This window comes from Dipodomys merriami, unplaced genomic scaffold (assembly GCF_024711535.1).
Source record: "Dipodomys merriami isolate MVZ:Mamm:240054 unplaced genomic scaffold, mDipMer1.0.p SCAF_45, whole genome shotgun sequence".
NCBI lineage: Eukaryota > Metazoa > Chordata > Mammalia > Rodentia > Heteromyidae > Dipodomys > Dipodomys merriami.
The window spans coordinates 6,542,611-6,772,971 of record NW_027206013.1 but is presented as its reverse complement, the minus strand read 5'-3'; the positions used below and the strand labels follow the sequence as shown (position 1 = coordinate 6,772,971).

Here is a 230,361-nt window from a genome sequence, read left to right as displayed (position 1 = left end):
TACCTTCAGTGTTGGGTTTACAGGCATGTACCACCACACCTGACCATCTAATTTTTATAAACTAAATATTTACTTTGGGTGCCAGTAGCTCACACCTGTAATCCTAGGTACTCAGGAAGCTGAGATCTGAGAATCATAGTTTGAGGTTACCCTGGGCAGATGGAGACTCCTATTTCCAGTTAACCACCAGAAAGCCAGAAGTAGTAGTAGAGCAACAGCCTTGAGTGAAAAAACTAAGGGACAGCTCCCAGATCCTGAGTTCAAGTTATCTTGGTTCAAAGTATTCCAGTACTGGCACATAAACACAAACATGTAAAAATTTTATATAACTTTATTTTTAGTGGTACTAGCGTTTGAACTCAGGGCCTTAGGGCTTACTAGGTAAGCTCTCTACCACTGGAGCAGGCCTCCAGCCCATATTTACCATTAAATATGTACCCTATTATACTTCCCTTCCCAACTTTTTCAATAAGAATACTAACTGAAACATGACTGCTTTAGTTAGTTATGTATTTCCATTCAAGTGTATGTCCCTACAACCTAATATAACCATTATATGTATCGCTAATATATTGCTTTTTTTTTTTTTTTTTCCTTTTTGGTGCAGGTTCTGGAGCTTGAACTCAGAGACTGGGATTTTGTACTCAAGTCTAGCACTCTACCACTTGAGCCACAACTCCACTTCTGGGTTTTTTTTCTTCTTTTTTGATGACTAAGTCTCATGGACTTTCCTGCCTGGGCTACCTTTGAACCATGATCCTCAGATCTCAGCCTCCTGAGAAGCAAGGAATACAGGTAGGAGCCGCCAGTGTGTTCAATCAAGTCTTTAAAATAGTTTGTGATTGGTCAGTCATTAGGCCTGAATTCAGGGCCTGGGTGCTGTTTTACTCAAGGCTAATGCTCTACCACTCTGAGCCACAGCTCTACTTCCCATTTTCTGGTGATTAATTGGAGGTATGAGACTTTCCTGCCCAGGCTGGTTTTGAACCGTGATCCTCAGATCTTAGCCTCCTGAGTATCTAGGATTATAGATGTGAGCCACCAGTGCCTAGCAAATGACACCATCTTTGAGTGAAGTTCTGCCCTGTCTTCTCAGTGGCTCTCAGCAGGTACATTTCTTCTTTCAGAGACTCATCCACAACAGTGTGTACACAGTGGTCACCAAGAATGGATAAGCAGCACTGGCTTTCAAAGCCCTCATAACCTCCATGTCTGTGAGTACAACTTTTTTTTTTTTTTTTTTTTTTGTCGGTCGTGGGGCTTGAACTCTGGGCTTGGGTGCTGTCCTGTGCTCTTCAGCTCAAGGTGAGCACTATACCGCTTGAGCCACAGCACCACTTCCAGTTTTCTAGTGAGTTTATTGGAGATAAGTCTCACGAACTTTCCTGCCCGGGCTGGCTTTGAACCGGATCCTCAGATCTCAGCCTCCTGAGTAGCTAGGATGACAGGCGTGAGCCACCGGCGCATGGCTTGCAACTTCTTTAAATAAAAAACAAAGACAGGTGGATAATCTTCAATAGACTGCATTAAAAAAGCTGTGTAAGCAAGTAGGTGCTACCTCTAGGCTGCAGGCCCTATTTCATCAGGAAGAGCAGTGCCAGGCAGCCGAGTCTATGGGCACATCTGAACAAGGCTTCATGGTCAATGAGCCTCCTAAGGCTGAGCCAGCTGAGACAGACGGTCATTCAGCGGCTCCGGGAAACTGTCCATTCCTGAGGGTGGCTCAAAGGGCCCATTCACTTGCATTCCAGCCAGCAGCATTCCTGGCTTCCCTTCACAGCCTCAACCACGGAGATACTGTGGGGTCTGCCATCTGCAGAGGCGTGTGCCCTGACCCCATTCTCAGAAAGGAGAGTGTGGGTGTGGGACTCCCCAAGGCCTCCTGACCTTCCCTCCTGGAATGAGATGAGGTAGGGGCTTTCTGGTACTGTCTGACGCTCTCAGTAGTAGGCTCACTTTAGGCACCCAAGCCATGAAGCTCTCTTCAGAAAGCCAACTTCCAGCAATCAGGCTGGAGGCAGAACTCCTAACAGGCTAGAAGTTTCCGGCTAGGCTGAGGAAGGTGTGACTGAAATAATGGCTCAGTGACCTTGGCAATGTTCTCACCTCCTCACCCCTTCTCCTCTTGAAGATCTAATGGCAGTTAAATAGGACTACAAATAAAAGGCACTGGGAACTCTGGAGCTTTAAACATGTACAACTTTCAAAATGAAGTCTGCTTCAGGGTTTTTGTGATGCCATTCCTGAGACGAATTCAGGGCCTGGGTGTTGTCCCTGAGCTTTTGTGCTCAAGGCTAGAGCTCTACCACTAGAGCTCAGCACCTCTTGTAAACCTGAGGTGATTAACTGAAGAAAAGTCTCACTTACCTGCCTGGGCTGGCTTCAAACTGTGATCCTCGGATCTTAGCTTCCAGAGTAGCTAGGATTACAGGTATGAGCCACTGGCACTCTGCTCTGCTTTAGGTGTTGGATTTTTTTGTCGGTTGTGGGGTCTGAACTCTGGGCCTAGGCGCTATCCCTTAGCTCTTCAGCTCAAGGCTAGCACTCTACCACTTGAGCCACAGTGCCACTTCCAGCTTTTTCTGCTTATGTGGTATTGAGGAATCGAACCCTGGGCCTCATGCATGCAAGGCAAATGCTCCCCCACTGAGCCACCTTCCCAGCTGTTTTCTGTTTTTATTTTTAAATCAAGCTCTTCCCTTCCTCTCTCCAGGTACTCACAGCAGCACCTTACTTCCTGTGATCCTGTGATACACTAATTCCAGAAACAGCCTGCATCAGACCCCATTCAGTGGCAAGGACTATGGTGTTTTGCACAGAACCTTTTCATCTTTGCACTGCAAGCATGTGACTTGCCCTCCTTGTGCCTCAGTTTATACATTTTTTTGGTTGGTTTTGGGGCTTCAACTTGGCCTGCTTATTGTCCCTGAGCTCTTTTTTTTTTTCTCAAGGCTACCTCTTTGAGCCATAGCACCACTTTGTTTTCTGGTGGTTAACTGAAGAGTCTCAAAAAGGAGCTGGGAAGGTGGTTCAGTGGTAGAGTGCTTGCCTTGCATGCATGAGGCCCTGGGTTCAATTCCTCAGCACCACATACGCAGAAAAAGCCAGGAAGTGGCACTGTGGCTAGCCTTGAGCTGAAGAGCTGAGGGACAGCGCCCCAGGCTCACAGTTCAAGCCCCACCACCGACAGAAAAAAATAAAAAGTCTCAAAGATTTTCCTGTCCAGGTTGGCTGTGAACCACAATCCTCAGAACTCAGCCTCCGGAGTAGCTAGGATTACAGGCGCAAGCCACCGGCACGAAGCTCTACAAACTACATTTTAAAGAACCCTCATCTAAACTGGGTGCTGGGAGCTTACATTTATAATCCTAACTACTCAGGAGGCTGAACCTGACGGTTCAAAGCCATCCAGGGTAGATAAGTCTGAGTCTCATCCCCAAAATAACTAGCTAAAAGCTGGCCTGGAGATGTGTCTCAAGTGGCAGAAGGTTAGCCAAGTGAGCAAGCAAGCCAAGTAAACATGGGGCCCTGAATTCAAACTGATAGTGTCCTCCCCACCAAAAGCTCATTGTATCTTACTTATCCAGTGCCATTGAGCCCAACAGGTGATGGTGGTATCAGGCCTGCATGTGTCTGCTACCCCTGCCCCAGGGAGCATATCTTCACCCTTGTTGTGTGGGATATGGCCTGTGGAAGGTGCCCTGTACTAGTCATTTACATATACAGCTAGATTCTGGAGCATCACATTTTAAGAGAGCAATACAAATATAATGCTTTTAAAAAAAAAAAACCAAAAGGGGCTGGGAAGGTGGCTCAGTGGTAGAGCACTTGCCTTGCATGCTCAAGGCCCTGGGTTCGATTTCTCAGTACCACATAAGCAAAAAGAAAAAAGCCAGAAGTGGCACTGTGGCTCAAGTGGTAGAGCGCTAGCCTTGAGCTGAAGAGCTGAGGGACAGCGCCCAGGCCCAGAGTTCAAACCCCATGACTGACAAAAAAAAAAAAAAACTAAAAACAAAAACTTTGCAATAAGGTATGATGGTAACATGACTACAGATGCAAACCCCAGGACTGAGCACGTGCTCATGGCAGTGTTCAGCGTCTAAGAGCACAGGTGGCCTAAAAACAGGTTGTTTCATGTGGCTTTCACAAGGATACAAGAGGTTTATTCAATCCATGACAACACAAATGATGAATGACCTTAGCAGTCACATTTTATCAGCTACATGCCACTAAGCGCTACAAACTCTCCCTCAGGACACTCTTGGGCTCATTTCCTAGTGAGGTGCTCAAAGGAATGAAGAACAAGAGGGAAAAAAAAAATGTGTAGGCAGAGCCTGAGGTCCAGGGTAGCTCCTGGGTCTGGGGCAGGAGGCAGGAACAGGAAAAGACAGAGCAGGGTCCCAACAGTGGTTCTCTCTACTTCTTCCTGCCACCTCTTTCCTTGAGGGCCAGGTGGATGATGGCTCCGTTGGCCATGTTGTAATAAGCCAGTGAGTTGGAATCCTTGATGAAGATGCCCTGGAATACAGATAGGGTGTTTTAGTGTGGCACCTGGCCTTGAGCACAGGGCTGTAGCCTTACAACCCTTGGTCATTCCTATTTTGGACTTAGAAAAACAGCAGCTGGAGGAAAGGCCAGGGGTGGGGGGTGAGAGCTCAAGCTGTTCCTAGAATGCTTGCTCTTCTCTACCTCCAACTAAAGCTCTGCCTCTGTCAACATTTAGCTCAAAGCTCAACTCTTCCAAGATGTTGGCCTGGACTAACCCCATGGGGCTGGCACGCAAATCATGAGACTTCATCATCTCAGCCAACTGTCTCTTTCACAGATGAGACAAAACCGAGTGCAGACATGTCTGAGTCCAAAGGAGAAGGCAGCACTCTTGCACCACCTGGCACAACTCAGACTGGACTCCCTCCATATCTACACTGAGCCAGGCTGCCAGAGGTCACAAGGGCTAGGCCAGTGCCATAATGTCTCAGGAACCTCCAGGGACTCCCGAGCTTTGCCCTAGGTCTCCAACCCAGATCACAGGCAGAGGCAAAAGTTGTGGGTTTTTTTTTTTTTGTCAGTTGTGGGGGTCGAACTCTGGCCTGGACGCTGTCCCTGAGCTCAAGGACAGCACTCTACCACTTCAGCCACAGCACCACTTCTGGTTTTCTGGTGGTTAATTGGAGATAAAGAGTCTCACAGACTTTCCTGCCCAGGTTGGCAGGATCCTCAGATCTCAGCCTCCTGAGTAGCTAGGATTACAGATGTGAGCCACTGGCGCCCAACTAAGACAAAAGTTTTCTGCACTGTATACAAGACTACTCGAAGATCCCCTAACTCTGTTAGGTCATTGGCCCCAGCACCCCAGGCAGTGTCCCAATTTCTAGGATGGACTCAGGTGGCCACACCCAGGACCCTCTACCCCACTGAGCATTCCCACAGAGGACATAGCTTCTGGGACTGCAGAGGTATTAAGAGTAGGACTGGGCTGGGGGTTTAACTTAGCGGAAGGGCACCCGCCTGGCACGCGCAAGGCCCTGGGTTCAGTCCTCAGCCCTGGGGGAAAAAAAAAAAAAAAAGAGTAGGACTGAGGAAACTCTAACTCACTTCATACTGTAGCTTCTGTTTCCCTGCAGGCATGCCTGTGGCTTCGTGAATCTTCACCTTGATGACAGAGACCTGGAAGACCAAGGAGAAGTCATTTACTCCCTTGCTAAGGTTGCTGGAGGAAGTCATCCGCCCCTATGGCTCCATGCCATAGCATCACCAGTTGGTGAAAACAGCTCATACCTGGTCTGTAAGCGGGAGGGTGAAGACCAGCACTTGCCCATTCAGCTTCCATTCCGTCTTATCCTGCATGTTGGGCACTTGCACTTTGATAGACACAGGACCCTGCAAAATGAGAGGTGGTAGATATGGCTGGGGGGGCCCTGAACCAACCAGGAACCGTTCTGCTCTCCCAGGACCCATCCAGACAAGGCCCAGCCTGCCTGGGCTCCTACACTTGGTCTGCCTCTCTACTGACATCACTTGTGATAGTAAACGAAATTTCATTTCTCTTTTGTCACCCCATGCCATGACTCCTAGTGTGTAGGGAGCTAAGAGGAAGCAGGTGGGTGACCAAGAAGCACCATGAGGGAAACAACATGGGCTGTGAAGTCAGAGACCTGGGTTCCCAACCCAGCTTCCACACTGGCTGAACCTCTAAGCTTCACTATCTCCACCTGTGTGTTAACCAGGTTGAGCACAGGATGGCACAGTGCTACTGTGAGCACTGTACGGAGAGCATGGCAAATGCTCATCCACCTGACACCCAAGTAAATGTCTAAGAAATAAGCACTAGTTTCGGAAAGAAAACGATTTTGTCAAGTGTACCAGGAAGGGAGAGCAGGAGCTGATTCTGCCTCCTCTCAGGAGCCTAATGGCTTCCCTACAAGTGGTGCCATGGCTCCTACCCCCTTATTCCTACCCAGCAGCAATCCCTCCCAGGGCTGGAACTGTGGTTGGAGAGGTGGAAGGGCAGGCCCAGGATTTTCTCCAGGTGTCTAGGGCTCCTGTCATCTCCAGATCATGCTGCCTATGCAGCCAGTACACACCAGGAGACCCCCCAGCTGCTGATCTCACACCTGACTCATGTTCACAAGCCCCCAGAAGTTCAAACCATGGGAGCAGATCAGGGTCAGGAACACCTTGTCCACACACTCCAGGGTGCAGGCAGCACTCTGATCACAGACCTTGTTCCTGCGCAGGAACTCCTCTTCCGGCATGAGGCTATCCTCTGTCTTCAGTTTTTTGGAGGCAGGCTCATCCTCCATGGGAGGTGGGGGGTGGACTGGGGGCATGGGGGCTGGAGCTGGGACAGGAGCCACAGGTGGGGCAGGAACAAAGGCTACAAAGACAAGCAGCAGAGGGTGAATGCGTGAGGGGACCAGGACTCAGGAGGGCTGGTAAGACTGAGAGAGAGGGTGATGGCAAAGGCTTTGCTCCTTGGAGGTGTGATATGTCACTCCCCATTGAGTCTGGCAGCCAGGAGATTCTTTGGCAGGGAGCCCTGGGAGGCTGCCCATATTGGGCAGCAGGGAACTACAGAAGAGCAGTACTGATGAGTCGACTGAGTAGGTGCCGGCTGACAAACATCTGTCAGGCCTTCAAGATTTGAGTTTGTCTCAGGCCTGACATGAGTGTAGGCAGCAGCTATGACATATACCACTTCAACTTCCTACGTCCCCTAGAGTTATGGCTCCCAGCTCCAGTTTGGGGCTCTTTCATGTGCTACACCAGGGCCTCCCTCCAAGCTGGAAACTCAGCTGGAGTAGCTGCCACTAATATCAGCTACTACCCTGCACCAGTGTGGCTCTTGACCCCAATGGCTTGGAAGCTTCACCATAGATACTGACCTGTTGGTACAATCATGGGAGGTGGACGGGGTGCCATGATAGGAGGTGCTGAGGGAGGCATGGGCACCACGTTGATTCTGGGCGCATGGATGATGGGTGGCATGGGGGCGATCACTGAGCCAGGGGGCAGTCGGACCACAGATGCCATCGGTGGCCGGGGCATGACAGGAACTGCAGATACAACTGTAGTACGGACAGGAGGCGGCATCTGTTGGGTGAAGGGGAGACCCACAGGTCACAGGAAGCCAAGGCTTGATTCTAAGGGCACACACAAATGGCAACTGGTGCCTAAGGATGGGGGCTAGACCCTTGGGTTCATTCCCTTGGTGCAGAGAGATTGCAGCCTCAATCAGGCATAATAGCAACTTGTGGCTGAGGACCAGGGTGACATTCTCTCTACTTAGGACTTGGTGGGTCAAACTCAACCAGCTGCTCATGGCAGTTGGAACTTCTACAGAGACCAATCTCAACTTAGCCTCCTGGAAAAAGGCCAACAGTCCTCAAAGACCTGTAAAGCTCTTCCTGGCCTCAGACCATCCACATTTACCACTTTGCTTCCCTCCATGCTCAATCCCACTCTAGGTAAAAGACCAGGCTAGAGGTTTCCACTTCCGTTTAAAGGTCCTTTCTCTCCCAACTTAATTTGGCCCCATTCTAAAACAGTTGCCATCCTTAGACAAACGTATCCAACCCCAAGAACCAAGTCCTAGAAAGAATGAGTCACAGGGTGGCTGCTGGCTCACCGCAGGCGGCCGGGGCACCGAGGTGATGGGTGGTGCTGAGCTGGGGATGTTGGTGGCTGAAGATGGAGGTGGTGGCTGCTGTGGGATTTCATTTGGCTTGCTGGGGCCAATCTTCTCTTTGGTGTCATCTTCTGGCACCAAGCCCTTAGCTTTGTGGATGGCCTCAATCTGCTCCTGCAGGGTGATGTTGGCCTGGGCAGCCTGTTGGGTCCGAGCCATGCTGCCTGAGTGACCATCCCAGGTCACCTGTAAGGAAAAGCAAAGCCATAACCTGTCAGGACTACTGGAGCTGAGTCTAAGTGTGGGAGACAGATATCAGGGAAGGAACAAAAATTCATGCAAACTGTACCTTTTCCTCTGGCTTCTGGATCTCCTCCTCACCTATCTTCTTACCAATGGCCGTTTCCTCCACACCAAAGATGTCAGTACGTCGCTCAGCCAACTGCTTTAAGCTGCTCTCAATATCCAGACCTATATGCAGTTACAGAAAAGGAGAAAAGGGCAAGATAAACCTGGTGTCCTGCCACAAGAAAGCAGTGTTTGGACAGTGCACAGTGGAAGGCAGATTCGTGGCATGAAGCCAACACTATACTCTTGTACGCTGAGTGAGGATTGCAGGAGGCCTTTCGGTTCAGTGCTGAGCCTCCAGGCCCAGTGCTTGTCCAGCCCTCTAACCGCTAAAAGCAGAGTGGGCCAGAGAGGCAACTGAGAGGATAGGGATAACTGATTGGGGTAAGTAGAATCAGGACAGAAAGCTTAGTCCTCTGCCCTGGCAGCGTCTGTTCCATCCTGCTGCTTTCCTCATGGCAATATGAGGACAATTACATCTCATTCAGTAAGAGTGCTCCAGCCATTTGTCCAAAAGGCACAGAGCAAACATCATCACATTGGTGCCCCCTTCTCTTTACAGTAAGGGTGAGAACACCTGGCTCATGGGCCATAAAAGGCCCCCAAAATCATTTGGTACGTAACAGGACAAACATGTTTCTCATTGGCTATCCAATTATATAGTACAGTCACAAATGATGCTATAGATATCCAAATGGCGCTTGATAGAAAAAGGTTCCTCATCCTGCTAGAGGATTCCCCTAGAGAGTTCTGAAAAATGAGAAGTCTTTTTTTTTTTTTGGTCAGCTGTGGGGCTTGAACTCTGGGCCTGGGAGCTGTCCTCAGCTCTTTAGCTCAAGGCTAGTGCTCTACCACTTGAGTCACAGCACCACTTCCAGCCTTTTCTGTTTATGTGGTGCTGAGGAATTGAACCCAGGGCTTCCTCATGTGTACAAGGCAAGCACTCTACTACTGAGCCACCTTCCCAGCCCAAATGAGAAGTCTTTGCAACATCACAGGCTACACTTATCCTCCAATGCTTTAACTGAGGGCTAATGGTGTGGGTCAAGTGATAAAGAGTGCTTGCCTAACAAATGCGAAGCCCTAAGTTCAAACCCTAGTACTCCTCCCTCCAGCCCCAAATATAGCTTTCATTGTTGTCTTCTGGATTTACACAGAACAAGCTGACTGCATTTCAACACTGCTATGGGCTATTTCTAGACTCTTCACTCACCTGGTGCATAAACCTCGTCATCACTCTGCTTCTCGCGGATGGAGCGATCCCGCTGCTCCAGCCAGCGGGGATCAAGAAGCCCAATGCGCATGTGTTCCTGCATTTTGCTGGCAGGGATCTTCTCCCCAGTAATGGGGGACACAAGATACTCATCTGGTGCAGGGGCTGGAGGAAGAGGCTTGGAAGCTAAAAGAAAACAGAGGTATCCAAGTGAGAACACGGGGTGGCAGCTGAGGCTGAGGCAATGAACCATTCATGGAAGACACATTTATTCAGTGCCATCCTTATACCTGGCACCAGGACAAGACTATGTCCTGCTGCCCCCATGAGCCTGAAATGGGTAAGGCTCTTACAAATGCCTCAAGCTCTTCCAGAAATGACCTGGTCTGAGGAATGCAGAAAGCATGCCCTACCTTTCGGATCGTAGTCCTTCCGTACAATGACTTGGTCTGGAGTTGGGGGCAGAGGCGGAGGCATTGGCGTCTCTGGGGGTGGAGGTACCTTTTGCCCTTCTTCTTCATCATCTGAACCCTGAGAAGTAGAGTGGTGGTAGGACTCAGAAAGGAGACGAGCCCTGGCAGCTCTCAGGGTGGCAAAGAGGCTTGGCCTCTGCCAGCCAGTATCCACATGCTAAGCCTCCCAGGGCAGCCGAGGCCAGCCGGCGGTAGGCCAAGCTGCTTCCTCACAGCATGAATGGGAGCACTGGGAGCCATGGTGTTAACACGGCTCACAGGCATTTCCAGCAGCTGGCACCAGGCAGTCCCAAGGGGCCAAGGGCATTGCACATGGCGGGAGGGGCACGAGGGCAAGCCAACACTCAATGGTAGCTGCTCCCAGAGCAACGCTGGGAGGGAGAGAAAAAGTCAATTCCCACAGACACAGGGGCCCTTTCTTCTCAGGCTGCACACAAATTCTTTCCAAGGCAGAGAGCAGCCTGGCTCTGGAGACTGTGCCTACGTGGAGGATCAGGCTGGAAAGGCGTAGGGATATTGCAAAGGAAGTATGGGCTACATTTAGAAAAGCTCTGGGAACTGCTGATCCACTGGGCCCCTCACACAACATTGGGTGATGCAGAGTTCCCTGAGGGCTGGTAGGGGGTGGTGGGGGCAGAGCCTCTGTGCTAAAGAGAAGGCAGACCACAACAGGGCCAGTGGTTTTCAGATTCTTGCCTCTGAATGAATCTTTGTTGCTGCAGCTACAAAGAGGTCTGGTTGCCTGGGAAGCTGAATAGCCACTCTGGAGTAGTCAAGGGCCCATACTACTTTTAAGGGAACTAGGCTTCAGTCTCAGTGGAGACTATCACCTGACCTGCCAGATTCGAGGGGAAAGGCCAGCACCCCCAAGGCCACCTGGGAGCTTACCTCATCCATGTCCTGTACTTGAGTGTCCTGATCCAGCTGTGAAGGAGGTTCCTCAGTCTTCTCCTGTTTCTCATCTTCCTCATCAGACTCAACCTCCATCTCCACCTCCTCACTCTCCCCAAACTTCTCATAGCGCTCCTGAATGAGGATGCGGGCCCCCAACTCCTCTGGGGTGGTTGGGGGTGGGAAGTTCCCTGGCAGGAGTGAGTCAGAGTTAAAGGCATTCCTAGCAAAAGCTCATCTAATTTGCCTGTTCATGAGCTCCCTAAGGGCTGGAGTGCTGTCTAATTTCACTAACTGCAGAGCCCACCTGGAGTGTGGCGTAATAAATGGTTGTTGAATTATACTAATTTTCACAAAATGGTACAAGTGAAGGAAATACTCTGGCAATGAGATTTTGATGCTCACTGGGACCGTGAACATCTACTTGAGGCCCCCTGGGATGGCTCAGGCAGCACTGCCCTCCCAGTCCCACCTTGTTCGTTGGGCTGGAAGTCCACTGTCTCCACTACCACAAAATCATGCCAGTCAATCTGAGCATAGGCCACCCGCTCCTTCTCCTTCTCCTCCTCTTCCTTCTTCCTCTCACGCTCCTGGAACTTGGCCCACTCAACTCGGTAACACACCTGCGGGGATGGGCAACAGCATGGCACAGTTTAATCAGTCTGCTCCCAATTGGCTATCGCCTCCATAGCTACCACAGCGGCCAACTTCTCCTTCAGACCAGAGCACTGCTCTGCCCACAAGGGAAACTTACACTGTCTGCAGGAGTTAGTAAGGTGTGTGTTCACAGAAGCAAAACCTTACTCTAGGAAGTCTACAAGACAACCTAGCCTAAGAACCAGCAATCTCAGAACCAAGAAACAGAAGCCTTCATCTGGCCACCAAAACAGCCAGCACTAATATGACTGCTGCATTCTGAAAACCTGGAGACTTCAAAAGGCACCCATCACCAGGGGACCTGCTTGGGAGGTAGCTTCCTGGCTAGAGTAGAAAAAGACTCCCCAAGTTAAGAGGAAAGCAGAGAGTAGTATTCTATAGCACCTAGATTTCTTTGGCTTTCATAGCCACAAAGCTTTTCCTCTCACCATTCTGGATTAGAACATAGCAAGGTAGAAGTAGACATTTCTTACTGGATTTGCTTCTGGACCAAAAGTGTTTGAGATTTTGGAATATTTGCATACATATGATATTTTGGGGATTGGATCCATGTCCTATTCTAATTTATGTATGTTATAAATGTAATTTTACACAACAAATTTAGTGCATCTGCATTTTGACTATGACTTAGTACATGAAGTCAGGTGTAGAATTTTGCTGGCCTCACTCAAAATGTTCAGAACAATCTGGATTTCAGATTAGGGAGGATCAACCTGTACTGCTTCTGAAACTGTTTCCAAACAAACCAAACCCAGTGGCCGGTACATCCCAGGTTTTACTGATAACTTGCATCATCAGAAGCCGGTTGCAAAGATTCCTACTCAGTTACCTGATCCAAGACTTCTCGGGGATTTTCAGCCTCTTTCTTGAGCTTTCCGAACAAGCCTTTGGGTGGAATCAAAATCTGAAAGAGAAGAGTTAGAGCAACCATCAGTGTATCTATCATATCATGTGACAAAGAGGCAGCTTTGCTCTGGGCCTGTCACAGGACAGAGTTGAGAGTATGTGGGATTCTGAGCCTGATCTCAGCTCTCTTGGCTGTAATTGGGATTTAGGGCAAGTTACTTAACAACTAGTTCTTGGTTTTCTTCTACAAGTGGTGACACTAGCATTTACACGTGACACCATCAACTTAAGGTTGCTTCCAGGATTATCAAGAAAAATATAAAGCACTGGCAAGTTGTCCAAAATACCATCAGAATGTGACAGCTGCTTTTGTGACACTGGCCTCCTAAGTTTTTGAAAATGCTACTCAAGCGTCCCCTTCATTGTCCTATTCCAGACTGCAGCCTATATAATCCACCTCCCTGAATTCCTAACTTGCTTTTTCTCCATAGTACTTATCACCATCTGACATACACTGACATTGACTTTGTTTCCTCCTCACTAGAGTAGACACTCTATGAAGATAGGGCTTTCTCTGGGTTCTTTCCAATATCACATCTCCAGCAACCCTGAATAACATTTAACAATGTATGCTAACCAAGAAGGAACAGTGTCTTTGTTCTAACCAGCTAGCCATCACAACTGACCCAACAGTTATCTACCGCCTGTGGCAGAGCACTTCAACGCCACCCCTTTCTCCCTGTGCCTCCCAGGCATAGAATCTATCTGTTCAGTCCTCTGTTTTTGAACATAATTGTTGCCAATACCACCCAAGTTCAAAAGAAGAAACAGCAAAATAACAGAACAGAAAGACTGGCCATCTTCAGCCATGGAGGTACTCCCCAGGGGCAATTAACCCAATGTTCACTTAAAACTGCTACTGTGAGGCTGAGAAGGTGGCTCAGTGGTAGAGCGCTTGCCTTGCATGCATGAGGCCCTGGGTTTGATTCCTCAGCACCACAGAAGCAGAAAAAAAAAAAAGCCGGAAGTGGCACTGTGGCTCAAGTGGTAGAGTGCTAGCCTTGAGCTGAAGAGCTGAGGGACAGCGCCCAGGCCCAGAGTTCAGGCCCACGACTGGGACCCCCCCCCCCAACCCCCCGGCAAAAAAAAAAAAAAAAGTGCTACTGTGACCCTCTGGCCTTGGGCCCTCAATGATTGCTATTCTAGCTGCATTACAGCTTCTGGATTTCATCTTTTTCTAAACACATTCATTTTTACAATTCTTTCTAATTATATGTTAGAGTAAAATAAGTCAGAGGAAATCTTTATGGATCCTTTTAGACATTTCACATTTGTTTCTAGATATCAAAAACAGATGTGCACAACTGGGCAAGTGGCTCACAGCAGTGAGTGCTTAGCCTCCTAAGTGCTAAGATCTGAGGATTGTGGTTCAAAGCCAGCCAGGGCAGGAAAATCCTTTGAGACTCTTCTCACCAATTAAGCACTAGAAAACTGGAAGTGGCACTGTAGCTCAAAGTGGTGGATGCTAGCCTTGAGTGGAAAAAAACTCAAGGACAGCACCCAGGTCCTGAGTTCAAACCCCAAGACCAAAAAAAAACCCCCCAAAACAACAACAACAACAACAACAAAAATAAAGACAACAGATGTAAAGAACATCCCAATTAAAAAAGAAAACCACCTCCACTATATGTGCAAGAAAAATATGCGCCAAGAAAATATATGTCAGTATTCACTACAATAAATGAATGATACAATCATTTTACATATCAGTATTATCATGTCCAAGATTCTTGATTGTGGCAGTGACAGCATGGTAGGCTACTAGAGTCTACATTGTTATGCCAGATCTCCAGTGCTAGCTCTGTGACCCCCTAGCTATGTGGCTCTGGTCAGATTAACTTCTATGTACCCATTTTCTCTTCAAAAGTGAGTATAGTATGCCTGCCTTATGCATGACTAGAGATTAAATGGGAAAATGCTGCATGTTTATTTTCTCAATGGTAGCTGTACTGTTTCTCAACACCTACCTAAATAATATTTGACTTAGTAACTTTACAGCATGAAGAAAAGGGTTCTAAGCCGGGCGTCGGTGGCTCACATCTGTAATCCTGCCTACTCAGGAGGCTGAGATCTGAGGATTGAGGTTCAAAGCCAGCCCGGGCAAGAAAGTCCATGAAACTCATCTCCAATAAACCACTAGAAAACCAGAAGTGGCGCTGTGGCTCAAGTGGTAGAGCCCTAGCCTTGAGCTGAAGAGCACAGGGACAGCGCCCAAGCCCAGAGTTCAAGCCCCACGACAGATCAAAAATAAAAATAAAAATAAAAATAAAAGGATTTAGAGTCAAATGTGGATTTCAATCTCAGCACAGCTATTAACTATCTGAGAGATTTTGCCTGCCTGTCTTCCTTCCTCTGAGCTCTCCCTTAACACTTTCACTCAAGGCTGGCAGTCTATCACTTGAGCTATACTTCCACTTTCAGCTTTTTGATAGTTAACTAGAGATAAGGGTGGTTTCTTAGGCTGGGAGCTACCAGCTCACACCTGTAATCCTAGCTACTCAGGGGGCTAAGATCTGAGGATCCCAGTTCAAAGCCAGCCCTGGCAGAAAAGCCCAAGAGACTCATCTCCAATTAACCACCAGAAAACCAGAAGTGGAGCTGTGGCTCAAATTAGTAGAGTGCTAACTGTAAGCAAAAGAGTTCAGGGACAATACCCAAGCCCTGAGTTCAAGCCCCATGACCGCCAAAAAAAAAAAAAGGTTCAGCCGGGCGCTGGTGGCTCACGCCTGTAATCCTAGCTACTCAGGAGGCTGAGATCTGAGGATCGCGGTTCAAAGCCAGCCCGGGCAGGAGAGACTGTGAGACTCCTATCTCCAATAAAAAAAACCACCAGAAAACCGGAAGTGGCGCTGTAGCTCAAGTGGTAGAGCGCTCGCCTTGAGCTGAAGAGCTAAGGGACAACGCCCAGGCCCAGAGTTCAAGCCCCACGACTGACAAAAAAAAAAAAAAAAAGTTTCTTGGGTTTATCTGTCCAGGGTGGTGAATGCCCAAGGTTCTTCGAATTGTAATTTTCAGATCTCTACTTCCTGAGTAGCTAGGATTACAACAGATACAAGTCACTGGCACCCAGACAATTTCCCTTTCATTTTCCTTCATTCTCCTTTTGTTTTTTCAAAGTTGAGGTTATGACCCAAGACTCTTATGCATACTAAGCAAGCACTCTATCACTAAGCTAAATTCCAGCCCCATTGACTTCATCTAGTTGAGCCTCTTTCTGCTAAAATACCAATTACCGCCCAGGTTCTTGAGTATTAATGGGGCCAAATGTGAAGAGCTTGCTGCTTCTCATATCCTGTAGTAGACAAGCGAAAATGTACATGTACTTAAAAGCAGCTAGTACCACTAGGCCTTGTCACACAGCAGCACTTCTTTTCTTCTCTATTTTTTTTTAAAGTATTTTGGCTGCCACGAGCCAGTTATCTCCGTGGTAACTTTTCTGACACCTCCTGCTTAAAAGCTAAAAAGTCAGAAAAATTGTGACATTGTGAGGCCTTGTTTACAATCTGTACTTGTACTAAAAACCAAGATCAAGTGAGCTTTTGCTCTTCTGCTCCATGGGAAACAGCATGTATTTTTCACTTCTCTTTAGAATCAAGAGGTCTGTGTTGCATTTAAAGAAACACTGAGCCGGGCGCTGGTGGCTCACGCCTGTAATCCTAGCTACTCAGGAGGCTGAGATCTGAGGATTGCGGTTCAAAGCCAGCCCGGGCAGGAGAGACCGTGAGACTCCTATCTCCAATAAACCACCAGAAAACCGGAAGTGGCGCTGTAGCTCAAGTGGTAGAGCGCTCGCCTTGAGCTGAAGAGCTGAGGGACAGCGCCCAGGCCCAGAGTTCAAGCCCCACGACCGACAAAAAAAAAAAAAAAAAAAAAAAAACACTGACTAGAAATCAAGATTTTGCAGTAAATTGGGATTCCTAACATTTGTCCAGGGAAATGGGCAAGAAAGAAGCCTTAAGTCCTCACGGATAGTGAGGGGAGACATGCTGCCTTCCCTAAGCCTGGTCCCCCAGCCTCCTACTCAGCCCACACACCTTGGTATACTGTTCCACCAGCTTCGTGAAGTAGTTGAAGAGACTGTGCTGTGGGCGGAGAAAGTCAAACTGGTAGTTGCGTTGCTCTTTCTGCATCAGTTGGGTCAGAAACTGGCGCCCATTCCTGGCCACAAACTGAGCCGTCAACTTCACGACATCAAGATCGAAGGCTGAGATGGAAGGAGGGTCAGCGATGAACTCAAACTCAGGAGGGGGCTCTTTGGGCACAATTGTCTCTTGGATCACCTGGGCTTGGACCTAGGACACAGAGAGAATGTGAGGCAAGGATACTCTTTCCCCAGCAGGATGGCTGTGGACTTCTATGTTCCACTTATTATGAACACAGCATTGGCACTTGCTATGAGAATCCTAATTCATAAGCACTTACTATGGCTTCAACTCCCTGAGCAGCTCTGAGTGAGACCCACACCAAATATGTTCTCTGCTGCTCCAAAATCAAGATTCTAAACTAGGTGGCAAGATACCTCATGGGAATTCAGCTTATAAAATTTTGGAAATGCAGGAAGGATGCCAAGCATGCAGTTCTACTGTACAAAGTGCTTCTATGACCTCTAAACCATGAAGCAGACAATGAGGGAAACTGAGGCAGTCTCAGGACTCGTGAGCAGTAAACTGCAAGGTCTAACCTAACTCTCCTACTGCAAAACAAGGGGATACCCTCCCCAAAAAAATCTGGGACAGAAACAAAGTGAAGGAAGCAGGCCTGGCTACACAGTCCAGTCTTCATTCATATCAGTTACAGTACCTACTGCTGGCCTCAGCATTCCCAAACTCAGCACACAAATGGTATTAGGGAAGCCAGGACAAGCCACACCACCTCCTTCAGCTGAGCCAGGCAGGAGGTCCTTCATATAGCACAACATTGTCCCTATACTAACTATGGGCAAGGCCTTGGGCTTGGTAAACTACACCTGGACAGGCCTCAGACTCATCATCTGGAAAATAGTCATTCTGTTAGCTTCCTCATGCAGACCTGAGACCAGAGTCCTCAAGCACCAAGCACAGAGCTTAATGAGCAGTGCTTGGCAAGTGCCAACCATCACCAGAACCTTGCCACCTAAGCCTTATTATCTGCCCCTGTAGGCTGGGGATAAGGACTTCACTTCTCTCACTGGGTGCTTGTGGATGGCAAAATTAATTATGTGCCCCTCCCTCTCCTTGCTCCCTCCTTGGCCCAGAAAGAGAGACAAGGCTCCAAACCTTCTGGGGCAGCTGCTGCTGGGTAGTTTGCTGCTGCTGCTGCATGACCTTGGGGATGGCAGCTGAAGGTTCCTGAGCTTTCCCCTCCTTGAATTCGCTGACCTTATGGCGATAGTAGGCATGGTAAGGGTCGTTGGGGTTCAGGAAGTTGAACTTGGGGTTGTTGATCTCATTCTGTCGTATTCTAGCTTCAAATTCAGGCCCATTTCTGGAGGGAAAAACAGAAGAATTGATATAACTTTCAAATTGCAGGCATGGCTCAGGCCAAGTTCAAGTCCCAGTCTCAGACAAAAACAAAAACACACAACTTTCCATCTTCCCTATTCTGCCTGTTTAAGACTGTCATTGTTCTAGTACTTTTCTGTCAGTCCTGAGCTCTTTTAGTTTTTTGTGCCAGTCCTGGGGCTTGTGAACTCATGACCAAAGCGTTGTCCCTGAGCTTCTTTTAGCTCAAGGGCAGTATTATACACTTGGGCCACACCATCACTTCTAGCCTTTTCTGATTATGTGGTACTGAGGAATCGAACCCAGGGCTTCATGCATGCTAGGCAAGCACTCTTCCACTAATCCATATTCCCAGCCCAGTCCCAGGTTCTTTGACCACTTCTGCCATCTCTACAACCGGCTGGGCTACTAGTGTCTTTTCTCTTTTTTTGTTTTTGTTTTTGCCATCGGTCTTGGGGCTTGAATTCATGGCCTGGGTGCTGTCCCTGAGCAGTTTTGCTCAAGGCTAGTGGTCTACCACTCTGAGCCACAGTGCCACTTCAAGTTTTCTGGTGGTTAATTGGAGATAAAGAGTCTCATGGACTTTCCTGCCCAGGCTGGCTTTGAACCCTGGTCTTCAGATAGCAGCCTCCTGAATAGCTAGGATTATAAGCATGAGCCACTGGCACTCAGCCGGCAACTTTATTTTAGTAAAACTTATATTAGGCTGGGTGCTGATGGCTCATGCTTGCAATCCTAGCTACTCAGGAGGCTGAGATGGTTCAAAGCCAGCAGGAAAGGCTGGGAGACTATCTCCAATTAACCACCAGAAAACTGAAAGTGGTGCTGTGGCTCAAGTGATAGAGTGCTCACCTTGAGCTGAAGAGCTCAGGGACAGTGCCCAGGCCCAGAGTTCAAGCCCCACAACTCACAAAACAAAACAAAAAGATTTACATTAGGGCCCAATATATCTTTTTTTTTTTTTTTTTTCCAGTCCTGGGGTTTGAACTCAGGGCCTGAGCCACTTTTGCTCAAGCCTAGCACTCTACCATGAGCTACAGTACCACTTCTGACTTTTTCTGTGTTTATGTGGTACTGAGAAATCGAACCCATGGCTTCATGAATGCAAGGCAAACACTCTACACACTAAGCCTCCTTCCCAGACCCCCAACATATCTTTTTAAAAATAATGATTTTTAGGGCCTGGGAACTCAGTGGTAGAGTGCTTGCCTTGCATGCATGAAGCTCTGGGTTTGATTCCTCAGCACCACATAAACAGGCCCAGGTCTAGAGTTCAAGCTCCACAACTGACAAATAAATAAATAAATGATTTTTTTTTAAAGTAATAGCTGGGAGTTTTGGCTTTGTGTGTAGTATTGTGGATCTAACTGAGGGCCTAATTATGCTAAGTCAGTGTTTCACCTTTTTGTTGCATCCTCTGGCCCTAGTTAAGCAGCAAGCAAGCTGAGCAAGCACAAGGTCCTGAGTTCAAGCCCTAGCACCAGAGTCAAAAAAGGTACGCATTACTACTCCAAATACAAACTAGTAAGCCCTCACTAACTAAAGGCAGTCCAAAGTAAAGATAGCAAAGTGAAAATAGCTCAGTAAAAATTTTTAGCTCAAGACAAGTGCTGGTAGCTCACGCCTGTAATCCTAGCTACTCAGGAGGGAGAGATCTGAACGTTACAGTTCGAAGCCAGAAAAGTCCCTGTACCACAAAACAGAAAAGCCAGAAGTGGTGCTGTGGCTCAAGTGATAGAGTGCTAGCCCTGAAAGAGACAGTTGTCAGGGACAGTGCCCAGGCCGAGTTCAAGCCCCAGAACTGACAAAACAACAACAAATTCAACAACTTTGTCCAAGTATTGCCTAAAATCAACCATCCCATTTTCTATTGAGAGGCCCATGGAAGAAATGCTGCAAGGACTCAGATCCTTAGATGTGCAGGGCTGTGTACTACACATTTAGATGATAGGGCTATGGTAAGACTGCCAGGGTATGGGGAGGGATCTCCCTTGTTCTCCCTACCTGGGACAGGTCTCCTGATAAGTCCAGTTCTCTAATTTGCATGTCTTCAAAATGTCAGTATAATGTGGACATGTCCTGGTCAGGATGTCTATGGAACCTTGCATGGTTTCCCAATGGAACTAATTCAAAGCGCCATACATACATGTGACACCTGTGCTGTGTCAGGCAGAAAAGCATATGAACTTTTAAGACTCTAGATATGGATATGTTTCGTGTTGACTTCTGGCCTGCTCTAATACAAAGCACTCCCTCCCTCCCTGCCTCACTCTCCCCATGTGTAAAGTATGGCTAATCTGGTCTTTCCTCTGTGCCTTCAAGCATCATCAAGCCCAATTACTTAAGATGTCCAAGTCTGTTGGAATCAAACAGTGGCCTATGAAGGTGAGGAAGGGTAGTTGCACAAATGTTCAAGATGCATGAGATATTAGCAGATGCTTGGAGAGCTTTCATTGTTCTTCTGGCCACAGCCCTACATTCAAAGAGGTGCCTCAAACATACCACAACATGGTTATAAGAGCTTGTGCCAGCCAGGTCACTCTCCTCACCTAATACCAAGCCCTGCCAGTTAAAAAAAAAAAAAAAAGACTGGAGGCAAGAGGCTAGCAACTCTGTCCCAGATTAGCTACCACAAAAATCTGAGTAATGCTGGGGTGGGTCAACACCCAGGCTAGTCCCTCAGAAAGCTCTGGCTACTCCTTATAGCGTGACTAACACCATGAGGTCTCGATTTGACTGTGCAGCAGTCCAGCTGGAATCTCAGGCTTTAAAGAAGCATTTCTACCTTACTACATAACAAACCATGCACAAGCAGGAAGAGGGCGAATGCACACTTCAATCGTCTAAACTAGATCACCATGCCCACCAAATGCCCAAGGCAGACCAAGAACTCTGCTTGTCTCCTGCATGGCTGTTTCTTATGCCACAAGCCCCACACATCTGGAAACAATTTGAAACATATAATGATGAAAATGCAGGCATGTTCATTCCAGACTATTCTATTTCTTTAAGTTGGCTTAGTGTTAATTTTAGCAGTAGATCCTCTAACACAAGGAATAAATTTTAGCAGAAAAAGACGTGATACTGACTCAGCCCAGCTGGTGGGACTTTTTAAGGGTAGTTTCCAACTTAGTGGTTCTATTTTTGTTTTTGTTTTTTGTTTGTTAGTACTAGGGAAACTCAAGGCACTCTACCACTTGAGTTATCACCCATAGACCAGTTTAGCTTCTTGACAGAATACTGTAAAGAAGGAAGACCCAATTTAGAAACCAAAAGCTCCTTTTGACAGCCATACTTGATTGCAGATGACTATTAACCTGTTCTGTAACATATGTGACCCAGAGAAGCTTTCTCCCAGAGCAATGTAGACAAATGTAAGTGCATAAATATTACAAAATCAATGACTGTGGCTAAAAAGACCCAACTATACAGGTGGGCACTGGTGGCACATGTCTATTATCCTAGCTACTCAGAAGTTTGAAATCTGAGGGTCATGGTTTGAAGCCAGCCTAAGCAAAAAAAGTCCGTGAGACTCTAATCTCTAATTAACCTCCAAGAAGCTGAAAGTGGAACTGTGACTTAAGTGGTAAAGTGCTCAGGGACAGTATCCAGGCCCAGAGTTCAAATCTCAGGACTGGCACACTCACACAAAATATCCAGTCATAGAGACTGAAGCCAAGGCCTCACACGTGCTGAGCAAGTGCTATACCACTGAAACTACAAAAGCCCAGCCCATGTTTACTTTTTTTTTTTTTTTAAGAGAATGTCATTATGTAGACAAATTTTCCAGCTTTCTACCTCACCCTCTACCCTCCCAAGCACTGGGATTATAGGAGTGTGCTACCATGCCTGAATGTGTGTGTGGTTTTTGTTGCTTTGTTTTTTGGTGCCAGTACTGGGGGGCCTAGCCACTGTCCCACAGCTTTTTCACTCAAGGCTGGTACTCTTACCACCTGAGCAATAGGTCCACTTCTAACAGCTTTTTGGTGGTTAATTAAAGATAACTGGACTGGCTTTTTGAGCCATGATCCTCAAATCTCAATCTCCTGAGTAGCTAGGCCATTAAAGCATGAGCCACTGGCACTCAGTTGACCATGTATAGTCCTCAAAAGAAAACTTGCATAAACTTTTATATCTGTGGCAGCAGAACTGCACAAAATTATTGGAAAGCTGCTTGGTAAAACATTTTTTTAAAAAATATTTTAAAAAAATACTATCTCTACTGGGTGCTGGTAGCTCCGGCCTGTAATCCTAGCTACTCAGGAGGCTGAGATCTGAGGATCATGGTTCAAAGCCAGCCTGGGCAGGAAAGTCCGTGAGACCCTTATCTCCAATAAACCACTCAGAAAACCAGAAGTGGTGCTGTGGCTCAAGTGGTAGAGTGCTAGCCTTGAGCTGAAGAGCTAAGGGACAGCGCCCAGGCCCAGAGTTCAAGCCCCACAACTGACAAAAAAAAAAAATCTCAAGGCTGGGAATGTGGCTTAGTGGTAGAGTACTTGGCTGAGCATGCATGAAGCCCTGGGTTTGATTCCCCAGTACCACATAAACAGAAAAACTGGAAGTGGAAATGTGGTTCAAGAGGTATAGTGCTAGCCTTGAGCAAAAGAAGCTCAGGGACAGTGCCCAGGCCCTGAATTCAAGCCCCAGGACTGGTAAAAAAAAAAACCAAAACAAAAAAAAACTCTCTCAGCAATTAAGGTATCACACAAAGTTTTCTTCTAATGAAACAATCTAAACGGGAAAGAAAATGCTAAGACTTCCTTACAGTTTCTGGCCCTATTGATCAAGTGGAAACACTAGGAACAATTTCAAAGGAATATTCAGAAGAAATGGCTAAATCAAGGAAGGCCTATCTTCTAGATAGGGCACACACTCATCTATAGAAGACATATGGTACAAGGAAGATCACAGAGCTATTTGGGAAAACGCTTATAACTCAGTGTAGAAAGGAAAAACAAGATATGACAGTATCTCTGCTACATTCCAAAGACCTAAAAAAAAAAGGGGAGGGGGGTGCCTGCCATAACCCAAGAGGAAACTAGAAAAAGTGAAACTGTTGGTAGTTTAGTTCTGGCTGTGAGATCATACTAATGTTTTTTGAAGGGGAGGGAGGGAGCCATGGCAGGGCTTGAATTCAGGGGCAAGCACTGCTTGGGAGTGTACTACATTTGAGCCATACCTCCAACCCATGTACTAATTCTTTAGCCACATCCTTTTCCTTTTTATTTATTTTTTAATCTATCAGGGGAAAGCATGAGGGTTGCTATGACACATGATCTAAATACGTACAATGCAATACAAAACAAAATGCTCTAATAATGTTCAAGCAGAATAGCTTTTAACTGAACCCAGGTTATCAAAGTCCTTAAAATATGATATGGATCTGCACAGAGTAGACAAACTGAAAACATCAGCCAGAGTAATCTCTCTCTCTGTCTTCTGAATACCGATGGGGCATGAACTCAGGGCCTATATGCCCTAAGCTTTTTGCTCAAGGCTAGTGCTCTACCACTTGAGCCACAGATCCACTTCTAGCTTTTTGGTGGTTAGTTAGAGTTCAAGCCCCAGGGCCAGAAAAGGAGTGGGAAGGGGAAGGGGAGGGGAAGGGAGAAGGGGAGAGAGGGAGAGGGAAGGGCTGTAAACCTAGGTTTATTATGATATACTCTTGTTTTTTAAATAGTGGCAACTAATCTGAGTTTTAACAAAATATTGTTAAGCAAAATAAAACTGTATGTTGGACACAGCTGGCTAACTGCTAAAAGACTACTCTTAATGGCCTAAGCAGGTGAAATACTGACCTTTGGAGTCAAGTGGCTCTCAAGAAGATTCCATCTAAGGACATGAGAGAGTAAGTACAATGGGGAGGGCTGGAAGGAATGCTGAACGACTTCTACCACATCCCGGAAGACAACTGGCAAGTGCATGATCCAACTGAACCCTATGCAGTCCCCTTCTACCCCATCAACACCTGCTGACAAGGTGGAACTTCACTCAATTTTGCAAATGGTCCTTCCATAATAAGACTGACCAAATTTCTTTCTTCTTTTCTTTCTTTTTTAAAAAAAAATCTTCTTAGGCAAGTAGCTCATAGACACACATACTGTGACAAAGCAGCTTTCTAGAAATTTCCTTGGGCTCATTTTGGAAGCAAGTCTCTTGGTGACTGTGTCTCTCCCTTATACCAAAGTTGTGCTAGGGTAGATACCAGTCTGTTGCCTACCTCATTGCCATGTTGTGGTTTTAAATGAGCTTACAAGCCTAAGCCAACAACACTTCTGTAACAATCCCACGCCACTTTTTGGGTCTGTATCCTTGTACAATGTGTATGATCCACTTGTTTCCACCATGCAGGCAGCATTAACTACGTTACCTGGCCACAAAGCTGGCAGTCTTGTCAACGATATTTCTGACTTCTGGAGGAGGGTAAATAATCCCCACCACTGGCTTGGAAGGGGTAGAATCCTCCTTTGAAGATGCTTCTTCTTCAGTTGGCTGTGAAAATAGAAAAAGGTCTTGAAATCCCTAGTTTGGGGGAGATATCACCCATTCCCCTCAGGATACTACTAAGAACCAAGGGTTTGCCCTGGATCTCTGCTTGAGAAAAGCAGCTCTCTTAAATGAATGGCACATGCAGAGCCCATTCCTGAACTTGAGAAACAACAGTTTTCTGTATCCCCTCTTCCCCAGTTAGACTGCGAGACTGTCTCATAGGAAACAGGTATCTGCACTCATCTAGCTACTTATTTATTGAAGTACTAGGTATCACAGCTAGTGCCTCAGGAAGATACCCAGGCATCCAGTTACTCAACACTTAGGCCAGAAATCTGCATGTGTACAAGTATGGTAAGATTTGGGAGTACTAAATGCATTCTAAGAAACTACAATGCAGAATCCAAATGGCCATGTTTTTAATACTGCACCAGCACTGGGCCTGGCACGTAAGTTTTTTTCTGGTGTCAGTACTAGGGCTTAAACTTAGGGCCTTGCACTCTCAGTTTTCAGATCACAGCTGGCACACTATCACTTGAGCCATGCCTCTAACAAGCATTTTGCTGGTTAACTGGTGAAAAGAGTCTCATCGATGTGTCTGCCCTAGCTGACTTCAAACAAGCTCCAGAGTAGCTAAGATTATAGGCATCAGTCAGCAGTGCCTGGTTGGCATGGAATTCTTAATGATTGTTTATTAAGTAAAGAAATAGGAAGACTATAGTATAGTCAGTATTAGTGTGTTTAGCACGCATAAGGCCCTGGTTTTGATCCCTTACATTAAAAAAATGAAGGAAGGGAGGGAGGGAAACAAGAGAGAGAGAGAGAGAAAGAGAAAGAAAAAGAGAAAGAGAAAAAGAGAGAAAGAAATAAAGAAGGAAAGAAAGGAAGGAGGGAGGGAAAGAGAGAAAGAGAAAGAAAGGAAGAGAAAGAAAAGGAGAGAGAGAGGGGTGGAGGGAGGGAGGGGAAGGGGGGAGGGGAGGAGAGGAGAGCAGAGGAGACAAAACAAGCTAGGTGCTGGTGGCTCATGCCTGTAACCCTAGCTATTCAGGACGCTATAATCTGAGAATTACAGTTTGGAACCAGCTCGGATGGTGATCATCATATTTATACTTCCATTGTAGCTGGAATGATAGATGCACACCATAGGGATCTTGAGAACTTTTGCCCAGGCTGGTTTCAAACCACAATCCTCTTGATCTCTGACTTCTGATTACCTAGGGTTACAGATATGAGACACAGCATCTTGACTGTTTTTCTACTTATTAACCTGGTATCAATTTTTTTTTATTTTCCCCCAGGGCCTAGAAAGTACTAGGAACACATAGGCATTGAAATGTTTGTAGAAAGGGCATGGATCTCACTTGTTATGTTACCTGCTGCAGTCTGAATTCAAAAGCAGTGATCAGTATATATAGCACACACAGGACAGACGTATGAGCATGCACACATGCATGTGCATACAACACAAAAAGTGACCATATAACTAATGTAAGCTAATAAAAGACATATACTAAATAGAGTAAAAAAGGAATGTAGCGCTGGGAATGTGGCTTAGTGGTAGAGTGCTTGCCTAATATGCCTGAAGCCCTGGGTTTGACTCCTCAGTACCACATAAAACAGAAAAGGCCAGAAGTGGCAGCAGTGGCTCAAGTGGTAGAGTGCTAGCCTTGAGTAAAAGAAGCTCAGGGGTAGTATCCGGGCCTGAGTTCAAGCCTCAGGAGTGGCCAAAAAAAAAAAAGGTAATTTCCCTTCCCCAACTATACTTCTGGTATATTCCCACTCACCCTTCTAAAAAGCCAATTTAAATCTCATTTCTGTGGGTCTCCTCTATTTATCCCTCTCTTCCAACAGTGATTAAATTACAAACTCATATGTACCTAACACTTCTACTAGTTTGTAGCACACTATACTGTATAATAGTGTGGTTGAAAATTGATCTCAGGGTCCTCAAGTGCTCTTTCAGGCTTAAGGCTGGCACTTTTACCACGAGTTCAGCATTTGCTGGAATTTCAGACATTTCTGCCTGGTTGGGCCTGGAACTATGATCCTCCAGGTCTCAGCCTTCTAAATAGCTAGGAATGGTCTGGGAAGGTAGCTCAGCGGTAGAGTGCTTGCCTTGCATGCATGAGGCCCTGGGTTCGATTCCTCAGCACCACATAAGCAGAAAAAGCCAGAAGTGGAGCTGTGACTCAAGTGGTAGAAGGCTAGCCTTGAGCTGAAGAGCTGAGTTCAAGACCCTCAGCCGGCAAAAAAATAAATAAACAAATAGCTAGGATTACAGATGTGAGTCACCCACGTCTAATTTTTTTTTTTTAAGGCTCTGGGAATTGAACCCAGAATGTCCTAATAGCAGACAAGGCTCTACCACTTGATCCATGCTACCAACTCTTTTGTTTGTGTAGTCTCCCCTCTTGATCCTTCAGCCAGAGTACCTAATAACTGCGATTACAGGCAAGCACCAAGTCCCACCAACTAGGAGCCTTTTAAGCATTGCTGGCCCTGTATCATTTACCCTGATCTGAACAGTAAAGATTGCTGAACACCCCGTGTAGTCTGGGTGCTTTCCTAAGACAATAGTTATGCATCATTCATCATTGAATCTGGTATAGTGTCTGGCTTAGGGTAAACACTAGACAGATATGGTGAAATCAGCATCCCCAAACATATTCTTCAGGTTAAGAAATTAAAGATTAGTGGGTAGCTAAGTGGGCCCAACTGAGAGATTGAATGGCTGAATCAATGCTTTCACACTTTAATTAATTACCATGTAATTTTTGTTAAAAATCTATATTCCTAACTTAGAAGGCCTGCAGTGTAGATTCTTCTTTTTTTTTTTGGCCAGCCCTCGGGCTTGAACTCAGGGCCTGGGCACTGTCCCTGAGCTTCTTTTGCTCAAGGTTAGTGCTAACCTTGTAGCGACACTTCCGGCTTTTTCTGCTTATGTGGTACCGAGGAATCCAACCCAAGGCTTCATGCAGGCTAGGCAAGCGCTCTACCACTAAACCACATTACCAGCTCAAGAGATTGTATTATTTCTAATAAACTGCTGGCTAGGTGATGCCTATGCTGTTGACCACCATCCTAGAACCCTTGTTCTGGTCCAGAAGTCTGAGCAGAGCGGGAAGCGCAATGCCTCCTGGGACTTGTAGTCCCAGCCTCCAGAGTGCTTCCGGCAAGAGCCCGGAGCGCCCGCGCTGGCGCAGAGGAACTAGGCCTAGGCTCGGGGGCCGCCGGCCGGTCGAGGAGAGGGGGTAACGCAGTACCTGTTTAGGCTCCGTGGCCACCGGCGGCGGCGGAGGCACCGCCTGCACGGGTCCAGCAGGCATGATTGCGACGCTCAGGGCTGCCAGTCCGCCTCGTTATCGAAGACCAGTACAGCGTGAAGGCACACTCCCCCGCACGGACCGTAAGACCCGTTCGCAAGATGGCGGCGGCCGAGTGAGTCGCCGCAGAAGGCAGCTGACGCACTTCCGGCCACGCCTCCTTCCGGGCGCGCTTCCGGCCCCTCCCAGCCAGCTCGGCGGCGTGCAACGCCGTTGCCAAGGCAGCGCGGTGTGGGCGCCCGACTAGGGCGATCCCAGTTGCTGCTGGCGCGTTGGGGGCAGTTCCATTAGCTGGTGGGACCTAGCGGCTGACTCTGCGACGAAGTCGGAAACAGGTGAGATGTTCGGCTTCGCTGGGCGGCCGCGGGCCGCACTCACATGCCCTGCCTGGCGGCTGCTCGCTCACTCCCTGCGATCCCGCCTCGCAGGGTCTCCCTGCAGCTTCTCTGTGAGAAGCCGCACCTGCTCTGAGGCTTGCGGCTTGAAAGCCTCGCTGGATCCACCTCCCTCACTTACCCGCTTCCAAAACCCACGCCCGCGGTGCTCACGCAGTCCTAGCTACTCAGGAGGCTGAGATTTGAGGATCGAGATTCAAAGCCAGTCAGGGCAAGAAAGCCCTGAGACTCTTATCTCCCATTAACCATGGAAAAGCTGGAAGTGGAGCTGTGATTCAAATGGTATAGTGCTAGCCTTGAGAAAAAAAAAAAAAAAAAAAAAAGCTCAGGGACTGCACTTAGGCCCTGAGTTCAAGCCTGGGTACTGGAACACGAAAAGAAGATACTTGCTTGTTTAATATTTGTGCTGAATACCACTAGGGCTGCCCTGCATACCCCACCCCTCTCCTAACAGAGGCACACCTCCAATCACCAGCTTCTTTCCTGAGAGCCTGTTGCCTTCTGATCTCATCTCCATCCCAAATCCGGAATGTGGAGTGTGGACTTCAAGCCCTTGATCCCTCCCCCCCCCCTTTCCCCTTCTTCCTCCATTCTGTAACTGGTTTATGCCATTGTTATTATTCACATAAAATAGTGATAGGAGCTGGGCGCTGGTGGCTCACCCCTGTAATCCTAGCTACTCAAGAGGTTGAGATCTGAGGATCATGGTTTAAAGCAAACCTGGGCAGGAAGGGCTGTGAAATTCTTTAGCTCCAGTAAACCACCAGAAAACCAGAAGTGGCACTGTGTCTCAAGCGGTAGAGCACTAGCCTTGAGCTGAAGAGCTGAGGGCCAGAAGGCCCAGAGTTCAAGCCCCATGACTGGCAAAAAAAAAAAAAAAAAATAGTGATAGGACTTACTGAGTATTTGCTATGAGCCAGATCCTGAGCCAAACACTTGATGTGACACATCATTTATTCTTTATAGCAGCCAAGTTACAGATAAGGACTGTGATGTTTATAGAGTTGGGGGAGCCAGAATCCAAATTCCAGTCCGTCTTCTGTACTAGATGGCTATTCTGTTGTCTAAAGTCACTTCAGTGTCTCTGGGGGCCAAGTCATGACAACTGCCATATAAATGGTTTTAGAGTTTCCAAAGTATTTTCATGGTGGTGACTTGGAGTCTTAGTGCATCAGCTGGAAGGTAGGCATGATCACCCAATGGGGCAAGGTGCTAGTTGTAGGCGGGAAGGGACTTACATGTTTGAATGGGAGTGAAATAAAGGCTTCTGCCTTCCTCCGGGAGTCAAAAGTCTACCTGAGGTCCCAGGGAATGAAAAGAGAGGTAGAGTAAGCTGTTGCCCCTACCTAAGAGCAGTTGGCTCAGTTTATGCCCTTACCTGCATGGTCATCGATACAATGCATAACTAGCAGTTTCAGGCTAAGGGTTCCACAGAAGACTGGGGAATTACAGAGAAAGACCATGTAGAATGCTCTTCCCTCCATTCATACCTAAATTTTTCTCAGACCATGCATCTGCATAATCTGATTACTTTTTTTTTTCCTTTGGTCAGTCATGGGGCTTGAACTCTGGGCCTAGGCACTGTCCCTGAGCCTCTTTGTTCTCAAGGCTAGTGCTCTACCACTTGAACCACAGAGCCACTTCTGTTGTTTTTTTTTCTGTGTAGTTTATTGGAAATGAGTCTCACGAACTTTTTTGCTTGGACTGTCTTTGAACCACAATCCTCAGATTTCAGCCTTTGAGTAGCTAGGATTATAGGTATGAGCCACTGGCACCTGGCTTGATTTCATTTTTTAATTTTTTTCCAACTTGTTTCACTTTTTAAAATTATCTTTAAGGGCTGGGAATGTGGCTTAGTGGTAGAGTGTTTGCCTAGCATGTATGAAGCCATGGGTTCAATTCTTCAGTTGGAATGGCACTGTGGCTCAAGTGGTACAGTGCCATCCTTGAACAAAAGAAGCTCAGAGACAGTGCCCAGGCCCTGAATTCAAACTACAGGACTGGAAAATAAATTACCTTTAAAGCTGGTCGCCAGTGGCTCACGCCTGTAATCCTAGCTACTCAGGAGGCTGAGATCTGAGGATCACAGTTCAAAGCCAGCCCAGGCAGGAAACTCCATGAGACTCTTATCTCCAATAAACCACTAGAAAACCGGAAGTGATGCTGTGGCTCAAGCAGTAGAGCACTCACCTTGAGCTGAAGAGTGCAGGGGCAGGGCCCAGGCCCAGAGTTCAAGCCCCATGACCGGAAAAAAAAAAATTAAGTAGTTTTACAAAAGGGTTTCAGTTCAAATAATCAATTTATAATTATAGTGTATCTTGATCAATATCATCCTTCTATCCATCATTCTCCCACATTTCCCCCAATTCCACCCTTACCCTCAAGTTACCTGGTTCTGTTTTCACATATGTTCATTGAATGTAACTGTATTAGGCCACCTCTCTTTAATCTCCGTCTTAAAGCACAACAGAAGGTAACTGAATATTTTTAGGGGTCACTACTGGAGATTGAACTAGGACCTCACACATGTTAGGCAAGTGCTGTACCACTGGATCCAATCCTGGATTGTGTGTGTGTGTGTGTATACAGTCACACTCATGTATATCAGTGTGTGTAGGTGCTTGGCCTTGAACCCAGGACCTCCTGCTCTTGTTTGGCTTGGTTGCTCCCAGCTGGCACTCTACCACTTGAGCCATACATTCAGTCCAGCTTTTTAGGTGTTTCATTGGGTATGGGATTTCACATACTTTTCTGCCTAGGCTGGCTTCAAACTTCAGTCCCCCAGGTCTCAGCCTCCTGAACAGCTAGGATTACAGATATGAGTAACTGGCACCAGCTCCAATTTTGGATATTCTTGATGTTTTGGCATTTATTGCTAACAGAATGTAATGGGGCTTCAATGGTGTGGAAGTTGGTCCCAGAAACAGATCAGTGTTTTCAGTTGTTTTCACAAACAAGGTGATGAGTTCCAGATGCTTTGCCACTTCATTTTGCCCTCGCCCAGCCTGGGGCTTAAGTTTTGCTTACTTTATTTTGCTTGCTTTATTTCATGCTTGTTCTAGGAAATAAACACTGAATGTTTTACTGTATTTTTCTCCTTTGCTTCTGTCTCATTCCTTGGGGCATAAAAATCTCTTGGGCAGCAACAGCTCACAAGAGGTGGTTGCCAAGGTAACGCGTGGGAAATATGAGCACATGTGTTTGTGTGTGCATAAGTGTCTTGGGACCAAGACACATCTTTTCCTATTCTCCAGGGAAGCTGACATGTTGGTGGTTCTTGGAGCCCAGCCCTGACCCTTATTCTTTCTTTGTGTGTATGTGTGTCGGTCCTGGGGCTTGAACTCAGGGCCTGGGCGCTGTCCCTGAGCTTTTTGCTCAAGGCTAGTGTTCCACCACTTGAGCCACAGCTCTGCTTCTGGCTTCTTTTGGTGTTTCCTTGGAGATAAGAGTCTCCTGGAAGCCGGGTGCCGGTGGCTCACGCCTGTAATCCTAGCTGCTCAGGAGGCTGAGATCTGAGGATTGTGGTTCAAAGCCAGCCTGGGCAGGAAAGTCTGTGAGACTCTTATCTCCAATAAAGCATTAGAAAACCAGAAGCGGTAGAATGCTCACCTTGAGCTAAAGAGCACAGGGACAGCGCCCAAGCCGAGTTCAAGCCCCACGGCCAAAAAAAAAAAAAAAAAAAGCCTCCTGGACTTTTCTGCCTGGGCTAGCTTTGAACCATGATTCTCAGATCTCAACCTCCCGAGTAGCTAGGATTACAGGTGTGAGCCATTAGTGCCTGGCTCTAGTCTTTTCAGTATATGTGTTTGCTGGGGGCTGGGACTTGAACTCAGAGCCTCAAGCTCTTGTTTGGCTTTTTTCACGTGACTTTTTCCATTTAAGGCTAGTACTCTACCACTTGAGCCACACTTCCATTTCCAGCTCTTTTTGCTGATTAATTAGAGATAAGAGTCTCACAAAGACTTTTCTGCTGGTCTGGCTTTGAACTTTGATCCTCAGATCTCAGCCTCCAGAGTAGCTAGGATTAAAAGTGTGAGCCACTAGTGCCTGCCTGTCCCTACTCTTGACACTGGGCTCAGCAGTTAGTGGATACTCAGTCTCCGTGCTGAGTTGAGCACACAGCAGCTATCCCTTTCCACCAGCACCATGCCATCCAACAGCTCCTAATCCAGGTGCCTTTCGAGCATTTGAAATACTATTCCATCAAATACATTGGACTTTGTGACTTTAAAAATGTCAAGCATCTCTCAGGACATGTCTGTAATGCTAGCTAATCAGGAGGCTGAGATAGAGGATATGAGAACTGCAGTTCAAAGCCAGCCTAGGCAGAAAAGTTGACGAGACTCTTACCTCCAATTAATCACCATAAAACTAGAAATGAAGCTGTGGCTCAAAGTGGTAGAGCACTAGTCTTGAGTGAAAGATCAGAGAGAGAGAGAGAGGGAGGGAGAAGGAGAGAAAATGTGTGTGTGTGTGTGTGTGTGTGTGTGTGTGTGTGTGTGTGTGTGTGTGTGTGTGTGTGTGTGTGTGTGTGTAGGAGGGGGGCTAGGAATGTGGTTTAGTGGAAGAGTGCTTAAAGAGCTCAGGGTGTGTGTGTGTGGGGGGGGCTAGGAATGTGGTTTAGTGGAAGAGTGCTTGAAGAGCTCAGGGACAGTGCCCAGCCCCATAACTAACAAAAGAAAAAGAAAACAAGTCAAGCATCTCCTTCATTTTAACTGATTTCATATGGAAATAATGTTTTGAGTAAGCTAAAGAAAACAGCTGAAGGGCTGGGAAGGTGGCTCAGTGGTAGAGCGCATGCCTTGCATGCCAGAGGCCCTGGGTTCGATTCCTCAGCACCACATAAGCAAAAAGAAAAAAAAAAGCCGGAAATGGTGCTATGGCTCAAGTGGTAGAGCGCTAGCCTTGAGCTGAAGAGCTGAGGGACAGTGCCCAGGCCCAGAGTTCAGGCCCCATAACCGGACCCAAAAAAAAAAAGAAAACAGCTGAACACAGGTGGCTCACACCTGTAATCCTCATTATACTACTCAGGAGGCTAAGCTCTAAGGATTGAGGTTCACAGCCAGCCTGATCAAGAAAGTCCATGAGACTCTCCAGTTAACCACCAAAAAACTGTGGCTCAACTGGTAGAGCACTAGCCTTGAGCAAAATGCTCAGGGTCGGAGTTCAAGCACCAGGACCTGTGCAAACACAAGCACGCACATGTGCACATGCGCACACATACACACCTTCCTAAGATTAATTTATATATTTCTTTATACTCCTTTTTTTTTTTTTTGACAGTCCTGGGGCTTGTGAACTCATGGCCTGGGCACTGTCCCTCAGCTTCTTTTGCCCAAGGCTAGCACTCTACAACTTGAGCCACAGTGCCACTTCTGGCTTCTTCTGTTTATGTGATACTGAGGAATCAAACCCAGGGGGCTTCATGCATGCTAGGCAAGCACTCTACCTACCACAAAGCCACATTTCCAGCTCTTTATACTCTTATTTAATGTGGTATAGAGGAGAAAAAGTAGCTAACCTGGGCTACAGAGTGGGACTGTTCCAAAAATGTTTGGATGCCAGTGGCTCATGCCTGTAATCCTAGCCAGTCAGGAGGCTGAGACCTAAGATTGTCAGAGCCAGGCTGGGCAGGAAAGTCTATCGGATGCTTATCTCCAGTTAACTATGGAAAAGCCAGAAATAGAGCTGTGGCTGAAATGGTAGAATACTTGCCCTGAGTTCAAGCCCTAGTATGGAAATAGATATTTGAAGGTTTTTTTTTCTGCTAGTCTTAGAGCTCTTATAGGCGGCCCACCCTTACTCCAAGTATAAAATTTCCAGGAGGAATGCAATTCTCATGTCTCTGTGCCGCCACAGCTGGGACTGTGAAAGCATTCTGACATGCTAAGGCTCAAACTATGCATCCTACTGCTGTTCCCTCACCCCATTTCTCCAGCCTCCCCCTGTTCCCAGACAACCTCCCCCAGGTCCTCAGGAAGCCCTGCTGAGCCCTTCCCTACCTCACCTACCACCACATCCATCCATTCCTAGGGACCAAGGGACTGCTGGGGGCCGGCCCTATACTGGAGACAGAAAAGCAGGCACCTAGATGAGCCCTGGAATCCACAAGCGAATTGGAAAACGAGATATGAGCGATTGTTCCAGATCTACGGGCAGGCTCCTGTAGGAGGTGAGGGCAGAACACACTCTTCCAGGAGACCCAGAGTCCACTTCGGCCCTTGACATCACCCCTGGGTGCCTCTGGTCTTCCCAGCATCTCTGGGCACAGACTGGCCACTAAGTCTCTCTGACCAGATGGCCAGTTCATATAGCAGCTCAAAGGACAGAGTCCTGGTGCTCACAGAGATAGATTGTCAACCCAAGATGATCAAGGATCCATTGGGATGGTAGTGTAAGTATCCTGGGAAGAAAAAGACATCATCCCCTAAGAATGGGTAACGGAGTACCTCACTCTGTACCTGGAGGAGGACGTGTGGGTGGAGATCTGAGGGATGTCTCATCTGGAGCAAGAGGAGGCACAAGAAGTGTAGTCCTCAGAGCTGGAACGGTTATCACCCACCCCTGCCCTGCAGACTGGGTGCAGTGGGGATGGCCACCTGGGAAGCCAAGGGGCTGACTGATGTACAGCAAGGCTGGGTTCCTAGGGTGGCCTGGCTGGAAGGTTGGCAGCATTTGGTACTCAGAAGTGAGGGCAGAGGAAAGAGGGATGCTGGGAAGTGCCCAGGCTCGCAGGCACAACAGGTATTGTTTTTTGGAGATGATGGAGATCAGGGAGACTAGGTTTAGAAGAGATTTGCTGAGCTGGAGGGGCTTTAGCTAGGCACTGCTCCAGGCAGCTCCTGTATCTCATGGCAGGCCAGGTGGTACACGGAGGTGCTTTCTGCTTCTGAGAAGTTCTAGACGTTCCTGAGGCCCCAGCTGACAAAGTAGGAGGGACTAGGGCCCAGCATCTCACAGTTGCTCAACATCCAACCACAAGAGGGGCCAGGACAGGCTCTGTATTCCCTACCTTCTGAGCCCAGGGACATGACTAGCTCATAAGACTGGGATTGTCCAAAGATAAACAAGGGCATTCTGGTGTAGGCCCCATGCAGGGAGCTAGATGTGGGCTCAGAACAGTCTTGGGCCGATAGTGGTGTCTTCTCTGGCCATCCACTGGGCTTCACAGCTCCTTTAAGGCTTTGCCACATCCCAGCCTGGTTGAGTCATCATCCCATGTTACAGTTTAGGACTGGCTAGAAGCTATGAAACTGGGAAGGGCAGGGCTGGACTCTGGTCATGATGTGTAGGATTTGGCACAGATCTCTTAAGTACAACTTGATCTTATTGGAGTAAGCATACCTGTAGGCCACCTAGAAGCTGCAGCAGGGATCTAGGTGGGAGATGACAATAGCCAGGAGTGTCCCAGTAGTCCCTGTAGTTAGAATTCTGGGAGGAAAGGGTGGTAGGCACATTCCTATTTTAGGTGGCATTGTCCAGTATTGGGGGGGAGAGGGGAGGGGAACAGCACATACTGGGTCTTAGGGGTACTTGTGGAATGATGGACTAGGCCAGTGGGTCCAGGATTAGGTGGGCAGGAGGAAAGTGGATTCGACTGCTCAGAAATAGTCCCTGGATAGGCTTGGGGACCGGACTTCTCCCAGCCTCGTCAGTGGCAGACTTTAGGCTGAGAGCAACAAGGCAAATTAGAATTTCCAGAACTTCCTCCAGGAGCAGCCGCATCTCTGGCTGATAGGCCTCTTCTTTGCCCACCCCAGGAGCTGTGGGGATGGCACACCTGCTGGGCAGTCAGGCCTGCATTGACAGCCTACGCAAGGACCTCACCGACCTGCAGGGTGCCATTGTGGATGTATTCTCCCGAGCTGGGCCCGTGCGCTTCCCTTCCTGGAAATTCCCTGACCGTGTGGCCTGTGATCTCGATATGGTAGCCTTGCTGGAGCACTATGACCACGTGCCGAGTGACCCCGAGTTCACACAGCTGTCCCACGCAGTGCTGCTGGAGCTGGTCATTGACAGGTGAGGGCCTTGACTGAACCCTGACACCCTGGACACTGCCACCTGTCCCTCATAGCAGTAGAAGCTGTAGAAGTCTTTCTACAAATGTTGGCAACATTACTAATAGGACTACAAACTGTGTAGCAGTCAGGAGCCCTCAGAGTGACCCCACTTTTTTTTTTCTCCATCCTGGGGCTGAACTCGGGAGCAGGCGCAGTCTCTGAGCTTTTTTTGCTCACAGTTAGTGCTCTACCACTTGAGCCACAGTTGTGCTTCCGGCTTCCTGGTATCTTATTGGAGATAACAGAAGGGATTAGGTGCTGGTGGCTCACACCTGTAATCCTAGCTACTCAGGAGACTGAGATCTTAGGATCATGGTGCAAAGCCAGCCCAGATAGGAAAAGTCTGTGAGACTTAATCTGCAATTAATTACCAGAAAACTAGAAGTGGAGCTGGGGCTCAAAGTGGTAAAGCTCTAGCCTTGAGCAAAAGAGCTCAGGGACAGCTTTCAGTCCCTGAGTTCAAGGTCTTCCCCCAACCCCCCCCACTCCCCCGTCTAGACTGGCTTTGAATCCTGATCCTCAAATCTCAGCCTCCTAAGTGGTTAAGATTATAGGCATGAGCCACTAGCACCTAGCATGACCCCACTTGTATTGTCCTATGTGCCCCGGTCCCCATTGATTTTTTCCGGGAGTAGCTGCCTGCCCCTGGGTAGTCCCCACTGTGCTGTGTCAGAGCCACCATAACCACTACTCAGAATTTCCATCCCAGTCTCTTTTTCCTGAGGTCCTGTGGGCTGGCTTGTTCCCTTGGCATCACAAGGCCAGGCACGCGATGTGTTTTTCCAGCTCTTGGTCCTGCTGGAAAAAGGCTGTAGCCCAACCACTGGCATGAAAGTTAACGTGACTGTCAGACCTTCCTCTCCCACCTCCCTTCTGCCAGAGGCCACTGGATCTGAACCTCAGACCCTCCTGGGAACCCTGGAGGTCAGGACCATGGCTTCTGGCCCTAGTGTGGCATTTTGAGGAGCTGAGCTCATGTCAGGATGGGATTGAAGCAGAGGGTGCAGACAGCACAGCATATCCTACCATGAAGGCCTGTTTGTCTGTCTAAGCAGGAGACAGATTGCTCTACCAAGCTTTCCATTCCCCAGGATTGTTTTCCACCGGGCCCTAAGAGGATGGCACTTTCTCCCTAGAGCACCAGGGAAGGTTGGAATTACCCTCACCTGCATGGACAACAAGGTCATTTGAAAAAAAAAAAAAAAAAAGATAGTCGGGTGCTGGTGGTTCATACCTGTAATCCTAGCTACTCAGGAGGCTGAGATCTGAGGATTGCGGTTCAAAGCCAGCACAGGAAGGAAAGCCTGGGCTTTCCTGCAGATAAGAGGCTCTTACCTCCAATAAACTACTCCAAAAACTGGAAGTGGGGCTGTGGCCCAAAGCACTAGCCTTGAGCAAAAGAGCTCAGAGACAGTGCCCAGGCCCCATGACCAATCACAACAACAAAAAAAAGATGGTGAACCCTGGCTGCCCTCCCCCTAGCTCCCTGGCCAAGTGGGAGGTGCCAGGCTAAAGTACTGCTACCCAGGAGGTCCGCTAGAGGGCATCCTGGAGGAAGTGGACTCTGGAATGTATCTGAAGCTGACTTGGATTCTCTAAGCCCCTTATGCTTGGGCTAGGCTTCTCCCATTTCCTCTTCCCTTCTCACCCTACTTCCTTCATCTTTCCCCTCTCACCTCCCACCCTCTTCTCCAATAGTACTTGAGTTTTGAACTCAGGACCCTTCTTGTGCTGCAGACACTCCTGTGCCATTCCCCCAACACTCCTGGGCCTGAAGCCACAAGGTACGTAATGTGAGGGCTCATTACTTCCATGGTGTCTCTGCCCACAGGCTCCTCCTGTTGCTTCAGAGCTGTGCCAGCTACCTGGAAAGCCTCGGCTTGGAGCAGACGATTCCCCCTGCGCGGGCTGTAGGACCGTGTATGTCAGTGGGGCTCACAGTGCGGCGCTTCTGGAATAGCCTGCTGAGACTGGGCATGCTCTACCAACAGGTGGCCCCCCAGGTGGATCATCCTTAGCCCCCAACCCTGATCACTCTCACTCCCCACCCCAGCTCCAGCTTTTTTACACACCCATGTATGCATTACATCCTTCACTGGCTCCCTCCTGCCAACAGGGAACAGTGGACACACCAGAGCCTTCCAATAAGGTCCCGTGGGCTTGGGAGTTAAGAACACAGGCCTGGGAAGTTGGCTCAGTAGTAGAGTGCTTGCCTCCCATGCATGAGGCCCTGGGTTTGATTCCTCTGCACCATATAAGCAGAAAAAAGCCAGAAGTGGTTCTGTGGTTCAAGTGGTAGAGTGCTAGCCTTGAGATGAAGAGCTGAGGGACAGCGCCCAGGCCCAGAGTTCAGCCCCCACGACTAACAAAAAAAAAAAAAAAAAAAAAGAACACAGGAATGTGGCTTAGTGATAGAGTGTTTGCCTAGCATGCATGAAGCCTTGGGTTCAATTCCTCAATACCACATAAACAAAAAGCCAGAAGTAGCACTGTGGCTCAAGTGGTAGAATGCTAGCCTTGAGCAAAAGAAGTTCAGGGACAGTGCCCAGGCCCTGAGTTCAACCCCCAGGACTGGGGGGGGGGGGTGGACAAAAAACACAGGTCTTCTAGGCACTGGTGGCTCACACCTGTAATCCTAGCTACTCAGGAGACTGAGATCTGAGCATCATGGTTCAAAGCCAATCCAGGCAGGAAAGTCTGTGAGACTCTTACCTTCAATTACGCACCAGAAAACCAGAAGCTTAAACCAATGGCTCAAAGTGATGGAGTACTATCCTTGAGCAAAGAGCTCAGGGACAGTGCCCAGGCCCTGAGTTCAGGCCCTCTCCCACCTCCCCCCAAAAAAGCCCAGTAATGGTAGTGATTGCACATGTACACACAGAGTCACATGAGCCTGGGGTGAGGTTGGAGGCAGAAAATCTGGGCTTGGTAGACTGAGTCATGAGAAAAGAAGGGTTCTCTGAAATTTGGGTCAGGATCAGCTTACACCTATGAGAGGCTGAGCACTCAGCAAGGTGGTCACCAACATTCCCAACCATCTCTCACTTATTTTCCTTTTTTTTTTCTTCTCCTGACTCCAGAAAAAAACAAACCAAAAAGACCCCCCTGTGACCACGCCCACAGCCAAGCCCACAGCCAAGGGCGAGCCAGCCAGGAGTCCTGAGTCTTTGACTGCCAAGTTCATCAAGCCTCCCTCCCAAGTGCCAGGCTTGCCCCAGAACCTCCCTGGCAAAGTCTCCCTGAAATGTCCTTCCAGGACCCAGAGCACCAAGAGTGTCCACTCCCAGACCATTGAGACAGCCCTCGTGCCCTGTGATGCGTGTACCAGAGTTCAGGGCAGCCTTCAGGAGGTAGGCAAGGTGCTCATCAGCCTGTGTCAGAGCCAGAACTTGCCCTCATCCTTGGGCCATTTTCAGCAGCTGGTGCAGGACAGTATGGGGCTCAGGCCACTGCCAGCTGCCACCATGGGCCACTGGGCTGCAGAACAGAGCAAAGACCTGACACGCCTCAATAAGCATGTGGGGACCCTGACACAGCTTATTGGGCCCCTCAGAGCCCAGCTGGAAGAGGCCGAGGGGCAGAAGGATGCACTAAGGAAACAGATGAGCAAGCTGGAGCAGGCCTTGGAACAGGAGCAGAGCAAGCAGCAGCAGCAGGCAGAGGAGGCAGAGCAGTGCCTGGCCCAGTGGGAGTGCAGCCGGCAGCAGCTTCTTTCAGGTCTGTGCTCAGAGCCAGGCCCTCGGTGCCTGAGGGCTCTGCTACAGCATTGGTGTGAGTGTGCCCCCAAGCAGACCCCAAGACAGGGGTTTTGTATATGTGTATGCCAGTACTGGGACTTGAACTCAGGGCCTGAGCACTCAGCCTTTTCATGCAAGGTTAGCACTTCCAGCTACATCCAGCATTTTTATAGTTAATTGGAAATAAAGGTCTCAGACTTTCTTACCCAGGCTGGCTTTGAAACATGATCTCAGCCTCCTGAGTAGCTAGGATTACAGGAGTAAGACACCCAAGATCAGGCCGAGACAGGGCTTTGAATACTAGTAGTTTGCATAGAAGAATTCTGGTTTGGAGCCGGGCAGTGGCTCATTCCTGTAATCCTAGCTACTCAGGAGGCTGAGATCTGAGGATTATTGTTCAAAGCCAGCCCAGGCAGGAATGTCCATGAGACTCTTATCTCCAATAAACCACTCAGAAAGCTGGAAGTGGCGCTGTGGTTCAAGTGGTAGAGCACTTGCTTTGAGCTGAAGAGCTGAGGGACAGCACCTAGGCCTGACTAGCACCTAGCCCCATGACTGACCCCCCAAAAAAAGAATTCTGGTTTGGGAAACTAGTAAGTAGGGAGGAAAAGCAGCCAAGAAGGGTACATCCACTCATCTGAAGACACTGAGTAGCTGAAACTCAGTCCTGGAGAATACCAGGAGACAGCTGTAGCACTCTGCCTTAGACTTGTCCCATGAGAAGGAGACCCAGGCGCCAGTGGCTTATGCCTATAATTCTAGCCACTCAGGAAGCTAAGATCTGGAGGATCACAGTTCAGAATCAGCCTAGGCAGAAAAGTCCTTGAGACTCTTACCTCTAAAACAATCAGCAACTAGGCTGGCAGAATGGTTCAAGTAGTAGAGTAGGAGCTGAGCAAGCGAGCTGAGTGAGCACAAGACCCTGAGTTCAAGCTCTGGTATTGGCAGAGAGACAGACAGACAGAGACAGAGAGAGAAGAGGGAAGGAGGGAGGAGGGAGGGAGGAAGGGAAGAAAAGGGGAACAAAGGAGGGAGCTGGGGTATTAATTCACTCCTGGCTGTCATTGAGGGTCACCTCCAGAGAGCTCATTCCCCTGCCGATTCACCCCAACACAGCTTACCATCACTGGAAGTCACAGTAATGGGCCTACCATTACTGTGGGCAAGCCACTGTCCTTTCTGAGCATCACTGTTGCATCCATGGAAGGCACCAAGTCCATGTGTAGACGTGTAGACACCAGCCAGTGAGAAGCCAGCCCAGGGCCCAGGCCTTCTGACTCCCTCTTGAGGGCAACCTCCCCCTCCTCACCACATAGCACACAGCATCACTGCCTTCCTGCTGTGGGATGCACTGGGCAGGAGGGAGGCCAGCCAGGATTAAGGGACCCTGTGAAGGACTATCTCTCTTTCCTGCCATAGAAACAAATGACCTAAAGATGAAGGTGGTGGCCCTGGAGGTAGAGCTGAAGCAGAAGCAGGAGTCGATGAAGGCTGTAGGTAAGAAGGCATGTCATGCACCCCGTGCACGTCTCCATCCGGTGCTGCAGCTAGACAAGCATCCTCCATTTCCATCCCTGAGCTTCCAGGGCAAAGAGAAAGGGAGCTTTAGGAGATCAGGCCTGACCTTCTGCATGGCTGGGCAATGAATGACCTTGTGGATGGAGAGCACCTGTTTTCTAGATCCACTCCCAAGGTCTGGAGTCCCACACTGTAGCTGAGAACATGAGCGTGACCTCTCTCCCCACTCAATCCATCCAGAGTCAGAGGGAGTACAGGGACTTACACCCTGGTGCCCCCTGCCCGACCCTCTGTTGCCTGTTCCCTCCATCCTGCAGAGGTAAAGGCCCAGCAGCTGCAGGAGGAAGGTGAGCGCAGGGTGGCCGCCGAGAGGCAGGTGCAGCAGCTGGAGGAGCAGGTGCAGCTGCTGGCTGGGCGGCTGGATGGGGCCAGCCAGCAGATCTGCTGGGCCAGCACAGAGCTGGACAAGGAGAAAGCCCGTGTCGACAGCATGGTCCGCCACCAGGAGGTGAGGCCCGTGATCCAGGCTCTGGACTTCAGGCTGGAGGCCCTCTCGGCCCTCTCATTCTTACTCCCTGCCACAACATTGCGAGGTTGTTAGTATGTCTTGTCATCCCCATTTTCTACATAAGGAGGAGAGGGACTAGATTCTCCCCAAGTCCTGGGGCTGGGCCTGGGTGCACTGTCCCTGAGCATCTTTTGCTCAAGGCTAACGTTCTACCACTTGAGCCACAACATCACTTCTGGCTTTTTCTAAATAGTTTATTGGAGATAAGTCTCATGGGCTTTTCTGCCTGGGCTGGCTTCAAACCACAATCCTCAGATCTCAGCCTCTAAAGTAGCTAAAATTACAGGTGTGAGCCAATGATACCAGGCATCAGCATTGGTTCTTCCTACTTTACCCTCAGTGGGAAGTGTTGGTGGGACACTAGAAACCTATAAGAAGGAGAAAAGCCTGTTTTCCAGAATCCTCTTCTAGTGGGAACTGTGGATATATGACTGGAAAGAAGTGGGTGTGGGTTCTTCAAGTTTGGGGGGGGGGAGAGGGAGGGGCTGGCCTTGACCAGGTTGGATGTCCATCTGCCTGCTGTCTTCCCTCTGTCCCCTGCCCTCCTTGTCTGTCCACAGCCATGTGTCTGTGCACAGACATGTCATGAGGGCGGAGCTTGGAAAGTCACAGATACAGTGGATTTGATGGTCCTCTGGCTAGCCTTATGCCTTCCCATCCATCCATTCCCATAGTCCTTGCAGGCCAAACAGCATGTCCTGCTGCAGCAGCTGGACAGCCTGGACCAGGAGCGGGAGGAGCTGCGGGGCAGTCTGGATGATGCTGAGATCCAGCAGGCCCAGATGGAAGAGCAGCTGCAGAACCTGCAGAGCGAGCGGGAACAGGACCAGTGCCAGCTCCGAGCCCAGCAGGTGCAAGTGGGCAGAGAGAGGGCAGGACCTCTCCTTTTCACTAGAGGTCCCATGTCCCAGGGGAGCCCAGAGCCATCCTGGGAGCCAGGTCTGAGCCTCTCCCTGTCCCCCAGGAGCTGCTGCAGAGCCTGCAGTGGGAAAAGCAGGAACTGGAGCAGGTGACCACAGACCTGCAACTGAATCTCTCCGAGTTGCAGCGGGAGCTGGAGGCCCTGAAGGAGCGGGAGCGGCTGCTGGTGACCTTTCCTGATTTGCACAAGCCCGTGGAGGACCAGATCCAAAGTAAGGGCCCAGGATGCTGCCAAGGGAATGCTGGGGCCCAGGGTGGGCACACTAGGGCCTTCAACTCCCTATCCCACAGTGATGGGTGTCTAGTAGTAGTGAGGGAAGAGGGGAGGACAGCAGGCGGCCCCTACCGACCTTCCATGATACTGGTGCTCATGCATTGTCAGTCCTTTTGTGTGGAGGCAGGGGACCGGAAGTCCAAAGGTGACATAACTGCCCATACCACATGTCCTTTCTGGATTTCCTCTGTGTCTTCTTTCCTGGTGTGACTTCATAGTACACCATGAGGCCAGGTCCAAGGGTACTGCACCTCTCCATCTAGCATCTTAGACCCCAGGGTCAGGAGTACTAGGCACCACACTAGCATAAGATTAGATGGCAGGCAACTTGGGTTCTCCTACCATTTAATCTTGGCTCTCCTGACCATGGGTTCTGATGAGCTGGGACAGGTCCCTTTCCAGAGCTGTTGGGAAGGGACAGTTGGCCATATTGTCACCATTCCTGATAACTAAATGTCAGGCTTTCTGTTGCCCCACAAATGCACCATAAGGTGAGTAACAGCCCCCTTTTTACAAACCAAGAAATAGAACCAGAACAGGCAGCAACTTGCCCTGCTTATAGAGCCAAAAGTTTGTACCCATTACCACGGCCAGGAGATGGTTCGTGCTGATTTCCTATGGCTCAAACCTGGGGCTGAGACTCCCTCTTTCATTTACCAAATCTTCTGTGAGTCCCAGGGCCCACCCAGCTCTCACATTCTATAATCCCGAGTCACCCTTACAGTGGGTGGGAGACAAGGGAAGGGAAGGGAAGCGAGGCCTCAGAAGGAAAACGTGCTGGGAGGCCCTCCGTATGTCCAGCCCCCTCCTCTGAGCTCCTGTCCCAGGGGCACATGAGGCAGACCCAGCGCCATGGGGTCCCTGATGCTGTGTCCCTGCAGGTTCTGGCAATGTCACAGAAGATATGGAGAGGCAAGTGCAAGCCAATAGCATCCGCATCCAGGTCCTGCAGGAGGAGAACGAGCGGCTCCAGTCAATGCTGTCCAAAATCCATGAAGTGGCCCAGCAGGGGGCGCTCAAGGTGAGCCTGAGAGCATGAACCTTGGGGACTTGGAGGAGAAGTCTTCAGCTTCTACCCTGGGAAGCTGTCAGGAGCCGGTTCAATGACGTGCGTGTGCAGGCCATGCTCCAAGGAGATGGTTACAGATCCAGTGCCTTTTAGTCTCAAACATCCCTGAGCCCTGCCTGCCTTTACTTCAAGTGAGCCAAGATTCTTGGCAGAAGACCCTTCCTTTTCCACCCACCTGTGATGTCTTCCTGATCAGCCTGGAGCTTCCTAATCCCTGCCCCTTAGGAGGAGGGACACAGATAGGTTCCATCCCCCCACCCCCTATCACCCTGCTAGCACACCCTCTGGCAATGGGACTCCTAGGCCCTAACGAGCTTCCTTCTGGCAGCTGGTCCCACAGGACAAACTCTGGTCGCCTCCTAGCAAGGACGCTCAGGGAGCAGCTCCTCCAACCCAGTCCCAGAACATATCCCCGAGGTAAGTGAGGCTGTGCTAGAGGCGGGCCAGACAGGGCTGGCGTGGTTTCCCTCACCTCACAGGGCGTCTTGGGGTCCTGTCGTCATGCAGGTCGTTGGGCAGGAGGCAGTCTCCTGGCACCAGGGCAGGCAGCACAGGCAGGACCCCGCCAGGCCAACCCCAAGCATTCTCACCTCGGCAGCCCTGCGGCTGGTCCAGCAAGTCCTCCCTGGAGGGCGTCACCCACTCGGGCGTCTGTGCCCAGAACCCCATTCGGGCCTTGGCCAGGCTCAGGAGGAGACTCTCACCGAGCAGGGACCAGGCCAACTCTGCACACCAGCCCCAGGAGCGGCCCCAGTAAGCCTGCAGCAGGGGTGGGGCTGGAGGGCAACTCTGAATGGAATAAAGCTGTAGCCAGCTGCCCACAGCCATCTTGGCCTCAGTGTGGTGAGCTGGGGAGGAGTCCTTCTGTCCCCGTGGGGCCTTGCCCACAGAGACCTGGCAATGTAGGCCCTCGGGGTGGGAGCTACCTGCCACCCTCCTGACCAGATCGTGTGGGAAGAGAGCACATTGGGGGAGGAGGGATGGGAGCACGGGACAGAAAGAAGCTTCCAGCACCTTGGCCAAGTGCAGGACAATCTTTCATCCATTTAGCATCCAATTATTAACTCTCAGTTCTGCAGATCAGAAATCCAGGCAGGCTCTGTGTAGCCAAGGTTACTCTTGAAGGTATTGCCCACAGTGAGTTCCTTCTGAAGGGCTCTGGGGAAGAAGCCCCTCCTAAGATCATTCTGATTATTGGTCACCTATCCTGCCTCTCCTTCTGCTCACACCATCACCCATCTTCAGGTCAGTAGCGGAGAGCATCTGCATTGAAGCTCCTACAGACTCTGATTTCCTCCTCTTCTACTAGGCCAGGCCCTTTTGGATGATTTCCCCAGCTTTTCTTTCTTTTCTTTTCCTTCCCTCCACCTGAATCTGCCTTTCTGTTTCTCTTTTTCTACTTTTCTCTTTCTTTCTTTCTTTCTTTTTTTTTTTTTTGTCAGTCAAGGGGCTTGAACTCCAGGCCTGGGCGATGTCCCTGAGCTCTTCAGCTCAAGGCAAGCGCTCTACCACTTGAGCCCAGCGCCACTTCAGTTTTCTAGTGGTTAATTGGAGATAAGAGTCTCACAGACTTTCCTGTCCAGGCTGGCTTTGAACCATAATCCTCAGATCTCAGTCTTCTGAGTAACTAGGATTACAGGTCTGAACTACCAGAAACCTGCTATTTTCTTTTCTTTTGTACCGAAGTTTGAATGCAAGGCCTTGTGCTTGCTCAGCAGGAACTCTACTTCTTATTCTTCTTTTTTTTTTTTTTTTTGGTCACTCATGGGGCTTGAAGTCTGGGCCTGGGCACTGTCCCTCAGCTTTTCAGTGCTCTACCACTTGAACCACAGCACCACTTCCATCTTTTTCTATTTATGTGGTGCTGAGGAATCAAACCTAGGGCCTCATGTATGCAAGGCAAGCGCTCTATGACTGAGCCACCTTCCCAGCCCCATGAACTCTACTTCTTGCACCACATCTCTAACCCTTTTGCCTTAGTTATTTTTTTGATCGAGTCCAGTATTTTTGCCTGAGGTGGACCTCAGACCTATGATTTCTGTATTAGCTGGGGCCACGGGTACATACCGCCATGCTTACTTTGTTCATTGAGATGGGGGTCTCACATTTGGCCCCAACTGGCATTGAATCATCATCGAATCTCCACTTCCTGAATATCTGGAATTATAGGCATGAGCCATGCCACCTGGTCTTGCTTTTCCCATCTTAAGGCCAACTGTGCATATTTCATAACCTATTCATGGAATTAAACACTTGAGTCACAATTGCAGAGATTATACAGCCATGAGCATATCAGAGGAGGATCTTAGGGGCCATCAGAACCCCATCTACCACCGGCAGCAGAGCCCAAAGTGACAAATTTCAGACAATCATATAAATTTTATATATTATGTTAAAATATATTCACGTTTATTTTTGCTATTAAAAGTTCCCTACCTAATTTTAAAAACAATCAAACAGTGGATGCCCTTAGAAGATACACCACATTCTTCCTGTGGCTTCAAGTATCCTTGATCAGCAACACAGAGCCCACCAAAGTCAGGACTGGGCAGATTCTAAGGCCTCTGGTCCCAGCCAGGCCTAGGAAGGGAGCCAGCTGGACAGGCAGCCGGACCCATGGCTCCCAGTACCCAAAGCCTGAGGGCAAGGGGCAGCAGCGTCTCAGTGTGACCTTACAGCCTTGGCCAAGCTGTATCGTGAAGGTGAGGCCCAGGGGCCTCAGGTGAGACTGATTTTTCCTCACACCTCCCCCCTTTCCCACTCAATAAATAAGCATAAAACCTGGCCAGGATGCCCTGAGAGTGGCCAGCTCTCTGGGGACAGCTGATGACCCCACATTCTCCATCCCCATGGTCCTGGTCACTGCCTGGATGGAGGGCAGGCACAGAGACAGGATGACAAGAAAGGCCCAGGAGTGACCTCCCTTCCTTGCCTGGTACGTCCAGCCGGGTGTTCTCCAGTGAATCCCTCCTTCCCCTCTAGGGCACAATGGAATGGCATCCTTCCTCCATCCACAGGGCCGGCTGTCTTGTCCATCCCACCATCGCTTCCCAGGAGCCCAGGCTGAGGGCCAGGGCGCAGCTGGGCGGGATCCATCCACACATGCCAGCTAGTCCTCAGAGTAGCGGTTCCCTGCAGAGGAGGAGGGAGGGGGTCAAGTGGGAGCGGGGATGGGGGGTGGCGAGGGACAGGATGACACACACACACACACACACCCCAGTGTACCACACCCCGTGCTCACCCAGCACATTGAACTTGCACAATGGGCAGGTCTGCTGCAGCATGAGCCAGGGGTCCACGCAGTCTCGGTGGAATTCATGCTTACAGGGCAGTACCCGGAGCCACTATGGGGCAGAGAGGAGGGGCTCAGATCATAGAGTGATCTAGAACCAGCCCATCCCACCCCCATCCTCCTTTCTATTGTCCTGATGGAGGCTGGGAGGAGAAAGGCCTCGTTAGAATATTTCAAGTCCCCTGGCCTAGGGGTGGCACAGGTCAGCCCAGGGCTGACTGGCCTCACCTAGACACTCACCTGCTTATTGCAAAAATAGTCCAGGCACACAGCGCAGGTCTCAGTGCCAGGCTCCGAGAGGCCCTGCGCTGCCCTGCTCAGACGGCAGCGCCGCGTCTTGAGGGACGCCAGTCTCTGCACCACGCGGCGCTTGAACAGGTCCACCTATGGGGAGAGGGTAGCCACTAGCTCGCAGGCCCAAGGGCTGAGGGCACTGGATTCCCTCAGGTCTGGCTCTCACCTACCTGGCTTCCCGGCTCTTGCTGGTTCTGCCTTGATGCCTGCCGCTGAGCCTGGACCACGAGGCCTGTGCACAGGAGCATGGCCACCAGCAGGATGGCATTCCACAGCTGCTGCAAGGGCTTCTGGGAAGAAAGGTAGGTGTCACCTCTCTCAGAGCATCTGCTGCTGTCTCCTATCCAGGCCAACTCACTTCCTTCTGCTCTGCTTTCTCGGGCCTCCACCCAGTCTGAGTTCACACAAGAAACCTGAGGGGTCAGCCTTGCACTCTGCTCCTCTTGGAGCCTCATCCCAAGTCCGCTCCTCTGTGCATTTCCCACATAGCCAGGGAGATCTCACAACCCCATCGCTGCCTTTGTGTGTGTGTGTGTGTGTGTGTGCACATGTGTGTGTGCATGTACATGCATGTGTATGCACACGCGCATGCTTGAACCCACAGCCTTGAACATGCTAGGCAAGCACGCTACTACTTCAGCCATGTCCCTAGTCTTATTGGGGGGGGGAGTTGAGGGGGGAGTGGCACCTGGGACGTATGTCCTCACAGCTGGTTTACTGCTTCTCTTTCTCATTGATTGTTCTTCCATCTGTGTCCTACACATTATTCCCTGACTTGGGAAGTCTCTTCTTTCTCCCTCTGCTTAGCTAATGTCTTTGGACCCCCTCGGACCCCTCCTACTCTGGGATCCCCCTAGCCATAACTCCTATTGTGCCTTTTTCCACCCAGGCCTCATGCGTACTCTTCACCATGTTAGTTAAGTTCCCATTGCTTCGAGTGGTCACCAGGCTCCCCACTGGCGGGAAAGAACCACACCTGAGGATCACACCTGAGGTCGCATCAGTGCCTCTGTCACTGTGGAATGAATGAGCGTATGAACATTATTTTTTTTTTTTGTCGGCCGTGGGGCTTGAACTCTGGGCCTGGGCACTGTCCCTCAGCTCTTCAGCTTAAGGCGAGCGCTCTACCACTTGAGCTACAGCGCCACTTCCGGTTTTCTGGTGGTTTATTGGAGATAGGAGTCTCACAGTCTCTCCTGCCCGGGCTGGCTTTGAACCTCGATCCTCAGATCTCAGCCTCCTGAGTAGCTAGGATTACAGGCGTGAGCCACCAGCGCCTGGCCTGTGTATGAACATTATTGAGGGGCTACTACAAAATCAGCGAGGGCTGGCAGCATGGTTCGGTGGGAAGAACACCCTGAATTCAAGCCTCAGCAACTACCACAAGGAAAAAAAAAAAACCTGTGGGCCATGAGGGAGGGGTAGGATGACCTTGCTGGGAGAAACTGTGACCTTGACCTAGCCTGACAGCTCACTGGGCAGTCAGCTTGGGAGTAGATGGCACACAGAGCCCCCATGCAGGGGAACTAGTTCCCACGTTCCCTTCCAAGCTTTGTGGGCGGCTATCTTATTATTATTATTATTTTTTTTTTTGGATCTGGTCATGGGGCCTGAACTCTGGGCCTGGGCGCTGTCCCTCAGCTCTTCAGCTCAAGGCTAGCGCTCTACCACTTGAGCCACAGCGCCACTTCCGACTTTTTCCTTTTTGCTTATGTGGTGCTGAGGAATTGAACCCAGGGCCTCAGGCATGCAAGGCAAGCGCTCTACCACTGAGCCACCTTCCCAGCCCCGTGGGCGGCTCTCTAGTCTCATGTTCTTCCCTGCCCAAGGCTGCAGCTTGCCCCCACACACAACAGGGAAGAGGCAGGAATGATGTAATGGTCATTCAGAGCACGAGGGCTGCCGCTCTGGATTCCCAGAAGCACTGAACAGCTGGCTCAGGAGGGTGACAGGACCATGGGCTCAGGGCTGAGGGCCCAATGACCATCAGGTCAGCCATTTGAGATGCCTGCCCAGCCATCTTCTGGACACCCCAGCCATCACAGCTATTCAACACTTGCAGGGTTCACACACACCCCTCCCCTAGTACCTCATCTAGCATAGGGTCATGGCTGTTGTGATTTTTCCTCAGTACTCGCCAGATCCACCTGGAGATTGCACAGTTCCACCTCCAGACTTCCCAAGCTCCTCCGCCAGACTGTCCATCCCTCCCCAGCTCTAACCTTCCAGCCCCTCACTAATGCCTTCCTTGCCTAGAGATCTGTGTGGACCACCCATGGCGTGGGGGGCAGGGTTTATACCACGTTCCCAAATGAAGAACATGAGACCCAAGAAGTTGGACACTTGGCCTAGGGTTGCTCCGCTAAGGGTACATAGTCAGGGTTTGAACTTGTTGATTTGAAGCTACACCACAGCCTGGGTCAGCTGATATCTACTGGAGCCCACACATCAGAAGACCTGGGCATGCTTGTCCCTGCACACATCTGAGCTCAAGAAATGCTGTGGATTTGGGGCTGGGAAGGTGGCTCAGTGGTAGAGTGCTTGCCTTGCATGCATGAGGCCCTGGGTTCAATTCCTCAGCACCACATAAACAGGAAAAGGCAGAAGTGGCACTGTGGCTTAAGTGGTAGAGCTCTAGCCTTGAGCTGAAGAGCTGAGGGACAGCGTTCAGGCCCAGAGTTCAAGTCCCATGACCGACCAAAAAAAAAAAAAGAAATGCTGTGGATGGAGTTCACGTCAAACCAATAGGAAATCCAAGCACAGATGAGCGACAGTCCTGGGCACTGAAGAAAAAAAAAAAATCACACTTCCTAACACACCTGGGGTGTACTGTCCTCACAGCCCTGTGAAAGGCCTGGCCAAGCAATGTGACCCAGAGGGGGAGCCCTGAGCAAGAGAGCCAAGGGTATGCACCAAGGCAGGAGGCACTGAGTACTCTGCAAGGCTGGGATATGTGGAGTGGAGACAGAAAGGTTGGGTAGATGGCTAGAGCCGAGCATGGGCACGCCCAGAAGCAGGAGACCAGGGTATGTACAGGGACCAGGAATGATGCAGGGGACCAGAACACGGAAGAGGACTAGAAACGGGGGATAGCAGGGTGTAGCTCAGTGGTGGGCTGTGTATGCCATCCTAGCACCACAATAAAAAAGAGCCGGGGGAGGGGGTGTGGCCGGGCCAAGGGACCTGGAGTGGGGCCTCTAATTTCAGCACTAGAGAGGCAATGGCCAAAGAATCACACGGACAGCCTGAGCTGCATGGCAAGTTTGAAGACGACTGAGCTACACAATAAGACCCTGTCTCTAAAAACAAAACCAGCAGGCATAGTAGCTTTTTTTTTGTTTTGTCAGTCATGGGTCCTGAACTCTGGGCTGGGCACTGTCCCTTAGCTCTTCAGCTCAAGGGTAGCACTCTACCACTTGAGCCACAGCACCACTTCCAGCTTTTCCTGCTTATGTGGTGCTGAGGAATCAAACCCAGGGCCTTGTGCATGCAAGGCAAGCACTTTACCACTGAGCCACCTTCCCAGCCCCAGCATAGTAGCTTAAGCCTGTAATCCTAGCTACTTGTGAGGTGAAGACTGGGGATCAACGTTCAAGGCCAGACCAGGTAAAAGAAAATCCTGAGACTCCATTTCAACCAATGTCCAGGTGCAATTGCATGCACCTGCCATCCCCAATGAGGTAAGGAAGATGATTATAGCCCAGGCCAGCTCCAGTATAAAGAGAGATCCCACTTCAAAAATAACCAATGCACTGGGTGTTGGTGGCTCACACCTATAATCCTTGCTACTCAGAAGGCTGAGATCTCAGATTGTGGCTTGAAGCCACCTGAGGCATGCAAATCCAAGAAACTCATCTCCAGTTAACCATCAATATGCAGGAAGTGGAGGTGTGGCTCAAGTGGTAGAGCACCAGACTGAAGTGAAAAGGCTAGGCAAGAGTAGGAAGTTGGCACGTGCGCGCACGCACACACAACACACACACACACAGGATAAGTCAGTGCTGAGGAGGGCTGTGAGGGCCTTAAGGAGTCTGAATATTATTCTGCAGGCAAAAGGGAGCCAAGGAACAACTGAACGGAACAAGACAACAGCAGACAGTGACTTGCACGTAACCTTGAACCAGTGCCATACTAAGGGCCTATGTTTAGCACTAAAGGGCTATCCTCATTACAAGCTTAGCAAGACAAGCCACCTGTGTGGCCCCCACCCGAGCCTCCTTTCCTGGGACCCCACATGCTTCCCCTGGCACCCACCTGTTCCTGGGCACGACTGCCTCCCAGGCAAACCAAGTCCTGCCAGCCTCCGTAGCCATCTTTGGAGAGGCCACACGTGGTCCACAGAGTCAGCTTCCACTCGATATTTGCTGACAGGGACTCTCCACTAGTGATCTCGGCAGTGGCCTGGGTCCTCCTGAGAGAGAGAGAAAGAGGGGCCACTGAGAAGAGGAGGCCCAGATTCACCCACCCAGCCCTGCGATGGGTAACCCCAAAATGCCATCTCAGAAGGCCTTCCTCTTGGGATCCTAGGCCTTTTCCTGGCTGTTGGTTTTTGCAATGCTCTCCTAACCTTGTCAGTGAAGTGGTATTCAGCTCTGCCCTCCATGTCTGGCACCTTAGTCTCAACCCCTCCCCCTCCCCCAACTCTTTTCAGCCTGGCAGAGGATAGTCTTAAGGTGAATATCCCTGCTCCTGAGCCCCCTGAGTTTATGGGAGAGCCAGAACCCCTCAGTCCCTCCCAGGTTCCCAGGTCCCTCCCGCCTGTAGGAGCCCTCACACCAAACTCACTTCAACAGTGCCTCCAACAGCCTGGTGACATTGGAAGAATAATGGAGCACAATCACGGGCCTGAGCAGAAGCTGGGATATGTCCAGCTGCAGGGGACAGGGGGGTCAGCAGGCCTCGGTCTTCGCTTCCCTGGCCTGCTCCCCCTCACAGCCTGTTTTCTGGTTTACCTCTCGCACCACGTTGTGGTTGAGGATGAGGAGAAGCAGGGCAGAGGCTCCCAGGAGCAGAGCACGACGCATCTGCGGAAGGACAGAAGGCAGAAGGCTGGCATAGACCCTGCCCTCACCTGTCACTCCCCGCTCCCCCGGGACCCCCAGATGTCCAGAACTCCTGGCTCTAGGACGGGCATTTCAAGTATCCACAAACTCCCTTTAGTTAAGGGCAGAAATTCCTCCTTGCTGCTGCCCTGTAGCATCCAAACTCGCCAGTGTGCCTTCTGCTCCCAGCAAGACGGTCCCCCCCCCCAGTACCCTCATACTCTAAAAGCAATCTCTGGCCTCCCCAGCGTTGGCGGCATTTGGCTTTGGGTTTCCCTGAGAGCTCCATGGGGATCACCGGGTGGCCGGGCTCTTAGCAGATGCCCTGAGGGCCTTCCTACCAGCTCCCCTCTCCCACAGACTTCCCCTCGCACCTGCTGGACCAGGGCCTTGGGATAGGCTTGCGGGCCACTGCCCTGGCTCTCCTGGTGGAACGGAGCGGCCTGCTCCTGGCCCACATAAGCCACTGCGATCCAGTCTTCCCCCGGCACCTCGGGCTCGGCGTCCACAACGTCCATCTGTTAAGGGCGGGGCCGTGAGCGGAGGGAGGCGGGAGGAGGCGCCGGGAGGGGGAGAGTCGGGGTTTGTTACCGTGAATGCAAGATCGGGGTCTGGGATCGACTTCGCACGAGGGCTCGAGGTCCCCGGATTGGGGGAGCCCGGGCAGGGCCGGGCGTGCGGGGCAGGGTCGGGGCTGAAGCGGGTCCGGGGTGCGGGGGTCCGGGGCGGGTTTGGGCTAGGCGGCGCTCACCAGCAGCAGGCGGCCGCCCAGCGGGGCCGCCGGGTCAGCCTCGGACCCGATCCTGATGCCCTCCAGGACCAGGTCCTGTCGCGGCAGCCTCACGTCCACCCGCACCGCGCGGGCTCCGCCCCGCCCCGGCCGGGCCGCCGGCTCGCTGCCGTCCGCCGCGGCCCCGGGCCCCGCCAGGCCCAGCCACAGCGGCAGCAGCGGCAGCAGCAGCAACAGCGGTGATGGGGACGGGGGAGGAGGCGGCGGAGGCGACCTCAGCCCGTGGCGAACGGCGGGGCCCATCGCCGGAGCCCGCGGAGAGGTGAGACCTGGGACCCGGGATCCCGGGCGTCGGGACTGCAGAGCGAGCGAGGCCGCGGCCGGACGGGGCGGGGGATCGGGAGGGGGCGGGGCCGCTGGCCGGACGGGGCGGGGCGTCGGTTGTGGGCGTGGTTTCTGGAGGGGCGGGGCGACGGGCGGGGCGGGGCCTCAGCCTGGGCCGCGCCCGCCCCCTGGTGGCCGCTGAAACCCAGGCTCTGAACCCCGGGAGGTGGAAGAGGACCGAGCACCGGGCGGCGTGCAAAGACTTTAGATCAGAGAGAGGAGGCGCTCGCTAGCCAACGAGATCGTCAGATGGCAGAGTGGGGCACAGGATAGACATCATTAGATCCCGAGAAAGGCAGGACGTCTGGGAGCTTGGGCCTCTGAAACCCGGGTTCTGTGCTAGCCCCTCAACCCACCGTGTGGCAAGGTTCTGGCAGGTCACAGCCCCGCTGTTTCTCAACTCTCCAGAGACTGACAAGGGATGCAGACTGGAGAGCGTAAGACCTGGGACTGGAGTGGGCAGGGTGGGACTGGACAAAGCAGCCTGGTCCTTAGTGGCACAAGAGGTTGGATCACTTTCCTGATCTGTGGAATGGACTTGATAAGAAATGAGGAATCTAGCCGGGTGCCAGTGGCTCAGGCCTGTAATCCTAGCTACTCAGGAGAGTAAGATCTGAAGATGGTGGTTCGAAGCCAGCCCGGGCAGGAAAGTCCATGAGACTCTAAACTCCAATAAACTACTCAGAAAAAAAAAAAACTGGAAGTGGCACTGTGGCTCAAGTGGCAGAGCACTGGCCTTGAACACAAAGAGGTTCAGGGACAGTCCCCAGACCCTGAGTTCAAGCCCTAGGACCAGCAAGAAAAGAACAGTACCCAGGAAGCCAGTGTTAACTCCCAGCAAATTGCCTGCAGAAACATGCACAGTCCACCACAGTCCTAAGTAAGTCTGTTCTCTAAAGATTGGGGTACTGGGAGCTGGCTCTGCCTAAAATCGGAAACTTTCGAATGCTGATAAAAGGGCAAAGGCCAGATGAAGTGATTTTTTTAAAAACTTCAAACATACAGGGAAAAAAATAGAAAATTTTAATGTCTACCCAAAGTCTCCAAAGTACAAGAGACATGTTCCTAAAGCCAAGTGCTGGTGTCTCACACCTCTAATCCTAGCTACTCGGGAGGCCGAAACCTGAGGATTGAGGTTCAAGTCAACCTAGGCAGAAATATCCCAGAGAAAGATCACCAAAAAAGCCAGAAGTAGAGGCATTGCTTAAGTGGTAGAGCCCAAGCCTTGAGTGAAAAAACTAAAGGACAGCATGCAGGTTTTGGTTTTTTTTTTTTTTTGTCAGTATAGTGGGGCTTGAACTCTGGGCCTGGGCGCTGTCCCTCAGCTCTCCAGCTCAAGGCGAGCGCTCTACCACTTGAGCTACAGCGCCACTTCCGGTTTTCTGGTGGTTTATTGGAGATAGGAGTCTCACGGTCTCTCCTGCCCGGGCTGGCTTTGAACCGTGATCCTTAGATCTCAGCCTCCTGAGTAGCTAGGATTACAGGCGTGAGCCACCAGCGCCCGGCGTAAGCAGCATGCAGGTTTTGAGTTCAAGCCTCAGTACTGGCAATAAAAAAAAAAGTAGGGCTGGGAAGGTAGCTCAGTGGTAGAGCGCTTGCCTCACCACATGCATGAGGCCCTGGGTTCCATCCCTCAGCACAACATAAGCAGAAAAAGCCGGAAGCGGTGCTATGGCTCAAGTGGTAGAGCACTCACCTTGAGCTGAAGAGCTGGGGGACAGTGCTCAGGCCCAGAGTTCAGGCCCCATGACCAACAAAATAAATAAATAAACTTAAGCCATTGTGACCATCTGAACTATAAAAAAAATAAATAAATAAGGGCCAGGCACTGGTGACTCATGCCTGTAATCCTAACTACTCAGGAGGCTGAAATCTGAGGATTTCAGTCTGAAGCCAATCCAGGCAGAAAAGTCCATGAGACTTTTTTTTTTTTTTTTTTTGGTCAGTCAATGGGGCTTTGAACTCTAGTCCTGGGCGCTGTCCCTGAGCTCTTCAGCCCAAGGCAAGCATTTTACCACTTGAGCCACAGCATGGCTTACAGTTTTCTAGTGGTTAATTGGAGATAAGAGTCTCATGGATATTCCTGCCTAGGCTGGCTTTGAACTGTGATCCTCAGATCTCAGCCTTCTGAGTAACTAGGATTATAGGCATGAGCCATAGGCTCCTGGTGAGACTTTTTATCTTTTTTTTTTTTTTTTTTTGGCCAGTTGTGGGGCCTGAACTCTGGGCCTCAGTGCTGTCCCTCAGCTCTTCAGCTCAAAGCTAGTGCTCTATCACTTGAGCCACAGCACCACTTCTGGCTTTTTCTGCTTAGGTGGTACTGAGGAATCGAACCCAGGGCCTCATGCATGCAAGGCAAGCACTCTTCCACTGAGCCACCTTCCCAGCCCCAAGACTTTTTATCTTTAACCACCAAAAAGCCAGAAGTGGATCTGTGGCTCAAGAGTGCCATCCTTAAGCAAAAAACTCAGGGACAGTGTCCAGGCCCTGAGTTCAAACCCCAGTACCAGCACTAAAAAATAAAAAATTCAGGACTTGGGATCAAGTGGTACAGTGCCTGCCTAACAAGTTTAAAACCTTGAGTGAAAAGAAAAGAAAAAAGGCATGCTTGGAGTCCAGGGATGGTGGCACTGACAAGAAGAGCAGCCAGGCAATTCCACATTCTGATCATTATTCCAAGGAACACCAAGAGCCACCAGGTGGCAGGCTGGTCCCTGGGGAAAGGGAGGCGGCCCAGGACCTAGTGCTAGTCTTGATAGGGCCTTCAAGAAGGAAGTGCCCAGCTTACAAGTTCACACCACTGTCCAGGCCTAATGCCAATCAGAGAGGGCTTAGGTAGTGGGAAGAGGGCAGTAATTTAGAATCAGGAGATCCACACGCCCCAATATGTAAAACAAGCAGGGAAAAATCAGCTGAGCACAGGTGGCTTCCACCTGTAATCCTAGCTACTCAGGAGGCTGTGACCTGGAAGATCTCAACTTGAAGCCAACCCAGACTGAAAAGTCTGCAAGGATCCATCTCCAGTTAACCAACAAAAAGGCATGGACTGGAGGCATGGCTCAAGTAGGAGAGAACCAGCAGTGAGCAAGGAAGTCAAGTGAGAGTACAAGGCCCTGAGTTCGAGCCCAGGTACAAGCATGAGAGAGACAGAGACAGAGTCAGAGAGAGTAACACACAGAGAGAGAGAGAGAGAGAGAGAGACAGAGAGAGAGAGAGAGAGAGAGAGAGAGAGAGAGAGAGAGAGAGAGAGAGAGAGAGAGAGAGAGAGATCTTCGATTGTCCCTTGGGTTCCAAGTTCCATTACCATCTCTCTTTACTTCCCTGGATGCCCAGAAAGGGTTAGTGACTCAGCCAGGCTCACATAGGACAGATGTAGAAAGGAGTTCAGAAGGGAGAGAGGATACCTACTCCTTTCCTTCTGAGTTCCAGACACAGGGCTAAGGACAGAGGGTTTACTTCAGTCTCAGGACCAGGGACAAGAGCTCCCTCGCTCAGTGAAAGCAACGGGTAGGTGGACACTTGAACAGCAAGAATAGCTTTCTGGGGGAAGAAACAGGAAGTTCAGTACAAAAAAAAAAAAAAAACAAACAGCTGATGCACTTTTCTGAGTTCCGGCCCTTTTCATACGTTAGCTCATTTAATCTTTGGCTTTTTGAAGTACTAAGATTATCCTTGTCCTTGTCAACATGGGAAACTGAGACCCCAAGGTCAGGCAACTTGTAAGGTGACAAAAGCAAGACCTGAACCCAAGTCTATAGAATTGGTGGGATCACACCTCTCCCCCCAGCTGAACACATACCCTATTTTGCTTCTCAAAGCCTCCTGGTATGGAGTGAACAGGAATGGACCCCCATCTTTAGAAAGCAGAAAGCAGAAATGGCAGCCCGTACTCCTGCAGCCAGCCCCCAGGCCAGCTTGTGCCATGGTTGGAGCGGGACAGCTAACTGGGCCAACCTTATTCTAAAGGGATTTGACTTTGAGTCAACTGGAGACTGGTGAGAAAGAGCTTATGGATTAAACAGTGATCACCAGGAAGGCAGGGGCCTTAATCAGAGGGGTTCAGGTGTGGGAAGTTGGGGGGGGGAGGATTTGTTGGGGAGGAGGGTGGAGTTGTGGAAGTAGGGAGAGAATGGGGTTCTGGGGGTGAGGGAGGGAGGAACAGGAAGAACGGAGTTTCTCACCTTCTCTTGTACCTTCACACACACCCCCTGGTAACAACAACAACAATAATAGTAATCCCTCACCCTTGTGTATCTGCTATTTCCCCATCCATTCTGCCACTTGGAATTCTTCCAAAGGCCTTGGGGGCGGGGGTGGAGGGAGGATTAGTTTTTTTCTCCCAAGGCTCCAAGAATGCAGAGAAAGTAGGTGCCCCCCTCCCCAAATCAGCAGCTCTCATCCCATGCCTGGGGGAAAGAGAACAGCTTCTGTCCACTTAGTTGGGAGAGGCCTTTGTGCAAGAGCTTTCCAGAGAGTTCCATCAGCCCCGGCCCTGTGGAAGTAGAGTGTTCTACAAATATTTGTTGAAGCGTTTAAGTCTGTTCTGATTCTCGAGGACGTGTGCCAACCCCTGTCAGATGCCACTCACAGTGGCATCGGCAGATCTGAGGTCAGGGCACCAGCGGGAGGGACTCACGGTGGCCCAGAGAGGACATGCAAGCACCCCAGGGGGGTCCCCAGACATGCTGGTGTCTGAAGAGTCACACAGCACAATTAACTCAAGGACACAATGTAAAGGCACAGCAATCTTAGTTCAGTGCCTGGAGGTGCCTTCTAGAAGAATCTAAACCCCAGCGAGCTCACTTATAAAATTAAGGCACTCCTCCCCCCCCCCCCCATATTCCTCTCACACCTCTATACCCCAGATTTCATTTGTTTCCTTCCTCCCCCACCTCCTCCCCCCCCCCATCTCCACTTCCCCTTTTCCCTCTTCCTTCCCCTTCTCCCCAGCCCCACCATCCTGTCCCCTAAGGGTATTTGCTATAACAAGGAAGCTCCTCACCCCCAGGCCAAGACACCTGGTCCTTCCTGATGGGCCAGGCTCTTTCCTGAGATACACTACTCCGATACAAAGGTGTCTCTGTTCAGATCTGGAGAGAGGGGTTTCTGGTTGGCAGAGATCACATTGCCATGATAAGATTGAGAAGTTTCTGGAAACAGCCTTGAGATCAGGGCCTTGAGGACAGAGAATAACCTGACTGGAGGATTTTAGAAAAGGCAGAGATATGTTTGTGGGCAGGAGGTGGGGAGGGAGGGGACAGCAGGGTACACTTGGTCCTGAAATGAAGGTATAGAAAAGGGGGAGGGGGGAATGCAGCCATGGGGGCTGAAAAGGATGCTGGGAAGGGATGAGCTTTGAAGCCAGTGGATGAGATTGGATGGACTTCTGAGGGAGCTAGAGAGCCAGAGACTGTTCTTTCTTTTTTTCTTTCTCTCTTTCACTTTCTCTCATTCTCTTTCTCTCCTTCCTTCCTTCCTTCCTTCCTTCCTTCCTTCCTTCCTTCCTTCCTTCCTTCCTTCTGTCAGTTGTAGGGCTTCAACTTGGGGCCTGGGCGCTGTCCCTGAGCTCTTTTGCTCAAGGCTAGAGCTGTACCACTTTGAGCCACAGCATCAATTCTGGTTTTCTGGTGGTTTATTGGGGATGAGAGTCCTATAGACTTCCCTGCCTAGGCTGGCTTTGAACCATGACCCTCAGATCTCAGCCTTCTGAATAGCTAGGATTACAGGCATGAGCCAGCAGCACCTGGCTCAGTGATTGTTCTTGATTGGGAGAAGTGACCTACCCTTTAGGTGAGAATTATACAGTAGGGGTTCAAAAATAGAGAAAGGTGGGACTGGGAAGGTGGCTCAGTGGTAGAGCACTTGCCTTGCATGCATGAGGCCCTGGGTTCAATTCCTCAGCACCATATAAGCAGGAAAAAAAAGCCAGAAGTGGTGGTGTGGCTCAAGTGGTAGAGCGCTAGCCTTGAGCTGAAGAGCTGAGGGACAGTGCTCAGGCCCCATGACTGGACCAAAAAAAGAAAAAAAGAAAAGAAAAGAAAAGAAAATAGAGAAAGGCGAAGGAGAATGCTGTCATCACAGCCAGCTTGGAGGAGTGTATCCATTGATGTATGTAGGATTTCTATTATCAGCTTAAAGTAGCAGGTGTTTTGCTGTGGGCAGGCCTGGTAAAACCTCAGTGGAGGAAGTAGGTAATCAGAGAACCTGGTAGGGAGAGACAAAAGGGAGAGTTCTTTTTACTAAAGGGATTTTTATTTTGTTTTGTTTTTCATCTTCATTCACTCCTGATTAGGAAGGGAAGAGTTCAGTCAGGCTGGGGACTGTTTTCTGCAGGGTGAACATGCATCTGAGTCACCCCTTGCTGGTAGCTCCAAGGCCTATCTATACCCAAGATGCCCACTTAAGAGCAGTTGAACTGGAAGTCAGGAGAAGTTCAAATCTCCATCACAGGTTCTGGCTCAGAGCTATTTCTCTCCTTCAGATTGCTCTGTAAATCACCTGTCTTGCACAGAAAGAATCTTCCAGAATTTGTGTGACAGAGTACCTGGTAAAGTTATAAGGGTCTCTGCCCACATACATGGCTCCTCTGCTTTTCTTTGAATAGGTTTGATCCAGTAAAGGACAAAGGAAATGCTCTAGGTGTTTATTTGTTTGTGTATTTATTTATTGCTGTACTGGGGTTTGAACTTGGCTACACTCTAACTTAGGCAAGCACTCGATTACTTGAGTCACACTCCCGAGACTTTTCACTTGTAATTTAGTCTTTGTTGTTGTTTTGTGCAGTTGGTTTTGATGGAACCAGGATTTGAATTCAGACTTCACCCTTCCTGAGATAAGTGTTCTACCATTTGAGTCATGTCTCCAGCCATTTTTTTTGGGTCTGGTCGTGAGCCTGAACTCTGGGCCTGGGCGCTGTCCCTCAGCTCTTCAGCTCAAGGCTAGCGTTCTACCACTTGAGCCACAATGCCACTTCTGGCTTTTTTTTTTCTGCTTCTGTGGTGCTGAGGAATCGAACCCAGGGCCTCATGCATGCAAGGCAAGCACTGTACCACTGAGCCACCTTCCCAGCCCCTCCAGCCATTTTTGTGAGCTAGAGTCTACCACTTTTTCACTCAAGTGGCTTGGTCCATGATCCTCCTATTTACGCTTCCCACTGTAGCTGAAATAACAGGTATGTACTACCATATCCTACTTGTTTTTGATGAGATGGGGTTTCAAGAATGTTTTCTTTTGGTCTGGGTCTAGCCTCAAGTTGCCATCCTTTTTATTCAGCCTTCTGAATAGATAGGCTGATAGGTATGAGCCACTATGCTCAGCTTAGGTTTTTGTTTGTTTGTCTTGAGCTTTTTCCCAGGTTGGGATTGGCCAAAGATCATCCTACCTCCATCTCCCAAGAACTGGGGATTACAGGCCTGTGTCCCCATGCCTAGTCCCTGGAAGCATCTTGTAGCTTTTTTTTTTTTTTTTTCCAGGGCTGAGGACCAACCCAGGGCCTTTTGCATGCTGGGCAGGCGCCCTTCCGCTGGGCTAAACCCCCAGCCCCCTCTGGAAGCATCTTTGATTTTTTGTTTTTGGATCCGGTCATGGGGCCTGAACTCTGGGCCTGGGCGCTGTCCCTCAGCTCATCAGCTCAAGGCTAGTGTCTACCACTTGAGCCACAGCACCACTTCCATCTTTTTTCTTTTTGCTTATGTGGTGCTGAGGAATTGAACCCAGGGCTCAGGCATGCAAGGCAAGCGCTCTACCACTGAGCCACCTTCCCAGCCCCCTCTGGAAGCATCTTAAATAAAGATCTCAGTCATGCTTCTAGTAAGAAAGGCATCCCTACCCTACCTATCCCAAGCCAGGGCCAATGTGCGTTAATGTGGGTAGGGCTGCTGGGACTGCCTGGGAACTATCTATACCCTGCAGTAGCTCTGGAAGGCAGGAACTACAGCAGGGAAGAGCAAAGCCCTTCCAAGTGACACTTTTTTTAAAAAGACATGCAAAAATAAATAAGTAAATAAATAAATATTCATTACACTATAAGAGTCTCACAGGCTCTTTCCTGACCTATCTGGCTTTGAATTGAGATCCTCAGATCTCAGACTCCTGAGTAACTAGGATTACAGGGGTGAGCCACCAGTGTATGCCAGCCCTGAGACTTGAACTCAGGGCTTTATGCTCTCACCCTTTTTTTTTCTCTCAAGGCTGGAGCTCTATCACTTGAGCTACACTTCCACTTCTGGCTTTTTGCTGGTTAATTGGAGATAGTTAAGAGTCTCATGGACTTTTCTTCCCTGGGCCGGCTTCGAACTTCTATCCTCAGAACTCCTAAGTAGCTAGAATTTCTTAGCAGTTCTTTTGTTTGTTTGTTTTTTGACCTATCATGGCACTTGAACTCTGGGCCTGGGCGCTGTCCCTCAGCTCTGCAGCTCAAGGCAAGTGCTCTACCACTTGAGCCACAGTACCACTTCTGGATTTCTAGTGATTTATTGGAGATAGGAGTCTCACGGCCTTTCCTGCCAGGGCTGGCTTTGAGCCGTGATTCTCCGATCTCAGCCTCCTGAGTAGCTAGAATTACAGGCGTGAGCCACCGATGCCTGGCTAGGAGTTCTCTTTATGTTTTTTTGAGGGGGAATATGATCTTGCTCTGTAGTGCAAGTTAGCGTCAAATTTGCAATTCTCCTGCTTCAGCCTCATGAGTGCTGGGCTTACAGATGTGTCACCACACTCAGCCTGTATGGGAGCTTTCTTGCTCTCATATATTACAGGCATGAACAACTGACTCCCTTTTCAAACAGGGTTTAAAGGGCCTGCTGCTACCTTCATCTGCTGCTGGGTAAAAAGAGAGATGAGAGGATGCTACTTTCTTTTCCTTCCTTCCTTCCTTCCTTCCTTCCTTCCTTCCTTCCTTCCTTCCTTCCTTCTTTCTTTCTTTCTTTCTTTCCTTCTTTCTTTCTTGTGTGTGTGTGTGTACTGGGTTTGAAGTCAAGGCTTGTGACTTGTTTGGTGGGCATGCTACCACTTCAGGCACACCTCCAACTGTGCTTTTTTGGTTGGTTCTTTCGGAAATGGAATCTTGAAGACTTTTCTGCCTGGGCTGGCGACAAACACAGAGGTTCCCCCAGATCTCAGCCTCCCGAGTAGCTAGAATTTCAAAGGTGAGCCACTGTGGGCTGTCTGCTTTCTAACTTCCGGGAGGCTTGAGTTTTGAGGACACTGGAGCAGGTTCTAGAAGGTGGGCCTAAGTCTTCATTGGTGCCAGGCTCTGACAAGCCACACTGTCTTTGTGCCTCAGTTTCCCCATGTGATAACTGAGGTCTGCTGCTCTCCTAGGGTACCCTCAGCATCTGCTTTCCTCTCTCCTTCCCCATCTTTTCCTTCTTTTTGTTGGGGAGCATGATCTTGCTCTGTAGTTGGCCTTGAACTTGCAATTCTCTTGGTTCCCCCTCCTGAGCGCTAGGCTTATAGGTATGTGTCACCAAGCCCAGCCTGTATGGGAGCATTTCTTGCATTCATGTAGTTGGCCTGCATCTATGGGCCATCCCTATGTTCAGGATGCTGGGCTATGGGTGTAAGGCTTGTCGGGTGAAACTCTGCACCCAGGGACCCCACAAGTCTGACAGGGAAGATGCAAGGTAACTTCAGGGGCCAGTTCTCTCCAGCTCTCTGACTATAGCCACAGTCCCCACCAGTCACCAAAATAGCTTATGTCACTGAGCTGACACAAAATAACTAAGCTCCTCTTCCAAACCCTTCCTGTACAATTGTTATGTTGAGACAGGGTCTTGGTATATAGCCTAACCTAATCTCCAACTTGAGATTCTCTTACCTCAGCCTCCTGAGTGGCTGGGATTACAGGCATGCTCTACCATACCCGACCTACCCCACTTTTTATGGTCCAGGTCAAATACCATTCCCTCCATGAAACCTCCCAGGATTCTTCTCTTTGACTGCAAAATTCTACCTTTTCTAAGCTCCTGGACATGCTGTCTTTCCTCATGACTCTCTCTCTCTCTCTCTCTCTCTCTCTCTCTCTCTCTCTCTCTCTCTCTCTCTCTCTCTCTCTCATTTTTCATTCAGTGCCCATTTCTTATCTTTGGGAGAGCAAGATGGTGTCTAATTCATTTGCAGATCTCTGAGCAGTGTCTACGGCTGGGCACACAGTCATGGACAAAGTGATCTCTTGGAGGTAGGCGAAGGCTGCAGAGCTCTGAAAGGAAGAAGTGAATTCACTGTATAGGGCAGAGGCCATGCCTGGGGTGTGTCTGGATGGTCAGATGGGCACGGGCTTCATGAAAAGCTGCTGAGCTGCAGTTCTGAGAGACCGGCCCATCCTGCATGACAGACATGGCCATCATCCAGAAACCCACAGCTCCCAGCCCTAAGCCAGCACTGGGAAACAGATGGACTGATAGCAGGCCTGCTTTCATTGGGCCTTTGCGTTGACTGGCTTCCTCTACCCTGAGGCTGAGACCTGACTAGGCAAGCAGCAAAGGGCAAACAGCACAGGACAGGCTAGGGTAGGCATTCATCAAGTGGTATTATGTAAATTAGCTCCTCCCCTTTTTGTGCAGTTACTAGGGTTTGAACTCAGGACCTTGTGCTCTTACTTAGCTTTTTCTGCTCCAGGCTAGCATTCTACCACTTGAGCCACACAATTCCACTTCTGGTTTTTGTTTGTTTGTTTGTTTGTGTTTTTGTTTGGTTTTGGTTTTGGTCCTGAGTCTTAAACTCTGGGCTGTCTTGAACTGGGTGCAGTACTGAGCTTTTGTGCTTTGAGCCACAGCTCTACTTCTGCTTTACTGCCAGTTAATTGCTGGCTTTTTTTGGTTGTTGTTGGTGGTTAAGGGGCTTGAACTCTGGGCTTGGTCACTGTCCCTGCACTCTTCAGCTCCAGGCGAATGCTCTACCGCTTGAGCCACAGCACCACATCCGTTTTTTTTTTTTTTTTTTTGTCGGTCGTGGGGCTTGAACTCTGGGCCTGGGCGCTGTCCCTCAGCTCTTCAGCTCAAGGCGAGCGCTCTACCACTTGAGCTACAGTGCCACTTCCAGTTTTCTGGTGGTTTATTGGAGATAGGAGTCTCACGGTCTCTCCTGCCCGGGCTGGCTTTGAACCGCGATCCTCAGATCTCAGCCTCCTGAGTAGCTAGGATTACAGGCGTGAGCCACCAGCGCCCGGCTACCACATCCGGTTTTCTAGTGGTATATTGGAGATGAGTATCACAGACTTTCCTGCCTGGGCTGGCTTTGAACTGTGATCTTCAGATCTCAGCCTCTTGAGTAGGTAGGATTAGAGGCCTGACCACAGAAACTCCCTTTAACCTCCTGTTGACTTGAAGTCCCACACTCATGCTCAGGGAAGAAGCTAGAATTCAGAAAAGGGAATTGGCTGGCTAATGGGATGTCAAGAAAGTTCTGTACTGACATTCAAATCCAAGCCTTCTAATTTCCAGGGGAGGGTGGTATGGCTGCAGGGGGACTGAGCTGTGAGCACTATTGGAGTGGCTCCTAGAGACCAGGGGCAAGGCAAGGCTCTGCTGGGGAGGACAGCCCCTGGTGGGTGCTTCCTGACCCTCAGCCTGGCACCGTGTTCTTCACCCTACCTGTCCATCAGGTGTGGAAGGGGGGAGGGGTGGGGAAGCTGCCAGACTGCAAGATGGCTGCAAGCTGGGCATGGTAAAAGATGGCAGACTAGGAGGATGGCAGGCTCTGGAGAGGAAAGGCAAAGCTCTAGTTCCTAGAGGCGGCACAAGCCTAGACTTGGAGGGCCATCATGTTCACTGGGACCCAAGGAGCCCTCTCCATTGTCCTGGGGGAGGAAAAGAGGGGACAGGTGGGCAAATCTTGCACTATGAGGTCTGATCTTAGGGCAGGGGAGGGGGGAGGAGAGAGAGAGAGAGAGAGAGAGAGAGAGAGAGAGAGAGACCTGGTCATGAGATGGTCATGAGATGGAGCCTGTCCATCACCTTGGAGTTCAGAAAGCCAGCAGGGCACAGGAAGCTCGGGTAGTATAGGTGAAGGGTAGATTTGAACTGCAGACTTGTGTTCTTCTCTTGCTCACTAGCAGCAGTCAGGGTGGGCACCCCTAGTTCACTTCCCTCAGCAGTCTTCTGTTTTAGAACCAAAGAGACACTCCCTTCCCCGCCCCCAATCTCCTGGCCCTATACTTCTCCTCCTTTCTAGCCCAACCCCGCAGGCCCCTTTAAGAGGCGGGGCTTGGCCGCCAGCCCCGCCCCCTCCCCACCTCGAGGGCCCCTTTGAGAGGCGGGCTTGGCCGCCAGCCCCGCCCCCTCCCCACCTCGAGGGCCCCTTTGAGAGGCGGGGCTTGGCCGCCAGCCCCGCCCCCTCCCCACCTCGAGGGCCCCTTTGAGAGGCGGGGCTTGGCCGCCAGCCCCGCCCCCTCCCCACCTCGAGGGCCCCTTTGAGAGGCGGGGCTTGGCCGCCAGCCCCGCCCCCTCCCCACCTCGAGGGCCCCTTTGAGAGGCGGGCTTGGACGCCAGCCCCGCCCCCGCCCCGCCCCGCGGGACCCTTTAAGAGGCGGGGCTTGGCCGCGCGCCTCGCCGCTCCGCAGAAGCCCGGGACTTGGCGGTGCTGCACCAGGACGCGTCTGGGCTGCATCAGCCGCCGCCGCCGCCGCCGCGCGCCCCGAGCCTGAGCCACGATGAGCGGCCGAGTGGGCGACCTGAGTCCCAAACAGCAGGAGGCCCTGGCCAAGGTGAGCCGTCGCCGGGCCCCAGGGCGCGGCCCCGCCTCGGGGCACGGAGCTGGGGACGGGGTCCCCGGAGGGCGCGCGGCCGTCGCCCCGCTCGGGGCCGATGCCCAGCGTCCGCCCTCTCCCGGCACCCCGGGAAGTTTGTCCACCCCGGTCCGCGGCCCCCGGGAAGCTCTCGCGCGCAGCCCGGGGCACAAAGGCAACATTGATGCCCGGGGCTGGCGGGGACTGGCGGCAGGGCCGCAGGGCTTCCCCCCGCTTCCCGGAGGTTGTTCCCCCTCGAAAGGGCAGTGGCCGGGGCAGAGGGCGGTGGACAGCTCCTTAGCACACTGGGATAGCCCCTGGCTGGGCACCGTGGTCGCGCCTGTGTGACCTTGGGCTAAGCCCTGTCCTTCTCTGTTCCCTTCTTCGTGCAAGGAAATGAGGTCGCATCCGGCTAGTGTGGAAGGCAAACGACTCTTCTGTGTGCGCACTTAAGATCTTTCCTGGGACTCCCAGGGATGGGGTGAGGTTGGGCAAATCCCAAGCCTCACCTCCACCCCTGTCTTGAAACTCGGAGCCCAGCCTGGCTTGTACTTTCAGGAGGAAAGGGGTAGGGGGGATGGACTCGGCTTTACCTGGGCCGAGGAGGGGGATGACAGTTTAAGTGCTGGGGTCTCTTCCTCCATCCTCTCCTCACAGGTGATCTGGGGGCGGGGGAGTTCTCTGAGCCAGCATCACTGGGGTCCAGACAGCTCCACGGCCAGGGCCAGCTTTCCATTGGCTGGAAAGTGGGGGCTGATGTTTCTTCTATAGGATCAATGGGGAGAATTTGGTTCCATGGAATCTCCCCCCCACCCTTCCCCAACCACCCCCAAGCCTGGGCAGGGAGGCTTCAGAGATAACTCGCAAGGGAAGTCGGGCCGAGATGGGATTAGGTAGCGATTAAAGTGGACACAGGAGCTGGGTAGGGTCAGTCCTGGCTGACTTCATGCCTATGGCTTGGAGGAGCAGTGAGGAACAGCGATCTGGAAGCTCTGGGAGCTGCGGGGGGAGGGGAGAGTCAGAGAACCCTGCTGACCTAGGCAAGGGGCAGAGTTGGCTTCTCTGGGGCTGTCCTGTAGGTCAGTGACCAGAGACAGGTGAGTGGTGGGGACCCGAGGCTTAGGGAGGGCACACTGCAGCCTGTTGGCCTATGATGAGAGACTAGAGGTGGGTGTGGCCTGTCCCTGGGGGTCACTGTCCACCTTTCTTGTTTAGAGAAGCCACTTCTTTTTTCCTTTCATGGCTTCCTGCTGACCCCTGGACTTTTTTTTTTCTTGCCCGTCAGGGCTTGGGCACTGTCCCTGAGCCTCTTTGTGCTCAAGGCAAGTAGTGCTCTACCACTTGAGCCACAGGGCTACTTCTGGCTTTTTCTGTGTATGTGGTACTGAGGAATCGAACCCAGGGCATTATGCATGTTAGGCAGGCACTCTACCACTGAGCCACCTTCCCAGCCCCAGACTTCTTCTTCTTCTTTTTTTTAAACCTTCATCTCCTGTTGCTTTCAGGCCCAGCTCAAATGTCATTTTAGGGATGGGAGGGTGAGGGGGTAGGAGATGGGAAGGGAAGGGGAAACAAAGGAGGAGGCAACAATGCTTGATTAGAAATGTACTCATTACCTTGCCCATGTAATTGTAACCCCTCTGTACAGTATTTTCACAATTAAAAAAATGCCATTTTACACAAAGTCATACAGGAACCACCATTCCCTTCTACTATTTTTTTCCCCTTCTACTACCAAGGAGGGAGAGGCAGAAGGACTTGGTAGAAAACTGTGGTGGGGGGCTGGGAAGGTGGCTCAGTGGTAGAGCGCTTGCCTTGCATGCATGAGGCCTTGGGTTCGATTCCTCAGCACCACATAAACAAAAAGAAAAAGGCCGGAAGTGGCGCTGTGGCTCAAGTGGTAGAGCGCTAGCCTTGAGTTGAAGAGCTGAGGGACAGTGCCCAGGCCCAGAGTTCAGGCCCAGGACTGGTCACCCCCCCCCCAAAAAAAAAACTGTGATGGGGAGAGTATGTGCTCTAGTGTGAAAAACAGACCCAGATATTCATCTCTGTAATGCTGTTTGACTTTGGATATGTTACTGAGCCTCCCTGGGTTAATATTTTTTCATCTGAAGACTGGGGACGCTCCAAGGGAATCCGAGTGAGCAGTGTTGGAGACACAGTGCCAAAATCACGTGCGCTGGGCCCACACTGACATTTGCTGTGGCACAAACCAGAATGCCCATTTCTGCAGTTAGCCAGGCACATACCCATCTGCCCACTCCAGTGCCAATAGGCAAGCCCACAGCAAGGTAGGAAAGTGTCCCCATCTCTTCTTTCCCCTCCCGTGCTACCCAGCACCCCTCTGGTAAGACCTAGCACCCCACACATCACACCTGACATGTGTTCCGCTAGTGTGTGCAGCACCCATTCATGTAAAAGAAGTGTCCATAAAGGCCCCTATGGAAGGGCCCCAGAGAGAGGCTAGGCCGGGTGTGGGGACAGCCACTTACTCGGCTGCCTCTCCTTGCAGTTTCGGGAGAATGTTCAGGACGTCTTGCCCATCCTGCCCAACCCAGATGACTACTTTCTCCTGCGCTGGCTCCGAGGTGAGGAAAAAGGGAGGGAGCTGGGGCTGGGGTGGGGAGGGCGCAGGGAGAGGGGCTGGATTGGGCAAAGGCTCATTCTGGACAACAGAGAACAGACTGACAACTCCTGGAAACCCACCCCTGACCATCTGAGAATTTGGGGTGGGAGATTCAGCCTTGCAAGGGTGGGAACCTTGTGTCTGCTAAGGATCATTTGGATATTTTGTTGGCACACTACCACTTGAGCCTCAGCTCTACTTCCTGGTTGTTGTTGTTATTGTTTGTTGTTTGTTTGCTTTGCTTATTAATGGGAGATAAAAATCTCACAGACTTTTCTGCCCAAGCTGTCTTTGATCTTCAGATCTCAGACCATTGAACATCAGATCTCAGTCTCCTGAGTAGCTAGGATTACAGGCGTGAGCCTCCAGCTCCCAGCTCATTGGATATTTATAATGTCATTTATGGGGCTGGGAAGGTGGCTCAGTGGTAGTAATGCTTGCCTTGCATGCATGAGGCCCTGGGTTCGATTCCTCAGCACCACATAAGCAGAAAAAGCCGGAAGTGGCGTTGTGGCTCAAGTGGTAGAGCACTAGCCTTGAGCTGAAGAGCTGAGGGACAGTGCCCAGGCCCAGAGTTCAGGTTCCATGACCGACCAAAAAAAAAAAAAGGTTATTTATGGGTCCTACAAAATTATCAATACAAGCTGATAGGTCATGGGCAGCCAAAACATAGGAGAAGCCTAAGTGCATTTTCCTGGTGTGTACCAAATGATTTTGTGGGCCTGGGCTATAATTACCCCCACCCCCCACCCCATGCTTGAGTCTAGAAGGTACTTGGTAATTAGAAACCTGCAAACCCTATTGGATAGCTAGGGCACTGAGGTTCAGAGAGGTGAAGACTGTGGGCAAGCTGCAGGCACAGAGGAGACTAAAGGCCCTGGTTGCTCCCTGTCAGCCTTGGCCTCTTTCCATCTCCTACATAAATCAGCTCTGTTGGTCAACTGAGGGAAACTGAGGCCAAGCTAGGCCCCGCTTTGTGCAAAGCCAGAGACAGAGCTAAGGTTCGAACTAGGATCTGGCTGGGCACTGGTGGTTCACGCCTGTCATCTTAGCTACTCAGCTAAGATCTGAGGATCAATGTTCAAAGCCAGCCCAGGCAGATGAAGCTGTAAGCCTCTTATCTCCAATTAACCATCAAAAAACACTGGAAGTGAACACCAGCCTTGAGCAGAAAAAGCCAAGCAAAAGTGTAAGGCCCGGAGTTTAAATCCCAGGGTCAGCACAACAGACTCTGTTCCCTGAGAGAGGCTGGCTGTTTTATTTTAATAACAGTGGAATCTTGTGCATGGAAATGTGAGGGACTCAGGAGCTCCAGACTCTGAGTTCTAGTTCCAAGTGTGCCCTGACTTGGCAGTTGTACCTAAGGCTAACGTCAAATATCTAGTCTAGGCAAGACATGACATGATTGAGCTATGTGTTCCTTTTCTAGTATTAGGGTTAGACTCTTCTTTTCGCTGTCATTTAGGTCATACGCCACCCTCCCTTTCTTCTTCTGACACCTTTCTCTCTCTTTTTTAAAATTTATACAAACTATATTACTAGAAGTAACAAAGGAGGGCCCAGGCACTGGTGGCTCACGCCTGTAATCCTAGCTATCCAGGAGGCTGAGATCTGAGGATCAAGATACAAAGCCAGCCCAGGCAGGAAAGTCTGTGAGACTCCTATCTCCAGTGAACCACCTGAAAACCAGAAGTGAAGTTGTGGCTCAAAGTGGTAGAGTGCTAGCTTTGAGCAAAAGAGCTCAGAGACAGTGCCCAGGCCCTGAGTTCAAGCCCCATAATTGACAAAAAAAAGAAGAAGAAGCCAGGTGCCAGTGACTCATGCTTGTCATCCTAGCTACTCAGGAGGCTAAGAGTTGAGGATCACAGTTCAAAGCCAGCCTGGGCAGGAAAATCCATGAGACTCTTATAACAATGAATCACAAGAAAACCTTAAGTGACACTGTGGCTCAAGTGGTAGGTAGAGTGCTTGTTTTGAGCTGAAGAGCTGAGGGACAGCGCCCAGGCCCAGAGTTCAAGCCCAATGACTGATTTCCCCCCCACCCCCCCAAAAAAAAGAAAGAAAGAAAAAGGAAAAGCAATAACAAAGGAAATACCATTGAGAGTTAAATCAGCAATGTTCTAAGTTGGGATCTAGAATCAAATCCCAAGATCTTAAAGTATAAACCATGCAATTATTCCTCTGTGGACACCTAGGGCTCACATCTCAGGAGGACAACCATGTAGTTTCCTTTGCTTTCCAGAAATACAATAAAGCTGACCTGTTAAAGATGCACCTGAGCACCCAGGAGAGACACGTGGGGCTCAGGGAACCTGTCATTTTCCCATTCTCCTACCACCACCCCACCTCACCAAAAAAAAAAAAAAAAAAGCTGTGATCTCACCCAGAGAGGATGGAAGGGTAGCCTGGGGGAGGCTGGAGGAAATTTTGGCCCAGCATTTGCAGAAGTATGGGAGCTAGAAGCGGGTGGGTGGGTAGGTGGGAAGACCTTCTTAAAGGGCCAGCTACAAGATGATGCAGCTATGGAGCTCCTGCTAGGAAGAAGAAAAATATGGTTTCATAGCTCTCTTTTATCTAGGAGAGTCCTGCCAGCTGGTCTCCCAGACACCTAATGCCCTTTCCCCACCCACCCCGCCCCTTGGCATAAGGGGACCCCCTTGTTCACCAAGTACCTAGATCTGGCACCAGCTATAATCTCATGGGAAACATTGAGAAGTAAGAGGAATGTGGTCATCCTCATTTGCCAGATGAGAAAACTGAAGCTCAGAGAGGAGAGGGACCTTCTCCAAAGCAGAATCAGGGCAGAGCCTAGGGTTTGAGATTCCTGCCCAGCACTCTTTCCAGTCATTCCTGAGAATTCATATAAACTCTTTTCTTTCTTTTCTTTTCTTTTCTTTCCTTTTCCTTCCTTCCTTCCTTCCTTCCTTTCTTTCTTTTTTTTGGGATCCGGTCGTGGGGCCTGAACTCTGGGCCTGGGCACTGTCCCTCAGCTCTTCAGCGCAAGGCTAGCGCTCTACCACTTGAGCCACAGCGCCACTTCCGGCTTTTTTCTTTTTGCTTATGTGGTGCTGAGGAATCGAACCCAGGGCCTCAGGCATGCAAGGCAAGTGCTCTACAACTGAGCCACCTTCCCAGCCCTCTTCCTTCCTTCCTTCCTTCCTTCCTTCCTTCCTTCCTTCCTTCCTTCCTTCCTTCCTTTCTTTCTTTCTTTCTTTCTTTCTTTCTTTCTTTCTTTCTTTCTTTCTCTCTCTCTCTTTCCTTTCTTTCTTTCTTTTGCCAGTCCTGAGGCTTAAACTCAGAGTCTAGGCACTGTCCTTGAGACTCTTTGTGCTCAAAGTGAGCACTTCTGGCTTTTTCTGAGTAGTTTATTGGAGATAGGAGTCTCACAGACTTTCCTGCCTGGGCTGGCTTCAAACCACCATCCTCAGATTTCAGCATCCTGGTTAGCTAGAATTACAGGCATGAGCCACCAGTGCTGGGCAAACTTTTCTTAACCAGGTGCCAGTGGCTCAAGCCTGTGGTCTTAGCTACTCAGGAGGCTGAGATCTGAGGATCATGATTCAAAGCCAGCCTGTGCAGGAAAGTCTGTGAGACTTAGCTCCAGATAACCACCAAAAAGACAGATGTGGAACTATGGCTCAAATGGTAGAGCCCTAGCCACAAGCAAAAAAGCTCAGGGACAGCACCTAGGCCCTGAGTTCAAGCCCTAGGGCTGACACACACATATACACAAAAGCCAATAACCATGAAAAAACCCTTTTATTTTCTTCTTGAATGGTGCTCAGGATCAACCCCACATCTTATGCATGCAAGGCAAGCACTACCACCGATCCAAGCTCTGACCTCTTCAAACAGAATGTCTCCTTAGTATTTAATTTGTGCCTTACATTTCCTGGGCAGAAGCTCAGGCCTGGTCAGACCCTATTATGAATTTGAATTAGGGTTTTTGCTGCTTTCAAAAAGCAAACCCTTTTCTCTTTCTCCCTTTGATTCTAAAAAGAAATGTTTTGTTAGCCACCCACACACAGAATGTCTTTCTCTAAGTCAGGTGTGGGCTTGGAGTTCAGTTTTCTGCCAGTCCCCAGACATTGAGCAGAGACACAAATCCCCACTTGCTGACCCTGATCTGGGACTGAGCTCTGAGTCAAAGAAATGGCTAATACATGGAAGAGGGGGGCAGCCGTGAGGAGGAAGGGCAGATCTGAGCCTCCCACACATTTTTAGGACTAGGGTGTGGTCAAACAAGAGCACAGGGTGGCTACTGTTAGGGCTGGGTTCTCTGGCAATGCCCCATGCCAGGCTTCGGGCCACCCCTGAGTGGGGAGTAGGAGCTGGGAGAGGCCTGGCTCAGCAGGTCTGAGGAGTACCAGGTCCAGAGCCAGGAGCAATTCTGAGGGCCTTACAAACTATGGATGCTGAACCTTGGCAGATAAGGGCTTACTGGAGAGCTTCCCTTCAGATAAGCCCCGCCCCCCCTCACAGTTCATTACCACCACACCCCTGGTTCTCTAAGAAGATAAGAGTATCCTTTCCTACTTTTGGGGTCTAGCTCCTCTCATGAGAAGATGTTGCTTTATGTCCTTCTAATATTTCTAGTTTATTAAATGATTGATCAGAGACATGCACTATCCTGCCCAAGGTTGCATACAGAAGGTAGAAGACCTTGGATGCAAAGCCACATTATAGTTCTCTAAATATTGTACCATGCCGGGTATGGTGGTGCATGTCTATGCTCCCAGCTCCTTGAAAGGCAGAGTAGGAGGATCATAGTTGGAGGGCAGTCTAGGCACAGTTAGCTTGAAGACTTATCTGAAAAACTAACTAAAAGCCAGGTGCTGGTGGCTCATACCTGTAATCCTAGATACTCTGGAGGCTGAGATCTGAGGATTGAGGTTCAAAGCCAACTCGGACAAAAGCCCATGAGACTCTTATCTCCAAGAAACTGCTCAGAAAACTGGAAGTGGTGCTGTGGCTCAAGTGCTAGAATTCTGGCCTTGAATTGAGTTCAAGCCCCATGACCGACCACCCCCCCCAAAAAAAAATAAAAAGAGAGAAAAAGAAAAATGAACTAAAAGCAAAAAGACTGGGAGTATAGCTCATGTGGTAGAGTGTTCATTAATCAAGAGGCCCTGTGTTCAATCCCCAGCACCACTAAACAAGCAACAAACAAATAAAGTTGCTCCAGATTGTCACTATCGTATGAGAAGACTGATCGTTAAAAGTTCCAAGGCCACTTTTCAAAACTGCTGGCAGTGTGGCCCCGGTCAGGGTTTTGTTTGTTTGTTTTGTTTTTGCCAGTACTGAGGCTTGAATTCAGGGCCTTGAGTTCTTGCTTAGCTTTTTCCTTTCATGGCTGGTGCTCTACCTCTTGAGACATGCTTCTAGTTTCAAGGTTTTGGGTTTATTGTTTTTTGTGTTCTTTTGCTAGTTAAATGGAGATAGAATTTCATGGACTTCTTCTTTCTGCCTGAGCTGGTTTTGAACCTCAATCCTCACATCTCAGTGCCCTGAGGAGCTAGGATTAGAGGGTTAGAGCCAGAACTAGATCTGTGTACACTCAGCAAGTGGTGATGAAGGCACCCATCAGTGACAGTCCAGAGGTCATTCTGTCTGGTCAGGGTTCTAGGACTGTCAACATATCTAGATGCCAAATAAATCCATACACTCATCCAGCCAGGAACTACAGTTCATCAGTCAGATGGGCAAATGCATCAGAATCTAGAGCTCAGAAACCCTACAAAGGATGGGAGGAAGCTGATTGGGCAGAGATGAAATTTGATAAGAGTGGGTGGCAAGTCCCACCTTTCCAAGGAGGGGTGGAGGCTTAGCCACAGCCCAGGTGTAAAGGATTTGGGGGTTTCAGTTGACTGATCTGAGGGTGTGGACTGTTGCTATGAAAATTCTTGGGGTTTATTGAAGAAGGAAAATAGCACCTGGAGCTATAATCGACCCTGGATAGCTCACTTTAAGAGGGGGCCCCGGCAAGTTGGAGAGAATCCAAAGGGAAGTTATTTGAATGGTCTTAGAGCTGAATGTAAGGAATAGCTAAAAGGCCCAAGCTTGGCAGGAGGGGAGGAGGGAAGATCTAGGGTGATAGTACAGAATTTTCTGGTATCTGGAGAGTTGGGTTTCCTTCAGTGTCTCCATAGTAGATCTTACCTCAGTACAAGAATTAAGTGCATGAGATGGGCGCTGTGCCTGTAATCCTAGCTACTTAGGAAGGTGAGATCTGAAGATCATGTTTGAAGCCAGCAGGGCAGGAAAGTCTGTGATAAACTACTCAGAAAAAGCCAGAAGTGGCCCTGTGGCTTAAGCAGTAGAGTGCTAGCCTTGAACAAAAGAAGCTCAGGGACAGCACCCAGGTCCTGAGTTCAAGCCCCAGGACAAGCACAAAAGAGAAAAAAAAAAAGAAGTGTAGATCTGGAGGCGTGGCTTAAGTAGTAGAGCATCTGCTTAGCAAGTGGAGGGTCCTGAGTTCAAAGCCCAGCAAGGGGTGTATGTAGTAGCAGCTCAGATAATCTAGGAGCACAGGGCTTGGAAATGGGAGGCAAGAGGATCTTTTGTGTTCAGACCTGAGCAGAGGTTTAGGGACATGATAAAGCATTGGTCCAGAAAACTCTGTGTGTGTGTGTGTGTGTGTGTGTGTGTGTGTGTGTGTGTGTGTGTGTGTGTGTGTGTGTGTGTGTGTGTGTGTGTGTGTGTGTGTGTGTGTGTGTGTGTGTGTGTGTGTGTACACAAGGACTTGAACTCAGGGCCTGGGCTTTTTCACTCAAGGCTAAGGGATGTCGGGGTCTTTAGGGACATGACAGGATTGGCTGGAGGGATCTTCCAGCACTGTCCCTGCAACATTCATCTTTGAACTTGGGTCAGTGTCTCTGAACTGGATTTTAGACTTGCATAGTAGATAAAAGTTTGTGAGGGGAAGGCCAACTGATAAGGGGGTACAGGGTTCACTTTCCCTCAGAAGAGATAAAACTCTTTGCCTGATCATATCCACTAGCATGTAATTGTTTTTCTTCTTGTGTCAGCACTGGGGCTTGAACTCAGGCCCTCATGTTCTTAGCAGAGCCACAGCTCTGCTTCTGGCTGGTTAACTGGAGATAAGAGTCTCAAGGACTTTTCTGCCCAGTTGGCTTTGAAGTGTGATCCACCAATCTCAGCCTCCTGAGTAGCCAGGATTACAGGCGTGAGCCAACTATGCCCAGCCACTGGGATAAAATTCTTTGACCTTGAAGTTGCAATGCTCCCCTCCCCAATTCATTAAACTTGACCTGTTCTGCCCACAAACACATTGGCTGTGACATCCCACAAGCCCTCAGTGACCCTCCCATTAGCCTCTGCATGTGGGGTGATCTGAGTTACCTGGGGTGATACCCAGGCTGGAAGCAGGCTTACTTTTTTTTTTTTTTAATTATGATTAAGTGATTACATAATTTCTCAAATGTCACAGTATTGTGGGATAGTGATGCTCAGTTAAAGTCACAAACACATTCTAACTTTCCTGGAGCAAATTGTGTATAACATTTATGAGTTCTATGAGCTTTGAGGTACAGTTATTTCTTCCACATTGGGTGATATGTACATTTCTTTTGTTTGGCATAGCATCAGCTGTTCCCTCTTTCCTATTTGTTCCCTCCCTCCCATCGCTGCCATTAAGTTGCTTAGTTCATTTTGGTCAATGTCCAGTGCAGCTGATGGGTTCCGCTGTTGTATGGTTTTCCCTGATTCCCTCTAGTTCTGTGTCATCTTCCTGGCTCCCCTCTGGTGTACACATATATACCATACATGTGATCAGCAAGCAGGTTTACTCTTCGTACTCTTGAGACACTGGGTTTGCTAGCCTGATGTTGATAGTGTCTTCTTGTTACAGCACGAAGCTTTGACCTGCAGAAGTCAGAGGCCATGCTCCGGAAGGTGAGATCCACTTGGCTCTTAATGCTACTGTTACCTCTCATCCACCAATCAGAATCTCACTTTCCTGATCTTCAGTTACCCATCCCCTCCCGCCCCTATCCATCACAGCCACGAGCCTACTTCTGGCCTTTTGCTCTGCAAAGGCAAGATTTTCCTAGTTCTTAGCTAGCTGAGGTGGATCATCTGCTCCTGCTTGCTGAGACATTTAAAATGCACAAGGCCTCTTTTTTTTTCTTTCCCTTATTCCTGCCCAGCGCTTTGTAGTGACCATCTGTGGTCTGGTGGTCAATTCATGCTGTCACTTAACTGCTTCATGTCCTGATGTGCATTTCCTGTTGTGCACGTGTGTGTGTGCATGTGTGTGTGTGTGTGCACCTGTGTCTGTGTGTGGCCACTGTCTCTGAGCTTTTTCAGTAAGGGTTAGCACTCTACCACTTGAATAAGAGCTCTACCTCCTCTTTTTTGCTGGTTCAGTGGAGATAAGAATCTCATTAACTTTCCTGCCCTGGCTGGTTTAGAATCACAATCCTCAGATCTGTCTCCTGAGTAGCTAGGATTACCGGTTTGAGTCAATGTACCTGGCTTTTACCTCCTGCTTCCCCTCCACCCTCTCCCCCACCCCTCCCCAGTCTTGGGGCTTGAACTCAAGGCCTGGGGGCTGTCACTTGAGTGTCTTGCTCAAGGCTAGCACTTTACCACTTGAGCCACAGTGCCCCTTCTGGCTTTTTCTGTTTATGTGTTACAGAGGAGGGCTTCGTGCATGCTAGGCAAGCACTCTACCACGAAGCCACATTCCCAGCCCATCACCTCCTGCTTTTTTAAAGTTTCTGATTGTGTGTTTACAGCATGTGGAGTTCCGGAAGCAAAAGGATATAGATAACATCACGAGCTGGCAGCCTCCTGAGGTGAGGATGAATTTTCCTCCCCGACCCCCTCCATCTCTGTTCTCAGCCTATTGGACTGGGGAGGGGGGGCTGGAGTTCTGATTGGGTACCTGTTGGTATCCAGGGAAAGGCATGTGAAGGGGGAGACTCAAGTCCACACTAAAGCACTATGATGCTGGGAAGCCGTGGGCACCCCCGGGCCACCCAGCAGGGGCGTTGTTGGTGTCTTTGTGCAGGTGATCAAGCAGTATCTGGCTGGGGGCACATGTGGCTACGACCTGGATGGCTGCCCGATCTGTTATGATATCATTGGGCCTCTGGATGCCAAAGGGCTGCTGTTCTCAGCCACCAAGCAAGACCTTCTCAGGACCAAGATAAGGGAGTGTGAACTGCTTCTGCAGGAGTGTGCCCGCCAGACCACCAAGGTGGGTAACGAGGGGCCTGCCGCGGTCAAGAGCGAGCGCTGGGCTCACCCTACTAATCCTAACTACCAGGAAGCCCAAGATGCGTGAACTGTGTAAGATGCATGCCTGGGCAGTGAGACCCTATCTCAAAAGACACTTACAGGAAGGAGGGCTGGAGGCATGGCTCAATGGTTAGAGTGCCTGTCTAGCAAATGTGAGGAGATGAGTTCAAGTCCCAGTACTGCCAAAAAAAAAAAAAAAGGTGGGTTGTAATATAGCCAGTCTTGTAGGTTTCATAGCTTACTGAAATCTCAAAGATTTAGAGATGATCATACTGTTGCCATAATGTTTTTCTTTCATTTTGCAGTGCTGGGCATGGAACCATAGCTTTATGTATGTTAGGCAAGCATTCTATCACTTCATTTCCACCCTGGCCTGCCGGATTTTATTTTGCCAAGTAAAGAGTTAAAATGACCATCTGTTATTGTCATAATGAGTCCCCAGTCTATAGAAATGGCATGATCTGAGGCTGGGAAGATGGCTCAGTGGTAGAGCACTTGCCTTGCATGCATGAGGCCCTGGGTTCAATTCCTTCACACCATGGAAGCAGAAAAAGCCGGAAGTGGTGCTGTGGCTCAAGTGGTAGAGCGCTAGCCTTGAGCTGAAGAGCTGAGGGAGAGCGCCCAGGCTCGGAGTTCAGGCCCCACAACCGACAAAAAAAAAAAAAAAGAAAGAAAGAAATGGCATGATCTGATCTCAGAATAAAAACAAGTCCTTTAAGTTGAGTAAACTTAGTTTTATTACAAAACAGCACCAAAACAGCTGTAATCTAGCACTTGGAAGGTAGAGGCAGGAAGACTGCGAGTGTGTTAGGTCAGTCTGGGGCACTGAGCAAGACCTTGTCTCAAAAACAAAACAAATAAATTAGCCAGGCTCTGGTGGCTCACACTTGTAATCCTAGCTACTCAGGAGGCTGAGATCTGTAGTTAGAAGCCAGTTGAGGTAGAAAAGTCCGTTTGTTTTTAGGACTAGGAAGGTGGCTCAGTGGTAGAGCACTTGCTTTGCATGTATGAGGCCCTGGGTTTGATTCCTCAGCACCACATAGAAAAAGTTGAAAGTGGTGCTGTAGATCAAGTGGTAGAGCACTAGCCTTGAGCTGAAGAGCCGAAGGACAGTACTCTGGCCCAGAGTTCAAGACCCAGGACCAACAACAACAAAAAAAGAGTTTGTTTTTAAAATAATCAGCACAAAGTAGGACTGGCTCAAATGGTAGAGCACTAGCCTAACAAGCATGAAGCCTCAAGTCCAAACCCTAACACACACATACACATACACACACTCTCTCTCTCTCTCTCTCTCTCTCTCTCTCTCTCTCTCTCTCTCTCTCTCTCTCTCTCTCTCTCTCTCTCCACCATACCACATCACACCTCCTACCCACCAAAACTGACTATAGCTGGAATGTAGCCGAGTGGATAAAGTACATGCTTAGCATTCAGGAGGCCAAGAGTTTGAACCCTAACACTACAATTTTTTTTTTTGGTCAGTCTTGGGGCTTGAACTCTTTTTTTTTTTTTAAATTTTTTTTGTTTGGGGCTTGAACTCTTGCTTGGGCGCTGTCCCTCAGCTCTTCAGCTCAAGGTGAGCACTCTACCACTGAGCCACGCACTCCTGCTTATGTGGTGCTGAGGAATGGATCCCAGGGCCTCATGCATGCAAGGCAAGTACTCTACCACTGAGCCACCTTCCCAGCCCACAAACAATATTTTTTAAATATTGCTACATTTTTTTTTTTTTTTGCCAGTCATGGGGCTTGAAGTCTGGGCCTGGATGCTGTCCTTCAGCTCTTCAGCTCAAGGCTAGTGCTCTACCACTTTGAGCCACAGTGCCACTTTGGGTTTTCTGGTGTTTAATTGGAGATAGGAGTTTCACAGACTTCTTGCCTGGGCTACCGTGATCCTCAAATCTCAGTCTCCTGAATAGCTAGGATTACAGGCGTGAGCCACCAGTGCCTGGCTGCTCCTTTTTGTTGTTGTTGTTGTTCTTAGTTGTGGGGCTTGAACTCAGGGCCTGGTTGCTGTCCTTTAGCCTGTTTGTACTCAAGGCTAGTCCTCTGCCATTTGAACCATGGCGCCATTTCTGATTTTTCAGTAGAAGAGTTTCTTGGGGACTCTTTTGCCCAGGCTGGCTTCGAACTGTGATCCTCAGATCTCAGTCTCCTGAGTAGCTAGGATTATAGACATATGCCAGTGGGGCCTGGCTTGCAACCTTGTATTTTAATGGGAGGACAGGTGAAATTTCATCATGGACCGCCCATTCTTAGACAAGCATTTTGATACCACTCAGATTTTGTGCTTTTCTAAGTCTGTATTCAGCAGAGACCAGAACCACTGACTACTAAGAAAGAGACTGAGCAACATGTCATTCTGGTCTCTTTTCTTCCTTATTTCCAGCAGTTGGAAAGAGAGTGTGTGTGTGTGTGTGTGTGTGTGTGTGTGTGTGTGTGTGTGTGTGTGTGTGTGTGTGTGTGTGTGTGTGTGTGTGTGTGTGTGTACATGTACTATTGGTATTGGGGATTGAACTCAGGGCGTGTGTGTGTGTGTGTGTATGTGTGTGTGTGTGTGTGTGTGTACATGTACTATTGGTATTGGGGATTGAACTCAGGGCCTCACACTTCCTAGGCAAGACCCTCCATCATTTGAGTCACACCTCAGGTCCTTTTGATTTTTGTACTTTATGTTTTGGGTTAGGGTCTTATACTCTTGCTCATGTTGACCTTGAACTATGATCCCTCTACTTCTACCTCCTAAGTAGCTGTAATACATATTTGTACCACCATGCCCAGCTTATTATTATTATTATTACTATTATTACTATTACTTTGGTCAGTCATGGGGCTCGAACTCAGGGCCTTGTGCTGTCCCTGTAGTGCTCTACCCCTTTGAGCCACAGCACCACCTCTGAGTCTCACAGACTTTCCTGCCTGGACTGGCTTTGAACCTTGATCCTCAGATCTCAGCCTCCTGAGTAGCAAGGATTACAGGCGTGAGCCACTGGCACCTGGTCCCATCTTTTTTTTTTTTTTCTTTCGGTCCTGGGGCTTGAACCTGGCCTGGGCACTATCCCTGAGCTCTTTTTCTCAAGCCATAGCCCCACTTCCAGTTTCTTTGGTGGAATTTCAGAGTCTCAAGGACTTGTCTGCCCAGTCTGGCTTTGAACTGCCATTCTTAGGTCTCAGCTTCCTAAGAGTTAGGATTACAGATATGAACCCCCAGCGCCCAGCTCCCTGGCTTAATTTTGAAATGGAGTCTCTCTTTCTTTTTGCCTCGGTTGCCCTCAAACTCCAATCCTCCTATCTCCACCTCTGGGATTACAGGCCACCATGCTCAGCTAAATGTGGGGCTTTTCAAATCATTATTTGCATACATTCACAGAGAACCTACTGAGGACAGAGACCCCGGGGATAGGAGTGGAATGCTGGAGGGGTTTGATCTAGATGCACCTGTAGTGCTGCCTGAATGAGAAGTGGTATAGGCCTGGGTTTTGCATGAGTGCTGCTCACAGAGCCCCATGTCTCAGAGGAGAAGAGGAGGCCACCAGGCGAGCCTGCGGGACAGAAGGGACCTCAGATGTAATCTAGATTCACTCGGTCATTTAGCAGATGAGAACAGGGAAACCTAGACAGGAGACATGACCTGCCTAGGCCCCAGTTCCAGCCTGGGATTATTATCTCCATTGGAAAATCCTGGGCCCTACCCAGACCTGATTCTGTTGCTCTGTGGATGCCTGGCCCAATTAGCATTGACCTCTAACTAAGGGCTGGGCTTCTGGCAGCCTGACTTTGACCTATCTGTTTCCTGTAGCTGGGGAAGAAAATTGAGACCATCACCATGATTTACGACTGTGAGGGGCTTGGCCTCAAGCATCTCTGGAAACCTGCAGTAGAAGCCTACGGTGAGGTGAGCAGCAAAGGGGGGACCCTTTGGCTAGGCTACCCTACAAGATTGAGGGCGGGGCTGGGGGCAGATTGCAGCCGGGAGGAAGCAGGGCCTCTTTTTCCTGGCTCCCAGGCCTGAGCCGGCTGGAACCACAGTGATTTTGCTTCCACAGTTTCTCAGCATGTTTGAGGAAAATTATCCTGAAACACTGAAGCGTCTGTTTGTTGTTAAAGGTAAGTCGGGAATTTCCAGTAATGAAGCCAAATGGGAAAAAGAGGCAAAAAAAAAAAAAAAAAATCTTACGTAGAGCCAGGTGCTGGTGGCTCACGCCTGTAATCCCAGCTACTCAGGAGGCTGAGATCTAAGGATCACAGTTCAAAGCCAGCCCAAGCAGGAAAGTCTATGAAACCTGTATCTCCAGTGAACCACACACAAAAAAGGTGGAAGTGGAGGTGTGGCTCCAGTGGTAGAGTGTTAGCCTTGATGGAATAAGCTAAAGGAGAGTCTGAGGCCCTGAGTTCAAGCTTCAGTACTGGCACGTGCGTGCGTGTGCGTGCATGCACGCATACACACACACACACACACACACACACACACCCCACACACACCCCACACACACACTGACGAGGGCCCAAGGACTGAACATGTCTTTATGTTCAGTGTTTATGATGTCCCTTGAGCCTCCAGGCCCGATGATGTAGGAAGAGGGCCCCAGCCTATTGTGTGATGGGGGAAGGACCTCAAGCTGGTGCTGGCTGGAGCCTCACTTCTGGGCTGCCTGTGTGGTCTCTTCACAGAGCCAGGGGACCCATGGCCCAGTATAGGGTGGGGCCCTGTGGACAGATGGACTATGAATGACACTGTTAGTGACTGACTGACCCCAGCCTCCTATGGCTTGGTCTGTGTTCCAGCCCCCAAGCTGTTTCCTGTGGCCTATAACCTCATCAAACCTTTCCTTAGTGAGGACACCCGGAAGAAGATCATGGTCCTTGGAGGTGAGTGGCCCCAACTCAACTCTCTACCAATCACTCTGTAGCCCAGATTAGATCCAACTGTAGGATTGTGACCATGGCCTTACATTTTCATGCAGCTTTCTAGCTCAGGACTGGTGTTCTACCACTTGAACCGTACCTCCAGTCTGCCTTTTTTTGCTGATGAAGTGGAGACAGTCTTGTGGACTTTTCTGCCTGAGCTGGCTTCGAACCACAGTCCTCCAGTTCTTAGCCTCTTGAGTAGCTAGGATTACAGGCATGAGCCTCTGGTGCCCAGCTGCCTATCTGCTTTCCTAAGAACTGTTTTGTGTGTTTTTTCTCTCAGACATTCTAGATGCAAGAACGGGAGCTCACTGTCGTAGGTTGAAAGATGAAGGAAACTCAAGGCCTTGCCCTCAAGGAGCTGGGAGAGAGGGGGCCTGTGGAGGGAAAGCTAAGATACAAACCGATAGACACTCAAAAGGGATTGGAGGGGCTGGGAAGGTGGCTCAGTGGTAGAGCGCTTGCCTTGCATGCCTGAGGCCCTGGGTTCGATTCCTCAGCACCACATAAGCAAAAAGAAAAAACCCGGAAGTGGCGCTGTGGCTCAAGTGGTAGAGTGCTAGCCTTGAGCTGAAGAGCTGAAGGACAGCACCCAGGCCCAGAGTTCAGGCACCACGACCGGATAAAAAAAAAAAATAAAAAAAAAAAAAAGGGATTGGAGAAGGTGCCATGCAGGGCAAGGTTGCTTATAGATGAGGGCAACTAGGAGCATCTCCATCCCATATGCACTTTGTCCATGCCAGGTCCTGGGCCAGGTGACAGGCTGCCAAGATGATTAGGACATAGTTCTTTGAGCTCTCAGGGAAGGGAGATACAAACAGGTTTATCAGCTTGGTGTGATAAATGGAAGAGACAAACTGAGGAGTGCTTAGCATGGGCACTCACCTGACCTGGGTTGGGGAGAGGACAGTGGCCTCTTCAGCTGGGTGTTGTGGGATGAATAGGAGCTGGCCACAGGGAATGGAGTGGAAGCTGCTTGGCAGGGAGAGGGAACACGAGGAAACCCCTCCCTGGTGATAGTCCATGGGAATGAGAGGCAGGGGATTCAGAAAGAGATGAGGCTAAATGGGGACCCTGGAGCCAGGTGACAGAATCTGAGACCAGTGGGACAAGGACTGTCCAGGCCACTGGGATCCAGAGAATTCTGGGCAGGAGAAAACAAAACAAAACAACAAACCACGATGAGATTTTTTTTTTTAAAGCAAAACTGATCTGTTGTACTGGCAAGATTGTGGAGGGTAAGGCTGGAGGTGTGTCTTAAAGTGTTAGCACACTTGTCTAGCATGCTTGAGGCCCTAGATTTGATCCCTAGTCCTGAAAAAATAAATCAAGATGATGAGGAGTAGATACCAGCTTGTGGACTATTGCTAGAGTCCAAGCAGGGTGTGACAGTCATGATTTGTTACAATCATGCTCTGGTGCAGACTCTTGGACGTCGGACTTATTTGGGGAGCAGCAGAATGAAATGGACTGGGTGGGGAAACTGAGCGAGAAAGAGAAATCTAGAATGGCATGGGTGACCCAGGAGGCACAGGCATTGTAAACATTTACAGGTATTGGAATAATAGCCTGAAACTAAGGTTGGAGACTGGAGAATTCCCCAAGGCTAAAACCTGGTGAGTAGCTGGGTGTGAGTTTCCAAATTCAAGACTAGGAGAGCAGGAGGAGCCCACTGGGAAGACTGAGAGGTGATGAGCCAGGTTGGCAGAGAAGCGGGTGAACAGGGAGAATATCAGGTCACAGGTGCGCCCTAAAACCACAAAGACACAGGAATCAGCCAGGGGAAGGCTGTTCTGTTTTGCTGGAGCAGGACATGGTGCGGTGGGAGAAAGGGCTAGAAAAACCATTTGCAGAGGTGCTTCATGCTACCCATGCGGGTGGGCTGGGGAGAGGTGAAGGATCCTGAAGGTTTCACCTTTAGGATACATATTGCAAGTGTCCGTTTTCCAGATGTGCTGTTGGTGAGGCCATAGTTTGGTGGAGGGACACTGTGAGGAACATACAGGTGTCTGGGTTCCACTCCTAGCTCTGGCAGCGAGATTCTGCGTGCGTGCGTGCGTGCGTGCGTGCGTGTGTGTGTGTGTGTGTGTGTGTGTGTGTGTGTGTGTGTGTGTGTGTGTGTGTGTGTGTGTGTGTGTGTGTGTATGCTAGTGCTGGGGCTTGAGCTCAGGGCCTGGGTGCGGTCTCTCCCTTAGATTTTTTTGCTCAAGACTGGTGCTCAACCACTTGCCACTTCGGGCTTTTTGCTGGTTGATTGGGAGAGTCTATATTTTTTTTCCTGCCCAGGCTGGCTTCAAACCTCAATCCTCAGATCTCAGCTTCCTGAGTAGCTAGGATTACAGGTGTGAGCCACTGGCACCTGGCTAGATTCTGCCTCTAACTGCCTGTTCCTCTCTCTGTAAGATGATGGCAAGTCCTTAGCCCAGATCTCTAGCTGAGCTAGGTGAAGAAATTTTTTAAGAAAAAAATCAGAGGGGCTGGGAAGGTGGCTCAGTGGTAGAGTGCTTGCCTTGCATGCATGAGACCCTGGGTTTGATTCCTCAGCACCACATAAGCAGAAAAAGCTGGAAGTGGCACTGTGGCTCAAGTGGTAGAGTGCTAGCCTTGAGCTGAAGAGCTGAGGGATAGGGCCTAGGCTCAGAGTTCAAGCCTCATAACCGACAAAAAAAAAAATCAGAGCAGGTGGGCATGGTAATGGACACTTGTAATCCCACCACTTGGGAGGTAGAGGCAGGAGGATCTCAAGTTCAAGGCCATGTTGTGAAACTCCATCTCAAATAACCTAGATATAGCCCAGTGGTAGAGTGCTTGCCTGGCATATGTAAAGTCCCAGATGACATCTCCAGTGCATGCGCGAGCGCGCGCACACACACACACACACACAGAGCCTAACACTTTCGTGAGCTGCTCCCACCCACCATGTGTCTGAGGCAGTTTGGCTTCCTGGCAGCGTAGGTAGCTCAGTCTGTTCTCCCACCCACACCTCTGATTCTTTCAATCACAGCCACCTTGGGCTGGGATGGCTGACAGAGAAGCTGGTCACCGGAGCTTAGTGGTGACATCGTGTTCCAGGAGTTGCACTGTCTTGGGTCCAAACAGGTGAGCCCTGGCAGACCCTACACAGTGTCCGTGGCCTCCAGCCAGCAGTATGCAGAAAACACTGGGCTGTCCCCAGAAGCTGCTGCCTATGTGGCCTATAGACTTGGCATGAAAGGATATCAAAATACTGTCCTTAGGTTTGGCACTGTAACCCTCGCTCCTCAGGAGGCTGAGATCTAGGAATCCCAATCTGAAGCCAGCCCCGGCTGAAAAGTCCATGACACAATTATTTCCAATTACCTTGCAAAAAGCTAGAAGTAGAGGCGGGGCTCAAGTGGTAGAGAGCCAGCTTTGAATGAAAAAGCCACATGAGAACTCCAGGCCCTGAGTTCAAGCCCCTGTATATACAAAATAAATATAAATAAATAGTATTTGGCTGATATTTATGAATTTAGATGGCTGGATGTACTAGAGCCAATTGGGACAGGGCTTGGTTATAAAAAGCAGCCAAACAAGATTGGCACCAGTGGCTCATGCCTGTCATCCTACCTACTCAGGAAGCTGAGATCTGAGGATCGAGCTTAGAAGTCCAGCCTGGACAAGAAAGTCCAGGAGACTCTTTATCTCCAATGAACCAGAAGTGGAGCTGTGGTTCAAGTGGTAGAGCACCATCCTTGAGTAAAAAAGCTAAAGGACAGTGTCTAGGCTCTGAGTTCAAACCTCAGTACCAACACACATAGTCAAACAATAGGAGCTGAAGTGAAATTGGGGTTGGGGTAAAACTTAGGTACCTACTGATACAGTCACATGCAGGCGTGGGAAGTCTGTGAGCCTCAGAATCTTTTGGTATAGGACAGGACAGACACATGCTTCTCATTGCTGGCCATCTGCTTGTGTTGATAATTTTGCCTGGCCCACGAGCGGTGTTATAAATATCCACATGGCCCTTGGCAGGAAAAAAAAAACGGTTCCCCACCCTGCCAGGGATGTTTTCCCGATACCATGTACACAGCCACGTGGAGGGAAGATGTGGAGTTGTAACTGGACCAAGACCCTGTGGCCTGACCCTTCCTGCCTGTGGTCCTCTGCCTTTCCCTGCTTTCTTTCCCCAGCTCCCTGCTTATACTTTTTGTTTTTCTTTTGAGGCAACTTTTACTTTAGAGCCAAGGCTGTACTCAAACTCACAACCCTGCTTCTGCTGGGATTACAGGTGTGCTATATACACTTGGCTTCCTACTTGTAATGTTTGGATTGCCTTCCAACAGAGTGTGAAAGGCACTTTACAGTTTGCAAAGCGCTCTCAAATATACTTTACCCCCTTCAGAACCCTGCAGGGCAAGAAAAACTAGATTAGAATGATTTCCTAAGACTACTGAGCTGGCCAGAGGCAATCAGAACAAACCCAGGGCTTCTTGTTTCTGCTGTAGGGTAGGGCCATCTTTTGGGGGATGGCTTTTGCTCTTACGATGTATATTGCATGCTGATAACGTCCCTTTATTTAAAGACAAGGATTGGATATGCACCTTAGGCTGCCCTTGAACTCTAGATCTTCCTGCCTCTGCCTCCCAGGTACTGTGATTACAACCAGGCACCACCGTGCTCCCTGGTAGGGGAGGAAGCAGAGACAGGTTTTTCTTCCCCTTTGACACAGACTGTCAAAGATATGGTTAAAAAAAAAAAATTCCCCTACCTTTTGGGGTAATGAAATCTTACCTAGTGTTGATGTGTCCCCTTGTTCTCTCTTCGTGCCAGCAAACTGGAAGGAGGTTTTACTGAAACATATCAGCCCTGATCAGCTGCCTGTGGAGTATGGAGGCACCATGACAGACCCCGATGGGGACCCCAAGTGCAAATCCAAGGTGTGGGGCTGCGCGCAGGGCTGGGGCGGGAGGGGACAGGAAAGCCTGGCTCTCATCCACATGCCAGCTCACCCCCTGCTCTGCTTCTAGATCAACTATGGGGGCGACATCCCCAAGAAATACTATGTTCGAGACCAGGTCAAGCAGCAGTATGAGCACAGCGTGCAGGTAGCCCGGGGCTCCTCTCACCAGGTGGAATATGAAATCCTCTTCCCCGGCTGTGTGCTCAGGTAGGACAGGGTCCTGGCAGAGCCCCAAGCCTTTCATTCCTGGGTGCCCTGAGATGTGGGCTGGGGGTGGGGTGGGGAAAAATACCCCACTGCCATACACCTACCCAGAGGGAACTGTGGATCTAAATCTTTTTTTTGAGTGGGAGGTTGGTTGTAGGGCTTGAATTTAGGGCCTGGGCGCTGTCCCTGAGCTCTACCACTTTGAGCCATAGCACCACTTCTAGTTTTGGGGTGGTTAATGGGAGATAAGAGTCTCATGGGGGCTTTCCTGCCCAGGCTGGCTTTGAACCGAGATCTGCAGATCTCAGCCTCCTGAGTAGCTAGGATTACAGGTGTGCGCCACCTGTGCCCGGCGTGTATATTTTGTATCTAAATCTGAATGAGTGCATGGCCTCTGCAGGTGGCAGTTCATGTCAGAGGGGGCAGATATTGGTTTTGGAATTTTCCTGAAGACCAAGATGGGCGAGCGGCAGAAGGCTGCGGAGATGACAGAGGTGCTGGCCAGCCAGAGGTACAATGCCCACATGGTGCCTGAGGACGGGACCCTCACCTGCAGTGATCCTGGCACCTGTAAGTTTCTTCATCTCAACAATGCTTAAGCCCCTGTCTGCTTTCTGTCTTGGGAGCCTCCCCCCAGCCACTTCCTCTGTCATTTGGGGCACTGGAAGGGTTTGAATAGGAAGGGGAGCTCCATCAGCTCATCACTCACCCTACTGCAGAGAGCAGGGCACCTGGGATTAGAGAGGGGCCGTGACTTGTCCCGGGTGGCCCTGCTGGTTCGCAGTGGGGTGGGATGCAGAGATGATACCGGCAGCAGGTGAGTCAGTGCGGTCACCATGGGGTTTCAGAATGGCTGCTGGCAGGGCTCGGTCTAATCTAGCTGGGTCTGTGACTGTGGCTAGTTTTTTTTTAATTTCTTTTGGTGCCTGTGGACTTAAACTCAGGGCCTCTCATTCTCACTCTGCTTTTCCACTTGAGGCTCCAATTCTGGATTTTTAGCTGGTTAGCTGGAGCTAAGGAATCTCACAGATTTGTTTTGTTCAGGCTGGCTTTGAACTGCAAACCTCAGATCTCAGCCTCCTGAGTAGGTGGGATTAAAGGTATGAACCACTAGCAGCTGGCTAGATGTGTGTGTGTGTGTGTGTGTGTGTGTGCTTTTTCCTCATGGCCAGCACACTACCAATTGGGCCATAGCTCTAATTCTGGTGGGTTTTTTTTGCTTTTTGCTGGTTCTTTGGAGATAAGAGTTTTATGGACTTTTTCTGCCTGGGCTGGCTTTGAACCCCAACCCTCAGATCTCAGCTCCTGAATAGCTGGGTTTATAGGTGTGAGTCACTGAAGCCTGGCTGCTAGATCTTTCCTAGTGATTCTTTCTCTCCTGAGGGCCGGTGAGGCAGGAATGGCTGGGCAGCTATGGGGATTTGTGTGCTACCATAGCTTGGCCTTGAACCCACCAAATGACACTCACCTCAGAGTGACTTGAGATTGGCAACAGAACTGAAAACAGACATTGGAAGGGATGTTCAACCTTGCACCATTTTGCAATATTAATTAAAATCCCTTACCACCATTTTTCTTTTTGCTTATGTGGTGCTGAGGAAACAAACCCAGGGCCTCATGCATGCAAGGCAAGCGCTCTACCACTGAGCCACCTTCCCAGCCCTTCCCTTACCACCATTTTTATGCTGGTAATGGGACTTAAATTCAGGGCCTGGGCACTTCCCCTTAGCTTTTTGCTCAAGGCTGGCAGACTACCACTTGAGCCACAGCTCCACTTTCAGCTTTTTGCTGGTTAAATGAAGAGAATTTTAGCCAGGTGCTGGTGGCTCACGCCTGTAATCCTAGCTATTTAGGAGGCTGTGAGCTGAGGATCATGGTTCAAAGCCAGCCTGGGCAGGAAAGTCTCTAAGACTCTGATCTCCAGTTAACCACCAGAAAACATGAAGTGACGCTGTGGCTCAAGTGGTAGAGTGCTTGCCTTGAGCTGAAGAGCTCAGGGACAGTGGCCAGCCCAGAATTCAAGACCCATGACAGAGAAAGAGAAAACGAGAGAGAGACTTTCACAGACTTTTCTGCCCAAGCTGGCTTCAAACTGTGATCCTCAGATCTTAGCCATCTGAGTAGCTAGGATTACAGGTTTGAGCCGCTGGTACCTGGCTAATGTAGCAGACATCTTAGAGGAATTACAAATTATACCATATCAGGTCTATGATATATTTATTATTAGTGGTAAGCATAATGCTTTGTTATTCTTTTATTTGAATTTATGGGGGGGGGGCACATGTATGCCAGTCCTGGGGCTGAACTTGGAGCCTAGGTGCTGTCCCTGAGCTTCTTTTGCTCAAGACTAGCACTCTGCTACTTGAGCCACAGCTCCATTGCTCTGCTTCTAGATCAACTTGGCCGTGGCAGCAGCGAGGGGGTGGGGAGTGGGGAGGGGGGACACGGCAACTGTTTTTTGAGTAGTTAATTGGAGATGTCTCATTGATTTTCCTGCCCTGGCTGGCTTCGAACCATGATCCTCAGATCTCAGCTCCCTGAGTAGACAGGATTATAGGCGTGAGCCACTAGCTCTTGGCCTTGAATGGACTATAATGGACAAGAAAGCTACGTGCTAGAAAAGGGATATTTCCCCACCCCCACAAACTTGTCTAGACACCGAAAGACAGATGATACCAGAAACTACTAGAGTTTGGATCCAGAGTCTTGGCCATGGACTGTCTTAGAAACCATCAGAACATCTGTCCTGGGTATAACAAGGGTCACCTCCACCTGCCTGGGATCTGCTTGCTGCCCATTCCCTGGAGCAGAAGCAGGCCACTGCATCCCTCACACCTTCCCAGGTAGAAGGGCAGTGAGTGGTGGCTGGTGCTCAGGTTAGGCGTGAGCCTGGAAAGCCAACTACTAGCTTACAGGCACATTTGTGAGAGACAGCATTCTCAAAGAGCAGCAACCCCTGGCCACATGGAACATGAACACCCAGAAGAGAAATGAAAGCTCTGGGCAGGCCAGCTGCCATGAGAGGGGGCATGAGATCTTCCTCAGGCTTCTCTGGTTAGTCCTTGTCCAGGGGTGTACTGAATGACCAAGGAGGGGACCAAAGTCTGTGTTGATTGTACTTTTTTCTTGCCATCTAGTATTTCCTGAGGGCTTACTGAAGATGGACTACTCCATGAAGAATGGAAAGTGTAGGCTTTGTCATCAGACAAGCACAAGGCAGTCCTGAGGATCTGAACCACCCCCCTTCTTCCCTAACCCCCCCCCCCCCAGGGAAGTGACTCAGAACTCATGGTCAGTGCTGGGGTCCAAAGAGTTCAAGGCATGAGTCATGGGGTTGTCTGCTTTCTGAAAGTCTCTCTTTGCCACCCACTCTCCAAATGTCTGAAACAAGATTTGGCTTTCCTTCCCCCCAGATGAGAGTGGAATACAGATCTCTATCTGGGGACCAAGGATTCCCAGAGAAGTTCTCCATCTTTTTTTTTTTTTTTTTTAAGTCGGTCATGGTAGTTGAACTCGGCCTGGGCACTGTCCATCAGCTCTTCAGCTCAAGGCTAGTGCTCTACCACTTGAGCCACAGTGCCACTTCCAGTTTTCTTGGTAGCTAATTGGAGATAAGAGTCTCACAGACTTTTCTGCCCGGGCTGGCTTTGTACCGTGATCCTCAGATCTCAGTCTCCTGGGTATCTCTGATTACAGACGTGAGCCACCGGTGTCCCGCTGAGGACAGAATAACTTGCTGGCTCTTGATCCTGGTATTTGGTCTAAGGAGATGGAAGAACTACTGGCTTGGTCAGCTTGATAAACTCTGGCCAAGGTTCTGTCATCCAGAGCAGAGCAGGGGGAAGGAATATTGGTTAGTGTGGGATTTCTGAAACATAAACCAAAGAAATGGCTATTGTGAAGAAATACATGACGACTGCTCACTTCATGCCAAGAAGAAAGAGTAGATTAGATGGTATATCATTTTATCTGAGGTCAAAAAGGGTGAAAGATTAAGTGTTAGAATGAACACTCTGTGTGTGTGTGTGTTTGTGTGTGTGTTTCCTTATTGGGAAAAGTGAAAGAAAACCAACACAGGGAAGGAACAGAATTAACATTTTTGGTTTTCCTTCCTAGCTCTCTTAAAGGAGGGTTTGAATGGAAATGGAACAACTCCTCAAAGAAACAGGGTCAGATGAAAAACAAGTCTGTTCTGTTGCCAGGGCTCGGAAGCTTTCTCCGCCAACTGTAGGCCCATGTTCTCTTCCTAGAGGAAACCACTGCACACAGCTCTGGTCTATTATCCCACCAAATCTGTTCCATGCCCGTGGAAGCAACTGAGTGAGGTTCCTGTAGCAAACAGGTCCTGTGGCTTAGTGGAATTCCTGAAGCCCTGGGTTCGATTTCTCAGTACCACATAAATGAAGAAATAAGAAAAAAAGTCATGCATGCGCGCGCGCGCACGCGCACGCACACACACACACACGCACACACACACACACACACGCACACACACACACACACACAGAGACAGACATCTTTACAGGAATTGGCTGGTTTTTGTGTGAAAGGAATTTTGAAACTGTCAAACTCCCAGCAGGATTTGAGAAAAGGTTTCCTTTTAGTATATTGTACAATATATCATCAAAGAAAACCTGTAAGTGTGGGTAGACAAAAAGCAAAGTTAAAAAAACAAACTTTTTTTTTTTGTGCAGCAATGTTTTGTCTGAGCTTCAGCTGTGAGCTGGGGGCTCACACCTGTATTCCTAGCTACTTAGGAGGCTGAAAGCTGAAAGATTGAGGTTCAAAGCCTGGCACTGGTCGCTCACGCCTCTAAGCCTGGCTACTCAGGAGGCTGAGAGCTGGAGGTTCTTGGTTTGAAGTTGGCCTAGGCAGAAAAGTCTATAAGATTCCATCTCCAATTTTACCAGCAAAAAGCAGGCCTGGAGGCGTGGCTCAAATGATAGAGCACCAGCTGGGAGCAAGCAATCCCAGCAGGTGTGAAGCCCTGAGGTCAAGTCTTGGATAAGCTTTTTCTTTTTCTATCAGAACAGTAGTCTATTATGTGGACCACAGCACCAATTGTTTGAGCAATTTTCTTTCGCACATTTGAGTTTCCCCTATCTTTTATTATTATGCTCAGTTAAGCAATGACTCCTTGTTTACTTTGCTTTCTCCAGGAAGAATTCCTAGCTCATTAAGTTGGCACAGTTTACTTTTTGTCAAAAACTGAACAGGGCTAGGTTTCTGAGGGCCCAAGTTGGCCAGAACAAAAGCAGGAATGTGGATGAGGGAAATTCTAGCTCCGTTGCTGTGTGACATGTGACCCTTTTATCTATTAAACAGTACTAATGCTGAACTCAGGGTTGGGGGTAAGGAAAACTGCAATCACATATAATAATTACCAGCCCAATAATGTGACACAATGACAACAGCATTATTATTTCCTTTTTTTTTTTTTTGTCAGTCATGGGGCTTGAACTCTGGGCCTAGGCACTATCCCTGAGCTCTTCAGCTCAAGGCTAGTGCTCTACCACTTGAACCACAGCACCACTTCCGGTTATCTGGTGGTTTTATGGAGATAAGAGTCTCACGAATTTACTCACTGGGCTGGCTTTGAACCATAATCCTCAGATCTCAGCCTCCGGAGTAGCTAGGATTAAAGGCGTGAACCACCAGCTGGTGCATCTGTGCTCAAGGCTAGCATTCTACCACTTAAGCTACAATGCCACTTCCCATTTTGAGTAGTTTATTGGAGATTAGAGTCTCACAGGGCCTGGTGCTGGTGTCTCACACCTGTAATCCTGGCTACTCAGGAGGCTGAGATCTGAGGAGCACAGTTCAAAGTCAGCCCAAGCAGGAAAGTCTGAGACTCTTATCTCCAATAAACCACTCAGAAAACCCGAAGTGGCACTGTGGCTCAAGAGGTAGAAGGCTTGCCTTGAGCTGAAGAGCTGACAACGTTGAGGCCAAGTTCAAGCCTCGTTACCGATTAAAAAAAAAAACAGTCTCACATGGATTTTTCTGCCTGAGCTCGTTTCCAACGGCAATCCTCAGATCTCAGCTTTTTGAGTAACTAGAATTACAGGTGGGAGCCACTGGCGCCCAGCCAATATTACTTATTCCTATTCCTTTCTCTTTTCTTGTGCCATACTGAGGCTTGAACTTAGGGCCTCAAACTTTTTTTTTTTTTTTTGGATCCGGTCATGGGGCCTGAACTCTGTGCCTGGGCGCTGTCCCTCAGCTCTTCAGCTCAAGGCTAGTGCTCTACCACTTGAGCCACAGCACCACTTCCAGCTTTTTTCTTTTTGCTTATGTGGTGCTGAGGAATTGAACCCAGGGCCTCATGCATGCAAGGCAAGCTCTCTACCACTGAGCCACCTTCCCAGCCCCTTGTTTGGCATTTTTTTACCCAAGGCTAACAGTCTACCATTTATGGCACAGCTCTCCTCCCAGCATTTTGCTAGTTAATTGGATAGAGGAGGCTCACAGACTTAACTGCCCAGTCTGGCTATGAACTATGATCCTCAGGTATCAGTCTTCTGAGCAGCTATATAGGCATAAGCCTCAGTGCCCAGTTTCTAGTCTCCCTTTGGAGGTGTAGGTCATAAGCAGCCTGGTTTACAAAGCCATGATTCTCACCCTTTTCCAAGTGGTTGTAATCGTCTCTTGTCACTCATCTGGCGTTTGACATGTTCTGTCTCATGCATTTTGCTCTTGAATGGTCATCTCAGCTAGACTAATTTTCTAAGTGACCTAAAAGGTCAAGGACAATTGCCTAGGACACCTGAATCCCTATCACCTACCACACCCTTCGCTCATTAACCATAATGGCCATCCCAGAGCTCTTTGTTGGCATTGCCTGAATGTCTGGTTTTCTGCCTCCCCTCAGATGTCCTACGGTTTGACAACACCTACAGCTTCATCCACACCAAGAAGGTCAGTTTCACAGTGGAGGTCCTGCTTCCAGACAAAGCTTCAGAAGAGAAGATGAATCAGCTGGGAGCTGTCACCCCCAAATAACACCCTCCTTCTACAGCAGGCTTGGGCCCCCTCAGCATCTCCCTGTTGGTTTCTTATTAGTCACTTTCTTACAATCCTGCAGCTCCCACCAAAAAAAAGTGGGCTGAAGGGAAGACTTCAGGCTGGACTGGGAAGCTTTTGTTCCAGAATTAGGAAGAAGGCAAATAGCTGAAGTGGGTCTCTTTGCCTCTCAAATTTACTTAGGAGTTCTCAGAAACTGGCTATCATGATAGGATCTCTCTGTCCTGTAAGCATGGCCAACTTCACCTGTCCAGTGATATTGAAGACAGAGGAGAGGTGTTGCAGGGGGAAAGTTAGACAAAGTAGGGAAAAGATGGGGACCTGACTCTTCAGGGGAAGGAGCAGGGAATTTGCCAGCTTTCAAATGAACAGGGAAGTTGGTAATAGTGGTAGCAAGGTGATTGGCCAGGAGGGCAAAAGAAGCTTTTCCGAACTTTTGTTTTTTAAAGTTGTACATCTCTGAGCCTGAGTTTATTATCTCTTGGCTTTTCCCAAGTAGTTGGTTGGCGTGGCTCAAGTCAGTGCAGACCTTACCCACTGGAAGGCAGACAGGCCTGTCACCATAAGCATTTCAGCAACTTCTGGGCTCAGGGGCTGCCTCTAATTACTAATTAATCATCGTTAGTGACTCTGAGCTTCCAGTTCAATTAAAAGAAAACAACACCAACAAAAAGCACAATCATACTCACCTCCAGAGATCACAGAAGGGCAAGGAGGCTGGGGGTGAGTCCTAGAAGAGGGGTGGGAGGGGCCCCCCTCCTTGCCACCAGCCTCTTCCTAACCCTGCCTCTGAGCACCTCAGAACAGCCATGATAAGTAGGCCCCGGGGCATTGCCCACTCTGGGTGTCCGCTTGCCGACCGGCCTGCGGCGGCCTCGGCAGCACCTTCTCCGTGGGTGGCGACAGCGGGCGCGGCTGATGCCCTCGGGCCGGGCACCGAGCCGGCCGGGCCGGGAAGGTAGAGCCGCGGTCTGGGGCGGCCGCAGCCCGGAAACCACAGCCCAGGCCTGGGTGGGGGAGCCCCCACCTCCCTTTCCCTCGGAGCCCGGGCTGATCGCGCTCAGGGGCCGGGGAAGCGCCGCTCACCCGCGGCGGGGGCCGTTCCGGACACCCCGGCCTTGGTTTACAACAATCTGTTAGGAAAATTAACCAATGAATAAAGCGACGTTCGGTGCACTGGGAGTGGAGCTCAATGTCAGCCGCCGGGTTCTTCGCCACCCCTCGCTCGCAGCCAGACCGCCGATCGCGTTTCCCGCCCCGGTCTCGCCAAAACCAGGCAGGCGCAGAAACTCCGCCGGACGGAGTCTCGCCCCGTCCCCGGGGACCCTTCCACCAACTCGCGTTTTGATTGGTCCGCGCCCGAGGGCGTGTTCTCCGCCATCTTTGTGCAGGGCACCAAGAGAGCTCCTGAACGCTTTCATAGTGAGGGCGGAAGCCACGCCCCCTTCGGCTGGTCTCTACGTGCTGGTCTTGACAAGCACGTGGGGGACTTAAAGAGGGCGGGAGCCTGAGGAGCCGCGGGTCACGTGGTGTTAGGGACCGTCTCCTATTTCCGTGGCGGCACTGCCGGTGTTAGAGGGGTTGAGGACTCCAGGTCCGCCCACCTTCTCCCTCCCCCCCCCCCCCCAGTCTTGTCCCTGACCGGCGGCCGCGCCGGACCCTGAATAACCACCTTCGGGCTGGATGTGATGGAGAGGACGTCGATATTCGTGTTCCTTGCCTTTTATAGCGAGAAGAGCTCGTTTTTATTGAACATCTACTGGAGACTAAGACAAAGTCCCTGTTGTTCCCTCCTGGGTTTGTAGTGGGGACCTAAGGGACTGAGAAAGGCAGCCAGGAAGGGCGGTCCTCATTCATTTCCTCTTACAGACTGGGGGACTGGGACGAGGGGAGGGCGATGTCTCCCCTCCCCACTCTCTCGTTTATATGTACGTATATATGTATATATGTATATATATATCAAGTAGTTATACAGAAGGGTTTCAAGTCAACCTGTCAGTTGATGAGTATAATGCGTCTGACATGAACATCTTATCTGGTACAGCAGAGATTTGAACCCAAGACCTCCTTGCCTTCAGTGTCCACTGCCCCTCTCTCTCTCTGACGCCCCCCCCCATGGTCCACTAATTGCTTACTTGAGTTACTTGGGGTCCAGCAGAAGGGTCTCCCCTGTGTAATCACCGTAACCTCCCAAGGCCTCTCTTACCGTTTATTTTCCGGGAGTCTTGTCTGTCCTTGCCCCATCCATCCATCCGTCCATCCGTCCATCCATCCATCCATCCGTCCGTCCATCCATCCATCCATCCGTCCATCCATCCATCCATCCATCCGTCCATCCATCCATCCATCCATCCGTCCATCCGTCCATCCATCCGTCCGTCCATCCGTCCATCCGTCCGTCCGTCCGTCCATCCATCCGTCCGTCCATCCATCCATCCGTCCATCCATCCATCCGTCCATCCGTCCATCCGTCCATCCATCCGTCCGTCCGTCCATCCATCCATCTGTCCGTCCGTCCATCCATCCATCCGTCCGTCCATCCATCCATCCATCTATCCATCCATCCATCCCTCCGTCCATCCATCCATCCATCCGTCCGTCCATCTGTCTGTCCATCCGTCCATCCATCTGTCCATCCATCCGTACGTCCATCCATCCATCCCTCCGTCCATCCATCCATCCCTCCGTCCGTCCATCCATCCGTCCGTCCATCCGTCCATCCATCCATCCATCCATCCATCCGTCCATCCGTCCATCCATCCGTCCATCCATCCATCCATCCGTCCGTCCATGTCCAGCCAGAAAGAGGTGCTTACCGATCCAGTACCAGAAGGAGCGCTTGATAAACATGGCACCTGTTGGGATGAGCCTCGAGGCCCCCGGGCCCCCCCGGGCACCCACTTCTCCTGGGCCTCGCCGTTCACCCCGCCTCCTTTAGGGAGCTGCCTCCAGAGCTGTCGGGGTGGAATCCCAGCGTCCCCACTCTTCGGCTGGGTGACCCGGGAAAGCGGCTCCGCCTTCGTCCTTGGTAAACCAGGACCCCCGGCGGGTGGGAGCCCGGGTGGGACCCCGGGTGGGACCCCGGCGGGTGGGACCCCGGGTGGTGGGACCCCGGCGGGTGGGACCCCGGCGGGTGGGACCCCGGCGGGTGGGAGGTTTGAGGAAGGGGCCTTGTGTGTAGGCCCGGCCGCGAATGATCGCGGTGATCAGAACCGATCACCGTTTAAAGGAACCCGGGCTCTCCGAGCATCACCTTTATAATAACAACACATCCTTGCCGTTAAACTAGAACCCATTAAAACCCCCCAGAAAGAGGCGCCGGATCCTGGCGAGCAGCCCGCGCCGGGGCGCCCGCCGGGCCTCCGCCGCCGCGATGGCCCGGGCTCGGGGGCCCCGAGGCCGGCCGCGTGGGAACCGCCGCGTCGCCTTTTGGAGCCCCGGTGGGTCCCTGCGGCAAACACCCGCCGCCGGCGCCGGGGCGGACCGGGCGCCAATCAGAGGGCTCGCGGCGCGCGGGGGGCGGCGCGGGCGAGGCGCGCGCGGGAGTTTGCAGACGCTCCCTGCGGCGGCGGCGGCGCCGGCCCCGACCTTCAGCCCCCGACCTTCGGCGGGTCCCCGGCGCGAGTCCCCGGCGCGGGGCGACGGCGGGGGCCGGGTCGGCGGCGCTCGCCGGGGCCCGGCAGGGGCGGGAGCGACATGTCGGAGCCGCAGACTCCGGGCGCGGAGCGCGACCTCTACCGGGACACGTGGGTGCGATACCTGGGTGAGCGCGGGGGGGTCCCGGGCGCGGCGGCCCCCACACCGCGCGTGCACCCCGGGCTGGGGCCGCCGGGGCGGGGGGGGGGGCTCCGGCCTGGGCCCGGGCCCAGGACCAGCCCAAGGGGGTCGCGGCTTAGTTTTATTTATTTTTTTTTAATCCTCTCCTGGGCTCAGAGAGTGCTAGGGTCTTGCCCAAGGTCACACAGCATCGGGGGACGGGGGAATCAGCTCTGCTCTCGGGGGGGTCCCTGCAGGCCCGTCGTTAAGGTGGAATGAGGTAAGATCCAGAAAGGCCTGGCACCCTTAAATGTCTCCCTATATATATAGATTGGCCGTTGATAGGCTATATACAGACATATATATACATATATTTATATTATACCTACATTTTATATATTTTATATTACATATATGTTTATATTATATATACTATGCATGCACGTTTACATATGTTATATATAATAGAATACATTTATATTGGCTGCCTATTACCTCTTTCGTCTGAAGCCAAGGGTAGGAAATCCAAGCAGTTGGTTAGATTGGCTCTCACCAAGGAGCTATGGTAATGGTGACTCGGGCTTCCCACAGTGGCCCCAAGTCAAAGCGGGCCTCCCACCTGCGCCCTCTCCAGCCCCGGAGACTGAGAGGTAAAGTCATTTATTTACCTAAGGTCACCTGCTCTAGTTCTGGCTAGGGTTTGAACGCACCCCCTTCCAGCGCCCCCTTGTGGAAAGCCCTGTGATACGTTCCCCCTCCACCCGCCAGGCTATGCCAATGAGGTGGGAGAGGCCTTCCGATCCATGGTGCCCAGGGCTGTGGTGTGGCTGAGCTATGGCGTGTCCAGCTCCTATGTGTTGGCAGATGCCATCGACAAAGGCAAGAAGGCGGGAAAGGTGAGTGTGTGTTTACAACCCTTCCAACTCCTATCCCGTTCACTGCCTTGGTAAAAATCCCCCTTCCTGTCTCCTCCATCCACTTCCCCGTCCCTGGCCAGCCTCTCTGTCTACAGGATTGCCTGAACCGAGCATCTCTGTGCCCACCAGGTTCAGAACCCTGAGGCAGGCCGCAGCGCCAGGGTGACAGTGGCTGTGGTCGACACCTTTGTGTGGCAGGCCTTGGCGTCTGTGGTCATCCCAGGATTCACGATCAACCGCGTGTGTGCTGCTTCTCTCTACGTCCTGGGCACTGCCACCCGCTGGCCCCTGTCGGTTCGCAAATGGACTACCACCACACTCGGACTGTTGACTATCCCTGTCATCATCCATCCCATTGACAGGTGGGTGCCCTCCGGACCTCATAGGTTATTATCTGTTCTACAGGTAAGAGTTAGGCCCTGAGAGCTATAGCTGACAGAACAAATAGCCCCAGAGGCCGAGTTGGCACCCGGGGCAGGGCTCCTGAAGGAGAAAGGACGATCCATATTCTTCGGCATATGATCTGGCAGACACTTCGGTGGTAGAGAAAGAGAAGCGTCTTGAGGGTATGAGACGGAGAAGAGTTCCCAGAAGGAAGTCTCCTGTTACAAAATCACCAGGGTCAGGGAAGAGCAGGAGTGCCCTAGAGTAGTGGAGTTGAAGGAGATGTGGGTGATGGGACCCAAACTCAAAGGGAGTGTAACTGAGTGGTAGAGTGCGGACCTCGCACGCACCAGGCCCTGGAGTCAAACCCCACCATCACAACGCAAAAACAATAAACCCTAAGGATTTTTTTTTGGTCGGTCGTGGGGCTTGAACTCTGGGCCTGGGCGCTGTCCCTCAGCTCTTCAGCTCAAGGCGAGCGCTCTACCACTTGAGCTACAGTGCCACTTCCAGTTTTCTGGTGGTTTATTGGAGATAGGAGTCTCACGGTCTCTCCTGCCCAGGCTGGCTTTGAACCGTGATCCTCAGATCTCAGCCTCCTGAGTAGCTAGGATTACAGGCGTGAGCCACCAGTGCCCGGCTAACCCTAAGGATGTTAAGGAAAAGAAAGATCAAAGTCCAAGACTGTGTTGCCTTCAGACATGGCTGGATACAGGCCCCCAAATGCCATCTTTCAGCACCTAGCTCTCCCCATTCTTTGGCCCTTCTTTCTACCCTACCCCACTCTGTTGGCTATACTCACAGAAAACAGGGACGGCCCTCCTCAGCTCCCAGTGTCCAACTGGAATCTCAAGGAAGGTTCTCATTGGTCCATCCAGACTGAATACCTGCCTCTGAGCCAGGTTCCCTTTGCTGATTGGTTAGCCTTGGTCAGGCTTGCTTTTAGAACCAGAGGATGGGTGTCAACCCAAACAGATCATTTGTGGAGTGGGATAAACTTTCCCCAGGGGGGAATATAACTGACCTTGAATTGAGGATAGGAGGGAGTCCTTTATCTGCTTTGTGCCTCAGTTTCCCCAGATGGATAAAGAAAAGGAAGATGCTATTATTTTGGTTGGAGTGTGCCTTTCCCAAGATCGGCAGAGCCTGATAGGAGGATCTCTCCCCTGGAGACCATTTGGGCCATATATCCAGGAGTCAGTCCTGGCTTCCTGCCTCCTGTTTGTTACCTCATGGCCATCTACTTACCACCTGCACTTTCCCCACAGGTCAGTGGACTTCCTCCTGGACTCCAGCCTGCGCAAGTTCTACCCATCAGTGGGGAAGCCCAGCTCTTCCTGACTCTACCCTAGTGCCGGGCCTGTGGTTGGCTCCCTCCCACTAGGGGATGCAGACACCCGGCTCCCTGGGGTCCACAGCCCTGGCGCCTACCTGGGTGTGAGCTGGACAGAAGTCTGCAGGCAAAGGCCTCCAGGACAGCAGCTGCAGAAAACCGCAGAGGTGGGGCCTGGACCCTCTTGTGTCGGTAGAATCTGATGGCTTCATGGGGAGCAGACCCTGGCTTTGACTCTGGGTGGGGAGTCCTGGAGGATTAGGAGACCGAGGCCCAGATAGGGCAAGATACATGCCCCAGATCACTTAGCAAGCTGGTACCAGGAGGCCCTCTCTGCCCAGCTAAATTGCCCTATGGCATCATGACTGACCACAGCAGGTACTCAGGGAGAAATGAAGGAGTGGGGCATTTAGAAGTCCCAGACCAGCCACTTCTGCTGTGGGGACTATGAGGCCTGGCAGGAAGGCACATAGCCCTGAGCTAGGAGCTGGCCCAATAAATCTTTAAGAAGCTGTGTATTCTTTTTCTTTTTTTCCTGTTGGGGAAGAGCAGGGGTGAGGGGTGGGGAAGCCAGGGAGACAGTGCCCAGTATGGGAGAAAGCCGGGAGCCAGGCCTAGTGGCTCCTAGCTGCTCAGGAGGCTCAGATCTGAGGATCGAGGTTTGAAGCTAGCTGGAGCAGCAAAATCTATGAAAATCTTATCTCCATTAAACTACCAAAAAAGAAAGAAAGAAAGAAAAAACAGGAAGTGGCCAGGCCCCAGTGGTTCATGCTAGTAATTATAGGTATTCAGGAGCCTGAGATCTGAGCATGTGGTTTAAAGCTAGTCTGAGGCAGAAAAGTCTGTGAGACTTCATTTTCTCTTTTTATTTTTTCTGCTGATCCTGGAGCTTTGAACTCAGGGCCTAGGCACTGTCCCTGAGCCTCTTTGTGTTCAAGGCTAGTGCTCTAGCACTTGAACCACAGTATCACTTCCAGCTTTTCTGAGTCGTTTATTGGAGCTAAAAGTCTCATGGACTTTCTTGCCCAGGCTGGCTTTGAACAACAATGCTCAGATCTCAGTTTCCTGAGTAGCTAGGATTACAGGCGTGAGCTGCTGGTGCTCAGCATCTGAGAGACTCTTATCTCCAATTAAATCACAGAAAAACTCGGAAGCGGCACTGTGGCTCAGGTGGTAGACTGCTACCCTTGAGCAAAAGAAGCACAGAGACAGCACCCAGTTCAAGCCTTAGGACAAGCAAAAAAAAAAAAGCTGGAAGTGGAGTTGTAGCTTAGGTGGTAGAGTACCAGTGTTGAGCAAAAAAGATCAGGGACAATGCTGAGGCCCTGAGTTCAAGCACCAGAACTAGCAAGTGTGTGTGTGTACACACACACAAACACACATACACGAGAGAGAGAGAGAGAAAGAGAGAATGAGAGAGAGGGCAAGCCAGGCTGGGCACCTGTGGTGTATACTTGTAATCCTAGCTAGTCATAAGTCTGAGGATTGAGGTTTAAAGCTAACCTGGGCAGACAAGACTGAGAAACTACCTGTAGTTGGAGGTGTGGGTCAAGTGGTACAAGGCTAGCCCTGATCAAAAAGCCAAGTCAGAGTGCCAGGCCCTGAATTCAAGCCCCAGAGTCAGAGAGGGAAGGAGGGAGGGAGGGAGAGAAGAAAGGAGGGAGAGACAGGGGGAATATAAAGGTAGAAAGGGGGAGGGCTGCCAGGCACCAGTGGCTCACACCTGTAATCCTAGCTACTCAGGAGGCTGAGATCTGAGGATCATGGTTCAAAGCCAGCCCAGGCTGGAAAAGTCCGTGAGACTCTAATCTCCAATAAAGCACCAGAAAACCAGAAGTGGTGCTGTGGCTCAAGTTGTAGAGCACTAGCCTTGGGCTTGAAGAACTGAGGGACAGCACCAGCACCCAGGCCCAGAGTTCAAGCCAATGAGAAGAGTCAGGGTAACAGCAGAGAGAGACTAAATTCCAGAGAGGAAGAGAATGGAGAATCATTGAAGAGGTGAGAGCCAAAGAAACAGAAAAGAGTAGGAAGCCAGCTGGGTACCAGAAGCTCATGTCTGTCTTCCTAACTACTCAGGAGGCTGAGGTGTGAGGGTTGTGGTTCTAAGCCAGCCCGGGCAGGAAAGTCTATGAGACTCTTTAATTAATCATCTAAAAGCCAAAAGTGGAGCTATGGCTCAAGTAGTAGAGCATCAGCCTTGAGAAAAAAAAAATGAAGGAACAGTGCCCAGGCCCTGAGTTCATAAGCCAGTATCCCATAACCATTTCAAAACAAAACAACCAAGCAAACAGAAAAGATCTGAAAAATATTTTGCTTGGCAGTAAACGTGTGTGAAGTCTGGTAAGTCCTCTAGAGTTGAGGTAGAGGAGCATGGGAGGGTAGGTGTCATTCTGTGCAAATCTTGCACCATTGGACATCTCCAGATTTTGGTGTGAACAGAGAGGAGTGACTTCCTCTGTACCCAGGGCTGACTGCCCTAGCCTTGGTGTCCCTATCTGGAGAGTGAGACTGCTGCAAAGGATTCTGGGGGAAAGAACATTGACTGAGAAGATTAAACAGAAAAGAAAAATAGCTGGGTGCCAGAGGCTCACACTTGTAGTCCTAAACTACTAGAGAGACTGAAATAGTTGTGATTGAGGTTCAATGCCAGCCTGGATAGACAAAGCCTGGAAACTCTTATCTCCAATTAACCAGCAAAAAGCCAGAATTGGAGCTGGGACTCAAGTGCTAGCCTAGAGAAAAAAAAGGCAAGCCAGATCAAGAGGCCTTGAGTTCTAGCTCCAGCACACACACACGCACACACGTGCATCTGTGTACGTAATGTCATGAATCCCCTTGCTGCTAAGTGGGCAGGAGGGGGGGAATGAAGTTTTGGGGAGATACCAACCGTTTGCCCACCTTAGTGGTACTGGACGCTGTCCCTGAGCTCTTTTGCTCAAGGCTTTTACTCTACCACTTTGAGCCACGGTTCCACTTCTGGTTTTCTGGAGGTTAACTGGACATAGTCTCACCTGGACTTTCTTGCCCTGGCTGACTTTGAACCCAGATCCTCATATCTCAGCCTGCTCAGTAGCTAGGATTTACAGGCATGAGGCGCTAGTGCCAGGCTTCAGCTACTTTTATGTGTGTCTCTAATTTGGCATCACCAGCCTTTGGTTAGGCCTGGTAATGGGTGGCAAAGCAGGGTGGAGGTCGAGGTGGCAGATGCTGGAATGGGAACTTACCATTCCGTGTTGTGAAGGAATGGGGGCTGGGGCCGATGCCAGCTGGGATGGAGACAGGATGGAGAAGAAATGACTTTTTCCACCCCCAGGCCTTGGCGCCTTCTGTCCTTGAAGCATACATGCTAGAGTTGCGCCCCCTCAAGCACTAACTAGCTTGGTGTAATACCCAAAATGACCATGAGAGTGCAGCACCACACATGGTTGCTTCAGGACCTGTTATAAGTGTTTCATGTGCACGTGATGTGGCTCATTCTTATTATTATCATTACATAGTTTTATTGTTTTTCAGGCCACAAAATCAAGCCCCAGGTGCAACACATACAAAAAGGAAAGACCACACAGAGCTACTTCTAGTTGGGTCAGTGTGTGTCACCATACCTTTGCGTGGTGGCCCTGATGGACTGTCCCCCACCCATCCCAGGGCCTATCTACAGAGATCTTCTCCCTGCTGCCTGTGGAGCCATGCTTTACTCAGGCCTGGGTGATGGGCTCTGACCTATATTTGAGATTTTCCTGCTGAAAAATAAAAATCACAGTATGGGGCTGGAAATATGGCTGTGGTAGAGTGCTTGCCTAGCATGCATGAAGCCCTGGGTTTGATTCCTCAGTACCACATACACAGCAAAAGCCAGAAGTGGAGCTGTAGCTCAAGTGGTAGAGTGCTAGCCTTGAGCAAAAGCAGCTCAGGGCCTGGCACTATCCCTGTCCTGCTCTACCATTTGAGTCACAGCCCCACTTCTGGCTTTTTGGTGGTTAATTGGAGATGAGTCTCACAGACTTCCCTGCCCAGGCTACCTTCAAACCATGATCCTCAAATCTCAGCCTCCTGGGTAGGTAGGATGACAGGTGTGAGCCTTTGACGCTTGGCTTAAAATTTATTATTATTAATTATTATTGGTACTACTTGGAGTTTGAACTTGGGGCCTTGCACTTGTACTTCAGTGCCCAGGCCCAGAAGCTCCAGGATTGGCAAAAAAAAAAAAAAGTAATAATAAATCACGGGGGGGGGGAGGGGGGGAGCTGGGGAAGGTGGCTCAGTGGTAGAGTGCTTGCCTTGCATGCATGAGGCCCTGGGTTCAATTCCTCAGCACCACATAAGCAGAATAAGCTGGAAGTGGTGCTGTGGCTCAAGTGGTAGAGCGCTCGCCTTGAGCTGAAGAGCTGAGGGACAGCGCCCAGCCCCAGAGTTCAGGCACCATGACGGACAAAAAACAAATAAAAATAATCACAGGCTGTGTGACCTTGGCTAAGCTGCTCAACCTGTCTGAGCTTCAGACTTTTGTTGGCTTACCCTTCCATGTCATCTGGCTTGGAGGTTCCTGGAGGCTAAAGATCAAGACCTTCCCCACAGTCCCTCTCCCTCCACAGCCTCCTGGGAAGTTTAGGAGGCTGGTTCCTTATTGTCTCCTTTCTGAGGGAGAAAAGGAATTGCCCAAACTTGACCTTGAACCTGGCTCCCCCAGCCATGGAGGGACATCCCCTTCCCTGGGGCTGGTCAATCCTCAGATGCTGTGAGGGACCTCTGACCCCCATCTTATCCCTCCCTGTCCTCTGTCCCCCCTACTCCTGCCCTCTGCTCTCAGTTCCAGAAAAGCACTCAGGACCCCAGAGGCTGAGGACAGAGAGGGCTGGAATGTGGGTCAGGAACAAAGAAGGTGAGTGTACAAGATAGCAAAACATATGCTCATAAGCCAGGAGCAGTGTGTATGTTTGTAATCTCAGCTCTGTGGGAGGCTGAGATTAAGAGCCTTAGATCACCGTGGATCTAGTATAGATTGGGCCAGTCATTAGTGAGACCTTGTCTCAACCAAGAAAGCTGAGTGCTGTGGCAACTTTGTACAACCGTGTTACCTTCCCACCAGCCATGAACAAATGTTCTAGTTCCTCCACATCAGTATGAAGACTTATTTCCCATTTCTAAAACAATGATAGTCATTCTAGTGCGTGAGAGGTGGGACTTCCTGTGGCTTGTTTGCATTGTGACAGCATTATGTGCGCATTGGGTGTTTGTACGTATTCTTGGAGAAAGGTTGGTTCATATTCTTTGCCCATTTTAGATAAGGGTCATCCGTCTCATTTATGGGAGCCCTTCCATATTGTGGAGGTTAATCTGATACGAGAGAAACTTTCCTATGCTGCAGGTCCTTCTGGTTTTTTCCATAAGTGTGCTTTGGTGTCCACATGTTTTCAATGAATGCAGTTAAATCCATCTATATTTTTATTTTCCTTAATTTTTTTGACTTGTGCAATTAAAAAAATTTTTTTAATGATCAATTGTGGGGCCTGAACTCTGGGCCTGGGCACTGTCCCTCAGCTCTTCAGACTAGCGCTCTACCACTTGAGCCACAGTGCCACTTCTGGCTTTTTCTGCTTATGTGGTGCTGAGGAATGGAACCCAGGGCCTCATGCATGCAAGGCAAGCGCTCTACCACTGAGCCACCTTCCCAGCCCCTGTTGTGCAATTTTTGAAAGTATATTTGCAAGTGGAAAATAAAAATTGTTCACTGCATTCCAGACCCAAATTCATATTCCAAGTGCTTGGTAGGGCTGGGCGCCAGTGGCTCACATCTGTCATCCTACCTACTTCAGAGGCTGAAAGCTGAGGATCATGGTTCAAAGCCAGCCTGGATAGGAAAGTCCATGAGCCTAGGCAGACTTCAAACCACAATCCTGAGATCCCAGCCTCTGAAATAGCTAGGGTTGCAGGTGTACCTGGTTGGGCTCCTTTTAAAATTCTTTTGGGCAGTGCTATGTAACACAATGTCATCATTAAACGAAGACTCTCAGGACTGAGGAGTTTCTGAACCAAAAGCATTTATTGAATGGCTATAGATGCTGATCCGAAGCAGGAGCACGCTCTAACTACCAGAGCCAGGCTAGATGGCAGCTAGAGAAATGGCCGCTGGGCTCAAGCTGAGACTGAACAAAGGCATTGCCTCTCTCAGCTCCTTGGAGATTCCCTCCTACCCCGCCCCACCACCCTGCTGCTTTCCCCACTCTGGACATCCGCTGTCTCCAGGTCATTCTCCACACTGGGCTCAAGGTTCTCTCCCTGGCTGGGGAGGAATCATCCTGGTGTCTTCCGCTAAAGCTTCAATGACTTCCTGCTACTGGGAGGGAATGCTCCTTACTGAACTGAAATCAGACTTTGTGACACCGTGTGTGTGTGTGTGTGTGTGTGTGTGTGTGTGTGTGTGTGTGTGTGTGAACGTGCTGGTCCTGGGGCTTGAGCTCAGGGCCTGGGAACTGTCCCTGAGCTTTTATGCTTAAGGCTAGTGCTCTACCATTTGAATCACAGCTTTGTGGCTTTTTGGTGGTTAATTGGAGATAAGAGTCTCACGGACTTCCCTGCCCAGGCTGGCTTTGAACCATGATCCTCAGATCTCAGCCTCCGGAGTAGCTAGGAGGACAGGTGTGAGCCACTGACTCCCGGCTTAAACTTTTTATTATTATTATTTTGGGCACTACTTGGGAGTTTGGAGGCGGGGTCTCGCACTGGGAGGCTTGCACTATTCCGCTGAAGCCCCATCTCCGGCTCTGTTTTTCACCAGCTATTTTTTAGGACAGAGTGTTCCTTCCCACATAAGTGTCCACCTGAGCCACGATCCACCCAGTGGAGACTCTTCATGGACTCACCAGGATCACAGGCCCACTCTACTCTGCCTGCAACCTCTCTAGGTGGAGAAGGAGAGTTTGAATCTTACAGACTTTTATGCCCAGGCTGGTCTGGCACAGTGGCCCTTTCCAATCTCAGCCTGCCAGGTTGTGTGGGATGAGGATTGCATGCCACTGCCCCCAGCTATGGGATAAGAAGAGCTCCCATGAACTTTTCTGCTAGAGACAGCCTCAAATTACGATCCTCCCATCCTCAGCCTCCCAAGTTGCTGGGACTACAGGTGTGAGCCACAGGGAACCTTATTAGCTTTTGAACCTCCACACATGTGAGATGAGGACATGGTTTTAAGGCCCACAGGAGGTAAAGCCAAGGCCTTTGGGAGTCTGACAGAACTTCTGTGTCAGGTAGATACTTCCTTCCAGCCCTCTGCCTGAGGACACCTGACCCAAGACTTATATATTTGGAGGATTGCAACCACAGATCTAGTTGCATGTAACTGGCCAAGACATCTGCAGGGCTCATGTTTCCACGAGGTGGAGACGGGGCTCTGGGCTTCCTCCAAACACTCGGGTCATTTTCCACAGTAAAGATGTGTGCATCTTGTGCCATTTTGCCCCATTGGCAGGCCGCAGCCTTTACCTGGACCTGCCAGTTGGGCACCTAGGACCCAAGAGAGCTGCCAGGAATTGTATTCACACCTGGAAGGAGAGCGTAGGCTTTTATCATGACGTCAGACAGCTCCACTGCAGCCCGGGTTCTCAGTGGCAAGAAGAGAAAGGCATGATACAGAGAAAAGGGTTATGTGGCCACTCAGAGACACCCAGATGGTTAGAATAGAAGTCTTCCAAACCACCTGGGCACTGGTGGCTTATGCCTGTAATCCTAAGGACTTGGGAGGCTGAAGGTCTGAGAATTGCCATTTAAAGCCAGTTAACCAGCAAAAAGCCGGAAGTGGAGCTGTTGTTCAAGTGGTAACGCAGTAGCTTTGAATGAAAAGGCTCTGGGATGTTGGCCAGGCCCTGAATTCAAGCTCCAGTTCTGACATAAGTAAATAAATAAATGCCCCTCTAAAAAAATGTTATTCAAATAAAATATAATTTAAGGCACAAATGTGAACCACACATCTTGTTTTCTGGTAGCTACATTTACATATATAATATCTAATCTCTATCATCTATCTATCTATCTATCTATCTATCTATCTATCTATCTATCTATCTATCTATCTATCTATCTATCTATCTATCTATCTATCTATCTATCTATCTAACTATTGGCCAGTTCTGGGGCTTGAACTCAGGGCCTGGGCACTGCCCTGAGCTTCTTTTACTCAAGGTTAGCACTCCACCACCTGAGCCACAGCACCACTTCCGTTTTTTTCTGTTGATGTGATATTGAGGAATCGAACCCAGGGCTTCATGTACGCTTGGTAAGTGCTCTACCACTAAGCCACATTCTCATTCCCAGCTTCTGCTCCCCTGCTCCCCTGTTCCCCACCCCTCCCCTGTTCCCCTCCCCTCCCCTCTCCTCTCCTTTTCCCTTAACTTACTGAGGATTGAATTTGTACTTCCTAGGCAGATACTCAACGATCTGAGCCATGCCCCTGCCACTGGGCTACTCCCCACCGCTAGACCACACCCTGCTGCTGGGCCATGCCCCACTGAGAGAACCCGCCCCTGCCATTGGGCCCGCCCCTACAAGTAGACCACGCCCTTCCTTGGAGCCACGCCCCCTGGCAGCCACATTTTTGCAAAACAAGATCAGAGCACAGGGTTATTTGTAGGATAGGAGAGTCAAACTATGACACTGCCCTAGGGGACAGGTGGCCACACAGTTGTCACACCCTAGAAAGTCCAACAACAAGAGGGAGCCCTGACACAAAGCATGGATTTGGGTTGCAAATAGCATCATGCTGCATTTTACATTCACCATGTGATCCATTGTTCATCCCTCAAAAGCTCCTGTGGCTGGGGCCCCCCAAAGTGGCCCTAGTTATGTCTCTCACACCTTGAACTTGGTCTGACCCCACGGGAGGACTGAAGACAAAGGTCTCAGGACCCTCCTTTACCGCCTCCTTCCTGTCCCTCTTATTTATCCCTTCCTGGGGGGCTCCTGCCAGCACCTCCCACACGACCTTCCAGCAGTGGGTCCCATCCAGGAACCCCCCCCCCCAAGTTGGACCACACCAGGATCTCCACCCCTGTAGTTCCTGACCCTGGGGACAGCCTCAGTAATTACGAAACCATCTACATGGCAGCCTAAAGTGGCACCATCTTATCTAACATTGCCCAACACCTCCACAGGGCTGGAGCCAGATCCATTTGGCACTTTATAGCTGCCAGTGAGCCTGGGCAGAGCCCAGCCTGTGTTCAAGGTCAGGGGGGAAGGAGATGGGAGGGGGTGTCCATCCTTAAACAAAACTGGGGGATGTTGACAACCTCATGCTGATACATTTTCTCCCGTTGGATACAGTGCCTCATGCCTGTAATCCCAGCCACTCTAAGGGTAGAGACCATAAGCATCATCCTTGCAAACCTGCCCAGGCCAAAAACAAGAAAAAGTTAGTAAAGTCTCACTCATCTCCATAGTTAGCCTCACCCCAGTGATGAACAATACCTAGGATCCCAGCTAATTGAGAGATGAAAATAGGAGGATCAAGATCCAGGCCTACTGGGGGAAAATAGAGAGAGGGACTCTAGAGTCCTAAAAATAACAAAAGCAAAAAGGCCTAAATGTGACAGAACTTTCCTAGCCAGTGGACAGCTCTGTGTTCAGACTCACACTGGGGATGGGGGAGGGGAGAGAAGGAGGAGGAAGGAGAGAAAAAGAAAGCAAACATTTTCGGTCCTGTTCACCCATCCGCCTTGGCCTGCCACCTGGGACTGTGTCAGAGCCCTCAGGGCCCGGGGGGCGGAGGCCACCTGCTGCCCCAGATCCCGCTGCTCTGGGACGCTTTTGGGGCGCACTTGATCCCTGGGAGGCAAAACAAAACAGAAAACGACCAAGGGAAGCCAAGGCCAGGGCAGAGCCGGGCGGGACCCACTTCTGACCTCTCCAGGCAAAACCAGGCGTTGGCCCCCGGGTCGGTCCACAGAGGCGGCTGGCACCTCGCGAGGCACCATGAGCGGCCGCGTCGGGGACCTGAGCCCGCAGCAGCAGCAGGCGCTGGCCAGGGTGAGAGCCCTGGGGGACGGGGTGGCCGGGCGGGGAGGGGCGCGCGCCCCACGCTGCTGGCTCGGCTGGGACGGGGTCGGGCGCGCAGGTCCGCGGCTGCTGTGCGCAGTAGGTCCTGGGAGATCCCTCTCTGGGCCGCTCCCTGGGGGTGCGGGGACAGAGTCGGCTCGCCACCCCAGCTCTGGCCCTGGGTCCCCCCTAGTGGGGGGCTCTTGTGTGGCTCCTGGGACCTTGTTTGGCTCCTGGGACCTGGCCGCCCGCAGATTCCAGAGAGCCCTGCCAGATTGCGCCATTCTTTTGTTTGATTTCTTTTTTTTTTTTTTTCCTCTCTGTGTTCCAGGCCTCAAACCTATTCCCTTCGGCTTAACTCTTTGATTAGAAGGGAAACGGAGGGGTTTCGGGTTGGTTTGAGGGCTGTCCTGCAAACAGCCCCTGAGAGCGACAATGATCACAGGCAAGGAAAGGGGAGATTGCCCCCAGAATCTGGCTCAGACTTGGGTCTGTGAAAGAGTAGTGGAGAATCCTCAGGCCCAGAGACCCAGGTCTGTAATCTTAGTAATCAGAGAGGCTGGAATTGGGAGGATCGTGGTTTGAGGTCATCCCAGGGCGTGCCCCTCACCCCCCCTCCCCAAAAAAAGTTCTCAAGACTCCATCTCAATGAATCAACTGGGCAACATGGCACACTGTCAACTCCTCTATGCATGAAGCTGAGATCTGGAGGATGGGCGTTCTAGGCGCCCATCCAACCAGGAAGCAAGATCTTGTCTCCAAAGTACTCAGATCAAGCCGGGTGCCGGTGGCTCATGCCTGTAATCCTAGCTACTCAGGAAGCTGAGATCTGAGGATCATGGTTTAAAGCCAGCCCAAGCAGGAAAGTCTGTGAGACTCTTATCTCCAATAAACCACTAGAAAACCCGGAAGTGGCGCCGTGGCTCAAGCAGTGGAGCGCTCACCTTGAGCACAGGGGCAGTGCCCAGGCCCAGAGTTCAAGCCCCACAACTAACAAAAAACACCACCACAAGTACCCAGATCAGAAAAAGGCTGGAGGTGCTGCTCAATGATAGAGCGGTTGCCTAGCAAGCACAAAGCCCTGAGTTCAAACTGTGGTCATTAAAAGAAACCATCAGGTTTGTGGTGAATTTATTTTAGGTGTCTCCTTTAGGGAAGGCTTCTCCAGGGAGAAACGAGCCCCCTCACCCCCCCATAAAGGCAATAAAAGAGGGGCCCTGGCTGGGGGGCTGGTGGCTCACATCTGTTAGCTACTTAGGAGGCTGAGATCTGAGGATGATGCTTTGAAGCCAACCTGAGTAAGAAAGTCTGTGAGACCTTTTTTTTTTTTTCTTGCCAGTCCTGGGGCTTGAACTCAGGACCTAGGCACTATCCCTGAGATTCTTTTGCTCAAGACTAGCATTCTACCACTTGAGCCACAGCACCACTTCTGGCCTTTTCTGTGTATGTGGTGCTGAGGAATCAAACCCAGGGCTTCATGCATGCTAGACTCTACCACTAAGCCACATTCCCAGCACCCTCCATGGAATTCTTATCTCCAATGAACCACCAGAAAACTGGAAGTGGCACTGTGGCTCAAAGTGGTAGAGCACTCACCTTGAGCCCCGGCCCTGAGTTCAAGCCCCACAACCAACAACAGAATAAAAAATGGGGTCTTCCTTTGACAGAAAGGGGTTTACAGGAGGAGGCTAGGACCTCAGGTAAAGAAGAGTTCCCCAGTGAGTTCTATCCTCTGTACTGAGGGACACAGCAGGGTTCTAGGCATTGTGCTCGTGGGGCAGGGGTTGGGTGGCTGGACATCTGGTCTTTGGGGGTGAATTACGGTGAAGATACCTTATATGCTAGAGCTTCAAGCAATGTAAAAAAGTTTATTTTTACATTTTGTTACTATGATTTAAAAGTAATGAGGGCTTAGTTTTTTTTAAAAAATTATTTATTTAGTGCCAGTCCTGGTGCTTGAACTCAGGGCCTGAGCACTGTTCCTCAGCCTCTTCACTCATGGCTGGCACTCTACCACTTGAGCTACTGCTCCATTTCCAGCTTTTTGTACTTAACTGGAGATGAGTTTCATAGACTTTCCTGCCCCAGTCTAGCTTTGAGCCTGGATCCTCCGATCTCAGTCTCCTGAATGGCTTATTGTTTTTTCAACTGGGGCAAGGGGGAATGGAGAAAGAAGAGTGAGAGGTTACTCAAGGCCTTGGACACCCAGGGATTCTTCCTAAGCCTGGTGTGAACCATATCTAGTCACACTGCCAGATGCTGTCATCATCAAAGGACTTTGAACCTGTCCCACACCTGCTTGGTGGCTTTCCCGTGGTCCCAGGGACACCCCCCCCCACAAAAAAAAAACCAATTTTCTCAGACTCTGCCCCACCCCCAGCAGCCTCCCTTTCCCATGAAGCTTTTATTGCCCATTCAGAGTCATGCAGTGTGGTTGATACTGACGTTAAGTGCTCATTATTCCTTTTAAATGATGCAGTCAATTCATGATTGTTTTTCCTTCTTGGAAGTCCGGGGTTTGAACTCAGGACAAGCGCAGAGTTTGCTAGGCAGGTGTTCTACCACTTGAGTCATACCCCTAGTCTTTTTCACATTGGTTATGTATGAGATAGAGTTTCACATTTATGTCCAGAACAGCCTGGACTGGCATCCTCCTATGTGGCACTTCCTACAGAGCTGGATAAAGGTGTGAACTACCATACCTGGGTTTGTTGTTGTTGTTTGTTTGTTTGTGGCAGTCCTGGGGCTTGAACTCAGAGCCTGGTCTCTGTCCCTGAACCTCTTTTTTGCTCAAGGCTAGTGCTCTACCACTTGAACCACAGCTTCACTTCTGGCTTTTTCTGAGTAGTTTATTTGAGCTTGAGTTTTAAGAATTTTCCTGTCCAGGCTAGTTTTGAATCTTGATTCCCAGATCTCAGCCTCTTGAGTAGCTAGGATTACAGGTGTGAGCCATCAGCACCTGGCCTTTTTGTTGTTTTATTTTAACAGGTCTTGAGAACTGGTGTGTGTGTGTGTGTGTGTGTGTGTGTGTGTGTGTGTGTGTGTGTGTGTGTGTGTGTGTGTGTGTGTGTGTATGTGTGTGTGTGTGTGTGTGTGTGTGTGTGTGGACTAGAGCTTGAGCTCAGAGGCCATGTGTTAGTGAGGCTTGCTTACTCAGCTGGTACTCTGCCATTTGAGCCATAATTCCAGCCTGGCTTTTAAAAAATTAATTTATTGCAGTTATACAGGGATTACAATGACACCAGTCAGGCAATGAGTACATTTCCTTTCATACAGTGTCATCTGTTCCCTCATTCTCTCCCAGTCCCTCCTTCCTGCCTCTTCCCAGGAGTTGTACAGCTCACTTTCATCAATGTCCAGTGAGTTCCACTGCTGCACTTTTTCAATCTTTTTCCTCTGATTTTGTGCCCTCCTCCACCCTCCAAGATATACACATGAATATACCATACATAAGATAAAGAAGACAGAACCATCAAAACTAAAAACTTAAAAAAAAAAAAAAAAAGAAACCAGGCGCCAGTGGCTCACACCTGTAATCCTAGCTACGCAGGAGGCTGAGATCTGAGATCATGGTTCAAAGTCAGCCCTGGCAAAGAAGGTCTGTGAGATTTTTTTTTGGGTCCGGTCGTGGGGTCTGAACTCTGGGCCTGGGCGCTGTCCCTCAGCTCTTCAGCTCAAGGCTAGCACTCTACCACTTGAGCCACAGCGCCACTTCCGGCTTTTTTCTGTTTGCTTATGTGGTGCTGAGGAATCGAACCCAGGTCCTCATGCATGCAAGGCAAGCGCTCTACCACTGAGCCATCTTCCCAGCCCCGCCGTGAGATTCCTATATCTAATTAACCACCAGAAAACCAGAAGTGGTGCTGTGGCTCATGCGGTAGAGCACTCACCTTGAGCTGAAGAGCTCAGGGACAGCAACCAGGCCCACAGTTCAAACCCCATGACCAATTAAAAACAAAAAAAGCAGGGAGGGAGAGGGGGGGCTGAAGAATTCTCTTGTTTCCATTTGTTGGAATTCATTTCAGTGTGTATATTATTGTATATAAATGTGAAAAGGCACTTAGGCATTGCACCTTTCCTGTATCATTTGTCATATCCTAGTTCATTTTAGATCTAATTTCCATATATCAGAGCAAATATGCGCTGTTTGTCTCTCTGAACTTGGCTTATCTCACTTAACACGATCTGTTCTAGTTCCATTCATTTCCCTGCAAATGGCATTATTTTATTCTACTGGCTGCATATAATTCCACTGTGTTTTGGTGCCTCATATTTTTGGATCCCCTCATCTATAGTGGGGCACCTGGGCTGTTTCTATTTCTTAGCTATTGTGAATAATGCCAGCCTGGCTTTTTGCTGGTTATTTTGGAGATGGGGGTTGTGTGGTTTTTTCTGCCTGGGCTGGCTTTGAACTTTGACTTTCCAGATTGTAGACTCCTGAGTAGCTAGGATCACAGACATGAACTATCAGTACCTAGTTTGGTCTCAGGAACTTTTTGTCAAGGCTGACCTCCAGTTATGATTGTTCTAAACTCCATTCCGCCCCCCCCCCCCAAGTCACTGACTAGAGGTGTGAATCACTGCATGCATCTGGACATAAATACATTGTTATTCTAAATAGTCTCCATACAGCTAAAGACAGTTTGACAGATGGATCTCAAGGCTGCTGCTGCTGGCTTTAACTTAGATCTATTTTTTTTTTTGTTGTTGTTGTTGTTTTTTGGGTCCAGTCATGGGGCCTGAACTCTGGGCGTGGGCGCTGTCCCTCAGCTCTTCAGCTCAAGGCTAGCGCTCTACCACTTGAGCCACAGCACCACCTCCAGCTCTTTTCTTTTTGCTTATATGGTGCTGAGGAATCGAACCCAGGGCCTCAGGCATGCAAGACAAGCGCTCTACCACTGAGCCACCTTCCCAGCCCTAACTTAGATCTATTTAAAAGCCATGAATTCTATTTTCAGGTGCATCCTAATACAGCCCTGTGGCCATGAGGTTTTGAGCTTCCACCTCAGCCCTAAACTCCCAGGAGCTTCTCTAAAATCTGCTCCAAAGTCTCCCCCAGCGTGCTAGCTGCCTCCCACAGCCTCTGTCAGTCCCTTGCCTTTGACTTTGTCCCCAGAGTTTCCAGTCTGGTGGGCCCCATGAATCTAGTACCTGTTGGGCGCTGGACCAGTTGCTAAGGGCTTTACCCGCCCAGATTCCTTTGACTGGCACAAGTTTATCATTACCCCCCCCATTCCTCAGAAGAGGAAACTGAGTCTGGAGAGGGGTACTAGCTTGCTTCCACACCCAGCAATCACCCGGGGTTCTCCAGCTCAGGGTGGCAGATAAGTCTTGGGGCTGGAACCCTCTCTTCCTCCAGGGGTGGGCTGGGCATCCCGTTTCCAGAGGTGACAGTGGCTCAGGACGGGTGGCCTCAGTCAGTGGCCTGACTGCACTGGGGGTGGGGAGGGGTCGGGAGGGGGTGGCCCAGGGGGGGCAGGAGGGGGGGCAAGGGGGGGCTGTCTCATCTGCTCCTCTTGTGCCTTCCTCAGTTCCGGGAAGACCTCCAGGACATCCTGCCTGCCCTCCCCAAGGCCGATGACTACTTCCTCCTGTGTTGGCTCAGAGGTGAGACCGCAGGGCTTGGGGAGGCTGAGAGGGAAGTGAACAGTGCGGGGCTTGGGGACAGAGTTCCTGAGTGATAAGAAAGTCAGACTCTGGTTTCACCTGCTCTGGGTTCCAATCTAGCCACTAGCACAGCACAAAGTCCTGAAGTCTCAGTGTCTTGTTTATCTCTCACCATCAGAATCACTCTAGAGACAATGCGTGGGATATCCTTAAGAGGTGCCTAGACTGACTTTGAGCCTGACCTTGAACTTGACCTTCACTGGACAGTCTCTTCTGAGCTTGCCTTTGTTAGTCTCAGTTCCCCATGGACAGAGCTATTTCATACCCAGACACAAATCGAGCACACCCTCCCCAAGTGGGTTCTGAAGAGGCCTAGCAACCATTGCCATGACAACAAATCTCCATGACAACAATACAAAGAAGATGCCCAGCAAACGCTTGGGTGGATCTAAAGAAAAGTAGAGAAGGAATTTCATTAAAGAATTACAGTAGCAGTTTAACCAAAGTTTAATAATAACAGAAACAATACTAGGGCTTAGGGGTTAAAAACAAAACAAAATATTTAAACGTGTCCCATCTTATGGGATTTATTTTTTCAGTTAAGATGAGAAATGTCAGGGAGCAGTTCAGCAAATAGTCACACAGTATGAGGCTTAAAATGAGCCAAGCACCGGTGGCTTATGACTGTAAACCTAGGGTCTGAGATCTGAGAATCACAATTCAAAGCCAGCCCAGACAGGAAAGTCTGTGGGACTCTTATCTCACAGACTGGAAGTAGAACTGTGGCTCAAGTGATAGAGTACTATTTTCTTGAGCACACAAGCTCAGGGATAGTTCCCAGGCCCTAAGTTCAATCCCCATGACCAGTACACACACACACACACACACACACACACACACACACACACACACACACACACACACACACACACGGATGTTCAATAGGGAAAGCTTGGAACTTGATCCCAGCTCTGTGGCATGCAGCAATGTGCTGGTAAACAAGTTGTTAGTGTCCTTTTTGTGTGTGTCAGTTGTAGGGCTTGGTTGGACTCAGGGCCTGAGCATGCTTGCTCAAAGTTTGAGCACTGCCACTTTGAACTACAGTGCCATTCTGGTTTTCTGGTGGTTAATTGGAGATAAGAGTCTAGCAGGGGCTGGGAATATGGCTTCATGGAGAGTGCTTGTCTAGCATGCATGAAGCCCTGGGTTCGATTCCTCAGTACCACATTAATAGAATAAGCCAGAAGTGGTGCTGTGGCTCAAGTGGTAGAGTGCTAGCCTTGAGCAAAAGAATCTCAGGGATAGTGCCCAGGTCCTGAGTTCAAGCACCAGGACTGGCAAAAAAATGTCTTATGGACTTTTCTGCCTGGGCTAGCTTCAAACCAAGATCCTCAGACCTTAGGCTCCTAAGTAGCTAGGATTACAGGCATGAGCCACCAGTACTGGCTCCTACCTTTAGGTGCTATGACTCAATTTGAGGTCAGAGGTGTGTACCAGGCCTGCAGGAAGGAGGCCCAGGGGCTGGCCTTTCTCCCCCCCCCCCTTTTTTTAAATAGACATTTTGTTCCATCTGATACTTTGAAAAAGTTATCATCTTCATCAATTTTATTTTTAGAATAGTTTTAAATCTTCAGAAAATTACAACCACAGTATAGAAAGTTCCCAGATGTCTCTATTATTCACATCTTACTTTATTCTTTTAGGAACAAGGAAAAAAATGACATCAGCTGATATTGTTAGTTAAATCTGGAACTAGAGACTCTTGCCAATGGTATAAGAAAGGAAACGATAATCAGCAGCATAAGGATGAGAAGGAATTAAAACGTATTGCTGGCCAGGCGCCGGTGGCTCACGACTGTAATCCTAGCTACTCAGGAGGCTGAAATCTGAGGATCTCGATTCAAAGCCAGCCGGGCAGGGAAGTCTGTGAAACTCTTATGTCCAATAAACCACCAGAAAACAGGAAGTGGCGCTGTAGCTCAAGTGGTAGAGCGCTAGCCTTGAGCTGAAGAGCTGAGGGAGTGCTCAGGCTCAGAGTTCAAGGCCCATGACCGACAAAAAAACAAACAAACAAACAAAAAAAACTTGTTGCTGACAAATTTGTTATTGTACCTAAAAAATCAGCAGGATCAACAGGAAAAACATATAGGACTAATGAGAACATTCATCAATATGACCAGACACAAAAATCAGTACTATTAAACCAGGCACAGGTGGCTGACACCTGTAATCCTAGCTACTCAGGAGGCTGAGGTCTGAGGATTACAGTTCAAAGCCAGGCAGGAAAGTCCATGAGACTCTTTTTTTTTTTTTTTTTTTTGGTTGGTTGGGGCCTGAACTCTGGGCCTGGGCGCTGTCCCTCAGCTCTTCAGCTCAAGGCTAACACTCTACCACCTGAGCCACAGCGCCACTTCCAGCTTTTTCTGCTTATGTGGTGCTGAGGAATTGAACCCAGGGCCTCAAGCATGCAAGGCAAGCACTCTACCACTGAGCCACCTTCCCAGCTCCAACCTCCCACAAGACTCTTATCTCCAGTTAACTACCAAGAAAGCCAGAAGTGGAGCTATGGCTCAAGTGGTAGAGTGCTAGCCTTGAGCAACAAAGCTCAGGGACAGTTCCTAGTTCCTGAGTTCAAACCCCCAGGCCCCCCCCTCAAAAGAACGTCCAAACCCTCCCATGTATTGCTGGGGTGTGATGAAAAGGCAGGGGGTACCCCGACCCTGTCCCCACAAACCCTTAGAGAAGAATTGCCCTCCAGGCCTGGCCTCTTCTTTCCTCATTTGCTTGCAGCTCGGAACTTTGACCTGCAAAAGTCTGAGGACATGCTCCGCAAGGTGAGCCCCTGCAGCCACGCCCTGCCTCCCTGGGTCATACTCCAGATATCATACTTCTTCTTCCTTCCTCTTCCTCTCTGCATCACGCCAGGCTCCTTCTCCTTTGTTATTTATTTATTTATTTTTGTCCCCATCCTGGAGCTTGAACTCACGGCCTGGGTGCTGTCCCTGAGCTCCTTTTGGTCAAGGTTAGTGCTCTACCACTTGAGCCACAGTGCCACATCCGGCTTTTCCTGAGTAGTTGATTGGAGATAGGAACCAGCTTGGGCTGGCTTCAAATCGTGATCCTCCGATCTCAGCCTCCTGAGTAGCTAGCATTATAGGCATGAACCACCAGTGCCTGGCTTCCTTCTCCTTTAAACTCTCCTCCCCCCTTGCCCAGGGCTGAGGGGATGCTCGGAGGGGGTTTTGGTGGTCCTGGGACAGAGGGACTGACCTGCTGTCCCCAGATGTCCTTGGGGGCCTTTGGGGGCAGGCAGACTCTTCATCTCCTGTCACTTCTGCAGCATGTGAGATTCCGGAAGCAGCAGGACCTGGACCATATTCTCACGTGGCAGCCCTCAGAGGTGAGCCCCAAGCCATCTCCCCCATGCCATCAAACACCCCTTTCTGGGTTCCTCTGCTCTCCATGTCCAGACACTTGTTGGCGGGGGGGGAGGGGAGAGGGCGTCGAGGGGATGCAGTGTGGTGGGCCTGCTTGAATCCAACCCTGACCTGTGTGTCCAGGTGGTCCAGCTGTATGACTCAGGTGGACTGTGTGGCTATGACCACGAAGGCTGCCCTGTGTGGTTTGATATCATTGGGACCATGGACCCCAAGGGTCTCCTCCTGTCAGCCTCCAAGCAGGAGCTGATCCGGAAACGCATCAAGGTCTGTGAGCTGCTCCTGCACCAGTGCGACCTGCAGAGCCAGAGGGTGAGCCGCTGGGGGAGGGGGCACCCACCAGGTGCCGGGTCCATCCAGAGGAGACTGTCCCCAGGACCAGGGAGGAGTCGCATCCTGTTTCCCAGCCTCCTCCCAGCTCTGGGCACTCAGGACTCATGGTAGAACATGGGTTTCTCCCTCTATCTCTGTTTCTCTGAGCTGCAGGTGGATCCTTAGTGAGTCAACCTAACACCGGGGGTGCTGGCCTTGGTTTTATGATGCTAGACGCACACTCTCTGGTGGACATCTTGTGCCATGACAGCATGAAATGGCTATTGGCTGACTCCACGGGACTCCTGTCATAAATGCTGGCTATAAAATAGGCCCTTACCAGCTACTTAGGAGGCTGAGATCTGAGGATCGTGGTGGTTTGAAGCTAGCCTGAACAGAAAAATCCATAGAGACTTTTCTAAAATAACCAGCAAACAGCTGAACTAGGGGCTGGGTTCAAGTGGTAGCACACCAGCAGAACCAGCAAGCCAAGGAAGAGATCTTGAGTTTAAACTCCAGTATGAGGAAAGAATGTGTGTGTGTGTGTGTGTGTGTGTGTGTGTGTGTGTGTGTGTATTTGAGAAGAAAAATGGATTTCTACTAAATATGTACAGATTTTTTTCTTGTTATTATTTCGTGGGGAATATAGCATAACCATCACTTAGATAGCATGCACATTGTGTGAGCTATTATAAATCTTCTAGCAATTATCTAAGGTATACAGAAGGATCTTTGTAAGTTATATGCCAACACTGCAGTATCTTTATTTGAAGGTGTCTGTGAAGAGTCTTGGAACTGACTTTGTACTATTGTACGTAAAGTCTCTGGAGAGTCTTTTTTTTTGGGGGGGGTCCAGTCATGGGGCCTGAACTCTGGGCCTGGGTGCTGTCCCTCAGCTCTTCAGCTCAAGGCTAGCACTCTACCACTTGAGCCACAGCGCCACTTCCGGCTTTTTTCTGTTTGCTTATGTGGTGCTGAGGAATCGAACCCAGGGCCTCATGCATGCAAGGCAAGCGCTCTACCACTGAGCCACCTTCCCAGCCCCTCTCTGGAGAGTCTTGTATTAATTATGTTGTTAACTGATTCCAGAGAACAGTGTCAGCTAACCGTGATGGCATCCCAGGAACCTACAGACACATCTAGGGCTCAGGACCTTGGTGTGCAGTGTCCCCTTAAACCCTAAATGGTCTCCTTTGTGTTGGGCTGCCAGGATTGCTGGTGACAAAGGGGGTGGAGAGAGGAACTCCAGCCTCTCCAGCCACACTCTGACAAATGCTCCTGCTCTGTTCCATGTAGCTGGGCAGGAAGATCGAGACATTTGTGATGGTGTTTGACATGGAGGGACTGAGCCTAAGACACTTGTGGAAGCCAGCTGTGGAGGTCTACCAGCAGGTGAGGTGGGGAGTAGGCGGGGAGTAGGCGGGGAGTAGGCGGGGAGTAGGCGGGGAGTAGGCAGGGAGTAGGCTATAGGCAGAAATGTCAATGGGCCCTAGGCCAATAGGGAGCCATGGCCCATGCAGCTTCCCATACATGGAGAAACAAAGATGACCTCCAGGGGCCCCAGGGACCAGCCAGTGATGCTGGCCCAAGGAGAAAGAGGCTCAAAAATGATAAGATAAGAACTGGGAATGTGAATTAGTGGTAGAGTATGGCTCAAGTGGTAGAGTGCTAGCCTTAAGCAAAAGAAGCTCAGGGCTAGTGCCTACGCTCTGAGTTCAAGGCCCAGGACTGACTAAAAAAAAATAATATGACACTGAGGAGCAGGCAAATGCTCTTGGGAAAGGCCACAGAAATCTGGGGATCACAGGCATGACCAGACCCATTCTCCATTCACAGTTTTTTGCCATCCTAGAAGCAAATTATCCTGAGACAGTGAAGAAATTAATTGTGATTCGAGGTGAGCCCATGATTGACTTGATCTGAGGAGGGAAAGTGGGGGACAGGGTGAGGGGAGACAGTACCTTAAGAGCTGATAGTTTTACCAAGCACCAGTGACGGCTCGTGGCTATAATCCTTGAATCCTTGTTACTCGGAAGGCTGAGATCTGAGGATCATGGTTCAAAGCCAACCTGGGCAGCAGAGTCTGTGAGACTCTTATCTCCAATTAATCATCAAAAAGCTGGAGGTAGAGTTATGGCTCAAGTGGTAGAACACTAGTCATGAACAAAACAAGCTCAGAGACAGCACCCAGGCCCTGAGGTCAAGTCCTAGTACTGGCATAAATACACGCATGTGCGCGCGCGTGTGCGCGCGCGCACACACACACACACACACACACACACACACACAGAGGGTTTCATGGTTTCTCAAATCATCCTTTTGTGGAAAACTGGTGACTTGTTTGATTTTTGTGTTTTTTATTTTTGTCCTTTATAATATTCAAAATTCTAACCAGGTGCCAGTGGCTCATGCCTCCAATCTTAGCTACTCAGGAGGCTGAGATCTGAAGATCACTGTTGGAAGCTAGGCAAGGCAGGAAAGTCCTTGTCTTATCTCCAATTAATCACAGAAAAAGCTAGAAGGACACTGTGCCTCAAAGTGGTAGAGCACTAGCCTTGAGCAAAAAGGAGCTCAGGGATCGCACCCAAGCCCAGAGTTCAAGCCCCAGGACTGCCAATATTTGCTGTTATTTTCTTGGTAACAGAAGATCCATGTGCCAGGCTGGGAAGGTGGCTCAGTGGTAGAGCGCTTGCCTTGCATGCCTGAGGCTCTGGGTTCGATTCCTCAGCACCACATAAGCAAAAAGAAAAAAGCCAGAAGTGGCGCTGTAGCTCAAGTGGTAGAGCGCTAGCCTTGAGCTGAAGAGCTGAGGGACAGCGCCCAGGCCCAGAGTTCAGGCCCCACGACCGGACCAAAAAAAAAAAAAAAGAAGATTCATGTGCCATATTGACTAGCAAATACACCTGTCTCCTATGGCCCTGAATCATATGATCTGGGTTTAACTCTCACAAGCTCTGTGACTCTGAGCAAGCCTATTGCATCCACTGAGCCTGTTTCTTCACTGTGTGAAATGGGGACATGAGGACCTTTTGCCCTATGAGACACATGTTAAATCAGCCACTCTGTGGAGAGGGCCAAAATTCAGCATGGGACAGGGGTTCTAAAGTGAACTCCCCATTTGATTATACCCCAAGATATTTCAGGGCTACCTGGGAAAATCTTGAGTGTGGAAAGGAAGAGGTTTTATTTTGGAGTCGCCATCATTGACCTTAGAGCCACCTTGTATCCACACCTTACAAAGGGTTTCCTGAGGGCTGGGTGCTGTGCCACCAGCATGATTTCACCCCTCATTTGACATTTCACCCCTAACATTACGAAGACTCAGAGAGGGTGAGTCACTAGCTAAAAGTCACACAGCAGGGAATGACAGAATCCAGACCCTCATCCAGCATCCCTCAAGCACAGACCCTGGGCTGCAGCTTTATTGACCTGGGTGGTCTCTGGTCCAGCCTCCCAAGGGACTTTCATGGGTCTCAGCCCCCAGGCTTTTCCCAGTGGCTTTCAACTTGGTCAAGTCATTCATGGGCGAGGTGACCCAGAAGAAGATTGTGATTCTGGGAGGTGAGTGTTGTGCCCTCGTGGGCCAGGCTCATCTTGGCATCTGCGTGGGAGGAAGTAGGTTGCATGCCCCATTTTTGCCCCAGTCTCCCTCTTCACTCCCTGATCCTGCCTTGGCCCAGACTCTGGGCTGACAGCAAGGCAAGCAAGCTGTAGATCATTGGGGCCATCAAATTCCCCCCCTGGGACCTGTTCCCTCTTTGCCCAGTCTCCCCCAAACCCTAGAGATCCACCTCCTCTCTGTCAGTCTCCCTGAGCGCCCTGCCTCCCTGGCCCAGAGCCTCCTCCCCTCCCAGGAGCCTCCCCGAGTCCTTCAGAGACCCCCCTTTCTCCTCCCTGAGTCCCCCTTTTGCTCCCATTGCAGACAACTGGAAGCGGGAGTTGCACAACTTTATCAGCCCCGACCAGCTTCCGGTGGAGTTTGGGGGGACCATGACTGATCCTGACGGCAACCCCAAATGTCTGAGCAAGGTACAAGGTGTCAGGGGGGTGTCTGGGAAGGGAGGAACAGCGGTGGCCCTGTGCTTGCTCACTTGTCTCTCGTGCAGATCAATTATGGGGGTGATGTTCCCCAGAAGTACTACGTGTGCAAACAAGTGAAGATGCAGTATGAGCACGTGGCATCTGTGGGCCGAGCGTCCTCACAGCACGTGGAACACGAGATCCTGTTCCCAGGCTGTGTGCTCAGGTAGGGATGGCCGCTGCCTGTCATCCTAGCTACTCAGGAGGCTGAGATCTGAGGATCACGGTTCAAAGCCAGCCTGGGCAGGAAAGTCCATGAGACTCCTATCTCCAAGGAACCACCAGAAAACCAGAAGTGGCGCTGTGGCTCAAAGTGGTGGAACGCTAGCCTTGAGCACGCACACACACACACACACACACACACACACACACACACACACACACACACACACACACACACACACACACACGGGGGGGGGGGGGACAGCAGAACCCGAGCAGGTGGTCAGTGGAGCTCTGTCCACTGCAGGTGGCAGTTTTCATCAGATGGTGGCGACATTGGCTTTGGGGTTTTCCTGAAGACCAAGATGGGGGGCCGGCAGAAGGCTGCAGAGATGACGGAGGTGCTGGCCAGCCAGCGCTACAATGCCCACATGGTGCCCGAGGACGGGAGCCTCACCTGCCTCAAAGCCGGCGTCTGTAAGAGCTGTGATTTTTCTGGAGTGATGTTGGGTTTTCTCTTTGCTTTGGTGACCGGAGAGAAAAAGCTGATCATGTCTTGCAGCCCAGGCTCTCTGGGTGACCTTCAATCCTAGCTCTCGGGGAGGTTGTGGCGGTGTGGGGGACAGTCCCTGGTCTCCAAGGGTGTTGGCGTTAGGATCTTAGGGTTATGAATGACTCCTGCATGCGGATACAAAGACAGAGATATGTTGTGGAAGGAAAAGCAGGGTTCAGAGCCCAGGCTATGGGAATCAATCAGCTCCTGGGAAACCTCCACACCAGGTTCTTCATGCTAAATGACAGGTGAGTGAGCAGCTGTGGAGTTAGTATGAAGCCACCACCCCAAGACCAGGCTTCCAGCAGCTGTGTGGCCTTGGCCTCCCAGGGCCTCCCTAGCCAGAGACAGTCCAGGTAGTATTACCAGAAGCAGCTAGGCCCACTGTCCTGGTCAGCCTCCCAGTACTATAGCAAAATACCTGAGAGGATTAACTGAGAAAGCAGGAAGGTTCATTTGGGGGCTCACAAGTTCTGGAAGCTCCAATCTATGATGGATTGACCTGGTGGTTTGGGGGCCTCTAGCAAAGCGAGAGGAAAGAGAACGGGGGTCAGAGTTCCACAGTCCCCTTCATGGGCATGACTCCTCCCCACCCCGTGGCCTAAGGATGCTCTTCAAGGGCCCACCTGCTAAAGGTTCCAGCACCTTCTAATAGCACTACCCTGGGGACCAAGCCTTTCCTACTGGATCTTTGGAGCAGGGGAGATACCAAAGCCCAGTACCTTCCATTATGGGGAAGGGCTCTGAGGATCGGGGAGCTGTGACACGCTGAGGTATAGAGTCACTCCACACGCTGGCTTTAGGTTGTCCACAGCGCCTCCAAGAGGGCAGCAGAGCCGACAGTGGACTTGGGGTTCTCAGCTGCTGCTGGTGCTCAGGTCAGCCCTGGACAGGCGATTCTCAAGGGCCCCAGGTGTGAACTTGTGCAGGACTGGCTCCACCTGATCCCTGGTTCATCCCTAACAGATGTCCTGCGCTTCGACAACACCTACAGCCTGATGCACTCCAAGAAGGTCAGCTACACTGTGGAAGTGCTGCTCCCCGACAAGTCCTGTGAGGAGAAGCTGCAGGGTCTCCAGGCCGCGGGACCATCCCCAGTCCAGTGAATACCCTAACTGCTCCATGTCTGCCCCCTCCAGCCCCTTCCCTCCCCTCCCTTCCCCTCCCCTCTCCTCTCAGGCCGGGAGCATGCTTAAAGGTGACCACAGCCAGCCACCTACCCTGCATCTCCATCTCAGCCTGCTCCAGGGTATATCTGGCACAGTGGCCAAGCAGGAACGGGGGATGAATGATATCTAGGCCAACCTGAAGATTGGCACAAGCGCCTCACCCCTGGTTCCTACAGAAGGAGATTGAGGACAAGTTTGAGTCCACTGAGGAAGGGTCCTGCCTGCAGAAAGGCCTTGGTGTCTTCCTGACAATGTCCACCATCCCAAGGTTCATTCGTGCCTGGTGTCCCAGGGTTGATGAGGTGGCAGTGCACAAACCTCAGGCTCTCCAGGAGTCTGAGAAGAGCAGGGGACCCTGTTTACTCCAGGAAGTCACCAGGGATGGACGCTCCCCCCCCCCATAGGCAGCCAATCGTGTTCTCCCACCTTTGATAACCTTTGGATACCAGGAGGGAAGCCACGCCCACCCTCAAAGATGATTGGGTAAAGGCTGAGTCTTCCATCCAATGATCTTGCCGTTGGGGAAGGTGCTGTCCTGGGTGCTTCTTGGAGAATCACCCATATTTCCTTTCTCTTTGTGTCTCACTAATGGGACAGTGGAAAGCCAGCTGCCAACACCTTTTGCCCAGGTCACCCCAGAGCTGGTTGGCCAGGGCTTCTGCACGTGGCCTCTTGAAGGCTGGTTGTCCCACAGCTCTGGGTGCAGAACCATGACCAGCGGCAGGTTGGATTGCACTTAACTGAGCAGATGATGCCTGGGTGTGACGCTGATGTGGATGCAATGAAGCCATCACCTGGGGCCTTCATCTCCAGCTCAGAGGTCATGTGTCTCACCCGGCCCCTCCCAGAAGCCAGTTCAGCAGGGGCTTCTGGCCAGGGGCTTCATGAGCAGGAAATCTGACTCCTCCCCTTCATGCCCTGGTTCCCCCCAACCGCACATTAACAGGAACTTCCAAATATATATATATTTGGTTGGTGGTGGGGCCTGAACTCTGGGCCTGGGCGCTGTCCCTCAGCTCTTCAGCTCAAGGCTAGCGCTCTACCACTTGAGCCACAGCGCCACTTCCGGCTTTTTTCTTTTTGCTTATGTGGTGCTGAGGAATCGAACCCAGGGTCTCATGCATGCAAGGCAAGCACTTTACCACTGAGCCACCTTCCCAGTCCCCCGCATATATATTTTTTTAAGGGAAGAACATGATGACGCTTGGAAGCAGACATCGTTTGGAGAACTGTCTCCAAGTCCCTTCATGGTTAGTCTGCACAGGAATTCCACTGTCTTAACAAAACCAGACTCAGGTGACCCTCAGAGCTGGCTGTGGTAGGGGTGTAGAAGGAGATTGGCAAGAAAAAAACAAATCTGGCTGCGCTGGCTCTGATGGCTTGGGGCTGTCTGTCAGGCAGGAGTCGGGGGACATCCCCCAGTCCAGGGGCTGCCCCTGAATCTGAGATGGGGCAGGCATTTCCATCACTTGAGGAGCCCAGGTTTTCCAGGGCTGCTTTTGGACAATCCTCAGCAGCCTTGGGGGTGTGGCTAGTGGCACTTGGGAGGATCCTGTGCCAAATTTACTAAGCTCATCTCTTGTCATGACCCGGAATCAAAATATTTCAGTGGCCGGGCATCTGTAATCTAGCTACTCAGGAGGCTGAATTCTAAGGATTGCAGTTCAAAGCCAGCTCAGCCAGGAAAGCCTGTGAGACTCATATCCAATTAAGCATCAGAAAACCAGAAGTGGCTCTGTGGTTCAAAGTGGTAGAGCACTAGCCTTGAGCAAAAAGAGCTCAGGAACAGCACCCAGACCCCGAGTTCAAGCCCCACAACCAAAATAAAAAGTTTCAGTGTAGGCTTTACATGTTATTGCCTAAAAACTAGAGGTTACTGGACTTGAAATTGACCTTGACCTTCTGACCACCCACAGCCAATTTCCTCCATCAACACAGCCTGATAGCAAACCACTCTACCCCATGCACAAGGCTTTCCTGAGGCCCCATCACAGGACTTTCCTGTCACCAAGTAGCCATGTGCCAACCAGCTCTGAATTCTAGAGCTGCCATAGCATACTGCATATTTAAGCAATGATCACCGAGGTGGCTATTTTGTGGAAGTGACCACAGAATCTTCTCTCTGGCAAGGTGAGCAGGGACAGATTGAGAACCCAGCAGAGCATGCCATGGATCCTCAACCATCCTGTCCAAATGTACACTGTCAATGTCTTACAAAAATGACCCCCCCCCAAAAAAAGCTTAGGTGACAGGAGGCTGAGATCTAGAAGACAGTGATTCAAAGTTGGCCCAAGCAGAAAAGTTTGAGAGAGTCTAACTGCAAAATAACCAGCCAAAAGCTAGGTTGAAGGCATGGCTCAGATGGTAGAGTGCCAGCCAAGCAAGCAAGCAAGCCATCCAAGCAAGCATGAGACCCTGAGTTCAAACCCCAGTGCCAGCAAAACAAACAAAACAGAAGATACCCAGAAAGGGGGTCCTGCTGACTTACCCAAAGTTTGTTTCTTTATCTACCCATCTAAGTCTTCATTGTTCATTTGAGTTTCTAACTAGTACCAGCATTGCAGACCTGGAATACCAGAGCTATTGAGCTGACCCAAGACTGCTCCTGGGGAGAGAGGCAGAAATGATTCTGATGACCCATTAATTAGCCAGTGGTGATGTTACATGTGTTGCTTGTGTGGCCAGGAACTGAATTCTGGGGGAACATCCAGTGAGGAAACCTGATTTGGACAGGGAGAGTAAAGTGAGTTTTGCCTAAGAAAACTCCACTGAAGGATATGGGGGTCCAGGTTGGGGGGAAGCCATCCAGGCTGAGGAATAGGGACTGGGTAACTGCAGGGTATTTGGTCCTGAGGAAAGGCCAGGTTATCAATTGACTCCTTACTGTTTGCTATTCATGACTGTACGTATGCATGACTGTACATGTATTAAAAGATTATTAATGAAATTGTGCTGTGGTGTAATGATAAAATGGATTCTACTGATTTGTCAAGGGGGAAATCAACAAAACTTTGTCAGGAGCCCATCCAAACCATTCGTCAGAAAGGTTGGAAATCCTGGCTACCGAGAAGGTTGAGAGCTGAGGATCACGCTTTAAAGCCAGCCTGGTCAGGAAAGTCTGTGAAACATTTATCTCCAATTAACCATCAAAAATAAGTCAAAAGTAGCCGGGCATCAGTGGCTCACACCTGTAATCCTAGCTACTCAGGAGGCTGAGAGCTGAGAATCACAGTTCAAAGCCAGCCTGGTCAGGAAAGTCCATGAGACACCTACCTGCAATAAATTACTCAGAAAAAGCTGGAAGTGGTGCTGAGGCTCAAGTGGTAGAGCACTAGCCTTGAGCAAAAGAAGCTCAGAGACAGCGCCCAGGCCCGAGTTCAAGTACCAGAACTGGCAAAAAAAAAAGCCAAAAGTGGAGTTGTGATTCAAGTGGTAGAGCAACAAACCTTGAACAAAAAGAGCTAAAGTACAGCGCCCAGGCTCTGGTTCAAGCCTCAGTACCAGCATTGAAACAAAGAGAGAGAGAGATTGGAAATGGAAATCTGGGTGAACAGGAATGTGCCGGACGTTGGGGCCCTGGGGTGACCCTTTAGCATGGCTTCGTAATGTCCTAGAAGGAGGGTGGACCCAGCAAGCAGCTCTGTCTACTATGGTGGTTTGTTTTTGTGGCGATTGTCACCATGGTCCCCTGGGAGCTTGTCAAAAGAGTTGGTAAACACCACTTGAGGACCTTACTTGGAGAGGGTGTAGCTATGGGGCTTGTGCCAGGGCAGGCTCCTTCCCTAGGATCTTTGTTTCCAGGGAGGGAAAATTAATCTTGTGGGGCCCCAAGACACCCCATAGTTCATGGGTTGGGCACTGCAGGCCTGAAATATTAACCACTCAGAAGGCTGAGATCTGAGGATTGTGTTCCAACTCAGCCTGGGAAGGAAAGACTGTGAGACTCTTATCGCCAATGAACCACCAAAACACCAGAAGTGGAGCTGTAGTTCAAGTGGTAGAATGCCCAAGCCCTGAGTTCAAGCCTCAGGTTTCTGGTTACTGTCCACCCCCTTCATGGAAATGTAAGGTTAATGGAGGGCGTGGGATTATTTTGACGTATTCTAAAATATCTGAGAAGTGGTTAGTATTGCATGTCTAATATATATCTGTTTAGTAATAAAAAATAAAACAGACATAAAAAGCTGGGCTTGGTGACACACCACACACCTGAAAATCCCAGCACTTTGAAGACTGAAGTAGGAGGATCTCAAGTTCAAGGTCAGCCTGAGATATATAGGAAGACTGTCTCAGGGAAGGAAGGAAGGAAGGAAGGAAGGAAGGAAGGAAGGAAGGAAGGAAGGGAGGAAGGAAGGAAGGAAGGAAGGAAGGAAGGAAGGAAGGCAGGCAGAGAGGCAGACCAGATCACGTCAGTTCCTCTCTAATGCTAACCATATTTCATTCCTGACCATGTTCAGCAGGATGGGCCAGGTCGGGAACGTGGCCCTGATAACAGGAAGTCCGGTGCCTGGCCCTGTCCAGAGCCATGACACATGCCCACAGGGAGGTGCTCAGCCTATTTGTGGCCCTGCTCAGGAAAAGTGCTTAGGAAGAGTCCCTGACAGGGCCCTCCTCCCTCCTTCCTGCCCTCTGACACCCCCAGAGGCAGGTGGATACCTCACATTAGCAGGATTAGGAAGAGAAAGAGCCTGGTGGGAATCAGGCCGGATTAGGAGGTAATGATGGGGTAGAACCCAATCCCTGTGGGCTGGCAGCAGGGCAGGAAGTGGGTGTGGAGGCAGCCAGGGCCTGGCAGGACCCAGGAGCTGGAATGTGAAGTGGGGTGCGGCAAGGGGTGTGGAGCGTTACCTAACTGTTCCCTAGCGATAGCGATAGCGCAGGTGACCCAGGCAGAGGGGAATGGCCAGAGGTGGCTCCTCTTTCTCCTCCTAGAACCAATTCTCCCCTCCCAAATCAAGGAAAGTACCAGGGCAGCATTGGGTACCATCCTCTATCAGTTTGCCTAAAGAGGTCTTGAGATAGCCCAGCATAGAGTCTTGAGAGAGCTCTGAGATGGATTATGTAGGAGGCTTTCTTGGGGTAGTGACCCGGGAGAGTCTTGGATAGAATGGCTTGGGCTAACCTGTCAGGGCTGAGGCTAGCCCAGGAGTGATTTCAGCCATGAGGATTTAGGGCACCCATGGTGTCAAAGGGGAGGTAATAGTTAAGAGAATATTACCTTTGATGCGCTCAGCCTGCGACAGGTATGGAGGGCAGATCAGAAGCTGACAGAATCCTGGACAAATGAGTTTGACCTTGGGTAGTTTCATGAGGAAGTGGGGGGGGGGGGACAGGGCTGGCTCTCTCAATGTAGAAAGACAGAATTCAGGACAAAAGTCAAAGGACATAGGAACCTTCTAGATTTCCTTTACCACCTTTCTAGATGACTTACCAGCTTCTTCTTCCCTCCCATAGATGCCCCTCATCATCCTATAAGCATGCCAAATAGTCCTAAACTAGAGGCTAACAAGTGGATTCGGATGAGAACCTTCATTCCCTTGGCTTCTGTGATAAGAAGACTCTGAGTGCGCAGCTGTTTCCCATGATGAGGTCTACCAGGCCAGCTGCTTGGGATGAGATTTGAAAGGCATCAGCAAAAGTAGTGTCAGCCTCATGGGCTAGACAAGTATAGCTGTGTATAGTGACTTCCACCTGTAATTCCAGCTATTTGAAAAACAAAGAGGAGGATTTCAGCTTGAGAACCAAACTAGAGGAAAAAAGTTAGTGAGAGCCTATCTTAAAGAAAAGTATGGGGCTGGGAAGGTGGCTCAGTGGTAGAGCGCTTGCCTTGCATGCCTGAGGCCCTGGGTTCGATTCCACAGCACCACATAAGCAGAAAAAAAAGCTGGAAGTGGCTCTGTGGCTCAAGTGGTAGAGCGCTAGCCTTGAGCTGAAGAGTTGAGGGACAGCGCCCAGGCCCAGAGTTCAGGCCCCACAACTGGACCCCCCCCCCAAAAAAAGAAAAGTATGGTGGTACATGACAGTCATTCTAGTTACACCAGAGGCAGACATAGGAGGATCACGGTCCAAAGCTAACCCTGGGCAAAAGTTTGAGATCCTATCTGGAAAACAAACTAAAGCAACAGAGGCTGTGGGCATGGCTCAAGGAGCAGAGTGCTTGTCTAGCAAGTGCAGGGTTCTGAGTTCAAATTCCAGTAGCACTCCCCCCCATACCCCAAAAAAGACAAGCATTACTAAGGATGTTTTGAGTTCCATTTTATGCTGCCACCTCCTCCTCCTCTTCTCCTTTCTCTTCCTCCTCCTCCTCCTCCTCCTCCTCTTTCCTCCCCTTGCCTTCCCCTCTTCCTCCTCCTCCTCCTCCTCTACCTCCTCCTCCTCCTCCTCCTCCTCCTCATCTTCCTGCTTCTTCTTCAGATTAAACTCAGGCCTTGCACACAAGTGTTCTACCACTGAGCGCCCCAGCCCCTAGTCTGTCCTCTGAGAAAGTCTTGACTCTTCCCAGCTCCTGACACTGTGAAGGAATTGATCACTAGACTAGCTGAGCCTCTGATTTCTGCATTGTTGGAGCTAGTGGAAGAAGAATCTTTGGAGAGCCTTAGGTGTGTGGAGACTTTTCAGTAAGATGGGGAAACTGAGGCTGGGGGAGAAAGGCTCCCCACTAGGTGTGGGACTCGTCCCCTTAAAGCTCCCCCTTGCCTTGGGCCGTGGTCTTTGGAGGTCTGGAGCAGGTAGGGGGCTGGGCAGGCACCCACCGTGGGCTCCCAGAACAAAGAGGCAGCCTCTTTTCTCAGACACCTCGGCCTGGTGGGGACTGTGGACATACCCTCCTCTTCCCCTACTTTCTCGCCTGCCAGACTTGTCCCCAAGCCAAGCACGGGACCTCACTTAATTCCCATTATGTAATGTGCAATCCAAACAGTTGGGCCAGAAGGCGGTGCCTGGGGCCACTCCCAGGAGTTGGGGCAAAAGGCCCCAGCTGGGTCCAGGCTGAGAAACGAGGCTGGGCTTCCGTCCACAGCGGCCATCGCTCCTCCAGCTCAAACCAGAACCATGAGCGGCCGAGTTGGAGATCTGAGTCCCAAGCAGGCAGAGGCCCTGGCCAAGGTGAGAGTCCCCCAGAGAAAAAAGGCTCAGGGCGGAGTGGGACTGGGTGGCCAGAACCTTGCCTTACTCTGTTGCTCTGGACATCCTTAACATTATCTCTCTGCTGTCGGGTGCAGTGGTTCCCACCTCTAATCCTTGCTACTCAGAAGGCTGAGATTGCAGAATGGTGGTTAGAAGCTTGTCTGGGCAGGAAAGTCTGTGGGAAAAAATGCTACAAGTAGAATTGTGGCTCAAGTAGTAGAGTGCTGGGAAGAAGAAGAAGAAGAAGGAGGAGGAGGAGGAGGAGGAGGAGGAGGAGGGGGGGGAGGAGGAAGGGGGGGGAGGAGGAGGAGGAGGAGCTCAGAGATAGCACCAAGATCCCAAGTTCACCTCCCCAAATGTCAAGTCCTACAGTGAAATCAGCTCTGTCCAGGACAGGAGTAGCAAGGAGAAAAGTTCCACTTTCAGCAGTAGTGTGGGTAGTCCTGCCCACGACCAGGCCTGCCTTGTCACTGGGAGCGCCAGGCAGACAGCTCTACTGGCCACAGTGCTCCTCCCTTCTCCCTCCCAGCCCCGTCAGTGGAATCCCAAGGATGCTGCCAGCTTGCTCTCACTGCCCCTTGCTCCCTAGAACCCTGAAAAAGTTAGTGATCTGTGAGAGCCTGCCAGCGCTGTTTTTGTATAAGATGGAGGGAAGAAAGGCAGAGGTCTTGGTTGGTGAAGGCATGGAAGAAACTTAGAATATCTCCACATTGCAATCCACTTACCCACCAAACATTTATCCTTTCATCCATCCTCCATCCATCTTTCCAGCCACCCATCCACCCATCCATCCACCCATCCACTCATCCATCCATCCATCCATCCATCCATCCACCCATCCACCCGTCCATCCATCCATCCATCCACCCATCCATCCATCCCCATCCATCCTTCCATCCACCCACCCATCCATCCATCCATCCATCCATCTGCCATCATCCATCCATCTGTCCATTTATCCACCCATCTATCCATCCATCTATATATTCATCCATTTGTCATCCCTCCATCTGCCCATCCATCTGTCCTGTCCATCCATCCATTTGTCTCTCCATTCAGCCACCTTTTATTTGTCTGTCATCCATCCATCTATCTGCTGTCTATCCATTCATCCATCTTTCCATCCATCTATCTATGCATCCATCCATGGACTTCTTTTCTTTCTGGCCACTCATCTACTCATTCATCCTTCCATTCTGCTTTCTGTCCATGTACTCCATCCACCCTCCTTTTTCTCCCTCCATCCCTCTCTCCCTTCCTCCCTCCCTATCCAAAGACCCATCAACATGGAAGGGAAGGAGGAGAGAAGCAGCCCCTGTGTTTGGAAGCCAGGACTATGGGTGGTGAGAGGACCCTCTTAACCAACATCTTTCTTCTCAGTTCCGAGAAAATGTCCAGGATGTGTTGCCTGCCCTGCCCAACCCTGACGATTACTTCCTTCTCCGCTGGCTCCGAGGTGAGGGCCAGAGGTGGTGGCAGTCAGAATGAGTGGGGAGGGCAGTGGGCAGGAGTAGGCCCCTGCAGCTCCAGAAGGACCTGTGGCTCTCAGGATCTGTCCACACTCTTGCTTCCTCTGCTTGGGTCTAGGAGCTGGGGAAGGGGTGGGGGCCCCTGCCCAGGCCCCGGGTGTCTGCATAGTTTCCACTCTTTAGAAGTAGGTGAGCAAGATGGTCCTCCCCCATCTCATACACATCTCCTCCACTGTCCCATAGCTCGGAGTTTTGACCTGCAGAAGTCAGAAGCCATGCTCCGCAAGGTGAGACCACCCACCCCAATGCAGTAGGAGAGGATGGCTGGGTCTGGCCCCTGCTTTTCCCCTCTTACACTTCTGGGAGCCCAGTAGGACTTGTGACTTTTTTTTTTTTTTAACTTGAGGCCTGGGTGCTGTCCCTGAGCTTCTTTACTAAAGGTGAGCGCTCTACCACTTTGAGCCATAACTCCACTTCCGGTTTTCTGGTGGTTCATTGGAGATAAGAGTCTCACAGACTTTCCTGCTCAGGCTGGCTTTGAACCACCATCCTCAAATCTCAGGCTCCTGAGTAGTTAGGATTACAGGCGTGAGCCACCACTCTCTGGCTTCTTTTTCTTTTTAGTACATGGAGTTCCGTAAGGCCATGGACATTGACCACATCCTTGATTGGCAGCCCCCAGAGGTGAGCTCCCCCCAAAAAAACCCCACAAACTCTGGGATTGACATTGTGTTTTGTCTACATTATCTTAGGGACTTTCCCTCCCAAGTCCTGAGAAGGAGGGATTCTGTAAATCATTTCAGAAAAGAGGAGGTGGACTAACACGCGGCAGGGTGAGGAGTGGAGGAATGCAATGCTTGGTGCTCTGGGAAACAGAGCAATGTCTATATTGGAACCAGATCTGTTGACATTCAGACTCCACGTTCTCCAGCACTGCATTCAACTGCCCTCTATGGTGGAGGGCTTGGGCCTTCTCCAGATTAAGCCAGGTGCGGGGGTCTCGGGAGAAGGGTGACCTATGTATTTTTCCTGACCCAGGTGATCCAGAAGTACATGCCTGGGGGCCTGTGTGGCTACGACCGTGATGGCTGCCCTGTGTGGTACGACATCATTGGGCCACTAGACCCCAAGGGCTTGCTCTTCTCAGTCACCAAGCAGGACCTGCTCAAGACCAAGATGAGAGATTGTGAGCGCATCCTACATGAGTGCGACCTGCAGACAGAGCGGGTGAGGCTCCAAAGAGGTGGCCGGGAAGCTGGGCACAAAGTGGGCCCGAGGACACACCCGTGTGCCCTGTACCACAGCCACAGGGCTCTCGGACCAAATGCCAGCTCTTCTATTTAGTGGCCTTGGCAAGTTATTTCTCCCCATCTGAGCCCCTCACTTCAAAGCAAAAATACTTGGCAAAGAGTTGATGAGAGGTGCAGGTAGATGCCTCAACTTTTAAGTCGGGATTGCATTTAATTCTCCTGATTTATTGAAGGTCATAGCTTGGCCTGGCCTACCTTTAACATGCTCAGAACATGGTAGAAGAATATTGTATGCACCTAGCTGGTGGCTCACGCCTGTAATCCTAGCTACTCAGGAGGCTGAGATCTGAGGTTTGAGGTTCAAGGCCAGCCCTGAAAGGGAAGTCAGTAAGACTTATCTCCAATTAGCTACCAAAACGGTTGGAAATGGAGCTGTGGCTCAAGTGGTAAAGGGCTAGCTTAGGGACAGTGCCCAGGTCCTGAGTTCAAACCCCAGTGTTGTTGCGTGCCTGCATGCGCACGCACACGCACACACACACACACACAGAGTGTCATTTCTATTTATTGATAGGTATTGCTTCTGATCTATCACAATGTTAAAACATCATTAATTTGAATCATTTTAAGCGAGGGACCATCTGTATATGGCTTAGTGCAAAGATTGAATACACAACAATATTATGTGTTCCCCCAATGAATTCTCAGCATAGTAATTCCTGCCATTGCTTTGAGTCTTTGCTCTTGCTGTCCCTCCTGCCTGGATAACCTGAGCGGCACCCTCAGCCACTACACACGACACACCTCCCAGAGCTCCCCTCAGCCCTCCCCTCTCTATGGTGAATATCCCAAACCTAACCTCACCCACCTCCAAGGTGCCCATGGGATTGAAGGCTCCTCTGTGCCAGACAGCTTTGGTCGTCTCTCATCTCCTCAACCAGACTAGAAACTCTGAGGACCAGCACTATGGGTTATTCACTATGGGATATTAAGCATATTATTCATTATCCTCTCAGTGTCTGACATAAAATAAATGCTTACTGAACAGCCATTTGACAGATGGAGGGATGAATAAATGGCATTACGAACAGAATGGATTAATGATGGAATTGACAAATGGGTGGGTGAGTGAGGAGTGGGAAGATGGATGGGTGGATGGACAGATGAGTGATGGATAGGATTAATGTACAGGAAGGCTGGATAAGTGGGTGAATGAATGAATGAATGGTGTGTGGATGGTAGATGGGTAGGTGGATGATAGGTAGGTAGATGGATGGGTAGATGATGGATAGAGAGAAAATTAATATATGGTTGGGTGAATGGAAGGATGGATGAGTGGGTACTGGATGGATAGATGGATGGATAAGTAAATGATAGCTGGATTGAAAAAAGTAATGTACAAATAGGTGAATGGTAGGTAGATGGTGGATGAATGGGTGAATGATAGGTGGATGGATGGAGAAAAGAATTAGTGTATGTGTGGGTGAATGGAAGGATGGGTGGGTGGGTGGGTGATGGATGGATAAATAGATGATTTATGACAAAAATCAATGTGCAAGTAGGTGGACGGTGGATGGATGGATTGATAATAAGTAGGTAGGTAGGTAGGTAGGTAGGTAGGTAGGTAGATAGATAGATAGATAGATAGATAGACAGATAGAAAGAAAGAAAGAAAGAAAGACAGATAATTAGTGTAATGGTGGGTGAATGGAAGGATGGCAGGGTGGATGATAAATGGATGAACGAGTCAGGAAATGCACTCACTCTTTCCCTCTTGATGTTCTGAGGACAGAGTAGGGGGCTAGAAGAAGCCATGATGAGTTATATACTTGAGTCCTCATCTCCCAGGACCGTACCCTGAATCTGTAACTTGTTCCTTGCTCATTCTCATAGCTAGGGAGGAAGATCGAAACCATCGTGATGATATTTGACTGCGAGGGCTTGGGACTGAAGCACTTCTGGAAACCTCTGGTGGAAGTGTACCAGGAGGTGAGGAGAAGGCTCATGGGTACACACACACACACACACACACACACACACATACACATACGCTTGAACAACTACTGTGTCCTAGATGTTCACCTCAGACCCAGAATGAATGAAAGATAGATGCCTTGCTACACCCACCACAGGCCTCTAACATGTCCCCCAAAGATACCAAAGAACAACACTGCACAGAGATCCTAGGGACCAGTTTCCACCAGGCCTGTCCCAGCCCTGTCACTCCAAACCCTGAGACTCCATCAAGTCAGCTCCCCTCCCCATGGTTCAGTAATGAGAAGAGAACGGGAAAAGTAATACCCAGATGTTGCCATGAGTTTTTATGCCAAATATATACACAGTGCTTGGCAAACAGTGAACTTCTAAAAAATGATAGTGGGATGGGAAGGTGGCTCAGTGGTAGAGCACTTGCCTTGCATCCATGAGGTCCTGGGTTCGATTCCTTAACACCACATAAGCAAAAAGAAAAAAAAGCCAGAAGTGGCGCTGTGGCTCAAGTAGTAGAGTACTAGCCTTGAGCTGAAGAGCTGAGGGACAGTGCCCAGGCCCAGAGTTCAGGCCCCACGACCGGACCCCCCAAAAAATAAAAATAAAAATAAATGGTAGTCACTCCTGTAATCCTAAGATACTCAAGGAAGCTGAGATCGCAGAATCGTAGTTTGAAGCCAGCCCAGGCAGAAAAATCTGGGAGACTCTTATCTCTTACTAAACCATCAGAAAGCCAGAAGTGTAACTGTGGCTCAAGTGATAAAGCACCAGCCTTAAGTGAAAAAAAGCCAAGAGATAGCACCCAGGACCGAGTTCAAGCCCCAGTATAGACATGCACACATTTTTAAAAAATGGTAGCCATCACTATTATTATACTAATGTTCCTGTAACATTTACTCTAAAATGATGAGGTGATAGATCTTTTAGAGGCCAGCAGAGGTAATGGCAAAATGGAAAGACCTTCCACTTAGGAGATAAGGGGCTAGAGAAAAGGAGATAGAAACTCTGATGTCTCTTTCTTCCTTCCACAGTTCTTTGCCCTCCTTGAAGAGAATTACCCAGAGACCCTGAAGTTCATGCTCATCGTGAAAGGTGTGTGACAAGTAACTTCCCTTCCCCTTGGCCCCATTTCCTCATCTGCACTGTCGGAACAGTAATAGTGCCTCCATCCCTTGGCTGATTGCTTGCTTATCTGCCACTCACTTGGCATCTAGCATAGAGGAAGTGCTCAGAAAAATGACAATATCTAGAGTTGGTCTTGATGTAAGAAGAGACAACTCTAACCCTAGCTTTGCGTGATTCTTCAGGATGCCTCTCACACCAGAAGCCCAACCTTCATCATCATCTGTGTGTGTGTGTGTGTGTGTGTGTGTGTGTGTGTTCCTACTACTTTTCTTTTCTTTCCTTCCTTCCTTCCTTCCTTCCTTCCTTCCTTCCTTCCTTCCTTCCTTCCTTCCTTCCTTTCTTTCTTTCTCTTTCTTTCTTTCTTTCCTTCCTTCTTTCTTTCTTTCCTTCCTTCCTTCTTTCTTTCTTTCTTTCTTTCTTTCTTTCTTTCTTTCTTTCTTTCTTTCTTTCTTTCTTTCTTTCTTTCTTTCTTTCTTTCTTTCGGGGTGGTCAGTCTTAAGGCCTGGGCACTACCCCTGAACCTCCTTGTACTCAAGGGCAGCACTCTATCACTTGAGCCACAGCACCACTTCTGGCTTTTTCTGAGTAGTGTATTAGAGATAAGAGTCTCATGGACTTTCCTGTCTAGGTTGGCTTTGAACTTTGATCCTCAGATCCCAGCCTCCTGAGTAGTTAAGATTTCAGATGTGAGCTACTAGCACCCAGCTTTCTTACTTTTCTAACCAAAGGCAGACCCTATTTTACAGGCCTGGCCTAAGAGTTGACTATTCACTAGATAGCTGGGTGGTTGTTATTTGAGAAGGTGGGCCAATGGAAGGACCGCTGTACATTGGATGGTTGACTGGCTAGTGGTGATTGGTCAGAAAGCTGGATGTCCAGTTGGGTGTGTGACCAGTTTTTATCATGGTTGATTGATGTTGAAACTTCAGTTGATTGGTTGTTTGGGTGGTTCACTTGGTACATGGATTTTTTGGCTAGCTAGTTGTGAGAAGATTTGGTTAGTCAGAGACAGCAAATGGCTGGGTAGCGGGCTGTGTGGTTTGTATTTGATTGATTTGTTCAATGGTGGTTTAGCAGGATTGGAATAATAATGGAGGATTAGGTGTATTGGCACACTGTTGGTAGGTTGGGAAGTTTATTTGTTAACTAAATGACTTGCTTATTGGGAGGTGGGGTATTTTGGGCTCATTTGCTGTGGGAGTGGGTAGCTCATGGATTGGAAGATTGGGTTGGCAGTTTATTGGCCAGGTGGTTTCCCAGGAGCAGGACCCTGGAACTGGCTACGATTCAACATGACTCTTCTGTATCATTGATGGTGGCCATCATGGAAAGAGTGGCTCAATAGACTCCTTTTTGCCTCGTTATCCTTCTTTATGTCTCTCCAGCCACCAAACTGTTTCCTGTGGGTTACAACCTCATGAAGCCCTTCCTGAGTGAGGATACACGCAGGAAAATCGTAGTGCTGGGAAGTGAGTAGCTCCCGTGCTGTTCTCTGTATCAGTTTTGAGTGAGGTTGAGTCAGCATTCCACTCAGAATGGAGCACATGCTGGGAGCATCGGTGGTTTACACCTGTAATCCTAGCTACCCCAGAAGCTGAGATCTTGAGGATGGCAGTTCAAAGCCAGCCCAAGCAGAGAGTCTATGGGATTCTTATCTCCAATTAACCACCAAAAAACCCCCACAGAAAACCTGGAAGTGGAGCTGTGGCTCAAGCAGTAGAGCACCAGCCTTGAGTAGAAAAAGCTAAGGGATAGCATTCACCCTGAGTTCGAACCCCAGTACCAGCACAAAACAAGAAAGAAAGAGAAAAAGCATATTGAAATCTATCCACCAAGGGGAAATGTTTCCATAGCAACACCATGATGAGAATGACACTTTGTACAGAGAAGGCCTGTGAGGCTGGGAACTTGGTCCTGGCGGCCTAGCTCCCACAGAGCTGGGAAAGCAAGGTTAGGGCATCCCCATGGGTGCGCGGGGGGAGGGGGGGGGGGCTAGTTGGTACCTTCCATGTTAGACACCACCCTCCCAATCTCTCTGCTCCAGAATGCTGGAAAGAAGGCTTGCTGAAGCTCATCAGTCCTGAGGAGTTGCCTGCCCATTTTGGGGGAACTCTGACTGACCCAGATGGGAACCCCAAGTGTTTAACCAAGGTACAAAGAGCCCTACAATGGGGGAGGATTGGAGAGTGCAAATGGTGTCTTTCCTACACACTCCTTCCCTCCACTCTCATAGATAGATCCCCATGTGCAGAGGTGAGGCATTAAGCTGGCTGGTGCAGGCCCTGCCCTGATGGTGGTGGTAGGCAGCTCTGAGCCACTGTGCAGGGAGATAAGAAATGGGGCCTTGGCTGGGTGTGGCTGGCTCATGCCTGTAATCCTAGCTACTCAGGAGGCTGAGATCTGAGGATCATGACTGAAAGCCAGCCCCGGCAGGAAAGTCTGTGAGACTCTTATCTCCAATTGACCACCAGGAAACCGGAAGTGGCACTGTGGCTAAAGTGGTAGAGAGCTTGCCTTGAGCTGAAGAGCTCAGGGACAGTATTCAAGCCTCAGGACCAACACAAAAGAAAAGAAGGGAGGGAGGGAGGAAGGGAGGGAAGAAGAAAGAGAGAAAGGGTAGGAGGAAGGGAGGGAGGGAAGTAAGTAAATACACAAATAAATAAATAGGAGATTTTGTCCCAAAGGGATGGGCTGGGAATCTAAGTCCTGGAGGGTCAGGGAAGGCTCTGGGGCAAGAGTGTGGGGCTGCAATCTTCCTGGAGATGGGAAGCAGCCCCCACCCCTATCTCACACCCACAGATCAACTATGGTGGGGAGATCCCCAAGTCCATGTACGTGCGGGACCAGGTGAAGACGCAATATGAGCACTCGGTGCAGATCAGCCGGGGCTCCTCGCACCAGGTGGAATATGAGATCCTGTTTCCAGGCTGCGTCCTTAGGTGGGCAGGGCCGCCTCCCACCCCCTGCCTGGCCCTTGCCCAACACACTGGGCTGGGCAGCAGCCTGATGGTTCCCTCGTAGGTGGCAGTTCGCCTCCGATGGGGCAGACATCGGCTTCGGGGTTTTCCTGAAGACCAAGATGGGCGAGCGGCAGAAGGCTGCAGAGATGACGGAGGTGCTGGCCAGCCAGCGCTACAATGCCCACATGGTGCCTGAGGATGGGAGCCTCACCTGTGCTGAGGCTGGTGTCTGTAAGTCTGTCTGGGCTGGGTGTACTCCAGGAGTCATGGTTTAGAGAAAGAAATAAGCATCACACGTGTGCGCATGCGCGCACACACACACACACACACACACACACACACACACACACACACACACAACTCAAGTTGGTGCCAGACATTTATTCACACTCAGGTCACTTTCACTAACAACTACTCTGCACAATGAACCAGAGGTACATGGACCTTGAAAGGGGATGAGAAGCTGGGGCCATAGGTCACAAGCAAGGAGCAACAGAGCAGGAAACTGGAACCCCGAGAAATGAGTCTATTTAAGCAGAACCCCAAAACTAAGTGTGAGGCTGGGGTCTTACCACCATCTTCATAATGCTGGGGAAAATTCTGACCCATCTCAGGAGGGATACTTGTGTGTGTGTGTGTGTGTGTGTGTGTGTGTGTGTGTGTAGCTCACACTTGTAATCCCAGATACTTGGGAGGTGAAGCTTGGGAAGGTTTTGGATCAATATCACACCATGCAAAAACTCAGCTAGATCTCATCTCAACAGATAAATCAGGTGAGGGAGAATAATGCCTGTCATCCCAGCTCTGTGGGAGACACAGCTAGGAAAGTTGTGGTCCAAGGTCAGCAATGAGCAAAATTACAAGGCCCTATCCCCCCTCCAAAACAAACACACACAAACAAAAACAACTAAAGTAAAAAAGAGATGGGAGTGTGGCTCAAGTGGCAGAACACCTCACAAACAAGCATGAAGCCTTGTGTTCCAAATGAACCTTGGTTTATACTCCATCTGTGACTCTTGTTCTTTGGGATGGCGCTGAGAGGCCAGAGGTGGTTAGCAGCCCCAGCGCTCATTTGGTCCAAAGGATCTGAGACACCCCTAGGTCCCCATCTGTCCTTGAACTGAGAGAGCCCAGGTGTGGAGACAATGGGATTAAGTCCTATTGTTCTATGGTCAGTTGATGCCATGGAAGTTCCTGCTGGGCAGGGCAGGAGGACTTCAGGGTTTGTTTACGAGCTCAGCTGGGGGTAACCATTCCCTTGGGGAAGGACAAGGGTGTGGTGGGAACCTGAACCAGCTTGGCAAACAAAGGCTGTGGGAACCCAAGCCCGAGAACCGCCCCCAGCCTGGGGCGGGGGCGGGGAGTGGGGAGCAGTGCAGAGTGTGAAGCCAGCCAGCCACCCCATCTCTCCATCTGCCTCCCAGATGTCCTGCGCTTTGACAACACCTACAGCTTCGTCCATGCCAAGAAGGTCAGCTTCACAGTTGAGGTGCTGCTTCCGGATGAGGGCATGCAGAAGTACGATGAGGAACTCACCCCTATCTAGGTGGCACCCCTACATCTCAGAGACCCCCCCACGTACCTGTTCTCTGGTATACCCTACCTTGTTCATCATTAGTTTTGCCTATGATCATGCTGCTCCTGGGGAGATTCATGTGGGGTGGTCAGATCGGAAGGGTATTGGAGTTGGGGAAGAGGAAGCAGAAAGAACAAAGACCAGTGGTGGTGGCCACTAAAGGCACAGAAATGGAAAATGGGCTCCTTGCTTTAGTCCTAGCCTATATCCTAAAGCATGCGTGTGTGCTTCATTAATTCCTTCTCAACAAGCTGCGAGCAACCTGTGTTGGAGAGTTCCTTTTAGTCACAAAATAAAAGTGATCCAACTGCAGAGAGAAAGAAAGAAAGAAAAACCCCACAGAAAACACAAAACAACTTTCTTTTACTTTTATTGTCTACCTGATGTCTACTATGATGTCTAGAGTTGGAAGGAAAATGAGAGAGGAGCTTGCAATTGGGACCTATTTCAGCACCTTGGACAGAGCAGAAGCGGGCAGGTGGGGTGAGATTGTCCCCGAGACCAGATCGAAGGCAGGATTTGGAAAGACATTAGGAGATGCCTTATCTAACCTGGGGCAGCTTGTTTCTCCCCTCCATCTCTCCCATGCTCACCTCCTCCCTTTAGCTCAAGTCTCCTGTCTTAAGCAATTAAAGGGATATTCCTTCCTGGCAGTTGATGTCACATCTGACTCCAGCTTATAGCTTGACATAATAAAAAAAAAACCCAAAAGATTATCACCATTACACGTATGATTTTGTGAGTGTTCTCCGTGTGGCAGTCCTAGTGCTGAGGGTACGCAGTGGAGTGATTTGTCATGTGTCCCACCTGCTCTATGAATAGGGAAACTGAGGCATGGGGAGGTAAAACCACTCATTCAACATTATATAGCTCTTAAGTAGCTGACCCCAGACCCAAGTTGCTTATGTGTCTCATGCCTTCTAGAGATATTGCTCTGAAATGTTCCAGAATACCACCTGTCAAGGCCCTACTGTGACAAAGGAGAGGGCCAGGAATAATGTATGTGTTCTCTATCCTCCAGTAGAAGCATCTACCCTGCATCCCAGTCTCTGTATGAAGGTAGAGGAGTGTACTAAGCCCAGTGGGAAGAGAGAGCCACCAGGGTTACACAGTTTGGCTAAAGAGACTCACTGCAGGGCCGGGTGGGGCTTGTACATCTCCACACGGCACCATATCCCTGGCTCAGGTGGTATCTGGGTGGCAAAACACGTGACCTCCATAATCCTGGATGACAAAAGGAGAGCTCAGGACTCCAGGGTTTCCTTCTCAACATTCTGCTCCAGTTGGGGACACAGAGACGCTGGCTCAAGTTCAGGTCCTATCACGACTCTTGCCAAGAAGAGCCAGATGACACCAGAGAATGGAGATGAGCAGGAACCAGAGGACTTGGCAGGTACCTGGAGGGGGATGGGCTGAGGCCTGAGCCCCCTGCATCCGAGCTGATCTGTGGGGGGACCATGATTCCTGACTTGAACGCAGCTGGGAGCATGCACTTACGGGCACAGGGCTGGATTTCACTTCCCCTTATAGGAAACTGAGTGCTCTCCAGCATACCAGCTATGAGGGAGGATCAGGGGCTGAGGCCAGTCCTGTGGAAAAGCACAAGACCCTATCTGAGAAACAAAGTAAAGCAAAAATACAAAATGGGGTAAGGTGTCACAAGTGGTCATGTCTTTATAGGAAAAAATGATTCATCATCTGAAATTCAACTCAGCCTTTCTGTCTTCTTCTTTGCCCAAAGTAGAGACTCTCGGGGGATGCAATGTACCTTTCCTAAGCTGACCCTCCCCCTCAAAAAAAAGGAGTGCTTAGGAGGGGAAGGCAGCCTGACTGGAAGGAAGTCCCCGGACCTCCAGCAGGGCTCCAGGTACCCTTGATCTCCTCCACTCTGCTTCTCTGCACACAGTGTGGCATAAAGGGTATATAATCGACAAAACATGGTTAAAAAAAATCAAACCATAGGGCTGGGAAGGTGACTCAGTGGTAGAGTGCTTCCCTTGCATGTATGAGGCCCTGGGTTCGATTCCTCAGCTCCACATAAGCAGAAAAAGCCAGAAGTGGCGCTGTGGCTCAAGTGGTAGAGCATTAGCCTTGAGCTGAAGAGCTGAGGGACAGCGCCCAGGCCCAGAGCTCGGGCCCCATGACTGGCAAAAAAAAAAATAAAATAAAATAAATCAAACCTTGATAAATTTGCAGCTGGCTGGACGCTGGTGGCTCCCACTTGTCATCCTAGCTACTCAGGCAGCTGAGATCTGAAGATTGTGGTTCAAAGCCAACCTGGGTAGAAAAGTCCATGAAACTCTTATCTCCAATGAGCTGCCAAGAAAGCCGGAAGTAGAGGTGTGGCTCAAGTGGTAGAGTACCCACCATGAGAAACAGAAGGAAAAAAAAACACACTTTAAGCCCCAGGACTGGCACAGACGTGTGTGTGCGTGCGCACACACACACACACACACACACTCTCCCTCCCCCCCCCCCTTTGGCCACACACATCAGCCTACACCCAGGATGGGGAAAGTGGCTGGTTCTCTGCCAAGCACTTGTTCTGGCTCAGGTGGGGAGGTCAAAGGTCAGGCAAGAGAGGAGACCCAAAGACATCAAAACCATTTCCTATCACTGTAGTTATCTTTTCTACCTCTAGCCTTTTCTGTTTCTTTTTCTTTTCTTTTCGTCGGTCGTGGGGCCTGAACTCTGGGCCTGAGCACTGTGCCTCAGCTCTTCAGTTCAAGGCTAGAACTCTACCACTTGAGCCACAGCGCTTTTTCTGCTTATGTGGTGCTGAGGAACCAAACCCAGGGCCTTGTGCATGCAAGGCAAGTGCTCTACCACTGAGCCACCTTCCCAGCCCCCTACCTTTGTATTTCTGGAACCAATTATATTTGTATCGTAGAAGCAATCTGTAGACCTGACTGCCTCAGTTATGCCCAAGTTCAAGGCAGACAACTCCACTAATAGCCAGGCTGGGGAGAAGCCAGGCCTGGACTCACTGTCAGCAGACCCGGCAGGCTGTTCATCCCAGATCAGACAAACACCATCCCCTCATGAATGTGGACTGCACACTCATGAACACAGCTACAATTCCACTTACTCACCTGAGTGATTTGTGACATCCATTTCACAGATGGGTTAGTGAAGTCTTAGACAGGTGGTCCAGCTTCCGTTCACTGGCACCAGCTGTAATCCTAGCTATTGTGAGAGGGTAAGGTGAAATCAGGAGGATCTTAGTCTTAGCCATCAAATGGATGCATTCACAGAGGGGTTGGAAACCAAGGCTAGAAGCAAGATGGTGCACCCTTACCTGAAAATAAGGGCTGGCATGTAGCCTGCACCCTGCTCTCTTCTCTTGGTAATGCTTAGGTGTCCACAATGCTCTCTCTCCCTCCACACACACACACACACCAGCCCACAACTTACCAGCCAGTACCTAGAGAGCCACCCTCCAGCCAAGGGGGTTACCTCCGTTTCACCAGCCAGACTGGAAGGCAAGCTTCTGATATGTTCCCCCAGGGGAGGGCATGGGGGTGGGAGAGTGCAATGGGTTCCCTTCAAATAGCCTTGAACAGCACCCAGTATCAGTATCACCATAGCCACCTTAGGGGCCTTTTGCAAACCTCGTGACAGCGCCCCATTAACAGATGTGCTGTCACCTTGCCTGTCCCACACAGTGACCTGCAGAACTCACACTCTCAGCTCCCACACAAGGGCTTCGCTCCCCCCCCCCCCCAGAGATCTTTAGAAGTTGATAATATCTGGGCAAGACTCAGAGGGCATCAAAAGGTATTCAACTGAAAGTTAAGGGATGGAAGTACTGGATCCATACCTGTAATCTTAGCAATTTGGGAGGAAGAGAGAGGAGGATTCAGGTTGGAGGCTAGCCCAGGCAAAAAGGATGGTTCTATCTCAAGAAGGAGAAGAAAGACAAGGAGGAGAAGGAAAAGACGGACAAAGAGGAGGAGGAGTGCAGTAGCTCATACCTATAATCCAAGCTACTCAGGAGATGAAGCTAAGGAGGATCACAGTTTGAGGCCACCTGGGAAAAAGATCTCAAGACCTTCTTCTTAACTATTAAAGAAAATAATAGCTGAGCATGGTGGTACAAGTATGAGCTATAAAGTATAAAAAGAAGAATCAGCTAGGTGCTGGTGACTCATGCCTGCAACTAGATTCAGGAAGCTGAGATCTGAGGATTGCAGTTCAAAGCCAACCCAGGCAGGAAAGCACTGGAGACTCTCATCTCCAATGAACCACCAGAAAACCGGAAGTGGTGTTGTGGCTCAAAGTGGGAGAGTATTAGCCTTGAGTGAAAGAGCTCAGATTGATGCCTTGGAATCAAGACAGCAATTGTAAGGAGCTAGCCACCCTGGGAGGCACAAATGGCCCCATCCCTCTCCTCCTTCCCTGTCATTTGTCTCTGACGGGGTTCTGATCACCTACATGGCTGCCCATCAGGCCTCTGTTCGGGACCCATCACTTAATTGCCCTGCTGTGTAAGCCTGGCCTGGTGAACTGCTCTCTCCCAGCTTCTTTCACACCTCAGTCCCCAGTGGCTGAGCTTGGGTAAAGGTGAGTTGAGTTATTGCCCATAGACCATTTAGCCTGGTGCCAGGCAGGGAACCGTGAGCTGTGGAATGAACATTATGTGCACATGGGCACGCACTCTCCCCCACCACCAGTGATTTTCCAGATCTCAGAAGGTCACCCTGAACTAACACCTCCCGGAAAGGGGGAACCCACAGGTGTTTTCTGGGGTGGACAGGTGACCCCCTCCCCCATGCCAGGGCCCCTGCAGTCACCATACTGAACCTAAGAGAAAAAAAAAAAAAAAAAACCACAGCATGAAATTCCTTTACTTGAGCCTCCCCTTTGGAGGGAAAGCCGGAAACAGAAGGCCAGGGTTTTTTTGTTTTTGTTTTTGTTTTTGTTTTTGTTTTTTAAACAATGGTGTCATTAGTCAAGTAGTGATGTCAGCCCTGTCTGTACACCCCAGGCCCCACCAACACCCTGGGGTCCATCCAGGGTGGCACCAGGAGGGCCGGGGTGGTGGGGGAGAGAGTGTGAAGTGAGGGGAGGAACTGGAGGAGGGGATTGGGAGGTGGGGTGGGGGAGGGAAATGGCATCACCAATGTAGAAAGTCCCGGAGCAGTTTCCACAAGTTGGTGATCCAGAGATCGGCCCCCAGCTCCTGCAGGTACTGGAGCTCGGGGGTGAGCATGCGCCGGCAGAGCTGCCGGTGCTGCCGGCCGATGGTCTTCTTGAGGTTGTAGCCCAGGATGGACTTGACGCCCAGGGGCTGCCAGGGTTGCATGGCGGCGTCCTGGATGGCGGTGGCGTCGACGGGGCGGCCTCCGTCGATGCAGATGCGGCGCAGGCGCTCGTTGGCGCGGCGCAGGGCGGCCACCTCGCGGGCCATGCGCTGGCGCCCGAAGCCATCCACGCGGCGCCAGAAGCTGTGGTTGAAATGGCGGTAGAGGAGCGCGTCGAGGCCGTTCCAGGCCGTGGCGCGCTGGTAGAGGGAGCCCGAGAGCCGGGGCACGGCCGATCGGCGGCGGGCGTTGAGCTTGAAGTAGAGCACGTCCTCCAGGCGCCAGCACAGCAGGTCCTTGAGCAGCACCAGCGACTCGTCGAAGTATTCCTGCAGCAGCACCAGGTGGAAGCGGCGCTCCAGCTGCGCCAGCAGCTCGGGCACGCGCGCGCTGCCCGCCTCCAGCCCGCTGTCCAGGCCCAGGTCGAAGGCCAGCAGGTTGCGCAGGTAATGCGCGTTGATGGCGGCGGGGTCGTAGTAGCGATCGGGATCCCGCAGGAAGGAGGTCAGCTTATCCGGGCCCGGCAGCGTCCAGGTGAGCGGCACCACCGCCCCGAAGTAATGGAAGGAGGACTCGAAGAGGCGCGCGGGGTCGCGCAGCACCGTGATGAAGGTGGCGTCGGGCGGCACCAGCGCGCGCACCTCGTCGTACTGGAAGCGCATGTGGTTGGCGATGATGTTAAAGCAAGCCCCCGGCTCGTAACCCCGCACCAGGTCCCGCGCGAACCAGCCCGGGTAACCGAAATCGTTGCGCCCCTTGGGGAAGGCGAAGCGCAGCCCGTGCTTCTCCCCGAAGCGGAACAGGATGTTGAGCAGGGTGCTGCTGCCGGTCTTGTGCGTCTTCAGGAACACGATGTTGTGCTGGGGCGCGCACCCCGCCGCCGCCGACGCGTTGCCGGCCGCTGCCTTGGCCGGGGGGTCGGCAGGAGCTGGGGAACAGGAGATCGCGGTGGTGTCCGGGGTCCTGTGGGGAGGACAGAGGGAGGGAGGGATGGTCAGCCCGGACCAGGCTGTGCTGGGGACCTGGAGTACCCAGCCCTCCCCTCTGTTTGTGTGTGTGAGAGACAGACAGACAGACAGTCCTGGGGCTTGAACTCAGGGCCTGTCCCTAAGCTTCTCCCCTTCCTCCCCACCTCAAGTCTAGCTGCTCTACCCCTGGAGCCACAGCTCCACTTCCAGCTTTTGTTTTTGGTGCATAGTTGGAGTTTAGAATCTCACAGATTTTCCTGCTGGGTTAGCTTCCAATGGTGATCCTCAGATCTCAGCCTCCTGAGTACCTAGGATTACGGGTGCCCAGCCAGATGGGATTTTGTGTCAGCCTGGCCCAGGCTGTTCTGGGGACCCGGAAGACCCCACCCTCTGGGTTCTGTATCTCCAGGCCGTATTTGTTAGCTGGCAGTGGTGGCAGGGACGCTAGTATTGTGGCTTCCCTGGCTGTATTTCAGGCCTGAGCCTGAGATTTGGCCTCTTGGGCCTCAGTGTCCTGATCTGTGGAATGGGGAGGTGCAGGTATTGGGTTGAGTTTGAGCTGAGCTGAGGAGCTGGGCTTTTATTTAATTCTCCACGTCCACAGTCATATTTAGTTTCAGGTAGTATTCATTTGAGGCATGTGAGGTGTTTGGCATGGTGGGGCAGCTCTGTAATGCCAGCTCCCAGAGGTGAAGGAAGGAAGAGCTGCATAAGGCCACTTGGGCAAAAATGTGAGAGCCTTTGTAAAAACAAACAGAAAAGCGGAATGTGCTAACTCAAGTGATCTGTTGAAAAAAGCTTACTACCTTGAGTTTTAAACTATGGTATTTCCAAAAATTTTTTAATTAAAAAAACAAAAAGAAATTTATGCATTACCTGAATTGGGAAATGGGAACCCTTCTGCACAACACCTTAGTAACAACAATAAAATTATATTAAAAAAAATAAATGAAGTTAGTATATAAAGTGGAAGTGGTTATAAGTGCAATTTTCTAGGCCCCAAATGCTTGGTTAATTTCCTCTAATAGAAAACTAAATTCTTCTACTATCTAAGGGCACAGGGCTGCACTGAGGGCTCCTGTTCTGACTGGGCTGGCTTTGAACTGCAATCCTCAAGTGGTGAGAATTGATCTAGGTTCACACACACGTCCCAACTTGAATTCAGGCTTAGGTGCCAGCTGAGTGCTTGGCCTGCGCGTGCGCAGCAGTCTCTGATGATCATATTCTGAGTCTGGGTCACAGACAGCATGGTGTGCATCTATGCCCACTTCACAAATGAGCAGACTGAGGCCCAGATCACCTGCCCCAAGAAGGGAACTGTCTGTTGGCCAAACATGGTATAGAGTGGCTGTCTAGGAGGCAGTTTCCATCATCTGAAAAGTAGTTGTGAACCCCATCATGGCAACCCCCTCCTCCCACCCTACCGCCACCCCCCCCCCCCGTACCACTCACGTGGAAGCCTGGCTAGCATGCAGTGGGGGGACCATGTAGGAGTAGAGCAGCAGGAGGAAGCTGGTGAACAAGGCTCCTAGCACCAGCCCCTTGGCCATAGACTCCCAGCGTTTCTTCTTTGGCTGAGGCATCTCAGACGCCTAGAGGGTACAGCACAGAGCACAGAATGAGTTAGGCGTGGACCTAGAGGCTCCCCAAGGTTGCACCTGCCTAGCCTCAGTGCCCAGAAAGGGCTGTCTGGAAGACAGATGGACAAACACATGGACAGATACAGGGACAGAGATGCAGAGGAGACAGTGGACACAACTCAGAGGAGGGGAAATGAGGTGGGAGAAGGTTGAGGGATGGTTCTCAGAAGGTTTAGTTGGTGGGCTGGGAAGGTGGCTCAGTGGTAGAGCGCTTGCCTTACATGCCTGAGGCCCTGGGTTCGATTCCCCAGCACCACATAAGCAAAAAGAAAACCCGGAAGTGGCGCTGTGGCTCAAGTAGTAGAGCGCTAGCCTTGAGCTGAAGAGCTGAGGGACAGCGCCCAGGCCCAGAGTTCAGGCCCCACGACCGGACCCAAAAAAAAAAAAAAAAAAGAAAGTTTAGTTGGTTAGTGTGGACACATGCATTCACTGTCTTATTTTTTATTTTATTCTCACAGTACTGGAGTTTAATCTCAAGACCATATGCTTAATACCTTTTGAACAACATCTCCAGTCTCTAACGCCATTGCCTTTTTTTGGGGGGTGGGGGTGGGGGTGCTGGTCCAGGACCTGGATGTTGTTCCTGAGTTTCTTTTGCTCAAAGCTAGCACTCTACCACTTGAGCCACAGCACCACTTCCAGCTTTTTCTGAGTAGTTTATTAAAGTCTCACAGACTTTTCTGATTGGGCTGGCTTCGAACCATGACTCTCAGATCTCAGCCTCCTGAGAGTAACCACAGGCATGTGCCACCAGCACCTGGCACCACTACCTGTTTTTCTTTTTTTCCTTCCCTAATACCAGGCTTGAATTCAGAGCCTCACATTCTCACTCGGCTCCCTGACCCCTCAAAGTTCTGCTCAGGGTTACCACTTGAACCACAGCTCCACTTCCTGCTTTTTGCTGGTTAACTGGAGATAAAAGTCTCATGGACTTTCCTGCCCAGACTGGCTTTGAACCCCAATCCTTACATCTTAGCCTCTGGAGTAGCTAGGACTATAGGTGTGAGCCAACAGTGCCCAGCTAACAAAAATATTTTTAAGAATATCTCAGTTACTATTATCAAGGTACCATTAAATATACATGGAGGCCTATTCCTAGAGTTATTTTTATTTGTTAAAAAAAAAACCTGGGCTTTGCATTGTACTCTTGTAATTCTGGTACTTAGGAGGGAGAAATCAGGAGGATCAAGGTTTAAGACTAGCTTAAGTAAAAAGTTCAGGAGAGGCCAGGCACCAAAGGCTCACTCATGCCTGTAATCCTAGCTACTCAGGAGACTGAGATCCAGACCTGAAGACCCACTTTGAACCCAGCCCTGGCAGGAAAGTCTGTGATACTCTTATCTTAACCACCAGAAAACCAGAAGTGGCATTGTAGCTCAAAATGGTAGAGCACTAGCCTTGAGTGCAAAAGCTCAGGGACAGAGCCCAGGCCCTGAGTTCGAGCCCCATGACTGACAAAAAAAAATTTCAGGAGACCTCAACTAATAAAAAGGTGGATGGGAGCTGGGCACCAGTGGGTCACACCTTTAATCCTACCTACTAAGAAGCCTGAGATATGAGGGATGTGGTTCAAAGGCAATCTGGACAGACAGATCTTCATGGCTCTTATCTCAATTAAGCAGTAAAAAGCTGAAAGTGGAAGTGTGGTTCATGTGGAAAAGCTCCAGCCATGAGTAAAAATGATGAGTACGAAAACAAGATCCTGAGTTCTAGTCCCAGTATTGGCACAAAACCTCAACAACAAAGCTAGGTGCAGTGGCCTGAGTTGGTTTTACTAGCTGTATGAGATTTGGAAATAATCTTGCAAAACATTTTTTTGCCAGGCTGGCTGTGGCATAAAGTCAAAATTCTATTTGAAAAATAAGTAAAAGATCAGGGTGTGTGGCTCAAGTGGTAAATCCAGAGCTCAAATCTTGTTATCACTGAAAGAGAAAAGCAAACTGGTAACACACTATGAAATACTGGCTTGCCTAACATGTGCAAAGACCTGGGTTCAATTCCTTTCTCTGAAAAGAGAGAGAGAGAGACAGAGACAGAGACAGAGAAAGAGACAGACCGAGTCAGAGATAGGGAAGACAGAGACAGAAAAGTTCTAGAACAATATGCATCGCTCCCCCCAGCTCATATACATATGTAGGTAAAGACATAGAAAGGCTGAGACAAAAAGAAGTTTCAGATTTTGGAACACTTTGGATTTAAGATTTTTTTTTTGATTAGGAAAACAGCTTTTCACTAGTACTATCCTCTGCCTTGCTAGCCATTTTCTATTTTTTAAATTTATTTTTATTATTTATTACTTGTTTATTTTTGCAGTGGTAGGACTAGAACCCAGGGTCTCGGGGATGCTAGGAAAGCACTCTATCACTGAGCCCTACACCAGCCCCAGTTTTCTAAATCATACATTTTTTTTTATAATGGTTGCTTTATTTATTTTTATGCCAGCCCTGGGGCTTGAACTCAGCATTTGGGTGCTGTTCCTGAGTCAGGGCTAATGTTCTACTATTTGAGTCATAGCTCCAATTCTGGCTTCTTTTGGTGGTTAATTGAAAATAAGAGTCTCTTGGTCCTAGCTACGCAGGAGAATGAGATATGAGGATGACAGTTTGAAGCCAACTCAGGCAGGAAAGTCCATGAGACTCTTATCTCCAATAACTACTCAAAAAGAGGCTCAGGGACAGTGCCCAGGCCCAGAGTTCAAGCCCTACGATCGGCAAAAAAAAAAAAAAAAAAAAAAAGAAAGAAAAAAAAAGAAAAAGAAAAGAAAAAGAAAGAAAGAAAGAAAAAATACAAACAACCACCTTCTGGCCCAGCAACACACAGTATTTAGTGTGTGTGTGTGTGTGTGTGTTGTGTGTGCGGCGCGCTCATTTTCCTGTTGCCGCACTGAGGATTGAACCCAAGGTCTCCTGCATGCTAGGTAAACCCCTCAGGAGCCTCTGGACATAGAGGTCAGAGGAGGTAACTAACTGGTAGCTGAGGCTGGGCTGCTGACTATGGACAGGGAGCAACTGCCAAACACAAACCCGGCCCCAGGCCCTGCCCCTGTCAGCCAGCCCCGGTGCCCCAGAGACCCAGCAAGAAGCAGAGCTGCAGCCCAGAAGACTGAGTAGAGTCCTGGGCCTCAGTTTCTCTGAGTGTAAAATGGGGGAGGGATTAAGATTCCTGTGGCTGACCTTCCTCCAAGGGCCCATCCTGCCCTCCGCAGCTCCCCTCACTCACCAAGGATTTCCAGTGGAAATCACGGGTGGAGGAGCTACAGCAGGGGGCAGACCAGCACGTCATCTGCCAATCAGATGTCACCTGGCCCCGCCCAGGGCAGGCCCCGCCCCCACAGCCCCCTTCCACTCACCCGCCCAACCACTCACCCACTCCAGCCTCCAAGCCTCAGCCAGTGTGAAAACCTCCGAGTACACCTTTCTTTCTCTTTTTTCTTTCTTTCCTTCCTTTCTTTTTCTTTCCTTTCTTTCTTCCTTTTTTTTTGGTGCCAGTGCTAGGGTTTGAACTCAAGATGCCTTGGACTTTTGCTCAGCTCACTTGCTCACAGTTGGTGCTCTGCCACTTGCGTTAAGATTTTCCGTCCAGCATCTTGCTAGTGGTTAACTGGAAATGAAGTCCTCTCACAAATTTTTCTTCCCTAGGCTCATTTCGGACCTCAGTCTTCTGGATCTCAGCCTCCTGAGTAGCTAGGATTACAGCTGTGAGCCACCAGCACTCAGCCAGAGACAGAACTTTGAGGCTACAGTCTTATGTTTAAACCCTATTTCTTTTTTTTTTTTTTTGGTCCGGTCATGGGTCCTGAACTCTGGGCCTGGGTGCTGTCCCTCAGCTCTTCAGCTCAAGGCTAGCGCTCTACCTCTTGAGCCACAGCGCCACTTCCAGGTTTTTTTCTTTTTGCTTATGTGGTGCTGAGGAATCGAACCCAGGGGGCTCATGCATGCAAGGCAAGCACTCTACCACTGAGCCACCTTCCCAGCCCCTAAACCCTATTTCTTTTTTTTTTTTTTTTTATTGTAAAGATACTATACAGAGGGTTACAGTTACATGAGTGAGGTAATGAGTACACTTCCTCTTGAACATTGTTACCCCCTCCATTGTTTTCCCCCTACCATCCCCTCCCTCCCTCCCTTCCCCGAGGTTCTTTTTTTATTATTATTATGATTAAGTGATTACATAATTTCCCGAATTTCACAGTATTGTGGAATAATGATGCTCATTTAAAGTCACAAGTTCATTCTAACTTTCCTGGAGCAAATTGTCTATCACAGTCTGTAACATATAACGGTGTTCACATGTTATACACCATATATGTGATCAGCAGCATGGGGATATTTAGTAGTGGTTCAACCAGATGAGTGGGAGTTCTTTGTTTCTTAAGTCCTGTTAGTTTTGTCATATCACCTAACATTTTGGATTTAGCATCCATTTATCAGGGAGACCATGTACCGTTTGTCTCTTCGTTCTTGGCTTACCTCGCTCAACATGATTCCTTCTAGCTCCATCCATTTCCCTGCAAATGCCATTATTTTGTCATTTCTAATGGCTGCATAATATTCCATTGTGTATAGATACCACAATTTTTGGATCCATTCATCTGTGGTGGGGCATCTGGGTTAAACCCTATTTCTGAAGGCAGGCATTGATCATACATATCCATAATCCCAGTGCTTAAAAGGCTGAGGCAGGAGGAGGATGGGATACATGGTAAGATTTGGCCTCAAAAACAAATAAAGCCAGGCACTGATGTGTCAAAACTGCCATTAATCCTACTTACACAGGAGGCTGAGGATAGCAGTTCAAAGCCAGCCCGGGCAGAAAAATACCAGCCAAAAGTGGAAAGTGGGGTTGAGCGACACTCATACGGTAGAGTGGCAGCCTTGAGTAGAAAAAGTCAAACAACAGTTCTAGGCCCTGAGTTCAAGCCTCAGTACAGGTACAATACATGCATGCATATGTCCATATTGAGCAAGTTAATTCCAGCTTCCTTCCTTCCTTCCTTTTTTTTTAACCTTATTGTATGTCCTAGGCATACAGTGTACCCCTCTCTGTACCTCAATCATTCCTCCAAAATAATAACACCGACTTTCCCCTTCTCACAGGAACATGCCTGGCACAAGGCTGGCACACAGCAGATATCTGCCCAACATGGCCTGCCATCCTCTATCACCAATACCATACTTGCTGCCATTATTACTGACCTCTCAAGGTCCCAGCATTGGTCCTATCTCAAGCCAAAAGTCCAGGAATCATCTCAGCACAGTCCGAATCTCAAGGTCTCCAGATGGAGAGACAGAGAGGCAGGGAGACAGGAAGGCTGAGCCTCAGAGAGGACAAGGGCATGTTCAAAGTCACAGCACAGCAGCTGCAGAGACAGGACTAGAACTTGGGTCTCCTGCCTCCTCTGTCCATAGTGGAGACAAAGGAATACCCTCAGGACAGACCGTTCCTTTGTCAGCACCCCACTCCCCTCCACCCACTCTGGGCACACAGGACTCCTTCAGTGAAGGTAAAGTAGCAGTAAGTCTTTATCCTCAGATAGCGAAGATCCTCAGGGGCTGAGGGAGAAGTGGGTCCACCGTCACTGCCATTCCCAATATCCAGCACTCAAGGACACCCAGCCCAGGATGTTAATAGTAGCCCTTTGGGCCCACAGCGTCCCCATCACACACCTGCTCCCCCCAAGCAAGGACACAGGGGACTCACTCACCTTGGGCAATGACTGCCACCCCTTGCCTTTCCCAGACTGAACCATGTCGCTTCCACAGCCAGGCTTCTGTGCAGTCACCTAGAGACAGGACTGCTCCAATGACACTGGCGGCAGGCCGGCCAGGTCCCTCCCACAGCAGCCGTGAAGGTGCATGCGAGCTCCCCCGGGGAGCACCCCAGAACCCCGCCAGGGGGTGATTTGGCCTCTGACCTTCTCTTGTACACCAACAGCCTTGGACAGAGCCCACCCCACCCCTTCCATATCTCTCTCGCATACTCTCTCTCTCTCTCTCCCTCTCTCTTTCTCCTTCTCTTTCTTTCTCTCTCTCAAACTGATCTGTTTTCATACCCATCACTCTCACAATCTGAGAGCTCCTTGGAATAGCACCCCTTATAATCTGGCTTGTGCCAGCTTCAAGAAGTGTTTAGTAAATAAATAAATATTTAGAGGGAGGGAGGATGTTCCTTTATCAGTCATTTTTAAAATTATATATATTTTTAACTTTAAGTAGTTGTACAAAGGTGTTACCACTCAACAAACCCATTTAAAAGTATAAAGTGTCTTGATTGATGTCACCTTTCCTCTAATACTCTATAAGACAGTGATTCCAAACTAAGTGCTTTCTCTTCTCTCTCTCTCTCTCTCTCTCTCTCTCTCTCTCTCTCTCTCTCTCTCTCTCTCTCTCTCTCTCTCTCTCTCTCTCTCTCTCTCTGCCTCCCTCCCTCCTCCAGTAGCCAGGCAGCTCTTTTATGCAAAAGATTCAGCAAAGTTCTAGGCGTCCTTGCGTCAAGGACACAACAACTGCAAAGCCCTGCAGAGTGCCCAGGACAGGATCCCCAGTCTCCTGTCAGTGCCTGGCCAGCCCCAACTCTCCCTTCATGCACCAAGTCCCCCACTCCCCTCCCACCCCCCCAGCACAACTCCTCAGGGGAAGAAACAGAGCACAGAAAAATCAAAGTCATTCCATGAGTGAAAAACACACCAAGCCAGTCCCAGTGCAGATCTGCCAGACTTTGGGATTTAAGAGGCGATCAAGGTGCCAGGTGCAGCCCACATTTGCAGGGAGAACCAAGACAAGCTGGGCACACCGGGGCCTGGGAGGCTTTCCTAGAGCACAGTAATTATCTCTTGTCTTTACATAAGCAAAGGAGGGGTGCAGGATTGAAAGATGATTAAAATTAGAGCTATGTCCATTTTACAATATGCTAACTGCTAATTTTGCTTCTGTAAACCTGCTTACGCAAACACTGACCCTTCCCCTCCCAGAAATAAGTTAAAAATTTTTAGAGACCAGATACCGGCCTTAGGACAAGGTCTGTGGTTAAAGATAAAACAACAAAGAGTATGCTCTTCTAAATTCCTGTTTGGAAATTCCCCATAGGGACCCAAGATAAGGACCATCTGGAGAGTCCAGCAAACTAGGTCAGATGTCAACCAATCCCAAACCTGTAACTATGTGAACTCCCCTCCAGAATAACCTCCCCCTAGAGACCCAACCAGTTTATGATGAGTGTTACAAGACTTCCTGCGCAACAAAATGATTGCTGGCATATATGATGATTTTTAAATTGAGCCAATCCCAGGGCGCCCGGTGTCTTATGCTAATCCTGTGGTTTTTTGCCTTTAAAAGTGCCTGTAACCGCTGCTCGGGGCTCCCTGTCTGCCCTGGACAGAGAGTCTGTTTGCACAAACGCCAAATAAACTCCTCTTGCTTGTTGCATCTGCTGGATTGGAGTCTTGGTTCCTGGGGTGCCCTCCCATTGAAGAAAGTATCCCAGTGAGTCTAGGGTCTTTCAGTTGGGGGCTCGTCCGGGATACGGCCCCCCAGACCCAAATTCCAAGGCCAGTTGGAGGTAAGACAGAGCTCTAACGTTTCGTGTCTTTCGTGTTTGTCGTTTTCGTTTTATGTTCTGGGATCCAAATCTGTATTTGGACTAGAGGGAAAAACAGACATGCCCAGTATCCTAGTCCCGCCCTGGAGCCCTGCTCCAGGGTCGTCTGAATCTGTATTTGGGCCAGAGGGAAAAGCAGACGTGGCCAGTACCCTGGTCCCGCCCTGGAGTCCTGCTCCAGGGTCGTCTGGAGGAAGGAGGAGATCCGAGTGTCTCTCTGTTCTGGGGAGGTTAGGCACTGCCGGCCACTCCCATCTGTAGTATCTTTCCTCATCGGTACTCACTCGGGCACCACGTGGCGTTTGTCTAGTCTCGTCTGATTCTGTTTAGCGTTGATCATCTTTGTTGTCTGTCTTGTGGCCGTTAAAAAATATGGGACAACAACTAACAACCCCCTTAAGCCTGACTTTAGATCACTGGAAAGAAGTCTCAGCCCAGGCCCACAACCTATCGTTGGAAGCCCAGAAAAAGAAGTGGATTACTTTCTGTTCCTCCGAATGGCCCACTCTTAATGTGGGGTGGCCTAAGGAGGGCTCTTTCAATCTTGACGTTCTTTTACAGGTGAAGGCTCGAGTTTTCCAGCCCGGCCCTCACGGACACCCTGATCAGGTCCCCTATATAGTTACTTGGGAAAATCTTGCCCAAGACCCCCCCCAAGTGGATTAAGCCTTTTTTCTCCCATTCGCCCGTTTCCCTTCCAGCCCTTCCACCCTCTCCCACTCCCCTTGTTCCCCTTCCCCCTCCCTTATCCTCATCCTCCCTTTACCCCCTAAAGGAATTGTCTGAGTTTAGAACGAAGGACTCTTCCCCCTCCTCTTCGACTCCCCCTGTTCTGTCTGATAACCAGACGGACTTATTATTGCTAGATTCCCCACAAATGCCAGATCCTCCACCGCCTTATCCCCAGCCTGCTCCAGTAGAAGAACAAGGAGGGCCACAAGGGGGCTCCCTTACCCCACCTGTTCCCTCCCCCGACTCCACTGAGCCAGAGGCGGGGCCACAGGTGCCATCAGCGCCTAGGGCGCCCTGGCCACCTCCCGGCAGTCTGCGCCTCCATCGCGATTGGGGCAGAGAGAGCAAGGGGTCTGGACAGCCCATGCCTTTCCTCTCCGGACAGTGGCCGGCCAAGTTCAGTATTGGCCTTTTTCTGCTTCAGACTTATATAATTGGAAAACCCATAACCCACCCTTTTCCCAAGACCCTCAAGCCCTGACGGGCTTGATTAAATCCATCTTGCTAACCCACCAGCCCACCTGGGACGACTGTCAGCAGCTCTTACAGGCCCTCCTTACTACAGAGGGATGGCAGCGAGTGTTCCTAGAGGCTCGCAAAAATGTTCCAGGAGAAGATGGCAGACCGACGCAGTTGCCTAATGAGATCGATGAAGTGCTCCCATTGACCCACCCTAACTGGGACTTCAACACTGTTGCTGGTAGGGAGCGGCTCCATCTTTATCACCAGGTTCTGTTGGCGGGTCTCAAAGGGGCGGAAGGCGCCCCACCAATTTGGCCAAGGTACGTGCAATAATACAGGGAGCTGAGGAGACTCCGGCAGGATTTTTAGAAAGGCTAATGGAAGGATATCGTATGTATATGCCCTTTGACCCTTCTGCTGCAGAGAGACAGTCCGATGTTATCATGTCCTTTATCGGACAATCAGCCCCAGATATTCAGACTAAGTTACAGCAGTTGGAGGGGCTTCAGGAGTATACTTTGCAGGATTTGGTCAAGGAAGCAGAGAAAAGTTTTACTAAGAGAGAAACCCAGGAAGAAAAAGAAGAAAGATTATGTAAGTTGCAGGAGGATAGAGAGGACAAGCGAGACAAGAAACGTACCAAAGAGTTAAGTAAGATCTTGGCCACCGTAGTGCGACAGCCAGAAGAGACAGAGGCTAGGTTAGATAGAAACCTGGGGGATGGAAAGAAACCTCTGGTGAGCCGTGACCAGTGTGCATACTGCAGGGAAACAGGACACTGGGTCAGGAACTGCCCAAAGAAAAGGGGGCAGATAAGAGGACCCCAAAGACCAGCACAAGTATTGTCCCTACAGGATGAAGATTAGGACAGTCAGGGCCAGGAGCCACCCCCCCAGCCCCGGGTAACCCTTCAAGTGGGGGGGCCAACCAGTAACTTTCCTAGTTGACACTGGTGCACAATACTCGGTGCTAACCCAATCAGGAGGTCCCCTGAGTTCTAAGACATCCCTGGTGCAGGGGGCCACAGGAGGAAAACTGTACCGGTGGCCTATTTTTCAAAAAAAAAAAAAAACAAAAACTGGACAGTGTGGCGGCTGGATGGCCCCCATGTCTTCGTATCATTGCAGCTGTGGCCGTGTTGGTAAAAGACTCTGATAAGCTAACCTTGGGGCAGCCCTTAACGGTGACGGCCCCCCATGCCATAGAGACAGTTATTCATCAGCCCCCTGACTGTTGGCTTTCAAATGCTCGGATCACCCATTACCAAACAATGCTGTTAAATCCCGACCGAATTCAGTTCGGGGCCGCGCTCTCTCTCAACCCAGCAACTCTACTTCTGGACTCAGACCCCCACCTCTCCATCAAACATGATTGTCATCAAATCTTGGCAGAAGTGCACAGGACCCATGAGGACTTAACCGGCCAACCCCTACCAGATGCTGAAAACACCTGGTATACGGACGGGAGCAGTTTCCTACATAACGGTGAGCGGAAAGCGGGAGCAGCAGTAGTGGATGGGACTACAGTCATCTGGGCATCGGCTCTAGAGCCTGGAACTTCAGCGCAGAGGGCCGAACTCATCGCCCTGACGCAGGCGTTGACCAAGGCCCAAGGGAAAAAAGTTAACATTTATACAGACAGCCGGTATGCATTTGCTACGCGCATGTCCATGGAGAGATTTATCGGAGGCAAGGCCTGTTGACCTCAGCGGGAAAGGACATTAAAAACAAAAAAAGAGATCCTAGACCTCCTACAAGCCCTCTTCCTACCTAAGAAGGTGAGCATCATCCATTGTCTGGGTCACCAAGTGGGAAAAGACCCTGTAGTGGTAAAAAACAGGATGGCAGATAAAACTGCTAAGACGGTGGCCTTGCAAAACCAAACCCTTGCCTTGGCCACAACCCGAGAACGACAGCCAAGCTAACAGCCTCTATTCCAGTATTCAGATCAGGACCTAAAAATGGCCAAAAAGCTAAAGACAACCTTTAATAACTCGGCCGGGACTTGGGAATATAAAAATAGGACTATGTCGCCCCGAAAGGATGCAAGGAGGCTGGTCACCTACCTGCACAGGTGGACCCACTTGGGTTACAAAAAGCTGGAGACTCTTTTACAGAGAGAGGAGCAGTTTCATTACATTCCAGATCTATCGGGCATAATTAAACAGGTTATAGACTCTTGTGTTCCCTGCACCAAGGTTAATGCAGGCCGATTCCAAGCACCCGCTGGGGTCAGAATAAGAGGAGAATGACCCGGCACCAATTGGGAAGTCGATTTCACCGAAATCAGGCCTGGCAAGTATGGAGCTAAATATCTCCTAGTCTTTGTAGATACCTTCGCCGGCTGGACAAAAGCATTCCCCACAAAACAAGAGACTGCACAAGTAGTAGTTAAAAAGATTCTAAAAGAGATTTTTCCTCGATTCAGGCTCCCTAAGGTAATAGGGTCAGATAATGGCCCTGCTTTCGTCTCCCAGGTAAGTCAGATGGTGGCCAAGTTATTGGGGATAGATTAAATATTACATTGTGCTTATAGACCCCCAAAGTTTAGGACAGGTAGAGCGGATGAATAGAACAATCAAAGAGACCCTAACTAAATTAGCCCTAGAAACTGGCACTAAAGACTGGGTCCAACTCCTTCCCATGGCCCTGTTTAGAGCTCAAAATACTCCAGCAAGCCATGGACTGACCCCCCTATAAAATCCTATATATCCCCTCCCATAGCGGACTTCCTTGACCCGGCCATTGATTCTTTTGCAAATACCCAACGTTTACAGGCACGGCTGCGAGCTCTGCAACTCATCCAGAGGCAGGTGTGAAAACCCTTGGCCGCTGCCTACAGTGCGGGGAGCTTCACCGTTCCACACCCTTTCCAGATTGGCGACGAGGTGTACCTGAGGAAGCACCAATCCAAGACCCTCGAGCCACAGTAAAAAGGTCCGTACACTGTGCTGCTGACCACACCCACTGCGCTAAAGGTAGACGGGATTGCCCCCTGAATCCAGGCCTCCCACGTCAAGCGTGCACCGCCTGGAGACGAAAAGGACCCCGCAGAGCCATTCCAAAATGGAAGGTGCAGTGCACTCAAAACCCTCTCAAGATAAGACTCATAAAAACGGTTTAATATTCCTTGTTGCTATAATCTTAAAAACAGCAGAGGGACAAAAAGTCCACCCCCTGGTGGGCACAAACTCACACTCTCCCTATAACCAGACTTGGCAAGTGATAAATAAACAAGGGGGCGTCATATGGTCTGTCTCTAACATAGCCCCCCTCTGGACATGGTGGCCCGACCTCACACCAAGCTTCTACATACCTGTTTCTAATCGGGGTGATGCCTTACATGGAGAGGCTGTCAACCAAGGCTACCCTGTCTATGCCCGACCCGGCAACCACCGGGACCCCTCTCTCACATACAAATGTGGAGGAGAAAAAATTATTTTTGTACAGCCTGGGGGTGTAAAACCAGTGGGGACACCTACTGGAATCCTTCCTCCTCTTGGGACTATATTACAGTCAAAAGGGCCAGTAGGACAACAAAAGGTATCAGATATACCTGGGGGCACAAAGTTGGCCCTCCATATGATGAAGGAAATGGAAAGTGCGCCGACTCAGGGTGTTACCGGTGGTGCGTAAAGCTTACTATAAAGTTTACCACCAAGGGACAGAGGCCTAACTTGGGCTGGGTGACTGGATTCACCTGGGGAATCAGGCTGTGCACAAACTATTGGGGCTACGATGATGGCGGGCTTGTGGTGATCCGCCTCCAGGTGCAGAGTGCAGGTCCCAGTCTCCTAGGACCCAACCCTACCCTGGAAAAGAGGCCCCTTTCCATAAACCAAACGCCCAACCACACCCACCCACAAGTCACCCCTAACCCAAGTCTGCCTCTAACGCCCCCTTTATACAATTTAAACGAGGGAGCCTATTCTGCCCTCAACTCTATCAAAAGTGACCTCACCTGGTCCTGTTGGCTCTGCCTTTCTGAGACCCCCCCTTATTATGAAGGCACAGCTTACAATGGTACCTACAACTATTCTGACTCATGCCCTTGGGGACGACAGGGTACCAAGCTGACTCTAGCTGAGGTATCAGGACAAGGACTATGTCTTGGCACTCCTCCCCCCAAAAAGAGCCAGCTCTGTGCTCACACAAAAAAGGTTCCGGTCATTACCGACAAATACCTGACACCCATGGACGGGGGGATGGTGGGCGTGTAACACCGGATTAACCCCGTGCGTCTCACCAATGTTGATAAACCAGACTGGTTTCTGTGTTCTAGTACACCTCTATCCTCGGGTCATATACCATGACTCCCGATCCTTTGAAGAGTTGGCAGAAGGCCTGACCCACCGATACAAAAGGGAGTCCCTGTATCCTTCACAGCGCTCCCTAGACACGTATTGAATACTACAGCTAAAAGTGGCACAGGGCAGGCAGAGCTCCTAGTGTCATAATAATCACAATCGGGATATGCCATGGAATTTTATTTTTTCCAACCCTCACTGGGCCTTTCTGCCTCCTGAGCTGAGCTAGTTTATAGACAGCTTTACAGGGGTGAGTCAGGGCAGGACAGACACCAAACAGCAGGACTGTGCTTTGGAGCCACGTGTGTGTCCTCGTAGTCTCAGATCTCTTTCTTTGGTCCCGTTTACCGCAGAGGGGTGGGGATGGCACTCAGGCTCTGCAGGGTCATGGGCAGAGTGGACCAGCGAATGAGGTCTACTGTGTTTGGCTGTCCCTCTCCCCCATTCCCTGTGTGTGTGTGTGTGTGTGTGTGTGTGTGTGTGTGTGTGTGTGTATGTGTGTGTGTGTGTGTGTATGTGTGTGTGTGTGTGTGTGTGTGTGTGTGTGTGATAAAAAGCAGTACAGGCTCACTGAAAAAACCACAAAACTCAGAAAACAGAAAAGGAGCATAGAAGCATAACCTGTAACCCCAGCTACTTGAAAGAGCTTCATGAGTTCAAGACTAGCCAGGTCAAAGGTATGGAATTCCTACTTAAAAAGGGTTGGAGGATGATGGGCAGGGACAGAGGGGAAAATTGGAGGAAAGCAAACAAAGGGGTGACACTGTCCCAAAAAGAAATGTACTCATTATCTGACCTATGAAATGATAACCCCTCTGTACAACATCTTAGTAAGAACAACAAAATAGTATATGTATATAAATATTATATGTATATAATATATATATATATATATATATATGTTTTGGTTGGTCATGGGGCTTGAACTCTGGGATTGGGCACTGTCCCCTGTGCTCTTCAGTTCAAGGCGAGTGCTCTACCACTTGAGCTACAGCGCCACTTCCAGTTTTCTAGTGGTTTATTGGAGATAAGAGTCTCACAGACTTTCCTGCCCGGGCTGGCTTTGAACCGCAATCCTCAGATCTCAGCCTCCTGAGTAGCTAGGATTATAGGCATGAATCACCAGCGCCCAGCTTATATATATAATATTTTAAGGGCTGTGGGAAAGGCAGGCATATGTGGCACGTGCTTGAAATTCTAGCTACTTAAGAGATTGAGATCCAGAGGATTACAGTTCAAGGCCAGCATGGGTAGAAAAGTCTGAGAAACTCCATCTCTAAAACAACTAGCAGGCAGGCACTGGTGGCTCACGTCTATAATCTTCGCTACTCAGGAGACTGAGATCTAAGGATCACAGTTCAAAGCTAGCCTGGGCACGAAAATCTGTGGACTCTTATCTCTAAATGAATAACAGAAAACTGGAAGTGGTGTTGTGGCTCAAGTGGTAAAGTGCTAGCTAGCCTTGAGCTAAAGAGCTCAGGGACAGTGCCCAGAGTTTGAGACTCATGATCCATAAAAAAAAAAAAAAAAAAAAAAAAAACCAGACCAGGCAGGAAAGTCTGTAGTACTCTTTATCTCCAATAAACCATCAAAAAGCCAGAAATGGAGCTGCATATCAAGTAGTTAAAGCACTAGCCTTGAGGGGAAAAAGTTAATAATAGTGTATTTATTTTTTATTTTTTATTTGGTCAGTTGTGGGGGCTGAACTCTGAGCCTTGGCACCGTCCCTTAGCTCTTTCTTTCTTTCTTTCTTTCTTTATTGTCGGTCATGGGGCTTGAACTCTGGGCCTGAGTGTTATCCCTCAGCTCTTCAGCTCAAGGCTAGTGCTCTACCACTTGAGCCAGTGCCACTTGCTGCTTTTTTCTGCTTATTTGGTGCTGAGGAATCAAACCCAGGGCCTCATGCATGCAAGGCAAGCACTCTACCACCGAGCCACCTTCCCAGGCCCAATAATAGGGTTTTATAGCTATATTATAAAATTATTATATTAAAATGTTTATATTTATATTGTTATATTAAAGATACAATAATGAATATTAATAAAATCTAAAAAATAAAAAACATTAGAAAAGTTGAGAGTCTAAGGGTGTAAGATGTTAATAGAATAAATTTTTGGGGGGGGGGTCTGGTTGTGGGGCCTGATCTCTGGGCCTGGGCGCTGTCCCTCAGATCTTCACCTCAAGGCTAGCACTCTACCACTTGAGCCACAGTGCCACTTCTGGCTTTTTTCTTTTTGCTTATGTGGTGCTGAGGAATCGAACCCAGGGCCTCATGCATGTAAGGCAAGCGCTCTACCACTGAACCACCTTCCCAGCCCTCATAGAATGTCTAAAGAACAGTGGGAAGCCAGCCACTGATGATGGCTCACACTTGTCATCCTAACTACTCAGGAGGCTGAGGTCTGAGGATTACAGTTTGAAGCCAGCCTGGCAGAAAAGTCTATGGTACTCTTATCCTCAATAAACCACCGAAAAAACAAACAAACAAAAAAACTACTAGAACTGTGGCTGAAATAGAGTGCTAGCCTTGAGCACAAAAGCTCAGTCCATGAGTTTAAGCCCCAATACTGGCACCAAAAACCAAAGCAAAAATGAGCCAGGCACCAGTGGCTCACACTTGTCATCCTAGCTACTCAGGAGGCTGAGATCTGATCTCCAAATAACCACCAGAAAACTGGAAGTGGCACTGTGGCTCAAGTAGTAGAGTGCTAGCCTTGAGCTGAAGAGCTGAGGGACAGCACCCAGGCTCAGAGTTCAGCCCCACAACCAACAAAACAACAACAAAAAATGAAAAGAGAAGAAAAAGACAAGGCAGGTTGGGCACTGTAGGCACAAAGGTAGAAATGAGAGTCACAGGAACAGCTGCAGTCAACAAGGAAATATGAGGAAGGAAAAGAAGACTGCACTTGTAAGCACAGGGTAGGATGGAGTCCCCCACGCACAGGAAAAACAGGGACTTGAAGCCACCAGCTGCGTCACATTCTGTACAATCATTGGTCTGCCAAGAACTATCCCTGACTGCTGCATCCACAGGACAGGCATAGCATTCACAGAAAGGAACAGAACTCTCGAAGAGAAGGCAGGGGAGGAAGGTGTCCCTGGGAGAATCATGGCGACATCTGGAAGAGGTTGAAAGAGTACAGCAGCAAGAGAAGCTAGGCCGTGGTGGCTCATACCTGTATTCCTTACTACTTGTGAGACTGAGAGTGTGAGGATCACAGTTCTAGACCAACCTGGGCAAAATGTTTTTGAGATTTCACAATCTCAATAGTAAGGAGCTTGCCTAGAATTCCTGCTAGGGGAAGAAGTGGAAGGTGGAACACAAAGATTTTCTAGCCAGGCACTGGTGGCTCATGTCTGTAATCCTAGCCACTCAGGAGGCTGAGTACCAGAGGATCATCGTCTGAAGCCAGTCTAGGCAAACAAATCTTAAAAAAGAAAAGGAAAAATTAGCCAGTAAAAAGCTGGATTGAGCTGGGCACCTGTGGCTCACGCCTGTAATCCTAGCTACTCAGGAGGCTGAGATATGAGGATTGTGGTTCAAAGTCCGCCCAGGCAGGAAAGTCCATGAGACTCTTATCTACAATTAACTGCCAGAAAACCAGGAGTGGTGCTGTGGCTCAAGCGGTAGAGTGCTCGCCTTGAGCTGAAGAGCTGAGGGACAGCCCCAGGCCCAGAGTTCAAGACCCATATCAACAAAAAAAGCTGAATTGAGGGTATGGCTCACACAAGTGATAGAGTGTCTGCTTAGCAAGCAAACTGAACAAACCTTGAGTTCAAATGTCAATACTGGCAAATAAACAAAATATAAAAGGCAAGGCTCAGCTAGGCCCCAGTGGCTCACACCTGTAATCCTAGCTACTCAGGAAGATGAGATTTGATTTGGTTCAAAGCCAGCCTGGGCAGGAAAGTCCATGAGACCAGAAAACTTGAAGTGGCACAGAACCTCACGTGGTAGAGCACTAGCCTTGAGCTGAAGAGCTCAGGGACAGTGCCCAGGCCCAGAGTTCAAGCCCCACGACTGACAAAAAAAAGAAAATATAAAAAGGCAAGGCTCCCTACTATGCTTAAAGGGCAAATTTATAAGGTGTCGGTTCTTAGGGAACAAGTCCCAAGAAGATATCTAGCTGGGCACTGGTGGACTAGTGGCTCACATCTGTAATCTTAGTTACTCAGGAGGCTGAGATCTAGAGAACCAGTTTGAAGCCAGCCAAAGAAGAAAAGTCCGCAAATTCTACCTCCAAATAACCAGCCAAAAGCAGGGCTGGGGGCTTTTCCCAAGTGGTAGAGTGTCAGTTGTGAGCAAGCAAGCTGAGTAAGAGGCCCTGAGTTCAAGGTCCAGTACCCACACACAAAAAATGATACACACTTCCCTGGGGAATAGGGCCATTTACTAACAACATATTCTGATTACATATAGAGAGAATATGACTATTCAATACATAGTATGCAATTAATATCAACATCTAACCATTCTGTCATTAGTAATTACATAATTATTATAATACTTATTATAATATTTATTATAATACTTATTATATATACTTAATTATTATAATTAAGAATAATTATAAAGTCAACAATTATATAACTGCACATCTACCATAATAAATATTACAGAAGAAAGTGCTATGGAAAATTCTGGATTCTTCTGGGAGAAATACGCATGTAATTGAAAGCTATTTCCATTTTGAAAGGTCCAGGCTGGCTAGAGAAGGAAGAGCTAACTAAGGTCACATTCTGAGCTGCCTGTGCTCAGCTGAGGGTGCAGTTGGGAGAGGCTGTGACTAGCAAGGTTCTGGAAGCTTCCTCACGCTGTGTTCCTCTGGCCCTTGGGCTGGAGGCGTGGATGGCACGCGGTGCGAAGCCCGGCTGCTAAGAAAGCAAAGTTCACTCATGCATCCAAGGCACTTTTGAGTCTGGGAGTGCCACCTACCTCTGCTGCTTCAAAGGCAGCCACACGCCCACCATCTCCGTAAACCCTGCCAGGGTCAGCTGCTGCTGACCCCATAGGACATGTGAGGGATGGGGGAACTGAAGTCCAGGAAACTGTGGAGGAGGGACTGAATGGCAAAGCCAAAGCCAGAACTTGGGAGGAAGCTCAGAACTCTTTCTGCTACATGGTCTTGTTGGACAAAATCATTCCTTTCCTTCCTCACGTCCCCCTCCCCCCCTTCTTTTTTCAATATTGGAATCTGAACTCAGGGCTTTGTCTTTGCTAGGCAGTTTTTCTGCTGCTGGAGTCATGCCTCAAACCCTTTGTTGTTCTGGTGAGTTCTGAGATTAAAATTTCACTTTCTACTTGGCCAGTTAGGACTTACTTGATCACCGTATTTATATTTCTCACTGAAGCTAGGATGACAGACATGTATGCCACACCAACTTTTTCTTTCTTTCTTTCTTTTGGGTTGGTCATGGGGCTTGAGCTCAGGGCCTAAGCATTGTCTTTGAGCTTTTTTGTTCAAGGATAGTACTCTACCACTTTGAGCCACAGTTCCACTTCCAGTTTTTGAGTGGTTAATTGGAGATGAGTCTCAGGGGTCTTTTTTGCCTGACTTTGAATGGCTATTCTGAGATCTCAGACTCCTGAGTAGCTAGGATTACAGGTGTGTGCCACTGGCACCTGGCAATACCAACTTTTTCTACTGAGGTAGGATCTCATAACTGTGTGTGTGTGTGTGTGTGTGTGTGTGTGTGTGTGTGTGTGTGTGTGTGTGTGTGTGTGTGTGTGTGTGTGTGTGTATACCAGTCCTGGGGCTTGAACTCAGGGTCTGAGCACAAGGCTATTGCTCTATCACTTGAGCCACAGCTTCATCTCCAGTTTTGGTAGTTAACTGAAGATAGAGTCTCACAGATTTTCCTGCCTGGAGCTAGCTTTTCTCCTTTTTTTTTTTGCCCATCCTGGGGCTTGAACTCAGAGCCTTGGTTCTATCCCTGAACTTCTTTTGCTCAAGGCTAGCACTCTACCACTTGAGCCACACTGCCATTTCTGACTTTTCCTGTTTATGTTGTACTGAGGAATCAAATGTAGAGCTTCATGCATGCTAGGCAAGCACTCTACCACTAAGTCACATTTCCAGCTTTGAACCACCATTCTCATATCTCAGCCTGTTGAGTAGCTAGGATTATAGGTGTGAGCCAACAAATCTTTGGCTTCCCACTGTTCTTTAGACATTCTGCAAACATCTCATACCCTTAGACTCTCAATTTTTTTAATTTAAAAACTTTTAGCTATTTATTATTATTATTAGTAGTAGTAGTAGTAGTAATCTTCCCCTTAAGGCTACCAACTCTACCACTAAAGCCACTCCCTCAACTTCTGGCTTTTTGCTAATTAATTGGAGATAAAAGTCTTTTGGCTTTGTCTGCCCAAACTAGTTTTGAACCATGATCCTCAGATCTCAACCTCTTGAGTAGCTAGGATTATAGGCGTGAACCATTGGCACCTGACCATAGTCCTTCTAGATGTCACCTGGCAAGGGAAGCAAAAGCCTGCATGGCCACTCTCCCCATCAAGGACCCATAGCTCCCATGTGTCCCCCACCCTCATATTCTACACCAGACAACACAAATGCATCGTCAGGATGGCCTTGCCCAGGATGTCAGGCTCTCCTTCTCTGTGCCCCAGAGTTGGCATGTGGGAAAGCAGGTGTCTGACTCCTGGGGATACTCCCTCCCACCATCCCTCCCCTGCCCATTCTAGTAGTCTCCCACTCTAGTGATTTGGGGCTCTCTGCTCCATCCTTCTCTGGCTGGAGCCCCGTCTGGCTCCTAGTGTAAGGTGGGTTCATCCATATTCCTCACCTAGTCAAAGTAAAGCAAGCCTTTCACAAGGCTGTGCCACACCCAGAATTCCATGTATGCATCATTCTCCCAGGTTAATCATTGCCTCCTTCACCAGGCAGCACACACACACACACACACAGGGCCTCGGAGGCCAGCAGGAGGGGCTGGAGGGGACACACTCCTCCCTTGCTTGGTGACAAGAAGACACAGATCTCTGTAAGGGATGCAGGAAAAGCAGGCCTTCTTTGTCCCCACGAGCTTCCTTTAAGGCAGGGGATGAAGCAGCAGCAGCCCGAGGTGGCAGCTGGGAACAGGGCTCTGTTGTCTCTGCTCCCAGGGGAAGAGCTTGCCACCCCCCAAGTGTCAGGCAGAGCTGGGAGCCAGGGAAGCAAAGGGGAGGGGGTCTTGAACTGGGGAGTTAGGGGCAGCCCAAGTAGATCTAAAAATGCTGATGAGACCCCAGTGGGGCAGAAATGGCCTGGATAGAGCTGGGGTTTCTGGGGTGGAGGCTCAGAGGAGATGCCTGTGATTTGGAGTCAGTTCAGCCACTTCTGAACTATAGGATCTTAGACAAATCCTCTATGTCCCTGGCCTCAGTTTCTCCCCCTAGATAAAAGGGAGACGTAGCAATATTCCCTGCAGGGTAAGGTGAAGAGTAGCTTTGGGGCTGCACTGGTCCAGGCTTACCTTCCTGGGCTTCCAGAAAGGCCTGGAATAAGCCTCACCGCCCCGCCCCCCCCCCCCCCCCCCCCCCAGGCCTCAGGTAGAAGTTGAACCATCCACTTCCAGAACCATCCACTCCGGTCACCTCTTTCCTCTCAAGGATTTCCATAGGACCTGTCACCATGGCAACTTGGGGATCAGATGACAGTCTGCTTCCCTCTCTCCCTCCCTCCCTCTAGTGTAGGTTACAGCAGCCAGATGTGTGTGTGTGTGTGTGTGTGTGTGTGTGAGAGAGAGAGAGAGAGAGAGAGAGAGAGAGAGAGAGAGAGAGAGAGGACCCTTGCTGCTGGGGGGGGGGGAGAGAGAGAGAGAGAGAGAGAGAGAGAGAGAGGGAGGGAGAGAGAGAGAGAGAGAGAGGACCCTTGCTGCTCCGGGCAGCTGGGAAGGGACCACAGTCGCATCCTGTGGTGTTACCAGAATGCTAGGCTGGCACCGAGCAGAGCAAGTGGACCAAACTCAGAAGCCCTTGGCTGGGCACTGGTTTAGGCTGGAATCTGTGGGATTTTCATGGGAACTGTGGAATTTCAAGGAGTCTCTCCTCGGTGACCTTCCCTCTCCCCCTTGCCCCCACTTGCAGGACAAGCATCAGGACCTTCTCTGAGCAGCCGGCTTTGCTGGGTACCCTGGTTCCCAGTCTCTGCTAGGACAGCCCCGTCTGGGGAAGGTAGGGGGAGATCCTGCCCCTCCTCCTCCTCCTCCAGTCGGCCTCGGGGAACCGCTTCAGAGAGGATTAATTATTAATGAACTCACAGAGCCTGCCCAGCCCAGTAATCAGACTTTTTGCCAGCCCCACCCATCCCACCTTTTAGGGATTGGGGACCAGGGTGTGTGGGTGGGGACCCCAGGATCTAAGTGAGCACCCACCTGAGCCACCAGGGCCCCCGGCCCCGGGAGTAGCGAAGTGCGCCCCCATCCCCTTCCGCGGACACGCGTGTGGTCTCAGTTTGGTGACAGGAGCTAAGTGGGCGGGGCCCTCCGGGAGTAGACTGAGGCAGGGCACACGGGTGGGTGCCGGACCCGGGACGTACCTTGGCCCGGTCCTCCTGGGCTTCAGCGTGGCTGACTCGGCCTGGGCCGCCCCCACCGGGGCCCTGCGCTCCGCCAGGCCTGGTCCATACCCCGGCCCTGCCGGCCAGCCGCCCGCCCCGCAGCGCCTGCTGCTGCCCGCTGCGCCCGCTCCTGGCCAGGTGCGGCCACGAGCCTGGCCCGGCCCCCGCCCCCCCCCAGGCGGTGCCCCGGCCAATGGGCGCCCCGGGCCCAGCCCCCTCCCCGCCCCATCCCGGCCTCAGCGCGTCTGCCGGGGAGGCACAGTAGCCGCATTCAGAGACCCTGGGCACTGCACAGCGCCCCCGCCGCCTGCCCAACAAGGCCCGTTTGTCTGGGACCCGCCAAGGGGACCATTGTCCTGTAGCAAGTCCTTGGGCCCAGCCGGGGTTGGGAGGGGGCACAAGGGTGGAGCTGGGGGAAGGAGCCCCAGATCTGGTTGTGGGGAGTATTGGAGCTTCCTGGGGAAGGATGGCAGGTGGGCGCAGGGGTGGGAGACATCAGTATCACCGAACCCAAGTGAGAGGTTCAGCCTCAAAGGGGCCTTGAAGGGGACTTGGAGGTCTCAACTGCCCACTCCTGTCCAAAGTGCCCACCAGTGTCGAGGGCAGGGCCACTGTATGTGGGTGACGCATTTAGGTCCCCATCTTCCTTTCCTTCACCAAGGATGGGGCCTACTGCTCACCAAATCAGGAATTCTCAGGTGTGTTGTGGGCAGCTCAAAACCAACTGGCCACCAGTAGAGCAAAGGCCCATGTCTGAGCCCTCACTGCCCCTGCCATTTCTGCACAACTCTGGAAGGAGGAAAATTCCACATCAACATAGCCGCCAGGCATTTTTCTGTATCTGATGGTCCAGGTCCTGATCTTGTGGCCCAGGGATATACCCAAACCCAGGCAGTGCAGGCCTGACTCTTGCCCTGGGGTTGTAAGCAGTGGTTCCGTTCTCTCTGTTCCTGACTCCAGACAGCCCCCCTCCAGTACCACCACAGCTATGGACATGCCAGAATGGGTGCCACGCAGTCCGCTCACAGCTGGTGGCAGCTGGGTTGTCTGCTCCCTGAGCCTGCCAAGCTGTCTTCCTCCTGCAGCCTTCCCCACCTAGGGAGCCAGCATGTAACAGGCAGAGGCTGGCGCTCAGGTGCATAGATTGAGGAAAGGTAGGGCCACTAAGCCCAATCTCCCCAGCCCAGCCCTACTCTAACTGCACTCAGCTCAGAAGTCCCCTCGCCAAGGGTCCCATGAGCTCCATGGAGGATGTGCCCACAAAGGAAAGTATTCCTGCCCTCCCACTCCCACTCCGTTAGGCACTGGCTTTTCCTTCCAGCCACCATCACAGCTGGGGTAGAACACCTACTGGGTGACACTCACAGTGAATCTTCCCTCCACAGTCCTTCAGGGGACGGTACCAGCCCTAACCTTTGAGCTAGGATCTCTGTGGAGGCAGGTCCACAAGGAAGTTCTAGGCTGGAATGTGAATGGCTCAGGGCAGCTGTGGGGTCCAAGCTGAGTCTCTGTGCCACCATTCTGGTCCCCCTAGACCTGGAGAGATCCTTGTACATCCAGAGAACTCTGTGAGTATCTGGGCCCATGGAAGTCAAACCCAGAGCTGGGCCAGCCTGAAGCACAGAACACCAGGCACCCCTTTCCAGCCCCAGAAAGCTCCCCATCAGAATCCAGATGGCTCTTTAATCACAACATTCAGCTCTTTTAATACAAAAGCTTTACACCATTCCCCCATTACAGTACCCTGAGAATTGGGTCCAGTGTGGGTGGGGGCTGTGGAAAGCCAGGGTGAAGAAGGCTGGGACAGGGCCCCAGTCCCTTATGCTGCAGACCCTCCAAGCACAGGTCTGGGTTGGGCACAGAGGCTTCCTCTGCCCACACACCCAGCCCGACAGCTCAAAGGTGCCGGGCTGGCTGGGGGTGGGAGGGTGGGGAAAAACAGGTGCTGGTCTGTCACAAGCCCGGCTTGCCCCACCACGTCCTGCTGCTGCAAGTCGGCCTCAGCCCACTGACAGGCTTCCCGCACTCATACAGGCCTTGCCTTCTTGGCCTTCTTCTCGGATCGCATGGCTTCATCGTGGGCTTTCCGTTTCTCTGCTAGTTTATTGGCCTGTGAGGAAGAAGAGAGAGATCAGGCTGAGTGTGAAGGTCAGGGGCAGGGAGGACTGGCCCCTAAAAGCAGAGCTTCTAGAAAAGCTAAGAAGCAAACCACTACAGGAAGAAACTAGACTCACCTCAGGTGAGAAAACATTCTCCACCCCTGGCCTTACAACTCCCTATCATTTTATGATAAAAACCTCCCAGGAAGAGAATGAATCCAGGCTCCCAGAGCTGAAGGAGTCTCTGCAGTATATGGCTCCACTCAGAGAAAGTGAAGCCACAGGCCACTGGGTCTTCACTAGGGGCTGACAGGGAGGATAAAGGAAAGTCTCCCTGGGGCCACCACGGTGCAGTTACACGCCAAAGAATTCAGCCTGCACAAACAGCCACAAGTGGGCAGAGGCTGCCCCAGCATGACTGAAAATGGAAAATGCCCTACTCCCAGGACAGGACGGGTCACAGACTGCACAATGTCACAGAGGAAAGCAGAGGACAGGGAGCAGAGGGAAGCATCAGGAGTGTGGTTCAAGGTCAGTTCAGGGTTAAAAAGTTTGCAGAACCCCATCTTAACCAAAACACTCGATATACATACAACTGTGCTTCCCTGTCTATATGGGAGGTATAAATAAGAGAATCACAGTTCAAGCTGACCTGGGGAAAACCACAAGGACCTACTTAAACAAACAAACAAACAAAAAACCCTAAAAACAATATATAACATGACACTCCTCACACAAGAAAAACCTTGGGGCTGGGAAGGTGGCTCAGTGGTAGAGCGCTTGCCTTGCATGCATGAGGCCCTGGGTTCGATTCCTTCAGCACCACATAAGCAAAAAGAAAAAAGCCGGAAGTGGCGTTGTGGCTCAAGTGGTAGAGCGTTAGCCTTGAGCTGAAGAGCTGAGGGACAGCGCCCAGACCCAGAGTTCAGGCCCCACGACCGGATCCCCCCCCCCAAAAAAAAAGAAAAACCTTGGGAGTTGTGACTACTAGCAAGCTCAAAAGCAGGGCTGTGAGCCAGTTATGTGTCATCTGTTACAGAATTCTGGGGCATATAATTGGTTTTAAGTAAACATGTGACTTGTGAAGCAGAAAAAAAAAAAAAAAAAAAAAGAGTAAGTCTAACAGCTCTAACAGCAACCTCTCAAGTCTGCCAGGATAATGGTTTCCAGACCCGAAACTCAGAACAGCTGAGAGAAGTAAGGGACTGAAGCCCTGTGGGAGGCAAGGCCCTGGGGTGACCCCAGAAGAAGGCACCAAGAGAGTGCCCCATCTGCCCAGGCCTGCCAGGCACAGCAGCAACTTGCCTCTCGGATTTTCCGCCTCTTGCCAAACATGATCTTTTGGTAAAGATACTTTTCCCGCTTCTTCATCATCATGATGGCCAGGCGCTTGGCCTCACTCTCTTCCTCCTGGGCTAGCCGCTGCTTGTCCTCCAGCTTCACGGTACCCGCCATCACCCTGGGCTTCTGGGGACAAAGGGCAGGTACTTAGGACACAGCTCCAGCCCTTTTGTGCTTCCACGAGCTCCTGCCCCAGCAGGGTCCCAGCCCAGGACCCCATACCTTTCCCCCGAGCCTCTGCTCCTCCATGGCTGCCAGCTGGGCTTCTTCCTCCTTTTCGGAACTGGCCCCCTCCTCTTCATTTTCTTCCCCTTCATCACCATCGTCTTCACTGTCTTCCTCTTCTTCCTCATCCTCTTCTTCCTCATCCTCTTCCTCCTCTTTTACGTGTTCTACACATGGCAGATAACATCTTAATACCCTGGATACCCACTCTGTCCTTGTAGCATGAAGCTGGGCCCTAATGTCATCAGCCATTGCTGAGACAGCTCTGACTGTCCCTTTCCCGAAGGCTCCCCTGACCCCTCCCAGAGTCTCAGGGGAGCTGCCTTCAAAGGAAACTCCAAGGCTCTCAGCCCTGCTGCCACCCCCAAGCATTCTTGCTGTCACCCTGAATGTCAACACATGACTAAAATGCAGATGTCCCTTCTCACTGCAGAGGCAGCTGCTGCCTGCTCTCTTCCCTGACCTCTGCCAACTCCACAGCAAAGGGAAATGGCCAGCACGGGGCCCAGGCCACCCTGGGGAGCCTGTCTGCCCCAGCTCCAGCTCACTCACCTGGCCTCTCTCCCCGCTGCAGAGCCAGCAGCTTCAGCTTCTCAGGTGGGATGTAATCTCCCTCCTTCTCAGACACGAAGGGTGACAGGTGTGGGGGCAGCTGCACCCCGGGGAAGTACTCAGCCACAGGGAGGAGCAGCCGGGCATTCACAGAATCAAACACCCATTGGGGCTGCACGTAGTACCTGGTTAGGTGGGCAGCGAAGGTGGGTCACAGGGATCCAGCAGGGGTCCCACCCACTGCCTCCAGGGGCCTCAGGGCTACCTGCCAATGACAGATGTTTGCTGTCCAGGCCGGTCGACAATCTGGTGGGTGATGCAGGAGTCTGTGACATCATAGGTGGCCCCGATGCACAGAGACTTGTCCCATGACACTTCTCCCCCAAAACTCCTGTGAGCACCAGGTAAGTCCAGGCATGAGTTATGTGCCCTTGGATACACGGGCTGCCTCCAACTTTAGTTCAGTTCCCCAGGGTGCACCTGCCCATCCCCACCCCAGGTCCTGTCTGTTCAGGGCCCTGCCCACCCAGCTCTCAGTGGGAGCACCTGATGATGAAGGCCAGGGCCTCGCGGGGGACCTCACGGTTTAGGAAAAACTTCAGGCCCTCAAAGAGCTTCTTGTGTTTTTCCTGTGCCTGGAGCTCCTTCCTGCGCTCCTCCTCCTGTGTGGCCATCTCCTGTGGAGGGGTCAGGGCTGGGGTCACCAGGACTGCCTAGCCTGTTGGGGGAAGGGCAGCCTCCAGGTGCCTCCCCCAGGCCCCATCCTGCCCCTCTGGAAGGCAACGTGGTGCTGGTGCTCACCCCATCAGCAGGAAACTCATCGGCCTCGGCCTCCTCCTCCACAGCAGGCACCACCACTCGGGCCAGGCTGGCACTGAGGGCCGCCAGTTTCTACAGGAGGAAGCAAGGTGCAGGACTGCATGATGGCCAGTGGGGGAGAAAGCAGGGGCAGCTCCGAGCCACACACGAGTCTGGGCTCTTTGGGTGGAGCCTGAGACACCTCTCCTGGCCAAGCTACCTCCCACTGGAGTCAGAACCCCAGAGTGCTGGGGTCAGGGACCACCAACCTGAGAAGATGCAGCCCCTCTTACCTCTATAGAGCTCTCGGAGTCCAGGGCATAAGTGGCCTCGCTGGCCTTTGTCTCTGCTTGGACCTGACCCTCGAGCTAGGGGACAGGGGAAAGGTCAGAAGGAAGAAGACCCCTGGGTCTTTACTTTGGGGTAAGGATTAGGGCTGGGCCCAGGCCCTGTGAGGACCAGGTACCTTTGGAGGGTAGTGGAGGTTAAGTGACTGGTAGAGGCGGAAGTTGACGAAGCCCAGCAGGGTGGTGTAGAACTCGGTGAAAGTGGCCATGACCCTGTAGTCCACATCTGTCGGGTGCTAGAGGCACAGGAGGTGTGTCAGCAGTGAGCACAGGGCTGAAGCTGCACTGGTCCCACTTCTGACATTCTGGGCACAAGTGAGGCTCTAGAGAAGGGTCTTAAGGGCTGGAGTATGCAGATAGCAGTGCCTCTAGACCCTCATGTGGGTGAGAGGAAAGAGGAACGGATCATGCTCCTCCCTCCTTGTCTCAGCCCAGCTTTGAGAGGCTGCCTTCCGAGACTGGGACAGCCCAAGCCGTCCTTCCCCTATCCATTCAACGTCTGCCCAGAGCTGGGAAGGCAGCCATGCCAGAAGCAGCACAATCCACAGGGAGAAGAGGGGTGACAGGCCTTGGCTAAGGGGCCTCAGAAAGCCCAGCCCAGAGCCGGATGCTGGTGGCTCACACCTGTAATCCTAGCTACTCAGGAGGCTGAGATGTGAGGATCACGGTTCAAAGCCAGCCCGGGCAGGAAAGTCCATGAGACTCTTATCTCCATAAACCACTAGTAAACTGGAAGTGGCTCTGTGGCTCAAGTGGTATAACATTTGCCTTGAGCTGAAGAGCTGAGGGATAGTGCCCAAGCCCAGAGTTCAAGCCCTATGACCAACCAAAAAAAAAAAAAAAAAGCCCAGCCCAGGTTGGTGGACAGGACTCGATCATCCACACCTGAGCTTGATGAGGCTCAGATTTCAGTGACCCTTCTCAGGCCCAAGCCTGTGACCTGGACTATCCTTTGAAACCAGAGAGGCTAAGCCAGCACTGCTAAGGCCTGGGAATGTCAAGACTACTAAAGACCACATCATCTTGACTCCTGAGTGGCTGCTCCATCTTGCTGCCAGGTGGTGGCCTGGGCTGTGAAACTTTACCTGGGCAGGTGAACACCAACATCATTTCCCATTGCCCTGGGCAAGGAATCCCTTCCCTTGAGGCCCGGGGCCCCACTGCTAGGCACCCAGACTGGCTGCTCCATTAAGGAGCAGGCCAAAACCCCTACAACACCCCAAGACTAGTCATACATCCTCAGCCAAGAGGAAGCCCTGGCAGCAGCATGGGCGGCCTGTGCCCTTCCCCCTTGTGCAAAGCCAGCTGTGCGGAGGCTGGTCCTCCACTGGCCCTATTCACTACCCAGGAGGGCAGACAAAGACTAGTCTCAGAACATGGGGGTGGGAGATCAGAGGGAAGGCTGGAGAGGGCCAGAGAGGAAGGCAGGAAGGAAGGAAGGAGAGAAAGGATGGAGGGGGAGAGAGAAGGGCCACAGGCTCTGGCTGCCCAATAGCCTGTCCCAAGTAGTGGGAGCAGGGACTGTGGAGTGCCAAACCCATCTCTTATGCACAGACAAACTGCAGTCTCACCCATTAAGCAGCTCAGTGACACAGTGCTCAGGACAGTCAGAGCAGCCCTTATACCCTGAGCAGTCTGGGGACTCAAGAGGCTTGCTCTGAAGCTCTGACAACCCAAACGATAAATAAGCCCACCTCTCAGCCAGGCCAGGGGCACCTGTGCTCCATGGATGGTTCTACTTCCCACTCAGTGGTGTCAAGTGCAAATACACAGGTAAGGCAATCAAACCAGTAAAAGTCAGGTGCTTCCAAAGGAGGCCAAACCAGGACTTCTGCAAGGGGGCCCTGCCACACTCCCAAGACTTAGATCAGTAAGAGGCAGAGCCATGACCCCAAAGACTTATTAGACCAGTATGCAGCAGCCTCTCCTGTAAACAGCTGGAGTGAAGACACTTGGCTGCAACTGTTACTGACAGAGTGAGGAGAAGACTAGCCTGGGCACTGCTGCCACTCGACATCCCTAGAGCTGCTCCCCTGTCCTATGGCCTCCAAGGGCCAGGCTCAGGCACTTTCAAGATTTCTTTTCCCTTAAACCCTCACAAGGCCTAGTTCTAAATGAGGCATAGACAAGTGAAGGAACACGGTGGCTGCTGGAGCTGACAGGACTGGGTGTCTGAGTCATCTATATCACCCCGACAACCCAATAGTGAGTCACATGACAAGGGTGCTCTTTGGCTGTGTAGCAAATTCCTCATGCCATCCCACGCCACTCTAACCATCAGGAAGCTGGTGCCCGCAAGCCTCCCTCCTCCCCACGTGGCCTCCTCAGGGCACACTCACATCATGGGAGAAGGCGTAGGGTGTGATCCACACTATAGGCTGCCCCAGCACCTCAGCCTGGTAGTAAATCCCTTTGATCGATAGGAAAACCTGCGGGGACAGGAGAAGGTATGAAAACTACCAGGTGGCAGGGAAGTGGAAGACCCCCCAGGGTCTCCTAGGTCACCTTGCGCAGGGCACGGGCAGCGATGACATAGTGCAGGAATTCCACACTGAGGCGGCGGCAGAGCTGAATGGTCTGCACGTGGCATTTGCCTGTCCGGGGGAAGGTGGAGAAGAGGAAGCACATGGACAGGGCATCATCCAAGTCTCGCAGAGCATCAATGAAAGTGGGGTACCTGCCGGGCACAAAGGCAGTACTCATGAGCTTGCTTAGCCAGACCTCCTCACCCCACCCTACCCATGATGACCCCAGAGGTCCTGTTCCCAGTCCAGGCCTTGCCACGCCACTTCCTGGCTGGAGCAGCAGCTACTTCCCACAGCTGGTCATAAGGAACAGGACACATCCACTGAGCTCTGAGGACCAGAGACATCCTGGGGTTGGGAGCCTCAAACCCTGGCCTTGACCCTTTGCATTTGATGTGAATGTTTGAAGGTAAACTACTGGGAGATCTAGGGTAGAAAATGGGAGGGTGCCCTAGTGGGCCAGGGAGGAGGGTGGGCTGCTGCCCCTGCCCCTGCATCTAGGCCTGGCCACACATGACCACTTTAACCACACCCTTCTGGTTGGCAGAACCAATTAGAACCAGGGCAACAATGCCAGAACTGGGCCCTAGGCCAGGAAGAGTCAGAGCAACACGTGTGTCCAGGACGGCTACGGTCAATGAGGCCAAGAGAAACACCCTGGGAGGCTGCCAGCTAAGGGACAGAGGTGTGAGCACAAGGAATGACATGGATTCCAGTTCCACACTCAGCCATGACTTCCATCCCTTAGACTCATTTTCACACTGCTGGACCAGATCGTTGCAGTTCCCTGGAGATGCCCTGGGCACAGTTGGACAGCAGGGCCTTCTAGCCTCCCTCCCTCCAAACTGCCTCCCAAGAAGCCATCTTTAAAAAAGCATTGTAAGGCACCAGAGGCTCACACCTGTAATCCTACCTCCTTAGGAGGCTGAGATCTGAGGATCAAGGTTCAAAGCCAGACCAGGCAGTAATATCAGTGAGACTCTTAACTCCAATTAACCACTAGAAAACCAGAAGTGCAACTATGGCTCAAAGCAGTAGAGTACTAGGCTTGAACAAAAGCCTCTCAGAACAGCAATTTCATAAAGGATTCTGCAGGGCACAAGGTCTTTCCAAACCCAGATGGTATCAACCACTGCAATGACTAAGAAGAGGGTAGCCAGGTCCTGAGTGGATGAAAAGCCTACAGAAACTCAGGAGGGGAGCAACTGGAGATCTGGCCAGAGCCCTGGGGCAGGGTAGGACTTCACTTGGTCCCCCCTGGAAGTGTGGCAATAAACCCAATGCCTCAAGCCACCCACAATTTCTGAACCCCTTGATTTTCTTTCTCAAGCTCCCATCTGACTAGGGAAAGGAGTGCCACCTGGATGCCCAAGCCCTTGCTTTTTCCCTAACTGTCCCCTAAGACGCAGGCAGGACAGGAGCCACCATCATCTGCTAGTGCTGAGGACTCACTCAGTCTCAGAGAAGGAACACGGCTGTGGCTGGACAGCTCGCAGGTCACAGAGCCAGAGTGAGAACACCAGCTGTCCATGGCCCATGGCCGATCTGCAAGCAGCCAAGCCCATCCACCCTGGAGCTGAGTGTGCCTGGGCCTTCAGCCCAGAAGAGAAAAGACATAGCACTAGGGCTTCTGGACTTCACCACTAATGAGGTTTGGTGCCAATTTGTTCTGTCTTCTGGGAACTATTCTGGGCACTACAGAGTACTGAGCAGCAACCCTGACCTCTACTCCCTAGATACTCACGGCACATACTTGTTCCTTAAATTATGGGAACCCAAAGTGTATCCAGACACTGTCCCTGGAGGGGCAAGATCACCCTGGCTAAGAATCACTGACTTCATCAACGCAGAACAGAGGCTCACGAGAAGGCTGAGCAGAGGTGTCTCAACATACTTTAGGGTCTCAGCATGTACCCCACATGAAGCCCAGAGCACTGGTTCTCTCCCACCACAGAGCCTTTGTACTTGCTGTTGCTTGGAACATGCTTTTCCTGGCTGGCTCCAACATGTCCCTCTGCAGAGACCTCCTTTGACACTGTAACCAATACACTGCCTGCAGTTCCCTCCTGGCTGCTCAGAGCCCAGGGCAAGCTACGATTACTATGGCCTGCCTTCTCTGAAAGGCTGAGAGCTCTGTGAACAAGGTCTTGGTTTGCCTCTCATGGTAACAGTGCTGGGACAAAGCTCAGATACAAACAGACCAGCAGCAGATTTTTTTTTGGGGGGGGGGGGCACCCAGCTTACCGCTCCTTGACAATGTGGTCAAGCTTGTAGTTGGGCTTGTTATCTTTCAGGCGTTCCACGGTGTTCCACTCACTCTTCCCATAGGCCTTCCGGAGCTTCCGGACAAACACCTGAAAGAGGAAGGGACCACACCAATGCTGGGCCAGGGGCTACTAGCATGGCTCTTCCATGGAAGATGGGTGCATTCACAGGGAGCTCAATGCCCTCTGACATCAGCCAATTATGGATCCCAGAGGCATCCATGGTCCCAATCAGAGCCAGACTAGGGCACCCTTTCATGGGTGGACAATGGGAGGAGGCGAAGCAGAAGAGGGGCAAGTGACCTGCCATTGAGGCAAATCAGGATCCAAATGGATGGCCTTTGTCCCCAAGTCCTCTCTGCTCACATGAAACCAGCTGTGGGTCTCTATGTGGTACTAAGCCATCCAGAAAAAAGCAGCTGAGGCCAGCTGTGGGGTAAGTCTTTCAAACCAACAGATGTCTTCCTTTGAAAAACTTCTGTTCAGGCCCAGCCCTAAGGCCCCTCAACAGCTTAAACAGCACTTAGGATTACACAGGGCAGCTCAGGGACAGCCACCTCCCTCCATGGGGAAGCTCCTTCTAACATGGAGTTTATGTGGCTGAAACATCCAGCCAATGGTTGCTGCCTAGTCTCCCGTGCACCACCAGGTGGCACCCCTCCTCAGCCAGACCCTGCTCCCAGTCAGAAGGAGTATTCTCTCCCTTCTTTCCGTCCTTTTTTTCTTTTTGCCAGTCCTGGGGCTTGAATTCAGGGCCTGGGGAACTGTCTCTGAGCTTCTTTTGCTCAAGGCTAGCACTCTACCCATGAGCCACAGTGCTACTTCTGGCCTTTTCTGTTTATGTGGTACTGAGGAATCGAACCAAGGGCTTCATACATGCTAGGCAAGCACTCTACCACTGAGCCTCCTTCCCAGCCCTGCATTCTACTTTGTTAGTCTACTTTTCATCATTTACATTTGGTGAATATAGGTTTCTGCTGCCCTATGGTGTTTGAGCACTAATAGTCTCTAGCTGTGGAATGGAATTCTGGGTCTTCCTGAGAGCCACCTCAGGAAGACCCAGAATAAGAGCTGTGTCTGTGGGGAGAGAAGGCACCAGAAAGCCCCTAAAATAATACCCTTTGTGCTTTGGAAGCAGATAAGGTCATAAGATACCATCCTTTTGATGTAGAAGGCTTGCTCTGGGAGGGAAGCAACCTGCCCAAAGTGCCAGTGAGTTCCAGAGGCACAATGGGGATGCAGCCAGACAGAAGAGCTCACCTTGTATTCCCGGAACTTATTGACAATGGGTTCATGGAGGAGAAACTTGATGTCTTTGATGAGGTAAAAAGTCCGGGCTGCCGTGGAACCCTTGTTAACTTTCTTCTTATGCTTGGGCTCATGGGGGTAAATGCCCTTCAGGATGCACAGCCGTCTGGAATATAGATACCATTTGCAAAGTGAACTCAAGAGCCCTGGCTATCGTGCTGGAAAGCAACGGGGTACAGGGAGCGGGGGACTCTGACTTTCTTTGGGCAACTCCAGTCCTAGCTCAAGTCTGCCCATCACAGGTTCCCACCATATACTGCAGATGTGATGAGCAAGAGAGGAAACAAACCGGAAGGCACTTAAGCCAGGAAAGGCCTTGCTAAGAAATCACCATTTCAAGCACATAAAACGTACAGGGACAGCACCACAAGCACAAAGGCCATAAGGTCATCATTAGTATGGCACGTGTGAAGGACTAAAAGTGGGTCAAGGGAGGCTACAGGGTCCCAGTCAGCTTGATGACATGGCCTGCAGGCTGTAAAAAGTCTGGACTTGACTCTACAAGGTGTGAGCACCCCTGCCTAAAGAATCAGAGGCCTCTTCTACCAGAAGGAAGGAGAGAGTGGCAAAGATCCTTTTCTCTAGCTTCCCCTGGGGCCATACCTGACCGGACAGCTCAGTCAAGCAAGGCCAGGAGAGAAAGAGGAGCACCAGGACCCCAGACAGTGTGGCAGCTCAGGGAAGGTGGGATGCAGCCGAGATTCCATGTGTGCTTGGCTGCCCCAGCTCCCATCTCTACTCCTCTCCGACCTCACCTGAAGTCAGCCAGGCTCAGCTGAAGCTTCTTCCGGGCTTTGTTCCGGGTGATGTAATTGGTGGCAGAGCCTCGTTCATACTTGGGAAGGAAAAACACAATCCTCCATCAGTAACACTATCAAGGACTGTCTTCAAATTGCAGGCCTACAGAGTTCCACAGCTCTTGCTCTGCTAAGTGGCGAAGATACTTCTAGAATGAGAATTACTGTAGGAAGAGAGAGCTGACCTGCCTGAAAGAGCCTTCCTGCACCATCCCTGGAGTTGTCAGCCTCAAACACATACAACAAACCACATGATGTTGGGGACTATGAGGTTGCCCAGAACCAGGTGCTGAGTTAAGTACTTAGCACTAGCTCAAACACCAGCAGGCACAATTAGTGATTATCACACTTCATTTAGTCAAATCCTATCCCTCTGTGAGGTGGATGCCACTGAATCTGTTTTAACGGAGAAAAGAACAAACCTGCCCCTCCCCCCCAAGTCATATGGCTTTTAAAGAACTGAACTGGTCTGGATTCAAATTGAGGCCTGATTACAGAGCCTGCACACCCAGTCACTAAGGCAGTGTTCTCCATTTCCCACTACACCCCCTGCCTCACCACCACCAAGAGACTTCTTCCATCTTTCCTTCCACAGAGCCCCATGAAATGTTAATACCATGTCTTTACTCTAGACCTGCTTCTGTAATGTGGCTCTTGTAAAACCCATGAACCACTGCCATGCCCATCTTTGCTCCTTTAGGGGTGTTATCATCCGGGATGAAAATACATGCCTTAAGCCACACCTTCTCCCTTTTTCCATCCAACAATCACAAGTCCACTACCAGGCTGAGAGCATTTGGCTAAGTGCTGTGCGGGTGGCCTTGTGTCTAGCCACCCCAAGAAGTAGGTTGTATCAGGTGCTAAGATGCTACTTCACACTCATCTGTCTCCTTTGGAGGTGGCAGTGTATTTACTGTACCAGAAACCCTCAATGCCAACCACCTCACTTCCTCTGGAGGCAGACAGAAGTCTATGGCCCTGGTCCAGTTTTATCTACAGTCAAAGCCTTGATGGGTTATCAATACAAAACACACCATTTTTTCCCTTCCCATATTCATTAGTGGTTACTAGGATCAGGCCCAAGCGAGGTCCTACAAATACAACAGTAAACTGTAGATCTGTCTCTTGCACTTCAGTTCTCAATATAAGTATCTTCTAATTTGCCCATGCTGTATTATCATTGACACATTTTCCATTTTACATCTTTATAACTGCAGGGGTCAGCACTGATTTCGTGTTTAGTTGTGAGCTGGGTTAAAAATAAATTGGCAACAGAATCTTTCAAGTTGAAAGGAAATGCCTGAGCCAACTACATCTTTCTCACTCCTGTCCTCTACCATCTTTCCATGCCACCAAAGTGATCTCCATACAGCAATAACTCCTTTCAAAAAGTTAGGGGTGGGGGGTCGGAAATAACACACAAATGGAGGGACAAAGGGTGAACAAATGCAGCAGTGGTACTCACTAGACACTATGTTGAAAATAAACCATACAGCTTGTGAGTGGGGATGGGAGGGAAAAACTAGGATACAGCAAAGGAAGGGGACACTGTCCAGAAAGAAATGTACTTTTACCTGACTTTTGTAACTGTAATCCTTCTACATTATCACCTCTAGGTGTGATTTCATTTTGGTTGATGTCTGCTGCACTTAGAACAAAATCCAAGCTAGGCCAGATACATGACTCGTGCCTGTAATCCCTTCTAGCTGGGAGGCAAAGATCAGGAGGACTGCAATTCGAGGCCAGGCCAAGGCAAAAGACCACATTTCAACCAACAAGCCAGGTGTGGTGCAGGCGTTTAGAAGGATTGGCCTGGACAAAAAAAATACAAGTCCATAAGGGAAAAATACAGCAAAAATGGGCTGAAGCTGTGGCTCAAGTGGTAGAATACTTGCCTAGAAAGCAGGATGCACTGAGTTTAATACTGCCAAAAGACACAGGTAAGTAATAAAAGGCTTAGCAGATGACACTCTTCCCTTAGATATTATATCCCAGCTATGTTGATGCCTTTACAAAACCTTGTACAAAGTAAGCTTTTTCCTACCTTAGTACCCATTGGCAATCTAAGCTCTCTCAGGTACCAGAACCCACCCAAGATGTTTGGCCCTTCCAGACTTTGGTTGAAATGTTACACTTTGAAGAAATCTTCAGTTAGTTAATGCCCCGTAGTCAACACCAGTATCCGTGGTTGCCTGCCATACCTTCACCCCCAGCACACTTGACAATCTGTGATCATTGTATTTGGCTGTTTATTTTTGTGTCTTATCTTCCCAGTGAGGTCGGGGAAAGCAGGGACCACTTCCTATAGTTTACATTTCCATCCCCAGTGCTCAGGGCAGGGTTTCTAGTTCAACTGAAAAAAAAAGAGAAGAAAAAAAAGAGAAACATTCTGCCAAGATGACTTCCTGTAGTGGAACTCTAGAACCCACTGGTGACATTCGTTAACCGTCTTCCTGCCTGAGGGGTGACGCTATGAGGTAGCCCAATTCTCACCATTTTTCCCACATAAAGAACTCTTAACTCAGGGGGTCGGAGGCGTGGCTCAGATCATAAAGAGCCAGCCAATGAGAGAAAGCAAAGCAAGGGTCCGATATTCGGGTCCCGGTCTCCGGAGTGAAAAAAGAAAAAAAAAAAATCCAATTCAGGAGGCTGAGATCTGGGGCTCGCGGTTCGAAGTCAACCTCGGCAGTTACGTGCGTGAGACTCTTCTCCAATTCACTAGCAAAAAGCCGGAAGTGGCGCTGGGGCTCGAGTGGCAGAACACGAGCCCTGAGCAAAAGAGCTCAGGGACGGCGGCCAGGCCCTGAGTTCAAGCCCCAGGACCGGCATAAAGCAAAACAACAACAGCAAAAACGCGACAACGTTTTCCGATTCCACCAAACGGGTAACTGGCCCTGCCCTACACTCGAGAGCCTTCCGGGGCCGTCTCCCGTCGCCCTGACCCTCTTTACGTCCTGCGAGGGGCTCCGTCACTGCCTGGAGACCCCCCACGTCTCTCCAACGCACCTTTCTCTTTTCCAGGCCTCCCATGGCTCCACGTTGCGGGGCCTAGAACGAACGCGACGGCCACAGACAGCGCCACTTCCTCTTGCACGTGTGCGGACCGGGGAGGGCCCCCAGGACCCTCAACGCGCCGGCGGGGTGGGCTGTCCAGCAATATGCCTGTAAGAATCCAGAGACAGAGACAGAGCGGGAGGGGGAGTTTTCACCCCAAAAAATTACCAAAAAAAACCCCCTATAAACACAAATAATTTTGACTTTTTTCTCACTGCCTACCTGTTATAGAAAGTTTAAACAACATGGAAGGGTATCAGGCATTTTAGCAAACACCCTAAGGACGGCGCCTTGTGACACTATGAGCCGCATTGCATGTTGGATTGGAGTGGGGCGGAAGACTTGGAGCTAGCGCGGTGTCTTCTGGGATGCAGAGGGGCGTCCAACCTGTAGGTTCCGCTAGACGACAGCTTTGTTGTTATGGCAACGGTTGCTAGGCGTCCTCGGAGCCTGGCTTAGGCAGCGGTACACAATTTGCTTTTTGCCTTTGGCTTTGCTCTTATGAAGATAAAATCGAGCAAAAGCACTCTGTCTCTCACAGGGGTAGGAAGACCAGAGGTAGTGGCCCATGGGTTGAAAAATAACGGAAAGTCAAGCAGAGTTAGAAAATTCATGATTTGGGGCTGGGAAGGTGGCTCAGTGGTAGAGCGCTTGCCTTGCATGCATGAGGCCCTGGGTTCGATTCCTCGGCACCACATAAACAGAAAACGCCAGAAGTGGCATTGTAGCTCAAGTGGTAGAGCACGAGCCTTAAGCTGAAGTGCTGAGGGACAGTGCTCAGGCCCCATGACCGACAAAACCAAGCAAACAACCATGGTCTTAAGTTTTATTTTTAAACTAAAAATTATTCCCCTCCCTCCCTCCCTCCCTCCCTCCCTTCCTTCCTCTTTCTTTGTTTTTCTTTTTTAAAAATTGGCATAGGTCTCTGGGGGTGGGCTCCATGATAGTGTGTGCCTAGCAAGCACAAGGCCCTGAGTTCAAGCCCCAGGTACCATCCAAACAAGAAAAAAAATCAACCAGAGCTGTAGGCATGCCTCAAATAGTAGAACACAAACATAAGATCTTGAGTTCAAAATCTTTACCACCAAAAAATCAAGCCTAGTCTCATACAGCCTGTGAAATCACTACAACAGGACAGATATATATGTCCTTGGCCCATCCACCTGTATGGATAATCTTGTAATTGTATGACCCCCAAATGATATTATAAATATCCAAATGGCCCTTGATGGAAAAAATGACTCCCCATCTCTGCTGTGAGACACAGATGGTAAGCATTAGTGCATTAGTGAATGCTTGTTTTGAACACAGGACCTCTTGCTTTTTTTTCTCATTGATAGAGCTCTTAGTACTTCCCTCCTCCACTTTTTTGTGTGCTGGTCTTAGGCATGAGCCACTGGTGCCTGGATCAACTCTACTTCTTACAGTTCCCTCTGCTCTGTTTCATGAAAAATTAATGTGGGAGTCTAGGTCAATGCTAGGAAGATTCCAGTTTGTCAAAAGGAAAGGTTAGGCAGGTACCTGATTAGCTCACATCTGTAATCCTAGCTATTCAGCAGGCTGAGATCTGAAGATCAAGGTTCAAAGCCAGCCCAGGCAGGGCAGTCCTATCTCTAATTATTTACAGAAAATGCCAGAAGTGGCACTGTGACTCAAGGGATAGACTGCTAGCCTTGAGCAAAAAGGAGCTCAGGGAGAGTGCTCAGGACCAAAGTTGAAGCCTCAGACCGGCAAAAAATAAAAATAAAAAGTTTAGTATCCTTAGAACTGTCTGCCAAAAAAATGCTTTGTACAATCCCGTCTTTGGTTACCATTGTGCAAGAGAGCCCGGTGTGTGCAATACACACCTGCTTTAAGTCCCGGCCTTGCACAAGTCACTTTATCTCTATCTTGTTTGTAAATGGGGACAATCCTAACTGTATAGAATAAATTTTAAAAAACCAAACAGGTTCAGGGCTGGGAAGGTGGCTCAGTGGTAGAGCGCTTGCCTTACATGCCTGAGGCCCTGGGTTCGATTCCTCAGCACCACATAAACAAAAAGAAAAAAGCCAGAAGTGGCACTGTGGCTCAAGTGGTAGAGCGCTAGCCTTGAGCTGAAGAGCTGAGAGACAGTGCCTAGGCCCAGAGGCCCAGAGTTCAGGCCCCACGACGGGACCCCCCCCCCAAAAAAAAAAGCTTGCTCCACAGAAGCTCATAAACAGAGAATGACACCAATCTGGAAAATAACCAAGAAATAACACATGGAAAGGTCAGGAATGGATAAGCATGTATTTGAGCAGAGACTTCAGCCATCTCATCCTTGCAATTCTTTTACGTACTGTATAGACTACCCAGAAGACTGGAAATGGTGCTGTGGTTGAAAGTGGTAGAGCACTAGCCTTGAGCAAAAAGAACTCAGGGACAGTGCCCAGGCCCTGCGTTCAAGCCATATGACTAACAAAAATAAAAAAGAAGAAGAAGAAAGAAAAACTCTCTCCCTTAGACTTTTTTCCATTTGCCTAAAGTAATTATAATGCTATGCTATGGAAACTGAGCAAGGATATCTAGAAAAGCAAAAACTTGGGAAAAGAATTCTTTTTTTTTTTTTTTTTTAGGTCTGGTCATGGAGCCTGAACTCTGGGCCTGGGCACTGTCCTTCAGCTCTTCAGCTCAAGGCTAGCACTCTACCACTTGAGCCACAGTGCCACTTCTGGCTTTTTTCTTTTTTGCTTATGTGGTGCTGAGGAATCAAACCCAGGGCCTCATTCATGCAAGGCAAGCGCTCTACCACTGAGCCACCTTCCCAGCCCCGGGAAAAGAATTCTTCTTGGCATAGAACGTGTTTAAAATGAGTATCTCAAGGATGGACACCTGTGTTGAAGGGAGTGTGTGGCAGAATCTGCCCTTTGTTCAACCAGCATGCCTACCTTGAAATCTCTGGACCCATTTGACAAAAAAAAAAAAAAAACAAACAAAAAAACAAAAAAAAAGCCAGGCACTGGTGGCTCATACTCAGGAAGGAAAGTCCATGCGACTCTTATTTCCAATAAACCATTCAGAAAACTGGAAGTGGCACTGTGGCTCAAGTGGTAGAGTGCTAGCCTTGAGCTGAAGAGCTGAAGGACAGTGCCCAAACCCAGAGTTTAAGCCCCATGACCAACACACACAAAAAAAAGAAAAGAAAAAAGAACAGCTTAACAGCAAGTATGACAAATAGACCAGTTGGCAGAAACAAGGAAAGTACTCCTCCTAAAGTGAATTTAAGCCTGATCTACCTTCTTGTAAGTTGGCCATAAATTCCTGCTATGTTAGAGGACTTATTGTACCCATTACCAGATGAGCCAACATGCTTATCTGTAGTATTATATCTTCTTTTGTGTGTGTGTGTGCCAGCCCTAGGGCTTGAACGCAGGGGCTGGGCACTGGCAGCACATTTTTTGCTCAAGGCTATCTCTCTATCACTTGAACCACAGCTCCACTTCCTGGCTTTGGGGTAGCTAATTGGAGATAAAAGTCTCACAGACTTTCCTGCCAAGGTTGGCTTCAAACTGTGATCCTCAGATCTCAGCCTCCTGAGTAGCTAGCATTACAGGCATGGACCACTGACATTTGGCTCTCTCTATCTTGTCCTTGTGCTTGTTCTGTTTCCCCCCATCTTCCATCTCTCTCTGTCTTCTGTCTGTCTATCTGTCTGTCTGTCTGTCTGTCTGTCTGTCTGTCTGTCTGTCTCTGATTGGTATTAGGGCTTGAACTGAGGGCCTCAATCTCTCACTTGGCTTTTTCACTCAAGGCTGGAACTCTTCAGTTTGAGCCACTGCTCCACTCCTGTTTTTTTGATGGTTAATTGGGGATAAGAGTCTCATGGAAGTGGGGCGCTGGTGGCTCATGCTTGAAATCCTAGCTACTCAGGAGGCTGAGATCTGAGGATCGTGGTTCAAAGCCAGCCCAGGTAAGAAAGTCCGTGAGACTCTTATCTTCAATTAACCACAGAAAACTGGAAGTGGAGCTGTGGCTCAAGTGGTAGAGCATTAGCCTTGAGCTGAAGAGCTGAGGGGCAGCACCCAAGCCCAGAGTTCAAGCTCCACGACTGACCAAAAAAAAAAAAAAAAAAGTTAAAGGCCACAGCCAGTAGGGTAGTCCTGCCTGTAATCCCAGTTATTTGGGAGGCAGAGCCAGGAGGATTGTTGTCTGAGGCCAGACTGAGCAAAAGTTATCTATACCTTATCTCTAAAACAGACTAAACACAAAAGGACTTGGAGCATAGCTCAAGTGACAGAGTGCTTGCATAGCAAACCCCAATATAAACAGAGAGAGAGAGAGAGAGAGAGAGAGAGAGAGAGAGAGAGAGAGAGAGAGAGAGAGAGAGAGAGAGAGAGAGACAGAAGAGAGACAGAGAGGGAGAAAGAGAGAAAGAAAGAAAGAATGAATGAAAGAAAGAAAGAAAGAAAGAAAAAAAGGAAGGAAGGAAGGAAGGAAGGGTGTGTGAGTGAGCTCAAGGCCAGCCAGCACTAGAATAAGAAGATAAAAAGAATATGTTGGGGCTGGGAAGGTGGCTCAGTGATAGAGTGCTTTCCTCATATGCATGAGGCCCTGGGTTCGGTTCCTCAGCATCATATAAGAAAGCTGGAAGTGGCACTGTAGCTCAACTGCAGGGCGCTAGCCTTGAGTTGAAGAGCTGAGGGACAGCGCTCAGGCCCGAGTTCAGGCCCCATGACTGACAAAACAAAAAACAAAAAGCATGTTTCTGGATTTCCATATGTGCATTTACTATTGAGCGATATTACCTCTACTATCCTTGCCGGGTCCAGTGGCTCTCTACTATCCTTTACTTTCTCTTATTTCATAGATATTTCTTTCCATTTATCCACACATTTGTGCTCCTTCCCTTTTTTTCTCCATAAATTACCTGCTAACTTGTCTATCTATGACTATTTCTAAACGAAAGTTTTATGCATTTGTCTCCAGCTACATGGGGAAGCTTAAAGAGGAGGATTGTCGTCCGAGATGGCTTGTGCATAAACCCGAGTCCCCTATTCCAAAAATAACTAAAGCCAAGAGGGACGGGAAGATGACTTGAACCGTAGGACACTTGCCTACCAAGCACAAGGGCCTGAGTTCAAACCCCAATACTACAAAAAACGTTCCTCTGTCCCTCTGAAGAGTGAAATCACTCACATAAAACACTTAGTATCCAGAAAGTTCAAAAGATTCCTTGGACACAGCATTTTACCTATGTGTACAACTCCAAGTTGTTTGCTAGATGCCCTCGTTGATGCAGGTGACTGACTAACTCATTGCTTCGCAAGCAAAGAAGGTACAAGCCTAGGTGGAGGTCCAGAGAATCTGTCCCAGAGATGGCAGTTCAATGGCTAAAACTGCTAGGAAGCTAGCCCAGTGGGGGGATTGACTATGGCAAGGGGACTAATCAAGGTACCCCAAAACATACAGGAATGGGTCAACATGACTCCAGAGATAAAACAGGTGGCACTACCAGATAGGATAGCCTGTGGAGGGGTAATGAGTGGGCAAGAGATGGTTCCAGAACCAAGCAATGACCTTCAGGCTGAGGCTCAGCCAAGGCAAGTCTGCTATGCTCAGGTCACAACCACATGGGCAAAGCCTAGGATCCAAAGACATAAGTAGTAGACACTGGCAAAGGGCGCCCCTGGTCCCCCAGGGCTTGCCACAGTGCCCACTCCTTTCTAGTAAGATGACACATAAATTTTCTGTCCTGAGTTTCACCTGTTGCATCTGTCCAACTCAATCCCTGCATGCCAAATCAAGAGACAGGGAAGGGAACAGCAAGGTTTATCATTACATGGTACAGTAAGGGTAGACTTAGTTAAAAGGTTCTGTAGATTAGTTAGGGTTCAAGGCCCTCTCCACCCCCAGAACATCTTGCAGTGGAAGGCATTGCTGGCTTGGCTAGTAGAAACCAGCCTACAGAAAATGCAAGATTGTTTCCAGAAAATCTCAGCCACAGCGATTAGACTGCCCTGCCTCCATCCTTCCTAGTTTCTCATAGTCTTAGTTGGGGAGGAGGAGGTTGCAGGAGACCTGTTTTTCAGATCTGCAGACTCAACAGTAACTCAGCAGCTTTTCTCTGGTTGGCCAATTGTCCTACACCTCATTTGCATAAGGGCAACGGATCAGAGCACCGCACTGGGTATTAAACCCCATGCCCTCAAGCCAGCCGGAGACAGAAGTATGTGAACTCTCAGACCCGTAAGCAAGATATTTCTCAAAAAAAAAAATATTTCATCTGAATGTAAGCATTGTTCATACTCTATACTGGCAGGTGTTGTCTGCTGCTGAGCTGCAACACTAAAATAGGCATTGTCTGCTACAGGCCTTGCAGCCTAGCAATCTCTGCCAGCCTTGGAGCCCAAAGGGAAGAACATAATGTCAGAGGGATTGTGTGGCCTCTTCCCCAGTACAAGCAACAGCAGAAGATTCCATTTCCATGTTATGTCTTCAGAAGTACAAACACGAGCAAAGAATGGGGCAAAGGAAAAGGGAGGTATTCATAATTATTAAATAGTCCTGGTCAAAGTATGTCCTAGCTAATCATTATTTCAGTCTTTGTTTGGGGAAGGTTTCTAGACTGCCAACATTGCTCAGGATAAACCAGTCACCATGGCCTGCTGGGTGGTCTGTTCTGAGAACGTTCTGTTCTTCCTTAGGGGAAGTCTTGTGTGCCCATAAAGGTTTTTGACACTTCCTGGATCCCAAGGTGACTGCAAGGTCAGTGCAGAGAGAATGGCTTAACGCAGACACTTAGAAAATGGAGGCAGGTGTGCCAGCTTTTTTTTTTTTTTTTTGTCCTGCACCTCTTGTTATAAGACAATGGGTGACCACCTCAGGAACCACTGCTAGCTACTTCCTCTGATGGGTGCCAGGCCAAAAACTGTGGTTGACATTAAGAGAGGTGGTTGCTAGGGCTGGGGTGTGGAGCTTAGCCCTGGGTTTGATCCAGCTTTCAAAAGAAGTATTGCAGAGCAAGGCTCATTCATATCCATGGAGGGAGGGGAGAGTGATAGGCTCTCCTCTCAACGACAACAGACTTAAGAAGGGAGGAACTGTAATTTTCTCTATCCATGAGTCTGAGATCTGAGGAATAAGATTTAAAGCCAGCTTGGGCACAAAAATCCAAGAGACTCATCTCCAATTAACCAGCCAAAAGTCAGAGGTGTGGCTCAAGTGGTAGAGTATCAACCATGGGCAAAAAACAGCTAAGGGAAGCTGGGCTTCGGTGGCTTACACCTGTAATCCTAGCTATTCAGGAGGCTGAGATCTGAGGATCACGGTTCAAAGCCAGCCCGGGCAAGAAAGTCCATGACACTCTTATCTCCAATTAATCACCAGAAAACTGAAGTGGTACTGTGGCTCAAGTGGTAGAGTGCTAACATTGAGTTGAAGAGCTGAGGGACAGTGCCCAGGACCAGAGTTCAAGACCCACAACCGACAAAAACAAACACAAACAAAAAAAGCCAAGTGAGAGCACAAGGCCCTGAGTTCAAACCCCAGTATTGGTGTGCACATGCACGCACGCACACACACACAGACACACATACACGCAATCCCAATCCCAATCTTTTGTTTAGTTTCCAGAACTGAACCTGTTTTCAGATATGGAACTCATTAACAATGTGATCAGACCCTAGGAAAAGAACCTCTCAATATCATGCATGCCATGTTTAAAATGAGATGACTTTCCCAGTCCTTCCCCAGAGGGACCCAGGGCCACTGCCCACGTGACTGTACACTGAGGAAAAAAAAAAAAAAAACCCAGACATCTCAAAGACAGTAGGATAAAGGGTCTGAGTTGATATTAATATTCCAAGACCCAATCACAATGGCTCCCTGTTAGAGCAGGTCCTTATCTTACAGTGGGGATGCTGGCTCCCCCCCCCCAAGGGTCATTTCTCAAACCCAAATCAAGGAATGCATAAACATTGACTGACTTGTGAGTAGTCTCCCTGCTCTAGCTTACACCCATTTTGTTCCTGTCAAAACTCCTGTTGAATTTAGCTGTCAATGTAGTTGTGGCGGGAGGTAGGGCTGTGAAGAGGGATTAATGTCTCTCTTACATGTGTGTTAAGTCACTTCTGGTACTGTGACACAATACCTAAGAAAACAATTTATGAGAAGAAGGGTTCAGGGGAGGCTGACAGATTCAGTGATTTTGGTAGGTGATCTCTTGGCTTTGTTGGCCATGGGGTGAAGCAGAAGTAGTGGAGCGAAGCACAAAGCTCATTCTTGGTGGAAAGAAGGGTGAAGGGGGAAATAGAGGACAGAGGAAAAAGAGATTGAGAAAGAGGAAAGAGAAGGAAGAGGGAGGAATGCAGAGAAAGAACAGGAAAGAGGCCAGGGAATGAAAGGGGCAGGGGAGGGAGTCAGCCAGGGACAAGACTAATCCTTCCGTCCCTCTACTGATTTATTTCCTTCAACCAGGCCCACCTCCAATTAGTACAATGAACTATGAAAGCAATGGTTTAATGCACAAAGTTAAGTGCCCTATGAGCTAATGTGTCTCAATAGCACCATCTGCTGGAGATCAAGCATTCAATGCCAGAGCCCTTGTGTTAATTTTAAATCCAAACCCCAGTTGCGAAACTGGATTAATTCTCACAGGAATGGTTAGTCTTCCGCTGGGTGGGCCGTCCTCTGCCACATGCCTGCCTGATTTCCTGCGAGTTCTGATTTTCCATGAAGTTCTCACCAGAAGCTGAGAAGATATTCTCACTGGGCTCTTAGACCTTCAGAACTATGAGCTAAACAATGAGCTTCTTTAAATCACCAGGTCCTCTGTTACAGAAACAAACAAACAAACCAAAATGGACTGAGGCATCATGGACCAGATCCTTTGTCTGTGAGGTAAAAAAAATTCTTGTAGTGGAGAAGACTGAATAGAAACCCCAGATACGATGATAAATCAACTTCAAAATGGTAGAATTAAAATAAAAGTGCAATCTGAGAGCCGGGCGCTGGTGGCTCACGCCTGTAATCCTAGCTACTCAGGAGGCTGAGATCTGAGGATCTCGGTTCAAAGCCAGCCCGGGAAGGAAAGACCGTGAGACTCCTATCTCCAATAAACCACCAGAAAACCGGAAGTGGCGCTGTAGCTCAAATGGTAGAGCGCTTGCCTTGAGCTGAAGAGCTGAGGGACAGCGCCCAGGCCCGGAGTTCAAGCCCCACGACCGACAAAAAAAAAAAAAAAGTGCAATCTGAGTCATGGCACAGAAAAAAAAATACAAGCTCCAGATTGGAAGACTATTTTAAAATATCATGTTTAATTAAATGTCTTATGTCTACAACAGACTAAGAAAGGGGCCTGGCTGTTGGCTCATGCCTGTAATCCTAGCTACTCAAGGGGCTGAGATCTAAGGATCCCAATTCAAAGCCCAAGCAGGAAAGCAAGCAAGGCTTTTATTTGCAACTAAATACCAAAAGGCTGGAAGTAGAGCTGTGGCTCAAATGGTTGAGCAAAAATCTAAGAGACAGTGCCCAGGCCCTGAGTTCAAGCCCCAGAACTGACCCCTCCCCTCCCCCCCACACACACACACAAAGGAAAGGGAAAATATAGCACTTAGTTTTCTTGGAAGCTTGGGACCTTAACTTAGAGTTGGATCTAGGTAATAACCATTTTACTGACTTTGGGAGATAAGTTTTACTGTACATTTAGATAAGACCAATTCACTAGACAAATGGCCACAGATTAAAGGCTCAAATAGTATGAAAATGGTCCTAGGGAAAGCAAACATGCACTCCACATCTTTGTATTGTCAGTATTCCCTCTAGAAGACTGGGTCTTCTCCTTCTTTTTCTTTTTCTATTTCTTTTTCTTTTCTTTTCTTTTTCTTTTTTTGTTGGTTGTGGGGTTTGAACTCTGGGCCTGGGCACTGTCCCTCAGCTCTTCAGCTCAAGGCTAGCGCTCTACCACTTGAACTCTACAGTGCCACTTCAGGTTTTCTGGTGGTTAACTGGAGATAAGAGTCTCACGGACTTTCCTGCTTGGCTTGGCTTTGAACTGTGATCCTCAGATCTCAGCCTCCTCAGAAGCTAGGATTACAGGCTTGAGCCATCAGTGCCTGCCTTCTTTTTCTTTTTAAACATTGGTACTGGGGATTGAACTCAGGGTTGTGTGCTCTCACTCAGTTTTTTCTTTTTTTTTGCTCAAGACTGGCTCTCTACCACTTGAGCCATATATCCAGTCTCCAGTCTAGCTGCTTATTTGGAGGTAAGACTCTGAAAATCTGTCTGCTTAGGCTGGCTTTGAATCATTATCCCTAGATCTCAGCCTCCTGAATAGTTAACCTTGTAGGCATGAGCCACCAGTGCTTGGCTCCTTTTAGCTACATTTTAAGGTTTTTTTTGGGGGGGGGGGGTCGGTCATGGTGCTTGAACTCTGGGTCTGGGCGCTGTCCCTGAGCTCTTCAGTTCAAGGCTAGTGCTATACCACTTGAGCCACAACGCCACTTCTGGCTTTTTCTATTTATGTGGTGCTGAGGAATCGAACCCAGGGCCTCATGCCTGCGAGACAAGCACTCTGCCACTGAGCCACCTTCCCAGCCACTTAATTTTGGTTTTTGTTTTGCCAGTCATGGTGATTGAACTCAAGGCCTGGTCACTGTCCCTGAACTACTCTTGCTCAAGGCTAGCACTCTACCACTTGAGACACAGTGCCACTTCTGGTTTTTTCTGTTTATGTGGTACTGAGGAATGGAACCCAGGGCTTCATGCATGCTAGACAAGCACTCTACCACTAAGCCACATTCACAGCCCTAAATTTGGTTTTCAAACAAGGTTTTATCCTTTTTTCTGCTCACCTCAAACCAGGAGGCTGAGATCTGAGGGTTGTGGTTTGACCCAGCCTGGGTAGGAAAGACTCTCATTTCCAATAAACTGTCAAAACAAGCCAAAAGTAGTGGTGTGGCTCAAGAGCACTAGCTTGAAGCAAAAGAAGCTCAGGGATAGCACATAGGCCCTGAGTTCAAGCCCTAGGACTGACAAAGAAATGAAAAAAAAAAACAAACCAAACAACTTATTTGGAGATGATTAGAGGTCACACAGTTGAGCTTGAAGGGCACTATTAGAATGATCTTGTCTAACTCCCTTATCTCTGGGATCTATTCAAGCTCAGGTTAAGTGATCTGGCCAAGGTCACACAATTACTTGACTCATACACATTGAATCCTGTGTGTGTGCTTGTGTGTGTGTGTGTGTGTGTGTGTGTGTGTGTGTGTGTGTGTGTTGGGGGAGGGAAGGAGGAATCATTTGTTTCTTCTCTGGAGATCTTTATAGATAGAGACTCCATGCAGTTGCTGTAGCTGCCATGATTCTCTCTTATTCTCTAACTTGCCTTGACTGTCCTGGTTGGTGGAGAGCTCCAGCCTGTCTGGTCCTGGTCCAGCGGCTGCCCCGCCCTCTGGGGAGGCCGGCCAGCTGGGAGAACAGCTGACTTTAGAGCTTTCGCTCATGTGACCCATCTCGGCTCCCTGTTCCGCTCCTCGTCCCAAGTTAGGCACTTTGAGAATCTCTGAGGAGCATCAGGTAGGTGTTACCCCAGTTCTGAAAGTCTAGGGCTGCAGCAGCTGGGAGGAGGTGGGGGAACCCCAGACAGGGGCAATCGGCAGCACATGGATTTGGACATGGTCCCAGGCTTTTTAAACAGCCCTGAGAGCCATCGGATCGCGGTTGGCTTTAAAGTGGCCCCATGCAGTCCTTCCAAGCCCTTCCCCTCCTTTTGTCTGCCACCTGGAAGACAGCTGTCTTGCCCTTCCTTCCTCCGTTCTTTGGCCTGCCCTCCCCTCAATAACAATAACCTTTTCCCCTTTCTCTCTGCTGACTTAGCAGTTCCCAGTGGGCGTGGAGGATTAATCAGTGACAGGAAGCCCCGACCGCTGGTGGTCAGGCTGCGAGTGCCCAGTATCTTCAAGGCCAGCCTCAAGAGTCTGCCCTGCTTCCCACCTGCTCCCCAGCCATGGGGTGTCTTGGGGCCTTCCTCTTCCTGTTGGGAAGCTTCCTGTTGGGGGCTCTGGCTAAGGACTGTGGTGAGTCACCCGTCTCCATGAGGCTGCCTTTGAACTTGGAGCTCGGAGATTAAACTTGTTATATAACTGGGGAAATTGAGGCTTGCTGGGGGCGGGCGGGACATGGGGGGCTGGGGAAACTCAGGTGCCTCTGGGAGATTCCATAGTAGTTTGGGCATGGCTGGACCTCAGGGTTTGCCATGTTTGACAAGATGAGTGCCTGTCATTCACACCTGTCATCCTAGCAACCCAGGAAGCTGAGAGCTGAGGATCCTTGTTCCAAGCCAGCCTAGGCAGACAAATCGGAGAGACTCTCATCTCCAATGAAGCAGTGAAAAGCCAGAAGTGAAGCTGTGGCTCAAGTGTTAGAGCACTAGCTTAGAGTGACAAAGCTAAGAATATGAGACCCTGAGTTCTAGCCCCAATGCCAACACACACACACACACACACACACACACACACACACACACACACACACACACACACACACACACACACACACACACACACACACACACAAACTCTGTGTTTGTTAATTCAGGTATCTGTTTATTCTCTGCACCAGGCCTACGGTTAGATTTGGAGAAAGAATAAGAGCAAAATGTGTCTGATCCCTGCCCTCCTACAGCTTACATTCCAAGGGAAGGGATGGACGAAAGCAATCAGCAAACCGGGTTATGGTGAGCAGAAGCCAGGCTGGGGCAGAGGGGAGAAGAGTTTGCCAGCTCAGGTAGTGGTGGGTATGGGGAAGGGTCTCTGAGGACTAGGAGAAAAAAGCCAGCAAGCAGTGGAGCTGAGAATTGAAGGCCCAGGAAAGGGAGCGCTTGGAGACTCAGCCCCTATGTCTCATCCAGGACCACCCACTGAGGGGCCTTTCAACCTGCCTGTGGCTCTGGCCCCTGTACAGGTCTCAGGATCCCAGCCATCCACCTTTCTCCTTTGCTCCTTCCCAGGGCTCAGGTGACCCTGGGAAATCCTGAGAGACAGGTAAGCTGTGCGCAGGCAAAGAAGACAGAGGTCGGCCAGATGCTGGTGGCTCATTCCTGTCATCCTAGCTACTCAGGAGGCTGAGATCCGAGGATCGTGCTTCAAAGCTAGCCCAGGCAGTAAAGTCTGTGAGACTCTTATCTCCAATGAACCACCAGAAAACCAGAAATGGCACTGTGGCTCTAAGTGGTAGAACGCTTGTCTTGAGCTGAAGAGCTCAGGCACATGAATTCAAGCCCCATGACAAAAAAAAAAAAAAAAGGAAAAGAAAAAAGTCAGAGTTCAGAAGGGTCAAGGGTCAAGTGACTTGTTCACAGATCTGCAGGCAGGATCTTCTCCCAAAGCCTCTTGACCTATGTTCCACAAGGTCCTTGGACCAGGCCTTTGGGCCACCTACAAAGTACCCCAGCCAGACTTCCTGCCTCCCACCAGACCAGCCCCATCTCAGCCTTGGACATTGGCCCCTAAACCTGACGCCCTCCCCTCGCCCCACACAAGACCCTTCCTTTTAGGGTCTAGAGAACTTAAGATGGGGTTGAGGGTGCCACTTGGTGCTGCTGTGCCATTTACTTGGTCCTGGTCTCTTTCTCGTTTGTGAGAACATGTCGGCCTCTCCTGCCTCCTCCTCCTCGGTGTGGTGCCAAGAACTCAGGGCACCTGCTGTCTGAGCTTCAAGCTCTGCAGGCCAGGAGCCTGGCAGGATGTGCCCCTTATGCTAATGCAAGATGGACGCCTATGATTCCAAAGGCCGATGTCACTCAGCTGAGTGGCACTGGGCACAGGCAGCACCAGTGGGGAGGGACCTCACCCAAAGGCACCTTTATTAGCCAGGTCAGTCTGACCAGTGTCTTCTTTCTGAGATTAAACTGTGGTTCTCAGCCTTCCTCCACTGCCTAAGTCTCAGCTTATAACTTTTTTTCTTAGGTCGGTTCTGAGGCTTGAACTCAGGGCCTTGTACTCTTTTTTGTTTTTTCTGGTCCTAGGGTTTGAACTCAGGGCCTGAGCACTGTCCCTGAGCTTCTTTTGCTTAAGGCTAGCACTCTACCATTTGAGCCATGGCTCTCCTTCTGGCTTTTTATAGTCCTTAATAGGATATAAGAGTCTCACATTCAGCCTAAAGCTGGTTTTGAATCACGATCCTCAGATCTCAGTTTCCTGAGTAGTTAGGATAATAGGCATGAGCCACCATCACCCGGCAGCTGGCATTTTTTACTTGGCTCTTTCACTCAGGCTGGTGTTCTACCACTTGAGCCACATCTGCACGTCTGGCTTTTTGCTGGTTAATTGGAGATAAAAATCTCACAGCTTTATCTGTATAGATTTCAAATCTCAAACCTCAAATCTCAGCCTCCTGAGTAGCTAGGATTATAGGCATGAGCCACCAGCACCCAGCTTATTTTTAAATCCTCCACCCCCCTTGACTTTCTTAGTGAATATTTGGTAAGAATCCAATGACTTGCTCAGGCCTGGCCCTGCACAGCAAAGAATTATTTGGAGCTCAGCCACCAGGGAATGGTCACCTGATCACAAGGATACCTGTGACTTTGGAAACTCAGAGAGCCCAGCTGTATCCAAAGAACTATGGTTCTCGGGATAAGAGGCAGGCCAGGGTGGTTTTCCTTAGTTGTCTGGGTGGGGCGGCCTTCTTGGAATCCTGGGATATGACATTAGGTAGGCCAGCAGCTGGAGCCAGCAGCCATGGGAAGGCAGTTAAGTGGGAACAAAAAGTTCTTTTAGAACAATCTCTAAGGGACCTTGTTTTGTTTGGCTTCGTTTGGGCACTTGGGATTGATCTCAGGGCCTTGAGCCACGCCCTTCATCCTTCAGCTTCCAGTTTCAATTTTTAGATAGGGTCTCTTGCTTTTGATCATGCCTGGCCTGGAGTTGTGATCCTCCAGCCTCTACCTTCCGAGTACGTGGGCTTACAGATGTGCATGTTGGTGATTTATTTTTTTCTGTTTTTAAGACAAGGTTTTGCTCAGGCTGTTCTTGAACTCATGGTCCTCTTGCCACTACCTCCCAAGCGCTGGGATTCTAGGCTTGGATCACCACACTCAGCTCTGACTGCCCAGACTTTCTCTCTTTATCTACTTTAGTTCCTGTAGAAGACTTGGGTAAGATAAAAGCAGTTGTTTCCTGGTGGCCTGGCCTTCTGGGTCCACTTGTACCATTTCTCCCCTAAGTCATACCACAGGTGGACAGCCAGCTGGTGGACAAGCTGGGCCAGCGTCTCTTGCCTTGGATGGACCGGCTCTCCTTGGAGCACCTGAACCCCAGCATCTACGTGGGCCTGCGCCTTTCCAGCCTACAGGCTGGGACTAAGGAAGACCTCTACCTGCACAGCCTCAAGCTCAACTACCAGCGATGCCTCCTGGGGTATGGTGGCCCACTCTCTTCTTCCCCCATATCCTAAGAGGCGGGAGACTTGGGGTCTGATTTGGGACTGTTGCACTACTTCGTAGGAAGACTTCAGGCAATTTGTATTTTCTGGGCTTTCCTTCATTGGCAGAATGAAGGGGTTGGTTGGAGTAGATCAGAGATGCTAATGTAGATCCTTTGTGCCTGGTACCACACCTCTCTGCCTCAGTGCATGAAGCAGACATCATTAATCCATGACATCACTCTCATACCTAGCCCAGAAGTAGCCCCTGACACGTTCTGAGCTCTTTTCCTGTGCATGAGGCAGACATCACTAATCCATGACTGAACTCTCTCATACTGAGGCAAGAAACAATCCCGGACTTTCTGAGCCCCTCTATTCAGTGCATGAGGCAGACATCATTAATCCATGACCACACTCTCAGCCCAGCCCAGAAGCAGTGCCAGACACTTTCTGAGTTCCTTTCCTGAGCATGTCAGACATCACTAATCAGTGACTGCATTCTTTCATACTAAGTCCAGGAAACATTGTTCTGTGTTTCCTTTCCAAGGAACATTAAGAGAGGCCTGTTTGGGGGAGGAGGAGGGTGTTGTAAAGAATCAGGAGTAGCCACAAAGCATCTTCCCGTCCTGTTTGGCCTCTCAAAAGAAATAGATATAGGAAGAAGAAAGATAAGAGCATGTATGATGAAACATGGCCAAAATGTGGGCCAAGCACACAGACAATTTAGAGTCAGGAGCCCTCAGAGTTTATCCTTGAGTTTCATATTTCATCTTATAGCTTGCCTGGTTGGTAGCTAATGCCCATAATCTCAGCTAGCCAGCAAGCAGAGATTGGGAAGATCAGGGCTTGAACCCTACCAGGACAGAAGTTGAGACTTCCATCTCAACCACCAGTCTAGAATGGTGGCACACATCTTTTTTTTTTGCCAGTCCTGGGGCTTGAACTCAGGGCCTGAACACTGTCCCTGAGCCTCTCTGTGCTCAAGGCTAGCACTCTACCACTTGAGCCACAGTGCCATTTCTGCCTTTTTCTTTTCTTTTCTTTTTTTGTTGATCGTGGAGCTTGAACTCGGCCTGGGCGCTGTCCCTGAGCTCTTCAGCTCAAGATGAGTGCTCTACCACTTGAGCCACACTGCCACTTCCAGTTTTCTGGTGGTTTATTGGAGATGAGAGTCTTACGGACGTTTCTGCTCAAGCTGGCTTTGAACCGTGATCATCAGATCTCAGTCTCCTGAGTAGTTAGGATTACAGGCATGAACTACCAGTGCCTGGCTGGCTTTTTCTTTGTATGTGGTACTGAGGAATCGAACCCAGGGCTTCATGCATGCTAGGCAAGCACTCTACCACTAAGCCACATTTCTAAGCCAGCACACATCTTTTTGATGCGGCTATGCGGGAGGATTAGACAGGAGGACGATGAGTCAAGACTCCCTGGGGAAAACCTATGAGACTACCTGAGAAAAATCACTAAAGCCAAAAGAGCGTTGGGACACAGCCCAAGAGATAGGATGCCTGTCAAGACCCTTAGTGCAAACCCCAATACCACAAAAACCCCTCATCTTCTAAATATCTGTCATATATACTCTGTAACATGGCTAACACCTAATTCGGTGATTCTAGCAGTATCCAGCTGTTGGGTTTTTTCCCCTTATTTTTGTGATGTTGGAGGGAGTACCCCCAAACCAGACTTATGGTGACATTTACCCGCAGAAATATTGATCACTGGCTTTGTCCTAGGCCTGTCTCTGAAGATGACAACAGTGACTGTGAGATCAAGCCTTCCATGGGCCAGCTGGCCCTCTACCTGCTGGCTCTCAGGGCCAACTGCGAATTCATCGGGGGCCAGAAGGGGGACAGGCTGGTCTCCCAGCTCAAGTGGTACCTGGAGAATGAGAAGAGGGCGATTGGTGAGGGGACGCCTCATACTAGTGTGGGGAGGACCAGTGGGGAGAGTTCATTAGATGGGATTCCTGGTGAGAATCTGAATTGTGGGGGTGGGGGTGGGGGTGCTGCCTGTAATCTCGGCTCTTCAGGAAGCGAGGTGGAAGGATTGCAACAATGAGGAAAAAAGAAAACACAAAAATATATGACCCCATTTGGAAAATAACTAAAGCCAAAAGGGGTAAGAGTGTAACACAAGTGGTAGAATGCCTGCCTAGCAAACCAGGGAGAGGCCCTGAGTTCAAAACCTCAGTACCAAACAAAACCAAACCAAACAAAACGCTGGGTCTCCTGCCCAGTCTCTTTTCCTTCTCCATGCTTCCATTTCACTAATGTTGTAGTGGTTTGGACCTGCCCTAGTAGCCTTTCCTGCCTTCCTGCCTTCCTGCCTGCCTGTCTGCCTGCCTTTCTTCCTTTTTGCTCTCTTCCTTGTAATTTTTTTTTGGCAGTACACTTGAGCAACTTGCTCGATCAGTTGCTGTTCTACCACTTAAGCCATGCCTAGAGCCCAGATTTTGACTGATTTTTTTGTTTTGAGATGGAGATTCTTCTATTGAGGTTAGCTTCAAACCATGGTCCTCTGGATCTTAGCTGCTTTTTTTTTCTCTTTTTCTTTCTTTCTTTCTTTCTTTTTTTTTTTTTTTGGGGGGGGGGGTCCGGTCGTGGGGCCTGAACTCTGGGCCTGGGCGCTGTCCCTCAGCTCTTCAGCTCAAGGCTAGCGCTCTACCACTTGAGCCACAGCGCCACTTCCAGCTTTTTTCTTTTTTGCTTATGTGGTGCTGAGGAATCGAACCCAGGGCCTCAAGCATGCCAGGCAAGCGCTCTACCACTGAGCCACCTTCCCAGCCCTCTTAGCTTCTTAAGTAGCTAGGATTACAGGTAGGAGCCACAGACTCCCAGCTGCTAGCAGCCTAGCCCTCCTTTTCTGGCCTTTCCACTCTTTGATAAGACCTGATGCTCAGCCACTAAGGCTGACCTGACCACCCACCTCTGGGACACCTGTCCAGCCTCTTTACTGCTTACTTCTGTAAGCAGTCAACTCGCTGCGAATTTCGTGGGCTCCCAATTCAACCCAGAACTAGCAGCTAGAGCAAGTATTTTCAATAGAAATCCCAGGCTAAGAATGGTAGTAAACATCTCTAATCCAAGCTTCTTGGGAAGCAAAAGTGGGATTATAGTCCAAGCCAGGAACAAGTGGAAGATACTATCTGAAAAATAAACTAAAGCAAAAATGATGGGGCTCATGACTCAAGTAGTAGAGCACCTGCCTGGCAAGCTCAAGGCTCTGAATTTAAAATGTCATTATCTCTCTCTTATATACACACACACAAACATCTTTTTTCCAGGTGTGGTCTCACTTCTATAATCTTAACAACACAGGAGATTGAGTATTGAGACTGAGGATCACCATTTGAGGCCAACGTAGGACAAAAAGATCTTGAGACCTTATTTGAAAATAATAAGCAAAAAGAGGGCTGGAGGTATGACTCAAGTGGTAGAGCACCAACCTAGCAAATGTAAAGCACCACACACACACACACACACACACACACACACACACACACACCTAAAGAAAGGTAAAGAAAAAGAAAGTGTGCCTGTAATCCAACCTATGCAATGGCTGAGCTCTGAGGATCATGGTTCAAAGCCAGCTAAGGCAAGAAAGTCTATAAGACACTTAACTCATTAACCACCAAAAAGCCAGAAGTGATCGTGACTCAAGTGGTAGAGCACCCTCCTTGAGAAAAAGTTAAGGGATGGTGCCTAGATCCTGGAGTTGAAACCCCAGGGCTGGCACAAAAAAATCAACCAATCACAAACAAAGTAAGAATGTATTGAAGGTACAGGAAATGGCACGAATATCCCCAGATGCTAGCACTTGACCGGTTCCCCATCACCTCCTTCTTCTCCTTCTCAGGGCACAACCACAAGGGTCACCCCCATAGTGGCTACTACAAGTACGGCCTCGGCATCCTGGCCCTGTGTCTCCACCAGAAGCGGGTCCATGACCATGTGGTGGGCAAGCTGCTGTACGCGGTGGAACACGACCACCATATCCACCAGGGCCACTTCTCTGTGGGTGAGTGTACCCGAGCCCACTGAAACCTCCTACAGGACCTGTCCCCATACTCACTGTTCCCTTGGGACCCAGCCGTATCAAATTCCTTAGCAATGAGGGGCTCATGGGGGGGGCAACACACACATAAACACACACACACACACACACACACACACACACACGGAGTAAAGTTTCTTGCATTCAGTTCCAGACCAGGAGAATCCTGGGCAAAGCACCTAGCTGATGTGATTACATAGCTGTCCCCCCTCTTTGAGCCCTCACTAGTTGCCCATAACCACAAGAACATGAACCCCAATGCCCTGCCAGGCCTGGCTCCATGGGGTTGTCCGGCTCACCCTTCTCTTGTCCCCTACTCAGACACAATGGCCATGGCTGGCTTGGCCTTCACTTGTCTGGAACGCTCTGGCTTCAACCCGGATCTGAGGCCACGGATCACCGTGGCCGTGGCCACAACACGAGAAAAAGTCCTGCTGGCCCAGACCCCCGAGGGCTACTTTGGGAATGTCTACAGCACCCCTTTGGCACTGCAGGTGGGAAGGAGACACTGGAGCCTTGGTTCTTCCCAGGGGCTGCTGGGGATTGGTCAGTGGCTGGAAGATCTGGCTCCTCCCACTGACTGGCCCCTCCTTCCTGTCTTCTCTGCCTTGACACAGTTGCTCATGACCTCCTCAATGCCTGCGGTGGAGCTGGGTGCTGCGTGCCTAAAGGCGAGGACCGCTCTGCTGGCCAGCCTGCAGGAGGAGAGCTTCCAGAATGTTCTCATGATTTCCCAGCTGCTTCCTGTCCTGAACAGCAAGACCTACATCGATCTCATCTTCCCAGACTGCCAGGCACCAAGAGGTAGCAGGGCTTTTTGTATTCTTCAAGCCCTTTGTGTTACCTGCCAGTCCCAAGGCCTCTAGGCTGTCTGCTGGTCCCAGGAAGAGGGAAGTTGCTTGGTTTTTTTTTTTGTGTGTGTGTGTGTGTGTGTGTGTGTGTGTGTGTGTGTGTGTGTGTGTGTGTGTGTGTGTGTGTGTGTGTGCGCGTGCGTGCTAGCCCAATGCTGGGGCTTGAACTCAGGGCCCTGTACTCTTGTTCTGTGTTTTTTTTTCTCTCAAGGCTGGTGCTCTACCACTTGAGCCACTCATCCACTTCCAGCTTTTTTGTTGGTTCATTGGAGATCAGAATCTCTCATATTTGTCTGTCCGGGCTGGCTTCAAACTAGGGTCCTCAGATCTCAGCTTCCTGAATAGCTAGGATTATAGATGTGAATCACCAGCACCCAGCTTCAGTGGAGAAATATTTGAGTGAATGAATGAATGGGTTGAGGAATAGGGAGAGATGTGTTTTGATTAACTCTATTTCATGGTGAACCTCAAGGATGGCAGCCATGAAACAGGGTGTTGAGGGAATTTGCAATGGAGAAAGGAGAGAGAAAAAGAGGCAGCAAGATCAAAGGCACAACACTGAGAGGTAAAGAATTTGGGAGAACTGGGTGCCTGTGGTTTACTCCTGTAAGCCCAGCTACTTGGGAGGCTGAGATCAGGAGTATCACAATTTGAGGCCAACCAGGGTAGAAAAGTTCATGAGGCCTCTTCCCAATGGAGAGCTGGACAAGGTGGCACGCATCTGCTATCCTAGCTACTGGGGAAGCCCACAGAAGTGGATAGCTGCAGGAAGTAAGATCTTATTTTCTTATATCAAAAGTAACCAGCAAAAGCTGACAGCTGGTGCTCACAGCTATAACCCTAACTAACTCAGGCGGCGGAGATCTGAGGATCCTGGTTCAAAGCCTGCCTGGGTAGCAAAGTCTATGAGACTCCTATCTCCAATTAAATACCAAAAAGCTGGAAGTGGAGAGCTTTGGCTGGGATAGTGCCCTGGCCCTGTGTTCTAACCCTAGTATTAGCACCCTCTCCCCCTCCCCCCCCCAAAAAAAAAAAAGAATTTGGGAGGGCATAGCAGTTGGGAAGTTGAATCAGGAGGATCATGAGTTTGAGCCCAGCCTGGGGTGCATGTCAAGTTCAAAGCCAGTCCGGACTGGTAGTGAAACACCATCTCAAAAACAAATGAACAGAGACTGGGAATGTGGCTCAGTGGTAGAGTACTTGCCTGGCATGCATGAAGCCCTGGGTTCGGTTCCTCATACGACATAAACAGAAAAAGCCAGATGTGGTGCTGTGGCTTAAGTGGTAGAGGGCTAGCCTTGAGCAAATGAAGCTCAGAGACAGTGCCCAGGCCCTGAGTTCAAGCCTCAGGACTAGTAAAAAAAAAAAAAAAAAAAGCAAATGAGCAAACCCATCATTTATGCCAGTATCTGGTAACTTATGCTTGTAATCCTAGCTACTCAGGGAAGCTGGGATCTGAGGATCCTAGTTTAAAACCAGTCGGTGCAGACAAATCTGTGAGACTCTTACATCCAATTAACTAGCAAAAAAAGCCAGAGGTAGAGGTGTGGCTCAATTGGTAGAGAGCCAATTTTGAACAACAACAAAAAAAATCAAGCAAGAGTCAAGCTCCTGAGTTCAAGTCCTACCACTGGCTCACACATACAAATCTCCAAGAACAACAACAACAAAAAAAAGAATTTGGGGAGGGGGGGTTAGGGAAATTATCTAGCAAATGGTGGAGACTAGGAAGAAGGAAGGAAAAGGAGGTGAGACCATCAGAGGTAAGAGAGCATAAGCAATGAGTGTTCTAGAAGGAGCCCCCAGGGTGCAATGGGGCAGATAGGTAGGAGGGGAATGTACTAGAAGCAGAGAAACCAGGGCCCTTAGGCCTTGGGAGGCTGTGGAGGCCAGGGTCAAAAGAGATGGGGCTGTTGATCCTGTGATCATGGCTGAGACCCAGGGAGGGGCATGATCCACAGGGTCATAGGGAAGACAGGAGGACTCACATCTGGGCTCCCTGTCTCCCTGGCACAGTCATGTTGATGCCAGCTACTGAGGGCCCGACCCTGATCCACGCGCCCAGGATGATCAGTGTCACCCTGAAGGTCTCCAGCATTGTGCCACCATACCAACAGGCTGTCTCCATCCTCGCTGGGTCCTCCTTGGAGGATGTCCTGAAGAAGGCCCAAGAACTTGGAGGGTTCACGTGAGTCCATTCACCTCCCAGCCCTCACCCGCTCAAGGCCTCTGGGCACAAAATGAGATCAGGAAGGGGCAGAGGACAGAAGAGAGGGTTCCCTTGGAAGAAGGACCAGTCCAACTCCGGTGGCTGTCTTCTGTACTCCTTGCTAGTCCATACTGATATGGAAACAAGGAGCCAGGGAGCAGCCTTGTGAGGAAGGCTCAGGGCTGGGTGTGGTGATGCACACTTAATCCTGGCTACTTGGGATGCAGAGGGAGAAGCATGTCAAGTTTGAGACCAACCTGGACAAAGTAAGTTCCTATCTCAAAAATGAAATAAAGCCCAGTGCCAATGGCTTATGCGTAGGATGTTAGTTCGAAGCCAGCCCAGGCAGGAAAGCCTTGGAGACTCCATCTCTAGATAACCAGCAAGAAAATAAAAACTGGATTAGAGGTGTGGTTCAAGTAGAATAGTGCCATTCAACCAAACTTGAGTCCCTGAGTTCAAACCCCAGTATTGCCAAATAAATAAAGTTGTTTCTTATGTATGTATGTATGTATGTATGTATTTGTTTATTTATTGCCAGACCTGGGGCTTGAACTTGGTGCCTGGGCACTGATCCTGAGCTTCTTTTGCTCAAAACTAGACCTCTACCGCTTGAGCCACAGCTCCGCTTCTGGCGTCATGGTAGCTAACTGGAGTCTTAGCCAGGTGCTGGTGGCTCACACCTGTCATCCTAGCTGTTCAGGAGGCTGAGATCTGAGGATCATAGTTCGAAGCGAGCCCAGGCAGAAAAACCCAAGAGATTCTTACCTCCAATTAACCACTGGAAAACTGGAAATGGAGCAGTGGCCCAAAGTGTGGTAGAGCGCTTGCCTTGAGCCAAAAATCTCAGAAGTGCCCAAGCTGTGGCTTCAAGCCCCACAGCTGATCAAAAACCAAACAAACAAAAAAGCAAACAACAACAACAAAACTGAAAAGCCAATAACATTGACATAAGGAGTCTGCAAAAGTACAGGCCTGTACTGTTCGTCCATTGCACTTTGTTTTTGGTTGGTCATGGGGCTTGAACTCTGGACCTGGGCACTGTCCCTGAGCTCTTCAGCTCAAGGTGAGCACTCTACCACAGTACCACTTCCTGTTTTCTGGTGGCTAATTGGAGATAAGAGACTCACGGGCTTTCCTGCCTGGGCTGGCTTGGAACTGCGAGCTTTAGATCTCAGCTTCCTGAGTAGCAAGGATTACAAGCATGAGCCACCAGGGCCTGGCTCCACTGTACTTTTAGTCACCGTTGTGCCGGGCAGCACGGGCTGCCCGGTCCTAGGTACTGGCCCTGAAGGTGAAGGCAGGACTTCTGCAGATGTATGTGAGCTCTCAATCTCCCCTTGGGGATGACAGGTACCTCCTCTTTCTCCATCTTTCCTTTTCTAGGTATGGAACCAAGGCCTCCTTGTCAGGCCCCTACCTGACCTCAGTGATGGGGAAAGAAGCCGGGGATCAAGAGTACTGGCAGCTTCTCCGAGCTCCTGACACTCCCTTGCTGCAAGGTGGGTCTGCTAGCCCGTCACCCCTAGACGTGTCCCCTGTACACACTCTGTTCCCGCAGTGAGCCTTCCTGGGTTAAAGCTGCAAATCGCCGATGCTCAATGGTTAAATATAATTTATTTCATTAACTCGGTAAACTTCTTGTGGGAGCTGTTGTGGAATCTTCAAGTACACTAGAAAGAGTTTAAAAAGAAGAAAATTAAAATCATCTGTAAGATAGGCACTGGTAGTTCATTCCTGTAACCCTAGCTACCCAGGAGACTGAGATCTGAGGATCCCAGTTCAAAGCCAGCCCAGGCAGAAAAGTCCCAGTGAGACTCTTATCTCCAATTAACCACTCAAAAACTAGAAGTAGAACTGTGGCTCAAAGTGGTAGAGCGCTAGCTTTGAGCAAAAGAAATTCTGAGACAGTGAATTCAAGCCCTCAAACCCCCACAATAAATAAATACATACATAAAATCACCTATAATTCACTATTTTAAAACCACCACTTAAAAATAAATTGGGGGTGTTTTTGCTTCTAGATGTACCCCCAATGTTTGGTTTTTCCACTTAAAACAAAAAAAAAATGAGACATTAGAAGTGGATGACTGTCATTCCAGCTTTGTAGGAGGCTGGAAATGGGAGGATCATGGTTCCACTATATCCTGGACAAGAAACTCCATCTCCTTGGAAAGCTTTGTGCGGCAATGTGTGCTTGACATCCTCACTATGCTGAAAAGCTTAAAACAGGTGGATTGTGGTCCAGGTGTGTGCCCAGGCAGAAAGAGAGACCCTATCTCAAAAAGTAAGCAGTGGAGCCAGACACTGGTAGCTCACCTCTGTAGTTCTAGCTCTTCTGGAGCCTGAGAGCTGAGAATCTCAGTTCAAAGCCAGCCTGAGCAGGGAAAGTTCATGAAACATTTACCTCCAATTAACATGCAAAAAGCCAGAAGTGGCTCCAGTGGTAGCCTTTACTGAAAAAGCCAAACAAGAAGACAGGAGTTCAAGCCTTAGGACCGGTACAACAACAACAACAACAAACAGTCTAAGTAGATCTTACTGACCCTGGCTTTAGGCAGGCAGGGGAGGTCCAGATGCTGAGGGTCAGGTGGGATAGTACTCCTGGTGAATCCTCTTGCCCTTACCTCTTCCTGCAGGCATCGCTGACTACAAACCCCAGGACGGAGAAACCATTGAGCTGAGGCTGGTTAGCTGGTAGTCTCTGAACTGCATCGCCCAGTACCCAGCCTGATAGGACCCCATGCTCTGGCCTCGCTCCTGGAACAGACCCTGGCCTGGCTCTGCTGCCACCTCCTGCACACGCACCACCTCAGCCACCACCCCTGCAAAGATCCGAAGAAGCTGCACTGCTCACTCCAGAGCAGAGAGCCGGGCGCCTCCCCTGGGATGTCTACCAGCCCAGATCAGGGGTGCCCTGGCCCTCAGCCTCCCACCCACGCCCTGCAGGGAGGCCTCCGCCACCCAGGGACTGTGGCCCTGACCCTCAGCTCTCCACTCCCGACAGGTGACAGCCACAGAGCTGGGCCTGGTGCTACGCAAGGTCTCCGCAATGCTCATCTCCCGTCTGTGACTCCATTAAAGTCTTGGTTGTCTGAAGCAGGGTTGGAGCATGCTGGTGTCTGATGCTGGGCAGCACAGGGGAAGGGAGGAGAGCAGGAGAATTTGAACTCACAGCCTTATACTTGCCAGGCAGGTGCTTTACCAGTTGAGCTATACTACCAGTCCTTTTTTCGTTATTTTTTTTTTCAGGTAGGGTTTTGTGGTTTGGGATTTGGTTTTTGTTTTTGTTTTGGTCTAGGGCTGACCTCAGAACCTTGGACTTCCTATTTATTCTCAAGCAGTTTCAACCACAGCTATGGGCTTCCATGCCTGGCTTATTTGTTGATATGAGGTCTTCAGTAACTTTTTGCCCTGGCTGGCTGTGAATTGTAAGCCTCTTGAGTAGCTGACATTACAGGCAGGAGCAACCATGCCAAATCTCATTTCTGCTTTGCAGATAAGGACACGGGTACTCAAAAAGAGGAAGTAATTCACCCAAGATCACAGTAATGCTGTAGGAGGAGGTGTCAAGTAGTGGGCAAGGCTTAGGGTATGGCCTGAGTTGGGCCTGATCATACCTTCCTATAGTCCTAGCTGCTCAGGAGCCGGCGGCTAGGCCAGTCTAGACAGAGAGGTTCACAAGATTCTATCTCCAAAACACCCAGCAAAAAGCAGGGCTGGTGGTAGGGCAGTAGAGTACCTGTCTAGCAAGCACGATGCCCTGAGTTCAAACTCCAGTATTGCCAAAACACCACCAACAAAAAGGAAGAGATGTGTCCAGGTTCATGCAGTGACAAGTGGCAGCCCTTCCACCATCTCTGCAATCCAGTTACTAGAGATGTGTTTTTCTTCATTTCCCAGCATCCCTCAGTGTCCTCCTTCCACCTCACTTGCCTCCCATAGTAACAGCTTGGCCCTTAAAGGCCAGAAGGAAGAGGAGCTCTGGGCCAGTATAGACCACTCTGGGCTTTCAAGTGGACCATTATAATGAGTGTGAAGAAGCCCTTTGCTGCCATAAACACCCTGTCTCCATGGAAACAGCCCTATATGGAAAGCTCGGCTGTTCTCCAGTTGAGGGAGGTTAAAAGCTGTGACTCCAAAGCCCCAGATGCTGTGGGAATCTCACTCCAGCTGCATAACCTTGGCCACCAGCCTTCCTTCTCTTGTGCCTAAGGCCTCTGTCATTCTCACCTGCCCTCGGAGAAAACTGAGGCCCTCCTGGGCATCTTGGCTGGCCCTTAGACTCCTTCTCCATCCCAGGAGGGCCCACCCAGGCCATACTTGGTTAATCTACTTTCCTCATAGTGTCCTGGCACCAGATGGAGGTGACTTGGTGGTGGTGTTGGGGTGGTGTAGACAGATTTCAACCTCCCAGAAACTCCTACCAGCTCAGCTTTGGAAACCTCCAGTTGCTTTTGTTTTGAGAAGTTATTCTTAATATTGTGTTTTCTATGAGAGTGAATTTACAAAAACTGGAAAAGAAGGGCTGGGAATGTGGCTTAGTGGTAGAGTGATTGCCTAGCATCCACGAAGCCCTGGGTTTGATTCCTCAGTACCACATACACAGAAAAGGCCGGAAGTGGTTCTGTGGCTCAAGTGGTAGAGTGCTAGCCTTGAACAAAGAAGCTCAGGTATAGTGCCCAGGCCCTGAGTTCAAGCCCCAGGACTGGCAAAAACAAACAAGCTTGAAGATGGACAAAATTATATATATATATATATATATATATATATATATATATATATATATCTCCTACAAGGAGCTCCAGATTCTTTGTTTTGTTTTGTTTTGTTTTTTGCCAGTCCTGGGGCCTGACCTCTGGGCCTGGGCACTGTCCCTCAGCTCTTCAGCTCAAGGCTAGCGCTCTACCACTTGAGCCACAGCACTACTTCTGGCTTTTTCTGCTTATGTGGTGCTGAGGAATCGAACCCAAGGCCTTATGCATGCAAGGCAAGCGCTCTACCACTAAGCCACATGCATGCATGAGGCCCTGGGATCAATTCCTCAGCACCACATAAGCAAAAAATAAAAAAAGCCAGACATGGCGCTATGGCTCAAGTGATAGAGCGCTAGCCTTGAGCTGAAGAGCTGAGGGACAGCGCCCAGAGTTCAGGCCCCAGGACCGGCCCCCCAAAAAACAAACAAACAAAAAAAAAGAAGTAGGCTGGAGCCAGGCACCAAAGGTTCATGCTTATAATCCTAGCTACTCAGGAGGTTGAGATCTGAGGGTCACAGTTCAAAGCCAGCCTTAGCAAGAAAGTGCATGAGACTCTTATCTACAATGACCCACCAAAAAGCCAGATGTGGAGCTGTGGCTCAATTGGTAGAATACCAGAGCAGCAAATTGTCAAAGACAATGTCCAGGCCCTGAGTTCAAGCCCTAGAACTGGGCACAAAATAAATAAATAAATAAATAAATCATACATCATACACACATACATACATATAGGAAGAAAAAGGAAGAAAATAAATGCCTCTATTCTACCTCCTTAGCTGGTTCAGGCTGTTTTCCTCCCACACCCTCTCCTAGAGAAACCCCATCTAAATGTCCCTGTATTTTTGGACCTCAGCCTGAAAATCCCTTAGTCTGTGCTCTGCTCCTCAACATCTAGCAATTTTTTTTTGTTGTTGTTGTTGTTGGTCATGGGGCTTGAACTCTGGGCCTGGGCACTGTCCCTGAACTCTTCAGCTCCAGGCTAGCACTCTACCATTTGAGCTACAGTATCTTTTCCAGTTTTTAAGCCCTAATGGAGTTAAGAGTCTCTCGGCCTTTCCTGCCTGGGGCTGGCTTTGAACGAGGATCCTCAGATCCTCAGCCTCCAGAGTAGCTAGGATTATCTGTTTGTGCCCCCGGCACCTGGCTGAGACGCTTATCTCCAATAAACCACTCAGAAGACTGTAAGTGGCCTGTGGCTCAAGTGGTAGTGTGCTATCCTTGAGCTGAAGACCTTAGGGACAGGGCCCAGAGTTATAGCCCCAGGACCAACCAAAAACAAAAGAAGAAGGGGGAGGGGAGGAGGGGGAGGAAGAGGAGGAGGGGGAGGAGGGGCAGGGGAGCAGGGGCTTTTAGTCTTCAGGAAGCATCAGAATCGCCAGAAGAAAACTAGATTCCTGGTGTTCCTGACAAGGAGAGGTCTGATTCTTTACTGAGCTTTGGAAAGCTATTTTTTTCTTTGTTTTTGTTTTTATTTTTCACCCATGTCTAATGACAGGAAAGGAGTTAATTGCAGCCATTTCCGAGTGTGACCACCAGAGGGCGAGCCGCACCAAGCTAAATGACAGGCAGGTGTCTGTCGTGAGGACTTTCCAGATAGGCAGGGGAAAGAGGACAGATTTCCTAGGGGAAGGAGGCTCGCAGCCAGCACTGGGCTCCAAGCTAAGCCTTGCTCGTTTTTTAACTGCACTCTAGAGCCACGCCTGCAATTTCTGTTGACTCAGACAGTATCTGTGGTTTGGATGGGAGAACCAAACTCCAGACAGGACAAGGTCTTAGTGGCAGCTGCCCTGCCTTCCATTCTAGGAGTCCACTATGAGTCAGCTCTCAGTGCCCAGAGGATGGGACACCGACTGATGGCCAGGATGGAGGTCAGCCTGGATGGTGGTCCCCTGCCCGCAGCTGTGGTCGGCCTTGGTGACTAGCTGAGTCACCAAGTTGGAAGCTTCCAACTCTGATCTGCAGAAGGAGGTGGAAAAACACTCAAGCGTCCAGCTGTGGCCCAGCTCTGCTGGATCTCAAGATCCCACGAGATGACTGTGGCCAGGGCCCTCAAGGATTTGTTTCTTGAAGATAGCTTGGGCAACCTGCGGCTTACCCCGGCACTGTGTTGATCTCTATGGGGGTGGGGGTGGGGTGGCGCCTGGGCGCTGAATAAAGAAGGCTCTTATCCTATTGGTGTGGACAAAACAGGCTGAGTACTCCAACTGGGGCGGACTCCACCCAGCAGAAGCGGTGACACCTTGGGAAGAAGGAGGAGGAGGAGCTGATGGGATCTGGGCGGGAGCATGGCGGAAAAGAGGCTGCCGGCCTGCAGGCAGCAAAAGACGTGCGAAAGCGCGGAGGGGCGTGGCCACTAAGGGGGCGTGGCCACGTGGGCTGGACCTATCGGGCGTGGCCGGGGCTCAGCCCAACTTTCCGGGTGGGGCGCGGGCGGAGGGGGCGGGGCCTGAGCGTGGGGCCACGCCCGCCGCGGACAAACGCTGCGGGAGCCTAAGCCTCCGGCCCGAGCAGCGCGAAGAGGGAGCCGGAGCTGGAGCTGGTGCCGGAGCCGGAGCGGGAGCCGGAGCGCAGGCCTTGCGGGAGCCAAGCCGACCTCGCCGCTTGGAGCGGCTGGAACGCGGGTCGGTGTCGGCCGCATCTCCTAGGCACTGTGGGAGGCAGCAATCAGCGGCCGCCGATCCCCGACCCCAGCCCCTCCCAGCTCCTGGGTACCCGGAGCCGTGGTCGCCCGGACCAAGGCCTGGTCACGGCCTGAGCACAACAGGAGGTCGAGGAGTCGGGATCTCCGCCCGATCGGCCTGGGGGCGGCGGGAGAAAGGACCGAGGATTCCATCCGAGAGCGCGGTGTGAGCACGGGCCGGGGAGCGGCGGGGAGACTTCGCTTAGCACCGGGCGGCGGCGCACCAACCAAAAAAAAAACCCGACCAGAAAACCCCAAACGGCTGTGCCCCGGCCCGAGCTGCGCTGTCAGCCCGACACCCCGACCTTGGCTGCCCCCCCACACCCCGACCTGCCTGAGAGGCGCCCGCGATCCGGCCGGGCCCCAAGCGGAGATCTGCCGGCCCTGCCTGCGCTGGGCCCTGAAGACCTGCCTCCTGCCCCAGCCCCACCGGTGCGCATGGGCCGCTGCCCACCCGAGTGCCATGAAGGCAGGATGACCTCAGCCGAAGCCGTGGAAGGGCCCGGAAGGGCCCGGGAGGCTGGCCCCCCCACGTGCTCCCCCGGCACCCCCCAGGTCCTCAGGCGGCCTGGCCGGGCCCGGGTGGCTGTGACAGCCATGGTGTGGGTGCTGGCAGGAGCCAGCATGTCAAGCCTGAACAAGTGGGTCTTCACGGTGCATGGGTTCGGGCGGCCCCTGCTCCTGTCTGCCCTGCACATGCTAGCGGCGGCGCTGGCCTGCCACTGGAGGGCACGGCGCCCCATGCCCCGGGGCGCCCACCGCCGAGTCCTGCTGCTCAGTCTCACCTTCGGCACCTCCATGGCCTGTGGCAATGTGGGCCTGAGCACCGTCCCCTTGGACTTGGCACAGCTGGCCACCACCATGACGCCCCTCTTCACGCTGGCCCTGTCGGCGCTGCTGCTGGGCCGAAGACACCACCCCCTTCAGTTCGCAGCCATGGGGCCGCTCTGCCTGGGAGCAGCCTGCAGCCTGGCCGGGGAGCTCCGGGCACCTCCCGCCGGCTGTGGCTTTTTGCTGGCAGCCACTTGCCTGCGAGGCCTCAAATCCGTCCAGCAGAGTGAGTACACGGGGAGTCGGGTGGGTGTGTGGTCAGGATGCTCCGAGGGGTGTGGCCGCAGGGAAGACTGGAACTAAGGCCCTGGGCGCTGTTCTGAGCTTCTTTGGCTTGAGGCTAGCACTCTACTACTTGAGCCATTGAGCCACAGTTCCATTACCACCAGCTTTTTGGTGGTTCATTGACGATCAGAGCCTTACAGACTTTCCTGCCTGAGCTGGCTTTGAACTGTGATCCTCAGAGTCCACCCTCCTAAGTAGCTAGGATTACTGGCATGAGCCAATGGCACCTGGCCATTCTCTCATTGTATAGAGAGGAAATTGAGGTTCAAAGAGGTCCTAAAATCTCTGTTTTGTTCCCTGTGAAGGTTTTTTCAAATCTTGCTGGGCCTGATAACAGCTGGTACTGTATTATTAATGGATTGATGGAGATACTTTCTTGTGAACAGCACAAGCCAGGTTTGAACCCAGGTGCTGGAGACACCCTAGTGTGTGTGGTTTTCAAGTGAAGCTTTGAACCCAGAGGGAGGATGAGGAGGGGAAAGAGGTCAAGCCACTGCTATGATTTGGAAGTGCTGGGCTGCAGTGTGACAGGCCTGGAGCTAGATGTTGATCTTTAGTTGTCATAGCAACCATATTCATCAGCACTTTACTGGTGATGTGATAAGACCCATAGAAGGTTTGGAGAGAGGGGTAGAGGGTTGAAAGTGGGTCTTGCTGTGTACTCAGGCTGGCCTCGAACTTGTGATTATCCTGCCAAAGCCTTGTCAAGAGGATTTTTGTTTTGTTTTGTTTTTTGATATACTGGGGTTTGAACTTGGGGCCTTGTTAGGCTAGTGTGCCCTGGTTTTTTTTGTGTGTGTGTGTGTGCCAGTCCTGGAGCTTGAACTTAGGATCTGGGCACTATCCCTGGGATTTTTTTGCTCAAGGCTCACATTCTACTATTTGGGCCACAGCTCTACTTCCAGCTTTTTAGTGGTTAACTGGAGGTAAGAATCTCATGAACTTTCCTGTCTGGGCTGGCTTCAGATCTCAGCCTCCTCAGTAACTAGGATTACAAGTATGAGCCACTGGTGTCTGACATCCAGCCCGTTTTTGTTTTTGTTTTTTTCCTGGTGGCCTGGTACCAAGAAGTTCATGACTGATTCAGGGTCACACACTCCTGAGGACTTCAGGACCCATCCAAGGCTTTAGGCCTAGACTCTATTTTTTTTTTGGGGGGGGGGGTCCGGTCATGGGGCCTGAACTCTGGGCCTGGGCACTGTCCCTCAGCTCTTCAGCTCAAGGTTAGCGCTCTACCACTTGAGCCACAGCGCCACTTCTGGCTTTTTTTTGCTTATGTGGTGCTGAGGAATCGAACCCAGGGCCTCATGAATGCAAGGCAAACGCTCTACCACTGAGCCACCTTCCCGGCCCCTAGGCCTAGACTCTATTATACCCATCTGCCTGAGGATAGTGGTGTTTCCTGCCTATGCTGTTGAGGACAACTGAGGCCCAGCTTGCATCTCAGCCTCAATCCAAGCGAGATCTGGGGAGGGCTCCGCCTTTGCCTTCATTCATCTTTGTGTTGAGCAGATCTAGGTTGTCTCTTTCCTCAGTTTCTCCACCTTTTTGGAGCATGAGGAGATTTGAGAGATTCTGGTGGCTCAGGCCTAAGGAGAAGAAAGGGATTTCCAGGTGTGCTGGGCTAGGGTTGAGGGCCGGGGAAGGTTGGTGTCTGAACTAGGCCCTGCCATAACATCTTTGGAGCTGAAGCCCAGAGGTCCTGTCCCCACTATTCTGGGCCCTGAGGCAGGATCAAGCCTAGTTCTATTTTAGCCTCCAGTTATATGAGCTCTGGGCATGCGTTGACTCTGGGAAATCTGACCCTATGGGGCCTCCTGGGCAAGGCCACCAAGCCCAGAAGGTCCCAGATTGCACCTGCTGAGACCACATATGCCTCGGGCAGGGCCCAGCCGCCCCCTCCACAGGAGGGGTTGTGGCCAGCCAGGTATTAGAGCATGCGGGCACCAGGTGGCATGTGCCTGGCATCCAGCCACATCCTGGCTTTTGCCAGTCCTCTCCTCCCCCCAGTTCCAGCATCCTCACTTCCTGGGTGGGTTGGGCGCTTACTCTGGGCTGTCCCAGGGCCAGTATCTCTCTGTGTCCCCAGCACCTGGCCTGGGGCCTGGCAGAGAGCAGTTGGTGGGTAATTCTGGCATCCTGATTGGTAAGCTGGTGGGGTTATCTGGCTCAGATGCTAAGGAGGTAGCAAAGGTAGCCAGAGGCCCTACTGACAGGAGATAGGAGCCCAGCCAAAATGAGGAAGGACGGGAGCTGGGAGCCCAGATGGGTTTTTTTTTAAATTTTTTATTGAGATTAAGCTGATGGATCCTTCTGTTGTATATTTTCCCATTTCTCTCTGACTCTGTACCCTCCTCCCCAGACTTTTTTTGGGGGGAGAGTCAGTCGTAGGGCTTGAACTCTGGGCGCTGTCCCTCAGCTCTTCAGCTCAAGGCTAGCGCTCTACCACTTGAGCCACAGCGCCACTTCCAGCTTTTTCTGCTTATGTGGTGCTGAGGAATCGAACCCAGGGCCTCATGCATGTGAGGCAAGCCCTCTACTACTGAGCCACCTTCCCAGCCTCCCAGATGGGTTTTTGAAAAAGGTTTATTTTTGCCAGGACTCAATTCAGACTAGAGTGTCAATGGCTGCTTCCAGCTCTGTTCCTGAGATCCGGCCCTTGGGAGGCTGGATCAGAGTCCAGGAGGAAGACAGCTCAGGCAGCTGTGTTGTAGGCTCAGGGGGGCAACATGGGGAGAGGGGTGATGGTGCCCTCCTGTCCACGGGGCGGGGGAGGGAGGGGTGCCTGACTGCTGTGGCTGTTTTCAGCCCTACCCATTGGTATCACAGGGCAGCCTAATGTGGTCTTCTGAGTTTTCAGGCTGACTGGGGGAAGCCCCACTCAGCAGGACAGAACTTCTAGAGCAAGGTGGGCACAGGGATGACCGAGGAGGCAGAGACACAGAGAGGGTGAGTGCATCACACAGCAAGTGGAGAGTTAACAAGGGGATAGGTATTAGCAGGTGAGAACGGGGTTTGGAGGAGCAGGTGTGTATGAGGCCAGTGCAGCTGCTGAAACAAAAAAGCCTGTGGGGGGGAGGGGAAGGTTAGTGTGGAGGGTTTGCAGCAGGGGCATTAAGAAGGCAGAATGGCAGACTGACTTTTTTGGGGGGTGACTCCCCTCTGGGCCCTGGGAGGGGATATGGAAGGTGGTGGTTGGGCGGGATGGGAGTCAGGTGGGAGAGGCAGGAAGGGAAGGCTAGAACCTGCAGGCCTCCATAGGTGAAGGTCATCTGATGACCTTGACCTTTTGTGATGAGATCTGAAGTGTGAGGCCTCAGGCAGCTTATTGGGGTGCTAAATTTGGAGGCCAAGAGAGCAGGAGGCCGGGCCGGTGCGTCAGCCCCGCTGTGGCTCTTTGGAAAGTCTGTGTCAGGAAAAGGCTCAGCCTGGCTCTGCTAGGCAGGGAGTGGTTGGGAAAGGGTTACTCATCCTCCTCGGCTCACACTCACAGAAAGCCCCAAACCAGTGGGCTGCAGTGGCTCACGCCTGGGAGCCTGCTATGAGGAGGCTGAGCTCTGAGGATGGAGGGTCAAAGCTAGCCTGGACAGAAAAACTCCTCAAGACTCTCCCATCAGCAAACACATGTACTTATTACCTGGGTTATGTAACTGCAACCCCTCGGTACATCACCTTTACAATTGTGTTTTTTTTTTGGGGGGGGGTCCAGTCGTGGGGCCTGAACTCTGGGCCTGGGCGCTGTCCCTCAGCTCTTCAGCTCAAGGCTAGCGCTCTACCACTTGAGACACAGCACCACTTCCAGCTTTTTTCTTATGTGGTGCTGAGGAATCGAACCCAGGGCCTCAGGCATGCAAGGCAAGCGCTCTACCACTGAGCCACCTTCCCAGCCCCAATCTTTACAATTTTAAAAAAAAGTCCCCTCCACAAATACCTGACTGGAAACTTAACTCAAGTGGTAGAGCACCCAGTCATAACTGCAAAAAGCTGAAGGGGAGTTTGAGGCTCTTAGTTCAAGTTCTGGCACTGGTGCACGTGTGCGTGCGAGCGCACGCACGCGCACACGCACACGCATACACACACACCCCTGGCAATCACTGCTCTTGTGCACAGGCTGTCATGTGCACACAGCTGGGCTGTGTCTGATTTGATGATGGTTCTGTTTCCTTGGTGGATTAGGCTGGGTAGAAGCAGGTGTGGCTCACGGGTGTGGCATGCAACTGCACCTGGGCAGGTGGCAGTATAACCGCCCCCCCCTTGCAACTCTTTCCCTTGAACAGGATTTCCTGTTCATTCTGGATTCATCTACATAAACCCAGAGTTGGTAGCAAAACCCGCTGCTTGCCTGGGCAAGGTGATCCACACCTGTAGTCCCAATGACCTGGGAGACAGAGATCAAGAGGGTCCAAGTCTGAGGCTAGCTCAGGCAAAAAGTTACTGAGACATTCCCCCCACCCCATCTCAACCAACAAGCTGGGTATGGTGATTCATGTCTGTAATCCCAGCTATACAGAAGGCGTAGGGAGGAGGATTGCTGTCTGAAGTTAACCTGGGCAAGACAGTAATAACAAAACAAACCACATGAAACTTTATCTGAAAGATAACTTAAAGCAAAAAGGGCTTAGAAGCATGGCTCATGTGATAGAATATCTAACTATGGTTAACATAAGGTCTGGAGTTCAAATCCCAGTAAAAACCAAACCCCTGCTGATCATCAGTGATAAACAGTGACAGCCCAAATCCAACAATGACTGTGTTTGTTCCCTTGTCATCCCATTGATCAGAAGTGAATGCCATGTAGACTCAAATCATTCTAAGACCCTTCTTGCCTCCTTCGTCATGTTTCCTTCTGCTTCTCCTTCCATTTTCTCCCCTTTTGCGTTCCTGTTGCCATGCAGCTAGTTCACAGCAGTGCTGGGACCCTCTGCTGACCTGTCCCTGCTAGGTGGCCAGAGCTCGTGCAGGAACGCGATGGCTCTAAGAAAGAGGAGGTCGGGGTAGTGGGTACAGAAGCTTCACAACTGGGTTGTGGTCTTAGGGACTGGTTGAGTGCAGTGGTGCATGCCTGTAATCCCAGCACTCGGGTGTGCGGTTGTTCTGTGCTGACGGCTGCTGTCCTGGCCGCAGGTGCCCTGCTACAGGAGGAGAGGATGGACGCGGTGACCCTGCTGTACGCCACCTCGCTGCCCAGTTTTTGCCTGCTGGCGGGCGCTGCCCTGGTGCTGGAGGCTGGCATGGCCCCGCTGCCGGCGCCCACTGACTCCCAGCTCTGGGCCTGCATCTTGTTCAGCTGCTTCCTGTCCGTGGTTTACAACCTGGCCAGCTTCTCTCTGTTGGCCCTCACCTCGGCCCTCACCGTCCACGTCCTGGGCAACCTCACCGTCGTGGGCAACCTCATCCTGTCCCGGGTTCTATTTGGCAGCCAACTCAGCGCCCTCAGCTATGTGGGCATTGTACTGACCCTTTCTGGAATGTTCCTTTATCACAACTGTGAGTTTGTGGCCTCTTGGGCTGCCCGCTGGAGGCTGTGGCACAGAGACCAGCCTGGCAAGGGTCTTTGAGACATTGGGGGGAGGAGTGGGGGGGTCATAAGCCAAACTTGGGCCAGGCCTAGCTTGAACCTAACCAAGGCCATGGAGAAGGTACAGAGCAGGTAGCTGCCATTTGGGGCTGAAGGAAGAGAGGCCCCTTCTAGAAGAGCCGCCTGGAGGTTCTGGGCCAGGCTCTGACAAGGAGAGCCATGCGCCATCTCTGTCTCACCCTGTCTAGACGCCACCAACACTGGATGGCTAGGCCACACCTGGCCTGGGCACTGGGCTGCGTCTGTACCTCATCAGGATTACTAGCCACTATGCTGAGAAACCCTCACGTGTCTGGACAATGACAGTGACTTCTGGTATTGCACAATCCCTCCCCAGGGGAGGCAGCAAGGGGGTCCCAGGGAAAGGGCATCCTCACTGCCCAGCTCCCCCAAGGCCTTCAGGGTGGTCTGGGTCAACTCCAGGCAGCAGCTGCTACTGCATTCTTGGACCATCCAATTTTAAGTCTTCCATCCTCAAATAAACTATTTTTGCTTGAACATCCATGTCATTCCTTGGGGGGTGGAGCCAGGGTCTCTAGGGAGAATGGCGGGTCACCATGCAGGAATTAGGACATGCTCCAGAGCCAACCCGGGCTATAGAGGGAGATGGACTCAAAGCCAGGTACAACTGCCTTACACCTGTAATCTTAGCTACTCGGGAAGCAGACACTGAGGGAGTCACAGTTCCAGGCCTGTCCAGGCATCAAAGTCAACAAGACTTTACTCAAATAAAGGCTGGTGGGATGGTGCATGCCTGACATCCCAGAAGCAAAGGGAAACAAATAGGAGGATCACTGTACAGGCTACATCAGTTAAATCCTATCTCAAGAAATAACCATGGGGGGCTGGGAAGGTGGCTCAGTGGTAGAGCGCTTGCCTTGCATGCCTGAGGCCCTGGGTTCGATTCCCCAGCACCACATAAGCAAAAAGAAAAAAGCTGGAAGTGGGGCTGTGGCTCAAGTGGTAGAGCGCCAGCCTTGAGCTGAAGAGCTGAGGGACAGTGCCCAGGCCCAGAGTTCAGGCCCCAGGACTGGACCCCCCCCAAAAAAAAAAAAAAAAAAAGAAATAACCAATACACAGAGTGTTTGCCTAGCGTGCATGAAGCCCTGGGTTCCATTCCTCAGTATCACATCAACAGAAAAAGCCGGAAGTGGTGCTGTGGCTCAAGTGGTAGAGTGCTAGCCTTGAGCAAAAGAAGCTCAGGGACAGTGCCCAGGCCCTGAGGTCAAGCCCCAGAACTGGCAATAAATAAAATAACCAATATAGCCAGGCACTGGTGACTCATGCCTGTAATTCTTTTTTTGGTCGGTCATGGGCTTGAACTCTGGGCTTGGGCACTGTCCCTCAGCTCAAGGGGAGCGCTCTACTGCTTGAGCCACAGCGCCACTTCCGGTTTTTCTGAGTGGTTTATTGGAGATAAGAGTTTCACGAGTTTTCCTGCCTGGGCTGGCTTTGAACCACGATCCTCAGATCTCAGCCTCCTAAGTAGCTAGGATTACAGGTGTGAGCCACCGGTGCTGGCTCATGTCTGATATTCTATCAACTTAGAAGGCTAAGATCTGAGGACCATAGTTCAAAGCTAACCCAGGCAGGAAAGTCGGTGACATTCTTATCTCCAATAAACTACTCAAAAAAAGGGAGAAGTAGTACTGTGGCTCAACTGGTAGAGCACTAGCCTTGAACAACAAAGAGGCTCAGGTAGAGCACCTAGGGCCAGAGTGCAAGCCCCAGGATTAGCAAAAATAAATAACCAACACAAAAAGGGGCTGGCAGAGTTGTGGTAGAATGTCTGTCTAGCAAGCACAAGGAACTGAATTCAAAAAGCTTCCTACTCCAGGATCTGGTCCTGTGGCCTAGCGAGGCCCCTGTCTCCTTTGCTTTTCTTCCCTTGGGGCTCTGCACTCCAGCCCCACTGAGCTAAGTGCTAGACACTGTCACCAGAGCCTTTGCACAAGCCATTCCTCAAGGTCTTGGCTCTTCCTGCATTCCTTCCTTCTAATTACATCCTGGCCAGAGAGAGAAAACTTGGGCATATACTTTCTTTGTGTGTGTTTGGGGCTAGAACTCAGGGCCTAGGCACTGTCCCCACTTTGAGCCACAATGCCCCTTCTGGCTTTTTAATGGTTAATTGGAGATAATTCTCTCAGGGGCTTTTCTGCTCTGTTTGACTTGGAACCGTGATCCTCAGCTCTCAGCCTCCTGAGTAGCTAGGCTTACAGGCATGAGCCATTGGCATCTGGCAGCCCACAAACTTTTTGTGTGAGTTCTGGGACTAGGATTTAGGGCGTGAGCACTGTCCTTGAGCCTTCTTTTGCTCCATGATAGTGCTCTACCTTTTTTTTTTCTTTGTCAGTCCTGGAACTTGAACTCAGGGCCTGGGCACTGTCCCTGAGCTTCTCTATGCTCAAGGCTAGCATTCTACTACTTGAGGCACAGTACCACTTCTGGCTTTTTCTATTTGTGTGGTACTGAGTAATCAAACCCAGAGCTTCATGCATGGTAGGCAAGCATTCTACCACTAAGCTACATACCACTAAGCCCATAGTGCTCTACCTCTTGAGCCACAGCTTCTGGCTTTTTGCTGGTTAATTGAAGATAAGAGTCTCATGGGCTTTTCTGCTTGGCCTGGCTTCAAATCTTGGATCATCAGATCTGAAACTCCTGAGTAATTAGGATTATAGGCATGAGCCACTTACACCCAGGCCTGCACCCGCTTTGATGGCTGGTCTCTTCAGTCTTCCCTGAGTGTTATTCTCTATTCCCAGGCCTGTCACTTCCTCCAGAGACCCTCCGTTAAAGAGTGCTAAGGGCCCATTTTGGAGTGTGGAGACCTGGGACCTAATCGTGTTCTGCCTACCTCACTACCCCAGGTGAACCTGGGATAGATTATCTCCCTAAGTCTTTTTTCCATATCTGAAAAATGGGGCTGAGGAAGTCCCTGCCTGGGGAGCCCAGGCCAGAAAGCAGGGAACAGCAGTACACACTGGCTCTGTCCATCTCTCGGGCTCTTTGTGAGGGATGGATAGGAGTGGGGAGCTAGGGACCCAATCACAGACCCTTCATGTAACCAGCATTCCATAAAGGACCTTTGTGCCAGCCAGTGGGGTGGGGGGGTACGGGCTGCATGAAGGGTCAGCCCAAGGCTGAGCAGGGGAAGAGAGTAGGTGGTGAGAGCCCAGAAATACAGGCACGGGGTTTCTTGGTCCCAGCCTCCACCCAAGCTGGTCTTACAGGAAGGGAAACAGGCCTGGTTGAGTCACTACCATCTACTCTGTCTGTGACTCAGAGATGCCACTGGGCCCAGCCCAGGCCAGCTGGCATGCGGCTGGGGCATCTCTGGACTCCATGCTCAGGCTTGGCCAGGGATTGGTTGGGCAGAGCCTCCCTGGTGACTCCCAAGCCTTCCACATTAAAGGGGCCACTGCCACCCAGGCTCCTGGGCCCTGGGGGATGGATACATGTCTTAGAGCAAACCCAGATGATTAAGGTGTATTGGATCCCAGCTTGATTTGGGAGCTGGAGTTAGTTTGCAGCCAGGTTTAGGCAGCACTGCCCCTGGGGAGCAGTTACTGCTCCCATCACCTCAGAATCCCACCTCACTTTGGCTTTCCACCTGCCTGAAAGCTAACTTTGTGTGAGAAGTCAGGCAAGATGCCAATGTTAGAAAAAGTGCAAGTATGTTTCAATAGTTTATTTCAATAGGCTGGAAGCAGGTCGTGTCCAGGGGAAAAATAGCACCATTATTATCATTATTACTACTATTATTATTATTA

General features: G+C 50.3%; 11 protein-coding genes and 1 long non-coding RNA gene across 21 annotated transcripts; 8 read left to right on the top strand and 4 right to left on the bottom strand.

Annotated features, from left to right (window-relative positions):
• Positions 1 to 4,141: 4,141 nt before the first annotated feature.
• On the bottom strand, positions 4,142 to 28,030 carry Sf3a1 (splicing factor 3a subunit 1). Its single transcript, XM_069994545.1, has 16 exons — positions 27,849 to 28,030; positions 24,467 to 24,588; positions 17,872 to 18,079; positions 16,651 to 16,908; positions 12,540 to 12,614; positions 11,526 to 11,676; positions 11,051 to 11,244; positions 10,103 to 10,220; positions 9,690 to 9,875; positions 8,478 to 8,599; positions 8,129 to 8,374; positions 7,386 to 7,593; positions 6,723 to 6,877; positions 5,779 to 5,880; positions 5,596 to 5,667; positions 4,142 to 4,518 (listed from the first exon to the last, which is right to left on the bottom strand). Exons 1-16 carry the CDS (start codon positions 27,909 to 27,911, stop codon positions 4,417 to 4,419), a joined length of 2,382 nt encoding a protein of 793 aa, XP_069850646.1. The 5' UTR covers positions 27,912 to 28,030; the 3' UTR covers positions 4,142 to 4,416.
• A 68-nt stretch (positions 28,031 to 28,098) lies between these two features.
• On the top strand, positions 28,099 to 45,269 carry Ccdc157 (coiled-coil domain containing 157). Of its 2 annotated transcripts, XM_069994546.1 has the most exons (12): positions 28,099 to 28,243; positions 34,337 to 34,475; positions 36,064 to 36,322; positions 38,195 to 38,366; positions 39,444 to 40,080; positions 41,520 to 41,597; positions 41,936 to 42,126; positions 42,861 to 43,037; positions 43,151 to 43,319; positions 44,263 to 44,402; positions 44,779 to 44,867; positions 44,958 to 45,269. In XM_069994546.1, the coding sequence occupies exons 3-12, from the start codon at positions 36,075 to 36,077 to the stop codon at positions 45,205 to 45,207; spliced, it is 2,151 nt and encodes a 716-aa protein (XP_069850647.1). In that variant the 5' UTR covers positions 28,099 to 28,243; positions 34,337 to 34,475; positions 36,064 to 36,074; the 3' UTR covers positions 45,208 to 45,269. The 2 variants fall into 2 exon arrangements, with proteins under 2 accessions (XP_069850647.1, XP_069850649.1); XM_069994548.1 differs by lacking the exons at positions 34,337 to 34,475; positions 36,064 to 36,322.
• A 1,537-nt stretch (positions 45,270 to 46,806) lies between these two features.
• Positions 46,807 to 54,196, bottom strand: Rnf215 (ring finger protein 215). Of its 2 annotated transcripts, none has more exons than XM_069994544.1 (9): positions 53,830 to 54,196; positions 53,453 to 53,596; positions 52,989 to 53,060; positions 52,822 to 52,907; positions 52,291 to 52,447; positions 48,207 to 48,323; positions 47,983 to 48,126; positions 47,692 to 47,794; positions 46,807 to 47,582 (listed from the first exon to the last, which is right to left on the bottom strand). In XM_069994544.1, exons 1-9 carry the CDS (start codon positions 54,109 to 54,111, stop codon positions 47,560 to 47,562), a joined length of 1,128 nt encoding a protein of 375 aa, XP_069850645.1. In that variant the 5' UTR covers positions 54,112 to 54,196; the 3' UTR covers positions 46,807 to 47,559. The 2 variants fall into 2 exon arrangements, with proteins under 2 accessions (XP_069850645.1, XP_069850644.1); XM_069994543.1 differs by having other exon boundaries at positions 46,808 to 47,582; positions 48,207 to 48,326.
• Positions 54,197 to 66,751: 12,555 nt separating this feature from the next.
• Positions 66,752 to 97,037, top strand: Sec14l2 (SEC14 like lipid binding 2). Its single transcript, XM_069994542.1, has 12 exons — positions 66,752 to 66,892; positions 69,426 to 69,501; positions 77,410 to 77,453; positions 78,299 to 78,358; positions 78,574 to 78,762; positions 82,602 to 82,697; positions 82,849 to 82,909; positions 83,588 to 83,671; positions 88,502 to 88,608; positions 88,699 to 88,838; positions 89,239 to 89,408; positions 95,710 to 97,037. Exons 1-12 carry the CDS (start codon positions 66,839 to 66,841, stop codon positions 95,838 to 95,840), a joined length of 1,212 nt encoding a protein of 403 aa, XP_069850643.1. The 5' UTR covers positions 66,752 to 66,838; the 3' UTR covers positions 95,841 to 97,037.
• Positions 97,038 to 99,435: 2,398 nt separating this feature from the next.
• On the top strand, positions 99,436 to 102,767 carry Mtfp1 (mitochondrial fission process 1). Its single transcript, XM_069994541.1, has 4 exons — positions 99,436 to 99,624; positions 100,386 to 100,513; positions 100,664 to 100,896; positions 102,187 to 102,767. The coding sequence occupies exons 1-4, from the start codon at positions 99,558 to 99,560 to the stop codon at positions 102,257 to 102,259; spliced, it is 501 nt and encodes a 166-aa protein (XP_069850642.1). The 5' UTR covers positions 99,436 to 99,557; the 3' UTR covers positions 102,260 to 102,767.
• Positions 102,768 to 111,980: 9,213 nt separating this feature from the next.
• On the top strand, positions 111,981 to 130,541 carry LOC138808376 (SEC14-like protein 4). 2 transcript variants are annotated; one of them, XM_069994540.1, is made up of 12 exons: positions 111,981 to 112,265; positions 117,806 to 117,881; positions 120,672 to 120,715; positions 121,222 to 121,281; positions 121,442 to 121,585; positions 122,927 to 123,022; positions 123,467 to 123,527; positions 125,108 to 125,191; positions 125,553 to 125,659; positions 125,737 to 125,876; positions 126,180 to 126,349; positions 127,392 to 130,541. In XM_069994540.1, exons 1-12 carry the CDS (start codon positions 112,212 to 112,214, stop codon positions 127,529 to 127,531), a joined length of 1,176 nt encoding a protein of 391 aa, XP_069850641.1. In that variant the 5' UTR covers positions 111,981 to 112,211; the 3' UTR covers positions 127,532 to 130,541. The 2 variants fall into 2 exon arrangements, with proteins under 2 accessions (XP_069850641.1, XP_069850640.1); XM_069994539.1 differs by having other exon boundaries at positions 111,982 to 112,265; positions 121,442 to 121,630.
• Positions 130,542 to 134,563: 4,022 nt separating this feature from the next.
• Positions 134,564 to 145,812, top strand: LOC138808375 (SEC14-like protein 3). The gene is made up of 12 exons (XM_069994538.1): positions 134,564 to 134,698; positions 136,100 to 136,175; positions 136,432 to 136,475; positions 136,813 to 136,872; positions 137,227 to 137,415; positions 139,329 to 139,424; positions 140,456 to 140,516; positions 141,935 to 142,018; positions 142,594 to 142,700; positions 143,349 to 143,488; positions 143,571 to 143,740; positions 144,934 to 145,812. The coding sequence occupies exons 1-12, from the start codon at positions 134,645 to 134,647 to the stop codon at positions 145,053 to 145,055; spliced, it is 1,203 nt and encodes a 400-aa protein (XP_069850639.1). The 5' UTR covers positions 134,564 to 134,644; the 3' UTR covers positions 145,056 to 145,812.
• A 4,107-nt stretch (positions 145,813 to 149,919) lies between these two features.
• Positions 149,920 to 174,708, bottom strand: Gal3st1 (galactose-3-O-sulfotransferase 1). 4 transcript variants are annotated; one of them, XM_069994536.1, is made up of 4 exons: positions 158,701 to 158,744; positions 158,192 to 158,313; positions 152,809 to 152,948; positions 149,920 to 151,351 (listed from the first exon to the last, which is right to left on the bottom strand). In XM_069994536.1, the coding sequence occupies exons 3-4, from the start codon at positions 152,937 to 152,939 to the stop codon at positions 150,202 to 150,204; spliced, it is 1,281 nt and encodes a 426-aa protein (XP_069850637.1). In that variant the 5' UTR covers positions 152,940 to 152,948; positions 158,192 to 158,313; positions 158,701 to 158,744; the 3' UTR covers positions 149,920 to 150,201. The 4 variants fall into 4 exon arrangements, with proteins under 4 accessions (XP_069850637.1, XP_069850636.1, XP_069850638.1 ...); XM_069994535.1 differs by lacking the exons at positions 158,192 to 158,313; positions 158,701 to 158,744 and adding an exon at positions 174,630 to 174,708; XM_069994537.1 differs by lacking the exons at positions 158,192 to 158,313; positions 158,701 to 158,744 and adding an exon at positions 174,466 to 174,569.
• LOC138808373 (uncharacterized) lies at positions 160,247 to 165,169 on the top strand. The gene is made up of 3 exons (XR_011366458.1): positions 160,247 to 160,553; positions 161,890 to 163,563; positions 164,563 to 165,169. It is a non-coding gene; the product is annotated as an uncharacterized lncRNA (long non-coding RNA).
• Positions 174,709 to 176,331: 1,623 nt separating the features above from the next.
• On the bottom strand, positions 176,332 to 190,016 carry Pes1 (pescadillo ribosomal biogenesis factor 1). Of its 2 annotated transcripts, none has more exons than XM_069994531.1 (15): positions 189,913 to 190,016; positions 186,865 to 186,944; positions 186,062 to 186,215; positions 184,782 to 184,891; positions 182,518 to 182,689; positions 182,352 to 182,441; positions 180,132 to 180,248; positions 179,959 to 180,033; positions 179,669 to 179,758; positions 179,414 to 179,544; positions 179,133 to 179,258; positions 178,868 to 179,052; positions 178,313 to 178,482; positions 178,055 to 178,216; positions 176,332 to 176,760 (listed from the first exon to the last, which is right to left on the bottom strand). In XM_069994531.1, the coding sequence occupies exons 1-15, from the start codon at positions 189,934 to 189,936 to the stop codon at positions 176,677 to 176,679; spliced, it is 1,770 nt and encodes a 589-aa protein (XP_069850632.1). In that variant the 5' UTR covers positions 189,937 to 190,016; the 3' UTR covers positions 176,332 to 176,676. The 2 variants fall into 2 exon arrangements, with proteins under 2 accessions (XP_069850632.1, XP_069850633.1); XM_069994532.1 differs by having other exon boundaries at positions 178,055 to 178,213.
• Positions 190,017 to 201,392: 11,376 nt separating this feature from the next.
• On the top strand, positions 201,393 to 215,556 carry Tcn2 (transcobalamin 2). 3 transcript variants are annotated; one of them, XM_069994529.1, is made up of 10 exons: positions 201,393 to 201,492; positions 201,796 to 201,992; positions 205,142 to 205,334; positions 207,078 to 207,247; positions 209,200 to 209,361; positions 209,719 to 209,891; positions 210,015 to 210,201; positions 212,265 to 212,436; positions 213,844 to 213,959; positions 215,097 to 215,556. In XM_069994529.1, exons 2-10 carry the CDS (start codon positions 201,923 to 201,925, stop codon positions 215,156 to 215,158), a joined length of 1,305 nt encoding a protein of 434 aa, XP_069850630.1. In that variant the 5' UTR covers positions 201,393 to 201,492; positions 201,796 to 201,922; the 3' UTR covers positions 215,159 to 215,556. The 3 variants fall into 3 exon arrangements, with proteins under 3 accessions (XP_069850630.1, XP_069850631.1, XP_069850629.1); XM_069994530.1 differs by having other exon boundaries at positions 201,404 to 201,492; positions 201,793 to 201,992; XM_069994528.1 differs by lacking the exons at positions 201,393 to 201,492; positions 201,796 to 201,992 and adding an exon at positions 202,551 to 202,651.
• A 4,180-nt stretch (positions 215,557 to 219,736) lies between these two features.
• Positions 219,737 to 227,076, top strand: Slc35e4 (solute carrier family 35 member E4). Its single transcript, XM_069994791.1, has 2 exons — positions 219,737 to 220,951; positions 226,135 to 227,076. The coding sequence occupies exons 1-2, from the start codon at positions 220,333 to 220,335 to the stop codon at positions 226,566 to 226,568; spliced, it is 1,053 nt and encodes a 350-aa protein (XP_069850892.1). The 5' UTR covers positions 219,737 to 220,332; the 3' UTR covers positions 226,569 to 227,076.
• The last annotated feature ends 3,285 nt before the right edge of the window (positions 227,077 to 230,361 follow it).

What these genes read in the sequence shown, in the direction of transcription:
- LOC138808375 (XM_069994538.1), top strand. Translation starts at nt 134,645, where the DNA reads ATGAGCGGCCGAGTTGGAGATCTGAGTCCCAAGCAGGCAGAGGCCCTG. An exon ending in TTGATTGGCAGCCCCCAGAG is followed by an intron (nt 136,873 to 137,226) that starts GTGAGCTCCCCC and finishes TTCCTGACCCAG; the next exon opens with GTGATCCAGAAGTACATGCC. An exon ending in CTGTGCTGAGGCTGGTGTCT is followed by an intron (nt 143,741 to 144,933) that starts GTAAGTCTGTCT and finishes TCTGCCTCCCAG; the next exon opens with ATGTCCTGCGCTTTGACAAC.
- Mtfp1 (XM_069994541.1), top strand. Translation starts at nt 99,558, where the DNA reads ATGTCGGAGCCGCAGACTCCGGGCGCGGAGCGCGACCTCTACCGGGAC. An exon ending in CACGTGGGTGCGATACCTGG is followed by an intron (nt 99,625 to 100,385) that starts GTGAGCGCGGGG and finishes TCCACCCGCCAG; the next exon opens with GCTATGCCAATGAGGTGGGA. An exon ending in AAGGCAAGAAGGCGGGAAAG is followed by an intron (nt 100,514 to 100,663) that starts GTGAGTGTGTGT and finishes TGTGCCCACCAG; the next exon opens with GTTCAGAACCCTGAGGCAGG.
- Gal3st1 (XM_069994533.1), bottom strand. Translation starts at nt 158,745, where the DNA reads ATGGTTCAGTCTGGGAAAGGCAAGGGGTGGCAGTCATTGCCCAAG. An exon ending in GGTGGCAGTCATTGCCCAAG is followed by an intron (nt 152,949 to 158,700) that starts GTGAGTGAGTCC and finishes TGTACCCTCTAG; the next exon opens with GCGTCTGAGATGCCTCAGCC. An exon ending in CATGCTAGCCAGGCTTCCAC is followed by an intron (nt 151,352 to 152,808) that starts GTGAGTGGTACG and finishes TCCTCCCCACAG; the next exon opens with GACCCCGGACACCACCGCGA.
- Ccdc157 (XM_069994546.1), top strand. Translation starts at nt 36,075, where the DNA reads ATGGCACACCTGCTGGGCAGTCAGGCCTGCATTGACAGCCTACGCAAG. An exon ending in ACCAACAGGTGGCCCCCCAG is followed by an intron (nt 38,367 to 39,443) that starts GTGGATCATCCT and finishes TCCTGACTCCAG; the next exon opens with AAAAAAACAAACCAAAAAGA. An exon ending in GCCAGCTCCGAGCCCAGCAG is followed by an intron (nt 43,038 to 43,150) that starts GTGCAAGTGGGC and finishes CCTGTCCCCCAG; the next exon opens with GAGCTGCTGCAGAGCCTGCA.
- Pes1 (XM_069994531.1), bottom strand. Translation starts at nt 189,936, where the DNA reads ATGGGAGGCCTGGAAAAGAGAAAG. An exon ending in CTGCCCGTGCCCTGCGCAAG is followed by an intron (nt 182,442 to 182,517) that starts GTGACCTAGGAG and finishes CTGTCCCCGCAG; the next exon opens with GTTTTCCTATCGATCAAAGG. An exon ending in CAAACATCTGTCATTGGCAG is followed by an intron (nt 179,053 to 179,132) that starts GTAGCCCTGAGG and finishes CCACCTAACCAG; the next exon opens with GTACTACGTGCAGCCCCAAT.
- Sf3a1 (XM_069994545.1), bottom strand. Translation starts at nt 27,911, where the DNA reads ATGCCTGCTGGACCCGTGCAGGCGGTGCCTCCGCCGCCGCCGGTGGCC. An exon ending in CCCGAGAAGTCTTGGATCAG is followed by an intron (nt 11,677 to 12,539) that starts GTAACTGAGTAG and finishes CCATCCCCGCAG; the next exon opens with GTGTGTTACCGAGTTGAGTG. An exon ending in TCCCATGATTGTACCAACAG is followed by an intron (nt 6,878 to 7,385) that starts GTCAGTATCTAT and finishes TTGTCTTTGTAG; the next exon opens with CCTTTGTTCCTGCCCCACCT.
- LOC138808376 (XM_069994539.1), top strand. Translation starts at nt 112,212, where the DNA reads ATGAGCGGCCGCGTCGGGGACCTGAGCCCGCAGCAGCAGCAGGCGCTG. An exon ending in CCTCCTGTGTTGGCTCAGAG is followed by an intron (nt 117,882 to 120,671) that starts GTGAGACCGCAG and finishes ATTTGCTTGCAG; the next exon opens with CTCGGAACTTTGACCTGCAA. An exon ending in CTGTGGAGGTCTACCAGCAG is followed by an intron (nt 123,023 to 123,466) that starts GTGAGGTGGGGA and finishes CTCCATTCACAG; the next exon opens with TTTTTTGCCATCCTAGAAGC.
- Slc35e4 (XM_069994791.1), top strand. Translation starts at nt 220,333, where the DNA reads ATGGGCCGCTGCCCACCCGAGTGCCATGAAGGCAGGATGACCTCAGCC. An exon ending in CCTCAAATCCGTCCAGCAGA is followed by an intron (nt 220,952 to 226,134) that starts GTGAGTACACGG and finishes TCCTGGCCGCAG; the next exon opens with GTGCCCTGCTACAGGAGGAG.
- Tcn2 (XM_069994528.1), top strand. Translation starts at nt 202,573, where the DNA reads ATGTGTCTGATCCCTGCCCTCCTACAGCTTACATTCCAAGGGAAGGGA. An exon ending in GAATGAGAAGAGGGCGATTG is followed by an intron (nt 207,248 to 209,199) that starts GTGAGGGGACGC and finishes TCTCCTTCTCAG; the next exon opens with GGCACAACCACAAGGGTCAC. An exon ending in CAAGAACTTGGAGGGTTCAC is followed by an intron (nt 212,437 to 213,843) that starts GTGAGTCCATTC and finishes TTCCTTTTCTAG; the next exon opens with GTATGGAACCAAGGCCTCCT.
- Sec14l2 (XM_069994542.1), top strand. Translation starts at nt 66,839, where the DNA reads ATGAGCGGCCGAGTGGGCGACCTGAGTCCCAAACAGCAGGAGGCCCTG. An exon ending in TCTCCTGCGCTGGCTCCGAG is followed by an intron (nt 69,502 to 77,409) that starts GTGAGGAAAAAG and finishes TTCTTGTTACAG; the next exon opens with CACGAAGCTTTGACCTGCAG. An exon ending in GCGTCTGTTTGTTGTTAAAG is followed by an intron (nt 82,910 to 83,587) that starts GTAAGTCGGGAA and finishes TCTGTGTTCCAG; the next exon opens with CCCCCAAGCTGTTTCCTGTG.
- Rnf215 (XM_069994543.1), bottom strand. Translation starts at nt 54,111, where the DNA reads ATGGGCCCCGCCGTTCGCCACGGGCTGAGGTCGCCTCCGCCGCCTCCT. An exon ending in ACCACAACGTGGTGCGAGAG is followed by an intron (nt 52,908 to 52,988) that starts GTAAACCAGAAA and finishes TGTCCCCTGCAG; the next exon opens with CTGGACATATCCCAGCTTCT. An exon ending in GCAGTCGTGCCCAGGAACAG is followed by an intron (nt 48,327 to 52,290) that starts GTGGGTGCCAGG and finishes CTTTCTTCCCAG; the next exon opens with AAGCCCTTGCAGCAGCTGTG.